Raw genomic sequence first — 288,358 nt, 5'->3', positions numbered from 1 at the left:
ACTATAAAAATAACATTTTTACTATAAAAATAACATATATAACCTTTGCCTCTGAAATGATTTTTAATCATATATTTCTAAAAAATAATCTACTTGGATATGCATTTTGCATCAATAAAGAGTCAAATGAGACCCATTGGATTCAGCACCATCGACCATATCCACACGATAACCAAGCTCATTGAGGTTTCTTGGGAGTTCAAGATGCTGCTCTGTCTAACGTTCATTGAATTAAAGAAGGCCTTTGATTCTGTTGAGACGGAAGCGGTCATTGAAGCCCTAGCCAATCAGGGCATTCAAACTCAATACATCAGGATCCTCCGTGAGCTGTATTACGGATTCACTACCAGGATCTCACCATTCTACAAAGAAGTGATCAGCAATGTCAAGAGAGGGGTTTGGCAGGGTGATACCATTTCACCGAAACTCTTCAGTGCCACCCTCGAGAACATCATGTGACGACTGGAATGGGAAGGAATGGGAGTGAAGATAGATGGTCGGCAACTACACCACCTCCGCTTTGCTAATGACATTGTTTTAATAACACCAAACATTAGCCAAGCAGCACAAATGCTGGCTGACTTCGATCGTGAGTGTGGAAAGGTCGGACTACAGCTGAATCTTATGAAGACAATATTTATGAGAAACAGCCTCGTTCCTGACACTCCATTTGCTCTCAATGGAACGACCATCTCCGAATGCAACAGTTATGTGTACCTAGGTCGAGAAGTCAACGTGACAAATGACCTGGCACCTGAGCTGCGCCGGAGGAAGAGAGCGGCTTGGAACGCCTTCAAGAGCGTCGAAGAAATAGCTAAGAGGATGAAGAACCTCCGGCTCCAGAGTTCCGACCTCCATAGACAATCAGGAATCAGGGATGCTGTCTTGTTTGCCAGGGCGTCAAAAATCAGATGGGCTGACCATTTAATGAGATTTAGAGACGACCGCTGGACTAGAACCATTACTGACTGGACTCCCCGGGATGTCAAAAGAATGCGTGGCTGCCCACCAACCAGATGGTCAGACTTCTTCATCAAGATCATGAATGATCGGTTTGAGGATCTTCGTGTTTCTATAATGAGCAGACGCCATTGGGCTACACTAGCATGCGACAGGGACAAATGGAGACGTTACTGGCACCCGCTTGAGCAAATCGACGACTAACGGGAAGTCAAGTGATCAAAGGGTCAAATAACTCCCAATGTGAACCATAATATTAAAAAGTGTTTCATTTACAAATATTTAGAAACAATAAAAACTGCAAGTTAGTGACATTAAAGCTTGCTATCAAATCAATAGAGTTTTAATTTTAAGAACATTGAAGTGATGTTAAAATAATATGTAATGGGGTAAAAAAATAAGACATTTCCCATGATACACATGAAAGTTCTCTTTTAGCAAAAACAGGTATGAGATCTGCTATTGAAACTATGAATTCTAATGCTGAGGTGCCATAGTATCCTCAACATCATTATTTTATATTATTTATTTACTTGTATATCACTTTTGAACACAGAAAAAGAAAAATTTAGTTTATTTAGACATTTATACTTAAACAAAGCTCTAGAGCCCAGAAAATATTGTGTCCTGGATTTGCACAAGGGTAGTTAAAATATTATCTTTTTGACTTCCGTGATAGAAGAAACTAATAAAAAGCTAAATGGTATGCATATGTCCCTTCAGATTAATATTTTAGTGTTGGGGGCAGTGGAACGGAGTCACTTGGTTGTATGGAAGTTTGTGTTCACAGTGGAGGGATCCTCACACATTGATGGTAGGATTGATGTGGAAATTCAACATGAATAAAACAGTGATTTCAGTACTATTGTAAACTCAGGAAAATTTTAAAAACTCCAAAAATATCAAATCATTTAAAAAGGATTTAGAAAAAAATTTTTTATTAGTGAATCATCGTGAGGTACAGTTACAGGCTTACAAACTTTTGTGCTTGTGTTTCAGTCATAAAATGGTCGAGTACCCATCCTTCCACCAGTGCCCATTTCCCACCACCAATGGTCCCAGCATCTCTCCCATCACCCCGCCTCTGTGGCAGGGCATTCCCTTTTGTTCTCTCTCTCTCTTTTTGGGTGTTGTGGTTTACAATAGAGGTATTAAGTGGCCATCATGTTTGGTCTATAGTCTACTTTCAGCCTGCATCTCTCATCCCAAGCGGGTCCTCTTAGCACCCTTTACTTGGTGGTTCCTTCTCTATTTGAGCTGCCTTTTACCCCCAGCATGTGAGGCCGACTTCTAAGCTGTGGAGTAATCCTTCTGGTACTTATCTCTACTATTCTTGGGTGTTGGTCTCCCATTCTGTAACTTTATATTCCACAAATGAGTGCAATATATCTATGTCTGTCTCTCTAATTCTGACTCATTTCACTTAACGTGATACTCTCCATGTTGGTTCACCTATATGAAAATTTCATGACTTTATCTTTTCTAACAGCTGCATAGTATTCCATTGTGTAGATGTACCAACGTTTCTTTAACCAGTCATCTGTTCTCGGGTTCTCGATTTTTTTCCAGATTTTAGCTCTTGTAAACAGAGCTGTAATGAACATATAAGTGCAGATGTCATTTCTACTATATATTTTTGCATCTCTCAGATATATTCCCAGAAGTGGTATTTCTGGGTCAAATGGGAGGTCAATTTCTAATTTTTTGAGAAGCATCCATACTGTTTTCCAAAAGGGCTGAACCAGTTGGCATTTCCACCAGCAGTGAAGGGGAGTCCCTTTCTCCCCGCATCCAGACAAACATAGGTTGCTTTTGTTCTTTTGGATGTGGGCCACTCTCTGAGGTGTGAGATGATATCACATTATTGTTTTGATCTGCATCTCCCTGATGATTAGTGGTGATGAGCATTTTTTCATGTGCCTTTTGGCCATTTGGATTTCTTCTTTGAGAAAGTTTCTGTTCATTTCATCTCCCCATTTTCTGATGGGGTTGGATGTTATCTTCTTGTGAAGTTGAACCAGTGCCTTGTAAATCCTTGATATCAACCCCTTATCAGATGGGTGTTGGGTGAGTATCCTTTCCCATTCTGTAGATTGTCTTTGTGTTCTGGTCACTGTATCTAACAAAATAGATATTTAAAAAATGCATATTAGGTTATATTCAACATTATAACTCTTGATTTCAGTTACACATGATGAGGGTCTGTGAGATAGTATAGGAGATAAAGCACTTGTCTTCGATGTGAGCAACCTCAACTTGCTTCCTGGCACTGCATGTGGGTGGGAGTCATTGCTAAGGACAGAGCCGGGATTAACCCCTAGTACTATTGTGTGTGGACCACTCCTCTTCCCTCCACAGAGAAAAACAATGGAAAATACAATGATTCATTTTTTTCCTTTTTGGGTCACACCTGGTGATGCTCGGGGGTTACTCATGTCTCTGCATTCAGGAATTACTACTGGCAGTGCTCGGGGACCATATGGGATGCTGGAGATCAAACCCCGATCTGTCACATGCAAGGCAAATGCCCTATCCACTATACAATCGCTCCAGCCCCAAAATACAATGATTAAAGAATTATAATCTCTAAGTGGTTTTTCATTAAATCTTTATAGTTTCTCCTTTCACCTATCTTTATAATTCAGTTTTATTGAAAGTTAATTTTGACTGAGCTTTGTTCAGAATACTATTTCAGTCATATATTAAGAATTAGGATAAAAATTGTGATTTGTAGACCATGATGTAGAAAAGTGTTTCCTTTTTCTTCATTGCCTGGTCAACTTTACTTTGTAATGTAACTAAGTGACCCAAAGTTAACAGAAAAGCAGGTGGATGCTAACAGCAAGGAAGCAGAAAGAGACACTCCAAGGATGCAGGGACAAGATGGTCCCAGAAATCCTGTGTCTTGACTAGGTCGCCATCACATATTGCTCTTTTCAGCTGCCAAGCAGAAAATTCTTTATCAATTCAATGCTAACTGTGAGCGTTTGACTTCTGTACTGTCAAATTGTGCTTGCTTGCTTTAGCTAATGAAAAGTTGATTGATGTATTCAGGCAGAATGTAGTAAATATTTAAAACTTTGCTTGGTCTTAGGTTTGGGCCTGTACATTGCACTAAGACCCTTTTCTCAGGCTCGGCTGCCCCTGCAGGTTAATAAAGGCTCTTCAATTGGGCAAACAGTTGTACTCAAGACTTCTTGGGCAAGCTCTCACCCCACAGCAATACTAATGTCAATGTTTTCAGAAACAAAAACAGCAACAAAAATCCCTATTCTTCAGTGACAAAGCGGTGCAGAGGAGGAATGTATCTGCACTGAACTTGTTGAGATCCTTTTGGCATCTTCCTATACTTAATTCAATCTAGTGAAAATAGTAAAAGCCAGAGAGACAGCTCAAGCAGTAGAGCACCTGTCTAGAATGTGTGAGGCTGTGAGTTGGATTCCTACCTTCCATGCCCAAATGGAGTACTGCCGGGACTAGTGCTGGTACCCTTGGTCACCATTGGGTTGTGACTGTTATATAAAGTTAAACATTTTTCGAGGCTTTCATTAAAAAATTTAAAAGGGTTTGAGAAATAGTACAGAGTGTAAGATGCTTACCTTGCATGCAGCAATCTCCCCAGGTTGAATCCTAACTTAGGATATTCTTAATATCACATTTGGTCTCCCAAGTCTGACAGATTTGAGCCACAAATAAGTCCTGAGCATGGCCAGGACTCGAAACCGAAAAGAGAAAAAAATAAAAAGTGAACTTTTTGGTCTGTTTCCATTCATATTTATTCCTAGGAATTTACTACTTCCCCATCTTAGATTTTTTAACACAAGGGATTCTTTTTTTTAAATTTAATTTTTTAAAAAATTTTTATTAGTGGAACACCATGAGGTACAGCTGTAGATTTACAAAGTTTTGTGCTTGGGTTTTGATTATACAATGATCAAGTACCCATCTCTCCACCAGTGCCCATTTTCCACCACCATGGATAATATCCCCCCACCCCCATCCCCCCATTCCCTGTCTCTGTGGCAGGGCAATCCCCTGTGTTCTCTCTCTCCTTTTGGGTGTTGTGGTCTGCAAAAGAGGCATTGAGTGGCAATCATGTTCAGTCCATAGTCTACTTTCAACATGTATCTCCCCTCCTGGGAGGATCCTCCGAACACCCTTTATTTGGTGCTCCCTTCTCTATCTGAGCTTCCCTTTCCCCTAGAGTGCCTGGCTGGCCTCTAAGTCATGGAGTAATCCTCCAGGTACTGATCGTGGCTGTTCTTGGGTATTAATCTCATATTTTGTTACTTTATGTCCCCCAGATGAATGCAATCTTTTTATGTCTATCCCTCTCTTTCTCACTCATTTCGCTTAGCATGATACTTTCCATGTAGTACCACTTGTATGTAAAATTCATGACTTCATCTTTTCTAACAGCTACATAGTACTCCATTGTGTAGATGTACCAAAGTTTCTTTAGCCAGTCATCTGTTCTCAGGCACTCAGGTTTTTTCCAGATTGTGGCTAACACAAGGGATTCTAAGGTAGATGGTTTGTGTATGTACATTCGTGTGTTTGTACATATGAATATTTATGTCTAATCACTTACTATGGACATTCTGAGAAATTGAGCTAAACTTCTCATTGAACCCCTGCCACTCTGTCACCCAATTGCTGTAATCTCCAAGATTCTTAATCATTGTGAACCTATGTACTGAATTATTAGCAAATATTCTTCAGGGATATTCACCTTCACACATCCTAGGATGACCATTTTTCCAGTTGAGGATGAAGTACCTAGCTACAAAGAAGTACCTGAATTTACATGAACACTAGAAAAGATGCGCATACTGAGGGGCCCCCAGTCTTGAGTGTGGTCCCTGGCTTAGATGAACTCTGCTCCAATGTATATGACTCTTATATTTCTCTCATTTACAGTCTCTAAGAAAACTGTGAGGGAAGTTTTCTTGGCTTCAAAGTGGGGAATAGATACCAAGTGTTAATTTGCTCTCAGCAAAATCACTTAGAGGATTTCCTCTTATCTCTGAAGTTCTAGTAATAGTCATGCCATTTTGTCTTTGGGGGGCAGATGTATATTCACAAGGAAATATTTACACTCAGAAGTCTATCAGAGCGCAGAAGATTCACTTCCCTGAATCTCACCCCAGGTCGTGACCAGTTTTATTTGCGGATTTGCCATCTTCAGTGGAATAAACACATGACCCGCACTCATTAATGAGATTCCACGGACTTAACTTTTTCTCTCACTGAAAGTACTGTGGAATCTCTTTCTCCAGCTGTTCTCTCCATGTTGCCCAAAGTTAGGATATTCTTAATTTCAGCACCACAACAGCTACTCCCTTTTGTGATGCTACCTTTCAATTCAGACTCATTGCCTCTATAGAAAAAAAAAAAAAGATGTTTCTTTTAGGACTGCTCAGACACATACATTTTCCCCTTTAGCTTCTGGCAACCACCGTTCCACTGAGTTGAGAATTTTGTAGTCCACAAGCTAGTGATGTCATGCAGCATTTTCGTCTCTGTATCATGAAATAGAGCAAGAGTTGCTTTTTTCTCTCAAACTAATAGATTCAGTCTCTAAATTCCTCCAAGAACTTTCTTTAAGTGCAAATACTGCCCAGAATAAAATAATTTTCTAATCATTATAATTCTTGTAATTGTAATTTTCTAATTATTATAATTATTGTAATTGTTTTACACTAGTGTTAATGTCTATGATATTTGTGCAAAAAGTTATTGCACCAATAACTTCACAACCACTAAAGTGCCCAAACCCCACAACTACAGTTCTTACATCACTCCTAGTCGGCCTCACGCATCACTATCCTCAGATCCGCTCTACTTGGTAGCCTCATTCTGTTGTCAGAGTCAAGCATTTGATTTCATTCTCCATATGCATTCCCTTGTTTTGTTTCTTATATCACATATGCATATTGTTCAACCTTTCTCCTCTCACTGCTTAACATTACCCCTTGCAATTCATCTAAATTGTAGCAAAAGGCAGGATTTGATCTTATAGCTGATGATATTCCATTGTATCTTTATAGTACAACTTCTTTATCCACTCATCTCTCAACACATGGGTGTTTCCAGATTCTTTTATCCCCATAGTAGTGATGCTCAGAGGTTATGCCTAGCTCTGTGCTCAGGGATCACTCCTGATAGTGCTCAGGGGATCATGTGGCATGCCAGTGCTTGAAGCCAGGTCAATCACGTGCATGGCAAAGGTCCTCCCCACTCTACCCACTGTACTATATCACTCCAGGGCCTGTTTACAGATTTTGGTTATAGAAAATTATGTAATCAACCTAGTGTGCATATATCTTTTTGAATTAGTGATTTTGCATTCTTGGGATATTCCAGGAGTGGAAGCCAATCCTGTTATTTCTGGCCAACCCCATCAGTCTTGTAAGACTACAAACTTTCCATTTAATAGTTGATTTCTAACCCTGGCTCATGTACATATTAAGCAGATTGTTTATGAGAGAACCTTTCCGGATTGTGTTAATTTGCAATTCTCCATGGGTCATTGATCTCTGGGCATATATTGCCTTTAGTGAGTACCCTGCGCCATACTGACTGCAATGCAGTGTGGGTAGACCTGCAGACCAAGAAAATTCTTGAAGCTGAGTGCGGGATGTCCTGGCTGCCGTCAAGAGGGTTGCTGGATCAGAGTGTGTGTGGGGGAGGGGGTCAATCCTCATGCAAGGGCTTGAAAGCACTGTGTTTTGAGTCAGATACGAGGAGTGGTTTGGTGCTGCCTTCTCTGTGCTCAGGTACAGGTGCCCTCTCCTGCCCTTCCACAATCCTTTTTCATTTCCAAATTAAATGTTGGGGAAAAGACTTATGGCCTTTTCAATTTCTTGAAAGCATCTGGGTATTTGGAACAATCAGAGGAATATTTTTATTATAGTGCTGGTGTTTCCACTCATTGGCCTAACACCTATTAGAGAGATAAAGCAGATGTTCTCAAACTTATATGGCTTACCACAGACTATCAGAAAAAATTATATATACATATACATGTATATATATGTTTATATGTGTTGTTACAAATAAAAATATAAATTCCCAGTAATGACATTTTATGATACATTTTGATGTATGTTCTACAACACTTTTTTGATATATAGTTCAATGCATTTATGATATTTATTTTGACTTATTTCCTACAACACATTGAAGAAAGATGCTGACACTCTAGTTTGAACTAAAAATTATTAAAAATTACCATAGTAACATTTGTATTACACAAAATGAAGGTAATGAAGGATACTTTAAAGAAAAAATTACAAAGACACTTAAAAATGGTGTGCTGGAATCAATTTGTTGATGTCTAACTCTATTTTTATCTGCAACATTCTTTGTTTTGTTTATTTGGGTCACACCTGGTGGTGTTTGGGCTTACTCTTGTATCTGCATTCAGTGATTCTTTATGGGAGGCTCCAGGGAAATACATGGGATTATGGGACCAAACCCAGGTCAGCCTTGTGCAAGGCAAAAACCTTATCTGCTGTATTATCACTTCAGGCCCTGTCTGCAACATTCTTAAATCACTACAATTAACTATTTACAATTTGTTTCTTTTTTTAGTTAACAAATTTGAAACCACAGTAAAGTCATGTTTCACTAAAAAAGATAAAGGAAATGCAATTAAAAATTTTATACTACAGTTTATAATCGAGGATAAAGGATAGGTATCTGCTTTGTATAATTTGGAGTGCAAGTTTTTTTCTCTGGTACCCATATTTTTCATAATAATTTTATTATAAAATTGTGGCAATTACCAACAATCTAGCTGAACAAAAGGGAAAATGTATTTTGAGTTTGGATATCTTTATCTGAAGCAGGAATCATTCTAGTTGTCCTAGATGCAAATAAATGCAATATTAGAGTAATACATCGTATGGTATTTTGGGTATATGGATAATTAGCCATTTGGTCAACTCTTATGACAGCCTGGCAGATGGGTTCGTTAAGAGATAGACTATGGATAGCCCTTTGGGCTGCCACCAAAGGAAATTTCTATTAAAAATCATCAAATCAAAATATTGGGGAGATAGCACAAAGGGCTAGTGTTCATGCTTTACATGCAGGAGGCTTATTTGATCCCCAAATACTGCCGGGGTAATTCCATAGCAACTCTCATATAGCGCTTGAAAACAACTGAGTTTGATCCAAAACAAAAGAAAAAAAATTGTGCTTTTGCTATTTTAAACTTTTTTTTTTAAAAAAAATAACTTTAAAACTTTAGGCACTGCAATTTATAAATTTCAGGTAAACAATATTCCAATTCCATATCCACCACCAGTGTCAGAATTCCTCCACCAGTTCACCTTCTACCTTTCCAACCCACCCTTTCATAAACTTTTTTTTTTAATTATTGTGGTTTGGCTCACATGTATTTTTGTTTTGTTTTGTTTTTCTGTTTTGGGTCACATCAGGCTATGCTCAGGGCTTATATCTGGCTCTGTGCTCAGGGATCACTTTTTTTTTTTTTTTTGCTTTTGGGTCATACCCAGCAATGCACAGGGTTTATTCCTGCCTCATGCACTGAGGAATTACTCCTGGTGGTGCTCGGGGGAGCATATGAGATGCTGAGGATCAAACCTGGGTGAACTGCATGCAAGGCAAGGGGGATACCTACTGTCTTATCTCTTTTGCTCCAGGCTCACATGTTTACAAAAGTGTTAATGGTTTTGAAGTTTAAAGCTACCTTATTTCACCTCCATCAAAATGACCGAATGCAAAAAGCATTAGTGATATCAATGAGATGTATTTTGAGGTTTGAGATAACACTTGCCAAAGAAACTTCTTTTGGGTTAAGATAATATTGATGTTGTGGTCTGGGGAGATAGTACAGAGTGTATGGTTCTTGCTTTGTGCACAACTGACCCAGGTTTCTCCCTGATACCACATATTCCCCCAAGTGCCACCTGGAGTGATTTCTGAGCACAAAGCCAAAGCAGGGTTATCCCTGATCACGGAGTCAGGAGGAGTCACTGAGCACCGCTAGTGCCCTTTCTCCCCCTACCCCCTCAAAATAAAATTGACTGTCTCTGGCGTAGCCTGTGTTCTCTCTTAAACACATGTCTATCTTTCTCACCCCTCACACTTTCCCTAAATAACTTTCCTTCAACAAAACTATTTCACTTTGCTAAAAAAAAGAAAAGTAATATTTATCCCAAAAAGATGTTTTGGAGAGACAAATCCGGTTCTCTGTTAATACCTACATCTGTACTTAAGCTGCTGAAAAACAGCAATAGACCTAGACGTCTTACACCCTGACTGAAAAAGAAAATCTGAAAATTTTCACAACCTCACAATCTAGTTTCATCAAATGACAAGGCAAAAGCAATATTTATTGCTTTTTGAATGAATATTGCTTTTGCAAAATAGCAATAGGCTACCATTTCAGAGCTGGCGGCAGCAGGGCCAGAGGTGCAGCGGCTCCGGAACGTGGCCCAGGCCTGCTGAAAATGACAGAATATAAACTGGTGGTAGTTGGAGCTGGTGGCATGGGCAAGAGTGCCTTGACGATATAGCTAATCCAGAACCACTTTGTGGATTAATATGACCCTACAATAGAGGACTCCTACAGGAAACAAGTAGTCATTGATGGAGAAACCTGTCTCTTGGACATTCTCCACATGGCGGGTCAAGAGGAGTACAGTGCAATGAGGGACCAGTACATGCAGACTGGGGAGAGCTTTCTCTGTGTGTTTGCCCCAAATAATACTAAGTCATTTGAAGATATTCACCATTATAGAGAACAAATAAAAAGAGTCAAAGACTTTGAAGATGTCCCCACGGTCCTAGTAGGAAATAAATGTGATTTGCCTTGTAGAACAGTAGATATGAAACAGGCGCTGGACTTAGCAAGAAGTTACGGTATCCCTTTCATTGAGACATGAGTCAAGACAAGACAGGGTGTTGATGATGCCTTCTAAACATTAGTTCGAGAAATTCAAAAACATAAAGAAAAGATGAGCAAAGATGGTAAAAAGGAGTCAAAGACAAAGTTATTATTATGTAAATACAATTTGTACTTTTGTCTTAAGGCGTACTTAAGTAAAAGTAATTTTTTTACACTACAATAAATTATTAGCATTTGTTTTGCATTACCTAATTTACTTTCTGCTCCATCCAAACTGTTAAGCTTTTATCTTGAATGCTTATTTTAAAATGACAGTGGAAACATTTTCCTCTAAGTGCCAGTATTCCCTGAGTTTTGGTTTTTGAACTAGCTATACCTGTGAAGAGAAAACTGAATACCTGAGAGTTTTTGTCTTGGGGTTTTTGGTGCACGCAGTTGATTACTTCCTATTGTTCTTACCAGTTCTGAACTTTGGTGTGAAACAAATTTATGAAGCTTTTAATCATCCCTACTCTGTCTTTTCTGTAGTCATTTAAATGGATTAATAACCAACTATCATTTGAGTTGCAATTTCCTGATACACCAAGGGAACATGACTTTATAGGCTTCCTGAAGGTCCACTTGTAGGACCATTCCTGTGATTTCACTCACCCTAATGATTGTCAAGTTATGTTGTTCACAAAGTTTTCACCCTAATGATTATCAAGTTACATTGGTCACAACGGTTTGCTCCCTCTTTCCACTGCTATTTGTCATGGCCGTGCTCCTAAAATATATTTTTTTCTATAAAAAGGGTGAAAAAAGACACTCAGACATTCTGTAACTCAGTGGGGGTATTAACGGTACTCCCGAACAAGGGGGTGTGGTTCCTTGATTGGGTTACAGAATGTCTGAGTGTCTTAGTGAAGCATTTGGCGCATGACCCAGAGATACCACCATGGGTAACTTAGGCTTTCAAAGCAGGGAATTGATATCTTGTTTCTTCTAGTTCTAAAGTAATTGTCTTGCTGATTCCAATGTAATTGTTTGGTCAAGCTACTTTATAAATTATTGTTTAACAACAGGAGGACAGTGCTACAGTGCTCTTGTTTAAAAAGAACAAACTTGATTATATTGTTTTTCATTTGGCATAACTGATTTTCTTGGGGCAATTATAAAGTTGTATTAATGTTAAAAAATAGCAACAACTTTTTTTTTTAAAATTTTGGATCACACCTGGCATTTCTCAGGGTTTATTTATGGATCTGTGCTCAAGCTCTACTCCTGATGACAGGGCCAAGGAACAGAAAATAAGGGGTGTTGGGAATGAAGCCCCCATTGGCTCCTTGTAAGGCAAGCACCCACTGTACTTTTGCTCCAGCCTCCAAATTCCATATTCTTTATATACATATTTTTTTAAAAAAACACTCTAGATAAAAAGAGTTCTCTATATTAAAAGTATTGGAATGTTTTTCCTGAGGAACTGGGGGCAAGGATGAGCTTAATAGACACTTCTTTATATTACTTATTTTTTAAGACTTTTCTTTATTTTGTATAGTTCAAGTAGGGCATGATTGACATGACGTCTGGAAATTTTCTTACACAGTTGTATTTTAGAATAAAGCAAACTAGTTAAAGGATAAAGTAAACTAATTAAAGCAGAGTTTGAAGATAGTTCAAGTGGAGTATGAGGATCATAATCGGTTCATGCTCAGTAACTCTATCTTCACTGACTACCTGGAACTAGTTTTTATTAAGTAAGCATCTTGGAATTTGGATAGGGCAGGAGTTAGAGAAAAGTCTTAAATGTTTCTGACTCTGGTTTAATATCTGACATCTCATGATCCAGCCCAGTATCATTGAGTCTATCCTAGAGGCCCCTGAGCACTGCTAGGGGCACCTTCATGGTCCCAGTACTACAGAATCTAAGAATCACCACATCCTGTGGCCTGAGACAGAGAATTGAACTATAACTTAGGTGGCAGAGAATTTTCAGGAAGATTCAGATCCCTTAATCACCGTTAGGGGCTCATCCTTCCAAAATAATCATTTTTAAGTTATGGTGCTACTTTTATAGGTGTGAAAACATGAGATGAATGTTTTTATTGTTTCACAGAAAAAGGAGGAAGTGAAACAAGATTAATTATAGTTTTTTTTCCCCACAAATACTGAAATAACCAGAGAATATAGGGTGGGGTGAAAAATCTTCAATGATTGTGACAGCAAGAGATCTAAAGATGTGGACACTGTTGGCACAACCTAAAATTGTATCTTCAAGTTCATTCTAAATAATGCACAAGTGAGAATTTTTAAAATAGTTTTCAAAATTATTCTCTACGGGGATGGAATACATTTGTTAGGGCACTTGTCTTGCACAAGGCCGATCTAGATTTAATCCTTAGCTCCACAAATGATTTATGAAGTCTAATCAGGAGTGACCCCTGAGGGCAGCGACAGCAGTAGGCCCTGAGCACCATCAGGTATAAAAAAAAAATCCATAGCAAATCTCTAAAATAAAGAAAATGAAATACAACAAAAATAAAATGGACTAATAATTTATGGACTTGGATGAATTTTTGATGATTCAACACCATTTATTATTTCTTTATTCACTGTCCCTCCCCTCTATCAATGAATAATTTCTACCAATTCTGTCTTTTATTAACTCTGAGGTCAATTATTATTTTATTATTATTATTATTATTTTGCTTTTCAGTCACACCTGGAGATACACAGGGCTTACTCCTGGCTCTGCACTCAGGAATAACCCCTGGAGGTGCTCAGGTGACCATATGGGATGCTGTGAATCGAACCTGGATCAGCTGCGACAAGGCAAACGCCCTACCCACTGTACTTATGCTCCAGTCCCAACTCTGAGGTTAATTTTTAATCTGTTACATTAATTCATATTTTTGTGACCTTCTGAATTACATTCATAACTATATTTTTCTTGCTTGTTTATATAGAACAGGTGCTATAACATCTTTGAATAAATTGAAAGTTGAAATTCTTAAGTCATGAAATTTGCTGTCAATGGATGGGCAATGAGGGTATCATATTGCTGAGTGAAATGAGTTAGAGGGAAAGGGACAGTCATAGAAAGATTGTATTCATTTCTAAAATATAAAAAAATATAGTATGAGACTGGGGGAAGCAGGCAGAGGATCTGTGTTCCGGGTCCCGTTGAGCCCAGAGTCCAAGGTCAAACCCTGATGGCACCAGATAGTCTCCTCATTGGCCACCCTCCAGAACTCACAGATGCTCCTCCAAGACGGGAGTATAAAAGGAGGCTCCCAGAACCATGCCACCAAACTCCACGCCAGGCTGTGGGGCAGGTGAGAGCCTTCATCATTCCAAGGGACCCAGCCCCAGCAGCCAACTTCCACTGCCCAACCACTGCCATGCTCCAGGCTGCTTTGTGGCTGCGCGACACCTTCTAAGACATTTTCTACCCATCTATGCCTCTTGAGAGCCTGGCAAGCTACCGAGAGTATCCCGCTCACATGGGCAGAGCCGGGCAAGCTCCCTGTGGCGTATAAGATATGCCAGTAACGACACTAGGTCTCATTCCCCTGACTCTGAAAGAGCTGCAAATCATTGGGAAAAGATGAGTAAGAAAAGGGAGCTAAAATCCTGGAAGGAATAGAGACGTTATTGGTGCCTGCTTGAGTAATTCGATGACCAATGGAATGACAGTGATACAGTGATACAGTCTGAAACTATTACTCAAGGAAAGTAGAAATGAGCACCAGGAAAACTGGTTCACGGTTAGAAGTTCAGTAGCTGACTACTAATGGGGGGATTGGGGAGGGCAGTTAGGATAGAGAAGGGACCTCTATGATAAAGATAGTTGGAAATGATCTCTTTATTCTGACAAGAATTGGGTGCTGAAAATAGGTAAAGAGACAAACATGATAAACTTTCACTACCTGTATTGCAAACCATAATGCCCAAAAGGAAAGAGAGAGAGAGAGAGAGAGAGAGAATTTATTTGTGACCTATATTAATATCTGTTCTTTGAAATTAGATTACATTGTCTAGTTTAAAAACTGGGTGTTGGTAAATCTCTGATCACCTACTCATTTCTGGGACTACTAGAACAATATGGTGAGACTGAAATTACGTCAGGTCAAATTTATGTTTACTTGAAGAAGTTAAATTGCAGCAGGGGTGCTAAGTCATTTTATTTTCCTAAATTAGGAACATATGGTCAGATAAGTTTGAATAACACTGCTTTAGACAAATCTCACCTAGGAGGTTACAAAAGAATGTTCCTTTTGAAAATTTTTCCTCAGAATATCTGACGTAGCAGATGGTTGGAGTGTCCTTGGCATGACCCTTTATTTTTGTTTTTATTTTTAATTAATTAATTTATTTTTTAATAGTGAGACACCATGAGGTACAGTTGTAGACTTACACATTTTTGTGCTTGGGTTTCCATTATACAATGATCAAACACCCATCCCTCCACCAGTGCGCATTTCCCACCACCACGGATCCCAGCATCCCCTCCCTCTCATCCCCCATCCCACCCTGCCTCTGTGGCAGGGCATTTCCCTCTCTCTCCTATTGAGTGCTGTGGTCTACAAAAGAGGCATTGAGTGGCAATCATGCTTGGTCGACAGTCTACCCTCAGCATACTCTCCCATCGTGGGCGGATCCTCCCAACACCCTTTATTTCGTGTTCCCTTCTCTTTCTGAGCTCCCTTTTCCCCTAACATGTGTGGTTGTCCTCCGGGTCATTGAGTAAAATTCCTGGTACTAATCTCTGCCATACTTGGGTGTTAGTTTCCTATTTTGTTACTTTATGTTCCCCAGATGAATGCAATCTTTCTATGTCTATCCCTTTCTTTCTGAGTCATTTCGCTTAACATGATACTTTCCATGTAGTACCACTTGTATGTAAACTTCATGACTTCGTCTTTTCTAACAGCTAAATAGTACTCCATTGTGTAAATGTGCCAGAGTTTCTTCAACCAGTCATCTGTTTTCGGGCACTCAGGTTTTTTCCAGATTCTGGCTATTGTAAAGAGTGCTGCAATAAACAGACAATTGCAGATGTCACTTAGGCTATACTTTTTTGCCTCTCTGGGATATATTCCCAGGAGTGGTTTTGCTGGGTCAAATGGGAGCTCAGTTTCTAGTTTTTTTTATTATTATTATTATTATTTTTTTACAGTTATAGATTTACAATTTTTTGTGCTTGGGTTTCAATTATACAATGATCAGATACCCATTCCTCCACCAGTCCCCGTTTTTCACCACCATGGATAATATCCCTCCCACCCCCATCCCCCCATCCCCCCTGCCTCTGTGGCAGGGCAATCCCCTGTGTTCTCTCTCTCCGTTTGGGTGTTGTGGTCTGCAAAAGAGGCATTGAGTGGCAAACATGTTCAGTCCATAGTCTACTTTCGACATGCATCTCCCCTCCTGGGAGGATCCTCCAAACATCCTTTATTTGGTGCTCCCTTCTCTATCTGAACTGCCCTTTCCTCTAGGATACCCGGCTGGCCTCTAAGTTATGGAGTAATCATCCTGGTGCTGATCTCAGCTATTCTTGGGTATTAATCTCATACTTTGTTATTTTATATCCCCCAGATGAATGCAATCTTTCTATGTCTATCCCTCTCTTTCTGACTCATTTCGCTTAGCATGATACTTTCCATATTGTACCACTTGTATGTAAATTTCATGACTTCATCTTTTTTTTTTTATTTTTTAAATTTTTTTTTCCCCCTTTATTTTATTTTATTTTTTTTTTAAAGTTGTAGATTTACAATTTTTTGTGCTTTGGTTTCAATTATACAATGATCAGATACCCATCCCTCCACCAGTGCCCATTTTCCACCACCATGGATAATATCCCTCCCACCCCCATCCCCCCACCCCCCCTGTCTCTGTGGCAGGGCAATCCCCTGTGTTCTCTCTCTCCTTTTGGGTGTTGTGGTCTGCAAAAGAGGCATTGAGTGGCAAACATGTTCAGTCCATAGTCTACTTTCGACATGCATCTCCCCTCCTGGGAGGATCCTCCAAACATCCTTTATTTGGTGCTCCCTTCTCTATCTGAATAGCCCTTTCCTCTAGGATACCCGGCTGGCCTCTAAGTTATGGAGTAATCCTCCTGGTGCTGATCTCAGCTATTCTTGGGTATTAATCTCATACTTTGTTACTTTATATCCCCCAGATGAATGCAATCTTTCTATGTCTATCCCTCTCTTTCTGACTCATTTCGCTTAGCATGATACTTTCCATATTGTACCACTTGTATGTAAATTTCATGACTTCATCTTTTCTAAGAGCTACATAGTACTCCATTGTGTAGATGTACCAAAGTTTCTTTAACCAGTCATCTGTTCTTGGGCATTCAGGTTTCTTCCAGTTTCTGGCTATTGTAAAGAGTGCTGCAATGAACAAACAAGTGCAGATGTCACTTCGACTATACATTTTTGCCTTTCTGGGATATATTCCCAGGAGTGGTATTGCTGGGTCAAATGGGAGCTCAATTTCTAATTTTTTGAGAATCGTCCATACTGTTGTCCAGAAGGGCTGAACCAGTGGACATTCCCACCAACAGTGAAGGAGTGTCCCTTTCTCGCCACATCCACGCCAGCATTGGTTGCTTTTGTTCTTTTGAATGTGGGCCAGTCTCTGAGGTGTGAGATGGTATCTCATTGTGGTTTTGATCTGCATCTCCCTGATGATTAATGATGTAGAGCATTTTCTCATGTGCTTTTTTGCCATTCGGATTTCTTCTTTGAGAAAGTTTCTGTTCATTTCATTGCCCCATTTTTGGATGGGGTTGGATGTTTTCTTCTTGTGGAGTTTAACCAGTATTTTGTATATCCTGGATATCAACCCCTTGTCAGATGTGTATTCGGTGAATATCCTTTCCCATTCTGTAGACTGTCTTTGTATTTTGGTCACTGTTTCTTTGGAGGTACAGAAGCTTCTTAGTTTAAGATAGTCCCATTTATCTATCTCTGTTTTCACTTGCTTGGCCAGTGGCGTGGCATCTTTGAAGATACCATTAGCTTCAATATCATGGAGGGTTTTGCCAACTTTATCTTCAATGTACCTTATGGTTTCTGGTCTGATGTTGAGGTCTTTAATCCATTTTGATCTTACTTTTGTACATGGTGTTAGGCAGAGTTCTGAGCCTATTTTTTTGCATGTAGCCGTCCAATGATGCCAACACAATTTATTAAAGAGGCTTTCCTTACTCCACTTCACATTACTTGCACCTTTATCAAAGATTAGATGATCATATGATTGAGGGGGGATGTCAGTGTATTCAACCCTGTTCCATTGGTCTGCAGTTCTGCCTTTGTTCCAGTACCATGCTGTTTTAATTATTACTGCTTTGTAGTACAGTTTGAAGGTAGGGAGGTTGATTCCTCCCATTTTCTTTTTCCCAAGAATTGCTTTAGAGTTTCTAGTTTTTTGAGAATCATCCATACTGTTTTCCAGAAGGGCTGAACCAGTCGGCATTCCCACCAACAGTGAAGGAGTGTCCCTTTCTCACCACATCCGCGCCAGCACCAGTTGCTTTTGTTCTTGTGGATATGGGCCAGTCTCTGCGGTGTGAGGTGATATCTCATTGTGGTTTTGATCTGCATGTCCCTGATGATTAATGATGTGGAACATTTTCTCATGTGTCTTTTAGCCATTCGGATTTCTTCTTTGTCAAAGTTTCTATTCATTTCATCTCCCCATTTTTTGATGGGGTTGAATGTTTTCTTTTTGTGGAGTTGAACCAGTATTTTGTATATCCTTGAAATTAACCCCTTATCAGATGTGTAGTTGGCGAATATCCTTTCCCATTCTGTTGACTGTCTTTGTATTTTGGTCACTGTTTCTTTTGAGGTGCAGAAGCTTCTTAGTTTAAGATAGTCCCATTTATCTATCTCTGTTTTCACTTGCTTGGCCAGCGGTGTGACATCTTTGAAGATACTATTAGCTTCTATGTCACGAAGGGTTTTGCCAACATTTTCCTCAATGTAACTTATAGATTCCGGTCTGATGTTGAGGTCTTTAATCCACTTAGATCTTACTTTTGTACATGGAGTTAGGCAGAGATCTGAGCCCATTTTTTTGCATATAGCCGTCCAGTTTTGCCAGCATAATTTGTTAAAGAGGCTTTCCCTGCTCCACTTCACTTTTCTTGCCCCCCTTATCGAAGATTAGATGCTCGTATGCTTGGGGTGGGGACGTCAGTATATTCAACCCTGTTCCATTGGTCTACAGCTCTGCCTTTGTTCCAGTACCATGCTGTTTTAATTATTACTGCCTTGTAGTAGAGTTTGAAGTTAGGGAGGTTGATTCCTTCCATTTTCTTTTCCCCCAGAATTGCTTTAGCTATTCGTGGGGGCTTATTGTTCCATATGAATTTCAGGAGTGTTTGCTCCAATTCTTTGAAGAATGGGCATGACCCTTTAGCCACTAGAGGTCGCTGGGTCTGTAGATAGAGAGTGCCTCTTGTCCCAAATTCTCTGGGAACAGGGCTGTTGCCTGGGCAACCTTAAGTTTGTAAAATAATATAGATTAATTGACCTGGATTTGCAGGCAGCCCATGGCTTGAGCTGTAGGAAACTCACATCTTTGGGTGTCGGCGATGCTTCAACCTTGCCTCTGCCTAGAGCATCAAGGACAGTACTCCAGCATCTTCTTTCTAGTCACAATACCCTGTCTCCCTCTGCCACCTGCGCATTCATGCTCTTAGGCATTCTCCCCCAGCCTCTGTTACAACGTTGTTAGCCTGAATAAACTTTGTCAATGACTAAAGGCCTCTTCAATGATGGGAACACCCTGGCGGACCCGTATTTTCTTACAGGCGGGGCGCGGCGCGTTTCCTTTGGCCAAGGCTCGGGCTTCAGCTGGGAGCGAGGGCTCAAGACGGCGGTGGAGGTTCGGGGTGCCGCCCTCTACCCCCCACCGCCTCGGCGGAGTGGGCGCTGCGGCTTCCCCACCCCGGGGCGGCGCCCGATGTCAGCTGCCCGGCCTCCCCGCTCTCCGAAGGCCGCCGCCGTCGCTAGGTCTTCCGGGGCAACCATGAGCCTGGTGGAGCATCTCAAGCTGGAGTCGGCCGTGCAGAGGATCAAGGTCTCGCAGGCAGCTGCAGAGCTTCAGCAGTGCTGCATGCAGAATGCCTGCAAGGATGCTCCTCTGGTCTGTGTTCCAGCCGGCAGAAATCCCTTCCGGGAACCCAGGTCCTGTGCTTTCCTCTGAAGACAGTAGGGATGAGGTTTGCTGAGGAAGCTTTCGCGTGCAGATTAATGAATGACTGCCTCCAAGTCTCTCAAGAAAACACTTGTCTCTAGTCAAATGGCTTTAGATGTTTCAGACTTTTTCTGTGACCTAGCCCTAGAGCCAGTATTCTATAGAAATTTGATTTTCTGATCAATAAGGAAACCAGGTGAAATAGTAGATTTAAATAATAATCACCAAATTTTGCTTTCTTTTGGTCAAGTTCTCTGTACTTAAAGACAAACACTTTATCACCAAATATATTCCAAAATGTACTTCTTTCATTAAGTAAATTATTGTGTTTGTATGCCTAGAATATTATATGTTTTATTTGCTGTATGTTTACACTTTTTGGGAAACACTTGTTTCCTTGAATAAGATTTTTGTATCATGGCAATATTTTTTCTTTTCTAAGTGAATTTACAACTTCTAAATAAGGACATAAGATTGGGAGAAATGGATTTCAATAGTCAAATAATGTTTTGAACTTTCTTAATGAGAAAATAGTTCCAATTTTAACACTAGATTTTAACACTGTTTCTTAGTAAACGTTTTTAGAAAGGCTGATGGTGTGTAATAAAAGATCACCCACTAAACGCACCAATTAAAAGACATAGAGTGGCAGGATGGATTAGAAAATTGAACCCAACATTCTGCTGCCTGCAAGAAACACATCTCAATAGTCAAAGCAAACACAGACTCAGAGTCAAAGGCTGGAAAACAATCCTACAGGCAAACAGCTCCCAGAAAAAAGCTGGGGTAGCCATCCTAATATCAGACCACATTGATTTCAGAGTGAAGAAGGTCATAAGAGACAGTGAAGGCCATTTCCTATTGACCAAAGGATCTGTACAACAGGAAGAACTTACAATAATAAATGTATATGCACCTAATGAGAGACCAGCAAAGTACTTAAAACAATTACTCATAGATTTGGAAAAAGACATCGATAGCAACACAATACTAGTGGGAGACTTCAACACTGCTTTGTCACCTCTTGATAGATCAACCAGACTCAAGCTTAGCAAGGACATACTTCATCTGAGGGAAACAATGGAAGAAAGGGACTTAGTAGATATATACAGGACACTTCATCCACAAAAAGCTGAATACACATTCTTCTCAAGCGTACATGGAACGTTCTACAAGATAGACCACATGCTGAGCCACAAAACATGCCTCCATAAAATTAAGAAGATAGAGATTATATCAACAATCTTCTTAGACCATAATGCGCTGAAATTAGAAGTAAATCACACACAAAAACAGAAAACTAAATTAAACACATGGAAATTAAACAGTGCGCTATTAAACAACGAGTGGCTTAGACAGGAAATTAAAGAGGAAATAAAAAGATTCCTAGAAACGAATGAAAATGAGGACACGAGTTACCAAAACTTATGGGACACAGCAAAAGCGTTCTTAAGAGGAAAGTTTATAGCTCTACAAGCATTCCTCAGAAAGGAGGAGCGAGCCCACATAAATAAACTAACCTCACAGCTTAAGAACTTGGAGAAGGACCAACAAAAGGAGCACAACCCTAACAGGAGGAAGGAAATAATAAAACTCAGAGCAGAGATTAACGAGATGGAAATCCAGAAAACAATCCGAAAGATCAATGAAACCAAGAGCTGGTTCTTTGAGAAAATTAACAAAATCGATAAGCCCCTAGCAAAACTCACAAAGAAAGGGAGAGAGAAAACCCTAATAAACCGAATCAGAAATGAAAAGGGGGTCATTACAACAGAAACTACAGAAATTCAAAGGATCCTCAGGGAGTACTTTGAAAAGCTTTATGCCACGGAACATCAAAACCTCGAGGAAATGGATAAATTCCTAGACTCCTACAGACTCCCAAGGCTGAACTGAGAAGACCTGGAATACGTGAACAGACCTACCACCATCAAGGAAATTGAAATGGTAATAAAAAGTCTCTCCAAGCACAAAAGCCCTGGCCCAGATGGATTCACCAGTGAATTCTTCCAAATCTTTAAAGAAGCCTTAATCCCAATCCTCTTTAAGCTTTTCCATGAAATTGAAATATCAAATACACTTCCGAACAGTTTCTATGAAGCAAATATCACACTGATACCAAAAGAAGACAGAGATAACACAAAGAAAGAGAACTACAGGCCGATATCCCTGATGAACATAGATGCAAAGATCCTCAACAAACTACTAGCAAATAGAATCCAACTACTCATCAAAAATATCATACACCATGACCAAGTAGGATTCATCCCAGGGAGGCAAGGATGGTTTAACATTCGGAAATCAATCAACATAATCCACCATATCAACAAAAGAAAAGATAAAAAGCATATGGTCATATCAATAGATGCAGAGAAAGCATTTGACAAGATCCAGCACCCCTTTATGATGAAAACCCTAGCCAAAATGGGTATAGAGGGGACTTTCCTCAGCATAGTTAAAGCCATCTACCATAAGCCTACAGCAAGCATCATCCTCAATGGGGAAAAACTGAGAGCCTTCCCTCTAAGATCAGGGACGAGACAAGGATGCCCACTCTCTCCACTGCTGTTCAATATAGTACTGGAAGTACTTGCAATAGCAATTAGGCAAGAAAAAGATATTAAGGGCTTTCAGGTAGGAAAGGAAGAAATCAAGCTCTCACTATTCGCAGATGATATGATACTATACTTAGAGAACCCAATAACCTCCACCAAAAAACTCCTAGAAACAATAGACTTGTATAGTAAAGTTGCAGGCTATAAAATCAATACCCAAAAGTCCATGGCTTTCCTATACGCAAACAGTGAGAGAGAGGAAAGCTATATGAAAAAATCAATCCCGTTCACAATTGTGCCCCAGAAAATCAAGTACCTAGGAATCAACTTAACTAAGGAAGTAAAGGACCTGTACAAAGAAAACTACAAAACGCTACTTCAGGAAATAAAAGAGGACATGAGGAAATGGAAAGACATCCCCTGCTCATGGGTCGGGAGACTTAACATTGTCAAAATGGCAATACTACCGAAAGCACTGTACAAATTCAATGCAATTCCTATAAGGATACCCATGACATTCTTCAAAGAAATGGAGCAAACACTCCTGAAATTTATATGGAACAATAAACCCCCACGAATAGCTAAAGCAATTCTTGGGAAAAAGAAAATAGGAGGAATCAACCTCTCTAACTTCAAACTTTACTACAAAGCGGTAATAATCAAAACAGCATGGTACTGGAACAAAGGCAGAACTGCAGACCAATGGAACAGGGTTGAATACACTGACATCTCCCCTCAATCATATGATCATCTAATCTTTGATAAAGGTGCAAGAAATGTGAAGTGGAGTAAGGAAAGCCTCTTTAACAAATTGTGCTGGCATCACTGGACGGCTACATGCAAAAAAATGGGCTCAGAACTCTGCCTAACACCATGTACAAAGGTAAGATCAAAATGGATTAAAGACGTCAACATCAGACCAGAAACCATAAGATACATTGAAGACAATGTTGGCAAAACCCTCCATGACATTGAGGCTAATGGTATTTTCAAAGATGTCACGCCACTGGCTGAGCAAGTGAAAACAGAGATAGATAAATGGGACTATCTTAAACTAAGAAGCTTCTGTACCTCCAAAGAAACAGTGACCAAAATACAAAGACAGTCTACAGAATGGGAAAGAATATTCGCCGAATACACATCTGACAAGGGGTTGATATCCAGGATATACAAAATACTGGTTAAACTCCACAAGAAGAAAACATCCAACCCCATCCAAAAATGGGGCAATGAAATGAATAGACACTTTCTCAAAGAAGAAATCCGAATGGCAAAAAAGCACATGAGAAAATGCTCTACATCATTAATCATCAGGGAGATGCAGATCAAAACCACAATGAGATACCATCTCACACCTCAGAGACTGGCCCACATTCAAAAGAACAAAAGCAATCGTTGCTGGCGCGGATGTGGCAAGAAAGGGACACTCCTTCACTGTTGGTGGGAATGCCAACTGGTTCAGCCCTTTTGGAAAACAGTATGGACGTTCCTCAAAAAATTAGAAATTGAGCTCCCATTTGACCCAGCGATACCACTCCTGGGAATATATCCCAGAGAGGCAAAAATGTGTAGTCGAAGTGACATCTGCACTTGTTTGTTCATTGCAGCACTCTTTACAATAGCCAGAAACTGGAAGAAACCTGAATGCCCAAGAACAGATGACTGGTTAAAGAAACTTTGGTACATCTACACAATGGAGTACTATGTAGCTGTTAGAAAAGATGAAGTCATGAACTTTACATACAAGTGGTACAATATGGAAAGTATCATGCTAAGCGAAATGAGTCAGAAAGAGAAGGATAGACATAGAAAGATTGCATTCATCTGGGGGATATAAAATAACAAAATATGAGATTAATACCCAAGAATAGCTGAGATCAACACCAGGAGAATTACTCCATAGCTTAGAGGCCAGCTGGGTATTCTAGGGGAAAGGACAATTCAGATAGAAAAGGGAACACCAAATGGAGGGTGTTTGGAGGATCCTCCCAGGAGGGGAGATGCAGGTTGAAAGTAGACTGGACTGAACATGTTCGCCACTCAATGCCTCTTTTGCTGATCACAACACCCAAAAGGAGAGAGAGAACAAAAGGGAATGCCCTGCCACAGTGGCAGGGGGGGATGGGGGTATGGGGGGGGAGGGATATTATCCTGGTGGTGGAAAATGGGCACTGGTGAAGGGATGGGTATTTGATCGTGGTATGACCGAGATCCAAGCACAAAAATTTGTAAATCTACAACTGTACCTCATGGTGTCTCACTAATAATAAAAAATAAAAAAATAAATAAAATAGACTTAATTAAAAAAATAAAAGATCGCCCATGAAGCGATATTTGATAGTATATGAAGTATATGAAGCATATTTGATATTTGCCTTTTTTAAGTCCCTCTACTTTGTAGTTGTGGATATCCTTCAAAAAATGAAGAACTAGTATTTTGCATCTTTTAAAAAATATTTAAAATGTGACCTAAGAACATTCCAAGCAACTTAAAACAAAGTATTATGAAGATACCACAACATAAATACATTCTTGATGTCACCAGTGTTTGATAAGGTGCCTTTGATTTGGGATAGATACTTTTAAAAGATACTCTGTTATTGTAATAATCTTTGAAGAACTTGGAAATAAAATTTATGCTTGATTCATTTAAAAAAAATCCAAAAACAAAAAACAAGATGGAACACCCTGACCAAGAAAGTGGAAGCAAAGATAAACAAATGGGACTACATTAAACTAAGAAACTTTTGCACCTCAAAAGAAACGTGACCAAAATACAAAGACAGCTCACAGAATGGGAAAAATCATTTACTCAATACTCATCTAATAAAATGTTAATATCAAAGATATATAAGGCACTGGCAGAACTTTACAAGAAACAAAATTCCAACCCTATTAAAAAAAGTGGGAGAAGAAATGAAAAGAAACTTCCTCAAAGAAGAAATTCAAATGACCAAAAGGCACAAGAAAAAATGTTCTACATCAGTAATCACCGTACCCAGGATAGGGTCTGTAGCACACACAGCAAGCACCTTAATGCCTGTGCTATGTCCCTGACCCTGGGACAGCTATTCTCTCTCTATCTATATCTCTATCTCTATCTCTATCTATATCTATATCTATATCTAGATATATAGTCTAGTAAATATTTTTATTTCCTAAGATAATATTCATAAAAGGGAGTTCATTTTGGCATCAAGACCTTTTTCTTTGGTAAATCTCTTATAAATTCAATATATGTTCCATTCATTCACTTTTGTTCTTTTAAAATGGTTTAAAAACCAGAATGGTGCCTTGCATGCCAGCCACCCCAGTTCGAAATCTCCCACTTAGAATCTCAACTACTGAGAGCACTGCCAAGAGTGACCCCTGAGCACTAAGCCAGAAAAGTAAGCTCTGAGCACTGTCAGTTTTTGTCCCTAAGCGAAACTGAATTAAACTGAACTGAATAAAAATCAAGACAGGGCCAGAGATGCAGTTCAATGAGCAGAAGTGTATGCCTTGAATGCAAGAAGTCCAGGTTTGGCCCCTGGGACCACAGGGTCCAGAGCATAATTACAGAACCAGAGCTTGCCCTGAACACCCTGGCTTTGGGGAAAAAAAAACAGAATGAATAACAGACTCAGCATAGTAAATATAACACATAATATTAAACTTTTAGAAATGTGTGAGCTATAAATTATACAGGCTACTGTATAGAACCTGCATCACATTAGATAGAGAAGAGCGAGGGAGACAGTTTTCTCCATCCTAGATAAACTTAAAAAACTTTGCATGATGGTGAATTTTCTATTAAGTGGTTCACTGTATCACTGTATCACTGTCATTCCATTGGTCGTCAAATTACTTGAGTGGGCGCGAGTAGCATCTCTATTCATCCCAGCTCTAAGATTTTAGCAGCCTTTTCTTAGTCATCTTTTTCCAATGATTGGAGGTTCTTTCAGGGTCAGGGGAATGAGATGTATTGTCGTTATTGCCTTGGCTGCAACCCACCCGGGTTCGATTTCTGACATCCCATATGGTCCCCCAAGCACCCCCAGGAATGATTCCTGAGTCCAGAGCAAGGAGTAACCCCTGAGCATTGCTGGGTATGACCCAAAACAAACAAACAAACAAAAAAAGTCTGAAGCTTTTGTCACTTGGGGAAATATCAGAAAATAAGGCTTATTCTAGAATGTTCTTCCCTGTCCCAGGGAGTGATGGTGACCCAATGGTGCTGACAGTCACTCCAATCATAGCATCCCTTTGCTAAGAGGCGGGCTATGGACTAGAGTGCCAGAACAGTGAGGAGGGCACTTGCCCTGCAACGATCAACCCAGATTCCATCCCTAGCAGCCCATAAGGTCACCTCAGCACCATGGGAGTGATCCCTGAGCACAGCCAGAAGTTAGCCCTGAGCACCACCGCATGTGGACTGAACTGCAAAAAATGTGTGTGTATGCATGTGTATGGGGCGGAGCGATAGCACAGTGGTAAGGCATTTGCCTTGCACGCAGCCCACAAGGCTGACCCAAGTTCGATTCCTCCACCCCTCTCTGAGAGCCCAGCAAACTACTCAGAGTATTGCACCCACACGGCAAAGCCTGACAAGCTCCCCGTGACGTACGTGATATGCCAAATACAGTAACAAGTCTCAAATGGAGACGTTACTGGGCACGCTTGAGAAAATTGATGAACAACGGGAGGACAGTGACAGTGACAGTCGTTGTGTTTGGTATATCTTTTATGCCACGAGGAGCTTGCCAGGCTCTCCCTGTGTGGGCGGGATACACTCAGTAGCTTGCTGGGCTCTCCGAGAGGCACAAATTGGTAGGAAGTGTCTCATAATGTGTCACGCAGCCGCAAAGCAGCTTAGAGTGTGGCGGTGGTCGGACAGTGGAGGTTGATGGCCGGGGCTGGGTCCCTTGGGGTGGGGAAGGCTCTCACCTGCCCCACAGCCTGGCGTGCAGTCTGGTGGCATAGTTCTGGGAGCCTCCTTTTATACTCCCGTCTGGGAGGAGCATCCATGAGTTCTGGAGAATGGCTGATGAGATTATCTGGTGCCAGCAGGGTGTGGCTTCTGGGTGTGATCCCTGAGTCACCGGAGACTGGGGGAAGCAGGCAGAGGTTCTCTGTTCTGGTCTTACTCTGGAAAATGATTCAATATTTTAATCTCTTCTCTAAAGTTATCATGAATATTTCACCCCTTATTAAGTTTTGGTATTCATAAACCTCTATAACTAGAAATCTGTGTAGAATGGCACTACTGTCTTTGGTGTATGCCCAAATTCTGGATCTTTGAGTGTGTAGTATTACTTTTAGTAAACTATCTTACTTAAAAAACAATGGTAAACCTAGTCCCTAGATCAGGGCTGAATGACTTAGCTCTGAGCAATATGCCTACAACAAAAGCATACCATGAGATTTAACCTCAAAATTATTATTATATTTATTATTTTTTTAATAATGTAGGAGTACTGCTATTTGTTCAGCCATTGATTAAGCTGATTGAATTGGGCATGAACTCCACATTACTTTTTTATTTTATTGTATCACTGTGAGATAGAGTTACAAAGCTTTCGTGTTTCAGATTCAGCCATACAATGATGAAACACCCATTCCTCCACCATGCACATTTTCCACCACCATTGTCCCAAGTATCACTCCCCCTCCACCCCTCACATACATACACATTGCAATCCTCACCCTGCCTCTATGGCAAACAATTGCCCCAATACTCTCTTCCTAATTTGGGGAATTAATTTTGCTCGAATTTTCCCACCATCATTCAAGCCTACCTGCCAGGGGCAGACATTAGATAATTATATTTTCCATAGCTCATTTCAAATATAGCGGCCTCACGACATTGTAAGACACTTCCTATCCATTTATGCTTCTTAGAGAGCCCGGCAAGCTACCGAGAGTATCTCACCCGCACAGGCAGAGCCTGGCAAGCTCCCCGTGGTATATTTGATATGCCAAATACAGTAATGACAATAGGTCTCATTCCCCTGACCCTGAAAGAGCCCCCAATCATTGGGAGAAGATGATTAAGAAGAGGCTGCAATCCACGAACGCCTCCTCTGGCTCCTGAACAACCATGATCCCAGAGGCACACAAACCAATCTCAGAACCCAGTGGCTTTGGGCAGTAATCCCTCCAGACTTATTACTAGAATATCTGTAGCACTGTAGCACTGTCCACCCATTGTTCATTGATTTGCTCGAGTGTGCACCAGTAACGTCTCACAACAAATTGTGAGACTTGTTGTTACTGTTTTTGGCATATCAAATACATCATAGGTAGCTTGCCAGGCTTTGCTGTGTGGGCGAGATACTCTCGGTAGCTTGCCAGGCTCTCTGAGAGGGATGAATGAATCGAACCCGGGTTGCCTGAGTGCAAGGCAAATGCCCTACCCGCTGTGCTATCACGTGGCTGAAATACGCGACATCATATGCTCTTCATAACCAGCAATAGAAAACAAATTATCTAATCATATCTTTTTGACAGGTTTGATTGTTGGGGAAAATTCCAAATAAATAATGGTGGGTCTTTTGTCGTAATATTGAATGTGATCAATGTAGAGAGAGAGTAAAGTGGAAATCTGCCACACAGGCAGGGGGTGGCTTGGGAAGGGGGTATATTTGGGTTCTTGGTGGTGGAAAATGTGCACTGGTGAAGAGATGGGTGTTTGATCATTGTATGACCGACTGAGACAAACTGAAAGACTTTGTGACTATTCTCATGGTGATTCAATAAATAAAAAAATTAAAAACAAAACAAAAAGAAGAGGCTGCTAAAATCTCACGGCTAGGAGGAATAGAGACGTTACTGGCGCCTGCTCAAGTAATTTGATGACCAATGGGATGATAGTGATTGTGATAGTGATTTCAAATATCACAAGAGCTCATGAGGGAATGATTGTAAATGTAAATTTCTAGATTGTAAATGGCTGGGTTCCAGAGACATCTCTGTATGGCACTAATCCATTTTAGGATTTAATTGGGAACCTCTGGGCCGGGGCTGTTGGTGTGCTAAAATAGCATCCAGAGGAAAATTGTGGGGGTGACAGCCAGTCTTCTAGGCAGGTGGTGACCGGGGAGGGACAGCATAGGTCTTCTGCCACCATGCGATCTGGAGATTTTGTCCTGAACCTGCATACCTAGGCCTTGCTTTGAAAGCTCTTGGTCACCGGGATTCCATCTGGAGTAGGTGGGGAGACGGCACCTGCTCTATGTGATATTGGCTTGTTATGGGGCCCGGAGAGATCTCCGGCGCTGTGGTGTCATTTGGGACTTGCTGCTGTGTCTCTGGGCCAGGGCTGTTGGTGCACTAAGGTGGTGCCCGGAGGCTAATTGTGGGCATAACAGCCAGTCTTCTGGGCAGAGCGGACTCTGGGAGGGTCAGTCCAGGTCCTCTGCTGCCATGCAGCCTGGAGATGTAGTCCTGGAACCCACATACCTGGGTCATGCTTGTGGAAGCTCTTGGTCACTGGGGTTCCATCTGGAGCAGGCGGGGAGACTGCACCTGCTCTATCTGGGGTGCCTTGGTGATATTGGCTTGGTATGGGGCGCGGAGAGACCTCTGGTGCTGTGGTGTCTTCCGGGACTTGCTACTGTGTCTCTGGGGCAGGGCTGTTGGTGCGCTAAGATTCAAATTACAACATTTTCAGCAGATTATATCTGGGTGAGGTCCGTCCTGAGATGGCGGAGTCAGACTTGGGGTATGGTGGCAATTTTGGATTGTGGAAGCAAGTGGCTGCCAGGGACTCTGCTTGGGTCGGCACAGGCCAACCCGTCCCCTCCAATTTACTCCAGAGTGTTCAGCTATGTATTGGTCTGAGCTTAACTGTGGCTTTTGATCTCTTTATTTAGGGGTCTCTAAGGCAAGGCCAATAGTAGAACTTACAGGCTCATGCTGGAGTTGGTTCATGGGGTTGACTGCCAGTTCTTCCATGTGTAGTGGGAAGTGGGGGAGGTAGCCCAACCTAACTCTGAGTGAGCTTGTATAGCTGAGCTGGAGGTGGTTTGTGGGTGTGACTCCCACATATAACTTTTGGCTGTGTAATTTTTTGGTAAACTTGTTCCCAAGTTGTTGGGGTCTGGCCAAAGGCACAGTGGGAATTTTGGGGTATGAGGAAGCCTGAAGGCAACATCAGGCTGCTGATGCACTTGCCCCGCAGGTACAGGTTGATCTGTTGGCGGCACCATACCCCCAACAATTATTTTTAATAATTGCCATTCAAGGGGTTTGATAGCCAATATCACTTATGTAAGATAAGTTCTATGATATACTGCTTTCTGCCTACAGTTAGCAAATAGGTTTTATGCATATAATATTTTTCACTGTAAAATAAAAAGTTTTATTTTCTTCATTGCTACCTCAATAAAACAAAACAAAACGAAAACTTTGGTGCCCATCCTAAGTATAATAACCAATTATCCTATTGATATTAGGTTTGCCCTTACAGCTTGCTTCAATTACCATTTATTGCCAAATGCTAAAAGAAATGCTGTGATTTACTTTGGAGCTCAAGTAGATTCCGAAGAGACTTTAAAACAACCCGTAGGGGCTAAGAGTTGAGTGGATGCTCTGCATTCCAGAGACCTGGTTTGATTCACAGTAACTTATAGTCCCTTGAGCACTCTGGAGCACCTCCCAGAACAAATACAGCAGTAGCCGCTAATACTCTGGGTGTAGCCCCAACACACACACACACACACACACACACACACACACACACACAGGAAAAGCAACATGTAGTGCACCACAGTTTTCCACTTTTGGGGGTTAGTGGGGCACACTTGGTGGTGCTCAGGGTTTACTCCTGGCTCACACTCAGGGATCACTCTTGGTGGGGCTTGAGGACCATATCGAGTGATGGGATTCTAACCCAGGTTAGCCTTGTGAGTGGCAAACACGCTAAGTGTCCCACTATTGCTTGGGTCCTTTCTTTCTTTCTTTCTTTCTTTCTTTCTTTCTTTCTTTCTTTCTTCCTTCCTTCCTTCCTTCCTTCCTTCCTTCCTTCCTTCCTTCCTTTCTTCATCCTTCCCTCTGTTTCTTTCTTTCTTTTCTGTCTCCATAGAGTCTTTTTTTTTTTTTAACAAGAATACAAAACCTTTCAGTAGCTTCTATTTGCAAAAAAAGATATGCTGAAATGGAGTTCTGGACTTTGTCTAATGATTCAGACTTGTATTTTAGTACTTTCCATTTTATCACCTCTGAACTTCTGAGTGACAGTGAAAGTAGGCAAGTAGATAGGGAAGGGCCTCCACAGCAATGTAATTCTTTTTTTTTTTATTGAATCATCATAAGAACAGTCCCAAAGTCTTTCAGTTTAAGTCTCGATGGGTCATACAATGATCAAACACCCGTCCCTTCACCAGTGCACATTTTCCACCACCAAGAACACCAGTATGCCCCCCTCCCACCTATCCATCGCCTGTGTGGCAGATTTCCACTTTACTCTTTCTCTCTCTATGTTGATCACATTCAATATTACGACAAGAGACCCCACATTATTATTTGGACTTTCCCCCAATATTCAGACCTGCTAAAAAGACATCATTATATAATTTGTTTTCTATTGCTGATTATGAAGAGTATATGATGTAATGTGGCCACAATAGTGGCCACGCCAATTTGGATTTCTGATATTTTAGTAATAAGCCTAGAAGGATTACTGCCAAAAGCCCCTGGGTCCTGAGATTGGTTTTTGTGCTTCTGGGATCATGGTCGTTCAGAAGCTGTAGGAGGTGTTTGAGGGTGGCAACCTGGAACATTGTCATGGCCGGGAGCAGGGCCGATTCCACCCCCCATCCCACAAGGCCCCACATGCCTCTTCAATGCAGTCTCATACCTGGCTGTTCATTTGGATCTAAAAGATGCAGGCCACCATGCCGCTGCCACCCCAAGGGGGTAAGGCGGAGGGATAGACACCCTTCCCCTCCCAGGGCAGCGTAGCACCATAGTTAAATGCACAATCCAGATGCATTTGGGTTGGGCATTATATTTTGCTCAGATTTCCCCACCACCATTCAAACCTGTCTTTCAGGGACAAATGGTAGATCATTTACTTTCCATTGATCACTTTGCACATCAGGAAGTATCAGAGACTGCCTGGGAACCGGGGTGGGACTGCCCAGCCTGGCATCTCTGCATTGGAATTCTTCGGGGAGTAATAAAAACACTAACCCTAAAGCTGCAAAAATCCCACCTGCAGACACAAGAACTAAGGTCTGGTAAGATTTAACCTGGTGCCAACAGACCCAGAGGAGGCTGGACCCTCCTCCGAGAGAAGCTCCAGAAGGAACAAAGGCCAAGGAAAGAAATTTGAAAAAGGACCATGAACCACTCCCAACTCTACCCCCTTGGCAACCACCCTAGCAACAGATTCTTACCTAAGTAAAAGCCCCACATGAAGTAGTTAGAAAAAAGCCCTATAGAAGCCAATTTAAACAAAGGAAGGGTATGTATATGCTGTCCAAGTCCATGTGCTGCTTGTCTCTTTGCGGCCAAGTACATGTGATGCCTGAGCACTTGTATTGTCAGCATCTCCCCACTTGAGATATGTAGTGAGGCTCTCTCTGCCTTTCGAGAAGCCTGTATTATAACTAATGTATTTCTCTCTCTGTCCCTGTCTCTCTGTCTCTGTCTCTCTCATTCTCCCTCTCTCTCTCTTTCTGCCTGTCTCTCTTTTTCTCTCTGTCTCTCTCTCATCCCCTCCCCTTTCTCCGTCCTTCCCTTCCTCAAAAAGCCTCTAAATAAAAACGTTTTTGCGTGGAGTTCATGCACAATACAATCAGCCTAATCAATGGCTGAATAAATAGAAATACTCCTACATTAAGAAAAAGAGGGGGATCAGGAAAAAGCAGCTGTCTCTCTCCTCTCTGCTTCACATAAGTCACCCGGCGGCCCCACTGACTTCAGTAGTTACTCCACATTGAAGTCCTGGGCCCTTAATATTGTTCTGTACCATTTTGAAGGAAGATGGGTTTCCATACTGGGGGTGTGGAGATCTAGAATACTTTTAGGCCATAAAGAAGCTTCTTCTGCAGGTCACTCCAAGGACAGTGAGCACGCAGTGGCATCTAAAGTCATCAATAAGTGGTATCTACTAGTGTCTACACTCTGGGAATTTGTTTTTTTTTTCTATTTTAATAGAGGCATGTTATTTGTTCTCAGTGACGTAGGTGACAGTGTTCATCCATTCTGTCCATGGATGAAGAAGGGGGTGAGGGTAATTGCTTCTGACTCCTAATTTCTCCTTGGTGTCCAAAGCCACATTGGCATTTCCTGTCATACCCATAGCAACTCTGCTGTGTCTCCCAGATTTATATACCTCTTAGAACAAATGTAGGGGTGAAAAAGAAAATATTGTTACTTCAGGGAAGCTAATCTTAGATTTATTGTAAAAAGTTAGATTAATTTGAGGGCGGTCACCCAAATGTTGAGAGAAGGCTCAGAGGCTCCTCTTGATATTTTTCAGCTAACAACAGTGCTAAGCTGGAGAAAGAAGAACTGTTTGTTATAGGCCCTGGGATGTGGGGTTACCTGGCTACTATAGTGGTGCTCAGGGGCCTCCACATGGTGGCGGGAATTGACCAGTGTCAGTCGCAGGCTAGCATGGGCCTAAACCTTCGTACTATTAAGTTCCTGTTTATTTTATTTGTAACACTTTAATTTTTCCTGATTTAACAATGTATTGAATGACCATCTGTGTGATGATTAAGGAAGCTCACCAGTGACGCTTCGGCAGCATGGTTGCTAATGATTAAACCCAGGATCTCTACTACTTGAGCTATCTCCTTGGTCCCTGAATAATAATTTTCTTATTCACTACTTATTTATAAAATATAATTAACTTTCAATATTGTCCATGAGTCTTATGACCTTGATCAATATTAGTTCTAGTAGTTTTTTTCTCTATATTTAATATAAGTTCCATATAAACTGTCATGACCTCTACAAATAGAGACATTTTTTCCCGGTTCTCTAATACTTATACTTTCATTCTTGAGGCAGGATCTACACAGGACCCAGCAATGAATATAATTGCTGAGTGTTGAGACGTTTCTTAATATATTCCCAATCATAAAGAGAATTATGCATTACAATGCTAATTGTAGTCTTTTTGTTTTCATTTATGAGGTTGATCATTCTAATTTATTATTGCCATGTATGGGTATTGGACTTTGCTGCTTTTTGCTTGAACGAACATACAGATTTTCCTTTTAGTTCTATTTAATTTAGCTAGTTTTATAGGTTTTTACAATTACTGTTTTTCAGTAGTTTTGTTTTAATCCTTCAGAATGGCTTTAAATTATATATACATATAGATAGGTGTATTTGTCACTGTCACTGTCCTCCCATTGTTCATTGATTTGCTCAAGCGGGCCCAGCCACGTCTCCATTGAGAGGCTTGTTGTTACTGTTTTGACATATTCATTGTGACACTTGTTACTGTGTTTGGCATATCGAATATGTCACAGGTAGCTTGCCAGGCATTGCCGTACAGGCAAGATACTTTCGGTAGCTTGCTGAGCTCTCCGAGAGGGGCAGAGGAACCCGGGTAGGTTAGGTTGGCTGCGTGCAAGGCAAACACCCTACCTGCTGTGCTATCACTCCAGCCCTGTTGGTATATCTATATCTACCTAAGGTAAAGGTAAAGGCCCTCCCGTTGATCGTCGATTTGCTTGAGCAGGCCCAGTAACGTCTCCATATATAGGTAATATTATATATAGATTGAATGTTTTTGAACAAGATTCCCAGACTCAAAGATTACCCTGTCCTCAGCGAGTAAGACAGGACTTATGCTCACCTGGGGCCAGGAAGCCACCAGATTGCATTCCATGATTTCTCACCATCAACCCACCTATAGATAAATGGGAGCTAGACCAAGCACACCAGTTTTATTGGTCTTGGTTCACTTCTTCCCATTTTTTGGCCAAGACAACCTAAGAGTCCCTTTAGTCTCTCCCAGGGCGTGACTCTAACCCAGCCTCATTAGAAATTTGTGAAGTTCGCCCCAGAGCACACCTCAATAAACTTCTCCTATTTCCTTCACTTTATTCTTCTCTGTCCCTCTGGTCTGCTTTAGAGAGGGTTCTCAAATCTATCTCCATATATTATAGGTGCTTTTTGAACACTTTTTGTATTGGATACTTTTTGTATTGCATAATTTTTACTTATTTTTATTAGTTCCCAATCTTCTTTCTTTTTTCTCTTGTTTTCTTTTTTTTTTTTTTTTGGCTTTTTGGGTTATACCTGGTGATGCTCAGTGGTTACTACTAGCTCTGAATTCAGAAATTACTTCATGAGGTGCTTGGGGGACCATATGGGATGCCAGGAATCGAACTGGGGTCAGCTGCATGCAAGAAAAATGCCCTATCTACTGTACTATTGCTTAAGCCCCAAATATTTATAATCTTGAGTTTCGCTTAAGTGAACGCTGGATTTTCTTGTTTGAGTGATCAGTTTTTAATTTTAGCATTGAAAGAGGAAGCTTCAGTTTACAGTTTCCACCTACTGTGAGCAGTTCCATTTTTGACCGCCCCTTCTCTCATTTTTACTTACTTTGAATTCCTGAGCTCTTCCTGATCAACAGGAGTTGATAAAGTGTCCAGCATCAAATTCGGCCCCAGAGTTTAGACTCACCTGGAGGCTGAGATAGTGAGAAATACAATGCAAATGGCAGAAAAGTTATTAGGTGACATTTAAAAGTTATTAAATGACGTTTCCTAACAAATGCCATTTCATGCAGTTTCGTCTTCCCAATCTGTTTCTGAAAACTGCCTTAATTTAGGCCTGAATGTTAGAATAACTGTTTTCCCACACTCTGGTAGGACAGGTCATTGATCACTTAATTTCAGAATTCAATAGCCATTCCTTTGCACAAGGCCAAATAGGACACGAACTGGTGATCAGAGACCAGGAGTAGAGTCTCAGAAAGAAGAGGGAGGGTTTGGGGAGACTGAGGAGGGATATGGAAACAAGAGGGAACTCTGGGAGGGTGGGGCAGGGTGTGTGTGTGTGTGTGTGTGTGTGTGTGTGTGTGTGTGTGTGTGTGTGTGTGATTACACCACTTAGCTAAGCCTATTGTACCTGGGTTTTGGGGTCTTGGAGTGATGGACACAGAGTCAGAGAGACAGCAATGCAAGTGCAAAGGAGTTTTATTCCAGTTAACTGGGGTCAACTATCTCACTCACAAAAGTGGTCTCTTGATAGTGACCTCGACTTACAAGAACAAGCAGCTCATGTAGGTTTTAGTTACATAAGCAGCACATGCCTTGGTTCCTCCTGGAAATGTTTTTCTACACTCTATATAAGGCAGTTGTGGCAGTTAAGGGCACAGGGCTTCTTCTGATTGGACAGGGCCACTTGGTAACTGAAGGGGCATTTTTGGGGCTTTTCTGAGAACTGAGCCCCTGTCTGGGTGAACATCCTCCTTCTGCTGCTGAGTAATAGAAACTTGGTCACTGGGAAAAGGAAACTTAGACCTAGCTGGTTTTGTAGCCTGACAGGAGACTGTGTTGGCGTTGCTCCCGTCACACATTCCTCCCCTTTGTTATTTACACTGAGGAATCTTCCTCAGCCATAAAGGTCCCATAATGTTTCCTGAGTACCATAATTTGCACAGTATTAATCCTATCCCTTATAAATTGTACTAATCTATTAATAATACAAGGACCAAATATTAATATAAAGAATAAAATAATAAGGGGTCCCAGAAAAGTACACAGCAACGTATATAGCCAGGGGGATCTGTTGAACCATGCCTCAAACCAAGCATCCTAGACTTTCTCTCTTTCTCTGAAGAAGGCCTTCTTGGACCTTGGCCTTGGAATCTTTTACTACTCCTGTGTAGTCTGCATAGAAACAGCACACTTCTCCCAGGGATGCACGTAGACCACCTTGTTGCAGGAACAGGAGGTCAAGTCTCATCCTGTTCTGGAGGACTACCTCTGAAAGTGATGTTAGGGACTTTTCCAGGTGGGAGATTGTGGTCTCTATTCGCTCCAAGTCCTCGTCTATGGCAGCTGAAGGGAGAGAGATATCATTATGTGCATGCAGAAACAGAATAACCCATGACTCTCTCATGGTTCCCTTACATCTTTTTCTTCAGTCTTATCTTGAGGGGGCTGTCTCTTGTCCGGACATACCACTGGTCGGTATCGTTCTGTCTCCAAAGGGGGAGATGGCTCTTTTGTGTGAAGTATGGACCCAGGTTTTGATTCTTTCTACCTTCAGAGCAGATGGTGTGGTCAGAATCACGGTACAAGAACCTATCCATTGAGGTTTGCAGGTGGCAATCTTATGTCAACTGATACAGATCTTCCAATGCATACAGACAAGGAGTTCACTCTGGTGGTGTGCTCCAAGCCCCACATGGAGCTGAGCCTTGATGCCTGTAAGACTAGCAATGACTGGAGAAGAGAGAGAGCATACATTCTGGCCTGCACTTTCTCTTCAAGGCTAAGTTGGAGTAGTGAGAGTTGATCCAAAAAATTTTCAAAAGGAGCAGAATTCCTCCGTAAAGGGGATTCACACTCACAAGGCAGTTGAGATTTTCAGCGTGGGGCTTCCTTAATCTACCTACTTACATTATATTCCCCTAGAGGTTTCACCACCTTAAATCTTTAACCGGAAAATGGTCAAAATTCCATCTTTTGGAGCTGCTTCCTGCTGACACAGGGATGCTGACCCTGCCTACACAAGGGGTGAAATTTCAAGCTACCTTAGTTTTTAAAGAGCCCCAGGCAATGAATTTGAAAGATCAGATCAGTTAGGCTAAGGAATGCTACTTTGAAATGATCAGACCTTGGAGGCGGAAGAACAAATGACAAATGCTCAAATGCTCAGGGTACAAGAACCAATTATCAATGGTATAGGAAGTAAAGTTCTGAGTAACTTCCTTTTTACTGCGCTGTTTATTCCTTTCACTAATATTTTACTTCATTAGTTCACTTAATCACTTAACTTCCCGTTAGTCGTCGATTTGCTCGAGCAGGCGCCAGTAACGTCTCCATTTGTCCCTGTCGCGTGTTAGTGAAGTTAGTGAACTAACTTCATTAGTTCAGGTGTCAGTAATTTTCAACTTCCCTTTAGCCACCTCACTCCCATGTCCATTCTTCCTCTTCTACAGGGTGTTCTGCCTTAGAGGAAATGTTCTCTAATGGAGTATTAATCCCATGATGGAATAAGAATTGAGAGCTGTTAAAAAAAAATCTCTGTTCTCATAGAACTCAGAATAAATACATAAAACCAGTTTAGATGCCCATTCTCAATTTTTTAGCTATTTGACAGGCTGGGGGAAAGCAATTGATCCTACACTTTGAGCTGAGGTTCCCACTGGTAAAGCTCTGGATTCTGCTTTTCTGGCCAGACTAGTGACAGCATGTTCAACATTGAGTTTCTTTATAGATTAGACTGCTTACTTACTAAATTACCCAATTATTCAATCACCTTTGTAGAACTAGAATCTGATTCTTATAAAAAAGCAAGTTACAGAAACTTGGTTCTCTCTCCTCCTTAATTTTAAATTTGTCAACAGCTTAAACCTAGTTTGTTCCCCTGTATAAACACAGCAAGCAAGATTGGAAAGCTCTTCATTTGGGGTACCCCGTTACTTAATGAGAAGTCCTAGAATTTGGTCAAAGTCAGAGCAGGAGATACACCAATAACAGCATTTAATGTCAGGTCTATCACACGTTCAGCCATAACATGTGAAGATCAGGTCCCATGATGAACTAGAGGTAGAGCCTCAAGGTTGAACTGGATGGCCTCTGATCTCTCACCCTTCATAGAAATATCCTGGCAGTCAGGAGTCCACCCCATCCCTTCTTCAGGGCTGGGAGAGATCCTGGTCTCCAGTTCTCCAGTTTTTGAGATGGCGGGGAGGGGCCAGGCTGAGTCAGTCACTGCAGATTTCCCGCTTCCTCATTTTCCACTGCATAGACAATGTCTAGTCCTGCCTTGAGCCGGCCTGCCTCAAGGGTCTCCCTGAGGTTTCCGAGGTATTTGAAATAGTAACTGTTAAATACCTGCTCCTGTCATTTAGACCAATCCTCTGACTCTCCCTGGAAGAGGGATTTTTGGGGTCTCATAGATGGTTTTTCCTGTCTGCACCAGGGATAAACCCTATTGCAGAGAGGAAAGGCTTTTGTCTGGGCTTGTGCAGATATAGTGCCTTAACGCTTCATGGCACTAAGGAGAGAAAAGCAAATATCCCAAACTTACTTATTTACTTCCGTGTTGGAAACCTTGATTTCCAATTATCTAAGAGTACTGTAACAGGAGTTTGAATACTAGAACAATTCTGCAGATAATTTAAAGAGTTTCTTATAACAATACAGTTTGATCACAATTTTCTCTTAAAACACAACCTTAACAATACACACACATTTCTCAACATACTCAAGCCTTCTACACATTCCTTTATGTTCATTCTATCCCTTTTCTCAAAACCAGTTTCACTTTAACAGAATTTCTTCTTTTTCCCACTAATGATATCTTTATCCATCATCCATTTCAATTAAAATACTCTCATATTCCTCCCTTATAGTCATCTCTCACAGATTTTAACGTCCTTATTTTATACTTGAACTTATAGCTTGATCTACCAAGAAATTTGGAAAGCAGTTGCTAATCATTGTCCCATTTACCTCTGTAGTACTCTTTCAAAATCATTACACCACTCCCATAGATATTCAGTTTACAATGTTTGCAATTAAAGATCTCATAGCATATCTACTTAGCAAAAGTTCTCTTTACATTAGAAATTTTGTCAGTAGAATTCTCATGTCTAGGGAAACAGATATAAAAGAGCTAAAATACTCACGGAAAATGGGTTAGTTATTTTATTTGGGTGTCACTTGCAGTTGCTGGGGCAGCTCAGGGCCATGTACCTCACTCTCACACTCCCCCATTTTCAGAAACCACTAAAGCCAAATGAGCTGTTCTTAGCTGCTTGAATTTTTAAAGCCAACCTTTTTTTTTCTCTCTCTAAAGCAAAAAGAAAGCTGGTCTGGAGCTCCAAAGGGAAAGACCATATCTTTTCTTTTTATCAAGGAACAATTCTGTGGTTTCAGTAGCCACTAAAATGTAGGTTTACCCAATAATATCAGAAATCAAATAAACACTGGTAGGGCATGAATTTTGCAACTACATCTGTAACTTTTAACCCATTACTCTTTTAACTGTTTTCATGTACCACAATAATTTCAACTCACTTTCTAATAATCCAGTGCAAATATGAACAAATTAGATACATTAGCATAAGAAAACCCTTACTTCGGCTTAGTTATAAAAGTTCTTAATTATCTGAAATCATAAGATTTTTACATCCAATACTTTAACAATTTCACAATTCAAACATGCTTTTAGACACAGTAAGAGTTACCAAACTTTTAAATGATAGCATAAGAAAACATTTGAGGGGCTGGAGCAATAGTACAGCAGGTAGGGCATTTGCCTTGCACGTGTCTGACCTGGGTTTGATCCAGCATCCCACATGGTCCCCTGAGCACAGCTAGGAGTAATTTTTGAGTGCAAAGCCAGGAGTAACCCCTGTACATAGCCTGGTGTGACCCACAAAGCAAGAAAAAGAAAAAGAAAAACATTTGAACAGTCATTATATTTGTTAGTAGACTAAGAATCCTAATTTTATCTCTGCGTTGTTCCGCAAAGCTCTTGTCTTGAAACAGGCAGGTGGTATGTCAACCAGTTCCTGCAAGACCAGGATGTATGGGATCTGATCAGGGTATCCTCCTGGTCCTGGAAAGAAAACTTCACCTTTAACTTTTTAGAATAGTCCCCAGATCAAAAGTACTTTCAGCGGGTCAGCCAACGTTGAAGCTGGCCATTCTGCAGAACAAAGATTTATCAGTTTCCCTTTCCTTAATTCCAAGCCATAGCTGTGTCCTGGAGACTTGAGCTCAGAAAAATGATCCAAGAAGACCGATAGAGAGGTGGCATGTGCCTGACCCATGATCTTGTGATGAATCAATGAACCAAAAACAGTCACACAGGAAGAGATACCACAAAAGCCGCGAACAGGACATGAAGAGGGGAAGACAGACAAACAGTAGACACAAAGACCAAGTCGTGTACAGGATACCCTTGTTCCTCTGACTGCACCGAGAACCACTGAAATGGTGTCCACGTAGGTTTAGCAGTCCCAAGAGTGCCAGGGAAGGCTCCGTCTGCACTTGGCTCTTGATGTTGACCCTCCAGTGTATCTGGTAGAGTAAGAGTCCTTGTCAGTGTCCAACTGTTGTGAAGCCTCTCAACTATAAAAAGTCACCCCCCACAGACTGTGGCTTTTCGTTTAAACTCTGTACTGTTCTAAGGTCTTTGTATGTTCATCAGAGATCCCGGAGGACTAGCCCCCATATGTTGTACCCGGGTTTTCCGGTCTTGGCATGAGTGGACACAGAGTCAGAGAGACAGCAATTCAAGTGCAAAGGAGTTTTATTCCAGTTAACTGGGGTCAACTATCTCACCCACAAAAGTGGTCTCTTGATAGTTACTCAGTCTCCTGCCCCCGCTCCTGGCTGTCCTTGCCGGGGCCCCTTGGAGGGGAGTGGGTTGAGTTTTCCTCCCCGCCCCAACCAGGGCTCCGGCAGCCGAAGACCTCCAGAACCAGCCACCACCATGCTGAGACCACTGTCCGCACACATGAAGGTACCGGCAGAGGAACGAGGGCACGTGGACCCCGGGGCTGAGATCTCCAAGCCTACTCGGATTGGGGCTGAGCATCCTCCACCCAGATCCTCCAAATTCCAGTAGGCGGGGGTCACACCCACCAACTGGCCCCCTGGCGCCGTGTAATCCCATCAATGGCCAAGACTCAGAGACTATAAAACCCAGCTCCCGGAAGCGCGAGGCTGCAAATGCCACCACGCGACATCTTATCATCTCATTCCTACTTTGGACAAACTGTCAGGCTACCAAATATAACCTGCCCACACAACAGAGTCTGGCAAACTCCCTGTGGAGTATCCAATATGCCAAATACCAGTAACAATGAAGGGTCTCATTCTCCTAACTCTGAAAGAGCCTTGAATATGGTACTTTTTAAAAAAAATCTCAGGGCTAGCATGAAGGAGACGTTACTGGGGCCTGCTCGAGGCAATCCACGAACAACAGGATGGTTGTGATTGATTGATTGTGATAGTGACCCTGACTGACAAAAGCAAGCAAGCAGCTTATATAGGTTTTAGTTACATAAGCAGCACATGCCTTGGTTTCTCCTGGAAGTGTTTTTCTATACTCTATATAAGGCAATTGTGGCAATTAAGGGCACAGAGTTTCTTCTGATTGGACGTAGCCACCTAGCATTTTGGGGGCTTTTCTGAGAACTGAGCCCCTGTCTGGGTGAATATCCTCCTTCTGCTGCTGAGTAATAGAAACTTGGTCCCTAGGAAAAGGAGACTTTTCCTAGGGACCTAGCTGGTTTTGTAGCCTGACAGGAGCCTGTGTTGGTATTGCTCCTGTCACATACTATTACCCTAAGGAGGAAATTATAAGACTGTAGTCACAGCCCCAGTGGCCTTTTATTGGTTCATAGACTTCCTTTTCTTTGCTGTTTCCTGTAAGAACTTTACTTTCATTTTCCCTCGAATCTCTGGATCTTTGCTCTTGCCAGTTAAACTGATCTTTGATCTTTGTTAAACCAAGTGAATCCTAACCAATTCTGCCTCTGGTGGCCTTCACTTTTCTCCAAAGAACCACAGCTTCCCCATTGGGGTTAGAGGTATGTTCAGTAGTTTGTAGAGTGCAAAGTTTGGGAGATTTTTGACAAAAACCAGATTTTTCTTGGGTAGATTGCTTGGAAGACTTTTTCAGGAAACAAGCCCTGCCTGAAGGTTTCTACTGTTTGTATTGACTGGGGCTAGTCTAGGAGCAGCAGGGGGTGGGGGTAGGGGTGGAGGATGATGGCTGGATAGAAAAAGGGTGCTAAGCCAGGAGAAGTAACCTTTGGAAACGTTAAGTTGGGGTCTGGAGTGATAGTACAGCAGGTCAGGTGCTTCCCTTGCAGGTGGCAGACCTGGATTCAAATTCCAGCACCACATAGGGTTCCCTGAGGCCTGCCAATGTTGTTGGGTCCCACAGGTGACTCATTTGAAGTGGGGAGGAGAAAGATGGTCACTGTCTCCCCATCTGCTTCTACCACACAGGACCCGCGGTTACTGGGTTGTCTCACCTGTAGCAGTGAAGTTACACTGTTTTTATTTGAAAGTTTTGAAGGGAAAGAGGGAGAGAAAGTGGAAAAGAGTGGAGGGCAATGTGCTCAAGAGATAACCTTGGCTTCTCCAAGGACTGACAGAGAGAGAGAGAGAGTTCCTACACACATTCCAGCATTAGACAGGAAAGCATGAAAGTACACATCTCTAGAGGGGAGATGCGGGCGACACATGTGCTCAATCATCCCATATGGTTGGCTACGTGGGCACAAGCAGCACATGGACTCGGGCAGCATGCGTTTGCCACCTTTGTTCAAGGTGGCCAATATGCTCTACTTGAGGTCTTTGAAAGAATTCTAAACTATTTATCATAGATCCAGGCAAGTGTGTGTGTGTGTGTGTGTGTGTGTGTGTGTGTGTGTGTGTATGTGTTTGGGGTGGTGGTCAAGGAAGGGCAGGAGGAAGAGGAGGGGGCATGTGAGCTTATTTAAACAGGATAGCACAGCGGTAGGGCATTTGCCTTGCAAGCGTCCAACATGGCCGACCCGAGTTTGATTCCTCCGCCCCTCTCGGAGAGCCTGGCAAGCTACCGAGAGTATCTTGCCCGCACGGCAAAGCCTGGCAAGCTACCCGTGATGTATTTGATATACCAAACACAGTAACAATTGTCACAATAGAGACGTTACTGGGCCCACTTGAGCAAATCGATGAACAACAGGAGGACAGTGACAGTGACAATGACAGTCTCTGTTATATTAAAAAGAAACTGTTCCTTAATCTTAAAAAAATTAAAATATGCAAAATAAAGGATTGCCTTAATGGCAGTGCTATCTGTGATAGATTTTTCTCTTTGAAATTAGCTTTCAATTGCATTTGTTACTTCCTGGGAGAGGTTTGGCACCATTCTTCAAACTCTCCCAAATCCAAGTGTCATTATGCTGGTTAATGGCATTGATCTAAATCCAGGTTACTAAGAAAGTGCTTACAGTAGATACACATAAACTCCAGTTAATAATGTCTTGTTTGGATGCTCCCTTTTTCCCTTTCAGTTCCACATTTCTCAGGTGTATTCAAAATACTCACCTTCATGTTTTCTGCTAAAATTGTTGAATATTCTTTTATTTTCTCCATTGTTTAATTTTCTTTATTTTGGTTTTTGGCCACACCCTGCAGTGCTCAGTGTTTACTCCTGGCTCTGTACTCAGGGCTCACTCCAGGTGAAGCTCAGGGGATTATATAGGATGCTGAAGATTAAACCTAGGTCAGCCTCAATGAAGGCAAGCATATTACCTGCTATCTACTCTCTTCCTGGTCCCATATATTATCTTTCTGGTCCCATATTCTGTTCTCATAGTTTACCTGTTACTTTGCATGCATATGATTATTTGATTTTCTACTGTATTTTACATGAATACTAGGTTTTTAAGTGACTTAAATATTACTTAGATTCATGAGTTTGAGTATTAGTCCTCTTGTAGTCATGAGAAAATTTTTAAAACTTGACATTTATTTGTGATATTGTATGATCATAATGAGTAAACATATGCTTTTTACCATTCTAGCACCTGACACATGCTCACCTACACACATAAGTGTGTATTGTGTAGTCCTCAGTACATTTCTAAGTAGTCAAGGTGAAATTTAGCGTCCCAAATACTTAGATTTCCTAGAAATCATCATCTAGTCTGGTTCTCTTCACTTCCACATCCCTAATGTTCTGGGTATTGAACATTCAACAGAAAAGAAACAGGTCTAATTGTTTTGAATTTTGAGAGGGTGGGGCGGAGGGGAATTGGGTCACACCTAGCAATACTCAAGATTAACTTCTGGCTTTGTGCTCAGGGAACACTCTTATTGGTACTCTAGGGATCATCGGTGTGTGGTGCCAAGAACTGAACAGGGGTCAGTCAAGTACAAGACAAGAGACTTAATTCCTGCACTCAGGGACTTTTTTAAACCAAATTATTCACAAATCTGGTGCATGGCCAATGTAGGGGTAGAAACATTCTGAAAAATGTATAAAATGATAGCAAAAGAAAAGATTATTCTGAATAAAAGACTTCTCCAGGGAGAAGTTAGAGAATCTTATGTAGATTATTTACACTAACAAAGAAAGTACTCCTTTGGAATAGATTGGAAATTAGGTCACGAGTTCGGCATAGTTCGACAGACCTTTAGCATAATTGACTCAATTTTCATCTGATTGTTTTTTAACAATATTAATTGAGTTAACAAACAGTATTAACTGAGTTAGTTGGATTCTTGATTTATATCACTGTATCACTGTTATCCTGTTGTTCATCGATTTCCTCGAGCAGGCACCAGTAACATCTCCTTCATCCTAGCCCTGAGATTTTTTAAAGTGCCACATTTGAGGCTCTTTCAGGGTCAGGAGAATGAGACCCATCATTGTTACTGGGTTTTGGCATATTGAATATGCCACAGGGAGTTTGCCAGACTCTGCCGTGTGGGCAGGATACTTTTAGCAGCTTGCCAGGATCTCCAGAGTAAGAACTAGATACACCAGTTGGTGGGTGTAATGCCTACATACTGGAAGATAGGGGATCTGGGTGGAGGAGGCCCAGTCCCAATCCAAGCAGGCTTGGAGAGCTATGCCCCAGATCCTGCACACCTGGTTCCTCTGCCAGTTTCTTCATGAGTGAGGGTCGTCCCAACATGTGGAGTGTGGTCTTAAGCATGACTGTGGCTGGAACCGGAGGTCTTCAACTGCTGGGGCTCTGCTCAAGGCAGGGAGGGAATCTCAACTCGCCCTCCTCCAAGGAGCCCTGGTGAGGACAGCCAAGTGTGGAGGCAGGAGACTCTGTGCTGTTCTTTTCCAGGAGCTGGGTTTTATAGTCTCTGGGTCTTGGCCATTGATGGGATTACACGGCACCAGGGGCAGTTGGTGGGTGTAACGCCTACATACTGGATGATGGGGGATCTGGTTGGAGGAGGCCCAGTCTCAATCCAAGCAGGCTTGGAGATCTACACTTGATTCCTCTGCCAGTTCCTTAATGAGTGAGGCTCGTCCCAACATGTGGAGTGTGGTCTCAAGCATGGCTGTGGCTGGAACCGGAGGTCTTCAGCTGCTGGGGCTCTGCTCAGGGTGGGGAGAAAAACTCAACCCACCCTCCTCCAAGGGGCCCCGATGAGGACAGCCAGGCGCAGAGGCAGGAGACTGTGCTATTCTCTTCCAGGAGCTGAATTTTATAGTCTCTGGGTCTTGGCCATTGATGTTTTCAATTCTATCTATTAAGTAGGAGATAGCCCTCTATTAGGAGATACCCAAATAGATACTTCATTCCAATTTCCAATTCTGTGTATTGAAGATCTATTTTATGAACATTGTATATCACTTTTCGTTTCTTCTTGGTGTGGGGAACACACTCAACAGTGCTCAGGGCTTATTCCTAGCTCAGGGATCACATCTAGAGGTGCTGCTAAACCATATGGTGTGATAGGGATTTAATCCAGGTTGACAAGTGCCTGTACCATTTTTCTGCTGCCATATGCCACTCTTTTTTTTTTTTTTTTTTGCTTTTTGGGTCACACCCAGCGATGCTCAGGGGTTACTCCTGGCTCATGCACTCAGGAATCACTCCTGGTGGTGCTTGGGGGACCATATGGGATGCTGGGAATCGAACCTGTATCGGCCATCTTGGCTGCATGTAAGGCAAACGCCCTACCCACTGTGCTATCGCTCCAGCCCCCATATGCCATTCTTATCATCTGTAGTTTAACCTTTGATGAAAGGGTTCGTTCTTACCATTATATACTCATTATATCACAATAATGAGAAAAATCATTACAAATGTGTAGTAGTAACAGCAATGGTTACAATATAGATAAATTTTCAAGTAAGAGACCATGTAAGAAAGAGTATTCTGAAATGAAAAATGAATCATTGTATGTCAGCAGCAATAATTCATGGTTGGAGAGTAATAGACATAAAAGCCCTAATTGAAGTGGCTGGGTTTTTTTTTTAACATTGAAGATGAATTGGAGCATGGGGAGGGAAAAGGTTGATAATTAATGTTCTCACATGATCTTGGTAGAAAAAACCTTGGTTTGTCCTTTTGTTAAATCAGAACAAAGAAAATAAAGTATACAGGTAAGAATGGGATTTATTGTGTGACATGTACTAAAGATTTAGTGAAATTTTTATGAAAAGTGATTGTTGTCAGGTCTTCAAGCTCTTTTTCTTGTTTCTCACCTTTTTCTTTTTTTCTCTTCATTTTTTGCCTGTTTTTGATATCTACACAATATTAGATCTCAAGATATTTTACACCTACCTTTATCACTCTGCCCCATTCAACATCCTAATTTTGCAGAAAACTGTGAAGAAAAGACCGTCCTAAGTCAGAGTAACTATGAGCAGAGGAACAGCAGCTATGGCTACAGAAATCCTGAGAAACTTACAGGAAGACGTAACCTGCCCCATTTGCCTGGGACTCCTGAGAGAACCATTGAGCCTGGAATGTGGCCACAGCTTCTGCCAACTTTGCATCACTGCAAACAGCCAGAAGTCAAGTCAAGCAGGGAAGAACAGCTGTCCTGTATGCAGAACCATTTATGATCCTGGGAACATGAGGCCTAATTGGCATCTGACCAATTTAGTAGAGAGGCTCAGAGGAGTCAATTTAAGCCAAGAGGAGGAAGAAAAGAAAGATCTCTGTGCACGCCATGGAGAGAAGTTGCTGCTCTTCTGTAAGGAGGACTGGATGCCTATTTGCTGGCTGTGTGAACGGTCTCAGGAACACCGTGGTCACCACACTGTCCTCACTGAGGAGGCCGCCAAGGAATGCAAGGTACGAGACCAGGAAGGGCAGAATACATGGGACTGATTACCTTGGCAGGAGAGCCCAGAGACCTGTAGATTTTTTTTCTGTGCTTAGTTCATCTGATGTCTAGAGAACATGTTTGTGCATTACAGTTACAGAAAAGGTTAACCTAAAATACAGACTTAGCCAAAAGTTTGAAACTTGTCCTAGATATGGTACATTAGGTGCTTCAGAAAAGCTCGTATCACCTTTTTGAATAGGCGAAGTGAGAGACAGGTGAATTATGATGTAAATTCTTCCCTTATAGCAGGAGTAGATTTGTTTTGTAAGAAAGAGAAATTATTCTCTTTGGGACAGATGGTGATCTTTGCTCGAGCGGGCCCAGTAACGTCTCCATTGGAGACTTTGTTGTTACTGTGTCTGGCATATCGAATACTCTCGGTAGCTTGCCGGGCTCTCCGAGAGGGGCGGAGGAATCGAACTCAGGTCGGCCATGTTGGCTGCATGCAAGGCAAACGCCCTACCACTGTGCTATCGCTCTAGCCATATATATATATATATATATATATATATATACACACACACATATATACATATATATATAAAACCACTATTATGGTGATCTTTAATTTCTACTAAATCTTCACGTATTATTATGTTGACAATTTTGTCCAGTAATGCGTTTATTTTTATTTATTTATTTATTTATTTATTTCTATCCCTCCCTCCCCCCATCTCCCCATCCCACCCTACCTCTGTGGCAGGGCATTCCCTTTTGTTATCTTTCTCCTTTTGAGTGCTGTGGTTTGACACTGAGTGGCAATCTTGTTCGGTCTATAGTCTACTCTCATCACGCATTTCCCATCCTGAGAGAAACCTCCCAGCACCCTTTATTTGGTGCTCCCTTCTCTATCTCAGCTGCCTTTTCCCCTAGCATGTGCATCTGTCCTCAAAACCATGAAGTAATCCTCCTGGTACTTATCTCGGATGTTCTTGGGTGTTAGTCTCCTATTTTGTTACTTTATGTTCCCCAGATGAATGCAATCTTTCTATGTCTGTCCCTTTCTTTCTGACTCATTTCGCTTAGCATGATACTTTCCATGTAGTACCACTTATATATGAATTTCATGACCAGTCATAGGTTTTAATTAATTACTTTTATTTAGAGCTTCTAAAACTTAATTTATTAGAAGATTGATATTATTTCTTCCTCATTCATCTTATATTCACATGCAGATAAATCTCAAGTTTTAAATCAATTTTTATTTCTTTTCTAAGGAAAAGCTCCTGGCATCTCTGGAGCAACTGAGAAAGAAGCAGCAGGAAGCCGAACAATTTGAAACTGCTCTCAGAGAACACAGAACTTCTTGGCAGGTAGAGAAACTTTCTGAAGTGTCAGACAGAGTTTCTTGGCAGAGGAGAAACTTTCTGAGGAAATGAGACAAATTGAAAACTTGAGTTTTAGGAAGATGAAGTTCCTTTCTTATTTTTCTTCATTATTAGTAGGCCCAAAGGACATTTGACTATCTATTCTTAGTTCTTCCCTGATATATGTAAGGATTGGAAGGTGATCCTGTTCATTTGGTAATATTAATATAGGAGTATTATATTTGAAGTTCCTATTGAGGGAGTCACTGGTAAAGATAGCTAGTAAAGTCCCTGTCACATTCCTATCATTAAAAAAAAAATTGGGGGCCACACCCAGCAATACTTGAGGGTTACTACTGAATTTGTAACCAGGAATTACTCCTGGTGGTGCTCTGGGGACCACTAGATGCAGGGGATCAAACCCAGGTCAACTATGTTTTTTAAATCAACATTTCTGGAGAATGTGTTCCACTTATGGCTCCTGGTTTAGTCTTTCTTCAGTGTGAAATTTTGCAAGAAAATAGTAGCTAATTTCAGGAAATAAATTACCCAGGCTAGGAGGTAAAAACTATGTCACATCCCCACACTCCTTTTTGGCTCCGAATTGGCCTCAATATTATAGATCTAAGGCCATTGTTTTTGACTCTAATGTGGGGAAGTAATCTAAAAAGTAATCTGTCTTAAAGAATGGTTCCTGTTGTTTTAATTTCCTTAGAGAACTTTTCAATTAGTATAGTTATTTTTTTCTGGCTGCTAGTCTCTGCCTTATATCCTGACTACCTTTAACTCTTTCTCATTCTTTAAGAATCAAATAGAAAAGGAGATTCAAAGTGTCCAGAAGACATTTAAAGAAATAAGAGATATGATGGATTTGGAGGAACAAAAGGAGCTGCAAAAGCTGAGGGAAGAAGAGAAAACAATTCTCCATGACCTGGCAGAGTCTGAGAAGGAGCTGGTTCAACAGAGTGAGTTTACAAGAGGTCTCATCTCGAATCTGGAGCACAAACTACAGGCATCAACAAGAGAGATGTTGCACGTAAGACTTGGGAAGGAACCCCAGACCCTGAGATTTGAGAGAAATGAGAACCGTTTTTCCCTTCCCTTCTTTATTGCTGTACTCTGACACTAAGATTCTTTGTTCCTGTGGTATATATTCTCTGAATTTATTTCAAAGGCAATTGAAACAATTAAAAGCCCGAGTAACAAGAGAAAAATCTCACTTATATTAAGTTGTCAAGTTCAGGGTAAAAACTAGACCACAGATCCAGTGCTTTTGAGGTACCCTTTAAATTCCTGTCACCTGGGAACCAGTAATGTGAAGAAATAACCAGATAAATAATTTTCCAGGATTTGCTATCAGCAAATGCACTTTGTATTCTGAGGCTTTTTCTTTCCTCAAAGATAGAATTTTTCCCTCTTTTCCAGTTTTCTGAAAATAACTTATGAATGGCAGTATTACTTTTTCTTTATTCAGTAGAATTCACCATGTAGGTATCTCAGGGTTCTTTTATTAATATTTAATGCATATTTTTGTTTTTACTTGTATCAGGTTTATACTTTTTTTTTTACTGTTTGAGAGTTCATTTTTGTCAGTATTATCTTTGGAGAAGTTTGTTTCAGCTATCTGAAATTTAGAAATAAAATTAGTCTTAAAATTTTCTTATTACATCATTAATTTATACACGGGCTGGAGCGACAGCACAGCGGGTAGGGCGTTTGCCTTGCAAGTGGCCAACATGGCTGACCCGAGTTCGATTCCTCTGCCCCTCTCAGAGAGCCTGGCAAGCTACCGAGAGTATCTCGCCTGCACGGCAAAGCCTGGCATGCTACCCGTGACGTATTCGACATGCCAAACACAGTAACAATTGTCACAATGGAGATGTTACTGGGCCCACTGGAATTTTTACAGAACCCTTAGTTAATAGAAGCACAGAGATAGTACAATGAGTGACGTGCTTGCTTTTCACACATTTGAGTTGTATCTGATCTCCAGCGCCACGTATAATCAATCCTCTGTGCTTCATTAGGAATGATTCTGAGCAGAGCCAGAAGTAATCCCTGAGTATTACAGGATGAGGTCCAAATACCAGGAAATAAAACCAAAAAGAAAAAAAAAAGATAAGAAAAGAAAACCCCTCAATAATAGACTATTTTTATTTGTGTGAATTTTTTTTCTATTTCTTGATCTAGTTCTTTCATAAACTTTATTGTTTTTTCAAGACCACATCTTTTTGTTGTTGTTGTGTTGCTGTTTGGGGGCCATACTGGGTGATGCTCAAGGGTTCCTCCTGGCTCTGCACTCAGGAATTACTCCTAGTGGTGCTTTACTCTCTGTACTCTCACTTCAGCCCCCAAACAAACCTTGTTTTAAGACTTTTAAAAAATGTTTATATTATTTACTTATGGATTACTATTATTATTTTCTGTGTATATACACACAATTGGATACTACTATTACAGTAGGTAGGGCGTTCACCTTACAAGCGGCCGACCCGAGTTCGATTCCTCTGCCCCTCTTGGAGAGCCCGGCAAGCTACCGAGAGTATTCGATATGCCAAACACAGTAACAACAAAGTCTCCAATGGAGACATTACTGGGCCCACTCGAGCAAATTTTTCCTTTACATTTTCCGAGTTAGAAACTTGGAAAACTTTTTTGACGATTTTTTTTCTAAGATATTATTTAATGATACAATGCACTGTTATAGTTGTAGTCCTTACACAATGATTGTTTTTTGATTTCTTTTAGCCTAGCATAATTTAAAATTCTCAAAATTTTTTGATTATATATTATTTTTTAAAGCAAGTTGCTTAATGTAGCAACTTCTTGGTAATTTACTACTTTATTTTACCATCAAGGGACCCAGACCCGGCAGCCAACCTCCACTACCCAACCACCGCCACGCTCCAGGCCACTTTCTGGACAAGTTATAAAATACTTTCTACCCATTTTTCATAATTACTACTCCATATCTTATGGGGTCCAGACAGTAGACAACAAATCATAGAGAAAAATATGTTAATACATGCCTATTGGAGAGCCCGGCAAGCTTCTGAGAGTATCCTGCCCGCAGAGGCAGATCCTGGAAAGCTCCCTGTGTCGTATTCGATATGCCAAATACAGTAATGACAACAGATCTCATTCCTCTGACCCTGAAAGAGCCTCCAATTATTGGGAAAAGATGATTAAAAAGAGACTGCTAAAATTTCAGGGCTGGAATGAATAGAGACATTACTGGTGCCCAACAAGTAAATCAAAGGTCAATGGGATGACAGTGATGTGACAGTGATTTTACCATAAATTTCAAAATTATTTCATTTCTAGTGAGAGACCATGTACTTACAATATTATATATACATCTATTTAAATATATCGACTTTTTTCCTGAGTTTTTTTTCTTTTATAGCCACTCTGAAAGATGTATCTTTTGAATTAATTAACTAAAATGGTTAATTTATGTCAATTAGATCACTCTGGTTATAGTACTACTATATATTGTAAACAAATATTTCAAGAATAAATTTTTAAGTTTTTCACCTTTCTAATATAGGTTTTCAACTTTTCCTAGTTTTTCTCTAATGATAATATTCCCTTTCTTATCATGACTATTTCATATTGATACTGAATTAATTCTAGAACAACCTACTACATCACTGTGTAGCAAATAGTAGCAAAGTGCTACTATTAATACGAATCTTGTGTTTTTGATTGTTTGCTTGATTTTTAGGCGAAAACTGGCAGTGTTCAGGATTTACTCCTGGCTCTGCAAGGGATGGAATGGAGCAATAGCACAGTGGGTAGGGCGTTTGCCTTGCACATGGGCAACCAGGGTTCAATATCTCCATCCCTCACCAAGAGTCCGGCGAGCTACCGAGAGTATTCTGCCCGCATGGCAGAGCCTGGTCAGCTACCTGTGTTGCATTCGATATGCCAAAAACGGTAATAACGAATCTCACAATGGAGACGTACTGGTGCCTGCTAGAGCAAATTGATGAACAATGAGAGGACAGTACTACAGTGATAGTGCTACAGTGCTGCCAGGGCTCAGGGGACCATACACATACGTGGTGTTAGAGATTAAACATGGGTCAGCTGTGTGGAAGGCAAGCACTAATCCCTATGGGTCCTTTTGTTTGTTTTGATTTGTGTTTTGGGGCCATACTCGTCGATGCTCAGGGGTTATTCCTGGCTCTGCACTCAGGAATTGCTCTTGGCAATGCTCCGAGCACCATAGGGGATGTTGACAATCAGAGAGAACTCAGGGTCACTGCAAGCAGGGCAAGCACCTTACTTGCTGTACTATCTTTCCAGCCCCTCCTTCCAGATCCTTAATATGGACCCTTGACCCAACAAAAGCCAATGCTATGCAGCCACAGAAATTTTTGTTTTAATTCTGTAAGGAAGTCTTCCCCTCACACCCTATAATTCTGTTAATATTTTGTTTCCTTCAGTGAACTAAGAATAAGGTCACTGCATCTATTGTACTTCATAAGGCAGTACTGAGAATGTGATGAACCCCTGTGAGTGGAGTGAGTTTATTATTTCTTGACTCATATTTTCTCTTTTCTCTCTAGAATGTGAATGATGTCATAAAAAGGTATGTATGGAAGATCAGAAATGATTCTTTTGTGCAGTGAAAAGAAATTTAATATCATTATAGCCATCAGGTGATGAATAAGAATAAAAAATAACTCTCCATAGTTTTATATCAGATTTTTATCCCTGAATCTTGGCTTTTATGATCTCTAAGTATTGAGAATGGACTTGTCTGGTAAAGAATTTAGGTGAGAGGATGTTTCAGAGTTTGGATGAGTGACACTTTTAGAGATGTTAAATCAGAGTGTTTGTGATGACTTAATTTTACCCTGTTTCTGAATCTAACTCAGATATTTGCATTAAGATAGGAAAATGTTTGCTTTATTTGCTAAATATCCAAAATTAGAGATTTTGGATATTTAGCAAAAACTGACCCTTTTTAAAAAAATGAATATTATTCTTGATGGCATTATTAAAAATGATTACATTAGCAACAAAAAGGTGTTTTCCTGAGTTGAAGTCAGAGGCAGTTACTCCTCAGTGTTAAAACAGTGTACAATATTAGCATTAAAGTGTTATTATACTTTGCATTGTCTTTGCCAGTTTTAATCTTCAACAATTTTATTGAGCAAAATAAGATAAAAGATTACATGTTTATCTTCAGGAATGTAAAAGTCTACTTATTCAAACAGTTTTTTATTATAAAACTAAACTCTCAAGGTGTCTACAGAGTTGGCTTTTGTCTCTGAATCAGTAAGCTAACAAGGAATAGAAAGACAAAATTTCAGTGTTTCTGACCAAGGAGAAAGAGTGAAAACACTAATAAGGCTAAATTTGGCAAAATATAATACAATGTCTTCTGTTATCTTTGAATAGGTTGCCAGTCACTTCCCTCTGAATCCTTTGTTGTTTCTGCTTTGAGAGTCGTTGGTTTATTTTCTGAAGCAAATGCTGTAACTGATTTCCATGTACAGGCATTGCCTCCTTCTTAGAAGACTCCATTCCAGGACCCCCATTACTTTCTCAGTAACAGTAGTGTCTCCAGCAGCTTTGACAATTTTCTTTTAGATTTTTATTAGTGAAACACCATGACATGGTACAGTTGTAGATTTACAAATTTTTGTGCTTGGGTTTCAGTTATACAATGATTGAATACCCATTCCTCCACCAGATGACTGGTTAAAGAAACTTTGGTACATCTACACAATGGAGTACTATGTAGCTGTTAGAAAAGATGAAGTCATGAAATTTATATACAAGTGGTACTACATGGAAAGTATCTTGCTAAGCGAAATGAGTCAGAAAGAGAGGGACAGACATAGAATGATTGCGTTCATCTGGGGAACATAAAGTAACAAAATAGGAGACTAACACCCAAGAAGAGCAGAGATAAGTACCAGGAGGTTTACTCCATGGCTTGGAGTGCAGCTGCACATGCTAGGGAAAAAGGTAGCTCAGATAGAGAAGGGAGGACCAAATAAAGGGTGTTGGGAGCTTTGACAATTTTTGACTGGATAAGATCCAGTGATTGCTGAGCCTTATGCAAGTCACCAGCTACCTTCTGTCTTTCACTTTATTCAGTTCTAAGTCTTGTGAGTGGTTCATTTAACTGCCTTTTTTTTGAATTTAGTTTTTTTGGGGAGTCACATCCAGCGATGATCAGGGGTTTCTGGCCCTGCACTCAGAAATCACTCCTGGCAGTGCTCAAGGGATCATATGGTTTTCTGGGGATTGAACCCAGGTCAGGCTTCTGCAAGGCAAATGCCCGAGTTGCTGTACTATAGCTCCATCCCCCTTTATGGCTTCTTTAACTCTCTCTGTCTGTAACATAGGTAGATCATTCAATTACTGTCTTCTCTAGTTCCATTTGCACCTGCTCTCATTCTTTTATAATTTATTTTGCTTTTGTTTACTGGGGGCCATACTGAGTGGTGCCCTGGACTCCCTGGCACTGTGCTAGGGACTCACCGTTTGCAGTCCTCAGAACCAAATGCAGCAATTTGGATCAAACTTGGGGTGGTAGCAAGAAGGCAAAATCCCCTGGATTTTCTCTCCCATAATTTTGGGGTTGGGGGTTGGGTGAAGGGTTCTGGACACATGGCAGAACTTAGGGTTTAATTCTAGCTCTGAGCTCATGGATCACTCATAGCAAGCTCAGGGAATCATGCGGGGTTCCAGGATCGAACTTGAGTCTGCCACATGGAAGGCAAACACTATACTATCACTCTGCTTCCTGCCCCCTCCCCTCCACTATCTTTTGGATCCAACTCTCTCATATTTTCATTTCTTCCCTGTGAATGGAAGGGAGTAAGTTTTCCTTTAAGGTTCTGCTTACCAAGATTTACATCATCTCTGCTGCAAAGAAGTATCCATCATGGTCACATAATTTATGTATAATCTATGTAAATACAAAGGAAGTGCACACTTCACATTATCATTCCAGTCTGGCAGCATCAGGTCTTTCCAGATTGCTCAGCTACATGAGCTTATAATAAGACTATACGTTAAGTATTTATCGATGTTTTCAGAGAAGCAAAAATCTTAAATTGTTCTTCCTAGAGTTTCCCTTTTAGGGAATCAATTTTGAAGATATTAATCCTTTCCAACCTGTATCCTCACATTTCATGTCCTGCAGACCAGGAGCCAGGTTCCATCACCTCACTTTCTGTCACTACTTGAATGCCACATCCAGCAGAGACTTTTCCACACAATTTTTGTCTTGTTTTGCTAGACCCATTATTTTATATGAATTCAAGAAAACAGAGAAGAAAAAATTAATTTGTTATGAAAGGAGAAAAATGCTTCTGAGGTGTCTTTATAGGTTCACGCAAAGGGCAACTGGGGAAGCTAGTTAGAGACGATCTTCGTTTTTCTAGCTTTGGAGTCTGGACTCTATTATCTGTCATAATCTCCAGGAGGAGAGTGTAAGTGTATCATGGGGTGAATAGAACAAGTCAGTGGTTTTGAAGTGACGGTATATCAGGTCTGATCAGTTTTTGTCACCTTTAGGAGTGTGAAGTTGACTCTGAAAAGGCCAAAAACTTTCTCCCTGGAAGGTCGCAAAGTATTTCAAGCTACTGATCTGAGTGGGACACTGAAAGCATTTTATGGTAAGGAGTAGTCGATTAAGTTGATGAATGTGGGATTTGTGTGTATGTGCTAAATGGGGAAGAGGATTCAATTTCCAATTGAGAACAGAAGATAGAAAATTAAGATGGACACTAGTTATCAGGGAGATGCAAATCAAAATAACGATTAGATATCTCACACCACAGAGACTACACATGTCAAAATGAATAAGAACAAGTAGTACTGATGCAGGTGTGGGAATAAAAACGCACTCATTCATTGTTGGTGGGAATGTCAACTGACCCAACCTTTTTGGAAAACAGCAAGATCGTTATTTTCTAGTTTCCTCAAGAAACTAGAAATTGAGCTTCCATATGACCCAGCAATACCACATTTGGGAATATATCCCGGAAGCCCAAAAACACACAGCAAAAGTTCCATTTGCACGTCCATGTTTATTTGTTTATTGCAGCACTATTCACAGTAGCCAGAATCTGGAAACAACCCAAGTGCCTGAGAACAGACTATTGGATAAAGAAACTATGATACATCTACATAATGGAATACTACACAGCCAACAGGAAGAATGTAGTCATGAAAATTGTTTATGTGTGAATGACATGAAGAATATCATGTTGAGTGAAATGAGTTAGAAGGAGAGACACACACATAGAATGATTTGCTATTATTTGTGGGACATATAAAAAAACACAGTATGAGACTCTTACCCAAAGACAACAGAAATGAAGACCAGGAGACTGATCCCTGGTGGGAAGATTGTCAGAAATGGGAAGAAGAGGGAGAGGGCAGTTAGGATGGAGAAGGGAAGGAACACTGACAATGGCAGTTGGGAATAATCACTCTGGATAAGAATTGAGTGCTGAAAGTAGGTAAAAGAATTTATTTATATGATAACCTTGTGATAGAAGGTGAAGACAAGTGCTGAAGTGCCTATCTAGAGGTAGACTGGGAATGGGGGCAGAAGTAGGGAAATTGGGGACATTGGTGGTGAAAAAATGTACAGTAGTGAAGTGCCAGGTATTAGAACATTGTTTGACTGAAACCTATCTTGAACAACTTTGAGATAAACAGTTTATCTCACCGTGATTTAGGAAGATGGAGGCCATCTACTGCTAGATATATTCTTATTTAATGGGATGTCGTTAGGAGTTAGATTCTATTTTTATGTACCAGTTCAGTACCTCTCTATAATCCAAAGTAAGCAGTGGAAATAAATTTTAATTCTGACTCCCTTTCTTATATTTAACACTATTTTTCCATATCGGAACTGAGAATATGCAATGCTAGTGGGGTAAGGAAAAAATCTCATTACCATCAAATTCTGTTCACATAGTACTGGGAATTTTTCATTTTCTCTTAGATCTCATGTTTTAAGACTCATATTTCCCCTTCAAAAATGAATATCTTATTGTTTTTGCATTGTTTTTCTCTCCAAGAACAAAGTAAAATCTGTCCTAGTTCGGCCGTGCAGACGTCATCCCCGCTGCTCCGGCTCCCTGTCATGGTCAACCCCATCGTGTTCTTTGACATCGCCGCCGATGGCAAACCACTGGGCCGCGTGACCTTCGAGCTGTTTGCAGACAAAGTCCCGAAGACTGCGGAGAACTTCCGCGCGCTGAGTACCGGCGAGAAGGGCTTTGGTTACAAGGGCTCCTGCTTCCACCACATCATCCCCGGCTTCATGTGCCAGGGTGGGGACTTCACTCACCACAACGGCATCCGTGGCATGTCCATCTACGGAGAGAAGTTTAACGATGAGAATTTCATCCTGAAGCACACGGGGCCTGGCATCCTGTCCATGGCCAATGCTGGACCCAACACCAATGGTTCCCAGTTCTTCATCTGCACTGCCAAGACTGATTGGTTGGACGGCAAGCATGTGGTGTTCGGCAAGGTGAAGGAGGGCATGAATATTGTGGAGGCTATGGAGCGCTTTGGGTCCAGGAACGGCAAGACCAGCAAGAAGATCACAATTTCCAACTGTGGACAAGTCTAAAGGCTCTCATTCTCTCAACCACCAGACCATTCCTTCCTTTTGCAGCTCTGGAGAACACCCTGTCCCCCACATGCTCCGAATGCCCTCTAGTCCCTGCAGTTCTCTCGATTCCACTGTTTCCTACACCCATTCCTTCCAAGTCTAGCTGGATTACAGTTGTTTGTGATTATAAAGTGAAAAATAAGTAAGAAAAAAAAATTTCTCCTAGTTCCTACTTAAATAATTCTCAAAATCCCTCTTAGAATATTACATCAAAGCATTTTCCTCATCCAGTCTTCTAATTATTCCACTATTCAGATGACTCTGAAAGTTCCTGACAATAACCCGGGTATTACTGTTTCTTTGAATGGAGCACAAGTGAGATGTGTAGCCAAAAGGAGTTCACAGCTGGGTCTTTCAACAGGTAAAGGTAAAGATAAAGGCCCTCCTGTTGATCGTCGATTTGCTCGAGCGTGCCCAGTAACGTCTCCATTGGAGACTTTGTTGTTACTGTGTCTGGCATATCGAATACTCTCGGTAGCTTGCCGGGCTCTCCGAGAGGGGCAGAGGAATCGAACTCGGGTCGGCCATGTTGGCCGCTTGTAAGGCGAACGCCCTACCCGCTGTGCCAGGTGGTTGTGATAATTATGTTCTGGGCTCTGAAGCTATCAAATCAGGAAAGTGTTAATGGGAGGTAGATGTGTCAGACAAACATGAATGGATGGTGGGGGTACATCAAATCACATCAATTAGATCCTCTCAATTCTATAAACAAAATTATTATTCATTTAACTTGGGGTTTGTGGGGCCCCCAATATTCTCATGGAGTCTAGCCCCCCCAGCCTGTACCAATTAAACAGAACCTTTCATATAACCCTCAATTTGACTATTGGGTTGTAGGGTTACAGAATCATTCTGACTATAAAGTTTTGTGAAGAATTCTATCTCTGATGCTGAGATTGTGGCTCTTTCCGTGACTGTTGTATTGGGGTTTTTGTTGACTATGAGGCATGCACAGTCTCATTTTACAATGTCACAAAACATAAATTCTCGTGTTCCTTTACTGACAAAATATTCTCATATTTTAATCTTATGAACTGTTCTGGCCCATTAACTTTGTGCTTACCAAGCTCTTGAACTACCACACACTTCCACATTTTCATTGTAGCATAATTTGCTTATTTTTTTTTTTTTTTGGTAGGGGGTGGGTAAGAGGAACTGAGCCAGTAAAGCTCAGTGGTTATTTTTACTCCGCGCTCAGGAATTACTCCTGTCCTGTATCAGAAGACCATCAAGTCAGCCACATGCAAGGCAAGCACCCTAACCTCTGTACTACATCTCTGGCTCCAATATTCTTGCTTTGGGTGCCTCCAATAGAATATAACTTGTACTATTCCTTCATCTTTTCTCTCCTGTAATTATTTTATTTGAACATGTCATTCATTAATAAAGTGTTTACTGTGAGTTCACAAAATGTGTGGGTGATATGACCTGTAATTTTTTTCATGTGAACATTTGTCATTTATTAATAAAGTGATAACTTTTTCGTGTTCCATGGTTTTACTATGTTTGCATTAGAAGGAATCTTTGTTCATCATTTTCACTGCTTGAAATAGAAATTGAGACCTCACACCTGCCCTCTTCCTCCAACATTAAAAAAAAAAGCCCACTACTGAGGTATTGAAGAAATGGCACTGCCAAAAGCTTGCAATTTTTGTTTTCTTTTCCATTGACAAAAGATGCAGGGATACTGGGATACTTTTAGCACTTTTGTTTATTATTTTCTGTATGGGAGTTGTCTTTCACTGGTGAATGAATGAGTCCTTAGTGGTATATTAGTTACCCAGAAAATCCATCATTTATCAGTTTTAGAAAAACTATATTATGTACTAGGAGGAAGTCTTTTATGTATAGTGTGTCTGAACTCAAATATTCTCTCTCCACAAACTAGCAGTGTAATCTTGAATAATATGTTGTTTATTTTCTTATAATAATACCATTAGGAAAAGTGTCCCACACTTGCTGGTGTTATGACAGAATAATTGTTGTGTACAAAGCACTTGCATCTGAAATGAATAATAAAATTTTATAGACTTACTGAAACATGGGCTGGAGCAATAGCACAGCGGGTAGGGCTTTTGCACGTGGCAGACCCAGGTTTGATTCCTCTGTCCCTCTCGGGGAGCCTGGCGAGCTACCGAGAGTATCCCGCCTGCATGGCAAAGCCTGACAAGCTCCTCGTGGTGTATTCAATATGCCAAAAACAGTAACAAGTCTCAAAATGGAGACGCTACTGGTGCCAGCTTGAGCAAATCGATTAACAATAGGAGGACAGTGCTACAGTGCTACTGTGCTACAGTGCTACTGAAACTTATCATCTATATCAGTGTCTCATAAAACTGCTTTTTACCTTCAGATTTCTAGGGTTACTTTTAACTAAAGCTTAGTTTCAGATCCCAGAAAGATTTGTGCTGCTATCGACTACATTTGATTGCCCTGGATAAATAAGGCTGCGTGCATGAGTGTGTACGCATAGTTATATGTCTATGTGCATATGTGTGTACCACAGAATCACGTTAAAATTCTACTTAATCCTTTGAAATTCTTCTTTGACCAAAAAATTCATTTGCCAAAAAAAAACCCCTGATATTTATTTGACGCAATATTGTTAAAATAGAGCAACTGTGTTTCATACGCCACCTATCATGCTAACCAAAACCCAGTATGATTTTTCAGCTATTACTTTCTCAGGGTGAACAAAATAAATATTTTAAGAATGTGTATTAGGTTAATTTTAACATTATAACTCTTGTTTTAACACATGTTGAGGGTCTGTGAGATAGTATAGGAGATAAAGCACTTGTCTTCCTTGTGAACAACCCCCACTTACTTCCTGGCACTGCATGTGATGGGAGTCAATGCTGAGTACAGAGCTCCAGGTACTATTGTGTGTGGACCACTGCTCTTCCCTCCACAGAGAAAAACAACAGAAAACATCGGAGGTTTTTTGTTGTTGTTGTTGTTGTTTTGTTTTTTTGGGTCAACCTGGCAATGCTCAGGGGTTGCTCCTCAATCTACACTCAGAAATTACTATTGGCAGTGCTCAGGGACCATATGGGATGCTGGGGATTGAATCCTGACATGCCGCATGCAAGAAAAATGCCCTACCCAGTATACAACCACACCGGCCCAAAAATATAATGATTGAAGAATTATCTTTAAATTTTTTTTATTAAATAAGTATTTATAGCTTCTTCTTTCACCTATCTTTATAATTCAGTTTTATTGAAATTTAATTTTAACTGAGCTTCGTCCAGATTACTATTTCAGTCACATATATTAGAAAGTAGAATTAAAATTGTGTGACTTATAGACCATGATGTAGAAAAACGTTTGTTTTCTTTTTCTTCGTTGCCCTGGTCAGCTTTACTTTGTAATGTAACGAGGTGACCCAAAGTTAACAGAAAATCAGGTGGTTGCTAACAGCAGGGAAGCAGAAAGAGACACTCCAAGGATGCAGGGACAAGATGCTCAGAGAAAACCTGAGTTCAAACAATGTCGCCATCACATATTGCTTTCTCAGTCACCACGTAGAAAATTATTTAACTATTCAAGGCTAACCATGAGCATCTGACTTATGTACTCCAATTGTGTTTGCTTGCTTTGACTAATGACAAAATTGATTGATGTAGCCAGGCAGAATGTAATAATAAATGTTTAAAGCTTTGCTTGGACTAACGTTTGGGGCTGTTCATTGCACGTAGAACCTTATTCTCAGGCTCAGCAGCTTCTACAGGTTAACAAAGGCTCTTCATTTGGGTAAACAAGTGCACTCAAGACTTCTTGGGTAAGCTCTCACAACAGCAATAGTGTCAATGTTTCCAGAAAAAAAAAACCACAACAAAAATCCCTATTCTTTTTTAGTGAGAAAGAGCAGGAAATATATGTGCATTGAACTTGTTGAGATCTTTTTGGCATTGTTACTACCAAATCTTCCTAACCCTAATTCAACCTAATGAAAACAGTGGAGGCAGAGAAACAGCTCAAGCAGTCGAGCACCTACCTAGAATGCGTGTAGCCTTGAGTTGGATTCCTGCCTCCCATACCCCAATGGAGTACTGCCAAGACTGGCACTGGTACCCTTGGTCACCACTGGGTTGTGACCCTTACATAGAATTAAAAGCTTTTTGAGGCTTTTATTTAAAGAATTAGAAGGGGGTTGGAGAAATAGTAGAGAGGGTAAGATGCCTACTTTGCATACAGCAATCCCCCCAGGTTGAATCCTAGCACCCCATTTGGTCTCCCAAGTCTGCCAGGATTGAGCCAGAAGTAAGTAAGTCCTGAGCATGGCCTCCTGTGGCCCAGAAACTGAAAGATTTGGGGGGGGGAAGTGAGCTTTTTGGTCTGTTTTCATTTATGTTTATTCATGAATAGGAATTTACAACATACTATCTTAGATTTTCTAATACAACGGATTCTAAGGTAGATGGTTTGAGTATGTACATTTGTGTGTATGTACATATGCATATTTATGTTTAATCCCTTACTGCGAACACTTTGAGAAATCGACCTAAACTTCACATTGAACCCCTGCCACCCTGTCACCCGATTGCTGTAATCTCCAAGGTTCTTACTTATTGAGACCATCTGCACTGAATTTTTTTTTCTTTTTGAATCACACCCAGCAAGGCTCAGGGCTTAATCCTGGTTCTGCACTCAGGAATTACTCTGAATTACTCCTGGCAATGTTGGGGGGGATAACAAGGGATGCCATGGTTCAAACTTGGGGCAGTCAAGTGCAAAATAAACTCCCTACCCACTGTACTATCGCTCTGTCCCCTGTACTGAATTATTAGCCAAATATTCTTCAGGGATATTCACCATTACTCTCCCTATGATGACCATTTTTCCAGTTCAGGATGAAGAACCTAGCTACAAAGAAATAAAATTTGAATTTACATGAACACTAGAAAAGATGCTCATACTAAGGGCTCCCAGTATTCAGAGGGCCCTGGCTTATTTGAACTCTTCTCCAAAGTATGTGAATCTCGTTTCCTCTTTCTCATCTCTGAGCTTCAAGTAACAGTCATGCCATTTTGTCTTTCTGCGGCAGATATATATCCACAGGGAAATATTTAGACTCAGAAGTCTATCAGAGCTCAAAAGATTCGCTACTCTGCATGAACATTTCTTTACGATGTGAAAATGCCTAGATCTCGCTCTAGGCAGTGATCAGTTTTGTTTGAGGATTTGCCATTGTCAGTGGAATTACCACATAACCCACACTCATTGAGATTTCACAGACCTTCCTTTTTCTCTTACTGAACACAATGTGAAATCTCTTTCTCCCTGCTGTTCTTTCCATGTAACCCAAATTTAGGATATTCTTAATTTCAGCACCACAACTACTACTCCTTTTGGTGGTGCTGTTCTTCAATTCAGATAATTCATTGCCTTTGTAGAAAAAAGGAAACAATTATTTCCCCCTCATAATTGCTTTGTCACTAAGAGTGCAGAATCAGAATCAGAATCAGAACATTTATTTTTTATGGGTCTTTAAGAATACCGAGTGTCCCAGTGAACCCTCTTACAGTGTGGAACTAAGGGTTCTGTCCTCTGCCTGGTAAGATGGTGCTCCCAGTGCTGCCTGGTGCCACTAATATTACCGGCTATGTCCTGATGGCATGTAATACTCTGATCAAACACAGGGCTTTCTTATTCAAGACTTATATACTCCCCTGCCCCTTTGTGGGTTTTTTTTCCGGCCCCAATAGGACAGTCTTAGTAACTTTCTAAAAGTTCTTTTTTGGCCCATCAGTGCTCAGGCTTACACCTGGTTTAAGGTCACACCTGGTGGTCCTCAAGGCACTATATGGGATGTCAGAGATGGAACTCAGGTAAGCCACTTTCAAGACAAGTGCCCTACTGGCTGTGCTATCTCCTGGGCCCAAACATAAGGCTTTTCTGTTTCCATTCTAGAGATTATATTCTGGGTTGGGCATGCAGGGCATGTGCTTTACCACTGAGCCACATCTCCAGGCAACCTAGCAAAACATTCTTTATTTAAAAACTTTAATTTATTTTTTAAAATTTATTTTATTTGTTAGTGAAACACCATGAGGGACAGTTGTAGACTTACAAACTTTCATGCTTGGGTTTCAGTTATACAATGATCAAGTACCCATTCCTTCACCAGTGTACATTCTCCACCACCAATGATCCCAGTAGCCCTCCCACCCCCACCCCATTTCCCCCACCCTACTCCGACTCCACCTCTGTGACAGGGCATTCCCTTTTGCTCACTCTTACCTTTAGGGTGTGGTAGTTCTAACAAAACATTATTTTTAAAAAATTTTATTTATTTTTTATTTAGATTCTTATTAGTGAAACACCATGAGGTACAGTTGTAGATTTACAAATTTTTGTGCTTGGGTTTCAGTTATACAATGATTGAATACCCCTACCCTCCACCAGTGCCCATTCTTCACCACCACTGATCCCAGTATTCCTCCCACCCCCCCGTCCCCCACACCCCATCCTGCCTCTGTGGCAGGGCATTCCCCATTGTTCTCTCTCTACTATTGGGTGCTGTGGTTTGCAAAAGAGGCATTGAGTGGCAATCATGTTCGGTCTGTAGTCTACTCTTTGCACTCTAGCAAATCATTTTTTTTTTTTTTTTGCTTTTTGGGTGACACCCAGCGATGCACAGGGGTTACTCCTGGCTCATGCACTCAGGAATTACTCCTGGCGGTGCTCAGGGGACAATATGGGATGCTGGAAATCGAACCTGGGTTGACCGCGTGCAAGGCAAATGCCCTACCCACTGTGCTATCACTCCAGCCCCCTAGCAAAACATTCTTAAGAAATCTTTTAGTAGCTAAAATGTCTTAAAGTGAAGGAACATTTATGTATTTAAAAAATTTTAAGTGTACCCAGGCAATATAATATTCTACTGAATCAGCACCAAATATTTAAATCCAAGCTTTAATAAAAGCAGGAATGTAGCACTGTAGCACTGAGCACTGTCCTCCCATTGCTCATCGATTTGCTTGAGTGGGCACTAGTAATGTCTCTATTGTGAGACTTGTTACTGTTTTTGGCATATCAAAAATGACGCGGGTAGCTTGCCAGGCTTTCCCGTGCTGGTACGATGCTCTCTGTAGCTTTTGGGCTCTCCAAGAGGGGCGGAGGAATCAAACCCGGGTTGGCCTGGGTCAGCCACGGGCAAAGCAAATGCTCTATCACTGTACTATCGCTCCAGGCCCCGCCCCTCCAAAAGCAGGAATGATAAGATAAATGCACATTTTGTATAAAATCAACATAGTGTTTGTACAGTATAGTTTTATTTCCTATATTTAGGAAAGCATTGAATGCCCTGTAAATCTTAGAGGAAATGATATGGATGTTGAATCTTCAGGGACTGAGTGCCAGACGTTAATACAGGATGGAGAGTAAGAGGGTCATTTTTTGCTATCTCTTGCTTCCTTAATCCATCAGACTGGAAGATCACTGACTTCTGAGTCTACACCTTTTCACATAATCACTTACTTAACTTCCCGTTAGTTGGCGATTTGCTCGAGCGGGTGCCAGTAACATCTCCATTTGTCTCTGTCGCATTCTAGTGTAGCCCAATGGCATCTGTTCACTCTGGAAAAATGAAGAGCCTCAAACCGATTGTTCATGATCTTGATGAAGAAGTCTGACCATCTGGTAGGTGGGCGGCCACGCAGTCTTTTGACATCCCTGGGATCCAGTCAGTAACAGCTCTAGTCCAGCGGTAGTCTTTAAATCTCATTACATGACCAGCCCATCTGATTTTTGACACCTTGGCAAACGAGACAGCGTCCCTGATTCTTGATCGTCAACTGAGGTCAGAACTCTGGATTCTTTCTCTCATTTGAGTGAAACATGATATTCCAAGCATAGCTCTTTCAATTCCTCTTTGGGAGACCCGAATAGCATTCTCATCCTGTTTACGTAGGACCCAGGTCTCTGAGGCATATGTTAATGCAGGAAGAACAGTGGAATCAAAGAGATGTGCCCGGAGCCGGAGATTCTTCGTCCTCTTAGCTATTTCTTCGACGTTCTTGAAGGCGTTCCAAGCCGCTCCCTTCCTCCTGCACAGCTCGGGTGCCAGGTCATTTGTCATGTTGACTTCTCGACCTAGGTACACATGTGTACCTATACCTTTTAAAAAATATTTATTTTTATTATTCATAATGAAATTATAAAGTTTTTCATTGTTGGGTTTCAGGCATACAGTGTTCCAAGACGCTCTCCTTCAGTGTCCACTTCACTCTATCAAAGTATTGTTTTGTTATGTGAAAACATCCCCAGTTTTTGTGGGCTGCTCTCAGCTTAGTGCCAACATGGGATCAGGAGTGAAACCTGCACTTGCTGCTACCTTTTGAGAATTTTATGCTTTCCCACTTTTTCCTAATTTCATCTGCTAGATTATGTATTTGCAGAAGAAATGTTTCTCTCAGGACTTCTTGAACACACCGATTTACCCCCCACCTCAACTTCTTGCAACCACCATTCTACCGAGTTGAGAAGTTTATACTCCACAAGCTGGTGATGTCATGCAGCATTTTTGTCTATGTATCATGAAATAGAGCAAGAGTTGGTTTCATCTCTCAAACCAAGAGATTTAGTCTCTAAATTCCTCCAAGAACTTCAAGTGCAAATACTGCCCAGAATAAAATAATTTTCTAAATGTAATTGTTTTCACTTTGCAGTCCTTTCTCCCTGCTCTGTGAAGTAGAATTTTGCATGAAGGAGACGGTGGTATGATTATGTTTGGAATTTGGGGGCAACAGCGATATCAGTCAGGCAAAACCATCGATTGAATATGATGTGGTCTATTTCGTTGTGGAACTGTCCACCGGGAGACTCCCATGACCAATGTTTAAATTTGGCCTTCTGGAACTGTGAGTTACCATGGATGGTCTTGGTTGACATGATGAACTCAGACAGTCTCTCACCCTATTCTTTCCATTCTAGGCCATGGGTCCTGATGTGAAGTTCTTCGGCTGATCTTCTTGGTCCTATCTTGGCATTAAAATCACTGACAATGCTCTTGTAGAAGGTGTGGTCTTCTTTATAGAACTTCTCCAGCTCCATGTAGAACTTCTCAATTTCTCCTTCATCATAATTGGATGTTGGTGCGTAGACAACGAAGATAGAATCTCTTTAAGAAGAAAATTTTAAGAAGAAAGCTCCCAGAATGACCACCAACTGGGAGCTCTTTGGCACTATTGCTGGAACATGGGAAGATACCGTTATTGACAACATTGATGAGGAATATGATCGACTGGTTCAGCACGTCCATGATTGTGCGAGGAACGCCAAGAGAGAGATAGCCACAAAAAAATTCCTGTCTTTGAAAACTTTTGAGCTTATTCGCCAACGTGGTTTGGCGCATGTCTCAGGCAACCACAAGTGAACGTCCGAGCTCACAAAGCAGTGCAGAGATGTGATAAAGGAAGACCTCAAAGAGAGAAGAGCAGCAGTGATGGTAGATGTGGCAGAAGCCGGGAAAGCATTCATAATGCCCGCCTGTCCTTTGCCAACTACAAGACCAAGATGACTGCCCTCCGACGTCCTAATGGATCTATCACATCTTCCAGAAGGGCAATGGAGAAGATTATGCATGACTTCTACTCAGATCTCTTCGATACCCATGTCCACCTGCTGACATACCAAATTCCACAGGATGTATATATTGTTCCCAATGTTCTCCCTTCTGAAATCCTACACACCATTTCGTCGGTAAAGAAACAAACAGCACCCAGCCCAGATATGAATACCTGAAGAACCTGCCGTCATTACTCATCAATATGTTGGCTCAACTCATCACACGCTACCTGTCTGAATGCAAGGTTCCATCCCAATGGAAAGCCAGCAGGACTGTACTACTGTACAAGAAGGGAGACATCCACGACATTGGCAACTCTTGTCCAATCTGCCTATTGTCTGTCATCTACAAGCTGTTCACTCAAGTAATCCTGAATAGGATTGACAGAACACTAGATGAAGGACAACCATGCAAGCAAGCCGGATTCCGCAAAGGATTCAGCACCATCGACCATATCCACACGATAACCAAGCTCATTGAGGTTTCTCGGGAGTTCAAGATACCGCTCTGTCTAATGTTCATTGATTTAAAGAAGGCCTTTGATTCTGTTGAGACAGAAGCAGTCATTGAAGCCCTAGCCAATCAGGGCATTCAAACTCAATACATCAGGATCCTCCGTGAGCTGTATTACGGATTCACTACCAGGATCTCACCATTCTACAAAGAAGTGATCAGCAATGTCAAGAGAGGGGTTTGGCAGGGTGATACCATTTCACAGAAACTCTTCAGTGCCACCCCCGAGAACATCATCAGCGACTGAAATGGGAAGGAATGGGAGTGAAGATAGATGGTCGGCAACTACACCACCTCCGCTTTGCTAATGACATTGTTCTACTAACACCAAACATTAGCCAAGCGGCACAAACGCTGGCCGACTTCGACCATTAGTGTGGAAAAGTTGGACTACAGCTGAATCTTATGAAGACAATGTTTATGAGAAACAGCCTCGTTCCTGATGCTCCATTTGCTCTCAATGGAACGACCATCTCCGAATGCAACAGTTTTGTGTACCTAGGTCAAGAAGTCAACATGATGAATGACCTGGCACCTGAGTTGCGCAGGAGGAAGAGAGTGGCTTGGAAAGCCTTCAAGAGCGTCAAAGAAATAGCTAAGAGAACGAAGAACCTCCGGCTCCAGGCATATCTCTTTGATTCCACTGTTCTTCCTGCATTAACATATGACTCAGAAACCTGGGCTCTAAGCAAACAGGTTGAGAATGCTACTCGGGTCTCCTAAAGAGGAATTGAAAGAGCTATGCTTGGAGTATCACGTTTCACTCAAATGAGAGAAAGAATCCGGAGTTCTGACCTCAGTTGATGATCAAGAATCAGGGACGCTGTCTCGTTTGCCAAGGCATCAAAAATCAGATGAGCTGGACACGTAATGAAATTTGGAGACCACTGCTGGATTAGATCCATTACCGACTGGATTCCATGGGATATCAAAAGAACATGGGATGTCAAAAAGTTATTGCACCAATAACTTCACCACCAGTAAAGTGCCCAAACCCCACTACTACAGTCCTTACATCACTCCTAGTGGGCCTCATGCATCAGTACCCTCACAACCTCTCTATTGGTAGCCTCATTCTCTTGGCAAGAGTTCAAGCATTTGTTTTCATTCTCTATATGCATTCCCTTGTCTTGTTTCTTATACCACATGTGAATGAATTGTTCAGCATTCCTCTGCTCACTGGCTTATCTTGCTTAACATTATCCCCTTGCATTTCATCTGAATTGTAGAAAAAGACAGGATTTTATCTTATAGCTGATGATATTCCATTGTATCTAGACAGTACAACTTTACCCACTCACCTTTCAAGCATATGGATGTTTCCAGATATTTTCCCCCATAGTAGTGATGCTCAGGGGTTACTCCTAGCTCTGTGCTCAGGGATCAATCCTGATGATGCTCAGAGGACCATGTGGCATTCCAGTGACTGAAGCCCAGTCAACCACATGCATGGCAGAGGTTCTACCCACTATACCCACTGTACTTTATCACTCCAGTCCCTGTTTCCAGATTTTGGTTATTATAGAGAGTGCTGTAATCAACCTAGTATGCATATATATTTTTTGAATTAGTGATTTTGCATTCTTGGGGTAGATGTCAAGGTGTGAAAGCCAATCCTAAAATTCTGGCCAAGCTCATCAGTCTTGTAAGACTACAGACTTCCAATTTTATAGGTAATTTCCAACCCAGGGTCATGTACATATTAAGCAGCTTGTTTACTAGAGGACTTTTTTAGATTGTATTAATTTGCAATTCTCCATGTGCCATTGATCTCCTCTGGGCATATATTGCCTGTAGTGAGTGCCCTGTTCCAAACAGACTGCAATGCGGTGTGGGCAAACCCATGGGCCAAGTGAAATTCTTGAAACTGAGTGCAGGATATCTTGACTGCCATCAAGAGGGTTGCTGGACTGGAGGGATCAATCCTTGCGTAAGGGCTTAAAAGCACTGAGTTTGAGGCTGTTATGAGGACTGGTTTGGTGCTGCCTTTTCTGTGCTCAGGTACAGGTGCCGTCTCCTGCCCTTCCATAATCCTTTTTCATTTCCAAATTAAATTTTTGGGAAAAGGCTTATGACCTTTCTATTTCTTGAAAGCACCTGGGTATTAGGAACAATCGGGGATATATTTTTGTTGTAATGCTGGTCTTGTCACTCATTGGCCTAACACCTATGTAGGGAGCTAAAGCAGATGTTCTCAAACTTGTATGGCCTACCAAAGGCTATCAGAGAGGAAAAAAGATATATATATATATATATATATATATGTATATATATGTGTGTGTTACAAATAAAAATTAAAATTCCCAGTAATGAAATTTTTATGATATATTTTTACATATGTCCTAAAACACTTTTTATATATTGTTCAACACTTTTATGATATATATTTTGACTTATGTCCTGCAACACACTTAAGGAAGATGCTGGCACCCTATAGTTTGATCTATAAAATCACTAAAACCATAGTGACATTTGCATTACACATAAGATGAAAATAATGAAGGATAATATTAAAGATAAAATTACAAATTATACCTAAAACAATTGCATAAGAATGGTGTGCTACTTGCATGTCTATTGTAGCACTATTTACAATAGCCAGACTCTGAAAAACACCCTAGTGCCCGAGACAGATGACTGGTTAAAGAAAATTTTGTATCTCTACACAATGGAATAGTATGCAGCTGTTAGAAAAGATGAAACCATGAAATTTGCATATAAGTGGATCAACATGGAGAGTATCATGCTAAGTGAAATGAGTCAGAAAGAGAGGGACAGACATAGAATGACTGCATTCATTTGTGGAGTATAAAGTAACAGTAGGAAACTAACACCTAAAAATAGTAGCTATAAGGGCCAGGAGGATCACTTCACGGCTTGGAAGCTGATTTCATGTGCTGGGGGAAAAGGCAGCTGGGATGGAGAATGGACCTCTAAGTAAATAGTGGTTGGAGGGATTGCTTAGGATGGTAGATGCATGCTGAAAGTTGACCATGGACCAAATTTGATGACTGCTTAGTACCTATATTGCAAACCATAACACCCAAAAAGAGAAAGAGAAAGAGGGAATGTGTCTGCCACAGAGGTAGTGGGTGGGAAGGGGATAGGGGTTGCAGGAGGAATATTGGGAACATTGATGATGGAGAATGGTCACTGGTGGACGGATGGGTGCTCGAACATTGTTTGACTGAAATGCGATCATGAAAGTTTGTAAGTCTATAACTGTAGCTCATGGTGATCCATTAAAATAATAACCGTATCACTGTCATCCCATTGTTCATTGATTTACTCCAGCAGGTGCAGTAACGTCTCCATTCATTCTAGCCCTGTTATTTTAGCAGCGTTGCCTTTTGCCAAAAACAGTAACAATAACAGGTCTCATCCCGCTGACCCTGAAAGAGCCTCCAATATGGTAGTGTTGGGAAAAACAAACAAGGAGATGCGTAATAATAATAAAAAAAAGAATGGTGTGCTGGCATCAATTTGCTGATGTCTAGCTATTTTTATCTGCAACATTCTTTGTTTTGTTTCTTTGGGTCACAACTGGTGGTGTTTGGGCTTACTCCTGTGTCTGCATTCAGGGATCACTCATGGGAGGCTCCAGGGGAATATATGGGATTGTGGGACCAAACCTGGGTCAGCCTTGTGCAAGGCAAATACCCTATCTGCTGTAATATCACTTTGGGCCCTATCTGCAACATTCTTAGATTACTACAATTAACTATTTACAATTGGTTTCTTTTTTTAGTTAACAAATTTGTGATCACGGTAAAACTATGTTTTGCTAAGATAAAGAAAATGCAATTAAAAATGTTATACTACAGTTTATACTTGAGGGTAAAGGATAGGTATCTGGTTTGTATAATTTAAAGAATGCAATTTTTCCCTCTGGTACCCATATATTTCATAATAATTTTATCATAACATTGTGACAATTACCAACAATCTAACTGAACAAAGGGACATTGTACTTTGAGCTCAGATATCTTTATCTGAAGCAGGAATCATTCTAGTTGTCCTAGATGCAAATAAATGCAATATAAGAGATAATAATACATCATATGATATTTTGGGTAGATCTAACAATTGGCCATTTGGTCAATTCTATGGACAGCTTGGTGGATGGGCCCAACAGGGGTTAAACTATGGATGACCTTGGACTGCCACCAAGAGAACTTTCTATTAAAAATCATCAAATGAAAATACTGGGAAAATAGTTCAAAGGGCTAGCATGCATGCTTTACATGCAGGAAACTTATTTGATCTCCAAAATACTGCCAGGAGTAATTCTATACAACTCTTGGATAGATCTTTTTTTTCCATTTTTTTTTAAATTTTTGGGTCACACCTAGCAATGCTTAGGGGTTAATCCTGGCTTTGCACTCAGAAATTACTCCTGGTGGTGCCCTGGGGACCATATGGGATGCTGGGGATTGAACTCGGGTCGGCTGCATGCAAGGCAAACACCCCGCCCATTGTGCTATCATTCCATCCCCTTGGATAGCTCTTGAAGACAACTGAGTGTGACCCAAAACCAAAGAAAAAAAATTATGATTTTGCTATTTTAAACTCTTCTTTCTTTGTTTCTGTATTTTTTTAAACTTAAAAAAGTTTAGGCACTGCATTTTATAAATTTCAAGTAAACAATATTCCAATTCCATATTCACCACTGGCAGAGGAACTCAGGTGTGCGGGACCCGGGGCATAGATCTCCAAGCCTTCTCGGATTGGGACTGGACCTCCTCCACCCAGATTCCCCATCTTCCAGTATGTAGGCCAACTGCCCCTGGTGCTGTGTAATTTCATCAACGGCCAAGACCCAGAGACTATAAAACCCAGCTCCTGGAAAAGAACAGCGCAGTGTCTCCTGCCTCCACGCCTGGCTGTCCTCACCAGGGCCCCTTGGAGGAGGGTGGGTTGAGTTTTCCTTATTATCTTATTATCTAGTTTTTACTCTGGAGAACCTGGCAGGCTACCAAAAGGATCCTGCCCACATGGCAGATTCTGGGAAACTCCCCATGGCGTATTCAATATGCCAAAACCCAGTAACAATGATGGGTCTCATTCTCCTGACCCCGAAAAAGCCTCGAATGTGGCACTTTCTAAAATCTCAGGGCTAGGATGAAGGAGACATTACTGGTGCCTGCCCAAGTAAATTGATGAACAACAGGATGACAATGACAGAGATCCACCACCAGTGTAAGAATTCTGCCACCAATTCCCATTCTACCCCTTCATTCCACCCTTTCATAAATCTTTCTTTCTTTCTTTCTTTCTTTCTTTCTTTCTTTCTTTCTTTCTTTCTTTCTTTCTTTCTTTCTATATTGTAGCTATGCACACATGTGGTTGTGGTGGTTGTTTTAGGTTTTTTTTAAATTTTTTAAATTTTTTTGATTTTGGGTCACACCTGGCTATGCTCAGGGCTTATAGCTCGCTCTTTGCTCAGGAATCACTCTTGGAAAGGCTCAGGGGACCTCTTGGGATGCTGAGGATCAAACCTGGGTGAACTGCATGCGAGGCAAGTGGGAAACTTACTGTCATATCTCTTTTTCCCCAGGCTCACATGTTTACAAAACTGTTAATGTCTATGGTTTTGAAGTTCAAAGTTACCTCATTTCATCTCCATCAAAATGTCCAAATGCAAAAGGTATTACTGATATCAACTAAATGTATTTTGTGGATTGAGATAACACTTTTGCCAAAGAAACTTATTTTGGAAGAGAAAATATTTATGCTGTGGTCTGGGGGATAGTACAGAGAGTATGGCTGTTGCCTTGTGCAAAACTGACCCAGGTTTCATACCTGACACCACGTATCTCCCAAGTACCACTTGGAGTATGATTCCTGAGCACAAAGCCAAAGCTAGGGTCATGCCTCTTCACAGAGTCAGGAGAAATCACACCACTAGATGTGTCTACCCTCTCCTGATAAATTAAGAAAATTGATTCTCTCACTCTGAATAGACTGTGTTCTCTCTTGAATACATATCTATCTTTCTCTCCCCTCAAACTTCTCTAAATAAGTTTCTTTCAACAAAGCTATTTTACTTCACTAAAAAAAGTAGTAATTATGCCAAAGAGATATTTGGGGAGACAAATCCGGTTCTTTTTTACATTTATTTATTTATTTATTTATTTATTTATTTATTTTTGGGTCACACCCAGTGATGCACATGGGTTACTCCTGGCTTACGCACTCAGAAATCACTCTAGGCAGTGCTTGGGGGACTCTATGGGATGCTGGGAATAGAACTTGGGTCGGCCAAGTGTGAGGCAAACACCCTACCTGCTGTGCTATCGCTCCAGCCCCACCCGTTCTCTTTTAATATCTACATCTGCACACAAAGCTGCTGATAACAGAAACAGACCTAGACATCTTGTACTCTGATTGAAAAATCTGAAAATGATGTATTCACAATGTCACAATCTAGTTTCATCAAATGACAAAGCAAAAACAATATTCATTGCTTTTTGAATGAATATTGCTTTTGCAAAATAGCAGTAGATTTTTTTTTTATCACACCTGGCAGTACTAAGGATTTATTTCTGGCTCTGGCTCAAGTATTACTCCTGATGACAGGGCCAGGCAAAACAGAAATTAAAGGGTATTGGGGATCAAGCCCCTATTGGCTCTGTGAAAGGCAAGCACCTACTGTACGTGCTCCTGCCTCCAAAGTTGGTATTCTTTATATACTTATTTGAAAAAACCCACCACTCTGGATTAGACATATTCTGTGTATTAAAAGCAATGGAAAAATTTTCCTGAGGAATTGGGGGCAGGATGAGTTTAATTGACTCTTCTTTATCTTATTTATTTTTTATGACTATAATTTTGTATAGTGAAAGTAGGGCATGATTGACATGGAGTCTGGAAATTTTCTTACACATTTATATTTTAGGATAAGGAAAACTAGTTAAAGGATAAAATATACTAGTTAGAGCAGAGTTTGAGGATAGTTCAAGTGGATTTTGAGGATCAAGATCGGTTCATGCTCACTAACTCTAGCCTCAATGACTATTTTTACAGTTAGTTTTTATTAAGTAAACACCTCAGGATTTGGAGAGGACAGGAGTTAGAGAAAGTCTTAAATGTTCCCGACTCTGGTTTAATATCTGACATCTCATGGTCCAGCCCAATATCACTGAGTCTATCCCTGGAGGCCCTGAGCACTGCCAGGGTGACCCTCATGGTCCCAGTACTACATAATCTAAGAATCTCCACATCTTGTGGCCCCAGCCAGAGAATTGAACTGTGATTCAGGTGGCAGAGAATTTCCAGGAAGATCTAGACCCCCTAAGCACCATTTGGAGTGCATCCCTCCAAAATAATCACTTTTAAGTTATGGTGCTACTTTTATAGGTGTGAAAACATATTATGAGACCATAAATGCTTCTATTGTATCACAAAAGAAGGAAAAAGTGAAACACGAGATTAATTACAGTTTCCCCCCTCCCCCCATAGATATTGAAGGCAAACTTGTTTGTTGAAATAACCAGAGAATGTAGGATTAGGATGGAAGAATTACTACTGAGTGAATAAGACTATAAATCAAAATGGCTATTACAATTCCAGATATGCATTTTGTGTTGGAAATGTGTCCTAAGACAATAGATTGTTATTACAAAGTCTAAATAATGTTTTGAACATAAAGTTAGTGGTGATTCTCTACGAAAAGGAAGTGTAGAAAACTGCTAAAGCAAGACTGGGCACTGAAGTAACTATTCCAATAGAGCTATCTAGTGGGAGAGATAGTAGAATAGGGAAGGGGCTTTCCTTGCAAGCGCTTGACCCAGATTTGATCCTTTGCACAACATATACTCTAAACTCAGAGCCTGGAGTAATCCCTGAGTACAACCAACTATGGCCTAATAAACAAAATAAATACATAAATAATAAAATTAAAAAAAACTTGAAAAAATAATAAAGGAGGCTCTTCACATCTGGCAAAATAATAGCGATGGTGAAAATAAATCCCCAATTCTGGAACCTGCAACTACAAGCAATAAAAATATTCTCATGTTCACTAAGAAAAAACTGCTGAGGATTCAGAAAAAGATGAATCAATACCAATGAATGTATTTTTGACAGTTGTAAACTGAGCATGGAGACATGGTAGATCTAGTAGTTGCCAGTTTCCTTTTGAAATTTCTGAGGAAACTAGATCAAGATTTTACTCAGATGGAACCATCCTGAATTTTAAATTTTCCAAGTCACTGGTACTCTGAGTGGAGTCATAAATTCCTAAAATGATAAAATGTTAGCTTGGTTGGATCCTGGCTCATTTTCTGGATTGATTAGACACTCTGAAACTTGAGATTCTCTTAGTTCAGAAGCCCTCTCTTCTTATTTGTCTGCAATCCTTGGAGAAAATAAGTACATTTACAGTGTGCTCTTTCATACTCTCTGTGTTTGTTTTTCCAACTATGAGTATGATTCTGTCTGTCTCTTATTTCTCAGTGTTCTTATTCACTGTAACTTTTAAATTTTTTTATTTTATAAGTTATTTCACAATATTTGATTACATTCAATATTCAAACACCAATACCACCACCATTAAACCTTCCCACCACCAAATTTGGGATGTTTCCATCCCAAGTTCCAATTCCTGTCCCAAAACACAAAGGAAAGAATATATTTTGTATTGTCTGTTATGAAGAACTGCTGAACATGTTTACAAAAAGTGTTCATATAAAAAACAGTGTGAAGATTGTTCTATTTTGGCTGGAGTCATTATGACATTTTAAAGGATATCACTAACATGCTGTTGTGGTTTAGATTATGTGAGCTTTGGTATGTATATATGCATATATATATTTGCTTCTATGATTACTGGCCTACTGTCTGAACCCCATCAAATATGATATGGTAATTATGGAAAATGGGTAGGAAGTATCTTATGATGTGTTGTGAGGCTGCTTTTGCAGCCACACAGTCATGGAATAGGTTCACTCATATGTGAGACTCTGCCCGAGCATGTGGAAAGCAGCCTAGAGCATGGTGGCAGTTGGGTTGTGGAAGTCGGCTGTCTGGGCTGGGTTCCTTGGGGCGAGGAGGGCTCTCACCCGGCCCCCTCTGGGGCACCCCAAGTGAAAACAGCCTGGCTTGGAGTACGGCTTATTCACTGTAACTTTGCAACAAGTATTCTTCATTATTTTTTCTTCTTGCTGTGATTTTGCACTCTCAGGTCCCTAGCTTGCCTTTGCATATATATTCTGGGACCAGTTTCTTCAGATTTAAGTTGGCTGTGAACAACGTACAACTATTATGGAGACAAAGTGGGAGATATTAGAGCTGATGAGATAAGGATCTGGTAAAGATGAATAAAGAAAGTGGAAAACAAATGGGCTAGAAAATATAGGAAAGATCAAGATTCGACCTGTGAATTGTTTATAGAACTGACATTCATGTTTTTGGAATGATGTGAAAGAATTATCTAACAGAAGTCTAATCCTGAACGCTTCCTTTACTGTTTCCAAAATGTTTCTAGGTTTCCCTGAAAGCCAACATTTCTGTTTTTGGTTGTAAAAAAGCAAAGACAATAGCAGAGATATATATTTATATATATATTTATATGTATGTATGTATATATATGTTATATGTATGTATATTTACATATATTTATATTTAGTAATAAATGGGCTGGAGTGATAGCACAGTAGGTAGGGTGTTTGCCTTGCACAAGGCCTACCTGGTTGGCCCAGTTTTGATTCCTCTGCCCCTTCCGGAGAGCCCAGCAAGCTACTGAGAGTATCTGGCAAGCTACCCATGATGTATTTGATATGCCAAACACAGTAATAACAAGTCTCACAATGGAGACGTTACTGAGCCCGCTTGAGCAAATTGATGAACAATGGGAGGACAGTGACAGTGACAGTAAAAATTGTACCAGTCTATGACCACTCATCTGCTCTATCTTATTTGTAATTTGATATGCCATATTAGATACTTTAGGTTATTTTATAGACGTAAATATGGGTTTGCATTTGTGATTATATTTAAGAATGTGGGTTTTTAAATTTTTAATTTTTATATTTATTTATTGCTTTTTGGGTCACACCCGGCAATGCACAGAGTTTACTCCTGGCTCTGCACTCAGAAATTACTCCAGGTGGTGCTCAGGGGACCATATGGGATGCTGGGACTCGAACCTGGGCCTGCCGCTTGCAAGCAAACACCCTACCTGCTGTGCTATAGCTCCAACCCCCAAATGTGGTATTTTTTTAAAAAAATATTTTTGCCCCTCTCGGGGAGCCTGGCGAGCTACCGAGAATATCCTGCCTGCACTGCAAAGCCTGGCAAGCTACCTGTGACGTATTTGATATGCCAAACACAGTAACAAGAAGTGTCACAATGGAGACGTTACTGGGCCTGCTTGAGCAGATCAATGAACAACGGGAGAACAGTGACAGTGACAGTGTTGATTTATTGTAAGTTTGATTTGCACAGTTGTTTTATTTTTTAAAATTTAAAAAATTTATTTATTTATTTAGTGAATCACCATGAGGTACAGTTACAGACTTGCAAACTTTCATGCTTACATTTCAGTCATACAGTAATCGAGTACCAATCCCTCCACCAGTGCCCTTTCTCCATCACCAATGTTACCATTACCCCTCCCACCACCACCGCTTACCCCCACCCCAGTAAAAGAAATCTACCTTTTACTTTTACAGAAGATTGTTAGAATTTGAGTGTAATAATGATTAGTAGCAGGATGAGAACATGAGCGGATTGGATTTACATTACCATTTTGATGAAGTCCCGTGGTTCCTCTATCACAAATTTACTCAATATGTATATACAAGGCACTGATTTAGGACTAGATAAATGAAAAATAGCAGGAATGAAATCTATTTTATTAAGGTTAATTAAGGTTTAAGTGAACTTAGTAAGTAATTGCTAGAAATAAAACTTAAATACTCTAGTAGATTCTCTGATTATTGAACATGACATGCCACTAGTGTACCTTGCAACATCACCAAATCTGTATATCATTCAGGACTGCTATCAAATAGAGAAAAACAGTAAGTTGACTAAGATGATGACATGTTCAAAGTCAAATGCAGGGTGACTATAAGTTAGATGATAGGATTATCAGAAGCTGAAAGTTAAATTGAGTGAGATAACATTTGTTGGATTAAATTATCTGACATTTAAATTGAAGAGATTGTGTGGTTATTTTTTTCAGTTTCTTCTGGAATCTGGTGTTCATGAATATAATGGTTGTTCAGGACCAGAAAAGAAAAATCATTCAAGGTCTTTCAAGTGCAATTAATGAACTACATGCCAGAAATGGTATCACTAGTATCTGTATTCTGATTAGGTATAGAATCAGAGTTATATGTAAAATCTTTAATGAATGTGACAGTAAGAGATCTAAAGATGTGAACACTATTGGAACAACCTAGAATTGTATCTTCAAGTTCATTATAGATAGTTTACAAGTGAGAAAATTTTAAAACAGTCCTCAAAATTATTCTCTAGGGGCACTTGTCTTGCATAAGGCCGATGTAGATTTAATCCTTGGCTCCACAAATGATTTAGGATGCCTAATCAGGAGTGACCCCTGAGGGCAGTGATAGGAGTAGACCCTGAGAACCATCAGGTATAAAAAGAAATCCCTAACAAATCTCTAACATAAAGAAAATAAAATAGCAAAAATAAAGTGGACTTATAATCACGAACTTGGATGAACTTTTGATGATTAAATACCATTCGTTATTCCTTTATTCTCTGTCCCTCCCCTCTATCAATGAATAATTTCTACCAATTATGTCTTCTATTAACTCTGAGGTCAATTTTTAAGCTCTGTTACATTAAAATTCATATTTTTGTTGCCTTCTGAATTATTTTCATAGCTATATGTTCTTGCTTGTTTATGGAACAAGTGGCATAGCATTTTTGAGTAAATTGAGAGTCAAAATACTTCTTAAGTCACTAAATTTGTTATAAATGGATGTGCAGTGAGAGTATCATGTTGAGGGAAATTTTTCAGAGGGAAGGGGATATAAAAATTGCACTTAGAAATTTTTTTAGAAATTTTTTATAGAAAAAATTGCACTCATTTGTAAAGGTAAAGGTAAAGGTAAAGGTAAAGGTAAAGGTAAAGGTAAAGGTAAAGGTAAAGGTAAAGGTAAAGGTAAAGGCCCTCCCGTTGATCGTCGATTTGCTCAAGCGGGCCCAGTAACGTCTCCATTGGAGACTTTGATGTTACTGTGTCTGGCATATCGAATACTCTCTGTAGCTTGCCGGGCTCTCCGAGAGGGGCGGAGGAAGTGAACTCGGGTCGGCCATGTTGGCCGCGTGTAAGGCGAACGCCCTACCCGCTGTGCTATTGCTCCAGCCCACAGCACTCACTTGTGGGATATAAAAAATATAGTATGAGACTATTACTCAAGGATAGTAGAAACAAGGGCCAGGAGAATTGGTTTACAGGTGGAAATTTGGAAGTTGACTACTAATCGGGGGATGGGGAGGGCAGTTAGGATAGAGAAGGGACCTGTATGATTATGATAGTTGGAAATGATTACTTTTCACTCTGACAAGAATTGGGTGCTGAAAATATGTAGAGACAATTATTGATAATCTTTCATTACCTGTATTGCAAACCATAATGCCCAAAAGGAAAGGAAAGGAGAGAGAGAGAGAGAGAGAGACAGAGACAGACAGAGAGACAGAGAGACAGAGAGAGACAGAGAGAGACAGAGAGAGACAGAGAGAGAGAGACAGAGAATTGCCTGTCATAGAGGCAGACAGTGGGGTGTGGAGGGAGGGAGGGAAACTGAAAACCTGGTGTTTGGTAGTGGGGAATGTATTCTACTGAAGGTTTGGAACATTGTATGACTGAAACCCAATGATGAACGACTTTGTAAAGGTATCTTATGGTGATTCAATTAAAAAAAGTACTCATACTTTAATAGGGTTGGAGTGATAGCACAGTGGGTAGGGCATTTGCCTTGCATGTGGCCAACCTGGCCGACCAAGGTTTGATTCCTCCACCCCTCTCGGAGAGCCCGGCAAGCTACCAGGAGTATCTTGCCCGCACAGTAAAGCCTGGCAAGCTACCCGTGACGTATTTGATATGCCAAACACAGTAACAAGTGTCACAATGGAGACATTACTGGTCCTGCTTGAGCAAATCGATGAATAATGGGAGGACAGTGACAGTGACATTTTTTTATGTCTTTTAGCTTTGTCCTAATATAGTGTTTTTACCTATAATTCTAGTGAATTTGGCTTTATATTAGCAGTTATAAATTATATAGGCATATAAATATATAATAGATATTATATTTTGTATTTTATACATGTATTTCATAAAAAAACTAGCATCAATTATGTCTACATGTAATGGATATGCATATATATTATGTAATATTTATTTACCTATAACTCCAGAATATTACTTTAAAATAAAGAATTGGAAGATAGTTTTATATAACATCAAGTCATAGATGAAAAAGTTCAAGAAATCTTGTGAAATACAGAAAGATTAAATGGGAAAGGACTTGATAATAATGTATATTTAGTTTAGCCGCCTGTTATGGTTCCATTAACAATTACTTGTCAATTAAGGCTGTTCAGTTTAGGTGCCTGCCAAAGATCATGACTGTTTTGTGGGACTAGTATTATCTTTTATGTGCTACTTTGAAGTGAAAAGGTTTTGTTCTGTTTCAGATTTGGTATAATGGAGCTTCTTTAGGAACTTGTTGCACATTTATGTGTGACTTTTAAAACTAAAGTTATACACAGTGCCTCATAAATGTAGGTAATAAAACAACAAATTGTCAAGAGACCCTAAGGGTGAATCATCTCAGAGTCTAGAGGGTTACAGAAGCTACTCTCACTTACACCTGGGGTTTGTTTTTATTTATATTTATTTATTTTTGCTTTTTGGGTCAGACCAAAATTACTCCTGGGGACCATATGGGATTCTGGGAATCGAACCCGGGTCAGTTAGGTGCAAGGCAAATACCCCCCCCCCCCCCAGCTGTACTATTGCTCCGGCCCCGACCTGGGCTTTGTTTGGCAGGTGAGGGCAAAGGAATATTACCACAGATTTAAAAGCTCTTATTGCCAGAGAAAGTTTACCTGGTAAATGAAGACACTACCTTTCAAGATCTGTGGAAAGTTTTTTTGTGTATAGATGACAGGTATGCTTGGAAAGGAAAAAATATGTCTCAGTTAGAACTTTCAGATTTAAATGTAATGGTAATTTTTTTAAGATGTCACTTTATTTTTTTTCATTTTTTTATAATTTTATTTATTGAATCACGGTGAGAGCAGTTACAAAGCTTTTGGGTTTAAGTCTCGGTCATACAATGAAACACCCGTCCCTTCACCAGTGCCCATTCTTCACCACCAAAAACTCTAGCATACCCCCTTCCCACACCCTCCCTCTACCTGTGGGGCAGATGATTTCCACATTATTCTCTCTCTACCTTGATCACATTTGATATTTTGACACAGACCCATCATTATTATTTGGGATTTTACTCCAAAACTTAGATCTGCTGAAAAGGCAACAGTAGACAATTTGTTTTCTATGGCTGGTTAAGAATAACATATGATGTCTCATGGCTGCAGTAGTGGCCACACGATTTTGAAATTCCGAAAATTTAACACTTAAATATGGAAGGATTTCTGCCAAAACCTGTTGGGTTCCGAGATTTGTTCCTGAGTCTCCGGGATCATGGCCATTCAACAGCTTGATCAGGAGCCAGAAGGCCGTTCATGGGCGGTGACTCGGGGTCTCATTGGGACGGGGAGGAAAGGGCCGGCTCCACTCCCATCCTGTGAAGCCCCATGTGTCTCATCCTGAGGGCCCAAACCTGACCGTTCAATGGTCTCTGGAGGATGGAGGCTACTGAGCCACCAAGGGGAAGCAGGTGGAGGGACAGCACCCTTTCCCCGCTGAGGTGGCCTGGCGACAGTAACCTACTGCAGGGTCTGGACGCATTTCTTCCAAAAGCTGCTGGGTTTCAAAATTTGTTTCTGATTTTTTGGGATCATGGCTGTTAAGCAGCTTGATCAGGAGCAAGAGAGGCTGTTCCTGGGCGGTGACTTGGGGTCTTGTTGGGGTGGGGAGGAAAAGGCCAGCTCCACCCCTATCTTGTGAGGCCCCATGTGTCTCATCACTGAGGGCCCAAACCTGACTGTCCAATGGCCTCTGGAGGATGGCAGCCACTGGGCTGCCAGAGGGAACAGGCCAAGGCACAAAACCTATTCCCACCTGGGGTGGCCCAGCACCAGTAACCTACTGCATTTCTGTCAAAAGCCATTGGGTTTCAAGATTTGTTTCTGATTCTCTGGGATCATGGCCGTTAAGCAGCTTGATCAGGAACCAGAGAGGCCATGCCTCCAATTATATGGCTGAGCTGGAGGTGGTTTGTGGGTGTGTCTCCCACATACCTAACTTTTGGCTGTTTACTTTCTTGGTAAACTTTGCCCTAAGTTTTTAGGGCCTGACCAAAAGCAGAGCAGCAATTTTGGGGTATCTGGAAGTCTGAAGGCGCCATCAGGCTGCTAATGCACTCACTTCACAGGTACAGATTGACCTGCTGGCAGCACCATACCCCCTAAGATGTCACTTTAAAGCTGACTTTTAAGGTATGTGCAAAGGAAAAGAATTGAAGTTTGCTTTATCTCATGGCAGCCAAGTGATGATTTGAAAGTAACTTCTCTGGTGTTATGAAGACATTTATGCTTCGTTTGAATAGTACAGTTCATATTCATAAATTCTAGTGTGAATGTCTGTGTGTTAATACTAATAATTATGAGGTAATCTGTAACCACTGAGTGCGATTATCATTGCAAATTTCACTCGATTTTGGGTTTTTTCCTAGCTCACAGAAAGATTCTATCTCCCTTTTCATGGTTGCATAGAATTTTCTTCTAGACTTTGAAAGAACATCTTTTCAAATCTCTGCATCTGTATATATATATATATATATATATATATATATATATATATATTATGCCTCTTGGAGCGCCCCGTAAGCTACCAAGAGTATCCTGCCCACATGACAGAGCCTGGCAAGCTACCTGTGGCGTATTCAATATGCCAAAAACAGTAACAATAACCTGACCCTGAAAGAGCCTCCAATCTTTGGGAAAGACAAGTAAGGAGAGGCTGTTAAAATCTCAGGGCTGGGACAAATGGAGACTTACTGGCGCCCACTTGAGTAAATCAATGAACAACGGGATGACAGTGATACAGTGATACTCATACTTATTGGAAGAGAAGTTGTTTCACACCCAATTGTGTTCATGACTTGCTCCTGGCCTTGTGCGCAACAGTCACTCTCGGAGGAACATATGAAGTACCAGAGATAGAATCCAGACAGTTTAGTTAAAGGAGAGCATGCTATGATCTCTAACATGATTTGAATGAGTATCTTTAGTGCTTGATTTTCTTCAAATTCATTGAGGTTCAAAAATAAAACTGTTTTAAGGCTTCTCATATGCTCCAAGTTTATTGGTGACCTATATTAATATCTGTTCTTTGAAATTATATTGCATTGTATAGTCTAGAAACTTGGTGCTGGTCAGTTTCTGATCACCTGCTCATTTTTTGGACTACTAGAATAATACGGTGAGACTACAGTAACATTAGGTCAAATTTATGTTTACTTGAAGTAGTTAGATTGCAACAGGGCTGTTAAATAATTTTATTTTTATGAAATAGGAACAGATGGACAGATGAGTTTGAATAACACTGCTTTAGACAAATCTCACCTAGGAGGTTATAAAAGAATGTTCCTTTTGAAAATTTCTCCTCAGAATATCTGAAGTAGCAAATTGTTGGCGTTTTCCATGGCATAACCATTTAACCACTAGAGGTCTCTGGGTCTATGAAGAGTGCCTCATGACCCAACTTCTCTGGGAACTGGCCTGTTACCTGGGCAACCTGACTTTTCTAGAATAATATAGATTAATTGACCTGGATTTGCCGGCAGCCGATGACTTGAGCTATAGGAAAAAGATATCTTTGGGTCTAGGCAATGCTTCAACTTTCCCTCTACCTAAAGCATCAAGGACAGTACTCCAGCAGCTTCTTTCTAGTCATAATACCCTGCCTCCCTCCACCGCCTGGGTGTTAATGCACTTAGGCATTCTCTCTCAGCTCCTGTTTAGAGGTTGTTAGCCTGAATAAACTTTGTCATATGAGTAAAGGCATCTTAAAAGATTGGAACACCCCTGACCAAGAAAGTGGAAGCAAAGGTAAACAAATGGGACTACATTAAACTAAGAAGCTTTTGTACCTCCAAAGAAACAGTGACCAAAATACAAAGACAGCTCACAGAATGGTAAAAATTATTTACTCAATACCAATCTAATAAAGGATGTTCTAAATCAGTAACCATCGTACCCAGGATAGGGTCTGTAGCATACACAGCAAGCACCTTAATGCCTGTGCTATCTGCCTGACCCTGGGACAGCTATGCTTTATATATATATCTTTACAGAACCTATTAGATATCTTTATTTCTTAAGATAACATTTGTAAAAGGGAGTGCTTTTTGGCATAAAGACCTTTTTTCAGTAAAATTCTTATAAATTTGATATATGTTTCATCTCATGCATTTTTAAAAATGGTTTAAATGGCTTAAATTTAATGGTTTAAGGCATCAGAATTGTGCCTTGCATGCTATCCACCCCAGTTCGAAATCCCCCACTTAGAGTCCCAACTAGTGAGAGCACTGTCAAGAGTGACCCCTGAGCACAGAGCCAGAAAAGTAGGCCGGGCATTGCCAGTTATTGTCCCTAAACTAAACTGAATTAAAGTAAATTGAATAAAAATCAAGACAGGGCCCGAAAGGTGTTTCAATGAGCAGAAGTGTATGCTTTGAATGCAAGAAGTCCAGGTTTGGCCCCTGAGACGACAGGGTCCTGAGAAGGTTACAGAGTCAGGGCTTTCCCTTAATACCCTGACTTTGGCAAAAAAATAGAATGAACAATAGACTCCGCATAGTAAATATAACACATAAAATAATACTTTTCATAGTAATTTAAGTTTAAGTGATAATAATTTATAGTTTTTGTGGGAGCTATAAATTATACAGGCTACTGCATAGAACCTGCATCACATTAGACAGAGCAGAGAGATGGAGAGAGTTTTCTTCATCCTAGATAAACTTACAGAACATTGCATGATGATAAATTTTCTATTAAGTGGTTAAGAGAAAATATAAACTAAGAAGATATTCCTCAGCATCCCATGGCTTATGATAGGTAACAGACAGAATTAAATCTAAGTCTGTTTCTCCAGCATAAATGCTGTTTCTGTAGCAAAAAAGAAAACACAGGAGCCTGAATGAATGTCCCTAGGATTTTGTACTGGATAGAACCCAGAATGTGCTAATGTAGAAGGAGTTGGGAACATCATGGGAAACCTCTGGTGCCAGGAAGTAGATTTGTGCTCAATTTATGTGGCTATTAATGAAGCAGGAGTAGTTGAATAATTTTATCCTTGGTGATATGATGATAGAGGATAAAAAGTGACAATTGAGATTCTAGCCTTTAAAATCAGAATTTCATTATCATAGTGATGTTGCATTTTACTGGCCCTTACTAAAGTAACTTTAATTGAAACCAATTTCTCCTTAGAAACGGCAATATTATGACTTACCTGATTGGAATATTGTGTGAAACAAATGAATTAAATTACCAACTAATATCTTACTCATGTTCTAGCACATAACCCCTGGTACAGATTGAAGTCTATTTGTTTTCTCTCTGATTTGAAATCATTACTATTAAAGGTAAAGGTAAAGGCCCTCCCGTTGATCGTCGATTTGCTCGAGCGGGCCCAGTAACGTCTCCATTGGAGACTTTGTTGTTACTGTGTTTGGCATATCAAATACTCTCGGTAGCTTGCCGGGTTCTCTGAGAGGGGCGGAGGAATCGAACTCGGGTCGGCCATGTTGGCCGCGTGTAAGGCGAACGCCCTACCCGCTGTGCTATCGCTCCAGCCCACAGCACTCACTTGTGGGATATAAAAAATATAGTATGAGACTATTACTCAAGGATAGTAGAAACAAGGGCCAGGAGAATTGGTTTACAGGTGGAAATTTGGAAGTTGACTACTAATGGTTCATTACTATTAAGAATGAAAATTAATGTACTTTAGATAATAGTACTTTGGCTTTGTTTTAGGCAAATTGAGAAATCACATATTATAATATTTAATAATTTTCCATAGTAAGTTTGCTTGCAATTTTTGGGGCCTCCCAAGTAGTATGCAGGTGACTAAGCCCAATAGCACTCAGTCAAGTGGGCCAGACAGTTTGATGCTCAGGCAAGGAATCCTGGGCTGGCAGAGCTCAGGAGCCTCCAAGGTGCTGCTAGGGATTCATCCCTCACCACCTAGCTATTTCATAGCCCCCTAATTGCTTATTTTTATATTCAGATATCTTCACTTATAGTATAAAAATTATTTCATGAGTACACAAGTTTATGTTATTTTTTATAATCACAGTCTGGAAATTTGCCCTTTAATAGTTTGCTATTAGTCTGCCAATATCAGTCTTAACTTTTTTTTTTCATTTTTCTTTTGTTGCTGAAGGTGTTTGGAGGATATGTGGTGAGGGTGGGGAACTAATCATAGAGCTGTGCTAAACAATTTTTTGTTGGGGAAAAATACAGAAAACATTGCCTCTCATAGAGAAAATATATTTCCCTGTGCAGATATTGCAAAACTTCACAACTACAAGATTCTGTCATTCTCTTAAGCAATGTCTTTAGGTTTCTATCAGGATTTGGGTCTTGTCCTTTAACATATTAATATCAGACCACCTCCAATCTTTAATTGTGTCTCTCTCATAGAAACACACACAATGCCTAGAAGCTTAAAATTTTTACCAAAGGGATTAATGTGTTACCTCATGAGATGAGAAAAATTAAATCCAAGACCCATTAGAGCTTAAGATAATTTGAATTCAAGAAGACCCAGAGCCAGACTGATAGTACAGCATGTAGGGCACCTGCCTTGCATGTGGCCAACCAGACTTAGTCCCAGAACCATATATGGTTCCCTGAGGCCCACCAGAAGTGGTCCCTGGGAACCTCTAAGGATAGTCCAAAATTTTTTAAAAAAGGTTTTTAAAGAAGAAAAGAAAATCCAAGATGGAGAACCAGGTGAGCTATGAATTATTTCTAACTTCATTATATACTCATTGTAATACATTTTTATAATTAAAAAAAATCATACCAGCTACTGGTGCCAACAGACCCAGAGGAGGCTGGACCCTCCTCTGAGAGAAGCTCCAGGAGGAACAAAGGTCAAGGAAAGAAATTTGAAAGAGGACCATCAACCACTCTCAATTCAACACCTTGGCAACCACCCTAGCAACAGATTCTTACCTAAGTAGAAGCCCCACATTCGGCAGTTTGGGTAAAAGTTATTGAACCCAACTTAAACAAAGTAAGGGTATGCATGTGCTGCCCAAACCTCTGTGCTGCTTGTCTCCATGTGACCAAGCACATGTGATGTCAGAAGAACTTGTGTTGCCAGCCTTTCCCCTCTTGTGTTGTGTAGTGGGGCTCTCTCTGCCATTGGAGAATCCTGCATTCTATCAAATGTGTTTCTCTCTCTGTCTCTGTCTCTGTTTCTGTTTCTGTCTCTCTTTCTCTTTCTTTGTCTCTCTCTCTCTCTCTCTCTCTCCCCTCTCCCTCCCTCATCCCTTCGTTGAAAACCCTCCAAATAAAAGATGTTTTTACTTCACTGCTTGTCTACCTGAAATTCTTCTCTGTGAGAGGACAAGAAACTGGAAGTCCTGGGTAAGGTCTAGAACGAATTTTCCTTTCCTGCAAAGAGAAATTCTTTGCTTCAGCCTGAGTCTATGACTCCCTGTGAAATCAGGTGGTGGGGATTCACTCAGTGCTTAGAGGAAAAGTAGACGCCTGGGGTGGCTTGATCACTACTTAATGGGACTAGCAAGACTCATGGTCTGTGCTGAGAAGGAGCTCATCACAGACTTTATCAGTCCTAGCCTTCCCAGCTGGTATCAGAGTTGGCAGAGGTGAATCAGGAAAAATCAGCTGTCTCTCTCCTCTCTGCTTCACATAAGTCACCCGTCAGCTCCACTGACTTTAGTAGTTACTCCTCATTGAAGTGCTGGGGCCTTAAGATTGTGCTGTGCCATTTTGAAGGAAGATGGGTTTCCATACTGGTGGTGTGGAGATTTGGAATAATTTTAGGGCATAAAGAAGCTTCCTTCTGCAGGTCATTCCAAGGACAATGAGCACTCAGTGGCACCTAAAGTCATCAATAAGTGGTATCTATTGGTGTCCACAACCTGGTAACTTGAGTTTTGTTATTTTAATGGAGACATATTATTAGTTCTCAGTGACATAGGTGACAGTGTTCATCCATTCTGTCTGTGGATGATGAGGGGGGTGGAAGTAATTATTTCTGACTCCTAATTTCTTCTTGGTGTCCAAAGCCACATTGGCATTTTCTCCCATACCCATAGCAACTCTGCTGTGTCTCCCAGATTTATGTACGTCTTAGAACAAATGTGGGGGTGGGAAGAAAAATATTGTTATCTCAGGGAAGGTAACCTTAGATTTATAGTAAAAAGTTAATATTAATTTGAGGGCGGTCACCCAAATGTGAGAGGAGGCTCAGAGGCATCTCTTGATATTTCTCAGTGAAGACAGTGCTGAGCTTGAAAAAGAACTGTTTGTTCCAGGTTGCAACTGTTTGTTACAACCCCTGGGATGTCAGGGTTACCTGGCCACTGTAGTGGTGCTCAGGGATCTCCACGTGGTACCAGGAATAGGCCAGGGTCAGTCGCAGGCAAGCATGTGTCTTAACCCTTGTACTATGTAGCTTCTGTTAATTCTATTTGTAACACTTTTATTTTACCTGATTTTAACTGTGTAATAAATGATCATTTTTGTGTTACTCATGGAACCTCACGAGTGATGATGCTTTGCCAGCGTGGTTGCTGATGATTAAACCCAGGGCCTCTTCTACTTCAGCTACATCCTTGGTTCCTGAATAATAATTTTCTTATTATTTACTACTTATTTATAAAATATAATTAGCTTTCAATATTTTTCATGAGTCCTATGACCTTGCTCAACTTTAGTTCTAGTAGTTTTTTCTCTAGATTTAATCTGAATTCTATATAAACTGTCATGACATCTACAAATAGAGACTTTTTTCCCCTGTACTCTAATACTTATACCTTCAGTCTTGTGGCAGGATCTATATAGGACCCAAAAATGAATATAATTGCTGAGTGTTGAGATCACTTGATCACTTGATCACTTGACTTCCTGTTAATCGTCGATATGCTCGAGCGGGCACCAGTAACATCTCCATTTGTCCCCGTTGCGTGCTAGTGTAGCCCAATGGCATCTGTTCCTTCTAGGAAAATGAAGAGCCTCAAACTGATCGATGAGAGTCTTGATGAAGAAGTCTGACCATCTGGTAGGTGGGCAGCCACGCAGTCTTTTGATGTCCCTTGGAATCCAGTCAGTAATGGCTCTAGTCCAACGGTCATCTCCAAATCTCATTACATGTCCAGCCCATCTGATTTTTGACGCCTTGGCAAACGAGACAGCGTCCCTGATTCTTGACTGTCCATGGAGGTCGGAACTCCAGATTCTTTCTCTCATTTGAGTGAAACATGATACTCCAAGCATAGCTCTTTTGATTCCTCTTTGGGAGCCCTGAATAGCGTTCTCATCCTGTTTTCGTAGGGCCCAGGTCTCTGAGGAGTATGTTAATACAGGAAGAACAGTGGAATCGAAGAGATGTGCCCGGAGCCGGAGGTTCTTCGTCCTCTTAGCTATTTCTTTGATGCTCTTGAAGGTGTTCCAAGCTGCTCTCTTCCTCCTGTGCAACTCAGGTGCCAGGTCATTCATCATGTTGACTTCTCGACCTAGGTACACATAACTGTTACATTCGGAGATGGTCGTTCCATTGAGAGCAAATGGAACGTAAGGAACAAGGCTATTTCTCATAAACATTGTCTTTGTAGGATTCAGCTGTAGTCCGACCTTTGTACACTCATGGTTGAAGTCGGCCAGCATTTGTGCTGCTTGGCTAATGTTTGGTGTTATTAGAACGATGTCATCAGCAAAGAGGAGGTGGTGTACTTGCCAACCATCTATCTTCACTCCCATTCCTTCCCATATAATATAATTGCTAAGTGTTGAGGTATTTCTTAATATATTCCTAACTGTAGAGAGTTGTGCATTAGGTAAGATGTTAATTGTAGTATTTTTGTTTTCATTTATAAGGTTGATCATTCTAATTTATTATTATCATGTATTGGTATTTTACCTTAATGTTGCTTTCTGCTTGAATGAACATACAAATTTTCCTTTTAGTTCTCATTTAATTTAACTACTTTTACAGGTTTTTATAATTCCTATTCTTCAGTAGTTTTGTTTTAATCCTTTAGAATAGCTTTAAATTATCTATACATTATGCAGTACACACACACACATACATATTAATATCATTTCTGGAATCAAAGATTACCCTGTCCTCATTGAGGAAGACAGGACTTACTTCCACCTGGGACCAGGAAAGCAACAGGTTGCATTTCATGCTTCCTCCAGATCAATCCCCCTACAGATAATGGGAACAAGACTATGCACACCGGTTCCATTGGTCTTTGTTCCCTTCTTCTCTTTTCCTGTCCAAGAAAACTTAAAAGCCCTTTTAGTCTCTCCCAGTGCGTGGCTCTACTCCAGCCTTATCAGAGGTTCATGGAGTTTGCCCTGTAGTACACCCCTATAAACTTCTCCTCTTCTCCTATTTCCTTTACTTTATTTGTCTCTGACCCTCTGTCTGCATTAGCCAGGATTCCCAAATCTCTCTCTGTCTCTCTCTTTCTAAATATATATATATATATATATATATATATATATATATATATATGTACTATTGGTCCCTTTTGGTCACTGTTTTTGTATTGGACAGTTTACAGTTTTTATATTTTATAACTTTTACTTATCTACTATTAAATTTTCAATCTTTCTTTTCCTTTCTCTGTTTTTTTTTCTTTGCTTTTTAGGTCACACCTGGTTGTGATGCTCAGGGGTTACTCCTAGCTCTGAACCCAGGAATTACTCCAGGAGGTGGTTGGGGGGACCATATGGGATGCCAGGCATCGAACTAGGGTCAACTGGGTGCAAGGCAAATTCCCTACCTGCGAAACTATTTCTTCAGCCCCCAGTTTTTCTTTGTAATCTTCACTTTCACTTTAATGAATACTGAATTTTCTTGAGTGACCACAGTTTTTAGTTTTAGCACTGAAAGAGGAAGCGTCAGTTTACACTTACCAGCTACTGTGAGCAGTTCTAATCTTGAGGGTTTTTTTCTTTCTTTTTCTTTTTCTTTTTTTTTTTAAATTTATTTATTTATTTATTGAATCACCGTGGGAAAGGTTACAAAGTTTTCAGGTTTAGGTCTCAGTCATGCAAATATCAAACACATTTCCCTTTACCAAAACTTATTTTTTACCATGAAGAACCCCAATAAAACCCCACCCCCCACCCCTCCTAGTCCCTGTGGGGCAGATGAATTCTAGTTAACACTCTATCTGCTTTGATTAGATTCATTGTTTCAATAAAAGTTTCACCACTATTATTTAGAGTTTACCCCCCCCCCCAAATCAGACATGCTGAAAAAGCATTGTGAAGTGATTTGCTTTCTACAGCTGGGTTCAAGAATTAAATGTTGGTTTTGGATTTCTGCTATTTTACTTATTGACCCTGGAAGTATTTCTACTGAAAGTCAGATAGTTAAGATATTGGTTTCTGTGCACTGGAGACGTGGCTGTGCTGGAGAGCCGCTAGTGGGGGGCAACTGGTGGCCTCGGTAGGGCGTGAAGGGCGGACCGAAACGCCCCCCTTCCCATGAGGTTTTAGTCGCCCCCAGTCCCCCGGCTCATACCTGCTGTCCACAAGGCTCCCATGCGGCCGCCATCTTTCTTTCCAGAGAGGAGAAGGCGACTGGGGCAACACCCTTTCCCCTCTGGACAGACCTGATGGCCTGGATTAACGCATAGTCCATTCACTTTTCTGCTCCAAGCTGCTGGGTTCTGCATTAAGTCCTTGTGTTTCTGGGGCTGTGGCCGTGCTGGAGAGCCGCTAGTGGGGGGCAACTGGTGACCTCGGTAGGGCGTGAAGGATGGACCAGAACGCCCCCCTTCCCATGAGGTTTTAGTCGCCCCCACACCCCCGGCTCATGCCTGCTGTCCACAAGGCTCCCATGCGGCCGCCATCCTTCTTTCCAGAGAAGAGAGGGCAAATGGAGCAACCCCCTTTCCCCTCTGGCAGACTTGATGGCCTGGATTAACGCATAGCCCGTTCACTTTTCTGCTCCAAGCTGCTGGGTTCTGCATTAAGTCCTTGTGCTTCTGGGGCTGTGGCCGTGCTGGAGAGCCGCTCGTGGGGGGCAACTGGTGACCTCGGTAGGGTGTGAAGGACGGACCGGAACGCCCCCCTTCCCATGAGGTTTTAGTCGCCCCCACTCCCCCGGCTCATGCCTGCTGTCCACAAGGCTCCCATGTGGCCGCCATCTTTCTTTCCAGAGAGGAGAGGGCGAATGGGGAAACACCCTTTCCCCTCTGGACAGTCATGATGGCCTGGATTAACGCATAGCCCGTTCACTTTTCTGCTCCAAGCTGCTGGGTTATGCATTAAGTCCTTGTGTTTCTGGGGCTGTGGCTGTGCTTCAAACTTAACTATGATTTTCAGAGAGAAACGTTGGGTGGTTTACTTTGTATATATGGATCACTTTGTATATAGAGAGATGTCGCGCGGCCGCGTAAGCGGCTGTGCAGTTTTGAGGAAAAGTCCTAGTTCCCGCATACTCGAGCTGTGGTTGTAGAGGCTTCTGGTCACCGGGGTTCCATCTGGGGGAGGCGGGATGCGGTACCTACCCCATCTGGGGCTTCCCGATGATCTCGGCTCTTTTTGGAACCTGTTTTTTTTTTTTTTTTCCTTCGGGATCTGTGGATTCCGCCCTCCATGTTGTCCTTCTCTTGGGCTGAATGCTGTAAATATGGCGCTGGGGGGCGGGCTGTGGTGTGACTTCCGGAATCAGAGGTTACCTGGGAGATGTAGTCCCGGGAGATTTGAGGAAAAGTCTTAGTTCCCGCATACTCGAGCTGTGGTTGTAGAGGCTTCTGGTCACTGGGGTTCCATCTGGGGGAGGCGGGATTTGAGGGGTTTTTTCTAATTTTTTTTCTTTCTAATCTTTAGTTTTACTTAAGTGAACGTCGGATTTCCTTGAGTGACCACAGTTTTTAATTTTAGCACTGAAAGAGGAAGAGTCAGTTTACACTTACCAGCTACTGTGAGCAGTTCCATTTTTGACTGCACTATCTCTTATTTTTTACTTCATATTAATTCTTGAGCCGAGTGAATCCTGACTACTTCTTTCTCTGGTGAATCTGGCCTTCACTTTTCTCCAAAGGACCACAGCTTCTCCGTTGGGACCAGAGGTATGCTCAGTAGTTTTCAGAGTGCAGAGCTTGGGAGACTTTTGACAAAAACAGATTTTTCTTGGGTAGGTCTGCTGGAAGACAGAGGAAACTGTTCTGAAAGTAAGGAAACAAGGCCTGCCTAAAGGCATTCTGCTGTTTCTACTGACTGGGGATAGTCTAGTAATGCCGTTGGGCCCCACAGGTGACTTATGTGAAGCGGTGAGGAGAAAGAATGTCACTTTTTCCCCTCCGCCTCTGCCACTCAGGACCCAGGGTTACTGGGCTTTTGTCTTGCCTTGCAGAAAGGAATTTCAGGAGGCAGTGAAGGAAATAGATTTTATTTTGAGAGTTTTAAGGTGTGTAGGGGAGAGAGAAAGAGAGAGAGAGAGAGAGAGAGAGAGAGAGAGAGAGAGAGAGAGAGAGAGAAACACATTCAAGAGAGAACATGGGCTCTTCTAAGAGTGGAGAGAGCCCCTACACACATCTCAGAATTAGACATGAAAGCATGAATGTACACATCTCAAGAGGGGAGATGAGGGGAGATGTGGGTGACACATGTGCATATTCGATATGCCAAAAACAGTAACAACAAGTCTCACAATGGAGACGTTACTGGTGCTTGCTCAAGCAAATCAATGAACAACGGGGCTACAGTGCTATAGTGCTACAAACCTAAACAAGTAAAGATTTGGATTTGTGAGGAAAGGAATAATGGGGACAAGCTGCTCCCCACTTTTTTCTTTTTGCTTGTCTTTACCTGTCACTTCTAGATTGTTTTCTGATAAGTTGCAATATTAGAAGATCCATGAAAAGTGCACAATGACCTAATACAGATGGCAGCATGCTGACCTGGGCATTTAGTTGTCATTTTTGCTTTTTCTCCAGTATTATTGGAAAAATAACCGCCAAGTTTAGAACACTGTGTTTTCCTAGGGCTGCAGAAATAGTGCAGTGTGTAGGGCACTTGCTTTGCACATGGCCAATCCAGGTTCAATCCCCGCCTCTCCCTCCCCCATCAAACTCTGAGCACAGCCAGGTTTGGGTGTCCTCCCCCAAACCAAACTAGAATACCACTGTTTTACCATATAATAGTTACCAGACCCTGTTTCTAAACAGTGGGAGCACATTTTTTTTTCTAAAAAATGATTTACATGATTATGATGCAGATGAGGCTGAAGCAGTGGTGGCAGGTCTCTGTTGATTTGGGATTCCCAGGATCTTCGATATTTTCAAAAGTGAAAATATTGAATAATAAAGATGCTTAGACTCAGATCTCGAAAGTAGTTTATTAGAAAATAGAAGAGAAATGAGAAGGAGCTCTTCAAGTGAGGAAGAAATATTATAAGACGACACTAAAATTAGGGGCTTGGGGGCTGGAATGATAGCACAGCGGGTAGGGCATTTGCCTTCCATGGGGCCAATCGGAGTTTGATTTCTAGCATCCCACATGGTACCCCAAGCACGGCCAGGAATAATTCCTGAGTGCATGAACCAAGAGTAACCCCTGCGCATTACTGGGTGTGACCCAAAAAGCAAGCAAGTAAATAAACAAATAAAATTAGAGGTTTTTGTAGACATTTAAATGCCCTTTTGATTTTTTAAAAAATTTTTATTAGTGAGACACCATGAGGTACAGTTGTAGACTTACAAATTTTTGTGCTTTGGTTTCAATTATATAATGATCAAAGACCCATCCCTCCACCAGTGCCCGTTTCCCACCACCAAGGATCCCAGTATCCCTCCCGCCCCCATCCCCCCCATCCCACCCTGCCTCTGTGGCACGGCATTCCCTTTTGTTCTCTCTCTCCTTTTGGGTGTTGTGGTTTGCAAAAGTGGCAATTAGTGGCAATCATGTTTAGTATATAGTCTACTTTCAGCACGCTTCTCCCATCCTGGGAGGATCTTCCCAATACCCTTTATTTGGTGCTCCCTTCTTATCTGAGCTGCCTTTTCCTCTAGCATGCGTGGCTGGCCTCCAAGCCATGGAGTAAAATTTCTGGTACTAACCTCGGCCATTCTTGGGTGTTAGTCTCCTATTTTGTTACTTTATGTTCCCCAGATGAATGCAATCTTTCCATGTCTATCTCTCTCTTTCTGACTCATTTCGATTAACATGATACTTTCCATGTAGTACCACTTGTATGTAAATTTCATAACTTCCTCTTTTCTAACACCTACATAGTACTCCATTTTGTCAATGTACCAAAGTTTCTTTAACCAGTTATCTGTTCTCGGGCACTCAGGTTTTTTCCAGATTCTGGCTATTGTAAAGAGGGCTGCAATAAACAAACAAGTGCGGATGTCACTTTGATTATACTTTTTTGCCTCTCTGGGATATATTCCCAGGAGTGGTATTGCTGGGTCAAATGGGAGCTCAATTTCTAATTTTTTGAGAATCGTCCATACTCTTTTCAAATGGGCTGAACCAGTCGGCATTTCCACCAGCAGTGAAGGAGGGTCCCTTTCTTGCCACATCCGCACCAGCACTGGTTGCTTTTGTTCTTGTGGATGTGGGCAGTCTCTGTGGTGTGAAATGATATCTCATTGTTGTTTTGATCTGCATCTCCCTTATGATTAATGATGTAGAGTATTTTTTCATGTGCCTTTTAGCCATTCGGATTTCTTCTTTGAGAAAATTTCTGTTCATTTCATTGCCCCATTTTTTGATGGGGTTGGATGTTTTCTTCTTGTGGAGTTCAACCAGTATCTTGTATATCCTTGATATCAACCCCTTGTCGGATGTGTATTTGGAGAATATTTTTTCCCATTCTGTAGACTGTCTTTGTATTTTGGTCACTGTTTCTTTTGAGGTGCAGAAACTTCTTAGTTTAAGATAGTTCCACTTGTCAATCTCTGTTTTCACTTTCTTGGCCAGTGGCGTGACATCTTTGAAGATACCATTAGCTTCAATTTCATGGACGGTTTTTCCAACTTTGTCTTATAGATTTACCTTATAGATTCTGGTCTGATGTTGGGGTCTTTAATCCATTTTGACCTTACTTTTGTACATGGTGTTAGGCAGATATCTGAGCCCACTTTTTTGCATGTAGCCATCCAGTTTTAGGCTAGTTTAATGGCATTGGTCTAAATCCAGGTTACTAAGAAGTTGTATAAGGTAGATATGCATAAGCCCCAGTTCATAATGTATTATTTGGATAACTACTTTTCTCCTTTCAGTTCCACATTTCTTAGGTATCTTCTTTAAATTTGTTTAATTTTCTTTTCTTTGTTTAGTTTGGTTTTTGGCCACAACCTGTAGTGCTCAGAGTTTACTTCTGTCTCTGTGACTCAGGACTCACTCCTGATGGAGCTCAGGGGACTATATGGGGTGCTCAAGATTAAACCTAGGTCAGACTCAATGTAAGGCAAGCACCTTGCCAGCTAAACTATCTTTCTGGTCCCATATATTATCTTTCTGATCCTATATTCTGCTCTCATAATTTATCTGTTATTTTATATGCATAGAATTATTTAATTTTCTACCACTTTTTACATTAATGGTAGACTCTTAAGTGACTTAAATATTACTTAGACTCATGATTTTGAATATTAGTCCACTGTCATCATGATATAGTTTTAAAACTTGACATTTTTTGTGACACTACCTGATCATAATGAGTAAATGTATGCCTTTTACCTTTCTAGTACCCAACACATTCACACCTACACACATAAGTATGCATTGTGTAGTTCTCAGTACATTTCCAACTCAAGGTGAAGTTTAGTATCCCAAGTACTTAAATTCCCTAGGAACCATCAGCTAGTCTTGTTCTCTTCACTTCCACATCCCTAATGTTCTGGATATTGTCACGACACAACATTCAACTGAAAAGAAATAGATCTAGTTGTTTTGGATTAATTTTTTTTGGGTGGGGGTAAAGGGGAAATTGAGTCATACCTAGCAATACTTAAGGTTCACTCTTGGCTTTGTTACTCAGGGATTACTCCTACTGATACTCCAGGGATAATCTCTTTGTAGTGCCAGGAATTGAACAGGGGTCAGCCAAATACACGACAAGACACTTAGTTCTTGTACTCAGGCCTCTTGTTAAACCAAGTTATTCACAAGTCTGGTGCATGGCCCACATAGTAAAAACATTCTGAAATATTGTGTAAAATGATAGCAAAAGAAAAGATTGTTCTGGATAAAAGACTTAGGGAGAAGCTAGAGAATCTTATTACGTAGATTATCTACACTAACAAAGAAAATACAGAATAGGCTGGAAATTAGATCATGAGTTATAGTTCAGCAGACCTTAGAGTCAATGACTCAAATTTCAGTCAGATTATTTTTTCAACAATATTAATTGGGTTAATAAACAGTATTAATTGAGTTAGTTGGGTTCTTGATTTATATGTTTTCTTCGATTCTGTTTGTGAAGCAGGGGACAGCCCTCTATTAGGAGATACCCAAATAAATTTCTTCGACTAACACTGTAGAATGGCCGAGATTAGTACCAGGAATTTTACTCCATGGCTTGGAGGCCAGACACATATGCTAGGGAAAAGGGAGCTCAGATAGAGAAGGGAGCACCAAATAAAGGGTGTTGGGAGGATCCTCCCAGGATGAGAGAAGCATGCTGAAAGTAGACTATAGACTAAACATGATTGCCACCCATTGCTTCTTTTGCAAACCACAACACCCAATAGGAGAGAGAGAACAAAAAGGAATGCCATGCCACAGAGGCAGGGTGGGATGGGAGGGATGGGGGCGGGAGGGATACTGGGATCCGTGGTGGTGGGAAATGGGCACTGGTGGAGGGATGGGTCTTTGATCATTATATAATTGAAACCAAAGCACAAAAATTTGTAAGTCTACAACTGTACCTCATGGTGTCTCACTAATAAAAATTTAAAAAAATAAATTACTTCACTCCAGTTTTCAATTCTGTGTTTTGAAGATCTATTTCATGAAATTGTATATCAGCTTTTGTTTCATTTTGGTTTGGGGGCCACACTCAGTGCTCAAGGTTTATTCATGGCTCAGGGATCACATCTGGAGGTGCTGGTAGACTATGGAATGTCAGGGATTTAACCCTAATTGACAAGCGCCTGTATCATTTTTTTCTGGCCCTATATGTCATTCTTATCTGTACTTACACTTCTGATGAAAAGATTTGCTTCTACCATTATATTCTCAACGTGTCATGATGTTAAGAAAAATCATTACAGATGTATAGTATTAATAGCAATGATTACAGAGTAGATCAGTTACAGTAGTTTTTCAAATAAGAGAACATATAAGAAGAGAGTCTACTGAAATACAAAAATGAGTCATTGTATATCAGCAACAATAATCTTTGCTTGAAGAGGAATAGATATAAAATCCCATATTGAAGTGATTGGGTTCTTTTAATATTGAGGGTTAACTGGAGCATCCGAAGGGAAAAGTAAAAGGGATAGATAAAGTTCTCACATGGTCTTGGTAGAAAAAAAAATCTTGGTTTGTCCTTTTGCTCAGTAAGAACAAAGAAAATTAAGTACTTAAACAGTTAAGAATGGGACTTATTGTGTGGTATGAACTGAAGATTAAGTGAAATTTTTATGAGAAGTGATTTCTGTGAGGTCTTCAAGCCTTTCACTTGTTTCTCTCCTTTTTTTTCTCTTTGTTTCTTTTTTGCCTGATTTTGACATCTACATAATATTAGATATCAAAATATTTTATGCTTACCCTTATGACTCTGCCCCATTCAACTTCCTAATTTTGCAGGGAACTGTGAAGAAAAGATCCTCCTAAGTCAGAGTAACTATGAGCAGAGGAGCAGCAGCCATGGCTACAGAAATCCTGAGAAACTTACAGGAAGACATAACCTGCCCCATTTGCCTGGAACTCCTGAGAGAACCATTGAGCCTGGGCTGCGGCCACAGCTTTTGCCAAGCTTGCATCACTGCGAGCAGCCAGGAGTCAAGTCAAGCAGGGAAGAACAGCTGTCCTGTATGCAGAACCATTTATGATCCTGAGAACATGAGGCCTAATCGGCATCTGACCAATTTAGTAGAGAGGCTCAGAGGGGTCAATTTAAGCCAAGAGGAGGAAGAGAAGAAGGATCTTTGTGAGCAGCATGGAGAGAAGTTGCTGCTCTTCTGTAAGGAGGACTGGATGTTCATTTGCTGGCTGTGTGAACGGTCTCAGGAACACCGTGGTCACCACACGCTCCTCATTGGGGAGGCAGCCGAGGAATGCAAGGTAGAGACCAGATGGAAGGGCAGAACAAAACGTGGGACTGATTACCTTGGCAGGAGAGCTCAGAGTCCTGTAGTTTGTTTTTTTTTGTGCTCAGTCTCTGATGTCTAGAGAACATGTTTGTGCATTCCAGTTACAAAAAGATTAGCCTACAATAGAGACTTAGCCAGAAGTTTGAAATTTTTCCTAGATAGGTGACATTGGGTGCTTCAGAAAAGATCTTAACACCTTTGTGAATAAAAGAAGTGGGAGACAGGTGAATTAGGATGTAAATTCTTCTCTTACTGCAGGAGAAGATTTATCTTGTAAAAAAGAGAAATTATTCTCTTGGGGACAGATGGTGACCGGTAATTCTACTTAAATCTTCACATATTTCACTATTTTGAGCTTTCTGTCCAGTCATAGATTCTAATTACTTTTCTTTAGAACTTCAAAAACTCTTAATTTCTCAGATGATTGCATTATTTCTTCCTCATTTACCTCATATTCATATAGTGAGAAATCCCAAGGCTTAAGTCAACTTTTGATTTCTTTTCTACAGGAAAAGCTCCAGGCATCTCTAGAACAACTCAGAAAGAAGCAGCAGAAAGCTGAAGAATTTGAAACTGCTCTCAGAGAACACAGTACTTCCTGGCAGGTAGAGAAACTTCCTGAGGTGTAAGACTCAATTTCTTGGTAGAGGAGAAACTTTTCGAGGAAATCAGACAAATGTCACGGTTCTCCCGTTGTTCATCAATTTGCTCGAGCAGGCCCAGTAACGTCTCCATCATTGTTGTTACTGTGTTTGGCACATCGAATACATCACGGGTAGCTTGCCAGGCTCTGCCGCTTGGGCGAGATACTCTCGGTAGCTTGCTGGGCTCTCTGAGAGGGGTGGAGGAATCGAACTCTGGTTGGCCATGTTGGCCGCTTGTAAGGCAAACGCCCTACCACTGTGCTATGGCTCCAGCCCAGACAAATGTAAAACTTGAGTTTTAGGAAGTGTGAGTTCCTTTCTTATTTTTCTTCATTATTAATAGGCCCAAAGGGCATTTGACTATCCGTTCTTAGTACTTTCCCTGATAGAGGTAAGGGTTGGAAAGTGATTCTGTTTTTTAGAAGTCTATAGAGGGAGTCACTAGTGAACATCATTAGGGAAGTCCCTGTGACATTCTCATCATTTTTAAAATTTATTTCTGGGCTGGGCTGGAGCAATAGCACAGCTGGTAGGGCGTTTGCCTTGCACGCAGCCAATATGGCTGACCGGAGTTCGATTCCTTCGTCCTTCTCCGAGAGCCCGGCAAGCTCCCGAGAGTATTTCGCCTGCATGGCAAAGCCTTGCAAACTACCCGTGACGTATTCAATATGCCAAACACAGTAACAACAAGTCTCACGATGGAGAGACTTGTTACTGGGCCCGCTCGAGCAAATCGATGAACAACGGGAGGACAGTGACAGTGATTTCTGGGCCACACCCAGTAATACTTGGGTGTTATTACTGACTGTGTAACTATAACACCTGGCAGTGCTCTGGGGACCACTAGATGCTGCGGATCAAACCCAGTTCAATTATGTTTTATAAATCAACATTTCTGGAGAAAATGCTCTACTTACATCTCCTGGTTTAGTCTTCTATATGAAATTTATCAAGAAAATGGGATCTAATTTCAGGAAATAAATTATCCAGGCTAGCAGGTATAAACTGAATAACACCCTGGTACTGCTTTTTGGCTCAGGATTGACCTCAGTATTATAGATCTGAGGCCATTGTTTTTGACTCTGATATGGGGAAGTAATCTGAAAAGTCTCTTATCTTAAAGAATGGTTCCTTTTGTTTTAATTTCTTTAGAGAACTTTTCAAGTAGCTTCTCTGGCTTCCAGTCTCTGCCTTATCTCCTGAGTACCTTTGTTTCTTTCTCATTCTTTAAGAATCAAATAGAAAAGGAGATTCAAAGTGTCCAGAAAGCATTTAAAGAAATAAGAGATATCATGGATTTGAAGGAACAAAAGGAGCTGCAAAAGCTGAGGGAAGAGAAGAAAAAAATTTTCCATGACTTGTTAGAGTCCAAGAAGGAGCTGATTCAACAGAGCCAGTTCACAAGTGGTCTCATCTCAGATCTGGAGCACAAACTTCAGGCATCTGCGAAGGAGATGCTGCATGTAAGACTTGGGAAGCAGCCCCAGACCCTGAGATTTGAGAGGAATGAGAACCTTTTTTTCCCTTCTCTTCTTTATTTCTGTGCTGTGACACTAAGATTCTTTGTCCCTGCAGTACAACTTCCCTGCATTTATTTCAAAGGCTATTGAAACTGACTGTTAAAAGCCTGAGTAATAAGAAAAAAATCTCATTTATATTGTTACCCAGTGCAGGGCAAAAACTAGACCTCAGACCAGTGTGTTTAGGTACTCTGTAGATTTCTGTCACCTGGGAACCAGTAGTGTAAAGCAATTACCATATAAACATTTTCCAGCATTTGCCATCAGCAAATACATTTCGTATTCTAAGTGTTTTTCTTTTTGCAGAGATAGAATTCTTCACTCTTTCTTGTTTTCTAAAAATAATTTATGAATGGCAGTATTTCGTTTTCTTTATTCAGTATAATTTAGCATTTAGCTATCTCAGGGTTCTTTTATTAATGTTTAATGATATATTTTCATTTTTACTTGTATCAGGTTTATACTTTTTTACTGTTTGTGAGTTTATTTTTATCTGTATTATCTTTGTAGGAATTTGTTTAGCTACCTTAGAAATAAAATTTTTCTTAAAATTCCTTATTACATCATTAATTTATACAGAACCCTCAGTTAATAGAACCACAGAGATAGTTCAATGAGTGAGGTTCTTGCTTTTACACATGTACATCTAAATGTGTCTGTTCTCCAGCAGCACTACGTATAATCAATCCTTTGTGCATCATTAGGAATGATTCTGAGCAGAGCCAGGAGTAAGCCCTCATTATCACTGGGTGAGGGCCAAATATCAGGAAAAAAAGCAAAAGGCAAAAAGACAAAAAGAAAAAAACAAAACAGGCTTAATAATCGACTTTTTATTTGGGAGTCCAATTTTGCTTGTTTGTTTGTCTTTTTCTGTTGAGCTCTATTGGCTCTGCTATTGCTCCAACCCTCTGGGTGATTAATTTTTTTTCTATCTCTTGACATAGTTTTTTTCATCAACTTCATTGGTTTTTTTCAAGAACACTCCTTTTTGTTGTTGTTGTTTGAGGACCACACTGGGTGATGCTCAAGTGTTCCTCCTGGCTCTGCACTCAGGAATTACTCCTAGTGGTGCTTTACTCTCTGTATTCTCACTTCAGCCCCCAAACAAACCTTGTTCTAAGGCTTTTTATTTTTTTTCCATGTAGGAGTACTGCTATTTATTCAGCTACTGATTAGCAAATTGAACTGGGCATGAACTCCACCTTACTTTTTTTTCATATTTTTATTTATTTATTTTCTTTCTTATATTTATTTATTGAATCACTGTGGGAAAAGTTACAAAGCTTTCAGGTTTAGGTCTCGGTCACACAATGATCAAACACCTTTCCCTTCACCAGTACTCATTTTTCACCACCAAGAAACCCAATATACCCCCCTCCCAGCCCTCGCAATTCCTGTGAGGCAGATAATTTCTACTTAACACTTCTCTACATTGATTACATTCATTATTTCGACAAAAGATGCACCATTATTGTTTAAAATTCCCCCACCCCCCCAACAATCAGGATTGCTGAAAAGGCATTGTGAAATACTTTGTTTTCTATAGCTGGTTATGAGAATCATATAATGTCATATAATGATTTTGGTTTTCTGCAGAGCCGATAATTACGAGATTGGTTTCTGTGTGTCTGGTGTTATGGCCGTGCCAGAGAGCCACTCGTGGGGGTAACTTGTGACCTCAGAAGGGATTGAAGGACAAGCTGGTACCGCCCCCCTTCCCATGAGACTGCAGTTGCCTCGTCACCGTTGGCTCACACCTGGCTTTCCAATAAGCTCTGAGGCAGCAGCCACCTTGCTGCCTTCGGGGGTGGGGGCAAAGGTGGAAGGGAGCAACACCCATTCCCTCCCAGGGAGGCATGGTGCTGTAGTTTAACACCTGGCCCATTCACTTTTCTGCCACAAGCTGTTGGGCTCTGGACGAAGTTCTTTTGCCTCTGGAGCCATGGCCATGCTGGAGAACCGCTTGTGGGGGGTAACTCATGACCTCAGTAGGGAGTGAAGGATGAGCCGGTACTGCCCCCCTTCCCATGAGACTGCAGTTGCCCCGTCACTGCTGGCTCATACCTGGCTTTCCAATAAGCTCTGAGGCGGTGGCCACCTTTCTGCCAGGGGTGGTGGCGGGGGGAAGGAGGAAGGGACCAACACCCTTTCCCTACTGGGGAGGTATGGCACCATAGTTTAACACATGGTCCATGCACTTTTCTGCGGCAAGTTGCCGGGCTCTGGATTAAGTTATTTTGCCTCTGTAGCCTTGGCTGTGCGAGAGAGCTGCTCATAGGGGGCAACTCATGAGCTCGGTAGGGCAATGAAGGACGAGCCGGTATTGTCCCCCTTCCCATGAGACTGCAGTTGCCCTGTCACCGCTGGCTAATACCTGGCTTTCCAATAATTTTTGAGGCGGTGACCACCTTGTATGCAGTCCAGATGCATTTCTGCCAAAAGCCGCTGGGTTTCGTGATTTGTTTCTGAGTCTCTGGGATCATGGCCGTTAATCTGCTTGATCAGGAGCCAGAGAGGCCGTTTGTAGACGGTGACTTGGGGTCTCATTGAGATGGGGAGGAAAGGACTGGTTCCACCCCCATCTGGGAGACCCCGCGTGTCTTGTCACTGCAGGCCCAAACCTGACTGTCCAATGGCCTCTGGAGGATGGTGGTCACTGGACCACCAGGAGGAACAGGCCAAAGCACGAAACCTATTTCCACCTGGGTTAGCCCAGCACCAGCAACCTACTGCAGGAACAGGACGCATTTCTGCCAAAAGCCATTGGGTTCCGAGATTTGTTTCTGAGTCTCTGGGATCATGGCTGTTAAGCAGTTCAATCAGGAACCAGAGAGGCCATGCCTCCAATTATATAGCTGTGCCAGAGGTGGTTTGTGGGTGTGTCTCCCACAGACCTAACTTTTGGCCGTTTACTTTCTTGGTAAACTTTGCCCCAAGTTTTTGGGGTCTGGCCAAAGTCACAACAGCAATTTTGGGGTATCTGAAAGTCTGACGGTGCCATGAGGCTGCTGATGCACTCGCCTTACAGGTACAGATTGACCAGCTGGCGGCACCAACCCCCCCGGTTCTAAGGTTTTTTAAACATATTTATGTTATTTATTTCTGGATTATCATTATTTTTTGTGTATGTAAATATGATTGGATACTACTATTGTTCCTTTACTTTTTCTGAATTAGAAACTTGAAAAACTTTTTTGAGGATTTTTTTCTAAGATAAGTATTTAATGATACCATGCACTGTTATAACTGTGGTCCTTACTCAGTGATTTCATTTAGCCTAGCATAATTTCATATTCTGAAAATATTTTGACTTATAAGTTTTTTTTGTTTTATTAAAACTACTTTTTTATTTACCTTTTAAGATTTATATCTTAATAACAAAAGAATGTAACATAATATTTATTATGATGTACATTGCTTTAATTCTTTCATGAAAATAACTTTGAAAACTCAGGGATCAGAATTGGTGGAGTTTGGGGGAACATATGTGTTGCCAAGGGTTGAATTGAGATTGTCCACATGGAAAGTAAATAACTTAACTATCCTAATCTACTTTTTAAGTCCCAAAACATTCAACATTTCAACAATATAAGCATAATTTAATTTTTTTGTCGACTTAGCTTGAGGTTTAGTTGTTTGTCAAACATTAGTATAATCTCTGCTTAAATAAAATATATTTCTTTTCATACTATGCATGGGACTTAGAATAAGCTGAAATTCCTAAAATAAGAAATTACTATTTCCTAGGCTCAAATTTTACTCAAGGTTGCCACATATAAAAGTATACTTAAACTCAAACAGGCAAGAATATCATGGAGATTTTTGAGATCATATCAACGCTTATTCAATTTTCATGCACTAATTTGTCCTGTGAGTTTCAAACGTTATAGGGTTTAAAATAAAAATCAAATTCCTTTAAAAATTATCTGTCTAGGATACCAGAACGATAATACAGGGGTATTGGTGTTAATGTTGCATGACGTCCACCCCAATTTCACTCCATGTGCCATCTATGGTCTGCTGAGCACAACCAAGAGTGACTCACAAGGATAAAATAAGTAGTATCTCCTCAATACCACCAATATATATTTGGTTATTTCTTTCTCTGTCTTTGTTTCTCTCTCAATTTCTATTTCTTTTTTTATAATTTATTTCTTTATTGAATCACTGTGGGAAAAGTTACAGAGCTTTCGGGTTTAGGTCTCAGTCATGTAAATATCAAACACATTTCCCTTTACCAATACTTGACTTATAAGTTATTTTTAAAGCAAGTTGTCTAATGTAAACAACTTCTTGGTAATTTACTACTTTATTTACTATAGATTTTAAAATTAATTTATTTCTAATGAGAGACCATATATATTACTATAAATATATAGTAATGGGCTGGAGCTATAGCACAGCGGGTAAGGTGTTTGCCTTGCATGCGGCTGACCCAGGTTCAATTCCTCCATCCTTCTTGGAGAGCCTGGCAAGCTACCGAGAGTATCCTGCCTGCATGGCAGAGCCTGGCAAGCTCCCCGTGGTGTATTCTATATGCCAAAAACAGTAACAACAAGTCTCATAGTGGTGACGTTACTGGTGCCCGCTTGAGCAAAGCAATGAACAAGGAAGGACAGTGCTACAGGACAGTGCTACACATGCACACACACACACACACACACACACACACACACACATATATATATATATTTAAATATATTTTTCCTTATTATACTAAAATATTGTTTTTCCTGAGTGTTTTTCTACATTCACTCTGGAAGATGTGTGTTTTGAATGAATTAAGTGAAATGGTTAATTTATGTCAGTTAGGTCATCTGTTTGATAAGCACTACTATGTCTTCAAAACAAATATTTCAAGAATAAATTTTTAACTTTTTCAAATATCCAATATAGCTTTTTAATTTTTCCTAGTTTTTCTCTAATGATAACATTACCTTTCTTATCATGGTCTACTTCATATCGATACTGAATTAATTCTAGAAAAACCCACTTCATCACTGATTTGGCAAGGTGCTACTATTAATATGAACCTTGTGTTTTTGATTGTTTGCTTGGTTTTTAGGCCAAACTTGGCAGTGTTCAGGATTTACTCCTGGCTCTGCAAGGAATCACTCCTGGTAGGGTCCAGGAGACCATACACATTTGTGGTGTTAGAAATCAAACATGGGTCAGCTCTATGGAAGGCAAACGCTGATCCCTATGGCCCCTTTTGTTTGCTTTGTTTTGTGATTTGGGGCCATGCTCAGTGATGCTCAGGGGTCATTCCTGGCTCTGCACTCAGGAATTTCTCCTGGCAATGCACTGGGCACCATAGGGTATGCTGGCAATTGGATGGAACTCAGGTTCACTGAATGCAAGGCAAGCACCTTACTTGCTGTACTATCTTTCCAGCCCCTCCTTCCAGCTCCAAATATGGACCCCTGACCCAACAAAAGCCAATGCTGTGCAGCCTTAGAAATTTTTGTTTTAATTCTGTAAGAAAGTCTTCTCTCCTATCCCTATAATTCTGTTAATATTTTATTTCCTTCATGAACTAAGAGTTAGGTCACTGGATCTGTTCTACTTCATGAAACAGTAGTGAAAATGTAATGAAGCCCTATAAGTGGAATGAGCTTATTATTTCTAGACTCATATTTTCTCTTTTCTCCCTAGAATGTGAATGATGTCCTCAAAAGGTATGTATGAAGATCAGAAATGGTCCTTTTGTGCAGTGAAAAGAAATTTAATATCATTGCAGTCATCGGGTGATGAATAAGAATAAAACATTGTTCTCCATAGTTTTATATTAGATTTCTATTTCTGAATCTTGGCTTTTATGATCTCTAAGTACTGAGAATGGACTTGTTCGGTAAAGAATTTGAGTGAGAGGATGTTACAGAGTTCAGATGAGTAACACTTTTAGAGATGTGACCTCAGAGTGCTTCTGATTACTTAATTTTACCCTGATTCTGTAGCTACTCAGATAAGTGAGTTAAGGTAGGAAAATGTTTGCTTTATTTGATAAATATCCAAAATTAAGGTAAGGTAAGGTAAAGGCCCTCCCGTTGATCGTCGATTTGCTCGAGCGGGCCCAGTAACGTCTCCATTGGAGACTTTGTTGTTACTGTGTCTGGCATATCGAATACTCTCGGTAGCTTGCCGGGCTCTCCGAGAGGGGCGGAGGAATCGAACTCGGGTCGGCCATGTTGGCCGCGTGCAAGGCGAACGCCCTACCCGCTGTGCTATCGCTCCAGCTGGAGCGATAGCACAGCGGGTAGGGCGTTCGCCTTACAAGCGGCCAACATGGCCGACCCGAGTTCGATTCCTCCGCCCCTCTCGGAGAGCCCGGCAAGCTACCGAGAGTATTCGATATGCCAGACACAGTAACAACAAAGTCTCCAATGGAGACGTTACTGGGCCCGCTCGAGCAAATCCAAAATTAGATGTTTTTAATATTTTGCAAATTATGCCCCTTTAAAACAATAAATATCATCCCTTTATTTGTTGATGCCATTATAAAAACTGATACATTAGCAACAAAAAGGTGTTTTCTTGAGTTGAAGTCAGAGGCAGTTACTCCTCTGACTGTGAAAACAGTGTACAACATCAGCATTAAAGTGTTATTGTATTTTCCATTGTCTTTACCAGTTTTGATTTTCTGAACAATTCTATTGAACAAAATAAGATAAAACATTATGTGTTTATCTTTAGGAATGTAAAAGTCTAATTATTATTCAGTTTTTATTATAAAACTAAACTTTCGAGGTGTCTACAGAGTTGGCTTTTCTCTCCTTAAATCAATAGGTTAACAAGGATTAGAAAAGACAAACCTTCAGTGTTTTTGACCACGTAGAAAGAGTGAAAACCTAAACAAGGCTGAAATTTGGCAAAATGCCTTCTGTTTTCTTTGAATAGCTTACCAGTCACTTCACTCCGAACCCTTTCTTATTTCTCCTTTGAGAGTTGTTGGTTTACTTCTTGAAGCAGCTGTTGTAACTGTGTAAAGTCTGATTTAGATTTACAGGCATTGCCTCCTTCTTAGAAGACTCTATTCCAGGGCGCCCATCACTATTCTTAGTAACAGTAGAGTCTTCAGCAGCTTTGACAATTTTTGACTGGATAAAATCCAGGGACTGCTAAGCCTTATGAAAGTTATTGGCCACCTTCTGTCTTTCATTTTGTTCAGTTCTAAGTTTTGTGTGTGTTTCATTTTACTGCCTCTTCTTATTTTTATAATTTTTGGGGGGGGGGGTAGGGAACACCCAGCGATTCCCAGGGGTTACTCCAGGGTCTTCAATCAGAAATCACTTATGGCAGTACTCGGGGCACCATATGGGATTTCAGAGATGGAACCTAGGTCGGTCATGTGCCAGACAAATGCCCTGCTTGCTACACTGTAGCTCCGCCCCCCTTTACTGCCTCTTTAACTCTCTGATGTCTGTAACATATGTAGATCATTCAATTTCTGTCTTCTCTAGTTCCATTTGCACCTGCTCTCATTCTCTTATATTCTCTTTTGTTTATTGGAGGCCACAGTGAGTTGTGCCTTGGACTCCCTGGCTCTGTGCTTAGGACTCACCCTTTACAGTCCTCAGTACCAAATGCAGCAATTTGGATTGAACCAGGGGTGGTAGAAAGAAGGCAAGCATTTTATCCCCTGAATTTTCTCTCCAAAAATTTTCCATAATTTTGAGGGTTGGGGGTGTGTGAAGGGTTCTGAACACATGGAAGAACTTAGGGCTTAATTGTGGCTTAATTCTTAGGGCTTAATTATAGCTCTGAGCTCGTTTTATGGGGGGTCAGACCCGGCGATGTACAGATGCTACTACTGGCTCATGCACTCAGGAATCACTCCTGGAAATACTCAGGGGACCATATGGGATGCTGGGAATTGAACCCGGGTTGGCTGCGTGCAAGGCAAACACCCTACTCGCCTTGCTATCACTCCAGCCCCAGCTCTGAGCTCTTAAACCTGGCTCTGAGCTCACTCTATCATGCTCAGGGAATCATGCTCAGGATCAAACATGGGTCTGCCACATTCAAGGCAAACACTATACTATCACTCTGCTTTTCCCCCAACTATCTTTTGGATCCAACTCTCTCACATTTTTATTTCTTTTCTGAGAATGGAAGAGAGTAACTTTTCCTGTAAGGTTCTGCTTAGCAAGAAATATACTATCTCTGCTGCAAAGAAGTATCTATCACGGTCACATACTTTATGTATATCTATGTAAATGCAAAGAAAGAGCAGTAAATACAAAGAAAGGGCACACTACACATTGGCATTCCAACCTGGCAACATCAGGTCTTTCCAGATTGCTTAGCTACATGAGCTTATAATGATTATACTTTAAATAAGTATTTATAGCTGTTTTCAGAGAACTAAAGTTTTTTTTTCTTTTGCTTTTTGGGTCACACCCGTCAATGCACAGAGGTAACTCCTGGCTCTGCACTCAGGAATCACCCTTGGCGGTGCTCAGGGTGTGGGATACTGGGAATCGAACCCGGGTTGGACACGTGCAAGGCAAACGCCCTACCCACTGTGCTATTGCTCCAGCCCCTTAGAGAACTAAAGTGTTAAGTTGTTTTTTTGAGAGTTTCCCTCCTAGGGTATTGATTTTGAAGATATTGATCCTTTCCAACCTGTATCCTTACACTTCATGTGCTGCAGACCAGGAGCCAGGTTCTATTACCTCACTTTCTGTCACTACTCTGAATGCCACGTCCAGCAGAGACTTTTCCACACATTTTTTGTCTTGGTTTGCTAAATTCATTATTTAGCATGAATTCTAGAAGATAGAGAAGAAATTAATTTGTTCTGGAAGGGGAAATGTTTCTGAGAGGTCTTTATAGGTTTACGCAAGATATCAACTGGGGAAGCTAGGTAGAAATGATCTTAGCTTTTCTAGCTTCAGAGTCTGAACTCTCTTTATCTCTCTTGGTCTCCAGGAGGAGATTTTAAATGCATCATTAGGGTGAATAAATCAAGTCAGTGTTTTTGAAGGGACAGTATATCAGAAGTCTGATCAGTTTTTGTCACCCTTAGGAGTGAGAACTTGACTCTGACAAAGCCAAAATTTTTTCCCTTGGAAGGTCGCAAAGTATTTCAAGCTACTGATCTGAGTGGGATACTGAAAGCATTTTATGGTAAGGAGTAGTCGATTAAGTTGATGAATGTGGAATTTGTGTGGTATGTGCTAAATGGAGAAGAGGATTCAATTCCCAGTTGAGAACAGAGGAGACAAGAGGAAGATGGCCACTAGTCATCAGGGAGATGCAAATTGAAATAACAACTAGATATCTTACACCACAGGGAGTGGCACATGTCAAAAGAATAAGAACAACCAGTGCTGATGAGTGTGCAGGAATAAAGGGACTCTCATTGTTGTTGGGAATTTAAGTGGTCCAGCCTTTTTGGAAAACAATAAGGGCATTGTTTTCTAGTTTCCTCAAGAAACTAGAAATTGAACTTCCATGTGACCCAGCAATACCACTTCTGGACATATATCCTGGAGGCCCAAAAACACACAGCAAAAGTGCCATCTGCACTCTATGTTTATTGCAGCACTATTCACAATAGTCAGAATCTGGAAACAACCCAAGTGCCTGAGAACAGACTATTGGATAAAGAAACTATGATACATCTGCACAATGGAATACAACAAACCCACCAGGAAAAATAAAGTTATTCTTAAAGAAATGTTCCGTCACGGTCATTATTAATATATGGATGTACTTGAAGAGTATCATGTTGAGTGAAATGAGTCATTAGGAAAGAGATACACATAGAATGATCGCATTTTTTAATGGTATATAAAAAACACAGTATAAGACTCCCACTCAAAGACAACAGAAATGAGGTCCAGGAGGACTGGTCCAAGGTTAGAAGCTTGTCAGAAATGGGAGGAAGGGGTAGAAGGAAGGCAGTTAGGGTAGAGAAGGGAATACTGTGACAGTGACAGTTGGAAAAAATCACTCTGAACAAGAATTGAGTGCTGAAAGTAGGTAAAGGAATTTATTTCAGTGATCATCTTGTATCACAGGGTTATCATATAAATTACAGGGTTTGTGTACCTGTAACACAAACCATAATGACCCAAAAGAGAGACTGAGAGAGACACAGAGAGAGAAACTGAAAGAGAGAGACACTAAAAGACAGTAGTGGAGGCTGAAGTGCTGAAGTGCATATTGTAGAAGTAGAATGGGTGTAGGGAGAGAAGCAAGGAGGTTGGGGACATTGGTGGTGGAAAATGTACACCAGGAAGTGACAAGTGTTAGAACATTGTATGACTGAAACCCACCTTGAACAACTTTGAGATAAACTGCTTATCTCACTGTGATTTGAGAAAAAAAAATTCAAAAGCAAGATGGTGGAGGCCATTTACTTCTAGATATATGTTTATTTAATGGGATGCGGTCAGGTGGTGCGCTCTATTTTAAGGTAACAGTTCAGTACCTCACTATAATCTAAATTGCAGAGAAAATAAATTTTAGTTCTGACTCCTTTTCTTATATTTAACACAATTTATTTTTCCATTTTAGAACTGAAAGATATTGAATGCTACTGGGGTAAGGAAAAATCACATTATCATCAAATTCTGTTCTCATAGTATTTACGAATTTTTTGTTTTCTTGTAGACGTCATGTTTCAAGACTCATATTTCCCCTTCAAAATGCATATATTATTGTTTTGCATTGTTATTCTCCCCAAGAACAAAGTAAAATTTGTCCTAGTTCCCACTTAAATAATTCTCAAGATCCCTCTTAGAATATTACATAAAAGCATTTTCTCACCCAATCTTCTAATTTTTCTACAGTTCAGATGACTCTGAAAGTTCCTGACAATAAACCAGATATTGCCGTTTCTTTGGATGGAAGACAAGTGAAATGTGTACCCGAAAGGAGTTCACAGCTGGGTTCTTCAACAGGTGGCTGTGATAATTATGTTCTGGGCTCTGAAGCTATCAAATCAGGAAAGTGGTACTGGGAGGTAGATGTGTCAAACAAACATGAATGGATGGTGGGTGTACGTCAAATCACATCAATTAGATCCTCTCAATTCAATCAACAAAATAATTCTTTATCTGTCACTGGATTTTCATCCTCTGTATTCAATCAAAAAAATAATAATTTATCTGGCTGTGGATTTTCATCCTCTCTATTCAATCAACAAAATAATTATCCATCTCCCTCTGGGCCTATGATAGCCTCAGTATTCAAAATGGATGTAGCCCCCAAAACTGTAATCATTAAACAGCACCCTATACATGGACCTCAATTTGACTACTGGGTTATAGGGTTACAAAATTATTCTGAAAATAAAGTTTTTGTGAATACTTCTGCCTCTAGTTCTGGGGCGGTGACTCTTTCCATGACTGTTCCTCCCCATCGTATTGGGGTTTTTGTTGACTATGAGGCACGCACAGTCTCGTTTTATGATGTCACAAACCATGGATTTCTCTTGCATAAATTTTCTTCGTGTTGCTTTACTGACAAAATATTCCCATATTTTAATCTTATGAACTGTTCTGGCCCAATGACTTTGTGCTCACCAACCTCTTGAACCACGACACACCCTCACAACTTCATTGTAACATTATTTGCTTTGGGGTGGGGGAGAGGAACCCCACCCAGTAATGTTCAGCAGTTACTCCTGACTGTGCTCTCAGGAAGTATTCCTGTTCTGTATCAGGGGACCATCAGGTCAGCCATGTGCAAGGCAAGCACCCTATCTGGTGTACTACATCTCTGGCTCCAGTATTGCTTGCTTTGGTTGCTTCCAATAGAACATAACCTGTATTATTCTTCCATCTTTACTATCCTGTAATTTTTTTTATTTGAACATGTCATTCATTAATAAAGTGTTTACTGTGAGTTCACAAAATTGTGTGGGTGTTGTAACCTGCAATTGTTTTTCATTTGAACCTCTGTCATTCATTAATAGAATGTTTACTTTTCCATGTTCCATGGTTTTATTATGTTTACATTAGGAGGAATCTTTATTGATAATTTTAACTTCTTGCAATAGAAAATGAGGCCCCACTTTGTCCTCTTCCCCCAACGCTTACCAAAAAAAATAAGATTGCAATTTCTGTTTTCCTCGCAATTGACAAAACATGAAGGAATACTGGGATCCTTTTAACACTTTTGTTTATTATTTTCTGTATGGGAACTAAGTATTTCAATGATGAATAAATGAGTCCCTAGTGGTATATTAATTACCCAAAAAGACCATCATTTATCAGTTTTAGAAAAACTATATTAAGTGTTGTGTATTAGAAGGAAGTCTTTTATATCTAGTGTGTCTGAACTCAAATATTCTCTCTCCACATACTAGCAGTGTAATCTTGAATAATATGTTGCTTATTTTCTTAAAATAACACCATTAGGAAAAGTGTACCACACTTGCTGGTATTATGACAGAATATTTGTTGTGTACAAAGCATTCACATCTGAAATGAATAATAACATTTCATATACCTAGTGGACCATATCACTTGTATCAATGTCTCATAAAACGGCTCTTTGTCTTCAGAGCTCTAGGGTTACTCTTTTTTTTATAGTGATCAGTTTTTATTTTTCAAACCACTTTTATCCATCATTATATTTTTTTATTAGTGAAACACCATGAGGTACAGTTATAGACTTGCAAATTTTTGTGCTTGGGTTTCAGTTATACAATGATCAAGTACCCATCCCTCCACCAGTGCCCATCCTCCACCACCACGGGTCCCAGCATTCCTCCCACTCCCTGTCCCCCCAACCCACCCTGCCTCTGTGGCAGGGCATTCCCCCTTGTTCTCTCTCTCTTCTTTTGTGTCCTGTGTTTTGCAAGAGAGGCATTGAGTGGCAATCATGTTTGGTCTATAGTCTACTTTCAGCATACTTCTCCCATCTTGGGAGAATCCTCACAACACCCTTATTTGGTGCTCTCTTCTCTATCTGAGCTTCCTTTTCCCCTAGCACATGTGGCTGACCTCCAAGTCATGGAGCAAAATTCCTGGAATTTTGCTTTTAAAAAAAGCAAACTTTTTTTAAACTTTTTTTGAACTTTCACCTTTTAAAAAATAATTTGTATTAGTCATGGTGAAATTATAAAGTTGTTCATTATTGGGTTTCAGGTATACAGTGTTTTTTTTTTCTTTTTTGGGTCACACCCGGCAATGCTCAGGGGTTACTCCTGGCTCATGCACTCAGGAATTACTCCTGATGGTGCTCGGGAGACCACATGCGATGCTGGGAATCGAACCTGGGTAGGCCGCATTCAACGCAAACGTCCTACTGGCTGTACTATCACTTCAACCCCTCAGGAATACAGTGTTTCAATTCCACTCTCTTCACCAGTATCCACTTCCCTACATCAATGCATTGTTTCATTTTCCAGCCACATCCCCAGTTTGGTGGGCTGCTCCCATCTTAGTGCTGACATGGAATTAAGGGTGAAACCTGCAACTTGCTGTTACCTGTTGAGCATTTTTTGCCATCCCCATTTTCTCCTAATTTCATCTGCTAGATTATGTATTTGCAGAAGAAATGTTTTTTTTTTTTAGGACTTCTTGGACACACCGATTTTTCCTCTACAGCTTCTGGCAACCACCATTCCACCGAGTTGAGAAGTTTATACTCCACAAGTTGGTGATGTCATGCAGCATTTTTGTCTCTGTATCATGAAATAGAACAAGAGTTTTTTTTTTTGTCTCTCAAACCAAGAAATACAGTTTCTAAATTCCTCCAAGAGCTTTCCTCACGTTCAAATACTGGCCAGAGTAAACTAATTTTCTAAATGTAATTGTTTTCACAGTAGGGTTAATGTCTATGATATTGCTGCAAAAAAGCACTGAAGCATTTCACCGAAACTCTTAAGTGCCACTTCACCACCATTAGAGTGCCCAAACCCCACTACTACAGTCGTTACATCACTCCTAGTTGGCCTCATGCATCACTACCCTCAGACCTCCCCTACTTGGTAGCCTCATGCTGTTGTCAGAGTCCAAGCATTTGTTTTCATTCTCCATATGCATTCCCTTGCTTTGTTTCTTATATCACAACATGGTCAGCAACATATGCATGATATTATTCAGCATTCCTCTTCTCACTGGCTTAACTTACTTAACATTATCCACTTGCATTTTCTCTAAATTTTAGCAAAAGGTAGAATTTCATCTTATAGCAGATGATATACTTAATTGTATCTCTACAGTACAACTTCTTTATTCACTCATCCCTCAAACATATGGGTGTTTCCAGATTTTTTCCCCCGTAGTAGTGATGCTCAGGGGTTATTCCTGGCTCTGTGCTCAGGGATCACTCCTGACAGTGCTCAAGGGACCATGTGGCATGCCAGCGCTTGAAGCCATGTCAACCACATGCATGGCAAAGGTCCTCCCCACTCTGCCCACTGTACTATATCATTCCAGGCCCTGTTTCCAGATTTTGGTTATTATAGAGAGTGCTGTAATCAACCTAGTGTGCATATATCTTTTTGAATTGGTGATTTTACATTCTCGTGATAGATGTCAAGGAGTGGAGGTGAATCCTAAAATTCTTCTGGCCAAGCCCATCAGTCTTGTAATATCACAAATTTCCCATTTAATAGGTAATTCCTAACCCTGGATCATGTACATAATAAGCAGCTTGTTCATTGATTTATTTTTTTCCTTTTTTTATTATAAAAATTTTTAATAGCGAGACATCATGAGGTACAGTTGCAGACTTACACATTTTTGTGCTTGGGTTTCAATTATACAATGATCAAACACCCATCCTGTTCATTGATTTAAAGAAGACCTTTGATTGTGCTGAGATCGAAGCGGTCATCAAAGCCCTAGCCAAACAGGGCGAGAACCTCATGCGACGACTGGAATGGGAAGGAATGGGATTGAAGGTAGATGGTCAGCAACTACAACACTTCCGCTTTTCTCATGACATTGTTCTAATAACACCATACCTTAGCCAAGTGGCACTAATGCTGGCCAACTTCAACTGTGAGTGTGGAAAGGTCGGACTGCATCTAAATCTGACTAAGACAATGTTTATGAGAAATTGACTCGTTCCTGATGTTCCTTTCGCTCTCAATCGAATGAACATCTCTGAATGCAACAGTTATGTGTACCTAGGTCGAGAAGTCAACATGACAAATGACCTGGCACCTGAGTTGGGCAGGAGGAAGAGAGCGCTTGGAACGCCTTCAAGAGCATCAAAGAAATAGCTAAGAGGACAAAAAAAATCTCTGGCTCCGATCACACCTCTTCGATTCCACCATTCTTCCTGCATTAACATACACTTCAGCGACTTGGACCCTATGAAAACAGGGTAAAAATGTTATTTGGGTCTCCCAAAAAGGAATCAAAAGAGCTATGTTTGGAGTATCATGCTTCACTCAAGTGAGAGAAAGAATCCGGAGTTTTGAGCTCTGTCAACAATGGAAAATCAGGAACGCTGTCTCGTTTGCCAAGGCGTTGAAATTCAGATGGGCTGGACACATAACGAGATTTGGAGACAACTGCTGGACTAGAGCCATTACCAAATAGATTTCAGGGGACGTGAAAAGATCGTGTGGCTGCTCACCTACGAGATGGTCAGATTTCTTCGTCAAGACACTGACGATTGATTTGAGTCTCTTCGTGTTTCTGGAGTAAACAGATGCTATTGGGCTACACTAGCATGTGACAGGGATGAATGGAGACGTTACTGGTGCCCACTTGAGCAAATCAATGAGTAACAGGGTGTCAAGTGATCAAGTGATTAGATGACATTTCCTAACAAATTCCATTTCATGCAGTTTTGTTTTCCAAACCTGTTTCTGAAAAGTATCTTATTAAATTTAGGTCTGAATGTCAGAATAACCACTTTCCCACTCTCTGCTAGCCCAGATGACTGATCACCTAAACTCAGATTTGAGTACTCATTCTTTTTTTTCACAAGGCCAAATAGGACATGAACAGAATGATCAGAGACCGGGGTGGGGTGGACTCTCAGGGTCATAGGAAAAAAGCCTGAAAGAAAAGAAAAAAAATACAGCCTAATGGGTGCTTAAAGGAACAGTGTTATCCTCTAGTAACCTGGTCTCATGAAGGACTTTCCATCTTCTGTACAGACCAACAAGTAAAGCTTAGGATTTGTGAGGAAAGGGATACTGGGGACAAACTGCCCTTATCTGTTCTTATCTTTGAGCCAGTTTCAAAGGAATAGATGGAGGACACCAGTCAGATCTCCTTTCTCTCCTTTTGACCAGAAAGAAGATTAGGAATGGTGTGGGAAGACTGAAGAGGGATATGGAAGCAAGAGGGAATCTTGGTGCGCGCACGTATGTGTGTGTTTGTGTGTGATTACATGACTTAGCTAAACCTATTACCCTAAGGAGGAAGTTCTAAGGCTATCATCACAGCCCCGTCTGGCTCAGGCATAAGACATGAAACTCTCATTGGTTCATAGATTTTCTCCTCTTTCCTGTTTCCTGAAAGAATTTTACTTTTATTTTCCATGGCTTCCCTGGATCTTTGTTCTTGTCAAGGCTAAGTAGAACACCAAACGGTGATCAGATATTACCCTAATTACCCTAAGGAGGAAGTTCTAAGGCTGTAGTCACAGCCCCATCTGGCCCAGGTATAATTCTCTCATTGGTTCATAGATTTTCTTCTCTTTCCTGTTTCCTGTAAGAATTTTACTTTCATATTCTTTGGCTTCTCTGGATCTTTGTTCTTGTGAGATCCTGTTAAGCTGAGTGAATCCTGACTACTTCTGTCTCTGGTGGCCTTCACTTTTCTCCGAAGAACCGCGGCTTCTCCTTTGGGGTCAGAGGTATGTTAAGTAGTTTGCAGAGTGCACAGTTTGGGAGACTTTTGAAAAAAGCAGAATTTTTTTTTTTGGGTAGATCCACTGGAAGACTGAAGAAGCTGTTCTGAAAGTAAGGAAACAGGCCCTGCTAGAAAGCTTTCTGCTGTTTGTACTGAATGGGGATAGTCTAGGAGCAGCAGCGGGTAGGGATAGGGGGTGGAGGATGATGGCTGGGTAGAACTGGGGTGCTGATGCAGGAGAAATTATCATTGAAAACATTAAGTTGGGGGCTGGAGTGATAGTACAGCAGGTAGAGCTTGTCTTGCAGATGGCAGACCTGGGTTCAAATTCCAAGGGTAGAAGAAATCTCTTTTCCCTTAACAGTTGAAAATGAGTAGATGGATCTTTTTAATACTAGTAGCTTAATGACTAACATGTACCAGGGTAGTATTCCTGCATGACTTTGAATTATGCTACTTTGGCCTGTGTGTGCTGAGGAAACCAGAACCAGACGATCTGACAACCTGCAAGCTTCGCAGACTCTTGTCTGTTCACCAGGTCCAACACTGGAAATTGCTCTATTTTGTAGAAATATTAACCTTGTCCATTCTTCTTTAGCTTTTTCTGTCACAGAAAAAACAGAGCTCACTGAGATCAGAAGCAGAGGAACCTGTGAATAACCTATCCCACTTCTGTTGATTTATTTTTTCCCAAACAAGTTGCATTGCTTGCTAAAGAAGGAACTCTTTTTTTCATATTTTCATACTTTTTTATTTTTAAATTTTTATTAGTGAAACACAAAAACCTTTTGTCAGCAAGGTCACAAGAAGAGGGGGAAGTGTTATAGGAAAAAAGCCTGAAAGAAAAGAAAAAAAATACAGCCTAATGGGTGCTTGAAGGAACAGTGTTATCCTCTAGTAACCTGGTCTCCTGAAGGACTTTCCATCTTCTGTACAAACCAACAAGTAAAGCTTAGGATTTGTGAGGAAAGGGATACTGGGGACAAACTGCCCTTGTCTGTTCTTATCTTTGAGCCAGTTTCAAAGGAATAGATGGAGGACACCAGTCAGATCTCCTTTCTCTCCTTTTGACCAAATCTTATTTTATAAGGTTGACTTTGAAAGTTATACCTTTAATTTGTTTTTATCTTCTGCCCAGTATGAGTAAATATTAGCAAGGACTAATAGAGTCATGCCTATTTTGACAAGGTCTTAGATTGATTTCTTAAGTTTTTATTTTGCTAATATTATAATTTATATTAAATGTTTTAATTAACTGGCAAAGAAGGCATAGTACAGTTTTCTGTTCTCATCTATTTAGGAAAAGTGAGCTCTTTAATACAGAAGAAATTTCAGTTCATTCCTCAAAAAACAAACTATTTTTTCTTAATTAGCTTTTGGGTGGGTAGGGGCACACTGGATGGTATTCTGGGACCACGCTTGGCTCTGTGCACAGGGGGCGCCCTCAGTGGTGCTCAGGCAACTAGATGCAGTGCCAGGATTCAAACCTGAATCAAGGTGTTACAGTGTTCTCAGGTTCTCAGGTTCAAGCAATCAAGACAAAGCTGGAGATCAGAGATGTGATTGATGTCACTGGGCCCCACAGGTGGCTTATGTGAGGCAGGTAGGTGAGTGACGCTTTCGCTTATCCTGATTTACCTCTGTCACCTGAGATCCGATTGGGAAGACTAGGACTTATGAAGTCTGCAAAGAGGACCTGCTCAGCAGCCCTGCCAACCAGCTCAAGTCACAACTGACATCCACTTGGTCCTCTTGGCATGGGAGTTGATCCCCACCCATATGATTTCTCAGGGAGCTGTAGACTCAGGTTGGGACAAGGAAATCTTATTTGCAGGAAAGGAAAGTCAGTCCTAGACCGTACCCAGGGTTACTGGGTTCTTGCCTCACAGAAAAGAATTTTAGGAGTATATGAGCAGTGAAGTAAAACAGATTTTATTTGGAGGTTTTTGAAGATGAGGAGGTAGGCAAAGCCAGAGAGAGAGAGCGTGCGCGCGCGCGCGCGAGAGAGAGAGAGAGAGAGAGAGAGAGAGAGAGAGAGAGAAATGCACTCAAGGGAGAACATGGGTTTCTCCAAGGGTGGAGAGAGCCCCTAACCACATCGCAGCATTCAATAGGAAAGCATGAAAGTACACATCTCAAGAGGGGAGATGAGGGTGACACATGTGCTCGGCCATGTAGGACCAAGCAGCACACGGACTCAGGCGTCAATGTGCGCCCTCCATTTTTCAAAAGTGGCTTTTGTAGAATTTTCCCAACCTACTCCCATGTGGGACTTTCTAGCTAGATAATAGTCCATTGTTAAGGTTATTGCTGAGTCGAATTGGGAGTGGTCCTCTTTGAAACTCCTTTTCTTGACCTTTGTTCCTGCTCCATCTTCTCTTAGAGTGTGAGTCCAGGCTTCTCTGGTCTGAGCTAACTGAGGGTTAATCAGATCAAAGGAAGGAATTGAGGGTTCTCTAGTAATTTCCTTCTGGCTCTTTCTGTAAGGAAGGGTCCAGTCTCCTCAAGATCAGCTGCTGGAGGTCTTTAAAGGCCTTGCTTTCTGTATCCACAAGGTGAGTCAGACTTAGGAGTTATGACTTTATTATTACCTAGAAGTAAAAAGCGTTCCACTACTTGTACTTAGTTGATTGGTTATAAGTTGGAGTTACATAATGGTTATTTAGGGTTGGCTTCCCTATCTGCATCTGATTGATAACTCTTAGTTCACCTCACCATGGCTAACTCTCTCACTGTGGGGAAATCATGACGCAATTTCAGGTTTCTGTGTTCCATTCTAGGAATTCTGGAACCGAAACCTAGGCCTAGCTTCTTTGGTTTCTTTATGAGCCTGTCACGACTCTGCTTTTCTTCTCTATCTCTCACCTTCATGGCAGTGCTGTGATAGACTTTTCTCTTTGAAATCAGGCTTCAACAGCATTTAATAGTTCCTGGGAGGAGTTTGGCACCATTTTCAAACACTCCCTAATCCAAGTGTCATTATGCTGGTTAATGGCATTGATCTAAATCCAGATTACTAAGAAGTTGTTAAAATAGATATGCATAAGCTCCAGTTCATACTGGCTTATTTGGATGCCCCCTTTTCCCTTTTCAGTTCCACATTTCTTAGGTATCTTCAAAATACTCACTTTCATGTTTTCTGTTAGAAATGTTGAATATTCGTTTATTTTCTCCATTGTTTAATTTTCTTTTGTTTATTTTGGTTTCTGGCCACATCCTGCTATGCTCAGAGTTTACTCCTGGCTCCTTACTCAGGGTTCACTCCCGGTGGATGTCAAGGGACTATATAGGGTGCTGAAGATTGAATCTAGGTCAGCCTCAATGTAAGACAAGCACCTCACCTACTATAAACTATCTTTCTGGTTCCATATATTATCTTTCTGGTCCCATATTTTGTTTTCATCATTTGCCTGTTATTTTGTATGCATTTGATTATTTAATTTTCTACCTCATTTTACATGAATACTAGGTTTTTAACTGACTTAAATATTACTTAGACTCATGAATTTGAATATATTTCACTTGTAATCATGGATAGCTATTTAAACTTGACATTCATTTGTGACACTGTATGGTCATAATGAGTAAATGTATGCCCATCTAGTCTGGTTCTTTTCACCTCCACATCCCTAGTGTTATGGGTATTGTCACTACACAACATTCAACTAAAAAGAAACATCTAATTATTTAAAATTTATTTTTTTTGGAAGGGGGAAGCGAAGGGAAGATTGGGTCATACCTAGCAATACTCAGGGTTCACTCTTGGCTTTGTGCTCAGGGATCACTCCTTTTGGTACTCTAGGGATCATCTGTGTGTACAGCTAGGAGCTGAACAGAAGTCAGCCAAGTACAAAACAAGATACTTAATTCTTGTACTCAGGGAGTTTTTTAAAACAAATTTTTCACAAATCTGGTGCATGGCTCACGTAAGAGTAGAAACATTCTGAAAAATTGTATGAAATGATAGCAAAAGAAAAAAATTCTTCTGGATAAGTGACTTACTCAGAGAGAAGTTAGAGAATCTTATGTAGATCATCTACACTAACAAAAAAAAGTACAGATTGACTCCTTTGGAATAGGCTAGAAATTAGATCTGTTAGACTTTTAGTTCAGCAGACCTTGGCATAAATGACTCAAACTTCAGTCTGATTGTTTTTCAACAATATTAATTGGGTTAATAAAGAGTATTAATTGAGGTAGTTGGGTTCTTGGTTTATATGTTCTCTTTAGTTCTGTCTGTGAAGTAGTAGACACCCCTCTATTTTGAGGAGATACCCAAATAGATTACTTCACTCCAATTTCCAATTCTGTGTATTGAAGATCTATTTTATGAACCTTGTATATAACTTTTTGTTTCATCTTGGTTTGGGGGCCACACTCAATAGTGCTCAGGGCTTATTCCTGGCTCATGGATCACATTTGGAGTAGCTGGTAGACCATATGCTATGGCAGGGATTTAACCCAGGTTGGTAAGTGCCTGTACCATTTTTCTGATGCTATATGTCACTCTCACCATCCGTACTTAAATTTTGATGAAAGGATTTGCTCCTACCATTACTTATTGTATTAGGATGATTATTAAAATCATTACATATGTATAGTAGTGACAGCAATTGTTACAGAACAGATGTTAGAGTAGATTTTCAGATAAAAAACATGTTATAAGAGAGTCTGGTGTTTACCAGTCATAATGAGTCACTGTATGTCAGCAACAATAATGATGCTTGGAGAGAAATACATTTAAAAGCCCAGACCTCAAAAGAAACATTGGACTAGGACTTTTCCTCCAAACTGCCAGGACCTTCCCAGCTCCCAGGTAATCTCTGACTCCGGAAGTCATGGCCACAACCTGCTCCCCAGCGCCATCTTTACAGCACACAGCCGCAGAGAAGAAAGGCCGTGTGTGTGTGTGTGTGGGGGGGGGGTTCCACAGCTCCCGGAGAAGACACCAGGTCCCAAAAAGAGCCGAGATCACCAGGAAGTTCCAGATGAGGTAGGTGCCACATCCCGCCTCCTCCAGATGGAACCCCGGTGACCAGAAGCCTCTACAAGCATAGCTCGAGTATGCAGGAACTAGTACTTTTCCTCAAAACCGTGGCCACTTACGCGGCTTACGTGGCCGCGTGACATCTCCGTTTATACAAAGTGATCAATGGAAAGTAAAATCATCCAATGTTTTTCCCTGAAAATCAGGCTTAACTCTTATACAAAGCACAACACCCAATAGGAGAGAGAGAACAAAAGGGAATGCCCTGCCACAGAGACAGGGTGGATTGGGGAGGGTGGGGGGTGGGAGGGACACTGGGATCCACGGTTGTGGGAAATGGTCGCTGGTGGAGGGATGGGTATTCAAAATAAATAAATAAATTTAAAAAAAAGAAACATTGGCCAGAATAGAAAGACAGTCTACAGAATGGGAGAGGATATTCACCCAATACCGATCTGATAAGAGGTTGATATCAAGGATATACAAGACACTGGTTGAACTCTACAAGAAGAAAACATCCAACTCCATCAGAAATGGGGCGATGAAATAAACAGAAACTTTCTCAAAGAAGAAATACGAATGGATAAAAGGGATATGAGAAAATGCTCTATATCACTAATCATCAGGGAGATGCAGATCAAAACAACAGTGAGGTATTGTCTCACACCACAGAGACTGGCCCACATCCAAAAGAACAAAAGTAACTGGTGTTGTCATGGATGTGGCTTGAAAGGGACTCTCCACTGCTGGTGGGAATGTTGACTGGTTCAGCCCTTTTGAAAAACAGTATGGACGCTTCTCAAAAAATTAGAAATTGAGCTCCCATTTGATCCAGTAATACCACTTCTGGGAATATACCCCGGAGAGGCAAAAAAGTACAGTAGAAATGATATCTAGGGTTTGTATGTTGTATGTTCATTGCTCACTGTTTACAATAGCCAAAATCTGGAAAAAACTCAAGTGCTCAAGAACAGTTGACTCGTTAAAGAAAATCTGGTACATCTATACCGGAATACTATGCAGTTGTTAAAAAAGATGAAGTCATGAAATTTGCATAGAAGTGGATCAACATAGAAAGTATCATGTTAAATGAAATGTGTCAGAAAGAGAGGGACAGACATAGAAAGATAGCACTCATCTGTGGAATATAAAGTATCAGAATAGGAGACTAACACCCAAGAATTGTAGAGATAAGGACCAGGAGGTTTGCCCCATGGCTTGGAAGCTGGCCTCACATACTGGGGGAAAAGGCAGCTCAGATAGAGAGAGGACCACCAAGTAAAGGGTGTTGGGCGGACCTGCTTGGGTTCGAAGATGCCGAAAGTAGACTATAGATTGAACACGATAGCCACTCAATACTTCTATTGAAAACCACAACATCCAAAAGGAGAGAGAGAACAAAACGGAATCCCTCCACAGAGGAGGGTTTGGGTGGGGGTGATGGGAGGGATACTGCAATCATTGGTAGTGGAGAATGGGCACTGGTGGAGGATGGGTACTCGATCATTGTATGACTAAAATGAAAACCTGAAAGTTCATAAGTCTGTAACTGTACTACAAGGCAATTCACTTGAAGAAAACAAAAAGCTCAGATTGAAGTAGCTGGGTTCTTTTACCATTGAGGATGTATTTGAGCATGGGAAGGAAAAAGTGGGTAGATAAAGTTCTTACATGATCTTGGTAGAAAAAACATTGGTTTGTCCTATTTTTCAGTAAGATCTAAGAAAATAAAGTATTTATTTATTTATTTTTTAAGCTTTAATTTTTTTTTATTAGTGAGACACCATGAGGTACAGTTGTAGACTTACAAATTTTTGTGCTTGGGTTTCGATTATACAATGACCAAATACCCATCCCTCCACCAGTGCCCATTTCCCACCACCCCGAATCCCAGTATCCCTCCCACCCCCCATCCCCCCATCTCACCCTGCCTCTGTGGCAGGGCATTCCCTTTTGTTCTCTCTCTCCTTTTGGGTGTTGTGGTTTGCAAAAGAGGCATTGAGTGGCAATCATGTTTGGTCTATAATCTACTTTCAGCATGCTTCTCCCATCCTGGGAGGAGGATCCTCCCAACACCCTTCATTTGGTGCTCCTTTCTCTCTATCTGAGCTCCCTTTTACCCTAGCATGAGTGGCTGGCCTCCAAGCCATGGAGTAAAATTTCTGGTACTAATCTTGGCCAGAAAATAAAGTACTTATAGAGATAAGAATGCTACTTATTTTGTGATGTGAACTGAGATTAAGTGAAATTTTAATGAAAAGTTATTTTTTGTCAGGTCTTCAGTCTCTTTTGCTTGTTTCTCTCCTTTTTCTTTTTTCTCTTTATTTTTTGCCTGATTTTGACATCTACATAATATTAGATATCAAAATATTTTATGCTTACCCTTATGACTCTGCCCCATTCAACTTCCTAATTTTGCAGGGAACTGTGAAGAAAAGATCCTCCTAAGTCAGAGTAACTATGAGCAGAGGAGCAGCAGCCATGGCTACAGAAATCCTGAGAAACTTACAGGAAGACGTAACCTGCCCCATTTGCCTGGAACTCCTGAGAGAACCATTGAGCCTGGACTGTGGCCACAGCTTCTGTCAAGCTTGCATCACTGCGAGCAGCCAGGAGTCAAGTCAAGCAGGGAAGAACAGCTGTCCTGTATGCAGAACCATTTATGATCCTGAGAACATGAGGCCTAATCGGCATCTGACCAATTTAGTAGAGAGGCTCAGAGGGGTCAATTTAAGCCAAGAGGAGGAAGAGAAGAAGGATCTTTGTGAGCAGCATGGAGAGAAGTTGCTGCTCTTCTGTAAGGAGGACTGGATGTTCATTTGCTGGCTGTGTGAACGGTCTCAGGAACACCGTAGTCACCACACACTCCTCATTGAGGAGGCAGCCAAGGAATGCAAGGTAGAGACCAGATGGAAGGGCAGAACAAAACGTGGGACTGATTACCTTGCCAGGAAAGCCCAGAGACCTGTAGTTTCTTTTTCTCTATGTTCAATCTCTGATGTCTAGAGAACATGTTTGTGCTTTTAAGTTCCAAAAAGATTGGCCTACAATACAGAACTTAGCCAGAAGTTTGAAACTTGTCCTAGATAGGGGACACTGGATGCTTCAGAAAAGGTCTTAACATCTTTTTGAATAGGTGAAGTGGGATAGAGGTGAATTATGATGTAAATTCTTCCCTTATGACAGGAGTAGATTAATCATTTAAGAAAGAGAAATCATTCTCTTGGGGACAGATGGTGACCACTAATTTCTACTTAAATCTTCACATTTTTCACTGTCACTGTCACTGTCCTCCCGTTGTTCATTAATTTGCTCAAGCGGGCCCAGTAACGTTGTAAGACTTGTTACTGTGTTTGGCATGTTTGGCATATTGAATACATCACGGGTAGCTTGCCAGGCTTTGCTGTGCAGGCGAGATACTCTCAGTAGCTTCAGGGCTCTCTGAGAAGGGCAGAGGAGTCGAACTTGGGTCGATGGGGTTGACCACAAGCAAGGCAAACACCCTACTCGCTGTGCTATCGCTCCAGCCCTATGTTGAGTTTTCTATCCAGTCATAGGTTTTAATTACTTTTTTAAGAGCTTCAAAAACTCTTAATTTCTTAGAAAATAGGCATTATTTCTTTCTCATTTATCTTATATTCATATGCTGGGAAATCTCAAGGCTTTGATTTCTTTCTACAGGAAAAGCTCCAGGCATCTCTGGAGCAACTGAAAAAGAAGCAGCAGGAAGCTGAACAATTTGAAACTGCTCTCAGAGAACACAGAACTTCTTGGCAGGTAACGATACTTCCTGAGGAATTTCCTGGTGAAGAAGAAACTTTGTGAGGAAATCAGATAAATTGAAAGCTTGAGTTTTAGGAAGATGGAATTCCATTCTTATTTTTCTTCTTTATTAATAGGACCAAATGGCATTTGACTATCAATTCTTAGTTCTTTCCCAGACAGAGGTAAAGATTGGAAAGTGATCTTTCCAATCTAATGTTTAATGTCTAACTTCTAATGTTTATTAGAAGTCCCTATAGAGGGAGTTAGTGGTGAACATAGCTAGGGAAATTTCTGTCACATTTCCATCATTTTTTTAGATTTATTTCTGGGTCACACTCAACAATATTCAGGTGTTACTACTGACTCTATCCAGGAATCAGTCCTGGTGATGCCCTGGGGATCAAAGCAGGTCAACTATGTTTTTTAAATCAACATTTCTGGAGAAAGTGCTCCACATACGGCTCCTGGGTTAGTCTTCTATGTGAAATTTTGCAAGAAAATGAGAGCTAACTTCAGAAAATATATTATCCAGGCTAGCAGGTGAAAACTGAGTCACATCCTTGCACTCCTTTTTGGCTCAGGATTGGCCTCCATATTATAGATCTGAGGCCACTGTTTTTGAATTTGATGTGGGGAAGTAATCTGAAAAGCCACTTGCCTTCAAGAGTGGTTCCCATTGTTTTAATTTCTTTAGAGAACTTTTCAATTAGTATACTTATTTTTTTCTGACTTCCAATCTGTGCCTTATATCCTGACCTTTATCTCTTTCTCATTCTTTAAGAATCAAATGGAATATGATATTCACACTGTCCAGAAGGCATTTAAAGAAATAAGAGATATCATGGATTTGAAGGAACAAAAGGAGCTGCAAAAGCTGAGGGAAGAAGAAAAAAAAATTCTCCATGACCTGTCAGAGTCTGAGAAGGAGCTGGTTCAACAGAGCGAGTTCACGAGAGGTCTCATCTCGGATCTGGAGCTCAAACTACAGGCATCAGCGAAGGAGATGCTGCACGTAAGACTTGGGAAGCAGCTCCAGACCCTGAGATTTGAGGGAAATGAGAACCTTTATTTTGTTACCTTCTTTATTGCTCTGCTCTGACACTTAGATTCTTTGTCCCTGTAGTAGAACTTCCCTGAATTCATTTTAAAGGCTATTGAAACAGTAAAAAGCTTGAGTAATAAGAGAAAAATCTCATTTTTATTAAGTTATCAAGTGCAGAGCAAAAACCAGACCAAAGATCCAGTGTGTTTGAGGTACTCTGTAGATTTCTGTCACCTGCGAACCAGTAGCGTAAAGCAATTAATAATTATAAAAAGTAATTAATAATTTATATATAATTAAATATTTAATTTAATTTAAATAAATTAATAATAAATTAATTTAAATAATTAAATATAAATAATTAATAAAAAACAGATTAATAATCTTCCAGCATTTGCCATCAGCAAATACACTTTGTATTCTGAGTCTTTTCCTTTTTTCATAGATAGAATTCTTCCCTCTTTTCCTGTTTTCTAAAAATAATTTATGAATGGCAGTGTTACTTTTTCTTCATTCAGTTGAATTCACCATCTATCTCAGGATAGCTATCTCAAGGTTCTTTTATTAATAATTAAAGTATATTTTTGTTTTTATTTGTATCAGGTTTATACTTTTTTACTGTTTGAGTTCATTTTTGTCAGTATTATCTTTGTCGGAACTAATTTCACCTATCTTAGAAAAAAATTAGTCTTAAAATTACTTATTACACCATTAATTTATATAGAGTCCTCAGTTAATAGAACCACAGAGATAATGCAATAAGTGAGGTTATGCTTTCACACATCTAAGTTGTGTCTGATCTCCAGCATCACATATAATCAATCATCTGTGCATCACTGGGAATGATTCTGAGAAGAGCCAGGAGTAAGTCTTGAGTATCACTGAGGGCCAAAATCAGGAAAAAAAGCAAAAAACAAGCAAACAAACAACAACAACAAAAAACCCTTAAAAATTGACTTTATTTTTATTTAGGTGATTATTTTTTTTCTATTTCTGGATCTAGTTGTTTCAACAACTTTATTGGTTTTTCAAGAACACACCTTTTTGTTGTTGTTGTTGCTGTGTTGCTATTGGTTGTGTGCCACACCGGGTGATGCTCAAGGGTTCCTCCTGGCTCTGCACTCAGGAATTACTCCTAGTGGTGCTTTATCCTCTGTACTATCACTCCACGGAGAGCTTACCAGACTCTATCGTGCCATAATTTCTTCAAAGTTTGTTTCATTTACATAGAATGGTCTTCCTAGGTTAGAGTAGAGAGAACAAAGACACACACACACACACACACACACACATACTTCAATGGAGGGTTACATGAAACACAGTATCAGGGGGCTGGAGTGATAGTACTGGGTTTAATCCTCTGGCACCACATATGGTCCCCAAGTATCTCAGTAGTGATCCTTAGACACAGAGCCAGGAGTAATCCCTGAGCATGCCCGGTATCATGGCGGGTATGCAGATCAACCCCTATCCTCCCTCTCACCCCCCACCCTCCCACATAAAAAAAAAAACCAGTATTATGATGGGGTATCCATTGTTGAGGACATCTGCGAAAATATTATCTGTCACAATAGCTTTTTAATGGATAGGAGAAAAATCTCTCATTAAAAACTATTAAGTCAGATTAAAATATGAAATGCAATGTAGTGAGTTATATGCATTAATATTGCAAGAAGAACAGCACACTTAAAGCATCCCCCCCTCCCGTTGATCGTCGATTTGCTCGAGCGGGTCCAGTAACGGCTCCATTGGAGACTTTGTTGTTACTGTGTCTGGCATATCGAATACTCTCGGTCGCTTGCCGGGCTCTCCAAGAGGGGCGGAGGAATCGAACTCGGGTCGGCCATGTTGGCCGCGTGTAAGGCGAACGCCCTACCCGCTGTGCTATCGCTCCAGCCCATCTTAGAATAAATTTTTATCCTGACATTAATAGGGATGTTAAGTGCCTCTCCATTTAGTGTCTTTACATCACGATTTTCTCTTCTCATCTTGCAATGCTGAGAAGCAAAGTTACCCACTTTTCGATTAGTGAGACTTACAGTAGTAGGTTCCTGCATTAGGTCACATGGGGCTCACTGACTCTACTGAGGTATGACTCCAGGACTTCAGAATAAAATCACAGTATCATTCTATATTTGATCATCAGTCCATTGGAATAAAATTTAGTACCCATTTTAGAGAATACCTAAGTCCAGCTAAGAAATTCCTAGTCTTTCTACATACATTGTTGATCTGGAAAATCGGGGAATCTAGAGGGAGTATGATACTTTAACAATTTTATAATGAAAAAAATTAAGAATATATATGTCTTAAAAAATTAATTGTTGGTTTAATAATTGGGATGAGCATGGTTTTACAAGTTTAGTTCCAAGTAAATTCACCATCTACTGATGGCACTATCAATCCTGTTAAAATGTTTTCCTTTAAATTTTTTTCAACTTTCAAGGTCTTTTTGTTTGTTTCTTTAAAAAAAAAGACTAAGCAATTCCCCCAAGTGAAAGTATACAAGGATCCCCAGTCTACAAGGGAAGGAGCTATTCAGCAACAATACTGCTCTACCACCAGCATGCAGCACCCACCACCAGCACAAACCAACCCCAGGTGCATATTCAATAGAAAGGCATTCATTTTTACCATAAGCTGTGTGACACTGTTCATAGCAGCTATGTTTATATACTAAAAGTCCACCAGTAGTAGTAGAACACATCAGCTAGTTGTGGTCACATGACAGAATATTATACAATGACAAAAATAACAAAACACTGCTACAAGCAAAATGCGGATGCATCTCTCCGGTACATGTTGGGGGAAAAAATAAATGCAGTGTTAGATATAAAAGAGACAAATGTTGTCATCCTATTTAGATGGATTATCATAAACAGGTAAAAGAAGAATACTGGTTACCTTTGGTTGAGGGGATTGAAAGGAAGGGGGCGGCAAAGAGTTTGCTGAGGTCCCGGAAATGTTCTATTTCTTAATCTGGATGCGGGTCCCGGGGCTGAGGTCTCCAAGCCTACTCGGATTGGGACTGGGCCTTCTCCAACCAGACCCCCATTTTCCAGTAGGTAGGCGTCATACCCACCAGCTGCTGCCAGTGCCAGGTTGATCCCATCAACGGCCAAGACGCAGAGACTATAAAATCCAGCTCCCGGAAGCGCGCGGCCGCATTTGCGGCCGCACGACATCTTATTATCTTTTTTTTTTCTTCCCCTTTGGAGAACCTGGCAGGCTACCCAAAGCATCCTGCCCACACGGTAGAGTCTGGCAAACTTCCGTGTCGTATTCAATATGCCAAATACCAGTAACAATGATGGGTCTCATTCTTCTAATCCTGAAAGAGCATTGAAATTGCTCTTTTAAAATCTCAGGGCTAGGATGAAGGAGACGTTACTGATGCCTGCTCGAGGGAATTGACGAACAACAGGATGCTTGTGCTTGTGTGCTTAATCTGGATAGTAGATTTATGGACATATCACTGTATCACTGTTCACCCGTTCGTCGATTGACTTGAGTGGGCACCAGTAACGTTTCTATTTATCCCAGCCTTGAGATTTTAGCAGCCTCTCCTTACTAGTCTTTCCCAATGATTGGAGGCTCTTTCAGGGCCAGGGTAATGAGACGTGTTATAGTTACTGGTTTTGGCATTTCAAATACACCATGAGCTGGAGCGATAGCACAACGGTAGGGCATTTGCCTTGCACCCAGCCAACCCGGCCGAGCCGGGTTCAGTTCCTCCACCCCTCTCGAAGAGCCCGGCAAGCTACCAAGAGTATCTCAACTGCACGGCAAAGCCTGGCAAGCTCCCCATGATGTATTTGATATGCCAAACACAGTAACAACAAGTCTCAAAATGGAGAGGTTACTGGGCCCGCTGGGGGCTGGAGCGATAGCACAGCGGTAGGGCATTTGCCTTGCACGCAGCCAATATGACTGGCCCGAGTTCGATTCCCCTGCCCCTCTCGGAGAGCCCGGCAAGCTACCGAGAGTATCTCGCCCATATGGCAGAGCCTGGCAAGCTCCCCGTGACGTATTCGATATGCCAAACACAGTAACAACAAAGTCTCCAATGGAGACATTACTGGGCCCACTCGAGCAAATTGACAAACAACGGGAGGGTCTTTACTTTTACTTTTACTTTTACTGGGCCCGCTCTAGCATGTGGATGAACAATGGGAGGACAGTGACACACAGTGACAATACACCATGAGGAGCTTGTCAGGCTATGACCGTGTGGGCAGGATACTCTCAATAGCTTACCGGGCTCTCCAAGGGGCATATATATGGATATATACATATATAAACATATACCTATAAACATATATCGATATACACATATATAAACATATACATGGATATATACATATATAAATTCTCATTGCCTTTCTCATTGAGATTCATATGTCAACATACATAAGTAGTACATTTAAAACAAAAAATAGTCAAATGGAATTGATTAAAATATACAAGGACCTGTTGAAGGCTCAGCTCCTAATCTTCCGCATCTTCACTAATCTTCACTTCCATCCCAGCCCCTGCAGGACCATAAGGCTGCAAACAGCTTAGTTTAAAAGAGGGCTGGAGAGATACTATAGGAATTAGGACACTTGTCTTTCATGCAGCTGACCTGGGTTTCATGCTCCCTCAGCATCACATGTGATTCCCTGAGCTCTACAAAGAATAATCCCTGAGCCTAGAACCAGAAGTAAACCCTGGTCACAACTCAGTGTGGCTTGCCTGGTGGTGGTAGTGGAGGAGGAAGAACAAAATACAAAGAGCACTAGATGAGAGAATTTAGAATTTTTAAGACAGGACAAGGAGAACAGCGAACACAGTCTCTGACCCATCATTCAGCCAGTGCCCACTATTGTTCTGATCTTTACTGTCTGTTCTCCTACTTTTTCACTGCTTGTTCATAATAAAATATACACATATAGCTTTAAAATATCAACAGTAATTTAATAAAATATTTACTTATTTCCCAAGTCCAGCCTTCTTTCAAGTAGATAAAGAGAAGTTTCATTGTCAAGTCACACATCCAGTAAGTGATGAAGTTCACAATAAAATCCAAGCATCCCTGATCCATAAAACACAATCTAAGTACTATGCTCAGTAAAACCAAATAATGGAGTTAACAGAGGCGGTGACTAATCCTAAGGGAGTAACTGCCAAATAGACTACTGTCATGAAGGGAAGAGTTCAGGAAGGAGTTAAAGAGTTTAGGATCCTGGAATAATAAACTGGATAAATAAACTTGCTTATTACTATTTCTCTCCAATCCCAGTGAGCTCAACTGCTAATGATGGTGCCACCATTCTAATGCAGAGCATTGAACAAGCTTCAGAATTGGAGCCAAAAGGAAAGAACTCTGGGAGCAACATGGGACTCATTGGGGAGTGAGTGATCCGGGGAAAGGACCATGAATCTCATCTCTGCTTCACTCTAGTTCAGAACAGAACCCCTCTCTGAGGACATCTCTGGGGAAAGAGGTTGATCCTCAATGCCAGACTCTTTAAAAGGGACTATTAAAAAAAATGAAGCGGACATGCGAATGTTAAATTTATCTAAATTATCTAAAATCCCCCTTGCTTCCTTTTCAGTTTTAAACTAACTGCCCCCTCCTTGCTTCCAAAACGAAGACTGAGAGGCTTCAAGGCAGTTCTGATGTTCAAACGATCCATCATTTTAATCCTCACTTCTTTTCTGGTCCTGGCTATTACTTTCCATTCTTACCTCTTTCTGTTTAGCCAGAACAACGATTCTTAAGTGTAGAGAATAAGGGTGACTTTCTCAGACCCATAATTTTAGGTCTCCCTGCTTGAATGATGCCCAACCACTCCAGTGACATTCCGTTTTTTAAGGAGCTTCGCCAGGGGTTGGACCCTGACTCATTCCCAACTATGTGTACTCAGACCTACTATCATTGCTGAACATGGTCTTTACACATTGCCCTTTTGTGCCATTAGGACAGGAACTTTAGGACAGGAACTTTTTGATAAGTGAAATGAGGATAAGCAGAGAAGCAGTGACCATTATTTTTTTCTGCATAGAAAATGATCAGGCATTGCCGGGTACCCCCTCCACCACTACCACCAAATCACAGGCAAGAGTACACAAAGTCAGCAGTATTCTCTAGCAAGAGGTGCCTGGCTAGACAAGGTAGATAAAACCCAACACATTTGTGGCTTCACTTACCCAGGGGCTGCATGGAAAACCAAAGAGCGTCTGGCCAGAAGTCTGAGGCTGGGCTCATGGGAGGACCAGGTGCTCAGGGTGTGTGCACAAGTGAGAAAGAGACATCTATCCACCTGAGCATGTAGGGCCATCCACCTTGCTGGAAGGCAGAGGGCCAGGTGCTGGTGGGGAGTGCATATTCCCCACTGAAGAAAGCCAGGAACCCTGCTCAGTCACCCAAAACAGGATTTGCTCTTACTCAGTTTCCAGCTTGCCTGATGCCAACAGACCTTTACAGGGTGGTGGTCCCTCTTCCACAACAGTGTATGGTGTATTTGATATGCCCCAAACAGTACCAATAACAGGTCTCATTCCCCTGACCCTGAAAGAGCCTCCAATACAGCAGCATTAGGAAGGATGAGTAAGGATGAGTAAGGAGAGGCTGCTAAAATCTCAGTGTTGGGACGAATGGAGATGCTACTAGAGCCCGCTCAAGCAAATCGATGAACAATGGTATGACCATGATACAGTGATACTATCACTTCAGACCCCAAACAGATCTTGTTTTAAGGCTTTTAAAAATGTTTATATTATTTATTTCTGGACTATCATTATTATTTTCTGTGTATGTATATATGATTGGATACTACTATTGTACCTTTACATTTTCTGAATTAGAAACTTGGAAAACTTTTTTGATGATTGTTTCCTAAGTATTTAATGATACAATGCACTGCTATAGCTGTAGTTTTTACTCAATGATTTTTTTTTATTTATTTCATTTAGCCTCACATAATTTCAAATTCTGGAAATTTTTTGACTTATAAATTATTTTTAAAGCAAGTTGTTTAATGTAACAACTTCTTGGTAATTTACTACTTTATTTTACTATAGACTTTAAAATTAATTTATTTCTAGTGATAGACCATATATCTTACTATACATATAAATACATTGATTTTTTATGCTCTAAAATATTGTATTTCCTGAATGTTTTTCTATAACCACTCTAGAAGATATGTCTTTTGAATTAATTTAGTGAAATGGTTAATTAATGTCAGTTGGATCTATCTGGTTGATAAAACTACTATGTCTCCAAAACAAATATTTCAAAAAAATTTTTTAAGTGTTTCACCTTTCCAATATAGGTTTTTAACTTTTTCCTAATTTTTCTCTAGTGGTAATATTTCCTTTCTCATCATGGTCTGCTTCATATGAATACTGAATTAATTCTACTTCATCACTGATTTGGCAAAGTGCTACTATTAATATGAACCTTATGTTTTTGATTGTTTGCTTGGTTTTTAGGCCGAACCTGGCAGCATTCAGGATTTACTCCTAGCTCTGCAAGGAATCACTGCTGGCAGGGCTCAGGGGACCATCCACATATGTGGTGTTAGAGATCAAACATGGGTGAGCTGTTTGGAAGGCAAGCACTGATTACTATGGCCCTTTTTCTTTGTTTTGTTTTGTGTGTTGGGCCACACCCAGCAATCCTCAGGGGTCGTTCTTGGCTCTGCACTCAGGAATTGCTCTTGGCAATGCACTGGGCACCATAGGGGATATTGGCAATTGGATGGAACCCAGTTCACTGCGTGCAAGGCAAGCACTTCACTTGCTATACTATCTTTCCAGCCCCTCCTTCCAGCTTCTTAATATGGGCCCTAAACCCAACAAAAGTCAATGCTATGCAGTCTCAGAAATTTTTGGTTTAATTTGGTAAGGAAGACTCCCCCTCCCCAAAATTTTGTTAACATTTTGTTTCCTTCCTGAAGTAAGAATAAGATCACTGGATCTATTCTACTTCATTACGGAGTAGTGAGAATGTGATGAAGCACTGTAAGTGAAGTGAGTTTATTAATTATAGACTCATATTTTCTCTTTTCTCCCTAGAATGTGAATGATGTCCTCAAAAGGTATGTATGAAGATCAGAAATGGTCCTTTTGTGCAGTGAAAAGAAATTTAATATCATTGCAGTCATCGGGTGATGAATAAGAATAAAACATTGTTCTCCATAGTTTTATATTAGATTTCTATTTCTGAATCTTGGCTTGTATGATCTCTAAGTTGAGAATGGACTTGTCTGGTAAATAATTTGGGTGAGAGGATGTTACAGAGTTCTAATGAGTGACACTTTTAGTGATTAATTAAGCGATGCCTTAATTTTAGCCTGTTTCTGTATTTAACTCAGAAATTTGAATTAAGGTAGAAAAATGTTTGCTTTATTTGCTAAATATCCAATTTTTAAGTTTTTCACCTTTCCAATATAGGTTTTTAACTTTTTCCTAGTTTTGGATATTTAGCAAAAATGTACTCTTTTCTAAAAAAAAATACCATCCTTTTATTTGTTGATGCCATTATAAAAACTGATTACATTATCAACAAAAAGGTGTTTTCTTGAGTTGAAGTCAGAGGCAGTTACTCCTCAGAGTGTTAAAACAGTGTACAACATCAGTATTAAAGTATTATATTTTCCATTGTCTTTACCATTATTGATCTTCTGAATAATTTTACTGACAAAATAAAATAAATGGTTATGTGTTTATCTTCAGGAATGCAAAAGTCTAATTATTCAAACAGCTTATATTATAAAACTAAACTCTAAAGGTGTCTACAGAGTTGGCATTTCTCTCTTTAAGTCAGTAAGCTAACAAGGATTAGAAAAGACAAACCTTCAGTGTTTCTGACAAAGTAGAAAGAGTGAAAACATAAATAAGGCTTAAATTTGGCAAAATATAATACATGTATTCTGTTATCTTTGAATAGGTTGCTAGTCACTTCACTCTGAACACTTTGTTATTTCTCCTTTGCGAGTTGTTGGTTTACTTCTTGAAGCAGCTTCTGTAACTGTGTAAAGTCTGATTTAGATGTACAGGCATTGCCTCCTTCTCAGAAGACTCCATTCCAGGGCACCAATCACTACTCACAGTAACAGTAGTGTCTCCAGCAGCTTTGAAAATTTTTGACCTGATAAGATCCAGTGACTACTGAGTCTTAAGCCAGTCATTGGCTACCTTCTGTCTTTGACTTTTTACAGTTCTAAGTGTTGTGAGTGTTTCATTTAACAGCCTCTTTTTTGTATTTTTTTCAATTTTATTTTTATTGGGAGTCACACTCAACAATGGTCAGGGGTTACTCATGGCTCTGCACTCGGAAATCACTCCTGACAGTTCTTGGGGCACCATATGGGATGCTGGGGATCGAACCAAGGTTGGGCATCTGCAAGGCAAACGCCCTACTTGCAGCTCCAGCCCCTCAACTGCCTCTTTAGTTCTCAGATGTCTATAACACAGGGAGATCATTCAACTTCTGTCTTCTCTAGTTCCATTTGTACATGCTGTCATTCTCTTTTTTATTTTTTTAATTTTGTTGAATCACCATGAGATACTTACAAGCTTTCATGTTTGAGTTACAATCACACAATGATCAAACACTCATTTCTCCACCAGTGCACATTCCCCACCACCAATATCTCCAGTATAAACCCCTTTTCCAAGCCTCCTCATGCCTCCATGTCAGACAATATTCACCATTCTATTTCTCTACTTTTGGGCATTATGATTTGCAATACAGATATTGAGAGGTTATCATGTTTGTTCCATTATCTACTTTCAGCACACATCTCCCATCCTGACTGATTCCTCCAGCAATCACTTTCTTAGTGATCCCTTCTCTATTCCAGCTGCCTTCTCCCATTTGATCATGAGGCAGGATTCCAGCTATGGAGCCATATTCCTGGCCCATGTATCTACTGTCCTTAGGTGTCAGCCTCATGTTATGTTATTTTATACTCCAAAAATGAGTGCAGTCCTTCTATGTCTTCCCTCTCTTTCTGACTCATTTCCTACTCTCCATGTCTATACATTTATAAGCAAATTTCATGACTTCATTTCTTCTAACAGCTGCATAGTATTCCATTGTGTTGGTGTATCAAAGTTTCTTTAACCAGTCATCTGTTCTAGGGCATTTGGGTTGTTTCCAGATTTTGGCTATTGCGAACAGTGTGGCAATGAACATATAGGTACAGATGTCATTTCTACTGTGATTTTTTGCATCCTTGGGATATAGTCCCAGAAGTGGTATTGCAGGGTCATATGGAAGCTTAATTTCTAGTTTTCGAAGGACTGCCCATATTGTTTTCCAAAAAAGCGGGACTAGTGGGCATTCCCACCAACAGTGAAAGAGCGTCCCTTTTCCCCCACATCCACACCAGCACTGGTTGCTTTTGTTCTTTTGAATGTGTGCCAGTCTCTGTGGTGTGAAATGATACCTCATTGTTGTTTTGATTTGCATCTCCCTGATGACTAGTGATGTGGAGCATTTTTTTATGTGCCTTTTGGCATTTGTATTTCTTTTTTGAGGAAACTTCTGTTCATTTCTTCTCCCCATTTTTTGATGGGGTTGGAGGTTTTTTCTTGTACAATTCTACTAGTGTCTTGTATATCCTGGATATTAATCCCTTATCCGATGGGTATTGGGTAAATATTTTTTCCCATTCTGTGGGCTCTTTCTGTATTTTGGTAACTGTTTCTTTTGAAGTGCAGAAGCTTCTTTGTTTGATGTAGTCCCATTTGTTTATGTTTGCTTCTACTTTCATGGTCAGTGCTATTTCGTCCTTAAAGATGCTTTTAGCTTCAATGTCGTGGTGAGTTCTGCCTCCATTTTTCTCTATTTACCTTATGGATTCCTGTCTAATATTGAGGTCTTTAATCCACTTTGATCTGACTTTTGTGCCTGGCATTAGACAGAGATCAGAGTTCATTTTTTTGCAGGTAGCTATCCAGTTTTCCCAGCACCACTTGATGAAGAGACTTTCCTAGTTCCACTTCATGTGTTTTGCTCATTTGTCAAAGATTAAGTGGTCCTGTATTTGGGGGTGTGTGACAGAATATTCAACTCTGTTCCATTGGTCTGCAGGTCCAATACCATGCTGTTTTAATTACTACTGCTTCGTAGTACAGTTTGAAGTTGGGGAAGGTGATGCCACCAATCTTCTTTTTCCCAAGGACAGCTTTAGCTATTTTTGGGTTTTTTTTTTTGTTCCATACGAATTTCCTGAGTGTTTTGTCTGTTTCTTTGAAAAATGTCATGGGTATCCTGATAGGAATCCCATTAAATTTGTATAGTGCTTTGTGCAGTATTGCCATTTTGATAATTGATAATGTTAATCCTCCCTATCCATGAGCAGGGGATGTGTCTCCATTTCCTAGTGTCCTCTTTCATTTATTGAAGAATTGTTTCATAGTTTTCCTTGTATAAGTCTTTCACCTCTTTTGTTAGGCTGATTCCGAGGTACTTGATTTTCTGAGGTACTATTGTGAATGGGATTACTTTTTTTTCATTTTTTATAATTTTATTTATTGAATCACCATGAGAGCAGTTACAAAGCTTTCGGGTCTAAGTCTCCGTCATACAATGAAATACCCATACCTTCACCAGTGCCCATTCTCCACCCCCAACAACCCCAGTATACTCCCATCCCACACTCTCCCCTTACCTGTGGGGCAGATGATTTCCACATTACTCTCTCTCTACTTTGATCCCATTCAATATTTTGACACCAGACCCACCATTATTATCTGAGATTTTCCCCCAACACTCAGATCTGCTGAAAAGGGAACAGATCTGCTGAAAAGGCAGTTTGTTTTCTATTGCTGGTTATGAAAACATATGATGTCGCATGTCTGCAGTAGTGGTCGCGTGATTTTGAAATTCCGAAATTTCAACACTTAAATATGGAGGGATTTCTGCGAAAACCTGCTGTCTTCTGAGATTTGCTCCTGAGTTTCTGGCATCATGGCCTTTAAGCAGCTTGATCAGGAGCCAGAAAAGGCGTTCATGGGCGATTACTTCGGGTTTCTTTGGGGTGGGGAGGACAGGACTGGCTCTACCCCCATCCCGTGATGTCCCAAAATGTCTCGTCACTGCGGGCCCAAACCTGACTGTCTAGTGGTCTCTGGAGGATGACGATCACCGAGCTGCCAGGGAGAGCAGGCAGAGGGGAAACACCCTTTCCCCCCTGGGGTGGCCTGGTGACAGTAACCTGCTGTTTGGTCCGGATGCATTTCTGCCAAAAGCCGCTACGTTTCGAGATTTGTTTCTGAGTCTCTGGGATCATGGCCATTAAGCAGCTTGATCAGGAGCCAGAGAGGCCATTTGTGGGTGTTGACTTGGGGTCTCTTTGGGAAGGGGAGGACAGAACCGGCTCCACCTCCACCCTGTGAGGCCCAACAAGTTTCATCACTGCGGGCCCAAGCCTGACTGTCCAGTGGCCTCTGGAGGATGTGGCCACCAAGCCGCCAAGGGGGAGCAGGTGGAGGGACAACACCCTTTCCCCCCTGGGGTGGCCCGGAGACAATAACCTACTGTGGGGTCCGGACACATTTCTGTCAAAAGCCACTGGGTTTTGAGATTTGTTTCTGAGCCTCTGGGATCATGGCCATTAAGCAGCTTGATCAGGAGCCAGAGAGGCCATTTGTGGGTGATGACTTGGGGTCTCATTGGGACGGGGAGGACAGGACCGGCTCCACCCCCATCCTGTGAGGCCCAACAAGTTTCGTCACTGTGGGCCCAAACCTGACTGTCCAGTGGCCTCTGGAGAATGGCGGCCACCGAGCCACCAAGGGGGAGCAGACGGAGTGACAACACCCTTTTCCCCCTGGGATGGCCTGGCGACAGTAACCTACTGTGGGGTCCAGAAGTGTTTCTGCCAAAAGCTTCTGGGTTTTGAGATTTGTTTCTGAGTCTCTGGGATCATGGCCGTTAAGCAGCTTGATCAGGAGCCAGAGAGGCCATTCGTGGGTGATGACGTGGGGTCTCATTGGGGTGGGGAGGACAGGACCGGCTCCACCCCCATCCCGTGAGGCCCTATGTATCTCGTCACTGCAGGCCCAAAGCTGACTGTCCAGTGGCCTCTGAGGGATGGCGGCCACTGGGCCGCCAGGGGAACAGGACAAGGCATGAAACCTATTCCCATCTGGGTTGGCCCAGGACCGGTAACCTACTTCAGGGACCGGACGCATTTCTGCCAAAAGCTGCTGGGTTTCGAGATTTGTTTCTGAGTCTCTGGAATCATGGCTGTTAAGCAGCTTGATCAGGAGCCAGAGAAGCCATTCATGGGCAATGACTTGGGGTCTCATTGGGACGGGGAAGACAGGACCGGCTCCACCCCCATCCCGAGAGGCCCAACAAGTTTCATCACTGCGGGCCCAAGCCTGACTGTCCAATGGCCTCTGGAGGATGGCGGCCACCGAGCCGCCAAGGGGGAGCAGGCAAAGTGACAACACCCTTTCTACCCTGGGATGGCCCAGCAACAGTAATCTACTGCATGGTCTGGACGAATTTCTGCCAAAAGCTTCTGGGTTTAGAGATTTGTTTCTGAGTCTCTGGGATCATGGCTGTTAAGCAGCTTGATCAGGAGCCAGAGAGGCCATTCGTGGGTGATGACTTGGGGTCTCATTGAGGTGGGGAGGACAGGACTGGCTTCACCCCCATCCCATGAGGCCCTGCGTGTCTCATCACTGCCGGCCCAAAGCTGACTGTCCAGTGGCCTCGGAAGGATGGTGACCACCGGGCTGCCAGGGGAATAGGCCAAGGCATGAAACCTATTCCCACCTGGGCTGGCCCAGCACTGGTAACCTACTGCAGGGACCAGATGCATTTCTGCTAAAAGCTGCTGGGTTTCTAGATTTGTTTCTGAGTCTCTGGGATCATGGCTATTAAACAGTTCAATCAGGAACCAGAGAGGCCATGTCTCCAATTATATAGCTGAGCCCGAGGTGGTTTGTGGGTGTGTTTCCCACATACCTAACTTTTGGCTGTTTACTTTCTTGGTAAACTTTGCCCCAAGTTTTTGGGGTCTGGCCAAAGGCACAGCAGCAATTTTGGGGTATCTGGAAGTCTGAAGGCGCCATCAGGCTGCTGATGCACTCGCCTCACAGGTACAGATTGACCTGCTGGTAGCACCATACCCCCTTGGATTACTTTTTAATGTCTCTTTATTCTCTTTCATTATTTGTATATAAGAAAGACATGGACATTTGGGTGTTGATTTTGTAGCCCTCCACTTTACTATATGACTTATTGTTTCTAGGAGCTTTGTTATAGAGTCTTCAGGGTTTTCTGAGTATAATATCATATCGTCTGCAAATAGTGATAGCTTGACCTCTTCCTTTTCTATCTGTATGCCCTGATATCTTTTTCTTGCCTAACTGCTATGTACAGGACTTCCAGTACTATATTGAATAGGAGGCAAGGTTATTTTGTGCCCGATCATAGAGTGAAGGATTTAAGTTTTTCCCCATTGAGAATGATACTTGCCGTGGGCTTGTGGTAGATGACTTTGACTATCTAGAGGAAAGTTCCTTCGATCCCCATTTTGCTGAGGGTTTCATCATAAACGGGTGCTGGATCTTGTCAAATGCTTTCCCCTCATCTATTGATATGATATATGGTTTTTATTACTTCTTTTATTGATATGAAAAATTATGTTGATTGACTTGCAAATGTTAAACCGTCCTTGCATCACTGGGATAAATCCTACTTGGTCATTGTCTATGATCTTTTTGAAGAGTCGTTGGATTCTATTTGCTAATAGTTTGTTGAGGATCTTTGAGTGTGTTCATTAGGGATATTGACCTGTAATTCTCTTTCTTTGTGGTATCTCTTGTCTGCTCTTGGTATCAGGGTGATATTTGCTTCAAAGAAACTGTTCAAAAGTGTTTCTGACACTTCAATTTCATGGAAAAGCTTAAAGAGGATTGGGAATAAGTCTTCTTTAAAGATTTTAAGAATTTACTAGTGAATCCCTCTCGGCTAGGACTTTTGTGCCTGGAAAGACTTTTTATTACAGTTTCAACTTTTGTGATGGTGATAGGTATGTTCAGGTATTCCAGGACTTCTTGGTTCAGCCTTGGGAGACTATAGGAATGTAGGAATTTATCCATTTCCTCAAGGTTTTCTTATTTCAAGGCATAAAGCTTCTCAAACTAATCTCTGAAGAACCTTTGAATTTCTGTAGTTTCTGTTGTAATGCCTCGTTTTCATTTCTGATTGGGGTTATTAGGGTTTTCTTTTTCCCTTTTTTTTTGTGAGTCTTGCTAGAGGTCTTGCTTAGTTTCTCAAAGAACCAGCTCTTTCTTTCATTATTCTTTTTGATTTTTTTTTTGGTTTCCATCTCATTTATTTCTGCTTTGAGTTTTATTATTTCCTTCCTCCTGCCTGGGTTGGGCTCCTTTTGTTGGTTCTTCTCCAAGCTCTTGAGCTGTGAGGTTAGGTTATTTATGTGGGCTCGCTCTTCCTTTTTGAGGAATGCTTGTAGAGCTATAAACTTTCTTCTTAACACAGCTTTTGCCATGTCCCATAAGTTTTGGTAACTTCATTTTTATTTGTTTCCAGGAATCTTTTGATTTCCTCTTTGATTTCTTTTCTAAGCCACTCCTTGTTCAATAGTGAGCTGTTTAATTTCCAGGTGTTTGATTTGATTTTCTGTTTGTGTGTGTGATTTACTTCTATTTTCAGCACATCATGGTCTAAGAAGGTCATTGTTACAATCTCTATCTTCTTAATTTTATGGAGGTATATTTTGTGGCTCAGCATGTGGTCTATCTTGGAGAATGTCCCATGCACACTTGAGAAGAATGTATATTCAGCTTTTTGAGGATGACGTGACCTGTATATATATCTTAAGCCCCTTTCTTCCATTTCTTCTCTCAAATAAAGTGTGTCTTTGCTAAGTTTGAGTCTGGTTGATCTATTGAGAGGTGATAAGCGGTGTTGAGATCTCCCACTAGAATTGTGTTGCTATCGATGTCTTTATTCTATGAGTAGTTGTTTTAAGTACTTTGCCGGTCCCTCGTTAGGTGCATATACACTTAAGAGTGTAAGTTCTTCCTGCTTTACAGGTCCCTTGATTAATAATAAATGACCGTTACTATCTTCTATGACCTTCTTCAGTTAGAAATCAATGTGGTCTGATACCAGGATGGCCATCGCAGCTTTTTTATGGAAATTGTTTGCCTATAGGATTGTTTTCCAGCCTTTGAGTTTGAGTCTGTGTTTGCTCTGACTGTTGAGATGTGTTTCTTGTAGGCAACAGAATGTTGGGTTCAATTTTCTGATCCATCCTGCCACTCTGTGTCTTTTAATTGATGTTGAGAGAGAATATTGTTATGGGGTTTTGTCCCATCTTTCTGTCAGAATTTGGTGCATTTGAGGGGCTTGTCTTATCTTAAAGTAGCCTATTTAGTGGTTCTTGTAGCCATGGTTTTGAGTCTATGAAGGTTCTGAGCTGTTCTTTGCCTGTGAAACTGTGTGTTGTTCCTTCTGTTATGAATGAGAGTCTGGCCGGCTAAAGTATTTTTGGTGAGGCATTAATTTCTTTGAGTTTTTTCCACTATATCCCACCACTGTTTTCAGGCTGTGAAGGTTTCATCAGATAAGTTGGCTGTGAATCTTAAGGATGCTCTATTATAGGAAATTTCTTTTTCATCTTGCTGCTTTCAAAATTTTGTCTCTGGCTAGGGTTGTGGTCATTTTGATCAGGATGTGTTTTGGTAATTTTTATTTGGATTTCTTCTAGCTGGTACCCTTTGGGCCTCCTGAATGTAGTCGCATGTTTTCTTCAGCTCTGGGTATGTTGTAGCAATGATGTCTTTGATGGTTTCTTCTTCATCAGGGTTTTATTCTTGTCCCTCTGGGAGTCCAATAATTCTTATGTTACTCCTCTTGCCTTCATTCGAACCTTCTCTTGACATCTGTCCCTGGTTGTCAGTCTCTTTTCCATTTTATTTATTTATTTATTTATGGTCTGGAGCATCTCTGCACTTCATCTTCGAGCTCACTGATTCTGTCCTCAGCAGCTCTTAATCTGCTGCTGAGACCTTCCACTGAGTTTTTCAATTCACCAAGCAGATTTTTCAGATCTGACATTTCCGTTTTTAATTTTGTTTGCATTTTCTGCATTTCTCCTTGAAATCCTCTTGTATTTTATTGGTAGTGCTTTCCATTGTTTCTTTTGACTCCCTATGTAACCTCAGTAGCTCCTTTTTAAATTCCTTGTCAGAGAGGTTGTCTAGCACTTCATTACTGTTGGGGTCTTCTGGGCTAGCCTCTTCAATAAGTCAGCTTGGTGGGATTCTGCATTGCTTTATCATTGTGACCTGTGTGGTTTAGCCCTTCACTCTCACTGTTACTATCCTGCTTTTGTTGCAGTATTAATTGAGGTGGACTTAATAAATTATTGTCTAATGTGTTTCTGGTGGTTAAAGTAACCTAGTGAAAGTTCCACCTACGAGGGTAATTTATGGTTCTTATGGGATATGGAAGGGGAGAAAAATGGAGGGAGAGAATAACTCGTGCCCCACCCCGCCCCCCTTAGCAGCTTTAGGTGCATGCAGTGTGCTTCAATTCCCTTCCCCCGCAAATCAAGGATGAAAACCGGCTATCTAGGTGCTACTTAGAGGCACAGCTCCAGGAAGGAGCCCTGATCCTGGGCAGGTACCTGGATGAGATGAACATCTCAAACACTAATAATTTATTTTGCTTTTGTTTATTGGGGGCCCCACTAAGTGTTGCCCTGAACTCCCTGGCTTTTTGCTCAGGACTCACGGTTTGTAGTTCTCAGAACCAAATTCAGCAATTTGGATTGAACTTGGGGTGGCAGCAAGAAGGCAAGCACTTTATCTCTTGGATTTTCTCTCTCATAATTTTGGGGGTGGGGGTGGGTGCAGGGATCTGGACACATGGTAGAACTTAGGGGTTAATTCTGGTCTGAGATCATGGATCATTCTTAGCATGCAAAGGGAATCATGTGGGGTGCCAGGATCAAATCTGGGTCTGCCACATGCAAGGCAAACATTATACTATCACTCTGCTCCCCTCCCCCTCAACTATATTTTGGATCCAATTCTCTCATATTTTCATTTCTTCCCTGAGAATGGAAGAGAGTAAGTTTTCCTGTAAGGTTCTGCTTACCAAGAAACATATTATCTCTGCTGCAAAGAAGTATCCATCATGATCACATAATTTATGTATAGCTATATAAATACAAAGGAAGGGCACATTCCACATTGGCATTCCAACCTGGCAGTATCAGGTCTTTCCAGATTTCTCGGCTACATGAGCTTATAATAAAATTATACTTTAAGTATTTATAGCTGTTTTCAGAGAAGCTAAAGTCTTAAGTTGTTCTTCCAAGAGTTTCCTTCCTAGTGAATCGATTTTGAAGATATTGATCCTTTCCAACCTGTATCCTTACATCTCGTGTGCTGCAGTCCAGGAGCCAGGTTCCATCACCTCACTTCTGTCACTACTCTGAATGTGACATCCAGCAGAGACCTTTCCACACAATATTTGTCTTGGTTTGCTGGGTTCATTATTTCACATGAATTCTAGATAATTGATAAGAAGAAATTAATTTGTTCTGGAAGGGGGAAAATGCTTCTGAGAAGTATTTATAGGTTCACGCAGAGATCATTGGGGGAAGGTAGGTAAGAATAATCTTAGCTTTTCTCACTTCAGGGACTTTGTATTCTGCCATGGTCTCCAGGAGGAGAATTTAACTGCATCATTGGGGTGAATAGATCAAGTCAATGTTCTTGAAGGGACAGTATATCAGATCTGATCAGTTTTTGCCACCCTTAGGAGTGAGAACTTGACTCTGACAAAGCCAAAATGTTTTCCCCTGAGAGATCACAAAGTATTTCAAGTTACTCAGCTGAGTCGGATACTGAACACATTTTATGGTAAGGAGTAGTAGATTAAGTTGATGAATGTGGGATTTGTGATGGTATGTGCTAAATGGGGAAGAACATTCAATTTCCAGTTGAGAACAGAGGAGACAAGAGGAAGATGAATGCTAGTCACCGGGGAAATGCAAGTCAAAATACCAATAAGATATCTCACGCCACAGAGACTGCACATGTCAAAAAGAATAAGAACAAGTGCTGATGCAGGTGTGAGAATAAAAGGACTCTCATTAATTGTTGGTGGGAATGTCAAATGGTCCAGACTTTTTGGAAAATAATAAGGGTATTGTTTTCTAGTTTCCTCAAGAAAATATAAATTGAACTTCTATAAGACCCAGCATTTGGGAATATATCCCGGAAGCCCAAAAACACATAGCAGAAGTGCCATCTGCACTTCTATGTTTATTACAGCACTATTCACCATAGCCAGAATCTGGAAATAACCCAAGTGCCAGAGAATAGACTGTTAGATAAAGAAACTATGATACATATATACAATGGAATATTACACAGCCATCAGGAAGAATGAAGTGATTCTTGTTTATACATGGATGAGCATGAAGAGTATCATATTGAGTAAAATGAATTAGAAAGAAAGACACAAACAGAATGATTGCATTTATTTGTGGGATATGAAAAACACAGTATGAGACTCTTATCCAAAGATAATAGAATTAAGGACCAGGAGAACTAGTCCACGGTTGGAAGCTTGTCAGAAATGGGAAGAAGGGGGAGAGGGAAGTTAGGATGGAGAAGGAAACACTGACAATGACAGTTGGAAATAATCACTCTGGACAAGAATTGAGTACAGAAAGTATGTAAAAGGATTTATTTATATAAATAAATCACATGGTTATTATATAAATTACAGGGTTTGTGTACCTATAGCACAAACCATAATGCCCAACAGAGAGAGAGAGAGTGAGAGAGAGACTGAATGAGAGAGACACTGAGAGAAAGAATGGGGGTGGAGACAAGGGCAGAAGTGCTTACTGTAGAGGTAGACTGGGAGTGGGAGGAAAAGGAGATTAATTGGGTACATTGATGGTTAAAAATGTACACTACTAAAGTGACAGGTATTAGAACATTGTATGACTGAAACCCATCTTGAACAACTTTGAGATAAACAGATTATCTCACCGTGATTTAATAAAAAATAATTTTAAAAAGAAGAGGAAGATGGAGGCCATCTACTGCTAGGTATATCTTTATTTAATGGCATGTGGTCAGGAGTTGCATTCTATTTTCATGTACCAGTTCAGTACCGTTCTATAATCCAAAGTATGCAGAGGAAATAAGTTTTAGTTCCTTTACTTATATTTGATAGTTCCTTTACTTATATTTGACACTATTTTTTTCCATTTCAGAACTGAAAGATATGCAATGCTACTGGGGTAAGGAAAAAATCCCATTATTATCAAAATTCTGTTCACATAGTATTAAGAATTTTTGATTTTCTTGTATATCTCATGTTTGAAGACTCATATTTCCCTTTCAAAAATGCATATATTATTGTTTTTGCATTGTTATTATCCCCAAGAACAAAGTAAAATTTGTCCTAGTTCCCACTTAAATAATTCTCAAGAAGCCTCTTAGAATATTACATAAAAGCATTTTCCTCATCCAATCTTCTAATTTTTCTACAGTTCAGATGACTCTGAAAGTTCCTGTCAAGAACCCGGGTATTACTGTTTCTTCGGATGGAAGACAAGCGAGATGTGTAGCCAAAAGGAGTTCACAGCAGGGTCTTTCAACAGGTGGCGGTGATAATTATGTTCTAGGCTCTGAAGCTATCACAGCAGGAAAGTGTTACTGGGAGGTAGATGTGTCAGACAAACATGAATGGATTGTGGGTGTACGTCAAATCACATCTATCAGATCCTGTCAACCCTATCAACAAAATAGTTATTCATCTGTCCCTGGATTTTCACTCTCTCAATCCAATGAAAATTGGATTGAGATCCAATTGAGATCCAATAAAAACAGTAATCATCCATTTTTCTTTGAATATTCAGAGTCATTACAAAACGATATAGCCCGGAAACCTATATGCAGAAAACAGCACCCTATAAATGAACCTCAATTTGACTACTGGGTTATCGGGTTATTACGAAATCATTCTGAGAAAAAAGTTTTTGTGAATACTTCTGTCTCTAATTTTGGGGCCATAGTTCTTTCCATGACTGTTCCTCCCTGTCGTATTGGGGTTTTTGTTGACTATGAAGCATGCACAGTCTCGTTTTACGATGTCGCAAACCATGGATTTCTCTTGCATAAATTTTCTCCGTGTTGCTTTACTGACAAAATATTCCCATATTTTGATCTTATGAACTGTTCTGGCCCAATAACTTTGTGTTCACCAACCTTCTGAACCACCACATACCCTCACATTTTCATTTCAGCATTATTTACTTTTTTTTGGGGGGGGGGGGGAGGAACTCCACCCAATAGTGTTCAGTGGTTACTCCTGGCTCTGCACTCAGGAATTACTCCTGTCGTGTATCAGGGAATCATCAGGTCAGTTACTCGGAAGGCAAGCACCCTAACTGCCGTACTCCATCTCTGGCTCCATTATTGCTTGCTTTGGGTGCCTCCAATAGAACATAACTTGTACTATTCTTTCATCTTTTCTATCATGTAATTTTTTTCCCTTTGAGCATGTCATTCATTAATAGAGTGTTTACTGTGAATTTACAAAATGTGTGGGTGCTGCAACCTGTAATTTTTTTCTTTCATTAGAACATCTGTCATTCATTAATAGAGTGTTTACTTTTCTATGTTCCATGGTTTTACTGTGTTTACAATGGGAGGAATCTTTGCTCATCATTTTCACTGCTTGCAATAAATAATGAGGCCTCATACCCGACCTCTTCCCCCAACGCTTAAAAAAAATGGAAGACAACTATTGAAGTATTGAAAAAGTAGCACTGCACAAAACTTGCAATTTTTGTTGTTTTCTGCCATTGACAAAACATGAAGGGATAGTGGGATACTTTCACATTTTTGTTTATTTTATGTATGGGACTCAAGTCTTTCACTGATGAACGAATGAATCCTTAGTGGTATATTAGTTACCCAGAAAAACCATCATTTATCAGTTTTAGAAAAACTGTATTAAATATTATGTACTAGAGTGAAGTCTTTTATGTCTAGTGTGTATGAATTCAAATATCCTCTTTCCTCATACTAGCAGTGTAATCTTGAATAACATGTTGTTTATTATTCTTAAAATAATATGGTTAGGAAAAGTGTACTACACTTGCTGGTATTATGACAGAATAATTGTTATGTACAAAGCGCTTGCATCTGAAATAAATAATAAAATTTCCTATTCTTACTGGAATATATCACCTGTATCAGTGTCTCACAAAACTGCTTTTTACCTTCAGAGTTCTAGGTTTACTTTTAACCAAAGCTTAGTTTTAGATACCAGAAACATTTGTGCTGCTATCAAATACTTTAGATTGCCCCGGATATCTTTATTTAATGGCATGTGGTCAGGAGTGTATGTATGTATGCATAGCTATATGTCTGTGCATGTATGTATGCATAGCTATATGTCTGTGTGCTTATGTGTGTATCAAAGAATTGCATTATAATTCTACTTAATATTTTGGAATTCTGCTTTGACTAAAAAATTCATTTGCCAAAAATAAATACCCTGAAATTTATTTGATGCACTATTGTTAAAATTGAGCATCCGTGTTTAATTTGTCACCTATTATGCTAACCATAATCCAGTATGATTCTTCAGCTTTTACTTTCTCAGGGTAAACAAAGTAAATATTTTAAGAATGCATGTTAGGTTATATTAAACTTTATAACTCTTTTTTGTTTTAAGATATACATGACGAGGACCCATGAGATAGTAAAGGATATAAAGCACTTATCTTGCATGCGAGCAACCCCAATTTCTTTTTTTCTCCACCAGTGCCCATTCTCCACCTCCAGTGCTCCCAGTATCCCTCCCACCCTCATCCCCCCATCCTCCCATCCCACTCCATCCCTGTGGCAGGGCATTCCCTTTTGTTTTCTCTCTCTTTTGGGGTGCTGTGGTTTGCAAAAGAGGAATTGAGTGGCAAGCACAGCGGGTAGGGCGTCTGCCTTGCACGCAGCCAACATGGCCGACCCGAGTTCGATTCCTCCGCCCCTCGGAGAGCCCGGCAAGCTACTGAGAGTATTCGATATGCCAGACACAGTAACAACAAAGTCTCCAATGGAGACATTACTGGGCCCGCTCGAGCAAATCGATGATCAACGGAAGGGCCTTTTACATAATCAGTCTATAGCCTACTTTCAGCATGCATCTCTCATCCTGGGAGGATTCTACCAATACCCTTTATTTGGTGTTCCCTTCTCTACAGACTTACAAATTTTTGTGTTATATTTCAGTCATACAATGCTCAGTACCCATCCCTCCACCAGTGCCCCTTCTCCACCACAAATGATCCCAGTGTGCCTACCTCCACTCCCACCTCATCCCCCCACCCTACTCTGCTTCTGTGGCAGGGCATACCCTTTTGCTCTCTCTCTCTCTCTCTCTCTCTCTCTTTGGGTGCTGTAGTTTGCAATAGAGGTATTGTGTGGCCATCGTGTTTGGTATATAGTCTATTTTCAGAATGCATCTCCCATCCCAAGTGGACACTCCAAGCACTCTTTTCTTGGTGGTCCCTTCTCTATCTGAACTGCCTTTTCCACCAGTGTATGACGCTGGCTTCCAAGCCCTGGAACAATCCTGCTGGTGCTTATCTCTACTATTCTAGGGTGTTAGTATCCCTTTCTGTTACTTTATATTCCACAAATAAGTGAAATCTTTCTATATCTGTCCCTCTATTTCTGACTCATTTCAATTAACATGATACTTTCCATGTTGATAGACTTATATGCAAATTTCATGACTTCATCTTTTCTAACAGTTGCATAGTATTCCATTATGTAGATGTACCAAAGTTTCTTTAACCAGTCATCTGTTTTCAGGCACTCGGATTACTTCCAGATTCTGGCTATTGTAAACAGTGTTGCAATGAAAATATGAGTGCAGATGTCATTTCAACTATACTTTTTTGCCTCTCTGGGATATATTCCCAGAAGTGGTATTGCTGGGTCAAATGGGAGTTCATTTTCTAATTTTTTTCTTTTTTGCGTTACACCCAGTGATGCACAGGAGTCACTCCTGGTTCATGCACTCAGGAATCACTCCTGGCGGTGCTCGGGGGACCATATGGGATGCTAGGAATCAAACCTTCGTCAGCTGCTGTGTGCAAGGCAAATGCCTACCTGCTGTGCTATTGCTCCAGCCCCTCAATTTCTAATTTTTTGAGAAGCGTCCATACTGTTTTCCAAAAGGGCTGAACCAGTCGGCATTCCCATCATCAGTGAAGGAGAGTCCCTTTCTTCCCACATCCGCGCCAACACTGGTTGCTTTTGTTCTTTTGCATGTGGGCCAGTCTCTGTGGTGTGAGATGATGTCTCACTGTTGTTTTGATCTGCATCTCCCTGATGATTAGTTGATGAAGAGCATTTTTTCATGTGCCTTTTGGCCATTTGGATTTCTTCTTTGAGAAAGTTTCTGTTGATTTCATTGTCCCATTTTCTGATGGGGTTGGATATTTTCTTTTGGTAGAGTTCAACATGTGCCTTATATATCCTTGATATCAACCCCTTATTGGATGGGTATTGGGTGAATATCCTTTCCAATTCTGTAGATTGTCTTTGTTTTCTGGTCACTATATCTTTTGAGGTGCAGAAGTTTGGTACTTTAATATAGTCTCATTTGTTTTTTTCTGTTTCCACTTGCTTGGTCAGTGGTGTGTCATCTTTGAAGATTTCTTTAGCTTCATTGTCGTGGAGGGTTTTGCCAACCTTGTCCTCAATGTACCTTATGGAGTCCCGTCTGATGTTGAGGTCTTTAATCCATTTTGATCTGACTATTGTGGATGGTGATAGGTAAAGATCTGTGCCCATTTTATGTATGTGGCCACACCATTTGTTAAAGAGAATTTCCTTGCTCTACTTCACATTTTTGCTCCCTTATCAAAGATTAGATGATCATATATTTGAGAATGTGTGTAAGAATATTCAACCCTGTTCCTTTGGTCTGCGGCTCTGCCTTTGTTCCAGTACTGTGCTGCTTTAATTATAACCACTTTTAGTAGAGTTTGAGTTTGGGGAAGGTGATGCCTGCCATCATCTTATTCCCCAAAGTTGCTTCAGCTATTCGTGGGGGTTTGTTGTTCCATATGAACTTCAGGACTGTTTGATCTATTTTGTTGAAGAATTTCATGGGTATCCTTATAGGGATCACATTAAATATGTACAATGCTTTGGGGGATATCGCTATTTTGACAATGTTAATTCTCCCAATCCATGAGCAGGGGATATGTTTCCATTTCCTCATGTCCTCTTTTATTTTGTGAAGCAGTGTTTTGTAGTTTTCTTTGTACATGTCCTTTACCTCCTTAATTAAACTGATTCTGAGGTGCTTGATTTTCTGAGGCATGATTATGAACAAGATTGCTTTTTTCATGTCACTTTTCTCTAACTCATTATTTGAATATAGGAAAGCTATGGACTTTGGGGTATTAATTTTATAGCCTGTGACTTTACTTTACAAGTCTATTATCTCTAGGAGTTTTTTGTTGAAAGCTTTAGGGTTCTCTAAATATAGCATCATATCATCTGCTAATGTGAGAGCTTGATTTCTTCCTTTCCTATGTTGATGCACTTAATATCTTTTTCTTGCCTACTATTTCAAGGACTTCCAGTGCTATATTGAACAGAAGTGGTGACAGTGGGCATCCTTGTCTTGTTCTTGACCTTAGAGGGAAGCCTCTTAGTTTTTCCCCATTGAGGATGATGCTTGCCATAGGTTTGTGGTAGATAGGTTTGACTATGTTGAGGATAGTACCTTCAAAACCCATTTTGGTGAGAGTTTTCTTCATAAATGGGAGTTGGATCTTGTCAAATGCTTTCTCCACATCTATTATATGATCATATGGTTTTTATATTTTCTTTTGTCAATATGATGGATTATGTTGATTGATTTCCAAATGTTAAAGCATCCTTGCATCCCCAGGATGAATCCTACTTGGTTATGTTGTATGATGTTTTGATGAGATGTTGGAATATATTTGCTAATATTTTGTTGAGGATCTTTGCATCCATGTTCCAGGGAAATTGGCCTGTAGTTTTCTTTTTTTAGTGGTGTCTGTGTTGAGCAAACCTAATTTGCTCATTAGGGAGTCATTGCTGAGCACTGAGCCAGGATTAGCTCCTATTGTATGTGGACCACTCCTCTTCCCTCCACAGAGAAAAACAAAAGAAAATATAATGAGTTTTTTTGAGTCACACCTCGCAATGCTCAGAGGTTACTCCTGGCTGTGCACTCAGGAATTACTACTGGCAGTGTTCAGCAACCATATCGTATGCTGGGAATCGAACCCCGATCTGCCGCATGCAAGGCAAATGCCCTACTCAGTCTCTCCAGCCCAAAAATATAATGATTAATTTTAATTTTAATTTAAAATTGTTTTTTATTAAATAAGTATTTATAACTTCTCCTTTCACATATATTTATAATTCAGTTTTATTGAAATTTAATTTTAACTGTGCTTTCTCCAGATTGGTATTTCAGTCATGAATTAGAATTAAAATTGTATGACTTACAGACCATGATGTAAAAAAAATGTTTCTTTTTTCTTCCTTCCCCTAGTCAGATTTACTTTGCAATATAACGAGGTGACCCAAAGTTAACAGAAAAGCAGGTGGCTGCTAACAGCTAGGAAGCAGGACGAGATACTCCAAGGATGCAGGGACAAGGTGCTCAGAGAAAATCTGAGTCTAGACAATGTCGACTTGACATATTGCTCTTTTCAGCTGCCAAGTAGAAAATTCTTTAAGTATTCAAGGCTAACCATGAGCATCTGGCTTCCGTACTCTAATTGTGCTTGCTTGCTTTGGCTAAAGACAAAGTTGATTGATATAGCCAGGCAGAATGTAATAAGAAATGTTTAAAACTTTGCTTGGACTTAGGTTTGGGGCTGTTCATTGCACTGAGGCCCTTATTCTCAGACTTGGCAGCTCCAACAGGTTAATAAAGGTTCCTCAATGGACAAACAAGTGCTCTCGAGACTTCTTGGGTAAGCTCTCACCCCACACCAGTAGTAATGTCTATGTTTTCAGAAACAAAAACAACAACAAAAATCCCTATTCTTCTTTAGTGAGAAAGGGGTGGGGGATACATCTGCATTGAACTTGTTGAGATCCCTTTGGCATTGTTACTAGCAAATCTTCCTAAACCTAATTCAATCTAGTGAAAACAGTGGAGCCAGCCAGACAGCTCAAGCCGTAGAGCACCTGGCTAAACTGTGAAGCCGTGAGCTGGATTCCTGCCTCCCACGTCCCAGTGGAGTACTGCCAAGACTGGCACTGGTACCCTTAGTCACGACGGGGTTGTTTACCCTCATATAAATTAAAAGTTTTTTAATGCTTTTTTTTTTAAGAATTAAAAGGGAATTGGAGAAATAGTAGAGAGGGTAAGATGCTTACCTTGCATGCAGCAATCCCCCCCAGGTGGAATCCTAGCACCCCATTTGGTCTCCCAAGTCTGCCAGGATTGAATGAGAAGTAATCCCTGAACATGGCCCGCTGTGATCCAGAAATTGAAAAGGGGGTGGGAGGGGTGAGAGAAGTGAGCTTTTTGGTCTTTTTTCATTCATGTTAATTTGTAGGAATTTACAACTTCTCATCTCAGATTTTTTAACACAACGGATTTTAAGGTAGATGGTTGGTGTATGAACATATGCATATTTATGTCTAATCCCTTACTACAGGCACTTTGAGAAATTGACCTACACTTCTCATTGAACCCCTGTCACTTAGTCACCCAGTTGCTGTAATCTCCAAGGTTCTTAGTCATTGCAAACATCTGTACTGAAGTTTTTTTTTTCTTTTTGAATCGCACCCAGCAATGCTCAAGGCTTACTCCTGGCTCTGCACTTAGGAATTACTCCTGGTGATGCAGGGGGGACCACATGGGATGCTGCGGTTCAAACCCGGGTCGGCTGCATGCAACGTAAATGCTGTACTATTGCTCCGGCCCCTGTACTGAATTATTAGCCAAATATTCTTCAGGGATATTCATCTTTACATTTCCTAGGATGACCATTTTTCCAGTTCAGAACGAAATGCCTAGCTATAAAGAAATACGTACTTGAATTTACATGAACATTAGAAAAGATGTTCATACTGAGGGGCTCCCAGTTTTCAGAGGGCACTGGCTTAAATGAACTCTGCTCCAAAGCATATGACTCTTATGTTTCTCTCATTTCCTCTTTCTCATCTCTGAGCTTCGACTAACAGTCATGCCATTTTGTCTTTCTGCGGCAGATGTATATCCACAGGGAAATATTTAAACTCAGAAGTCTATCAAAACACAAAAGATTCACTACCCTGCATGAACATTTCTTTACGATGTGAAAATGCCTAGATCTCACCCCAGATTGTGATCAGTTTTGTTTATGGATTTGCCATCTTCAGTATAATAACCACAATAACCACATGATCCACACTAATTAATGAAATTTCACTTGGCTTTCCTTTTTCTCTCACTGAACATATTGCAAAATCTCTTAATCCCTGTTGTTCTTTCCTTGTTGCCCAAATTTAGGATATTCTGAAATTCAGCACCACAACTACTACTCCCTTTTTCTGTGTTACCTTTCAATTCAGATAACTCATTGCCTCTGTAGAGAAGAGAAACAATTGTTTTCCCCTCAGAATTGCTTTGTCTCTAGGACTATAGATATCAGAAGCAGAACATTTATTTTGTATGGAACTCTAGGAATGCTGAGGATCCCAGTGAACCCTCTTGCAGTATGGAACTAAGCATTCTGTCCTCTGCCTGGTGAGATGGTGCTATTTGGTTCCAGTGGTGCCTGTTGCCACTAATACTACCTGGCTGTGTTCCAGTGGCATGTAATGCTCAGAGGAAAGACAGGAACTTTCTTATTCAAGTCTTATATACTCCCCTGCCTCTTTGAGCTTTTTTTTCTGGCCTGTAACAGGAGAGTCTTAGTAACTTTTTAAAAATTTTTTTTTGGCCCATCAGTGCTCAGGCTTACGCCTGGCTTTGCACTTAGGGTGGCACCTGATGGGCCTCAGGGCACTGTATGGGGTGCCAGAGATGGAACTCAAGTCATCCACTTTCAAGGCAAGTGCTCTCCTGGCTGTGCTGTCTCCGAGGCCCCCAAATAAAGCTTTTCTGTTTTTGTTCTAGTGATTATATTCTGGTCTCGGGCATACAAGACTCATGCTTTACCACTGAGCCACATCTCCAGCCACTCTAGCTAAACATTATGAAATCTATTGGTAGCTAAAATATCTTAAAGTGAAGGACCATTTATGTATTTAAAAATTTTAAGTGTACCCAGACAATATAATATTATACTGAGTCAGCACCAAATATATAAAACCAAGCTTTAATTAAAGCATGAATGATAAGATAAATACACATTCTGTGTAAAATGGACATAGTGTTTATACAGTATAGTTTAATTTACTGGATTTAGAAATGCACTGAATGCCCTGGAAAGCTTAGAGGAAATGATATGGATGCTGAATCCTCAGGAACTGGATGCTAAATAGTAACACAGGATGGAGAGTAAGAGTGTCATTTTTTGATATCTCTTGCTTCCTTAATCTATCAGGCTGGAAATTCACTGACTTCTGAACCTTCACACCGGTAGGGCATTTGCCTTGCACGCAGCCAACATGGCTGACCTGAGTTTGATTCCTCTACCCCTCTCGGAGAGCCCGCAAGCTACCGAGAGTATCTCGCCCACACGGCAGAGCCTGGCAAGCTACCCCTGATGTATTCGATATGCCAAACACAGTAACAACAAAGTCTCCAATGGAGACGTTACTGGGCCCGCTCGAGTAAATTGATGAACAACGGGAGGACAGTGACAGTGACACCTTTAAAAATATTTATATTTTATTATTCATAGTAAAATTATAAAGTTATTCATTATTGGGTTTCAGGCATACAGTGTTTCAAGACCACTCTCAACCAGTGTCCACTTCCCTCCAACAAAGCATTGTTTTGTTTTACAGCGTCATCCTCAGTTTTTGTGGGCTGCCCCCAGCTTAGTGCCAACATGGGATCAGGAGTGAAACCTGCACTTGCTGCTTTCTTTTGAGCATATTTTGCCGTCCCCACTTTCTCACAACTTCATCTGCTAGATTATGTATTTGCAGAAGAATTGTTTCCTTTAGGACTTTTCAGACACACCAAATTTCCCCTCCAGCTTCTGGCAACCACCATTCCACCCAGTTGAGAATTTTATACTTCACCAGCTATTGACGTCATGCAGCATTTTTATCTCTCTATTTTGAAATAGAACAAGAGTTAGTTTGTCTCTCAAATCAAGAGATCCAATCTCTAAATTCCTCCAAGAACATGCTTCAAGTTCATATACTGCCCAGAGCAAAATAATTTTCTAAATATAATTGTTTTCACACTAGTGTTAATGTCTATGGTATTGGTGCAAAATATTGTACTTTCACCACTACTAAAGTGCCCAAACCCCACTACTACAGTCTTTATATCACTCCTGCTCGGCCTCACACATCACTACTCTCAGACTTCTTCTACTTGATAGCCTCATTCTTTTGTCAGCGTCCTAGCATTTGTTTTCATTCTCCATATGCGTTCCCTTGTTTTGTTTCTTATATTACATGTGCATGATATTGTTCAGTATTCCTTCTTTCACTGGCTTATCTTGCTTAACATTATACCCTTGCATTTCCTCTAAATTGTAGCAAAAGGCAGAATTTTATCTTACAGCAGATGATACTCCATTGTATCTTTACAGTATAACTTCTTTATCCACTCATCTCTCAAACATATGGGTGTTTCTAGATTTTTTTTCCGATAGTAGTGATGATCAGGTATTACTCCTGACTCTGTGCTCAGGGATCACTCCTGACAGTTCTCAGGGGACCATGTGGTGTGTCAGCACTTGAAACCATGTCAACCACATGCATGGCAAAGGTCCTACCCACTTTGCCCACTGTGCTATATTACTCCAGGACCTATTTCCAGATTTTGGTTATTATAGAGAGTGCTGGAGCAATAGCATTGTGGTAGGGCATTTGCCTTGCATGCGGCTGGACCAGCCAACCTGGGTTTGATCTCCCACCCCTCTTGGAGAGCCCAGCTAGCTATCCGTGACGTATTCAATATACCAAACACAGTAACAACAAGTCTCACAATGGAGACGTTACTGGGCCTGCTCGAGCAAATCGATGAACAACGGGAGGACAGTGCTACAGTGCATAGAGAGTGCTATAAACAACCTACTGTGCATATATCTTTTTGAATTGGTGATTTTGCATTCTTGCAATAGATGTCAAGCAGTGGAAGTCAATCTTAAAATTCTTCTGGCCAAGCACACCAGTCTTGTAATATTACAAATTTCCCATTTAATAGGTAATTTCTAACCCTGAATCATGTACATATTAAGCAGCTTGTTTACTAGAGGGCCTTACTGGATTGTTTTCATTTGCTACTTCCCATGTGCCACTGATCTCCTCCTGGCATATATTGCCTGTACTGAGTGCTCTGTGCCATACAGACTGCAATGCGGTGTGGGCAGACCCGCAGAACAAGTGGAATTCTTGAAGTTGAGTGCAGGATAACCTGGCTGCCATCAAGAGGGTTGCTGAATCAGAGGGATCAGTCCTTGTGTAAGAGCTTGAAAGCACTGAGTTTTGAGTCAGACATGAGGAGTGGTTTGGTGTTGCCTTCTCTGTGTTCAGGTACAGGTGCCTTCTCCTGCCCTTCCACAATCCTTTTTTATTTCCAAATTAAATTTTAGGGAAAAGACTTATGGTCTTTTCTATTTCTTGAAAGCATATGGGTATGCTCATTTTTCAGAGGCACATTTTTATTATTATAATGTTATTATTATAATGCTGTTACCACTCACTGGCCTAATGCATAAGTAGTGAGCTAAAGCAGAGGTTCTTGAACTTACGTGGCCTATCACATACTATCAGAGAGGAAAAAAGATATATATATATATATACATATGTATATATATGCTTATATATGTGTATGTTTCAAATAAACATAAAAATTCCCAGTAATGAAATTTTTATGTTACATTTTGACATATATCCTACAACACTTTTTTGATATATAGTTCAAAACTGTCACTGTCACTGTCCTCCCATGGTTCATCGATTTTCTCGAGTGGGCCCAGTAACGTCTCTATTGGAGATTTTGTTGTTACTGTGTTTGGCATATCGAATACGTCACGGGTAGCTTGCCAGGCTCTGCCGTGCGGGTGAGATACTCCCGGTAGCTTGCAGGGCTCTCTGAGAGGGGCGGAGGAATCGAACTCGGGTTGGCCATGTTGGCTGCGTGCAAGGCAAAAGCCCTACCGCTGTGCTTATGATATTTACTTTCATTTATTTCCTACAACACATTGAAGAAAGATGCTGACACCCTGTAGTTTGATCTATAAAATTACTAAAAATACCATAGTGACATTTGCATTTTAAACAAAATGAAGGTAATAAAGGATAATATTAAAGAAAAAAATTACAAATGACATTTAAAACAATTCCATAAGAATGGTGTGCTGTCATCAATATGTTGATGTCTAACTCTATTTTTATCTGCAGCATTCTTTGTTTTGTTTATTTGGGTCACACTGGTGCTGTTTGGGCTTACTCCTGTGTCTGCACTCACGATCCCTTATGGGAGGCTCCAGTGGAATATATGAGATTGTGGGATGAAATCCGGGCCAGCCTTGTGCAAGGCAAATGCTCTACCTGCTGTATTATCACTTCGGGCCCTGTCTGCAACATTCTTAAATGACTACAGTTAACTATTTATAATTGGTTTCTTTTTTTTTTTCAGTTAACAAATGAGCCCACAGTAAAGTCATGTTTCACTTAATAAGATAAAGGTAATTAATTAATTTTATACTACAGTCTATACTCGAGGATAAAGGATAGGTATCTGGTTTGTATAATTTAGTGTGCACTTTTTCCTCTGGTACCCATATATTTCATAATAATTTTATTATATGCAACATTGTGTCAATTATCCACAATCTAGCTGAAGAAAAGGAAAAATGTATTTTGAGCTAGGATATCTTTATCTGAAGTAGAAATCATTCTAGTTGTCCTAGATGCAAATAAATGCAATATGAGAGAGAACAATACATCATAAGGTATTTTGAATAGATAAACAATTGGCCTTTGGTCAACTCTTATGAACAGCCTGGTATAGATGGGCACATTAGGGGATAGATGATGGATGGCCCTAGTCTGCCACCAAAGAAAGTTTCTACTAAAAATAATCAAATCAAAATAGTGGGAGATAGCTCAAATGGCTATTGTGCATGCTTTACATGTTGGAGGCTTATTTGATCCCAAAATACTACCAGGAGTAATTCCAGAGCAACTCTCAGATAGCTCTTGAAAACAACTCAGTGTAATCCAAAGGAAAAAATTATGCTTTTGCTATTTTAAATCCTTCATTCATTTTAAATAAGAAAAAATTGAGGCACTCAGGGCTAGAGTGATAACACAGCGAGTAGGGTGTTTGCCTTGCACGCAGCCGACCCGGGTTCAATTCCCAGCATCCCATATGGTTCCCTGAGCACCGCCAAGGGTAATTCCTGAGTGCAGAGCCAGGAGTAACAACTGTGCATCGCCATATGTGACCCAAAAAGCAAAAAACAAACAAACAAACAAAAACTCACCCCCCAAACTTTAGGAACTGCAATTTATAAATTTCAGGTAAACAATATTCCAATTCCACAGCCACCACCGGCATCAGAATCCATCCACCAATTACCCTTTACCCATCCATCCCACACTTGCTTAAACTTTAAAAAAATTATTTTAGTTTGGCTCACATTTTTTTAAAATCTTTTTCTGGTTTGGGGTCACACCTGGCTATGCTCAGGACTTACACATGGCTCTGTGCTCAGGGATCACTCTTGACAGCAGACCATATGGGATGCTGAGGATCAAACCCAGGTGAACTGCATACAAGGCAAGTGAGATACCTACTGTCCTATATCTTTTTCCCCAGGCTCACATTTTTACAAAACGTTAATGTCTATGGTTTTGAAGTTCAAATTACCTCATTTCACCTCCGCCAAAATGTCCAAATAAAAAAGGTATTACTGATATCATCAAGATGTATTTTGTGGATTGAGATAACACTTCTGCCAAAGAAACTTCTTTTGGGTTAAGATAATATTTATGCTGTGGTCTGGGGAGATAGTACAGAGAGTATGGCTCTTGTCTTGTGCACAACTAACCCAGGTTTTATCCCTGACACCACATATCCTCCCAGTACCACCAGGAGTGATTCCTGAGCACAAAGTCAAAGCAGGGTCGTCCCTGATCACAGAGTCAGGAGGAATCACTGAGGATTGCCACTGCCCCCCTACCCCCCCCCCCCCATTCTCTCTAGAGTAGCCTGTGTTCTTTCTTTAACACATGTCTATCTTTCTTACCACTCATACTTTCTCGGAATAAGTTTCTTTCAACAAAACTATTTTGCTTCACTAAAAAAGTAATACTTATGCCAAAGAGATATTTTGGAGAGACATATCCGGTTCTCTTTTAATACCTACATCTATAGGTAAGCTTCTGAAAAACAGCAACAGACCTAGATATCTTACATCCTGATTGAAAAAAAAAACCCTAAAAATTATGTATTCACAGCCTCGCAATCTGCTTTTACAAATGACAAAGTCAAATCAATACTCACTAGTTAAAGCAGAGTTTGAGGATAGTTCAAGTGGACCAAGATTTTGAGGATCAAGATTGGTTTATGCTCGCTAACTCTAGCTTCACTGACTACTTGCTAGTTCTTTACAAAGTAAACATCTCAGTATTTGGAGAGGACAGTAGTTAGAGCAAAATTCTTAAAATGTTCCTCACTCCGGTTTAATGTCTGTCATCTCATGGTCAAGCCCAATATCACTGAGTCTATCCCAGAGGCCCCTGACCACTGCCAGGGTGGCCCTCCTGGTCCCAGTACTACAGAATCTAAGAATTACCACATCCTGTGGCCACAGACAGAGAATTGAACTGTGATTCAGGTGGCAGAGAATTTCCAGACAGGACTGGACTCCCTAAGCACCCTTTGGAGTGGGTCCTTTCAAAATAATCATTTTAAGTAATGGTGCTGTGGACAAGGGAGGAGTAGGGCTGGTGCCAGCTACTGTAGACAAGGGAGGAGTAGGGAGGGGGTCAGCTACTGTACATAAGTGAAGAGTAGGAAGGTCCACAGACTTTGATGGTTCACCACCTCATGGTGACAATCAGGTGGCTATGGTGCCAACCGGTGAAGAGCGAACCAACACAGATGGTCACAACATGCCACCCATACAGCGGAGCCTGGCAAGCTATAAGTGGTGCATTTGATATGCCAAAAACAGTAACAAAAATGGGCCTCATTCCCCTGACCCTGGAGAAGCCCCCAATAGGAAGCATTGAAAAGGAGGAACAAGGAGAGGCTGCTAAAATCTCAGGGCTGAACTAGGCTGCCTACATGAAGAAGGACAAAAATGACTGTCTGCACTTTTAACGCATGTACTATGACATTGGAAACATCCATTGAGGACCTGTTGGTTCATGCTCAGAAGACCACCAAGTATGATGTCATTGGATTGACAACATGAGAAGGCATTAATCACATCACGGTGTTTTCGACACTGGACAAGAATTGTTCCTTGGAATATGCGACAGTAGAGTTGTCGGCAGTGTTGGTATCCTTATAACCATGAATTTGGCCATGAGTATTGATTCGTTTGAATGCCTAACAACCCGATCGGACACTTACATATATGTGGTTAATTGCCGGCAGTTTATATCTTCATCGTCTATGCACCAACATCTAATGAAGAAGAAATGAAGGAAGAAGTTCTAAATGGAGCTGGAGAAGTTCTATAAAGAACACCACACCTATAAGATCATTGTCGTGATTTTAATGCCAAGATAGGACCCAGAAGGTCGCCCGAGAACTCCACATCAGGACCAATGGCCTAGAATTGAACAAACAAGGTGAAAGACTCTCTGAGTTCATCATGTTGACCAAGACCATCCATGGTAACTCACAGTTCCAGAAGCCTAATCTAAATGTTGGACATGGGAGTCTCCCAGTGGATGGTTCCACAACAAAACTGACCACATCATATTTAATCAACAGTCTTGCCTGAACAATGTCTCTGTTGTCCCAAAATTGCGAATGGGATCGGACTACCATCTCCTTCATGCAAAATTCTACTTCACAAAGAGGGCAGAAAGGGCTGCAAAGTTTAAGAAGAGAACTCCCAAAATGACCACCAACTAGGAGCTCTTTGGCACTATTGCAGCATTATGGGAAGATGCCATCATTGACATAAACGACAAAGAATACGATCGACTGATTCAGCACCTCCATGATTGTAGGAGGAATGCAGAGAGAGAGAGAGAGAGAGAGACAGACAGACAGACAGAGACAGAGAGACAGAGAGACAGAGAGAAAGCCACGATTAGAGGCCTGTCTTTGGAAACTATTGAGCTCATTTGCCAACGTTGTTGTCGCGAGCCTGAGGCAATCACAAGCTAATGTCTGAGCTTGCAAAGCTATGCAGAGAAGTGATAAAGGAAGAACTCAAAGAGAGAAGAGCAACAGTGTTGGTTGATGCAGCAGGCATCGGGGAAAAGTATTCTCAATGCCTGCCTGACCTTTGCCAACTATAAGACCAAGATGACTGCCTTCCAACGTCCTGATAGATCTATCACATCTTCCAGAAAGGCAATAGAAAAGGTTATCCATGACTTCTACTCAGATCTCTTTGATAGCCTTGTCCACCTGCTCACATACCAAATTCCTCAGGATGGATATGTTGTTCCCAGGATCTCACCATTATACAACGAAGTGATCATCAATGTAAAGAGAGGGGTTCCACAAGATGATACTACTTCACTGAAACTCTTCAGTGCCATGCTCAAAAACATCATGCAATGAATGGAATGGGAAGGAATGGGAGTGTAGATAGATGGTCGGCAACTACAACACCTCCTCTTCGCTGATGACATCGTTCTAATAACACTGAACATTAGCCAAGCAGCACAAATGCTGGCTGACTTCAACCATGAGTGTGGAAAGGTCGGACTGCAGCCTAATCTCATCACGACAATGTTCAAGAGAAACAGACTAGTTCATGATGTTCTATTTTCCCTCAATGGAAAGAAAATCTCTGAATGCAGAAATTATGTGTACCTGGGTCGAGAACTCAACATGACAAACAACCAGGGACCCGGATTGTGCAAGAGGAAGAAAGTGGCATGGAACGCCTTCAAGAGAGTCGAAGAAGTGCTTAAGAGTACGAAGAAACTCAGGCTTTATGCACATCTTTTCAACTTCACCAGTCTTCCTGCACTAACATACGCCTCAGAGACCTGGGCCCTATGAAAACAGGATGAGAACACTATTCTGGTCTCCGAAAGAGGAATTGAATGAGCTATGCTTGGAATATCACGTTTCACTCAAATGAGAGAAGGAATATGGTGTTCCGACCTCCATCGACGATCAAGAATCAGGGACACTGTCTCGTTTGCCATGGCATTGAAAATCAGATGTGCCAGACACATAATGTGATTTAGAGATGACTGCTGGACTAGAGCTGGTTTGGATCCCACAGGACGTCAAAAGACTGCTCACCTATGAGATGGTCAGACTTTTTTCTCAAAACCCTGAATGAACACTGTGAGGCTCTTCGTGTTCTTGGAATGAGCAGATGCCATTGGTCTACACTAGCATGAGCAGTGATGAATGGAGACATTACTGGAGCCCGCTCGAGCAAATTGATAAACAACGGGATGACAAGTGATACAAGAGATACAAATAATTGTTCTACTTTCATAGGTGTGAAAATTTTATTATGAGAACCTAATGTTTTTATTGTTTCACAAAAGAAAGAATAAGTGAAACTTGAGATTAATTATAGGTTTTTACCCCACAGATATTGAAATCAGCCTTGTTTGTTGAAATAACCAGTGAATATAGGGTGGAGAGTAAAATCTTCAACGAGTGTGACAGCAAGAGATCTAAAGATGTGGACACTATTGGCACAACCTAAAATTGTATCTTCAAGTTCATTATAGATAATGCACAAGTGGAAATTTTTAAAATAGTCTTCAAAGCTATTCTTTACGGGAATGGAATACAGTTTTTAAAGCATTTGTCTTTCACAAGGCCGATCTAGATTTAGTCCTTGGCTCCACATATGATTTATCATGCCTAGTCTTACCCTGAGGGTAGTGATAGGAGTAGACCCTGAGCACCATTAAGTATAAAACGAAAACCTAACAAATCTCTAAAATAAAGAAAATACAACACAGCAAAAATAAAATGGACTTATAATTCATGAACTTGGATAAATTTTTGATGATTCAACATCCTTTATTACTCCTTTATTCATTGTCCCTCCCCTCTATCACTGGACAATTTCTACCAATTCTGTCTTCTATTAACTCTCAGGTCAATTTTTATTTTATTTTATTTTATTTTGTTTTTATTATTTTTTTTTTTTTGGCTTTTTGGTAACACCTGGCGATGCACAGGGATTACTCCTGGCTCTGTACTCAGGAATTATCCCTGGCGGTGCTCAGATGATCATTAGAATGCTGGGAATTGAACCCAGCCGCGTGCAAGGCAAACACCCTAACCACTGTGCTAATGCTCCAGTCCGAACTCTGAGGTTAATTTTTAATATTACATTAATTTATATTTTTGTTACCTTCTGAATTATATTCATACTTATATATTTTCTTGCTTGTTTATAGAACAAGTGCCATAGCATCTTTGAATAAATTGAGAGTCAAAATTAATAAGTCATGAAATTTGCTATAAATGGATGGGCAATGAGAGCATCATGCTGAGTGAAATGAGTCAGAGGGAAAGGGACATTCATAGAAAGATTGTACTCACTTGTGGGATATAAAAATACAGTATGATACTATTACTCAACGAAAGTAGAAACAAGGACTAGGAGAAGTGGTTCACAGTTGGAAGTTTAGTAGCTGATTACTAATGGGGGATACGGGAGGGTATTTGGGATAGAAAAGGGATCTTTACGATAATGATAGTTGGAAATGATCACGCTGACAAGAATTGGGTGCTAAAAATAGGTTAAGAGACAAACATGATAACCATTCACTAATTGTATTGCAAGCCATAAGCCATAATGCCCAAAAGGAGAGACAGAGACAGAGAGACAGAGACAGAGACAGAGACGAGAGCCTGACATAGAGGTAGACTCTGGTGGGGTGGTGGAGGGATGGAGGGAATCTGGGGACCTTGGTGGTGGGGAATGTACAATGCTGAAGGTTTTGGAAAATTTTATGACTAAAACCCATTCACGAACAACTTTATAAGTGTATCTCGCAGTGACTAAATTAAAAAGAATACTCATTCTGATTTGGAGGGAAGTTGGGTTACATCCAATTGTATTCATGACTTGCTCCTGGCTTTGTGCTCAACAGTCACTCCTGATGATATTTGGAGGAAGAAATGAAGTGTCAGAGATAGAATCCAGACAGCTGAGTTCAAGGCAAGCATACTAGGGCCTTTAACATGATATTTGAAGAGTATGTTTAGTGTTTGCTTTTCTTCAAAGTTCATTAAGAGGTTTAAAAAGAAAACTAAAAAAAATAAATAAAACAATCAGCAAATAAATGAATGAAACTAAAGTTTTAAGGCTTCTATGTGCTCCAAGTTAATTTGTGACCTATATTAATATATATTGCTTAAAATAAGATCAACATTGTATAGTCTAGAAACTGGGTGTTGATAAGTCTATGATCACCCACTCATTTCTGGGACTACTAGAATAATACGGTGAGACTGAAGTAACATCAGGTCAAAAGGATCCTTTGTGTCCTTAATTTTTTGTAACACTCTTCTCAGTTGATAAGAAATGCAAGGAGTCCATTTTATTTTCATTAAAGGCCCTGTTCAACACCTTTATCTTTAACCTCCCTGCATTTTTTTGGCAACACAAAGGCCAGTGTTTCTATAAACACCACCCCACAAAAGAGACATAGTTAATTTAGCCCTATAATAAGTTCCTCTCCACATGGGGAGTTACTTTTCCTTTATTTCTACTTTCCAGGAAACTTTTCTACTTTCTTATTCTGAGTGAGCATTTTTACTTCTCAGTATTTTCATTATTGAAAATATTGAGGAACCTGGGAACCACCGTGGACAGCAGCTCCCCCCCCCCCCTCCAACAACAACTACCCACCACCACTTAGCATCACTGTTAACTACTTATACTACTTAAGGTTTTAAATTGTTCATGTTTATATAAAATGGCCCATAACAATTTTCTTTATTTTTATTGTATTAGAATTGAAGACATTGTATATTAAATGTTATTAGATGCCATTTCCTAACAAATACCATTTCATGCAGTTTTGTCTTTCCAACCTGTTTCTGAAAAGTGCCTTACTTGAGGCCAGAATGTCAGAATAACTGCTTTCCCACACTCTGCTAGGTCAGGTTACTGATCACCTAAAGTAATGTCACAATTGAATAGCTTTTCCTTTCCGCAAGGCCAAATAGGACATGAACTGGTGGTCAGAGAACAGGGGTAGAGTTGAAGAAGGTTATGGAAACAAGAGGGAATCTGGGGAGGGGGGGGTCGGGTCAAGGGATGTGTGTTTGTGATTGCATCACTTAGCCAAACCTATTACCATAAACAGGAAGTTCTAAGGCAGTAATCACAGCCCCATATGGCCTTTCATTGGTTCTTAGATCTTCCTCTATTTCCTGTTTCCTGTAAGAACTTTACTTTCCTTTTCCCTTCGTTCTCTGGATCTTTGTTTTTGTTAGGTCCTGTTAAACAGAGTGAATCCTAATTAATTCTGCCTCTGGTGGCTTTCACTTTTCTCCAAAGAACCACAGCTTCTCCACTGGGATCAAAGGTATGTTCAGTAGTTTGTAGAGTGCAGAATTTGGGAGACATTTGACAAAAAACAAAACAAAACAAAAAGACAAAAAAAAACCCCAGATTTTTCTTGGGTATATCTGCTGGAAGACTGAGGAAACTTCTGACAGTAAGGAAACAAGTCCTGCCTGAAGGCTTTCTACAGTTTGTACTGACTGGGGCTAGCCTAGGAGCAGCAGGGGGTGGGGGTAGGGGTTGGAGGATGATGGCTGGATAGAAGTGGGGTGCTGAGCGAGGAGAAGTAATCTTTGAAAAAGTTAAGCTGGGGCTGGAGTGCAGCAGGTCGGGTTGCTTGCCTTGCAGGTGGCAGACCTGGGTTCAAATTTGAGCACCTCATATGGCTCCCTGAGACCTGAAGATGTCCTTGGGCCCCAAGGGTGGCTCATGTGAAGTGGGGAGGAGAAAGATAGTCACTTTCTCCCCAACCGCCTCTGCTCCCCGGGACCCTGGGTTACTGAGTTATTAGCTTGCCTAAAGAAAGGAATTTTAGGAGTAGACAGACGAGCAGTGAAGTTCCACAGTTTTCATTTGGAGGTTTTGAAGGGAAGGAGGAAGAGAAAGTGGGAGAGAATAGAGGGTAATGTGCTCAAGAGAGTTCCTGGGCTTCTTGAAGGGTGAGAGAGCCCCTAGAGGCATCCCAGCATTAGACAGGAAAGAATGAAAGTACACATGTCAAGAGGGGACATGCTGGCAACACTTGTGCTCAGTCACCACATATGCCTGGCCAGGTGGGCTCAAGCAGCACATGGGCTCCGGCAGTTTATGGGCTTGCTTCCTTTGTTGAAAGTGGCCTTATAGGGTTTTTCCCTATAAGGAGAGAGCCCGTACACACATCACAGCATTGAATAGGAAAGCACAAAATTATATATCTCAAGAGGGGAGGTGAGGGTGACACATATGCTGGGTTAAAAATCAGATATTACTGGAAAAATCACTTCCAGGTTTAGAACACCATGTTATCCTGGACTGCAGAAATAGTGCAGTGGGTTGGGGACTTGCTTTGCACAATACCAACCCTGATTCAATCTCTGCCTCCCCTGAGCATAGCCAGGTTTGGGCCTCCCCAAAACAAAACTAGAATACCATGTTTTAGCATGTAATAGTTACCACATGCTGCTTCTAAACAGTGTTAGCACAGTTTTTTCTAAAAAAAGATTTATATAATGATTATGATGCAGGTGAGGCTGAAGAGGTGGTGGCAGATCTCTATTCATTTGCGATTCCTAAGTTCTTCAGTATTTTCAAGGATGAAAAAGTAGACATTTATTGGAAAATAGAAGTGAAAAGGAGCTCTCAAAGAGGGGAGAAACTTATAATACTAAGTTAAAATTAAGGGGTTTGTATAGGCCTTTAAAGGTCCTCTGCATTTCTTATCAGTTGACAAGAACTAGAGAAAATGCAGAGAATCTTGGCTGGGCAGAGTCTTTCTAGCCATTTGCCTTGTCTTAACTGCCCTATGAGCTTAAGCTCTGGGACAGAATGCTATGATGAGCAATAGTTACTTTCCTGTTTATCTTTGATTACAGCCTCAACATTTTTTGCAAATGGTTTGGCATGTGATCTGACATGAGTATGCAGTGAAATTCAGTCTGTCATAATCTGAGGCAGATGTTGTGAAATATCTCTCGCAATATATTTGCCTTCAATCTTGCTGCTCCTCAGAGCCTAATCTAGATGTATGGGTATGGATTATGGGGAGATACTGTATATGATCTTCGGGCCACTTTCAGTGTTTATAGTATTAGCTGGATCTTACTCGCAGTTCACCCATAACCTCATTCCTTTTTCCCACCCTGAAGTATCAAAAATAAAAATGACCATGTGAGTCCATGCCACGCCCCTCCTCTGCTTTTCCCAAGCTTATTCAAGCCTTTTTTTGTCAGTTGCTCAGTTATCAAGGTATCTTTCTTATGTATAGAGAATTAATTTATATGTATTTTATTCAACTTACATTTTCTTTGTCAATTTTCCAGATTGATTTCATTATTTGCTAACCACAAAAAACCTGTAGGGAAAACAGGAATCTTTCTCTTCACTCACACTTTCATTGCCTGCCTGCAATCTGTCTCCTTCCCTTGAACGACTGCATTTATATTCCAAATGTTTATTATCTTTACTAGGATCTATCTAATCTTTTATAGCCCAAGTACAGAGCTAATTATATCACTCTTCCATGAAAACACTGATAATTTCTTCTTTCTCTGATACAATCTTCTATGTTGTATATTTGGGAAGTGTCATGTTTTTATGTCATTATAGACTCATTGGTATCAAAGGCCTAGGCAGTTTCTGCTTAAAAGCCAAATGAGCATTATGAAACTTTTTATACAGGATGTTATGTTTTCTGATTGGAGGTTGTTTTGTTTTTCCAACACATATTTCCCCTCTCTGATTTTCAGTTTCTTAATCTTCTGCTTTCTTCTTCTTTTTTATTTTTTTTGTCCACACTTAGAAGTGCTTACAGCTTTCCCCTGGCTCTACAATCAGGGGTCAACTCCTGGGAGGGCTGGGGGAGCAAGGGGATCACAGAACCTGAGTTGTCTATTGTCTGTGTGCAAGACAAGTGCTGTATCTACTTTACTATTTCTCTGGCCCTCTGCTTTTGTTTTTATGAAATTGCCTTACAATGAATCAAAACCCAATATGCTCTACTTGAAGTCCTTAAAAGAATTCTAAACTATTTTATATATATATGTATATATATATATATATATATTATAATTGAAACCCAAGCACAAAAATTTGTAAGCCTATAACTGTACCTCATGGTGTTTCACTAATAAAAATTTAAAAAAAAAGAATTCTAAACTATTAATCATAGAACGAGGCAAGGAAGTGTGTGTGTGTGTGTGTGTGTGTGTGTGTGTGTGTGTGTGTGTGTCTGTCTATCTGTTGGGGGGGGTGCTTGAGGGGGTGGGCAGGTTTAGGGAGGACAGGAAGAAGTGGGGTTAAGTTTATTTATGCAGAATAGTCACTGATACATTTTAAAAAACTGTCTCTTATTCTCTAAAAAAAAGGAAAATATGCAAAATAACGTAATGCCTTCATGGCAGTGCTGTCTGTGATAGATTTTTCTCTTTGAAATCAGGCTTCCATAGCATTAAATGGTTCCTGGTAGAAGTTTGGCACCATTCTTCCAACTCTCCCAAATCCAAGTGTCATTATGCTGGTTAATGTCATTGATCTAAATCAAGGCTAATAAGATAATACTTACAGTAGACATGCTTTAGCTCCAGTTCTTAATGGCTTATTTAGATGCCACCTTTTTCCCTTTCAGTTCCACATTTGTTAGGTGTCTTCAAAATACCAAGCTTCATGTTTTCTCTAGAATTGTTGAATTTTTATTTTTTTCCATTGTTTAATTTTCTTCTTTATTTTGGTTTTTGGCCACACCCTAACGTGCTCAGAGTTTACTCCTGGCTCTCTACTCTTGGCTCACTCCTGGTGGAGCTCAGGGGACAATATAGGGTGCTGAATATTGAACCTAGGTTAGGCTGAAAATGAGTCAAGCACCTTACCTGCTACTCTATCCTTCTGTTCCCATATATTATCTTTCTCATAACTTGTCTGTTGTTTTCTATGCATAGCACTGTAGCACTGTCCTCCCATTATTCATTGATTTGCTCGAGTGGGCACCAGTAACGTCTCCATTGTGAGATTTGTTGTTTCATTTTCTACTTCATTTTACATGCATACAAGGTTTTTAAGTGACTTAAATGTTACTTAGACTCATGATTTTGAACATTAGTCAACTTGTAATCATGAGATAGTTTTTAAAACTTGACATTTATTTGTGAAACTGTCTGTTCATAATGAGTAAATGTGTGAATATTCGTTCAGTTGGAGGAACTGAGACAAAGAACATGAGAGAAATTATTTTTCATGGAGGTCCCAAATTTGTACAGATTCTGTGAAAAAGGTAGAGCATCCTGATATCTCCTTTTATTACCATACTACTGTACATAGCTCTAAAGGACTGAATACAGTGACGTCATCAATAAAATCAGTTACAGAAAGAACACGACTTGACTTGACATTTCCTTACTCATCGATTTGCTCTAGCTGATGCCAGTAATGTCTCCATTTGTCCCTGTCACATGCTAGTGTAGCCCAATGGCATCTGTTCAGTTCTAGGAACACGAAGAGTCTCAAACCAATCATTCAGGGTCTTGACAAAGAAGTCTGACCATCTCCTAGGTGGGAAGTCACGGGGTCTTTTAACATCCCGTGGAATATAGTTGGTAATGGCTCTATTCCAGCGATCATTTCCAAATTTCATTACATGTCTAGCCCATCTGATTTTTGATGCCTTGGCAAATGAGACAGTGTCCCTGATTCTTGACCATCGATGGAGGCCGGAACTCCAGATTCTTTCTCTCATTTGAGTGAAGCGTGATACTCCAAGCATAGCTCTTTTGATTGCTCTTTGAGAGTCCCGAATAGCATTCTCATCCTGTTACCGTAGGGCCCAGATCTCTGAGGTGTATGGTAATGCAGAAAGAACAGTGGAATTGAAGAGATGTGCCTGTAGCCGAAGGTTCTTCATCCTCTTAGCTATTTCTTTGATGCTCTTGCAGGCATTCCAAGCCTCTCTCTTCCTCCTGCACAACTCAGGTGCCAGGTCATATGTCATGTTGAGTTCTCGACCTAGGTACACATAAATGTTGCATTAGGAGATGGTCATGCCATTGAGAGTGAATGAAAAGTCAGGAACGAATCTGATTCTCATAAACATTGTCTTTGTGAGATTCAGCTGTAGTCAGACTTTCCACACTCATGGTCAAAGTCGGCCAGCATTTGTGCCACTTGACTAATGTTTGGTGTTATTAGAATGATGTCATCAGCAAAGATAGATGTGAATAGATGTGGCTCACTGCCAGCAGTTTCTATCTTCGTTGTCTACATACCAACATCCAAATATGATGAAGGAGAAATTGAGAAGTTCTACATGGAGCTGGAGAAGTTCTATGAAGAAGACCACGCCTTCTACAAGATCATTGTTGGTCCTTTTAATGCCAAGATAGGAATGAGAAGATCAGCCGAAACACCACACGGGAACCATGGCCTAGAATGGAACGAACAGGGTGAGAGACTGTCTGAGTGCATCATATTGACCAAGACCATCCATGGTAACTCACAGTTCCAGAAGGCTGAATCTAAACGTTGGACATGGGAGTCTCCTGCTGGATGGTTCCACAACGAAATTGACCACATCATATTCAATCGACGGTTTCGTCTGACCAATGTCACTGTTGTCCCAGAATTCCAAATAGGATTGGACCACTGTCTCCTTCATGCAAAATTGTACTTCACAGAGCGGGGAGAAAGGGCTGTAAAGTTTAAGAAGAGAAGTCCCAGGATGACCACTAACTGGGAGCTCTTTGGCACTATTGCTGCAATATGGGAAGATGCCGTCATTGACAACATTGACGATTCAGCACCATCATGATTGTGTGAGGAATGCCAAGAGAGAGATAGCCACAAAAAATGCCTGTCTATGAAAACTCTTGAGCTTATTCGCCAACGTGGCTTGGTGCATGCCTCAGTCAAATGCAAGCGAAAGTCTGAGCTCACAAAGCAGTGCAGAGAAGCCATAAAGGAAGACCTTAAAGAGAGAAGAGCAGCAGTGCTGGCAGATGTGGCAGTAACTGGGAAAAGCATTCGCAACGCCCACCTGTCCTTCTCCAACTACAAGACCAAGATGACTGCCCTCTGACGTCCTGATGGATCTATCTTATCTTCCAGAAGTGCAGTGGAGAAGATTATTCATGACTTCTACTCAGATCTCTTTGATAGCCATGTCCACCTGCCCACATACCAAATTCCACAGGATGGATGTCGTTCCCAGCATTCTCCCTTCCAAAATTCGACACGCCATTTTGTCGATAAAGAAACAAACAGCCCATGACCCAGACAAGGTCAGACCTGAACACCTTAAGAACCTGCCATCAGTACAGGAAGAACATGCAAAACTGAAAGCTTTTCTGCATTCTAAAAACAAACAGGCTAAGTACCTGGGATTTGCATACTGAAATATAACAGGCTAAGTAAGCACCTAGGATCTGTGAGAAGAGGAAGACTTGACTCTTTCATTATTCTTAAATTTATGTTATTTAGTGTAGGCAGCTTAAAGAAGAGATGTTCATCCTCAGCCAAACCAGTCTGGACACATGAGGAATCTTGCCCATTTTCATGGATCTTTGTTCCTCCTGTTTTCAAGACTGTTTACAAGGGCTCATCCTGACAGCCGAGTCCAGCCCCAACAAGCAATTTTTTTCATTTTATCTCTCTCTCACCCAAAACATGCACACCTACACACACAAGTACATGTTGTGTAGTCCTTAGTACATTTCCAAGTCAAGGTGAAATTTAGCATCCCAAATATTTTGATTCCCTAGAAACCATCCTCTAATCTGGTTCTTTTCACTTCCAAATCCCTAATGATCTGGGTATTGTCACAAGTCAACATTTAACTGAAAGAAAACAGATGTAATGTTTGGAATTTTTTATTTGGTGTGGGGGGGTGAGGTGTTGCACAGTGGAGATTGGGTCATACCTAGCAATACTCAAGGTTCACCCCTGGCTTTGTTCTCGGGGATAACTCCCATTGATACTCAAGGGATCATCTGTGTGTAGTGCCAGGAATTGAACAGGTCAGTCAAATATAAGACAAGACACTTAATTCTGGTACTCAGGGTCTTTTTTAAACCAAATTATTGATAAATCTGGAGCATGGGCCCAAATAGGAGTAGAAACATTCTGAAAAATTGTCTAAAATGATAGCAAAAGAAAATATTGTTGTGGATAAAAGACTTCCCTGGGGAGAAGTTAAAGAATCTTATTATGTAGATTATCTACACTAACAAAGAAAGTACAGATTGAATCCTTTGGAATAGGCCAGAAATTAGATCACACGTTATAGTTCAGCAGACCTCAGTAAAAATGACTCAAACTTCAGTCTGATTGCTTTTCCACAATATTAATTGGATCAATAAACAGTATGAATTGAGGTAGTTGGGTTTTTGATTTATGTGTTTTCTTTGATTCTTTCTGTGATGTAGGAGTCACCCCTGTATTATTAGGAGATACCCAAATAGATTACTTCACTCCAATTTCCAATTCTGTGTATTGAAAATCTATTCATGAACACTGTATATCACTATTTGTTTCATCTTGGTTTAGGGGACACACTCAGTAGTGCTCAGGGATTATTCCTGGCTCATGAATCACATCTGGAGGTGCTGATAGACAATATGGACTGACAGGGATTTAACTAAGCTTGGCAAGTGCCTGTAGTATTTTTCTTATGCTGCATGTAATTCTTTTCATCTGTAACTACACTTCTGATGAAAGGATTTGCTCCTACTATTATATTCTCATTGTATCACAGTGATTAGAAAGATCATTACAACTGCATAGTAGAGATAGGAATGGTTAGAGTATAGATCAGTTAAGAGTAGTTTTTTTTAAAAAAGAGAACATCTAAGAAGAGAGTGCTGAAATATAAATATGAGTCCTTGTACATCAGCAAAAAATAATCCATAGTTGGAGACGAATAGACATATAAACCCATATTCAAGTGGTTGTTTTCTTTTAACATTCAGGATTTATTTGAGCATGGGAAGAGAAAAATGGAATAGATGAAGTTCTCGTGTGATTTTGGTAGAAAAAACCTTGGTTTGTTCTTTTGTTCAGCAAGAACAAAGAAAATAAAGTATTTAAACAGGTAAGAATGCAACTTATATTGTGATGTGAACAGAGATTAAGTGAAATTTCTATGAAAAGTGATTTTTGTCAGGTCTTCAAGCTCTTGTGCTTATTTCTCTTTTTCTTTTTTTCTGTTTATTGTTTTTTCTGCCTGTTTTTGATATATACATAATATTAGATACCAAAACATTTTATGCTTACCTTTATGACTCTGCCCCATTCAACTTTTAATTTTGCAGAGACCTGTGCAGATAAGAGCCTCCAAAGTCAGGGTAACTATGAGCAGAGGAGCAGCAGCTATGGCTATCGAAACCCTGAGAAACTTACAGGAAGACATAACCTGCCCCATTTGCCTGGAACTCCTGAGAGAACCATTGAGCCTGGACTGTGGCCACAGCTTCTGCCAAGCTTGCATCACTGCGAGCAGCCAGGAGTCGAGTAAAGCAGGGGAAAACAGCTGTCCTGTATGCAGAATCATTTATGATCCTGGGAACATGAGGCCTAATTGGCATCTGACCAATTTAGTAGAGAGGCTCAGAGGGGTCAATTTAAGCCAAGAGGAGGAAGAGAAGAAGGATCTTTGTGAGCACCATGGAGAGAAGTTGCTGCTCTTCTGTAAGGAGGACTGGATGCCTATTTGCTGGCTGTGTGAACGGTCCAAGGAACACCGTGGTCACCACACCCTCCTCATTGAGGAGGCAGCCAATGAATACAAGGTAAGAGACCAGATGGAAGGGCAAAACAAAACATGGGACTGATTACCTTGGCAGGAGAGCCCAGAGACCTGTAGTTTCTTTCTTCCTGTGCTCAGTCTCCGACTTCTAGAGAACATGTTTGTGCATTCCAATTCCAAAAAGAATGGCCTACAATATAGACTTAGCCAGAAGTTTGAAACTTGTCCTAGGTAGGAGGCATTGGGTGCTTCAGATAAGCTTTTAATACCTTTTTGAATAGGTGAAGTTGGAGACTGGTGAATTAGGATGTAAATTCTTCTCTTATTGCAGGAGTAGATTTATCTTGTAAGAAAGAGAAATCATTTTTTGGGGTTCAGATATGTCCCCTAATTTCTACTTAAATCTTCAAATATTTCACTATGTTTGGTTTTCAGTCCAGTAATAGGTTCTAATTACTCTTATTTAAAGATTTAAAAACTCTAAATTTTTTAGATTGGCATTATTTCTTCCTCATTTATCTTATATTCATATGCTGAAAAATCTCAAGGTTTCAGTCAATTTTGATTTTTTTCTTCAGGAAAAACTCCTGGCGTCTCTGGAGCAACTGAGAAAGAAGCAGGAGGAAGCTGAACAATATGAAACTGCTCTCAGAGAACACAGAACTTCTTGTCAGGTAGAGAAACTTCCTGAGGAAATCAGACAGAATTTCCTGGCAGAGGAGAAACTTTCTGAAGAAATCAGACAAATTGAAAACTTGAATTTTTGGAAGAGGGAGTTTCTTTCTTATTTTTCTTCTTTATTAATAGACCCAAACAGCATTTGACATTCTGTTCTTAGTCCTTTATTTGATAGAGGTAAGGGTTGGAAGGTTATCCTGTTTATTAGAAGTCACTATAGAGGGAGTCAGTGGTGAACATAGCTAGGGAAATCCCTGTCACATTCTCATAATTTTTTTTTAGATTTATTTCTGCGCCAGAGCCAGCAACACTTGAGTGTTATGACTGACTCTAACCAGGAATTACTCCTGGCAGTGCTCTGGGGACCATTAGATGCTGGGGATCAAACCCAGTTTAACTATATTTTTCAAATCAACGTTTCTGAAGAAAATGTTCCACTTAGGACTCCTGGTTTAGTCTTTTACGTGAAATTTTGCAGAAAATGAGAGCTAATTTCAGGAAATAAATTATCCAGCCTAGCAGATGAAAACTGAGTCACATTCTGACACTTCTTTTTGGTTCAGGATTGGCCTCAATATTTCAGATTTGAAGCTATTGTTTTTGACTCTCATGTGGGGAAGTAACCTGAAAATTCACATGCCTTCAAGAATGGTTCCCGTTAATTTCGTTAGAGAACTTTCCAACTTTTCAATAAGTATAGTTATTTTTTTCTGACTCCCAGTCTCTGACTTATATCCTGAGTATCTTTATCCCTTTCTCATTCTTTAAGAATCAAATAGAAGAGGAGATTTACAGTGTGCAGAAAAAATTTCAACAAATAAGAGATATTATAGATTTGGAGGAACAAAAGGAGCTGCAAAAGTTGAGGAAAGAAGAGAAAAAAATTCTCCATGGCCTGGCTTTGTCTGAGGAGGAGCTGGTTAAACAGAGCGAGTTCACGAGAGGTCTTATCTCCGATCTGGAACACAAACTTCAGGCATCCGCGAAGGAGATGCTGCACGTAAGACTTGGGAAGCAGCCCCAGACCCTGAGATTTGAGAGGAATGAGAAACTTTTTTTCCGTTCCGTTCTTTATCGCTGAACTCTGACCCTCAGCTTCTTTGTCCCTGTAGTACAACTTCTCTGCATTTATTTCAAGGGCTATTGAGACATTTAAAAGTCCGAGTAATAAGAGAAAAATCTCATTTGTATTAAGTTATCAAGTGCAGGAAAAAAATAGACTACAGATCCAGTGTGTTTGAGGTAGTCTGTATACTCCTGTCACCGGGGAACCAGAAGTGTAAAGCAATTACCAGATAAATCATTTTCCAGCGTTTGCCATCAGCAAAAACACTTCGCATTCTCAGTCTTTTTCTTCTCTAATAGATAGAATTCTTCCCTCTTTTCCTGTTTCCTAAAAATAATTTATAAATAGCAGTATTACTTTTTCTTTGTTCAGTAGAATTTACCATGTAGGGATCTCAGGGTTCTTTTGTTAATATTTAATGTATATTTTTCTTTTCACTTGTATCAGGTTTATACTTTTTTTTAACTGTGTGTTTATTTTTGTCAGTATTTGTAGGAATTTGTTTAGCTAAGTTAGTAATAAAATTAGTCTTAAAATTCCTTATTATGTCATTAATTTAAACAGAACCCTCATTTAATAGAACCATAATGATAATACAATGAGTGAGGTTCTAGCTTTTACACATCTAAGTTGTGTCTGATGTCCAACTGCACCATGTATAACCAATCCTCTGTGCATCATTAGGAATGATTCTGCGCAGAGCCACTGGGTGAGGGCTAAATATGAGGAAAAAAAGTAAAAAGCAAAAACCAAAAAAAAGAAAAGAAAAGAAAAAAGAAACCCCCTTAATAATAGACTCTTTAGTTGGTGCTTAATATTTTTTTTTTTCTTTTTGGGTCACACCCAGCAATGCTCAGGGATTACTCCTGCTCTGCACTCAGGAATTATTTCTGGTAGTGCTCTGGGGAGCTTGAGTCTGGCGCGTTAGACCACTCGGCCATCCTGACACCCAGGATGTCAGGATGGCCGAGTGGTCTAAGGCGCCAGTGGTCTAAGGCAAATGCCCTACCGCTGGAGCGATAGCACAGCGGTAGGGCATTTGCCTTGCACAGCCAGCCTGGCCGAGCCAGGTTCGATTCCTCTGCCCCTCTAGGAGAGCCTGGCAAGCTACCAAGAGTATTTATTCAATATGCCAAACACAGTAACAAGAAGTCTCACAATGGAGACGTTACTGGGCCCGCTTGAGCAAATCGATGAACAACGGGAGGACAGTGACAGTGACAGTGCTCCGGGGAACCATATAGGATGCTGGTAATCGAACCCTTGGCAGCTGCATGCAAGGAAAACGCCTACCCTCTGTACTCTCGCTCCGGCCCCCTGGTGATTAATTTCTTTTCTATTTATTAATCTAGTAGTTTCAACAACTTTATCGTTTTTTCAAGAACACACGTTTCTGTTGTGGTTGTTGTGTTGCTGTTTTTTTTTTTTTTGTGGGGGGGGGGGGCACTCCAGGTGATGCTCAAGGGTTCCTCCTGGCTCTGCACTCAGGAATTACTCCTAGTGGTGCTTTACCCTCTATACTATGACTCTAGCCCCCAAAAAGACCTTGTTTAAAGGCTTTTAAAAAATGTTTATTTATCTTTGGACTATCATTATTATTTTCTACATATGTATATATGATTGGACCCTACTATTGTTCCTTTGCATATTTTGAATTAGAAACTTGGAAAACTTTTTGATGACTTTTTTCTTAAGATAAGTATTTAATGATAAAATGCATTTAATGATAAAGTCTTCCTCCTCCCTATAATTTTGTTAATATTTTATTTTCTTCTTGAACTAAGAATAAGGTCACTGGAACTGTTCTACTTCATAAAGCAGTAGTGAGAATGTGATGAAATTCTGAGAGTGGAGTGAGCTTATTATTTCTACACTCATATTTTCTCCTTTCTCCCTAGAATGTGAATGATGTCCTCGAAAGGTATGTATGGAAGATCAGAAATGGTCCTTTTGTGCAGTGAAAAGAAATTTAATATCATTACAGTCATGAGTTGATGAATAAAAATAAAACATAATTCTCTATAGTTTTATATCAGATTTCTATTCCCGAATCTTGGCTGTATGATCTCTAAGTATTGAGAATGTATTTGTCTGGTAAAGAATTTGAGTGAGAGGATGTTACAGAGTTCAGATGAGTGACACTTTTAGAGATGTGACCTCAGAGTGTTTGTCATGACTTAATTTTACCTTGTTTCTGTATCTAACTCAGATATTTTCATGTAGGTTAGGAAAATGTTTGCTTTATTTGATAATATCCAAAATTGGAGATTTTGGATATTTTGCAAAAACTGCTCCTTTTTAAAAAAAAATAAATGTTATCCCTTTATTTGTTGATGCCATTATAAAAACTAATTATATTAGCATCAAACAAGGTGTTTTTCCTGAGTTAAAGTCAGAGGCAGTTACTCCTCAGTGTGTTAAAACAGTATTAAAGTGTTATTAAATTTTCCATTGTCTTTACCAGTTTTGATCTTCTAAACAATTTTATTGAGCAAAATAAAAGAAAAGATCATGTTTTTATTTTCAGGAATGTAAAAGTCTAATTTCAAACAGTTTTTATTATAAAACTAAACTCTCAAGGTGTCTACAGAGTTGACTTTTCTCTCATTAAATCAGTAGGCTAAGAACCATTGTAGCACTGTAGCACTGTTCTCCTGTTGTTCATTGATTTGCTCGAGTGGGCACCAGTAACATCTGACAACAAACTGTGAGACTTGTTACTGTTTTTGGCATATCGAATACATCATGGGTAGCCTGCCAGGCTTTCTCGTGCGGGCAAGATACTCTCAGTAGCTTGCTGGGCTCTCCGAGAGGGGCAGAGGAATCCAACCCAGTGGGCCGCATGCAAAACAAACTCCCTACCCGCTTTGCTATTGCTCCAGCCCTAACACAGATTAAAAAAGGCAAAACTTCAGTGTTTCTGTCAAAGTAGAAAGAGTGAAAACATAAATAAGACTGAAATTTTGCAGAATATAATACAGTACCTTCTGTTATCTTTGAATAGGTTGCCAGTCACTTCACTTTGAACGCTGCATTGTTTCCTTTGAGAGTTGTTGGTTTACTTCTTGAAGCAGCTGCTGCAACTGTGTAAAGTTTGATTTAGATGTATGGGCATTGTCTCCTCCTCATTCCCATGCCCATCACTATTGTCAGTAACAGTAGTGTCAAAGTGTAGCTTTGACAATTTTTGACTGGATAAAATCCAGGGACTTGTGAGCCTTATGCAAGTCATTGGCTACCTCCTTCAATTTGTTCAGTTCTACGTGTTGTGATTGCTGCATTTTCCTGCCTCTTTTTTTTTTTTGGATTTTTTTTTGGGGGGGGTGGGTCACACTCAGTAATGCTCAGGGGCTACTCCTGGCTCTATACTCAGAAATCACTCCTGGCAGTGCTTAGCGGATTATATGGGATGCTCGTGATTGAACCCAGATGGAGCATGTGCAAGACAAATGCCCTACTTTCTGTACTATAGCTCTGGAGGCCCCAATTAACTGCCTCTTTAACTCTTTGATATCTGTAACTTAAGTAGATCATTCAGTTTCTGTCTTTTCTAGTTCCATTTCCACCTGCTTTCATTCTCTTATAATTTGCTTTGCTTTAGTTTACTGGGGATCACACTGAGTGGTACCCTGGACTCCCTGTGCTCTGGACTGACCCTTTGCAGTCCTCAGTACCAATGCGGCAGTTTGGATTGAAGTCAGTGTGGCATCAAGAAGGCAAGCACTTTACCCCCCAGGATTTCCTCTCCCATAATTTTGGGGGTGGGGAGTGGGTGAAGGGTCTGGACACATCGCAGAACTTAGAGCTTAATTCTGGCTCTGAGCTCAGAGATCACTCCTAGCAGGTTCAGGGAATCATTGGGGTGCCAGAATCAAACCTGAGGCTGCTACATTCAAGGCAAACATTATACTATCACTCTGCTTCCCTCCCCTTCCCCCACTATTGTTTGGATCAAACTCTAGTATTTTCATTTCTTCCCTGAGAATGGAACAGACTAAGTTTTCCTCTAAGTTTCTTCTTAGCAAGAAATGTATCATCTCTGCTCCAAAGAAGTATCCATCATGGTCACGTACTTTATCTATGACTGTATCACTGTCATCCCATTGTTCATCAATTTACTTGAGTGAGCGCCAGTAACGTCTCCATTTGTCCCAGCCTTGAGATTTTATCAGCCTCTCCTTACTCGTCTTTTCCAACTATTGGGGGCTCTTTCAGGGTCAGTGGAATGAGAGCTCTTATTATTACCATATTTGGCATATTGAATACGCCACGGTGAGCTTGCCAGGCTCTGCCATGTTGGCAGGATACTCTTGGTAGCTTGCCGGGCTCTCCGAGATCTATCTATCATCTATCTATCATCTATCTATCTATCTATCTATCTATCTATCTATCTATCTATCTTTCCCTTTATGATGATGTGTCCAGTTCAGTCATGCATGAGGTTTGGCCCAAGTGTGTGGAAAGCAGCCTGGAGTGTGGCAGTGGTTGGGTAGTGGAGGTCGACTGATATACAAATACTTTATGTATATCTATGTAAATAGCATAGGTCTTTCCAGATTGCTCAGCTACATGAGCTTATAATACGATTATACTTTAAGTATCTATAGTTTTTTTCAGAAAAGGTAAAGCTTTAAGTTGTTCTTCTGAGAGTTTCCCTCCTAGGGAATCAATTTTGAAGATATTTATCCTTTCTAACCTGTATCCTCGCACTTTGTGTGCTGCAGACCAGGAGCCAGGTTCAATCACCTCACTTTCTGTTACTACTCTGAATGCCACATCCAGCAAAGATTTTCCACACAATTTTTGTTTTGTTTTGCTAGATTCATTACTTCACATGATTCTAGAAAACAGAGAAGAAATTAATATGTTCTGGAAGGGGAAAAATGCTTCTGAGAGGTCTTTAAAGGTTGATTCAGGGGGCAACTGGGGAAATTAGGTAGAAGTGATCCTAGCTTTTCTATCTTCGGGGTCTGGACTCTGTTAACTGCCATGGTCTCCAGGAGTAGAGTTTAAGTGCATCACTGGGGTGAAGAGATCAAGTCAATGTTTTTGAAGGGACAGTATATCAAATCTGATCAGTTTTTGTCACCCTTAGGAGTGAGGACTTGACTCTGACGAAGCCAGAAACTTTTTCCCTGGAATATCTCGATGTATTTCAAACCACTGATCTAATTAAGAAACTGGAAGCATTTGATGGTAAGGAGTAGTAGATTTAAGTTGATGAATGTGGGATTTGTGATGTTATGTTGCTAAATGGGGAAGAGGATTCAATTTCCAATTGAGAACAGAGGACACAATAATAGGATGAACACTAGTCATCAAGGAGATGCAAATCAAAATAACAATGAGAGATCTTACACCTCAGAGACTGGCACAGATAAAAAAGTATAACAACCAGTGTTGTTGTGGGTGCTGGAGTAAAGAGACTCTCATTCATTGTTGGTGGGAATGTCAACTGGTTCAGCCTTTCTGGAAAACAATAAGGGAATTTTTTTCTAGTTTCCTTAAGAAACTATAAATTGAACTTCCATATGATTCAGCAATACCACTTCTAGGAATATATTCTGGAGGCCCAGAAATACACTGCAAAAGTGCCATCTGCACTCTATGTTTATTGCAGCACTACTCACAATAGCCAGAATCTGGAATCAACACAAATGCCCAATAACAGACTATTGTATAAAGAAACTATGATATGGGCTGAAGTGATAGCACAGTGAGTAGGGTGTTTGCCTTGCACGCACCAACCTGGGTTCAATTCCCAGCATTCCACATTATCCCCCGAGCACTGGCAAGAGGAATTCCTGAGTGTATGAGCCAGGAGTAACCCCTGTGCAACGCTGGGTGTGACCCAAAGAGAATAAAAGAAACTGATACATCTACACAATGGAATACTACACAGCCACTAGGAAAAATGAAGTCATTCTTTAAGAAATGAAGAAATTTGTTTATACATGAATGGACATGAAGAGTATTAAGTTGAGTGAAATGAATCAGAAGGAGAGACACACACATGGAATGGTTTCATTTATTTGTAGGATATAAAAAACACAGTATGAGACTCTAAACCAAAGACAATAGCAATGGGATTGGTCCATGGTTGAGAGCTTGTAGGAAATGGGTGGAAGCGGGAGAGGGCAGTTAAGATAGAGAAGGCAGCACTGTGACAATAACAGTTGGAAATAATCACTCTGGGTAAGAATTGAGTGTGGAAAGTATTAAATGATTTATTTATGTCATAATCCTGTATCACAGATTTATCATATAAATCACAGGATGTGTGTACCTCTAGCACAAACCATAATGCCCAAAATGAGTGATAGACTGAGAGAAAGACACAGAGAGAGACACTGAGAGAGACACACAGAGAGACACACTGAGAGAGGGAGTCTGCTAAATGGGGAAGAGGATTCATTTCTCTCTCTCATGTTTAACAGGATTCATCTCTCTCATGTTTAAGACTCATATTTCCCCTTCAAAGTGCATATATTATTATTCCTCTTAGAATATTAAATGAGATTACATGAGAGAGAGAGACTGAGAGAGAGTAGGGCTGGAGACTGAAGTGACAATGTGTCTACCCTAGAGGTTGACCGGGAATGGGGGCAGGAGGGGAATTGGAACATTGGTTTTGGAAAATTTACACTAGTGAAGTGACAGGTGATAGAGCATTGTATGACTGAAACCTAACTTGAACAGTGTTGAGATATACAGTTTATCTCACTATGATTTAATAAAAAAAAAAAAAGGAAGAGAAGATGAAGGCCATTTCCTGCTAGATATAGCCTTATTTGATAAGATGTGGTCAGGAGTTGGATTCTGTTTTCATTTACCAGTTCAGTACCTCACTATAATCCAAAGTATGCAGAGGAAATAAATTTTAATTCTGACTCCTTTTCTTATATTTAACACTATTTATTTTTCCATTTCAGAACTGAAAAGTGTGCAATACTACTGGGGTAAGGAAAAATCACATTATTATCGAATTCTATTTGCACTAAGAATTTTTTATTTTTTTTAGATCTCATGTTTAAGACTCATATTTCCCATTAAAATGCATATATTATTGTTTTTGCATTGTTCTCCTAAGAACAAAGTAAAATTAGCCCTCGTTCCCACTTAAATAATACTCAAGATCCCTCTTAGAATATTACATGAAAGCATTTTCCTCACCGAATCTTCTTTTTTTTACAGTTCAGATGACTCTGAAAGTTCCTGACAATAACCCAGCTATTACTGTTTCTTTAGATGGAAGACAAGTGAGATGTGCAGGCAATAGGAGTTCACAGCAGCGTTCTTCAACAGGGATTTGTGATAATTATGTTCTTGGCTCTAAAGCTATCAAATCAGGAAAGCGTTACTGGGAGGTAGATGTGTCTGACAAACAGGAATGGATGGTGGGGGTATGTCACATTACATCAATTAGATCCTCTAAATTCAACCAACAAAATAATTATAAATTTAATTTGTCTTTTAATGAGTCCCCACCATCCCAATGGTGTCCAGACCCCCTCCCTGTACCCATTAAACAGCAATCTTTATTTCACCCTCAATTTTGCTACTGGGTAATAGGGTTACAAAATAATTCTCAGAATAAAGTTTTTGTGGATACTTCTGACTATAATTCTAGGCCCTTGACTCTTTCCATGACAGTTCCTCCCTGTCGTATTGGGGTTTTTGTTGACTATGAGGAAGAGACAGTCTCATTTTACGATATCACAAACCATGGATTTCTCATGTATGAATTTTCTTCGTGTTCCTTTACTGACAAAATATTTCCATATTTCAATCTTATGAACTGTTCTGGCCCAATAACTTTGTGTACACCAAGTTTGATGTAGCACACATTCCCACATTTTCATTGTAGGGTTATTTGCATTTTTTGGGGGGAGGGAGAGGAACTGGCGCAGTAATGCTCAGGGGCTAGTCCTACTCTGCACTCACAAATTACTCCTGTCCTATGTCAGGGGACCATCAGGTCAGCCATGTGCAAGGCAAGCACCCTAACTGCTGTACTACGTCTCTGGTTCCAATACTGCTTGATTTGGGTGCCTCCAATTCATTGAACTTAACCGTACTATCCTTTCATGTTTTCTATCATGTAATTTTTTTTTCATTAGAACATCTGTCATTCATTAATAGAGTGTTTACTTTTCCATGTACTGGTTTTACTATGCTTACATTAGGAGAAATCTTTGTTCATCATTTTCACTGCTTGCAAAATAAAATGAGACCTCACAACCACCCTCTTGCTCCAACATATAAAAAAAAACCCACTACTAAGATATGGAAGAAATAGCACTGCCAAAAGCTTGCAATTTTTGTTTTCTCTGCCATTGACAAAACATGCAGTGATACTGGGATACTTTTAACACTTTTGTTTATTATTTTATGTATGGGAGTCAAATCTTTCACTGATGAACGAATGAGTCCTTAGGGGTATATTACTTACCCAGAAAGACCATCATATATAAGTTTTAGAAAAACTATATTAAGTATTATTTACTAGATGGAAGTCTTTTATGTCTAGTGTGTCTGAACTCAAATATCCTCTTTCCACATACTAACAGTGTATTCTTGAATTATTTCTGCTTTGGGCTGGAGCGATAGCACAGCGGGTAGGGCGTTCGCCTTACAAGCGGCCAACATGGCCGACCCGAGTTTGATTCCTCTGCCCCTCTCGGAGAGCCCGGCAAGCTACCGAGAGTATTCGGTATGCCAGACACAGTAACAACAAAAGTCTCCAATGGAGACGTTACTGGGCCCGCTCGAGCAGGTATTACAGGCTTAATTCAGTTTTATTGAAATTTAATTTTAACTGAGCTTTGTCCAGATTACTATTTCAGTCATATATTAAGAATTTAGAATTAATATTGTGTGACTTATAGACCATGGTGTAGCAAAATGTATGTTTCTTTTTTCTTCATTGGCCTGAATCAACTTTACTTTGTAATGTAATGGTCAACTTTACTTTGTACTGTAATGAAGTGACCCAAAGTTAACAGAAAAGCAGGTGGCTGCTAACAGCTGGGAAGCAGAAAGCGATGCTCTAAGGATGCAGGGACGAGATGCTGAGAGAAAACCTGAGTCTAGAAAATGTCACTATCACATATTGCTCTTTTCAGCTGCCAAGTAGAAAATTCTTTATCTATTAAAGGCTAACTGCAAGCATTTGGCTTCTGTACTGTCATTGCGCTTGCTTGCTTTAGTTAATGACAAATTTGATTGATGTTACCAGGCATAATGTAATAAGAAATGTTTAAAACTTTGCTTGGACTTAGGTTTTGGCGGTTCATTGCACTGAGACCCTTATTCTCGGGCTTGGCAGCCTCTATAGGTTAATAAATGTTCTTCAATTGGGCAAACAAGTGCACTTGAGACTTCTTCGGTAAGCTCTCATCCCACAGAAGTACTAATGCCAATGTTTTCAGAAGCGAAAACAACAACAAAAATCCTTATTATTCTTTAGTGAGAAAGGGGTGGGGGATACATCTGCATTGAACTTGTTTAGATTCTTTTGGTATTGTTACTGCCAAATCTTCCTAAACCTAATTCAATCTAGTTGAAAACAGTGGAGCCAGAAAGATAGCTCAAGCAGTAGAGCACCTGGCTAGACTGTGTGAGGCCGTGTGTTGGATTTCTGCCTCCCATGCCCCAATGGCATACTTCCAAGACTGGCACTGGTACCCTTGGTCACCATGGGTTTGATCCTTATATAAAGTAAAAGTTTTTTGAGGCTTTTATTTAAAGAACTAAAAGGGGTTGGATAAATAGTAGAGAGGGTAAGATGTTTGCAGCAATCCCCCCAGGTTGAATCCCAGCACCACATTTGGTCTCCAGATTCTGCCAGGATTGAGCCAGAAGTAAGCTCTGAGCATGGCCCGCTGTGACCCAGACACTGAAAAAGGGGGGCACAGGGGTGAGCTTTTTTTTTAAATTTTTTAAATTTTTTAATATATTTTTTTATTAGTGAAACACCATGAGGTACAGTTATAGACTTATAAATTTTTGTGCTTGGGTTTCAGTTATACAATGATCAAGGGTGAGAAAAAAGGGGTGAGAAAAAAAGGAGTGAGCTTTTTGGTCTGTTTTCATTCATGTTTATTTGTAGAAATTTATAACTTCCCCGTCTTAGATTTTTTAACATAACAAATTCTATATTAGATGGTTTGTGCATGTACATACTCATATTTATGTCTAATCCCTTACAACGGACACTTTGAGAAATTGACCTAAACTTCACATTGAACTGTGTTACCCTGTCACCTAATTGCTGTAATCTCTACGGTTCTTACTCATTGCGAGTATCTGTACTGAATTTTTTTTTTTTTTTTTTTTTTTTTGCTTTTGGATCACATTCAGTGATGCTCATGGCTTACTCCTGGCTCTGCATTCAGAAATTACTTCTGGTGGTGCTATGGGGACCATCTGGGATGACGTGGTTTAAACCTGGGACGGATGTGTGCAAGGCAAACGCCCTACCCATTGTACTATCACTCTGGCCCTTGTACTGAATTATTAACCAAATATTCTTCAGGGATATTCACCTTTACACATCCTAGGATGACCATTTTTCCAGTTCAGGACGAAGTACCTAGCTACAAAGAAGTAAGTACCTGAATTTACATGAACTCTAGAAAGATGCTCATACTAAGGGGCTCCCAGTATTCAGAGTGCTCTGGCTTAGATGAACTCTGCTCCAATGCATATGAGTCTTACGTTTCTCTCAGTTCCTCTTTCTCATCTCTGAGCTTCGAGTAACAATCATGCCATTTGTCTTTCTGGGGCAGATGTATATCCACAGGGAAATATTTAGACTCAGAAGTCTATCAGAGCATGAAAGATGCACAACCCTGGATGAACATTTCTTTACGACGTGTACATGCCTAGATCTTGCCCCAGGTCATGATCAGTTTTGTTTGTGATTTGCCATCTTCAGTGGAACAACCACATGGCCCACACTCACTAATGAGATTCCACGGACATTCCTTTTTCTCTCACTGAAAATACTGTCAAATCTTTCTCTCCCTGCTGTTCTTTCCATGTTTCCCAAAAGTAGGATATTCTTAATTTCAGAACCATAACTACTACTCCCTTTTGTGGTGCTACCCTTCATATCAGATAACTCATTTCCTCTGTAGAAAAGAGAAACAATTTTTCCCCTCAGAATTGCTTTGTCACTAAGCCTGCAGATATCAGAAGCAGAACATTTTTTTACGGGTCTCTAAGAATGCTCAGGGTCCCAGTGAACCCTCTTATAGTATGGTACTAAGGTCTGTCTTCTGCCTGGTGAGATGGTGTTGTTTGGTTCCAGTAGTGCCTGGTACCACTAATTGAACCTGGCTGTGTCCCAGTGGCATGTAATGCTTAGATCAAACACAAGACTTTCTATTCAAGGCTTATATACTCCCCTGCCTCTTTGAGCTTTTTCTTCTGGTCTGTAACAGGAGAGTCTTAGTAACTTTTTATTTTATTTATTTATTTTTTAAATTTATTTATTTATTTATTGAATCACCATGGGAAAGTTTACAAAGCTTTCAGGTTTAGGTCTCAGTCATGCAAATATCAAGCACATTTCCCTTTACCAAAACTTATTTTTTACCATGAAGAACCCCAATAAAACCCCACCCCCCACCCCTCCCAGTCCCTGTGGGGCAGATGAATTCTAGTTAACACTCTATCTGCTTTGATTGGATTCATTGTTTCAATAAAAGATTCACCACTATTATTTAGAGTTTATCCCCCCACCCCCAAATCAGACATGCTGACAAAGCATTGTGAAGTGATTTGCTTCCTATAGCTGGGTTCAAGAATTATATGTTGGTTTTGGATTTCTGCTATTTTACTTATTGACCCTGGAAGTATTTCTACTGAAAGTCAGATAGTTAAGAAATTGGTTTCTGTGCTCTGGAGTCGTGGCCGTGCTGGAGAGCCGCTAGTGGGGGGCAACTGGTGGCCTCGGTAGGGCGTGAAGGGCGGACCGAAACGCCCCCCTTCCAATGAGGTTTTAGTCGCCCCCAGTCCCCCGGCTCATACCTGCTGTCCACAAGGCTCCCATGTGGCCGCCATCTTTCTTTCCAGAGAGGAGAGGGCGAATGGGGCAACACCCTTTCCCCTCTGGACAGACCTGATGGCCTGGATTAACACATAGTCCGTTCACTTTTCTGCTCCAAGCTGCCGGGTTCTGCATTAAGTCCTTGTGCTGCTGGGGCCGTGGCCGTGCTGGAGAGCCGCTAGTGGGGGGCAACTGGTGGCCTCGGTAGGGCGTGAAGGACGGACCGGAACGCCCCCCTTCCCATGAGGTTTTAGTCGCCCCCACTCCCCCGGCTCATACCTGCTGTCCACAAGGCTCCCATGCAGCCGCCATCCTTCTTTCCAGAGAAGAGAGGGCGAATGGGGCAACACCCTTTATCCTCCGGCAGACTTGATGGCCTGGATTAACGCATGGTCTGTTCACTTTTCTGCTCCAAGCTGCCGGGTTCTGCATTAAGTCCTTGTGCTTCTGGGGCCATGGCCGTGCTGGAGAGCCGCTCGTGGAGGGCAACTGGTGACCTCGGTAGGGCGTGAAGGATGGACCGGAACGCCCCCCTTCCCATGAGGTTTTAGTCGCCCCCACACCCCCGGCTCATATCTGCTGTCCACAAGGCTCCCATGTGGCCGCCATCTTTCTTTCCAGAGAGGAGAGGGCGAATGGGGCAACACCCTTTCCCCTCCGGACAGTCATGATGGCCTGGATTAACGCATAGCCCGTTCACTTTTCTGCTCCAAGCTGCTGGGTTATGCATTAAGTCCTTGTGTTTCTGGGGCTGTGGCCGTGCTCCAAACTTAACTATGATTTTCAGAGAGAAACGTTGGGTGGTTTACTTCCCATGGATTACTTTGTATATAGAGAGATGTCGCGGTTTTGAGGAAAAGTCCTAGTTCCCGCATACTCGAGCTGTGTTTGTAGAGGCTTCTGGTCACCAGGGTTCCATCTGGGGGAGGCGGGATGCGGTACCTACCCCATCTGGGGCTTCCCGATGATCTCGGCTCTTTTTGGAACCTGTTTTTTTTTTTTTTCTTCGGGATCTGTGGATCCCGCCCTCCATGTTGTCCTTCTCTTCGGCTCCTTAGTAACTTTTTAAAACTTCTTCTTTGGCCCATCAGTGCTCAGACTTATGCCTGGCTTTGCACTTAGGGTCATACCTGGTGCACTTCAAGGCAATGTATGGGGTGCCATAGATGGAATGCAGGTCAGCCTCTTTCAAGGCAAGTGCCCTACTGGCTGTGCTATCTCCCAGACCCCCAAATAAGGCTTTTCTCTTTTTGTTCTAGGGTTTGTATTCTGGTCTCAGGCACGCAAGGCTCATGCTTTACCACTGAGCCATGTCTCCAGTCACTCTAGCTAAACATTCTTTTTTAAAATTTTTTTAGTTATATCCTAAATATGTTTATTTTATTTTATTATTTTATTTTTTTAAATTTTTATTAGTGAAACACAATGAGGTACAGTTGTAGACTTACAAATTTTTGTGCTTAGATTTCAATTATACAATGAACAAATACCCATCCCTCCACCAGTGCCCATTTTCCACCACCATGGATCCCAGTATCCCTCCCACCCGCCATCCCTCCCATCCCACTCTGCCTCTGTGACAGGGCATTTCCTTTTGTTCTCTCTCTCTCTCTCTCTCTCTCTCTCTCTCTCCTTTTGGGTGTTGTGGTTTGCAAAAGAGGCATTGAGTGGCAATCATGTTTGGTCTATACTCTATATTTGGTGCTCCCTTCTCTATCTGAGCTCCCTTTCCCCCTACCATGTGTGGCTGGCCTCCAAGCCATGGAGCAAACCTCCTGGTACTAATCTCAGCCACTCTTGGATGTTAGTCTCCTATTTTGTTACTTTATGTTCCCCAGATGAATGCAATCTTTCTATGTCTATCCCTCTCTTTCTGACTCATTTAGCTTAACATGATACTTTTCATGTAGTACCACTTGTATGTAAATTTCATGACTTCATCTTTTCTAACAGCTTCATAGTACTCCATTGTGTAGATGTACCAAAGTTTCTTTAACCTGTCATTTGTTCTTGGGCACTCAGGTTTTTTCCAGATTCTGGCTATTGTAAAGAGTGCTGCAATGAACAAACAAGTGCAAATGTCAGTCCGATTATACTTTTTTGCCTTGCTGGGATATATTCCCAGGAGTGGTATTGCTGGGTCAAATGGGAGCTCTCCATATCTAAGTTTTTAAAAATCGTCCATACTGTTTTCCAAAAAAGCTGAACCAGTCGGCAATCCCACCAGCAGTGAAGGAGGGTTCCTTTCTTGCCACATCCGTACCAGCACAGGTTGCTTTTGGTCTTTTGGATGTGGGCCAGTCTCTGTGGTGTGAAATGATATCTCATTGTTGTTTTGATCTGCCTCTTCCTGATGATTAATGATGTGGAGCATTTTTGCACGTGCCTTTTTCTAGCTAAACATTCTTATGAAATGTATTGGTAGCTAAAATGTCTTAAAGTGAAGGAACATTTATGTATTTGAAAAATTTTAAAAGTGCCCAGACTATATAATATTCTACTGAATCAGCACCAAATATATAAATCCACACTTTAATAAAAGCAGGAATGATAAGATAAATAAACATTCTGTGTAAAATGGGCATAGCGTTTATACAATATAGTTTCGTTTGATAGATTTAGGAAAGCACTGAATGCCCTGGAACGCTTTGAGGAAATTATAGGGATGCTGAATCCTCAGGGACTGGGTGCCAGATGTTAATACAGGATAGAGAGTAAGAGGGTCATATTTTGCTATCTCTTGCTTCCTTAATCCATCAGGCTGGAAGATCACTGACTTCTGAGTCTACACCTTTTAAAAAATATTTATTTTTTATTATTCATAGTGAAATTATAAAGTTATTCATTATTGGGTTTCAGGCATACAGTGTTTCAAGACCACTCTCCACCAGTGTCCACTTCCCTCCAACAGTGCATTGTTTTGTTTTGCGGACACATCCCCAGTTTTTGTGCGCTGCTCCCAGCTTAAGTGCCAACCTGGGATCAGGACTGAAACCTGCAGTTGCTGCTACCTTTTGAGCACCTTTTGCCTGGCCCATTTCTCCTAATTTCATCTGCTCAATTATGTATTTGCAGAAGAAATGTTTCCTTTACGACTTCTCGGACACATTTTCCCCTCCAGTTTCTGGCAACCACTATTCCTCTGAGTTGAGAATTTTATACTCCACAAACTGGTGATGTCATGCAGCATTTTAGTCTCTGTATCATGAAATAGAACAGGAGTTGGTTTTGTCTCAAAAACCAAGAGATTAATTTTCTAATTTCCTCCAAGAACTTGATTTAAGTTCAAATACTGCCTAGAGTAAAATAATTTTCTAAATGTAATTGTTTTGACACTAGTGTTAATGTCTATGATATTGCTGCAAGAAGTTATTATACCTTCACCATCGCTGAAGTGCCCAAACCAACTACTACAGTCCTTACATCACTCCTCGTCTGCCTCACGCATCACTACCCTCAAACCCCTTATACTTGGTAGCCTCACTCTGTTGTCAGAGTCCAAACATTTGTTTTCATTATCCATATGCATTCCCTTGCTTTGTTTCTTATATCACTTGTGAATTATATTGTTCAGTATTCCTCCTCTCACTGGCTTATCTTGCTTAGCATTATCCCCTTGCATTTCATCAAAATTGTGGCAAAAGGCAGGATTTTATCTCATACCTGCTGATATTCCATCATATGTAGACAGTACAACTTTATCCACTCATCTCTCAAACATATGAGTGTTTCCAGATGTTTTACCCAATAATAGTGATGCTCAGTGGTTACTTCTTGCCACGCCAGTAACGGCGTCACCCACGTAGCAACATGCTGCAAGGGGGCTCAGGCAAGGGCCTGGGTCCCTGGGAATGGAGGTTCGTGACCTACGGGTTTATGCCTCCGGAAGCCCCCTTTCACTGTTTTCTAGGCGCCTCTGACATGCAGTCTTCACTTGCCATTCTGTGGGAATAGGAGCCTGCTTGTTAAATATCTTGATTTAACTTTTGGCCTTGGAAAGATGCTTGCTAGTAGAGTTAATATTAGTTTTTGCAAAATTCTGATTTTTACATGCCTGCTAGTAGAGTTAATATTAGCTCTTAAGTCCTGATATTTTCTTTAGTTTATGGGTAGGCGTTTTTAGGGAAATAAAAACTTAATGTCAGTAAAAGTAGACAATAAAGGAATTATAAGGAACATAATATTTCACTCACATATTTTATTGGAACAAGTGGATCTTTTGCCCTAATCTTAAAACAGAACGTGTACGTGCCCCCTGTTGTCTTGGGAACATGACCCATGGTCTGATGTAATGTGTGCTTTGCCACGTTGTTTCTGTAACTGTATAAAAAGAAGAACTCTGGATGCAATAAACCGCAGCAGCACTCAGCCTCTCTTGTGTTGGTGTCTGTCTGTCCAACGCGCCGAATCTCCTGCTTTCCTGTGCACCTTCGCCTGGTCTCCCCTCAGCCTGGTGGTCTTCGACCGAGCAAGTCTGCGGCAACTTCTGGCTCTGTGCTCAGGGATTACTCCTGATGATGCTCAGGGAACCATGCGGGATGCCGGTGACTGAAGTCAATCGCATGCATGGCAAAGGTCCTATCCTCTCTACCCACTGTACTATATCACTCTAGTTCCTGTTTCCAGATTTTGGTTATTATAGAGAGTGCTGTAATCAACCTAGTGTGCATATATATATTTTTCGAATTAGTGATTTTGCATTCTTTGGATAAATGTCAAGGTGTGGAAGCCAATTCTAAAATTCTGGTCAAGCCTATCAGTCTTGTAAGACTACAAACTTTCCATTTAATAGGTAATTTCTAACCTTGGCTCATGTACATATTAAGGAGCTTGTTTACTAGAGGACCTTTCTGGATTGTATTAATTTGCAACTCTCCATGTGCCATTAATCTTCTCTGGGAGTATATTGCTATAGTGAGTGCCCCCATACCATACAGACTGCAATGCGGAGTGGGCAGACCCGCAGGACCAAGTGCAATTCTTGAAGCTGAGTGCAGAATGATCTGGCTGCCGTCAAGAGGGTTGCTGGATTGGATGGATCAATCCTCATGTAAGGGCTTGCAAACACTGAATTTGAATCTTTTATGAGGAATGCTTTGGTGTTGCCTTCTCTGTGCTCAGGTACAGGGGCCCTCTCCTGCCCTTCCACAATCCTTTTTCATTTTCAAATTAAATTTCGGGGAAAAGTCTTATGGTCTTTTCTATTTCTTGAAAGTATCTTGGTATTTGGAACAATTGTGGATATATTTTTACTATAATGCTGGTGTTGACACTCACTGACCTAACACCTAAGTAGTGAGCTAAAGCAAAAGTTCTCAAACTTATATGGCCTACCACATACTATCAGAGAGGAAAACAGGTATGTGTGTGTGTGTGTGTATCTATGTGTGCTGTATATTTGTGTGTGTTACAAATAAAAATAAAAATTCCCAGTAATAAAATTTTTATGATATATTTTACATGTCCTAAAACACTTTTTTGATATATATTTCAGCACTTTTATGATATATATATATTTTAACTTATATCCTACAACACACTGAATAAAGATCCTAACACCCTGTAGTTTGAACTATAAAATCACTAAAAATAACCATAGCAACATTTGTATTACACACAAAATAATGAAGGATAATATTTAAAAATTTACAAATGACATTTAAAACAATTGCATAAGAGTAATGGCTGCTTGTATGTTTATTGTAGCACTATTTACAATAGCCAGACTCTGGAAAAAACCCTAGTGCCCAAGACAGATGACTGGTTAAAAAAACTTTTATATCTCTACATTTTTGGGGGTCGGCAATGCTTCAACCTTGCCTCTACCTAGAGCATCAAGGGAAGTACTCCAGCAGCCTCTCCTAGGCATAGTACCCTGCCTCCGACTGCCACCTCTGCTTTATTGCGGTTAGGCATTCTTCCTCAGCCTCTGATTAAACATTGTTAGCCTGAATAAACTTTGTCATATGACTAAAGGTGTCTTCAAAGATGAACACCCCTGACCAAGAAAGTGGAAGCAAAGGTAAGCAAATGGGACTACATTAAACGAAGAAGATTTTGCACCTGCAAAGAAACAGTGACCAAAATACAAAGTCAGCTCACAGAATGGGAAAAATCATTTACTCACTACCCATCTAATAAAGGATTAATATCAAAGACATATAAGGCACTGGCAGAACTTTGCAAGAAATAAACATCCAACCCTTGTATCACTTCACTTGTCAAAAGAAAGAAAGAAAGAAAGAAAGAAAGAAAGAAAGAAAGAAGAAGAAGAAGAAGAAGAAGAAGAAGAAGAAGAAAAAGAAGAAGAAGAAGAAGAAGAAATGAAAAGAAGCTTCTTCAAAGTAGAAATTCAAATGACTAAAAGGTACAAAAAATGTTCTACATCAGTAATCATTGTACCCAGGATAGGATCTGTAGCATACACAGCAAGCACCTTAATACCTGTGCTATCTCCTTGACCCTGGAACAGCTATTTATATATATCTTTACAAAGTCTATTAGTTGTATTTATTTCTTAAGGTAGCAATTGTAAAAGGGACTGCCTTTTGGCGTAAAGACCTTTTTCTTTGGTAAAGCGCTTATAAATTCAATATGTGTTACATCTCATGCTTTTTAAAAATTATCATTTTAAATTTTTTAAAGGCCAGGATGGTGCCTTGCATGCAGTCCACCCCTGTAAAAAACTCTGAGGGCTGCCAGGGAATGGCCCCGATGGCTCTTCCGCTGGCTGCCCAGGTTCTGGGGGGCTCGGGCCACTCCCACAACAGGGGGCGACCCTGGCCGTGGGGCAGATGGCGGAGGAAACAAGAAGGGCCAAGCTGGTTGATCGATCAGTTGCTGGTTATTCCATTCTCCCTATGTGCCTGCCCCAGTCTCTCTAAGCCTCCTATTCTGGTCTCACACTGCTCCTCATTCCTGTCTCCTTCCATCCTCCCACTCATCTCTCTGTACTCCATCTCGCAGCTTGGGCTCTCTATCTCTCCAAGTGCCTTCCCCTGTATTCTCCTACATTCTTCTCTCTCTGTCCCCCTTGCTGGCCTCTCCTCAGTCCATCTTGCCCCCCTGCTCTCTCTCTCTCCCCAGCATTCTTCCCTCTCCAACTCCCCAGCACTCTGGGCTGACACTGCACCCAGTCAGGTAGCAAAATCAACATAAAAAAGCCCACCAAGTTCAAAGAGAATACCACCTAGGATATTCCAAAGCCCTTCCTGACTGCCCAAGGGCAAAATATCCCTTAAGGTGTTTTTCTCTTTTCCCTAGTCTAATAACTCAATCAACATCTCAATACTAGTTATTTTTGTATGGACACAATAAGAGATAACATTGAGGCTTGTAGGGCAGCTCTCCTGGGAACATCTTGCCACAGACTCAGACTACAGTACTCAGATCATATTAATCATTCCTAACCCTAGCAGGGTCCAAATCTAGTTATTACTTTTTGGATCATGACAGAATTTGTCCATGACCAAGTTCTTAACTTATAGTTAAGCATGATGGTGCTGTGGTCAGGCCCATCTCAATGCCAGGGTAGCACATAGCTTACCACTTGCCCTGGTTTCATCCAGTTCGTCATCAGGACCCTGCTTCTGGGGGCTCTAGGAAGAAAGGCAGCTTAGACTTAGGTGAGAGAACAGATGCCCAGGAGGAAAATATCACTGAGAGTCGCATTACAAAAGCATGTATTTTTGTGTCCATACAAAAAGAACATTACTCTGAATAAACTATGCAAATAACTTAGGGAGAAGAGAAAAACAATATTTACAAGTCAACAGAGCACAAAGAAAGAAGTTACAAATAAACACAGAGAAATGGGAGCACTGTGATGGGAGCAACCCAATAAACCTAAACTACCTGAGGCTATGCAGGAAGGACAATACAGTGTTATCCTACCACACCCCATTTCAAAATCTTCCACTTAGAGTCCCAATTATGGAAAGCACTGGCAATAGTGACTCCTGGGCACAGAGCCAGAAAAGTAAGCCATGAGCACTGTTAGTTATGGTCCATACAGACTAAAATGAATTAAACTAAACTGAATATCAAGACAGGGCCAGAGTGGAAGTTCAATGAGCAGAAGTGTATGATTTGAGTGCAAGAAGTCCAGGTTTGGCCCCTGGGACCACAGGGTCCTGAGCATGGTTACAGAGCCAGAGTTTGCCCTCAACACCATAGGTTTGGGAAAAAATATAGAGTGAATAACAGATTTACTCAGCATAGCAAATATTACACATAAAAATAATACTTAGAAATGTGGGAGCTATCAATTGTACAGGCTACTGCACATAACCTGCATCGCATTAGATACAACAGAGATAGGGAGAGTTTCCTTAATCCTAGATAAGCTTAAAAAGTATTGCATAATGATGAAATTTCTATTAAGTGGTTAAAAGAGAATATAAACTAAGAGGATATTCCTCAGCATCCCATGGCTTATGATAGGGAGGAGATAGAATTAGAACTAAGTCTGTTACTCCAGCATAAATACTGCCTCTGTAGCAAAAAGAAAATACAGGAGCCAGAATATCCCTTGGATATTGGAATGGATAGAACCCAGAAGTTGTGGATGGAGAAGGAGCTGGGAACATCATGGGAAACCTCTGGTGTCAGGAAGTAGATTTGTGCTCAATTTTTGTGGCTATTAATGAAGCAAGGGCAGTTGAATTGTTTCACCCTTGGTGATAAGATGATAGAAGGTAAAACGTGACAATTGAAAACCTAGCTTTGAAAAGCAGAATTTCATTATCATAGCAAATTTTCATTTTACTGGCCCTTATTAAAGTAACTTCAATTGAAATCAATTTCTCCTCAGAAATGGCATTATGAAGACTTACCAAATTGGAATACTGTGTGAAACAAATGAATTAAATTACCAACTAATAACTTTCTGATGTTCTAGCACATAACCGCTGGTACAGATGAAGTTTATTGATTTTCTCTCTGATTTGAAATAAATACTATTAAGAATGAAAATTAATGTACTTTAGATATTAGTGCTTTGGCTTTGCTTTGGACAGCTTGAGGAATCACATATTAAAATATTTAATCATTTTCCAAAGTAAGTTTACTTCTAATTTTTAGGGCCTCCCAAGTCAGTCATTATTTGAACCTGGGGCTTCGCTTTCCCTATGTGTGCGACCCAGCAATCCTCTAAGACCCTGTGCCGCCCACCATCCCGAGCCTCTTCCTGTTCATTCCCAACGCTGTGCCTGGTCTTCTTCTCCTCCCAGGTTGTACTCCCGACACAAAAAAGGTACTCGTAGGGGGTGTGACCTCTGCAGATGTGGGCGTGGCCTCTACAAAAGATAGCGTCGCCTAATTTTGGGGTGGCTGCAGGTAAATTACTCATACACAACAATCTCGTGTAACATCATAGTCACCATAGCACCACACCAACATGAAGAAACAACGCAAATCCCCACCATGAGGCGAGGATGATAAAAGGAGCCCAGAAACCTTATTATGTGTTACTCACTTAAGGGAGCTCTCTGAGAAAGAATTGAGACATGAAGTAATGAAGTTGTTCAATGTACTAAATGAAACAGTGAGGCAGATCTCCAATAAATTAAAGGAGGCTATGAAAGAAATAACTGAGAACATACAGGAAGAAATAAGAGCAGAATTTGGAAAGCTACGCACAGAAATGTCACGAATAAAAGATTCCTTAGATGAAATAAAAAACTCAGTGAATGCCCTCAACAGGAGAATGGCCACAGCTGAATACATAATCAGAAGCCAGAACTGGAAGATCAGCTGCAGAAAGCCTACAGGCAAAAACACACAATGACAAGAGACCTCAAAATTGCTCTAGGGAGAATCAGAGTTCGAGGGGATGATTCCAAGAGAAACAACATTAGAATCATTGAAGTACCAGAAGGTCAGGGAAACAGACCCAATGAAAAAGTCACAGTTAAACAAATCATTGCTGAAAAGTTACCAGAGTTGGACAATGTAGGCATCCAGATTCAAGGAGCCCGAAGTGTACCAGCTAAAAGAGACCCTAACAGAAACACTCCAAGACATATCATACTTAGAATGATAGATGTCATGGATAGAGACAAAAAATGCAAGTAGCAAGGTCAAAGAAGGAAATCACATACAAAGGAGCACCCTTTAGATTCACAGCAGACCTATCAGAGAAAACCCTCCAAGTCTGAAGGCAATAGCAGGATATAGTGAAAAAACTCACTGAAATGAAAGCTTCACCAAGAATACTCTATCCAGCTAAACTCCATCAAACTCGAAGGAACTGTACACTTTTCTGGATAAACAGCAGTTCAGGAACTTCACAGATTCAAAATCAAACCTAAAAGAAGGGCTAAAGGGGCTAGTGTAAGACAAGATAAAAAACCTACAAGCACAACAAACCCTTACAGAGAGAGGACACAAAAACCCATAACAATAATCTCTCTCAACATCAATGGTCTAAATTCACCAATTAAGAGAAACAGAGTGGCAAAATGGATTCAGAGACAGAACCCAACATTCTGCTGCCTACAAGAAACACATCTGAACAATCAGAACACAAACTCAAAGTCAAAGGATGGAAAACAACCCTACAAGCGAACAACCCCCTCAAAAAAGCTGGAGTGACCGTACTAGTATCTGACAACATAGATTTCAGTTTGAATAAGATTAGAAGGGACAGTGATGGCCATTTTTTATTAAGGTATGATGTCGGTGGGCCCCACGGGTGACTTATATGAAGCGGGGAGGAGAAAGACGGTCACTTTCTCCCCATCCGCCTCTGCCACTCGGGACCCAGGGTTGCTGGGTTCTTGTCTCGCCTCGCAGAAAGGAATTTCAGGAGTAGACAAGCAGTGAAGTAAATAGATTTTATTTGGAGGATTTTTAGGTATGGAGGGAGGGAGAGAGAGTGAGAGAGTAAAGTTAGACAGGAAAGCATGAAAGTACACATCTCAAGAGGGGAGATGCGGGCGACACATGTGCTCGGGAACCAAATGTGCTCGGCCACGTGGGCGCAAGCAGCACTTGGGTTCGGGCAGCAAATGCGCGCGCTTCCTTTGTTCAAGGTGGCCTTTATAGGGTTCCTCCAACCTGCCCCCACATGGGGCTTCTTCCCAGGTAAATGTCCCGTTGCTAAGGAGGTTGCCAGGGAGGATGGGAGTGGTGATGGTCTTCTTTGAAATTCCTTTCCTGGCCTTTTGTTCCTAGAGCAGCTTCTTTGGGTCTGTTGCTGGAGCCAGGTGAGGGTCTTATCAAGCCCTAGTTCCTGTTTTGCTATTTTCTGCAGGGCTGGCTTTTGTCATTGCCTCGGGAGGGGGCCCTCCCTGTCTACCTGCCTACATCATATCCCCCCTAGAGATTTCACCACCTTAAATCTTTAAGGGGAAATTGGTCGGTGGTCTATCTTCTGAAGCTGCTTCATGCTGACAAGGGGCGCAGACCCTGCCTGTGAAAGGGGGAAATCTCAAACTACCTTAGTTTATAATGGGCCCCAGGCAATGAATTGGTTGGGTTCCTGAAGTTATCTGAAAGAAAAGATCAGATGGATTAGACTGAGGGATATCACTTTGGAATGGTTAGACCCGGAAGGATTAGAAGTTCCTTTCTGACTCAGTGAGGACAATGTTGTTTGGTGTCTTAAAAAACAAGAGTTAAAGCAACAGAAACTAAAGCAACATAATGCCATACCCATCTCTATCCTTAAAACAATGAAAAGGATTAACTCTACAAACAGGTTTGGTTGATTGAAAAATGACTTCCTGTGTCCAGATTTTACTACTGGACCCAGAAACCCCAAGCCATTCTCTGGCTTTCTCAGTACAGATTGGAAAAGCTTCTGCCCATACACTGAAGCTATCAATAAGAACTAACAGATATTTATAACTTGAACATATGAGCATTTGATCATTTGCATGAGGTCAAGCTGCCGATCCACCTATAAGTTCTTTGATGCTGAACAGGTGTTAGGAGAGGAGGATCAAGATTTCCTCTACATTCATTAATGGCACAGAAAGCACAGTTCTGAGTTACTTCTACCTTACTTGCTATTCAGTCCCTTCCCATGGAAGATGGTTTTCACTAGTGTTAAAGCATGACCCTTTAATAATATTCCATTGCATAGGTCCAGGAGTTAGTAACTTTCCTTGTTGGGTAAATCCATCAACTTCCTTTTGGAAACCTCCAATGTCCATCGTTCCTCTTCTGCAGAGCATTCTGGCTTAGAGGAAATATTCTCTGGTGTTAATCCCATGATGCAACAAAAATTAAGAGCTGTTAACATCCTTGTTCTCTCCAAACGACTGTTCACAGAAAATGAGATTCAATACAAAAAGTATAGAAAGAAAATTCACAGTATTTTAGAACAAGCTATTAATCCATTCTAACTTCACCAGTTTAGATGCCCTTTCTTGACACTTTGGCCAATTCACAGACTGGGGGAAAGCAATTCTGCACTTTGAGATGAGCTTCACCCTAGTAAAGCTCTGATCGAACTAGTAACAGCATGCATAACATTGAGTTCCTTTATACATTAGGCTGTTTACCTATAGTCAGTAAACCAAGTTTTATCTAAATTTCCCAAAAGAGGAAGTACCTTTTAGATCAAGATTAAATACATTTATTCAATCACCTCTGTAGAATTAGAATCTGGTTCTTACAAAAAACGAGTTGCAGAAACATGGTTCTCTCCACCTTCATTTTAAAACTTTGCAAGATAGCTTAACAAACCTGGCTTGTTCTTTTGCATAAGCACAGTAAGATTTGAGAACTCTCATTTTGGGATACCCCATTATTTACTGAGAAGTCCTGGGGATTGGCTAAAGACAGGAGACACACCAATAGTGGCATTAATCTTATCTGGCACGTCAGAGCTACCCAGGCCTGGCCAGAAGATGTCCCACGATGAACTGGATTGATGGCCTCAAGCCTTCAGGTTGAGCTGGATGTAGCTTTGGGCCTCATTTTCCACAGAGATGTCCTGGCAGAAAGAAGTCCATCCCATCCCTTCTTCAGGGCTGGGAGAAATCCTGATTTCCAGGTTTTTCCTTGACGCCGAGAATAGGCCCAGACTGAGATAGTCATTGCAGAGTCCTGGATTCCTCATTCTCCATAGCAGTGATGATTTCCACATCTTTCCTCAAGCCGGCCTGCCTCTAGGGTCGCCCTGAGGTTTGTAGGGTACTTGAAACAGTACCCGTTAAATCCCTGCTCCTGTCATTTAGACAGATCCCCTGACTGTTCCCTGGAAGAGGGCTTTGGGGTCCCATAGTTGGTTTTTCCTGTCTGCATAAGGGGTAGACCCTATTACAGAGAGGAAAGACTTATCTGGATTTATGCAAACCAACATAGTGCCATGAAACATCAAAAAACATACTGAAGGTACAAAAGAAGAGAAAAGCAAGCATTTCACTTTACTCACAGAAATGTAATACACCTGTTTGCTGTGGGTCCTAGTCAGAGAAGCTAAAATCTGTAGAGATAAAGCATACCGTTTAACATGTGTTTTCAATCCCATGTCAAAACCCTTGATTTCCTGCAACTTTTGAAAAATTCAATTATCTTAAGAGCACTGTGATAGGAGTCTCGATAATCCGTCCAGTATCTTTCTGACTTAAGACACACATTTATATTCCCAAGAGTCATCCCACAAGTTTAAGCTCTTATTTTACTGAATTTAGCACAACATGATCTCCCAAGTTTGGACACTAGTTACCAATCATCTCATTTAACATGACAAAAATACTGTGCAGTACCTTTTCAAAAGCATTACATCAGTTCTATAGATATTTTAAAAGGCTTTAGAGATGCTCACAACTAAAGTTCTTACAACATATATTCATTGGGCAAAAGTTCACTTTACATTAGAAATTAACCAAAAGACATCTTAGAATTCTGATTTCTAGGAAAACACAAATGCAAAAAGATTAAACACTCAGATTACCATAGAACAGAAAGCATTTCACTCTTGTGTACAAAGTTCTCTGAAGGTCAGGACTAGGTTGATACCTGGAGACAAAACTTGGCATGAAATAAAGTTATCATAATAATAGCATGCACTTTTAAGCAATAGACAGGCTGATTAACAACATAGTTAGTAAAATTTCCCACATTTTCCATGCAATTCTCCATTCTCAGAAACTATTACAGAAGGCTGACATCTGAGGTGAACCCATTTTATAACTCTTAGTAGTTCTAGAAATTTTAGTTACCAAGAGTCTCAGAGATCAAATCAAACACTGGTAGGATAAGTTTTGCAACCAACTTTATAACTCTAGAGACTCATATTTTAAAATAAACATGAACCTGTTTTTATGTACCACATTATTTCAACTCACAAGATATTCTAGGTCATTCTAATCCAATGCAGATACAAATATATACATTGATATAACAGCATAAAACCCATGAACCACCAATTAATATAAAACATGATAAAACATTTGGCTTAATTTCAATAGTTCTTGTACCTTATTTAAAATCATGAGCTTTCTACAACAGGTACTTTTAACAATTCCACAAGAATACAAGCATGCTTTCAGACGCAGAAAAAGGCCTTTGTTTTTTTTCCAAACTTTGATATTAGCATAAGAAAATACTTGAATTGCTGTGTGAACACAAAAAGGATGGCAGCAATCTATTTCTCCCACAGCCCACGTTTGGTAGTTTCCCCCACTCCAGGGAGGTGGATGGGCAGGAGAAGGAAGGAAACGAGGCCAAGCTGGTTGGTCTTAGTAGCCGTTTATTACATGGAAGAGATGTATGTCATGGAGGCCCCAGGATCTCTCAAGCACGTGCTCCTTTGTTCTCTCAGCTTCTGTCCTCAGCCCCATCTTCCCAAGTTCTCTGACCCACGTGTCCCCCCCAGAGAGCCCTGAAATCTCCCTTATATAGATCATAGTACCTCTAAAGGGCGCAATATAGTGATACCATCATAAGGAGTTACAGAAAGAACCTTGAGGCAGCAAAACGTACATTGTTTCTTTACATCTGCAGGCCAGCAATATTGGCCTGGGGAAAGAAGATACAATACCAAACTGAAACCTTTCACAAGCACTTTCACAAGCTATGAGCACTTGGGCTTGCATCCCAAAAACCAGTCTGCTAGGGCTTGGAATCTACATCCCAAAAGATCAGGCCTGGCTAGATCTGCATATCTAAGAACTGCTAGGATTCTGTGAGAAAAGGGACCTGCCTCTTACAAATTTTTTCATAAAAGTTAGCTGAGGCTTGTAAGATAAGTTCTTGCTTTCTCTAAACTCTTGTTTCACTTTAGTTTTAGGTTCTAGTTCCATAGCTCTTCTAGATAGTACAAGATTCTTAAGTTCAAAAAGGATTTCAACTGTTAATAACCATTAATGTTCTTCTAATAAGAAATTTAGATTGAGAATTCTGCTTTCTCTGTAGGCTCAACCTTCTGATAAGGATTAACCCTTGTCTAACAGGTTCCTAAAACAACTGCATTTCTTAAATCACTGGGTTGCATGTCACTAACTTCTCTAAAATTTCTACTTCTGATTTCAGCCTGGTTCCAGCACTCGAGTGTTCCACACAGACACACAGACAGACAGACACAGTCAGACAGACGGACACAGACAGTGAACTGACGAAAACACCACACGTACATGTGCACATATCTGCAGTTGACGGATCTGACCCTTCAAAAATGGCAGGGAGAAAACTGATGGACTGAGAAAGGAAGAAGCAGTCCCCAGGGCAAAGAAGCCCTGTCGGCCGATTGGGAACAGTGCTCCCCGTTTCCCAGCCTGACCAGTCAGTCGCCTGTTTGTTCAGAATGGGTCAAGAAAGCGCTTTTTGTTCATATAAGCCGGCAAAATAAACTATGACAAACTTGTTAAAACCTAAGGTGGTCAGATGTTAGATGTTACCATATTTTGGTCAAAGCTAGTTCTGAGGCAGGGAGCTAGTATCATAATCTTGCATTTTCCTGCCTCTTCTGCTTTGATAATCCTATTTCTTTTGTTACCTGCAAAGATCTGACTGCAAAATGATCTGGTAATGCAAACTGCCATTCACTGTATATCCTTCCCAATATTCTAACTTATACTCAGGCCATGTGGTGTTACAGAGGTCAACAAGACATTTCTTATTTAAGCTTTCTAGCTTCAGGCTCCTCCGGAGTTTTAATAAGCAACCCATAGGAGAATGTTTAGGTACTGATGTAGAATTTCCCATATTTCCTAATTGCAAGCAATAATCTATGAAAAAGATGGTTCCTTGGCAAAACTTTTCTTCAGGTCTATCCAAGGGGACTCGAACCCCTTTACTATGGCTTCTCCCGAGGGGACTCTAACCTCCCGTGAATTGGCCTTCACTTTGGCTTCTCCCAAGGGGACTCTAACCCCCGGTATACCCTGGCCTCTGCCGAGGGGACTCAAACCCCCCACTAAATTGGCCTCTTGTCAGAGGCTCACTGGATTTGGACCGTCTCCACCAATGGCCTCTGCTTCCACCACAGGCGTCCCTGGGCGGACCTGGCATCGGGCAGACCCACAGCTGTGTGCCCGAGCCTAACCTAGTGCTGTGGTCTTAAAACTCTCCCCTTGAAAAAAAAAGTTCTGCCTTCTCTCAGCTTGCTACATCTTCCCTGCTTTTGCTGGCTCGCTGCTTTTCTCAGGCTTCTTACCTGCCTTTTACACCTTTTTTTTTCTTTTCTGCTTTACCTCTGGACTGCCTTCATTAGCATTTCAAATGACCTCTAGCTGATTTTCTAGTTAGGCTGGGGAAAAGGATTTTCTAGTTAGACTGGGGAGATTTTCTGTCTGGAAATTGATCTGCTTTAGTTTCCCAGAATCTTCACACTATTGGGCTTTCCTCCCATTCCTCCCATAGTGGACGATGACCCAAGACAAACGAAGGAGGGGTGCCTCTTTGCAGAGACCATCAGGGTGCTCATGCACACACACATTCACACAGAGGTTATCACATTCCTCCCCCTTCCCCCTAGAAATTTCCAAGGGAGCATACCTCCACAGCAGATTTTCCACAGATTACCTCCTTCCTCGTGGATTTCTTCACTGCATCTGTCCCTTCGTGGTCGCCATCTGATGTCGGTGGGCCCCACGGGTGACTTATATGAAGCGGGGAGGAGAAAGACGGTCACTTTCTCCCCATCCGCCTCTGCCACTCGGGACCCAGGGTTGCTGGGTTCTTGTCTCGCCTCGCAGAAAGGAATTTCAGGAGTAGACAAGCAGTGAAGTAAATAGATTTTATTTGGAGGATTTTTAGGTATGGAGGGAGGGAGAGAGAGTGAGAGAGTAAAGTTAGACAGGAAAGCATGAAAGTACACATCTCAAGAGGGGAGATGCGGGCGACACATGTGCTCGGGAACCAAATGTGCTCGGCCACGTGGGCGCAAGCAGCACTTGGGCTCGGGCAGCAAATGCGCGCGCTTCCTTTGTTCAAGGTGGCCTTTATAGGGTTCCTCCAACCTGCCCCCACATGGGGCTTCTTCCCAGGTAAATGTCCCGTTGCTAAGGAGGTTGCCAGGGAGGATGGGAGTGGTGATGGTCTTCTTTGAAATTCCTTTCCTGGCCTTTTGTTCCTAGAGGAGCTTCTTTGGGTCTGTTGCTGGAGCCAGGTGAGGGTCTTATCAAGCCCTAGTTCCTGTTTTGCTATTTTCTGCAGGGCTGGCTTTTGTCATTGCCTCGGGAGGGGGCCCTCCCTGTCTACCTGCCTACATCAGGTATATGCACAGCAGGAAGAAATCACACTCCTAAACGTATATGCATCCAATGAGGGACCAGCCAAATACCTACAACAACTGCTAACAGACCTAAAGAAGGGGATTAAAAGCAACACAATAGTAGTTGGAGACTTCAACACTGCCTTATTACCCCTATAGCGATCAAGAAGATTAAAACTCAATAAGGAAATAATGGCTTTGAAGGAGGAAATAGAAGACAGAGGGCTAATAGACCTATACAAAACTTTATACCTTCCACCCCCCGCCAGAAAGAATACACATTCTTTTCCAGTCCATATGGAATATTTTCCAGAATAGACCATGTACTGGGCCACAAAGCATACTTCAACAGAATCGGGAAGATAGACATTGTATCAACTATCTTCTCAGACCATGATGCGCTGAAGATAGAAGTTAATCATGTACAGATGCAGAAAACCAGACTAAACACCTAGAAATTAAACAACTCAATGTTGAACAATTAGAGGGTCAGGAAAGAAATCAAGGAAGAAAATGGGGAATGTTTCAGCAATAATTTGTTTAACCGTAGCTTTTTCATTGGGATTGTTTCCCTGAGCTTCTGGTATTCCCATGATTCTAATGTTGTTTCTCTTGGAATCATCTCCTAGGACTCTGATTCGTTCTAGAGCTATTTTGCCATTGTGTGTTGTTGTCTGTTGGCTTGGTTCAGCTGATCTTCCAGTTCACTGATTCTGTCTTCAGTTGTGGTCATTCTACTGTTGAGGGCACAGACTGAGTTTTTTTTTTTTAATTTCATCTACAGAATCTTTTATTCGTGACATTTCTGCTCTCATTTCTTCCCGTAATTTCTCGATTGCTTCTGTTATGTTACTGGATATCTGTCTGACTGTTTCATTGAGTTCATTGAACATCTTCATGACTTTCTATCTGAATTCTTTCTCAGGGAGGTCCTTTAGGTGAGTAGCACCTACTGAGGCTTCTGGACTCTTTTAATATTTGTCCCCATGTGGTGGGGATTTGCATTGTTTTTTCATGTTGGTGTGTAGGTATGGGAACTGAGATGTTACACTAGATTTCTTGGTATGAGTATACTACCTGCGGCCTCATTAGCATTGGCTGGCCTGGAAATAAGGCGCTCCTACTTCTGCAGAAGCCATGCCAACTTCAGAATAGGCCACACCCACAGGAACCTGGTGTGTAAGGGAGTACTAGCTGGATGGGGAAGAAGACTGGCAATGCCTTGGGGACAAAAGGGAAAGGCTCAGGGCTGCTTTTGTCCCAGTGTCCTAGAGGACTCCTGGGGCACTTGCACAGAGAAAGCCAAGTCCTGGGTTCAAATATTGGCAGTATACTGACCTGGATGTGGAAGACCAGCACAGCATTGGGAATGAAGAGGAGGAGGGTCAGGGCTGCTTTTGTCCCATTGTCCTAGAGGACGCCTTGGTAAACAATTTTTTGTTTGGTAAAAATATAGAAAACATTGCCTCTCATGGAAAATATATTCATGTGCAGATATAGCAAAACTTTGCAACTACAAGATTCTGTCATTATTTTAAGCAATATCTTTAGGTTTCTATGAGGACTTAGGTCTTGTCCTTTAGCATGTTAATATCATACAACCTTCCATCTTTAAATGTGTCTCTAAATAGAAACACACATAATGCCTAGAAGCTTAATATTTTTGCCAAAGGGATTAATGTGTTACCTCATGAGATGTGAACAATTAAGTCCAATACCCATTGGAGCTTGAGATCATTTAAATTCAAGAAAATCTAGAGCCAGATATAGGCAGCATATAGGGCACCTGCCCTGCTTGTGGTCAACCAGAATTAGTCCCCAAACCACATATGGTTCCCTGAGGCCCACCAGGTGTGATCCCTGAGCACCTCTGAGGATGGCCCAAAAATTAAAAAAAAATTTTTTAAAGAAGAAAAGAAAATCCAAGATGGACAACCGGGTGAGGTATGAATTATTTCTTTTTCTTTTTTTTGTTAAATGTAGGAGTACTGCTATTTATTCAGCCATTGATAAAGCTGATTGAATTGGGCATGAACTGCACATTACTTTTGTTTTTTTGAGTCACTGTGAGATACAGTTAAAAAACTTTCATGTTTGAGACTCAGCATACAATGATCCATCACCCAACCCTCTACCAGTGCACACTTTTCAACACCAGTGTCCCCAGTATATCTGCCCCCCCCTTGCCCCACACTGTCCCAGTCCTCACCCTGCCTCCATGGCGGGCAATTTCCCCAATACCTTCTCTCTACTTTTGGGCATTATGTTTTGCTCAAATTTTCCCACCACCATTCAAGCATGCCTGCCAGGAACACTTGCTACATCATTTATTTTCTTTACGAATTTTGAATATCTTGGATACTGCTTCCACATGCTTCTGGAATCTTAGATTGTAAATGGTTGGATTCCAAAGACATTTTTGTATGGCATTAATCCATTTTGGGATTAAACTGGGTGTCTTTGGACCAGGGCTGTTGGTGCACTAAAATGGCACCTGGAGGCGCATTGTGGGTGTGACAGCCAGGTTGATGTGCGGGTGGGGAGCTGAGAAGGGACAGCCTGCCACCTCTGACCCATGCAGCATGGAGATGTAATCCTGGAACCTGCATACCTGGACCTTGCTTGTGGAAGCTCTTGGTCACCAGGATTCCATCTGGAGTAGGCGGGGACTGCACCTGCTCCATCTGGGGTGTCCAGGTGTAATTGGCTTGGTATGTGGCCCGGAGTGATCTCTGGCTCTGTGATGTTTTGTCTCTGACTTTTGATCTCTTTCAAGATTTATTTATCGGTCTCTGAAGCAAGGTTAGTCATAGAGTTTACAGGGTGGCACTGGAGTTGGTTTGTTTGGGTGACTGCCAGTACTTCCATGTGTATTGGGTAGTGGGGGGAGGTAGCCCACTCCAACTCCGTGAAGACCTGGAGATTTCAGTCTGAAATCTCACCTACTCAAATTTTCAGCATATTATATCTTGGAGAGGTCTGTCCTGAGATGGTGGAGTCAAGCCAGGGACATGGTGACACTTTTGGATTGTGGAAGCAATCGGCTGCTGGGGACTGTACTTGGGCAGGCACAGACCAACCTGCCACCCTTCTGATTTACCCTAGACTGTTCAGTCATGCGGGAGTCCGAGATTAACTGTGACTTTTGGTCACTTTCCAGATTATCAATGGATCTCAGAAATAAGGCCAATAAATGAGCTTTTATAGCTGAGCCACGGCATGACTTCCACATACCTAGCTTTTGGCAATTTAATTTCTTCATAAATTTGGTCCCCAAGTTGTTGGGGTCTGGCCAAGGGAACAGTGGCAATTTTGGGGTATCAGGAATCCTGAAGCACCATCAGGCTTCTGATGCACTCACCCTGCAGGTACAGGTTGACCTGTTGGCAGCATCATACCTCCACTATGAATTATTTCTAATTTTATTACTCATTGTAATACATTTTTATGATTTAAAAAATCATACCAGCTACTGCTCTTATGGTTTATAGTTTCCATGGCAACCTCAGAAGTAGCAACTGGACTCTTGGAAATCACAACCCCCTAACCCTCCTTTTCTGTAATGTATTATGAATATTTCACCCCTTATTGAGTTGTGGTATTCATAAACCTATATAACTAGAAATCTGTGTGGAACACCACTACTGTCTCTGGAGTAAGCCCATAATCTGGCTCTTTGAGTGTGTGATGTTACTTTTAGCAAAGCGCCTTACATTGAAACAATGGTTGTATTCTAATTCTCAAATGTGAACTATTACCTACTAAGTTTTCTTCTATTATTTATTTCTCTGACTTGTGCTTTCCTGTGTAGGATCGTAAATCTAGTCCCCAAATCATAGCTGAATGACTTAGCCCTGAGCAGTACTTCCTACAACAAAGTCATAACATGAGATTTAAGCTCAACAATTGTTTTTAATTATTGCTATTCATGGGGTTTGATAAACAATATTAGTCATATAAGTTCTACAATATACTGCTTTCTGCTTACAATTAGTAATTCTGTTTTATGTATATAATTTTTTCATTGTTTTATTTTCTTCCTTGCTACCTAAAAAAAAGAAAAAAAGAAATCCGTGGTGCCCCTCCTAAGTATAATAACTCCTTATCCTATTGATATTTGGCTTTCCCTTACAGCTTTCTTTAATTACCATTTATTACCAAATGCAAAAAGAAATGCAGTAAATACTTTGGAGCTCAAGTAGATTACAAAGAGACTTTAGAGCAACCTATAGGGACTATGCAGAGTCCAAAGTGCTTGGTGCATGCTCTACATTCCAGAGACCTGGTTTGATCCCCAATACCTCACTGTTCTCTGAGCAATCTGGAGCACCCCCAGCACAAATCCAGCAGTAGCCCCTAGTAATTTGGGTGTGGCCCCAACACACACACATACACACACACACACACACACACACACACTCAGGAAAAGCAATAATTAGTTCACCTCAGTAATCCAAGTATAAGGGGTGAGTGGCTCACACCTGGTGGTGATCAAGGTTTGCTCCTGGTCCTTCACTCAGTGATCACTCCTGGTGGAACTTGAGGACCATATAGAGTGATGGGATTCTAACTCAGGTTAGCCATGTGGGTGGCAAACACGCTAAGTGTCCTACTATTGCTCCAACCCATTCTTTTTCTTTCTTTCTTTCTTTCTTTCTTTCTTTCTTTCTTTCTTTCTTTCTTTCTTTCTTTCTTCTTTCTTTCTCTCTTTCTCCTTCCTTCCTTTTCTTTCTTTCCTTCTCTCTCTGCCTCTCTACCCCTCCCTCTCTCCCTCCCTCTCTCCTTCCCTCCCTCCCTCTCTCCCTTCGTCTCTTCCTACCTCCCTTCCTCCCTCTGTTTCTCTCTTCATTTTCTGCCTCCAAATATAGTCCTTTCTTCACAAGAGTATAAAACTTGAAAAGACCTTCTATTTACAAAAGAATGCCTGAAACAGGGTTCTGGAATTTGTCTGATGATTCAGGCTTGTATATCAGGACTTCCCATTTTATCACCTCTGAACCTCTGAGTGATAGTGAACGTAGGCAGGTAGACAGGGAAGGCCCCCACTACAATGGAATTTCTTGGGAATGAATAAAACCCCTAACACTAAGGCTGCAAAAAGTCCACCTGCAGACACAAGAACTAAGGTCTGGTAAGACTTAACCTAGTGCCAACAGACCCTCCTCTGAGAGAAGCTCCAGAAGGAACAAAGGCCAAGGAAAGAAATTTAAAAAAGAAACTTCAACCACTCCCAACTCTACCCCCTTGGCAACCACCCAAACGACATATTTCATTTACCTAAGAAGAAACCCTACATCAGGCAGTTTGGAAAAAACCCTATAGACGCCAACTTAAACAAAGGAAGGGTACACATATACTGCTCAAGCCCATGTGCTGCTTGTCTCTATATTGCTGGAGCACTTGTGTTCACAGCATCTCCCCTCTTGAGAAGTGTAGTGGGACTCTTTTTGCCTTTGGAGAAGTCTGTATTCTCTCGAATGTGTTTCTCAATGTCTCTGTGTCTGTCTCTGTGTCTGTCTGTCTGTCTGTCTGTCTGTCTGTATCTATCTATCTATCTATCTATCTATCTATCTATCTATCTATCTATCTACCTATCTCCCCTCTCCCTCCCTCCTCTTTTTTTTTAAAAAGGCTCCAAATAATTTTTTTTTAACTTCACTGCTTCTCTACTCTTGAAATTCTCTGTGAGAGGACAAGTACCCAGAAGCCCAGGGTAAGGCCTAGGACTGACTTTCCTTTCCTGCGAAGAGCCATTCCTCACTCCAGCCTGAGTCTAAGTCTTCCTGTGAAATTAGGTTGCAGGGATTTACTCCACTGCTAAGAGGACAAGTATATATCTCATGTGGCATGATTGTTACTTGAGGGGGCTGGTGGGACTCATGGTGTGTGCTGAGAAGGAACTCATTGCAGACTTTATCAGTTTTAGCCTTTCCAGTTGGTGCCAGTGTGGCAGAGTTGGATCAGAAAAAAGAAGCTGTCTCTCTCTTCTCTGCTTTATGTAAGTCACTCAGTGGCCCACTGACTACAGTAGTTACTCCACATTGAAGTCCTGAGCATTTAAGATTGTGCTGTGCCATTTTAAAGGAAGATGGGTTTCCATACTGGGGGTGTGGAGATCTGGAATAATTTTAGGGCATAAAGAAACTTCCATGTGCTGGTCATTCCAAGGACAATGAGCATGCAGTGGCATCTAAAATCATCAATAAGTGTTGTTTGTTGATGTCTATACCCTAGGAATTTGAATTTTGTTGTTTTAATAGAGACACATTATTTGTTCTCAGTGACATAGGTGACAGTGTTCATTCATTCTGTCTGTGGATGATGATGGGGGTGGGGATATTTTTTTTCTTACTCCTAATTTCTCCTTGGTTTTCAAAGGCACATTAGAATTTTCTGTCATACCCATAGCAACTCTGCTGTGTCCCCCAGATTTATGTATGTCTTAGATCAAATGTAGGGGTGGGAAGGAAAATATTGTTGTCTTAGGGAAGCTAACAGATTTATAGTAAAAAGTTAATATTAATTTGAGGGCCGTTACCCAAATGTTGAGAGGAGGCTCAGAGGCTCCCTTTGATATTTCTCAGCTAATGACAATGCTAGAGCCTGAGATAAAAAGAACTGTTTGTTACAGGCCCATGGGATGTCTGGGGTTACCTGGCCATTGTAGTGGTGCTCAGGGACCTCCACGTGGTACCAGGAATTGACCAGGGTAAGTCTCAGCAAGCATGGGGCTTAAACTTTGCACTAACTAGCTTCTGTTAATTTTATATGTAACACTTTTAGTTTCCATGACTTATTTATTTATTTTTATATTTATTCCTCTCCCATCTCAGAGAGCCCAGCAAGCTACTTAGAGTATCTCGCCGCCACGGCAAAGCCACGCAAGCTACCCCTGACGTATTCGATATGCCAAAAACAGTAACAACAATTCTGACAATGGAGACTTCACTGGTGCCTGCTCAAGAAAATTGATGAACAATGGGAGGAAAGTGCTACTCTAATACTTATGCTTTCATTCTTGCGGCAGGATCTACACAGCACCCAACAATGAATATAACTAACGAGTGTTGAGTGTTAATATATTCCCAATTGTAAAAAGAATTATGCATTGGGTAAGATGTTAATTGTAGTCTTTTTGTTTTCATTTTAAGGTTGCTCATTCTAATTTGTTATCATCATGTATGGATTTTGGACTATGAATGTTGCTTTCTGCTTGAATGAACATACAAATTTTCCTTTTAGTTCTATTTAATTTAGCTATTTTTTTATACGTGTTTATCATTACTATTCTTCAGTAGTTTTGGTTTAATTCTTTAGAATAACTTTTAATTTATATACACATATTTATGTATAAGCATACAGAATTTCTGGAATCAAAGATTACCCTGTCCTTAGCGAGGAAGACAGGACTCATGCTCACCTGGCGTCAGGAAGCTACCAGGTTGCATTTCATGCTTCCTCACCATCAAACCTCCTACAGATAATGGGAGCCAGACCAAGCACACTGGTTCTGGTGATCATTGTTCCCTTCTCCCCTTTTCCTGAGCAAGATAACTTAAAAGTCCCTTTAGTCTCTCCCAGGGCTTGGCTCTACCACAGCCTCATCAGAGGTTCATCGAGTTCGCCCCAGAGCACACTCCAATATACTTCTATTTCCTTCATGTTATTCTTTGTCCCTCTTGTTTGCATTAAACAGAGCTTCCAAATCTATCTATCAATCTATCTATCTATCTATCTATCTATCTATCTATCATCTATCTACCTATCTATCTATTTGATGCTTTTTGAACAGTTTTTGTGTTGGATATTTTTTGTATTGCATAATTTTTTTAATGGATATTCCTTTTTATTTTTTTGTTTCTTTTTTTTTTTTACAGTTGTAGATTTACAATTTTTTGTGCTTGGGTTTCAATTATACAATGATCAGATACCCATCCCTCCACCAGTGCCCATTTTCCACCACCATGGATAATATCCCCCCACCCCCATCCCCCTATCCCCCCCTGTCTCTGTGGCAGGGCAATCCCCTGTGTTCTCTCTCTCTTTTTGGGTGTTGTGGTCTTCAAAAGAGGCATTGAGTGGCAAACATGTTCAGTCCATAGTCTACTTTCGACATGCATCTCCCCTCCTGGGAGGATCCTCCAAACACCCTTTATTTGGTGCTCCCTTCTCTATCTGAACTGCCCTTTCCTCTAGGATACCCGGCTGGCCTCTAAGTTATGGAGTAATCCTCCTGGTGCTGATCTCAGCTATTCTTGGGTATTAATCTCATACTTTGTTACTTTATATCCCCCAGATGAATGCAATCTTTCTATGTCTATCCCTCTCTTTCTGACTCATTTCGCTTAGCATGATACTTTCCATATTGTACCACTTGTATGTAAATTTCATGACTTCATCTTTTCTAAGAGCTACATAGTACTCCATTGTGTAGATGTACCAAAGTTTCTTTAACCAGTCATCTGTTCTTGGGCATTCAGGTTTCTTCCAGTTTCTGGCTATTGTAAAGAGTGCTGTGTATTGCATAATTTTTACTTATCTATTATTAAGTTCTGACATCTCCAAGCCTGCTCGGATTAGGGCTGAGCATCCTCCACCCAGATCCTCCATCTTCCAGTAGGCAGGGGTCACACCCACCAACTGGCCCTCTGGCACCATGTAATCCCATCAATGGCCAAGACCCAGAGACTATAGAACCTAGCTCCCAGAAGTGCATGGCAGCATTTGTGGCCACGCAACATCTTATTATCTTATTCTTACTTTGGACAACCTGGCAGGCTACCGAATGTAACCTGCCAACATGGCAGAGTCTGGCAAACTCCCTGTGGTGTACCCAATATGCCAAATACCAGTAACAATGATGGAGCTCATTCTCCTAACCCTGAAAGAGCCTTTAATATGGCACTTTTTAAAATTTCAGGGCTAGGAAGAAGGGGACGTTACTGGTGCCTGCTCGAGGCAATCAACGAACAACAGGATGATTGTGATTATGATTGATCTTGTCAATCTTTCTTTTTCTCTCTTCTCTCCCTCTCTTTTGCCTCACACCTGGTGATGCTCAGGGGTTACTCCTAGCTCTGCACTCAGAAATTACTCCAGGAGATGCTTGGGGAACCATATGGGATGTCAGGGATTGAACTGTGATCAGCTGCATGCAAGCCAAATGCCCTACCTACTGTACTATCGCTTCAGCCCAAATCTTTCTTTCTAATCTTGAGTTTTGCTTAAGTGAACCCTGGATTTTCTTGTTTGAGTTGCCAGTTTTTAGTTTTAGCATTGAAAGAGGAAGCTGCAGTTTAAACTTGCCAGTTTACACTGTGAGCAGTTCCATTTTTGACTGCCCTTTCTCTCATTTTTCACTTCCTATGAATTCCTATACTCTTTCTTAAAATCAGGAGTTCCCAATAGTCCAACATCAAATTAGGCTCCAGAGTTTAGGCTCACCTGGAGACTTGAGATAGTGAGAAATACTAAAGCAATTCACCAGAAAATGATCCTTTGTGTCCTTAATTTTTTTTGTAACACGCTTCTCAGTTGATAAGAACTGCAAGGAATCCATTTTATTTTCATTAAAGGCCCTATGAAACACCCTTACCTTTAACCGCCCTGCATTTTTTTTTAACACAAAGACCAGTGTTCCTATAAACATCCCCCCCCCCCAAGAGACATAGTTAATTTAGCCTTATAATAAGTTCCTCTCCACATGGGGAGTTACTTTTCCTTTATTTCTACTTTTCAGTAAACTTTTCCACTTCCTTATTCTGAGTGAGCATTTTTACTTCTCAGTATTTTCATCATAGGGCTGGAGCGATAGCACAGCGGGTAGGGCGTTCGCCTTACAAGCGGCCAACATGGCCGACCCGAGTTCGATTCCTCCGCCCCTCTCAGAGAGCCCAGCAAGCTACCAAGAGTATTCAATATGCCAGACACAGTAACAACAAAGTCTCCAATGGAGACGTTACTGGGCCTGCTCGAGCAAATCGACGATCAACGGGAGGGCCTTTACCTTTACCTTTAGTATTTTCATTATTCAAAATATTGAGGAACCTGGGAACCACCGTAGACAATAGCCCCCCCCCCCCCCACCCACGCCAACACCAACCTCCCACCACCACTTTGGCATCACTGTTAACTACTTGTACTACTTTAAGATTTTAAATATCCATGTTTACTTAACACAGCCCATAACAATTTTCACATTTTTTATTGTATTAGAATTGAAGACATTGTATATTAAATGTTATTAGATGCCATTTCCTAACAAATACCATTTCATGCAGTTTCATCTTTCCAACCTGTTTCTGAAAAGTGCCTTATTTAAGGCCAGAATGTCAGAATAACTGCTTTCCCACACTGCTAGGTCAGGTCACTGATCACCTAAAGTTATGTCACAATTGAATAGCTTTTCCTTTTCACAAGGCCAAATAGGACATGAACTGGTGATCAGAGAACAGGGGTAGAGATGAAGAAGCATATGGAAACGAGGGAATCTAGGGAGGGGGGCGGGGCGAGGGGTGTGTGTTTGTGATTGTACCACTTAGCTAAACCTATTACCATAAACAGGAAGTTCTAAGGCAGTAATCACAGCCCCATATGGCCTTTCATTGGTTCTTAGATTTTCCTCTCTTTCCTGTTTCCTGTAGGAAATTTACTTTCATTTTCCCTTGGTTCTCTGGATCTTTGTTTTTGTTAGGTCCTGTTAAGCAGAGTGAATCCTAATTAATTTTGCCTCTGGTGGCTTTCACTTTTCTCCAAAGAACCACAGCTTCTCCATTGGGATCAAAGGTATGTTCAGTAGTTTGTAGAGTGCAGAATTTGGGAGACATTTGACAAAAAACAAAAAACAAGAAAAAAACGAAAACAAAAAACAGATTTTTCTTGGGTATATCTGCTGGAAGACTGAGGAAACTTCTGACAGTAAGGAAACAAGCCCTGCCTGAAGGCTTTCTACTCTTTGTACTGACTGGGGCTAGCCTAGGAGCAGCGGGGGGGGGGGGGGGGGGGGGGGTAGAGGTTGGAGGATGATGGCTGGATAGAAGTGGGGTGCTGAGCCAGGAAAAGTAATCTTTTTTTTTTATTAAAAAATTTTTTTAATAGTGAGACATCATGAGGTACAGTTGCAGACTTACACATTTTTGTGCTTGGGTTTCAATTATACAATGATCAAATACCCATCCCTCCACCAGTGCCCACTTCCCACCACCACGGATCCCAGTATCCCTCCCACCCCCATCCTCCCCATCCCACCCTGTCTCTGTGGTAGGGCATTCCCCTCTGTTCTCTCTCAGGGGAAGTAATCTTTGAAAAAGTTAAGCTGGGGCTGTAGTGCAGCAGGTCGGGTTGTTTGCCTTGCAGGTGGCAGACCTGGGTTGAAATTTCACTTAATCACTTAACTTCCCGTTAGTGGTCAATTTGCTTGAGCGGGCACCAGTAACGTCTCCATTTGTCCCTGTCACGTGCTAGTGTAGCCCCATGGCATCTGTTCGCTCTGGGAACATGAAGAGCCTCAAACCGATCGATCATGATCTTGATGAAGAATTCTGACCATATGGTAGGTGGGCGGCTACGCGGTCTTTTGACATCCCATGGAATCCAGTTAGTAACAGCTCTAGTCCAGTGGTCGTCTTTAGATCTCATTATGTGACCAGCCCATCTGATTTTTGACACCTTAGCAAACGAGACAGCGTCCTTGATTCTTGATCATCCATGGATGTCGGAACTCCGGATTCTTTCTCTCATTTGAGTGAAGCGTGATACTCCAAGCATAGCTCTTTCAATTCTTCTTTGGGAGACCTGAATAGCGTTCTCATCTTGTTTGTATAGGGCCCAGGTCTCTGAGGCATATGATAATGCAGGAAGAACAGTGGAATCAAAGAGATGTGCCCAGAGCCGGAGGTTCTTCGTCCTCTTAGCTATTTCTTCGACGTTCTTGAAGGCGTTCCAAGCCGCTCTCTTCCTCCTGCGCAGCTCGGGTGCCAGGTCATTTGTCATGTTGACTTCTCGACCTAGGTACACATAGCTGTTGCATTTGGAGATGGTCGTTCCGTTGAGAGCGAATGGGGCGTCAGGAACGAGGCTGTTTCTCATAAACATTGTCTTCGTAAGATTCAGCTGTAGTCCTACCTTTCCACATTCACGGTCAAAGTCGGCCAGCATTTGTGCCGCTTGGCTGATGTTTGGTGTTATTAAAACAATGTCATCAGCAAAGCGGAGGTGGTGTAGTTGCCGACCATCTATCTTCACTCCCATTCCTTACCATTCCAGTCGTTGCATGATGTTCTCGAGGGTGGCACTGAAGAGTTTCGGTGAAATGGTATCACCCTGCCGCACCCCTCTCTTGACATCAACGATCACTTCTTTGTAGAATGGTGAGATCCTGGTAGTGAATCCGCAATACAGCTCACGGAGGATCCTGATGTATTGGGCTTGAATGCCCTGATTAGCTAGGGCTTCAAGGACCGCTTCCATCTCAACAGAATCAAAGGCCTTCTTTAAATCAATGAACGTTAAACAGAGTGGCATCTTGAATTCCCGAGAAACCTCAATGAGCTTGGTTAAGATGTGGATATGGTCGATGGTGCTGAATTCTTTGCAGAACCCGGCTTGCTCGCATGGTTGTCCTTCATCTAGTGTTCTGCCAATCCTATTTAGGATGACTCGAGTGAACAACTTGTAGATGACAGACAATAGGCAGATCGGGCGATAGTTGCCAATGTCATGGATGTCTCCCTTCTTGAACAGTAGTACGGTCCTGCTGGTTTTCCATTGGGACGGAACCTTGCATTCAGACAGGTAGCGAGTGAAGAGCCAAGCCAGTGTATTGATGAGTACTGACTGCAGGTTCTTCAGGTGTTCAGGTCTGACCTTGTCTGGGCCGGGTGCTGTACGTTTCTTTACTGACAAAATGGCATGTCGGATTTCAGAAGGGAGAATGTTGGGAACGACATATCCATCTTGTGGAATTTGGTATGTTGGCAAGTGGACATGGCTATCGAAGAGATTTGAGTAGAAGTCATGAATAATCTTCTCCATTGCCATTCTGGAGGATGTGATGGATCCATCAGGACGTCGGAGGGCAGTCATCTTGGTCTTGTAGTTGGCGAAGGACAGGCGGGCATTACGAATATTTTTCCCAGCTTCTGCCGCATCTACCAGCACTTCTGCTCTTCTCTCTTTGAGGTCTTCCTTGATCACATCTCTGCACTGCTTTGAGAGCTCGGATGTTAGCTTGCGGTTGCCTGAGGCATGCGCCAAACCACGCTGGCGAATAAGCTCAAGAGTTTTCGAAGACAGGGGTTTTTTGGTGGCTATCTCTCTCTTGGTGTTCCTCGCACATTCATGGAGGTGCTGAACCAGTCAATCGTATTCCTTGTCAATGTTGTCAACAGTAGCATCTTCCCATGTTGCCGCAATAGTGCCAAAAAGCTCCCAGTTGGTGGTCGTTCTGGGAGTTCTCTTTTTAAACTTCGCAGCCCTTTCTCCCCGCTTTGTGAAGTAGAATTTTGCACGAAGGAGACGGTGGTCCGATCTTGTTCGGAATTTTGGGACAACAGCGACATCGGTCAGGCAAAACTGTCGATTGAATATGATGTGATCTATTTCATTGTGGAATCGTCCACCGGGAGACTCCCATGTCCAACGTTTAGATTCTGCCTTCTGGAACTGTGAGTTACCATGGATGGTCTTGGTCGACATGATGAACTCAGACAGTCTCTCACCCTGTTCTTTCCATTCTAGGCCATGGGTCCTGATGTGAAGTTTTTCAGCTGATCTTCTCAGTCCTATCTTGGCATTAAAATCACCCACAATGATCTTGTAGAAGGTGTGGTCTTTTTTATAGAATTTCTCCAGCTCCATGTAGAACTTCTCGATTTCTCTTTCATCATAACGAGATGTTGGTGTGTAGACAACGAAGATAGAAACTGCCGGCAGTGAGCCACATCTATTCAAATGTAAACATCTGATTTGGTTTGTTAGTCATTCGAATGAATCAATTCTCATGGCCAAGTTTGTGTTGACAATGACACCGACGCCTCCGACACCTCTTTTATCACATGTTCTGAGGAACAATTCTTCTCTATTGTCGAAAACGGCATGGTGAGATTCGTGCCTTCTTGTCTAGGTTAGACCAATGATGTCGTACTTGATCATTCGCGCTTGTACCATCAGGTCCTCGATGGATGCATCTGATGCTAGCGTACGTGCATTGAAAGTACAGACGATCATTTTTGTCTTCCTTCGTTGTGGCAGCATAGTTCGGCCTTGAGATTTTATTGGCCCCTCCTTTCTCATCCTTCTGAGTGCTGCCATGTCGGTCAAGCCTTCAGGGTCAGGTGAATGAGACCCATTGTAGTTACTGGTTTTGGCATATCCATTACACAACGGATAGCTTGCCAGGATCTTCCATGCGGGCGGAATACTCTCAGTAGCCTACCAGTTTTTCTGAGAAGGATAGAGGCTTTTCGAGCAACCTCTAATTGCCCTCGTAGGTGTTACCATATTTGAACCCTATCAAATATGTACGACAATTCCAGAAGATGGGTATTTAGGGTCTTATGACAGGGTAGAGTGGGGCTCCTGATTAGAATCCCTTTGTCACCTGTGGTTGGTGGGAGCAAGCAGAGAATCTCTGTCCCTGGGTCCGTTGAGCCTGAAGTTCAAGGTCTCGGAGAGTTCCGCTTATCTTGTTCTGTGGGTCTTCAGTCGTGTGTGAGTCTTGGCTGGAGCTGCCACGCGGGTCTGGAAAGCGTCCTGGAGTGTGGCAGCTGCTGGGTAGTGGAGGTAGTGTAGTGGAGGTCTGCCAGTGGGGTATTTATCTGGTCCCAGTAGGGGTAGGGTGGGTCTTCTGTGTGCAATCCGATCCCTGATCCCTGGGTGGTTGGTGGAAGCAGACAGGGCAGGGTAGGGTGGGGCTCCTGATTAGAATCCCTTTGTCACCTGTGGTGGTGGGAGCAAGCAGAGAATCTCTGTCCCTGGGTCCGTTGAGCCCGGAGTCCAAGGTCTCGGAGAGTTCCGCTTATCTTGTTCTGTGAGTCTTCAGTCGTGCGTGAGTCTTGGCCGGAGCTGCCGCGCGGGTCTGGAAAGCGTCCTGGAGTGTGGCGGCAGCTGGGTAGGGTTGAAATTTGAGCACCTCATATGGCTCCCTGAGACCTAAAGATGTTCTTGGGCCCCACGGGTGGCTCATGTGAAGTGGGGAGGGGAAAGATGGTCACTTTCTCCCTAGCTACCTCTGCTCCCCGGGACCCTGGGTTATTATCTAGTCTGAAGAAAGGAATTTTCAGAGTAGACAGACAAGCAGTGAAGTTCCACAGTTTTCATTTGGAGGTTTTGAAGGGAAGGAGGAAGAGAAAGTGGGGGAGAATAGATGATAATGTGCTCAATAGAGTTCCTGGGCTTCTTGAAGGGTGAGAGAGTCCCTAGAGGCATCCCAGCATTAGACAGGAAAGCATGAAAGTACACATGTCAAGAGGGGAGATGCTGGCAACACTTGTACTCAGTCACCACATATGCTTGGCCAGGTGAGCTCAAGCAGCACATGGGCTCCGGCAGCTTATGGGCTTGCTTCCTCTGTTGAAAGTGTAGGGTTTTTACAACCTGCCCCCTTGTAGGGTTTCTACCTAGGTCATAGTTTGTTGCTAAGGAGGTTGTCAAGGGGAGGGAGTTGGGAGTGGTGTTGGTCTTCTTTGAAATTCCTTTCCTGGCCTTTTTTCCTGATGGAGCTTCTGTGGGGGAGGGGTCCAACCTCTTTTGGGTCTTTTAGAACTGGCACCAGTTCCCCATGAGGTCAGGGGTCTTACTTCTCTGGAAATTTACTGCCTTGGGTGGGGGGCTGGAATGATAGCCCAGCAGGTAGGGCATTTGCCTTGCCTATGGCTGACCTGAGTTCCATTCCTCCTCCCCTCTCGGAGAGCCCAGCAAGTTACAGAGAGTATCCGGCCCACATGGTAAAGCCTGGCAAGGTACCCATGACTTATTCGATATGCTGAAAATAGTAAGAACAAGTATGACAATGGAGTCTTTACTGATGCTCCCTATCTGCTTGCCTACCTACATCACCTCCAGGAGTGATCTACTGAGTTCAGAGCCAGGAGTAAGCACTGAGAACAGCCGAATGTGGCCCCCAAAACTAAAAAAAAAAGTGTGAAGAAAGGAAATGTTTTATTTCACCAAAGTATAGTATTTATTTCTTTAGGTTAATTGTACCAGATCTCCTTGCCTTCTCTATAACTTTTTCTAAGGTTCTGCAGAGAGTTCAATGAGAGCGAGCGAGATGAACAGAATTCAGCAAGAGTTGACTAACAGTTCCACAGTGAGGTATTGCAGGTGGAATGGGGGAACCAAGAAGTGGTCTCCTTTCCACCTTTATTTCTTTTCTGTCTCTTTTTTTCCTTTTTGGGTCACACCCTGCGATCCTCATGGGTTACTCCTGGCTTTGCATTCAGGAATTACTCCTGGAGGTGCTTAGGGGATCATATGGGATGCTGGGAATCGAACCGGGGTTGCCCACGTACAAGGAAAACGCTATGACCACTGTACTATCACTCCAGCCCCTTCACTGGATTTCTTAATGGTTATCAGATCCTGTACTATATGGTATGCCCAGAAACTCAGGCTGCAGTGAAGTTTCCAGTACTTATGGGTTGTGTGGTGCCAACTCACTGCCTCAGCCTTCAGCACAGCTTAGATTTTTAACTGTATCTTGCCAAAGATAGATTTCTCAGATTTTCAGGGTAGAAGAAATTTCTTTTCCCCAACAGTTGAAACAGAGTAGATGGATCTTTTTAGTACTAGCAGCTTAATGACTAACATGTACTAGGGTAGTATTCCTGCATGGCTATGAATCATACTACTTTGGCCTGTGTGTGCTTTGGAGACCAGAACCAATTGGTCTGACAACCTGCAGCTTCGCAGCCTTTTGTCTGTTCATCGGGTCCAACACTGGTAATTGCTCTATTTTGTAGAAATACTAATGAACCCTGTCCATTCTTCTTTAGCCTTTTCTGTCACAGAAAATGCAGCTCACTGAGACCAGATGCAGAGGAACCTGTTAATAACCTCTCCTACTTCTGTTGCTTTATTTTTTCCCAAACAAGTTGCATTGCTTGCTAAAGATGGATTCCTAGTCCTCAAAAAACCTTTTGTCAGCAAGGTCGCAAGAAGAGAGGGAGGTTTATAGCAAAAGAGCCTGAAAGAAAAGTTGAACTAAGCCAACTGGGTGCTTGAATGAACAATGCCATCCCCTGATGACCTGGTCACCTGAAGCACTTTCCACCTTCTCTACAAACCTAAACAACCAAAGATTAGGATTTGTGAGGAAAGGGATACTGGGGACAAACTGCCCTTATCTGTTCTAATCTTTGGTCCATTTTCAAAGGTATAGATGGAGGACACCAGGCTGATCTCGTTTCTCTCCCTTTGACCTAATCTTATTAATGACTTTGGAAGTTATTATCTTTAGTTTTTATCATCCTCCCATATGAATAAATATTAGCAAGCATGGGTCATGCCTATTTTGAGAAGATCTTAGATTGATTTCTTTCTTAAGTTTTTATTTTGCCGTATTGTAATTTATATTAAATGTTTTAGTCAACTGGCAAATAAGGCATAGTACAATTTTCTTTTCTCAGGTATTTCGGAAAAGTGAGCTCTCCAATAGAGGAACAATTGCAGTTCATCCCTCAAAAAACAAAATAATTTCTCTATGTTGCTTACACTTTTACTTATTTTCTTTCAGGTGGGTGTCGGCACCCAGGATGGTGTTCTGGGGACCACACTTGGCTCTATGCGCAGGGGGTGCCCCTAGTGGTACTAGATGCGGTGCCAGGATTCAAACCTGGGTCAAAGGTGTTACAGTGTTCTCGGATTCTATGTTCAAGCAATCAAGGAAAAGCTGAAGATCAGAGATGAGATTGATATCAGTGGGCCCCACAGGTGGTTTATGTAAGGCGGTGTGATGAGTGATGCAATCATTTTTTCCTGATATGACTCTGCCACCAGAGATCCTTTTGGTAAGACTAAGACTTCTAAAGTGTGCAATAAACCCTACTGACCAGCTCAAGTGACACTTGACGTCCACTTGGTCTTCTCGGCATGGGAGTTGTTTCCCACCACCCAATTACTCTGGGAGCCATGGACTCAGGTTGGGACAAGGAATTGCTCTTTGTAAGAATAGAAATTCAATCTTAGGCCATACCCATAATTTGTCGTTTCCAAATTAAATTTTGGGGGAAAGACTTATGACATTTTCTATTTCTTGAAAGAATCTGTGTATTTGGAACCATCGGGGATATATTTTTATTATAATCCTGGTTTTGCCACTCACTGGCCTAACATCTAAGTAGTGAGCTAAAGCAGATGTTCTCAAACTTATTTGGCCTGCCACAGACTATCAGAGAGAAAAAAAGTTGTGTGTGTGTATGTGTGTGTGTGTGTGTGTGTGTGTGTGTGTTACAAATAAAAATCCCCAATAATGAATTTTTTATTTTTATTTATCTTTTTCTTATTAGTGAATCACCGTGTGATACAGTTACATACTTACAAACTTTTGTGCTTGCATTTCAGTCATCTATGATCAAGTACCCATTCCTCCACCAGTGCCCGTTTTTCACCACCAATGATCCCAGTATCCTTTCCACCACCCCCACTCCATTTCCCCCCCTACCCACCCCACCACTGTGGCAGAGCATTCCCTTTTATTCTCTTTTTACTTTTGGGTGTTGTAGTTCGCAATAGAGGCATTATGTGGCCATTGTGTTTGGTCTATAGTCTACCTTCGGCACGCATCTCCCAACCCAAGTGGATTCTCCAAACACCCTTTACTTGATCTTCCCTTCTCTATCTGAGCTGCCTTTTCCTCCCAGCATTTGAGGCCGGTTTCCAAGCTGTGGAGTAAACCTCCTGGTTCTTATCTCTACTATTCTTGCGTGTTAGTCTCCCATTCTGATATTTTATATTCCACAGATAAGAGCAGTCTTTCTATGGCTGTCCCTCTCTTTCTGACTCATTTCACTTAACATGATGCTTTCCATGTTGATCCATTTAGCCTTGGTTTCCCTCCTGACCCACTCGTTGTTCAACATTGAGTTGTTTAATTTCCATGTGTTTTATATGGTTTTCTGCGTCTGGGGGTGATTAACTTCTATTTTCAGTGCATCATGGCCTGAAAAGGTAGTTGATCCAATGTCTATTTTCTTGATTATGTTGAGGTATGTTTTGTGGCCCAGCATGTGGTATATTCTGGAAAATGTTCCATGTGCTCTGGAAAAGAATGTGTATTCTTTTTTGGGGGGAATGTAAAATCCTGTATAGATCTATTAGCCCTCTCTCTTCTATTTCTTCCTTCAGATCCAGTATTTCCTTGTCGAATTTTAATCTTTTTCTATCCGGAGGTGATAAGGCAGTGTTGAAGTCTCCAACTACTATTGTGTTGTTAGCAATGTCCTCCTTAAAGTCTGTTAGCAGTTGTTGTAAGTACTTAGCTGGTCTAACTGGGTTTGTATATGTTTAGGAGTGTGTACATATCTCTTTATTAATAAAAAATGGCCTTCCCTGTCTCTTTTGATCTTTTTCAACCTGAAATCTATATTGTCAGATACTAGTAGGGCCACACCAGCTTTTCTGAGGGAGTTGTTTGCTTGTAGCATTGTTTTCCATCCTTTGACTTTGAATCTATCTATGTTTTGCTTTGACTGCTCAGATGTGTTTCTTGTAGAAAGTAGAATGTTGGGTTCAGTTTCTGAATCCATTTTGCAACTCTGTGTCTCTTAATTGGTGCATTTAGACCATTGACATTGAGAGAGATTATCATCATGGGGTTTTGTGCCATTTTTCTGTGTTTGTTGTGCTTGTAGGATTTTTCTTTTTCTTACAGTAGCACCTTTAGTCATTCTTTTAGGTTTGGTTTTGAGTCTATGAAGTTCCTGAGCTTTTGTTTATCTATAAAAGTGTGTATCGTTCTTTCAAGTTTGAGTGAGAGTTTAGCCAGATAAAGAATTTTTGGTGAAGCGTTCATTTCATTGAGTTTTTTCACTATATCCCACCATTATCTTTGGGCTTACAGGGTTTCCTCTGATAGGTCAGCTGTAAATCTAAGGGGTGCTCCTTTGTATGTGACTTCCTTCTTTGATCTTGCTGCTTGCAGTATTGTGTCTCTATTTGTGACATCCATCAATCTGACTCTGATATGTCTTGGAGTCTTCTTATTAGGGTCTCTTTTAGCTGGCACCCTTTGGGTTCCTTGAATCTGAATGCCTGCATTCTCCAGTTCTGGGAGATTTTCAGCAATGATATTTTTTTTTTTTTTTACTTTTTATTTATTTATTTATTGAATCACTGTGGGAAAGGTTACAAAGCTTTCAGGTTTAGGTCTCAGTCATGCAAATATCAAACACATTTCCCTTTACCAATACTTATTTTTTACCATGAAGAACCCCAATAAAACCCCACCCCCACCCCTCCCAGTCCCTGTGAGGCAGCTGAATTCTAGTTAACACTCTATCTGCTTTGATTAGATTCATTGTTTCAATAAAAGATTCACCACTATTATTTAGAGTTTATCCCCCCCCCCCCCCCCCAAATCAGACATGCTGAAAAAGCATTGTGAAGTGATTTGCTTTCTACAGCTGGGTTCAAGAATTAAATGTTGGTTTTGGATTTCTGCTATTTTACTTATTGACCCTGGAAGTATTTCTACTGAAAGTCAGATAGTTAAGAAATTGGTTTCTGTGCTCTGGAGTCGTGGCCGTGCTGGAGAGCCGCTCGTGGGGGGCAACTGGTGGCCTCAGTAGGGCGTGAAGGGCGGACCGAAACGCATCCCATGAGGTTTTAGTCGCCCCCACACCCCCAGCTCATACCTGCTGTCCACAAGGCTCCCATGCGGCTGCCATCTTTCTTTCCAGAGAGGAGAGGGCGAATGGGGCAACACCCTTTCCCTTCCGGACAGACATGATGGCCTGGATTAACGCATAGTCCGTTCACTTTTTTGCTCCAAGCTGCCGGGTTCTCCATTAAGTCCTTGTGCTTCTGGGGCCTTGGCTATGCTGGAGAGCCGCTCGCGGGGGGCAACTGGTGACCTCAGTAGGGCGTGAAGGACGGACCGGAACGCCCCCCTTCCCATGAGGTTTTAGTCGCCCCCACACCCCAGGCTCATACCTGCTGTCCACAAGGCTCCCATGTGGCTGCCATCTTTCTTTCCAGAGGGAGGAGGGTGGAGGGAGCAACACCCTTTCCCCTCCGGGCAGACATGATGGCCTGGATTACCGCATAGTCCGTTCACTTTTCTGCTCCAAGATGCCGGGTTCTGCATTAAGTCCTTGTGCTTCTGGGGCTGTGGCCGTGCTCGAGAGCCGCTCGCGGGGGGCAACTGGTGACCTCGGTAGGGCGTGAAGGACGGACCGGAACACCCCCCTTCCCGTGAGGTTTTAGTCACCCCCACACCCCCGGCTCATACTTGCTGTCCACAAGGCTCCTATGTGGCCGCCATCTTTCTTTCCAGAGAGGAGAGGGCGAATGGGGCAACACCCTTTCCCCTCCGGACAGACATGATGGCCTGGATTAATGCATAGTCCGTTCACTTTTCTGCTCCAAGCTTCCGGGTTCTGCATTAAGTCCTTGTGCTTCTGGGGCTGTGGCCGTGCTGGAGAGCCACTCGCGGGGGGCAACTGGTGACCTCGGTAGGGCGTGAAGGACGGACCAGAACGCCCCCCTTCCCATGAGGTTTTAGTCGCCCCCACATCCCCGGCTCATACCTGCTGTTCACAAGGCTCCCATGTGGCCGCCATCTTTCTTTCCAGAGAGGAGAGGGCGAATGGGGCAACACCCTTTCCCCTCGGGACAGACATGATGGCCTGGATTAACGCATAGTCCGTTCACTTTTCTGCTCCAAGCTGCCGGGTTCTGCATTAAGTCCTTGTGCTTCTGGGGCTGTGGCCGTGCTGGAGAGCCGCTCATGGGGGGCAACTGGTGACCTCGGTAGGGCGTGAAGGACGTACCAGAACGCCCCCCTTCCCATGAGGTTTTAGTCGCCCCCACACCCCAGGCTCATACCTGCTGTCCACAAGGCTCCCATGCGGCCGCCATCCTTCTTTCCGGAGAAGAGAGGGTGAATGGGGCAACACCCTTTCCCCTCCGGGCAGACATGATGGCCTGGATTAATGCATAGTCCATTCACTTTTCTGCTCCAAGCTGCTGGGTTCTGCATTAAGTCCTTGTGTTTCTGGGGCTGTGGCCATGCTCCAAACTTAACTCTGATTTTCAGGGAGAAACGTTGGGTGGTTTACTTCCCATTGATCACTTTGTATATAGAGAGATGTCGCGCGGCCGCTTACGCGGTTTTGAGGAAAAGTCCTAGTTCCCGCATACTCGAGCTGTGCTTGTAGAGGCTTCTGGTCACTGGGGTTCCATCTCGGGGAGGCGGGATGCGGTACCTACCCCATCTGGGACTTCCCGATGATCTCGGCTCTTTTTGGAACCTGTTTTTTTTTTCCCTCCGGGAGCTCTGGATCCCGCCCTCCATGTGGTCCTTCTCCCTGTTACTTAAGGTATTCTTATATCCCCTTGTTTAAGTCTTAATCACTCGACTTTATCAAAGAAATATCCATTTCTACTAGATCATCACATTTATTGGCATATAATTGTTCATAGTATTTTTTATAATCCTTCATATAGTTGTTCATAATACCCTGTCATGGTCCTTCATACTTATATGATACCTACTGCAATTTCCCTGCTTTGGTTTTTGGTTTTTATTTTGTGACTCTCTCTCATTGGTATGTGTGGGGACACTAGAACAACATTGGAGGTACATGGACATTCTGGTGGAGGGTTAGGTGCTGTATTGTTTGTGCATTTTATGTATTTATGGTATTATAGATCATGGGACCCCCCCAATTTTTTTCCTTTTTTTCTTTTTTTCTTTTATTGTAGGAGTACTGCTATTTATTCAGCCACTGATTAGCTGATTGAATTGGGCATGAACTCCACCTTTTTTAAAAAATTTTATTTTTTCTTTTTATATTTATTTATTGAATCACTGTGGGAAAAGTTACTAAGCTTTCAGGTTTAAGTCTCGGTCATACAATGATCAAACACCTTTCCCTTCACCAGTACTCATTTTTCAGCACCAAGAACCCCAGTATACCCCCCTCCCACCCCTCCAAATACCTGTGAGGCAGATGATTTCTGCTTAACTCTTCTCTACATTGATTACATTCATTATTTTGACAAAAGATGCACCATTATAGCTTAGAATTTCCCCCAAACATTCAGAATTGCTGAAAAGGGATTGTGAAATATTTTGTTTTCTATAGCTGGTTATGAGAATCATATAATGTCATGCGGCCGTGATTTTGGATTTCTGCAAAGAGCCAGATAATTATGAGATTGGTTTCTGTGTGTCTGGTGTTATGGCTGTGCCAGAGAGCCGCTCATGGGGGGTAACTCGTGACCTCAGTAGGGCGTGAAGAAAGTGCCGGTATCACCCCCCCTCCCATGAGTCTGCAGTTGCCCTGTCCCTGCCGGCTTGTACCTGGCTTTCCTATAAGTTCTGAGGCGGCGGCCACCTTGCTGCCAGGGGGGAAAAAGGCAGAAGGGAGCAACACCCTTTCCCTCCCGGGGAGTTTAACACATGGACTATTCACTTTTCTTCTGCAAGCTACTGGGCTCTGGACTAAGTCCTTTTGCCTCTGGAGCCTAGGCCGTGCCAGAGAGCTGCTTGTGGGGGACAACTCATAACCTCGGTAGGGTGTGAAGGACGAGCCAGTACCGTCCCCCTTCCCATGAGACTGCAGTTGCCCCTTCACCGCCGGTTCATATCTGGCTTTCCAATAAGCTCTGAGTTGGCGTCCACCTTGTTGCCAGCGGGGGGGGGGGGGGGGAGGGGGAGACAGTAGGGAGCAACACCCTTTCCCTCCCAGGGAGTCATGGTGCCGTAGTTTAACACATGGTCCATTCACTTTTCTGCTGCAAGCTTCCAAGCTCTGGATTAAGTTCCTTTTGCCTCTGGAGTCATAGTTGTGCCAGAGAGCCGCTTTACGGGGAAACTCATGACCTCGGTAGGAGGTGAAGAATGAGGCGGTACCGCCCCCTCTTCCCATGAGACTGCAGTTGCCCCATCACCACCTGCTCATACCTGGCTTTCCAATAAGCTCTGAGCCGGTGGCCATTTTGTATTCAGTCCAGATGCACTTCTGCCAAAACCTGCTGGGTTTCAAGGTTTGTTTCTGAGTCTCTGGTATCATTGCCATTAATCAACTTGATCAGGAGCCAGAGAGGCCATTTGTAGGCAGCGACTCGGGGTCTCGGTCTCGTTGGGATGGGGAGAGAGTCAGCTACACCCCCATGTGGTGAGGCCCCATGTGTCTCGTCACTGCAGGCCCAAACCTGACTGTCCAGTGACCTTTGGAGGATGGTGGTCACCAGGCCGCCAGGGGGAACAGGCCAAGGCACAAAACCTTTTCCCACCTGGAGTGGCCCAGCGCCAGTAACCTACTGCAGGAGCAGGACGCATTTCTGCCAAAAGCCTTTGGGTTCTGAGATTCGCTTCTGAGTCTCTGGGATCATGGCCATTAAACAGTTTGATCAGGAACCAGAAAGGCTGTACTTCCAATTATATAGCTGAGCCGGAGGTGGTTTGTGGGTGTGTCTCCCACATACCTAACTTTTGGCCATTTACTTTCTTGGTAAACTTTGCCCCAAGGTTTTTGGGTCTGGCCAAAGGCACAGCAGCAATTTGGGGGTATCTGAAAGTCTGACGTTGCCATCAGGCTGCTGATGCACTCGCGTTACAGGTACAGATTGGCCTGCTGGCGGCACCATACCCCCCCAGCAATGATATTTTTAACTGTGACTTTTTCATTGAGGTTCCCTCCCTGTCCTTCTGGTACTCCATTGATTCTAATGTTGTTCCTCTTGAAATCATCCCCTAGGTCTCTGATTCGCCCTAGAGCTATATTGAGTTTTTTCCCCCATTGTATGTTCTTGTTGTAAGCTTCCTGAAACTCATCTTCAAGCTCACTGACTCTGTCTTCAGTTATAACCATTCTACTGTTTTGGGCACCCACTGAGTTTTTTATTTCATCTACCTAATCCTTTATTTGTGACACCTATGTGCATAGCTATCCAATTTCTGCTCTCATTTCTTCCTGTACATTATTGACTGTCTGTTCCATTGTTTCTTTCATGTCCTCCATTAATTTACTGTATGTCTGTTCCAGTGTTTCTATGTGTTCATTGAACATCTTCAGCATTTCATTTCTGAATTATTTGTGGGTAACTCCTATTGAGGCTTCTGGACTCTTTATCATCCTCTTCTCGTGGTGGGGATTTGTGCTGTGTCTTCATGTTGTTGTAGTTGTATGGAGGTGGAACCTTCCAGTTCACTATCACTGTTTTGTCTTATAGCAAGAAAGTAATCTGGATGAGCTCGATTGATGGTGGTCTCCTGTTTTTTTTTTTTTAAATTCTGTGTTCTTCTATGCCTTATGTGGATCTTCTAGTGAAGCTTTCAAAGGATGTGATCTTTTATATTGGCCTTGTACAGCTTTTTGTGTTCACTTGTATTTTGGTGCAATTGGAATAGACTAGTGGACTATTGACCTATTGTGTTTGAGATAGCTAGGATGTTACTTACGGATTTAGGTGATGAAGATTGAAAAGTGATTCCAGATTGCAGGGAATGGGGAAAATAACTCCGGTTGTGTGAGTAGCCACAGATATAGCCAAGGTCACGTCCACTACTGTAGAAGCCACGCTTTGGAGGAGGCCACGCCCCCTGCCCGGCTGGGGTTGGGGGCAAGGCTCTGGCATTGGCTAATGGTGTGTGCCTGCAGGCAGGATGGTGGTCCGAGGTGGTCCTGGCAAAGGGTAAGGGTTGGGTCCAGGTCCGAGGGCATGGGGATGGGGATGGCGGGTCTGGGGTGTTCACAGACCTGGGATGAGGGGCAAAGTGGCAGCATTGGTGAATGGCATGTCCCTGCAGGCTGGGTGGTGATCTGGGGCGCCCAGCAATGAAATTTTTATGATATATTTGACATGTTAAACAACAATTTACATATATATATATACTTGTATCCTGCAACACACTGAAGAAAGATGCTGACACCCTGTAGTTTGAACAATAAAATCACTAAAAATAACCATAGTAACATTTGCATTATAGACAAGATGAAGATAATGAACAATAACATTAATGATATTTAGAACAATTTCATAAGAATGGTGTGCTGCTTGTGAGTTTATTGTAGCACTATTTAAAATAGTCAGGCTTTGAAAAACTCGAGACAGATGACTGGTTTAAAAAACTTTGCTATCTCTACACAAAGAAAGAAGAGCAGCAGTGATGGCAGATGCAGCAGAAACTGGGAAAAGCATTCGCAACGCCCACCTGTCCTTCGCCAACTACAGCCCTCTGACGTCCTGATGGATCTACCACATCTTTCAGAAGGGCAATGGAGAAGATTATCCATGACTTCTACTCAGATATCTTTGATAGCCACGTCCGCCTGCCCACATACCAAATTCCACAGGATGGATGTCATTCCAAACGTTCTCCCTTCCGAAATCTGACACGCCATTTCGTCGGTAAAGAAATGAATAGCAACTGGCCCAGATAAGGTCAGACCCAAACACTTGAAAGAACCTGCCATTAGTACTCATCAATACATTGGCTCGGCTCTTCACACGCTACCTGTCTGAATGCAAGGTTCCGTCCCAATGGAAAACCAGCAGGACCATACTACTGTACAAGAAGGGAGACATCCACAACATTGGCAACTATCGCCCGAACTGCCTGTTGTCATCTACAAGCTTTTCACTTGAGTCATCATGAATAGGATTGACAGAAGACTAGTTGAAAGACAATCATGCGAGCAAGGTGGTTTCTGAAAAGTATTTAGCACAATCGACCATATCTACACGATAACCAAGCTCATTGAGGTTTCTTGGGAGTTCAAGATGCCTCTCTGTCTAATGTTCATTGATTTAAAGAAGGCTTTTGATTCTGTTGAGACTGAAGTGGTCATCTAGGCCCTAGCCAAACAGGGCATTCAAAGTCAATACATCAGGATCCTCCATGAGCTGTATTGCGGATTCACTACCAAGATCTCACTATTCTACAGGGAGGTAATCATTGATGTCAAGAGGGGGGTTCAGCAGGTGATACCATTTCACCAAAACTCTTCAGTGACACCCTTGAGAATGTCATGCAATGACTGGAATGGGAAGGAATGAGAGTGAAGATATATAGTTGGCAACTACACCAACTCCGCTTCACTGATGACGTCGTTCTTATAACACCAAACATCAGCGAAGCCATACAAATTCTGGCCGACTTTGACCGTGAGTGTGGAAAGGTTGGACTACAGCTGAATCTCACAAAGACAATGTTTAGGAGAAATGGTATCATTCCTGACATTCCACTCACTCTCAACTGGACGAAAATCTCTGAATGCAACAGTTATGTGTACCTAGGTTGAGAAGTCAACATGACAAATGACCTGGCACCTGAGTTGCACAGAAGGTTGAGAGCGGCTTGGAATGCCTTCAAGTATGTCAAAGAAAGAGCTAAGAGGATGAAGAACCTCTGGCTCCAGGCTCATCCCTTCGATTCCACTGTTCTTCCTGCATTAACATACGCCTCAGAGACCTGGGCCCTACGAAAACAGGATGAGAATGCTATTCGGGTCTCTCAAAGAGGAATCAAAAGAGCTATGCTTGGAGTATCATGCTTCACTCAAATGAGAGAAAGAATTTGGAGTTCTGACCTTCATTGACAGTCAAGAATCAGGGATGCTATCTTGTTTGCCAAGGCATCGAAAATCGGATGGGCTGGGCACGTAATGAGATTTGGAGATGACCGCTGGACTAGAGCCATTACCAACTGAATTCCACGGGATGTCAAAAGGCCCACCTATGAGATGTTCAGACTTCTTCGTCAAGACCCTGAATGACTGGTTTAAAACTCTTCATGTTCCTAGAATGAGCAGACGCCACTGGGCTGCGCTAGCACGTGACAGGGACAAATGAAGACGTTACTGGTGCCCGCTCGAGCAAATCAATGAGTAAGGAGATGTCAGTGATCAAGTGATCTCTACAGAATGGAATACTATGCAGCTGTTAGAAAAGGTGAAACCATAACATTTTCATATAAGTGGATCAACATATAGAGTATCATGCTAAGTGAAATGAGTCAGAAAGAGAGGGGTAGACATAGAATAACTGCGCTTATTTGTGGAATATAAATAATAGGATACTTACACCTAAGGATAGTAGATATAAGGGCCAGAAGAATCCTTGGAAGCTGATCTCATGTGCTTGGGGAAAAGGTAGATGAGATGGACAAGGGGCCACCAAGTAAATGGTGGTTGGAGGGATCGTTTGGGATGGTGAATGTGTGCTGAAAGTAGACTATGGAGAAAGCATGATGGCCACTTAGTATTTATATTGCAAACCATAACGAGAGAGAGAGAGAGAGAGACAGAGACAGAGACAGAGACAGAGACAGAGAGACAGAGAAAGAGGGAACGTGTCTGCCACAGAGGCAGGTGGTGGGAAGGGGTAGATGGGCAGGAGGGATACAGGGAACTTTGGTGTTGGAGAATAGGCACTGGTGGAGGGATGGGTACTTGAACATTATTTGACTGAAATGCAATCACAAAAGTTTGTAAATCTGTAACTGTATCTCAGTGATTCATTAAAATAATAAAAGAATGGTTTGCTGACATCAATTTGTTGATATCTAACTCTATTTTTATCTACAATTTTCTTTGTTTTGTTTATTTGGGTCACACCTGGTGGTCTTTGGGCTTACTCCTGTGTCTGCATTCAGGGATCCATCATTGGAGGCTCCAGCAGAATATATGGGATTGTGGCACGAAACCCAGGTCAGCCTTGTGCAAGGCAAATGCCCTATCTGCTGTAATATGTAATAACACTTTGGGCCCTGTCTGCCACATTCTTAGATCACTATAATTAGCTATTTGCAATCGTTTTCTTTTTCTAGTTAACAAATTTTTGATAACAGTAAAGCTATGTTTCATTAGGATAAAGGAAATACAATTAAAATTTTTTTCTTTTTTTTCTTCTTATATTTATTTATTGAATCACTATGGGAAAAGTTACAAAGCTTTCAGGTTTAGTTCTCAGTCACACAATGAGCAAACACCTTTCCCATCGCCGGTACTCATTTTTCACCACCAAGAACCCCAATATACCCCCACACCCAGCCCTCCCAATGCCTGTGAGGCAGATGATTTCTACTTAACTCTTCTCTACATTGATTACATTCATTATTTCAACAAAAGATGCACCATTATTGTTTAGAATTTCCCCCCCCCCCCAGCAATCAGAATTGCTGAAAAGGCATTGTGAAATACTTTGTTTTCTATAGCTGGTTATGAGAATCATATAATGATTTTGGGTTTCTGCCAAGAGCCAGGTAATTATGAGATTGCTTTCTGTGTGTCTGGTGTTATGGTTGTGCTGGAGAGCCGCTAGTGGGGGACAACTTGTGACCTCGGTAGGGCGTGAAGGACGAGCCAGTACCACCCCCCTTTCCATGAGACTGCAGTTGCCCTGTCACCGCCAGCTCATACCTGGTTTTCCAATAAGCTCTGAGGTGGCGGCCACCTTGTTTGCTGTCCAGATGCATTCCTGCCCAAAGCTGCTGAGTTTTGAGATTTGTTTCTGAGTCTCTGGGATCATGGCCATTAATCAGCTTGATCAGGAACCAGAGAGGCTGTTTGTAGGTGGCGACTTGGGGTCTCGTTGGGATGGGGAGGAAAGGGCCAGTTACACCCCCATCTGGTGAGGCCCCGTGTGTCTCATCACTGCAGGCCCAAACATGACTGTCTAGTGGCCTCTGGAGGATGGCGGTCACCGGGCCACCTGGGGGAACAGGCTAAGGCACAAAACCCATTCCCACCTGGAGTGGCCCAGTGCCAGTAACCTACTGCAGGAACAGGACACATTTCTGCCAAAAGCCTTTGGGTTCCAAAATTCATTTCTGATTCTCTGGGATCATGGCCGTGAAGAGTTCTATCAGAAACCAAAGAGGCCATGCCTCCAATTATACAGCTGAGCCTGAGGTAGTTTGTGGTTTGTCTCCCACATACCTAACTTTTGGCTGTTTATTTTCTTGGTAAACTTTGCCCCAAGTTTTTGGGGTCTGGCCAAAGACACAGCAGCAATTTTGGGGTATCTGAAAGTCTGACGGTGCCATCAGGCTGCTGATGCACTCGCCTCACAAGTACAGATTGACCTGTTGGCGGTACCATACCCCCGAATAGTATTAAAAAATATATACTGAAGTTTATACTTGAGGGTAAAGTATAGGTACCTATTTTGTATAATTGAAAGAGTGCATTTTTCCCCTCTGTTATCCATATATTTTATAATAAATTTATTATAACATTGTGACAATTACCAACAATCTAGCTGAACAAAATGAAAAATGTATTTTGAGCTTGGATATCTTTATCTGTAGCAGGAATCATTTTAGTTGTCCTAGATGCAAATAAATGCAATGTAAGAGACAATAATATATCATAAAATATTTTGGGTAGATGGACAATTGGCCATTTGGTCAACTCTTATGGACAGCTGATAGAATGGCTCAACAGGATTTAGACTTTGGATGGCCTTAGACTGCCACCAAGGGAACTTTCTATTAAAAATCATCAAATGAACCAAGCACAAAGATTTGTAAATCTACAACTGTACCTCATAGTGTTTCACTAATAACAATCTAAATTAAAAAAACATCAAATGAAAATACTGTGGAGATAGTCCAAAGGGCTAGAGTGGATGCTTTAGAGGCAGGAAACTTATTTGATCCCCCAAAATACTGCCTGAAGTAATTCCATAGCAATTCTTGGATAGCTCTTGAAAACTACTGAGTGTGAGCCAAACCAAAGAAAAAACCATGCTTTTGCTATTTTAAATTCTTCTTTTTTTGTTTTTGTTTTTTTAATGAAACTAAAAAAGTTAGGCACTGCATTTTATAAATTTCAAGTAAATAATATTCCAATTCCACATCCATCAACGCTGTCAGAATCCCTCCACAAATTCCCCTTCTACCCTTCCATCAGACCCTTTCATAAACTTTTATTATTAATTATTGTAGTTTTGCTCAATGTGTTTTTGGCTGTTTTTTTTTATTTTAGTTTAGTTTTTGGTTTAGGGTCGACCTGGTTATGCTCAGGGCCTCTACTTTGCTCTTTGCTCAACGATCACTCTTGGCAGGGCTCAGTGGACCATATGGGATGTTGAGGGTCAAAGCCTGGTGAACTGCATGCAAGGCAAGTGGGGTACCTGCTATCCTATCTCTTTTGCCCTAGGTTCACATGTTTACAAATGTATTAATGTCTATGGTTTTGAAGTTCAAAGTTACCTCATTTCACTTCCATCAAAATGTCCAAGTACAAAAATGTACTACTGATATCAACGGGATGTATTTTATGGATTGAGATAACACTTTTGCCAAATAAACTTATTTTGGATAAGATAATATTTATGCTGTGGTCTGAGGAGATAGTACAGAGAGTATGGTTCTTGCCTTGTGCAGAACTGACCCAGGTTTTATCCCTGGCACCACATATCCCCAAGTACCACTTGGAGTGTGATTCCTGAGCACAAAGCCAAAGCTAGGGTCATGCCTGTACACAGAGTCAGGAGGAATCACGGAACACCACTAAATGTGTCCACCCTCCCCCCATAGATTAAGAAAATTGATTCTCTCACTCTGGAGTAGCTTGTGTTCTCTTTTGAACACATATCTATCTTTCTCTCCCCTCACACTTCCTCTAAATAAGTTTCTTTTAACAAAGCTATTTTATTTCACTAAAAATAAATGTAATACTTGTGCCAAAGAGATATTTTGGAGAGACAAATTCAGTTCTCTTTTAATACCTACATCTGTACGTAAGCTGCTGAAAACCAGAAACAGACCTAGACATCTTACACCCTGATTAAAAAAAAATCTGAAAATTATGTTTTCACAACCTCACAATCTAGTTTCATCAAATGACAAAGCAAAAGCAATATTTATTGCATTCTGAATGAATACTGTTTTGCAAAAATAGCAACAGATTTCTTTCTTTCTTCCTTCCTTTCTTTCTTTCTTTCTTTCTTTCTCTTTTTAAATCACACTTGGTAGTGCTCAGGGCTTATTTCTGGCTCCGTGCTCAAGTATTACTCCTGATGACAGTTCCAGGGAACAGAAAATAAAGGGTGTTGTGGACCAAGTCCCCATTGGCTCTATGTAAGGCAGGCACCCAATGTATTGTTGCTCCATCTTCCAAAGCTATTAAAAATAAAAAACACCAAAAACCTACCACTATGGATTAGATGCACTCTGTATATTATAAGTGTTGGAAAGATTTTCCTGAGGAATTGGGGGTAGAATGAGTTTAAGACACTCTTCTTTATATTATTTATTTTTTCAGACTATTCTTTATTCTGGGCTGGAACGATAGCACAGTGGTAGGGTGTTTGCCTTACATGCAGCCAGTCCGACGGAGCAGGGTTCGATTTCTCTGCCCCTCTCAGAGAGCCCGGCAAGTTATCGAAAGTATCTTACCTGCATGGCAAAGCTTGGCAAGCTACTTGTGACTTATTCAATATGCCAAACACCAGTAACAACAGGTCTCATGATGAAGATGTTACTGGGCCCACTGGAGCAAATCAATGAACAACAGGAGGACAGTGTTTGTTTGTTTTTGTGTTTATTCTTTATTCTTGGCTGGAGTGACAGCACAGCAGGTAGGGCATTTGCCTTGCACGTGGCCGACTCGGCCAACCTGAGTTTGATTCCTCCGCCCCTCTCGGACAGCCCTGCAAGCTACCAAAAGTATCTTGCCAGCACGGCAAAGCCTGGCAAGCTACCCGTGACATATTCGTATGCCAAACACAGTACCAACAAGTCTCACAATGGAGGCATTACTGGGCCCGCTTGAGCATATTGATGAACAATGAGAGGACAATGCAGTGCAGTGCTATTTTTTATTCTGTATAGTAAAAGTAGGGCATGATTGACATGGAGTCTGGAAATTTTCTTATATGGTTATATTTTAGAATAAGGCAAACTAGATAAGGATAAAGTAAACTACTTAAAGCATAGTTTGAGAATGGTTCAAGTGGCGTTTGAGAATCAAGATCGATTAATGCTCAGTAACTCTACCCTCACTGACTACCTGGAGCTAGTTCTTTATTAAGTAGGCGTCTTTGCAATAATACTTTTCATCCTTTTTTTCCTTAGCTCCGCTCCGTAGTCCTCTCTTCAGATTTGTCTGCAATCCTTGGAGAAAACAAGGTAAGTGCATTTACAGTCTGCTCTTCCGTGCTCTCTGTGATTGTTCTTCCAACTATGTGTATGATCCTGTCTCTCTTTTTTCTAAGTTTCTGTTCTCATTCACTGTAACTTTGCAATAATACTTTTCATCCTTTTTTTTTTCTTGCTGTGATTTTGCACTCTCAGGTCCCTAGGATGCCTTTGCATATATATTCTGGGACCAGGTTCTTCAGATTTAAGTAAGTTGTGAACAACGTAGAAGTATCGTGGAGACAAAGTGGGAGATATTGGAGCTGATGAGATAAGGGTCTGGTAAGGCTGAATGAAGAAGGTGGAAACAAATGGGCTAGAGAATATAGGAAAGATCAAGATTCGACCTGTGAATTGTTTCTATAACAGCCATCCATGTTTTTTGGAATGATGTGAAAGAAGTATCTAACAGCAGTCCAATCCTGAACGCTTCCATTGCTGTATCCCAAATGTTTCTAGGTTTCCCTGAAAGCCAACATTTCTGATTTCAGTTGTAAAAAACTAAAGACAATAGTGGTTATATATATGTATATATATATATATATAGAGAGAGAGAGAGAGAGAGAGAGAGAGTAATAAATGTAACAGAGTAGGACCATTCATCTGGTCCATCTTGTTTGTAATTTGAGATGCCATATTAGATACTTTAGATTATTTTATAGGAGTAAGCATAGGTTTGCATTTATGGTTATATTAAAGATTGTGTTTTATGTTGTTTTGGGGGGGATATTGGGGGCAATCATCCAGACAAATACTCAGACAGATCTTGAATGGGCAATGATATATATTAGCATTAAAATGCTTTCTTTTACTTTTTTAAAAATGTTTTAATTGTTGTAGTTAAGTTACAGTAGTGCAACATATGATAGTAGTATAACATGTATGGTCTTGATGTTGTACAGTGACTACACCTTACCATCTCCGAAGTACCCAAGACCCTCCACCAATTCTTGAATGAATTTTACAATGTTGCTTTGTGACCCTTGTCCTACACATAAATATTATCTTAAAAAGGGATCAGAAGGAATATATTTACATAGGCAGACTCAACATTGAAAGATATAAAGACAAGATATGGATTGTCATACACCTTAATCAAATGTTAGAGCCTTGTCTGTAATCAGTTTCATGATGGAGAGGATAAATTCCAAAACAGTATTGGATATTTCATTCAAATATTTGCAGTCTTGGGAGAAAGTATAAAAATACTAAATTAATCATATCTCTTTAAGGTAAAAATACTTCCTAACAAGAAAACCTCATTCAATATTGCCAAATGGATTGTTATAAATCAGAGAATTCTAGTGGAGTTAAATTATTTAATATATACTTGGTTTCAAAAGGGAAGTTTCAACAAAGAATGGAAATGTATGGACCTTTTGCTTGTAACATGAATTCTGAAAAATGTTGAGGAAGGTGGTCTAAATTTCCCATGTTTACCCATGTTCTTTCTTCTAGACCCCCTTTCAGTAGTGTATAGAGTCTGTGGACCTACATGTCTGTTTCGTAGGCGTCTTTGTAAATATTTTAATATTTAAATACAGAAAGCATGCTTTTGCTCTTTTTCATTTCTTATGCATTCTAGATTTGAATTTTAGAAATCTATCTTTTACTATTATAGGAGATTGTTAAAATTTGAGTGTAATAGTGATGATTAGTAGGATGAGAACATGAGTGAATTGGGTTGACATTACCATTTTGATGAGATCTCATGGATCCTATATCACAAATTTACTCAATAAGTATATATGAAGCACTGATCTAGGACTAGAGAAATGAAAAGAAGGCATAATATTGGTTTTATTAAGGATTATTAAGGTTTAAGTGAACTTAGTGAGTAATTGAAGGAAATAAAATTTAATATTCTAGTAGGTGCTCTGATTATTTAATATGATGTGTACCTCTCAACATCACCAAATCTGTATATTATTCATGACTATTATCAAATAGAGAAAAACAGTAAGTGGATGAAGATAATGACATGCTCAAAGTCAAATGCAGGGTGACTGTAAGTCAGATGATAGGATTGCCAGAAGCTCAAAGTTAAATTGGGTGAGATACATTTGTTGAATTAAATTATCTAACATTTAAATTGAAGAAAATGTGTGGTTAATTTTTTCAGTTTCTTCTGGAATCTGGTGTTCATGAATATAATGCTTGTTCAGTACCAGAAAAGAAAACCATTCAAGGTCTTTAAAGTGCAATTAATGAACTACATGCCAGAATTGGTATTAATAGTACCTGTATTCTGATTAGGTATAGAATCACAGTTATATGTAAATCTTCAGTGAGTGTGACAGTAAGAGATCTAAAGATTGACACTACCGGCACAACCTAATATTGTATCTTCAAGTTCACTATAGATAATGCACGAGTGAGAATTTTTAAAACAGTCCTCAAAATTATTCTCTAGGGGCATGGAATACAGTTGTGAGGGCATTTGTCTTGCACAAGGCCGATCTAGATTTAATCCTTGGCTCCACAAATGATTTAGGATACCTAATCAGGAATGATGCCTGAGGGCAGTATTAGGAGTAGACCCTGAGCACCATCAGGTATAAAAAGAAAGCCCTAGCAAATCTCTAAAATAAAGAAAATAAAACACAACAAAAATGGACTAATAATTCATGAACTTGGATGAATTTTTGATGATTCAACATCATTTGTTACTCCTTTATTCACTGTCCCTTCCCTCTATCAATGAACAGTTTCTACCAATTTTGTCTTCTTTTAACTCTGAAGTCAATTTTTAAATTAATTAATTCATATTTTTGGTAATATATTTGTTCTTGATTGTTTATAGAACAAGTGGCATAATATCTTTGAATAAATTGAGACTCAAAATACTCTCTCTTTTTTTTAGCTTTTTGGGTCACACCCGGAAATGCACATTTTTGAGATTTTTGGGTCACATCCTAGCTTTGCACTCAGATATTCCTCCTAGCAGTGCTTCGGGGACTATATGAGATGCTGGGAATTGAACTCAGGTCAGCTGTGTGCAAGGCAAATGCCTTAACTACTGTGCTATTTCTCCAGCCTCAAAAATACACTTAAGTGGTGAAATTTGTTATAAATGGATGTGCAGTGAGAGTATCATGCTGAATAAAATTTGTCAGAGAGAAAGGGACAGTCATAGAAAGATTGTACTCACTCGTGGAATGTAAAAAATATAGCATGAGAATATTACTCAAGGAAAGTAGAAACAAGGGCCAGGAGAACTGGTTCATGGTTGAAAGTTTAGAAGTTGACTACTAATAAGGGGATTGGAGAAGGCACTTAGGATGGAGAAGGGACCTCCATGATAATGATAGTTGTAATTGCGATAGCACAGCAGGTAGGGCATTTGCCTTGCACGCAGCCAACATAGCCGATCCGAGTCCGATTCCTCTGCCCCTCTCAGAGAGCCCGGCAAGCTACCGAGAGTATCTTGCCCGCATGGCAAAGCCTGGCAAGCTCCCTGTGACATGCTCCCTGTGACATGTTCGTGACATATTCAATATGCCAAACACAGTAACAACAAAGTCTCACAATGGAGATGTTACTGGGCTCGCTCAAGAAAATTGATGAACAATGGGAGGACAGTGACAGTGACAGTGATCACTTTTAACTCTGATAAAAATTGGGTGCTGAAAATGGATAAAAAGATGAACTTGGGGAGTATGGTGCCGCCAGCAGGTCAGTCTGTACTGTGAGGCGAGTGCATCAGCAGCCTGATGGCACTGTCACTTTTCAGATACTGCAAAATTGCTGCTGTGCCTTTGGCGAGACCCCAAAAACTTGGGACAAAATTTACCAAGAAAATAAACAGCCAAAAGTTAGGTATTGGGAGACACACCCACAAACCACCTCCGGCTCAGCTATATAACTGGAGGCATGGCCTCCCTGGTTCCTGATCAAACTGCTTAATGGCCATGATCCCAGAGACTCAGAAAGGAATCTCGGAACCCAAAGGTTTTTGGCAGAAATGCGTCCTGCAGTAGAGTACTGGTGCTGGGCCACTCTAGGTGCGAATAGGTTTCATGCCTTGGCCTGTTCCCCCTGGTGGCCCAGTGACCGCCATCCTCCAGAGGCCACTGGACAGTCAGGTTTGGGCCTGCAGTGATGAGACACGCAGGGCCTCACCAGATGGGGGTGTAACTGGCCCTTTCCTCCCCATTCCAACGTGACCCCGAGTTGCTGTCTACAAATGGCCTCTCTGGCTCCTGATCAAGCTGATTAACGGCCATGATCCCAGAGACTCAGAGACAAATCTCGAAACCCAGCAGCTTTTTGCAGAAATGCATCTGGACCACATACAATGTGGCCACCGCCTCAGAGCTTATTGGAAAGCCAGGTATGAACCAGTGGTGATGGAGCAACTGCAGTCTCATGGGAAGGGGGGTGGTACTTCATGCCCTACCGAGGTCATGAGTTGCCCCCCACGAGTGGCTCTCTGTTATGGCCATGGCTCCAGAGGCAAAAGGTCCTAATCCAGAGCCCAGCAGCTTGCAGCAGAAAAATGAATGGACCATGCATTAAACTGTGGGGCCATGCCTCCCCAGGAGGGAAAGGGTGTTGTTCCCTTCCACCTTTTTGCCCCTCGGCAGCAAGGTGGCTGCCTCCTCAGAGCTTATTGGAAAGCCAGGTATGAGCTGGCAGTGACGGGGCCACTGCAGTCTCATGGGAAGGGGGACGGTACTGGCTTGTCCATCACACCCTACCGAGATCACAAGCTGACCCTCATGAGTGGCTCTCCATCATGGCCATGGCTCTAGAGGCAAAAGGACTTAGTCCAGAACCCGGCAGCTTGTAGCAGAAAAGTGAATGGACCATGTGTTAAACTACGGCACCATGCCTCCCCAGGGGCAAAAGGGTATTGGTATTGCTCCCTTCTGCTTCCTCCCCCCTCCCCCACCGACAGCAGCAGGGTGGCCGCTGCCTCAGAACTTATAGGAAAGCCAGGTATGAGCAGGCGGTGATGGAGCAACTGCAGTCTCATGGGAAGGGGGGCGGTACTGGCCAGTCCTTCATGCCCTACTGAGATCACGAGTTGCCCCCCACGAGCGGCTCTCTGGCACGGCCATAACACCAGACACACAGAAACCAATCTTGTAATTATCTGGCTCTGAGCAGAAATCCAAAATTGTGTGGCCACTATTGCAGCCGTGCAACATTATGATTCTCATAACGAGCTATAGAAAACAAAGTATTTCACAATGCCTTTTCAGCAATTCTGATTGTTGGGGCGGGGGGGGGGGGCGGATTCTAAACAATAATGGTGAATCTTCTGTCAAAATAATCAAATAATTTGTTGAATGTAATCAATGTAGAGAAGAGTTAAGCAGAAATCATCTACCTCACAGGCATTGGGAAGGGTGAGAGGAGGGGTATATTGGGGTTCTTGGTGGTGAAAAATGAGTACTGGTTAAGGGGAAGGTGTTTGATCATTGCATGACCGAGACTTAAACCTGAAAGCTTAGTAACTTTTCCCACAGTGATTCAATAAATAAATATAAGAAGAAAAAAATAAATAAAATTATGAAAAGAAAAGTAAGGTGGAGTTCATGCCCAATTCAATCAGCTAATCAGTGGGTGAATAAATAGCAGCATTCCTATGTAAAAAAAAAGACAAACATGATAACCTTTCAGTACTTGTATTGTGAACCGTAATGCCGAGAGAGAGAGAGAGAGAGAGAGAGAGAGAGAGAGAGAGAGAAAGAGAGAGAGAGAAAGAGAGAGTCTCTGGGCGTGTGGAGGGAGAGAGGGCAACTGGTGACCTTGGTGGTGGGGAATGTACAGTGGTGAAGGTTTTGGAATATTGTATGACTGAAACCCAATCATGAACAACTTTGTAAGGGTATCAATTAAAAAATATATACTCATTCTTATTGGGAGAGAAGTTGGGTCACACCCAATTGTGTTCATGACTTGCTCCTGGCCTTGTGCTCAACAGTCACTCCTGGTGGTATTTGGACAAACATGAAGTACCAGAGATAGAATCCAGACAGCTGAGTTCAAGGCAAGCATGCTATGGCTTCTAACATGATATTTGAATGAGAATGTTTAGTGTTTGCTTTCTTCATATTCATTGAGTTTTAAAAACAAAACTAAAGGTTTAAAGGCTTCAAATATGCTCCAAGTTTTTTGTGACCTATATTAATATATGTTCTTTGAAATTAGAGTACATAGTCTATTCTAGAAACTGGGTGTTGGTAAGTCTCTGATCATCTGCTCATTTCTGGGACTACTAGAATAATATAGTGAGACTGCGGTAACATCAGGTGAAATTTATGTTTACTTGAAGAAGTTAGATTACAACAGGGGTGCTAAATAATTTTATTTTTCTGAAATAGGAACAGATGGCCAGAGAAGTTTGAATTACATTCGAACAGATAAGCTTGAATGACATTGCTTTAGACAAATCTCACCTAGGAGTTTATAAAAGAATGTGTTTTTTGAAAAATTCTCCTCAGAATAAGTAGTAGATTGTTGGAGTTCTCCTTTATAGGACCCTTTAACCACTAGAGAATGCTAGGTCTGTGGAGAGTACCTCCTGTTCCAACCTCTCTGGGAACTGGGTGTTGCCTGGGGAACCTGACATTTCTAGAATAATATAGATTAATTGACCTGGATTTGCCAGCACTCAATGGTTTGAGCTGCAGGAAACAGACATCAATGGGTGTCAGAAATGCTTTAACCTTGCCTCTACCTAGAGCATCAAACAATACTCCAGCAGCTTCTTTCTAGTCATAATGCCCTACCTTCCTCCTCCATCTGTGTATTTATGCGCTTATGCATTCTCCCTCAGCCACAGTTTAAACATTGTTAGCCTGAATAAACTTTGTTATATGACTAACAGCATCTTCAGTAATGGAACACCCCGACCAAGAAAGTGGAAGCAAAGGTAAACAAATGGGGGACCGGAGCGATAGCACAGCGGGTAGGGTGTTTGCCTTGCACGCGGCTGACCCAGGTTCAATCCCAAGCATTCCATATGGTCCCCTGAGCACTGCCAGGAATAATTCCTGAGTGCAAAGCCAGGAGTAACCCCTGAGCATTGCTGGGAGTGACCCAAAAGGAAAAAAAAAGGTAAACAAATGGGACTACACTAAACTAAGAAGCTTTTGCACCTCCAAAGAAACTGTAACCAAAATAAAAAGACAGCTCACAGGATGAGAAAAATTATTTACTCAATACCCATCTAATAAAGGATTAATATCAAAGTTCCAACAATGGAGAGCACTGGCAAGAGTGACCCCTGGGCACAGAGCCAGAAAATTAAGCCTTAGCACTGTCAGTTATGGTCCAGATAGACTAAATTGAATTAAACTAAACTGAATAAATATCAAGACAACGTCAGAGAGGTAGTTCAATGAGCAGAAGTGTATGCTTTGAATGCAAGAAGTTCAGGTTTGTCCCCTGTGACCACAGGGTTGAGGACAGTTGCAGAGCCAGGGTTTCCCCTCAACACCATAGATATGAGAGGGGGGGTGTAAATAGAATGAACAACAGACTTACTCAGCATAGTAAATATTACACATAAAAATCACTTGATCACTTGATATCCTGTTACTCATTGATTTACTGGAGCGGGTGCCAGTAACGTCTCCATTCATACCTGTTGCGTGCTAGCATAGCCCAATGGCATCTGCTCATTCTAGAAACATGCAGAGCCTCAAACCGAACATTCAGGGTCTTGACAAAAAAGTCTGACCATCTTGAAGGTGGGCATCCACGCGATCTTTTGATGTCCCGTGGAATCCAGTCAGTAATGGCTCTAGTCCAGCGGTCGTCTTTAAACCTCATTATGATCGTCTTTAAACCAAGCATAAAAATAATACTTAGAAATATGGGAGTTATAAATTATACAGGTTACAGCAGAAAACCTGCATCACATTAGATATAGCAGTGAGAGAGAGAGTTTCCTTACTCCTAGATAAACTTAAAAAATTTTGCATAATTGTGGCTCAAGCTCAGTGGGGGGCTGGAGCGATAGCACAGCTGGTATGGCGTTTGCCTTGCACGCAGCTAACCTGGATTCGATTTCCAGCATCTCATATGGTCCCTAGGCTGAGTCGCTTAGGTCAAAGAGGTTGTGAGTGAAAAATGTTTAAGCAGATCTAATATTTAATATATCTTAACTAGATAATATGCTTCTCGGAGAGTCCGGCAAGCTACCGAGAGTATTCGATATGCCAGACACAGTAACAACAAAGTCTCCAATGGAGACGTTACTGGGCCCGCTCGAGCAAATCGACGATCAACGGGAGGGCCTTTACCTTTTACCTTTACCTTAGATAATATGCTATAGTATTAATATATCAGATACAGCGTTATGATAAGCAAGGTATCCCAAAAAGACATGTTCAAAACTTGACATTCACCACACTAACAATAATTCTTGGGATTGGTGAAGAACCACCTGGATTTTCTTTTCTACTGAACCAGTAAAAATGTGCTTTAAAAATGAGGAGGCCTTTTAAGCAGTTTCTCCAGGAGCCATGGAGAGAGTTCAAAGGGCTAGAGAATTGAGCAATCCTACTCCCTGCTTCCAGCATAATTGTGTTTCTCAGCAAAACATATTTCCCTGCTTCTATATCTTGAATGACATTTTGGTTTATAATTCTTTAATAGGTTGGTCCTAAAGTTCTCCATATATGGTTCAAATTTTATATTCACTTGATTATAAAAATCCATTAGCATGCTGGAGAGAGAGCTCAACAGACTGAGTTCATGCTTTTCTTGTACAAGACACACAGGTTAGATCCCTGGTAACACATGACCCCCAGGTTCCCAGGACCCCCACACCCTTACACTCCCATGCCCCCATCCCCCCCAAAATCAAACCAACAAAATAAATCTGCTAGATTCTTTCAGCAATTAAAAAAAAGTGACTCAGCCTAGGCGAGCACTGCCAGAAATACCTTAGTGTTTGCATGTGAATTCTTTGTTGGTCCTTGGATATTCAGAAACCTTCTACCATTGCCAAATTATTCATGGTATCCACATTCAGACACATGAGCTCATAGAGGTTGTGACCCACATTGTAGCAATCGAGATTATATACTATAGTATTTTGTAGTAGACTGTATACTGCATAGCAAAAGAAAAGGTTCAATCAGTAGCAACCGTGTAGTTACACTTTGACAGAGACTCTAAACACTTTCATTTATATATATTTCCTTTTGGGGGGGGTGAGGGAGGGCAGTTTGGGCCACACCCAGTGATGCTCAGGGGTTACTCCTGGCTCTGCATTCAGAAATCACTTATGGCTGTGCTCAGCGCACCATTTGGGATGCTGGGGTTTGAACCCAGGTTCGGCACATGCAAGGGAAGTGCCCTGCTGCTGTAATACCTCTACAGCTCCTCATATATGTAATTCTTTAATCTTACAATAACTCTATGAAATAGGGTAATATTATTTCTACCTTTTTATATACATTTAAATTCACTGCAGGACTGAGAAACCCCAAGCTTACATAGTTCCTCAGATGGAAATAGCCAACATTTTATCATCTGTGATATCACTTTGGGCTAGAGTGATAGCACAGCGGTAGGGCGTTTGCCTTGCACGCAGCCAACATGGCCGACCTGAGTTTGATTCCTCCGCCCCTCTCGGAGAGCCCGGCAAGCTACCGAGAGTATCTCGCCTGCACGGCAAAGCCTAGCAAGCCACCCGTGATGTATTCGATATGCCAGACACAGTAACAACAAAGTCTCCAATGGAGACGTTACTGGGCCCACTCGAGCAGAATCGATGAACAACGGGAGGACTGTGACTGTGACATATGGTCCCATGAACACTGCCAGGAGTAATTCCTGAGTGTAGAACCAGGAGTAACCCCTGAGCATCTCCGGGTGTGACCCAAAAAGCAAAAAAAAAGTTTGCATAATGATGAAATTTATATTAAGTGATTAAGAGAGAATATGAACTAAGAGGATATTCCTCAGCATCTCATGGCTTATCATAGGGATGAGATAGAATTAGAGCTAAGTCTGTTTCTCCAGCATAAATGCTGTCTCTGTAGCAAAAAGAAAACACAGGAGCCAGAATGTCCCTCAGGTATTGGATTGGATAGAATTCAGAAGATGCTGATGTACAAAGAGCTGGGAAACCTCTGGTGCCAGGAAGTAAATTTGTGCTCAATTTATGTGGTTATTAATGGAGCAGGAGCAGTTGAACTGTTTCTCCCCTTGTTGGTAGGATAATAGAGGGTAAAAAGTGACAATTGAGAACCTAGCTTTTAAAATCAATTTCATTACCATAGTGATTTTTCATTTTACTGGCCCTTACTAAAGTAACTTTAATTGAAATCAATTTCTCCTCAGATAAGGCAGTATGAAAACCTACCTGATTGGAATATTGTGTGAAACAAATGAATTAAATTACCAATTAATAACTTTCTCATGTTCTAGCACATAACCACTGATACAAATTGAAGTTTATTAGTTTTCTCTCTGATTTGAAATCATTACTATTAATAATGAAAATTAATGTACTTTAGATATTAGTAGTTTGGCTTTTCTTTGGATAGCTTGAAGAATCACAGATTAAAATATTGAATCATTTTCCAAAGTAAGTTTGCATGTAATTTTTAGGGCCTCCCAAGTAATGCACAGGTGTCAGTGCCCAATAACACTCAGTCAAGTGGGCCAGACAGTTTGATGTTCAGACAAGGGATCCTGGGCTGGCAGAGCTCATGAGCCTCCAAGGTGTTTCCAGGGATTCATCTCTCACCACTTAGCTATTTTGCAGCCCCAAATTGGTTATTTTTATATTCATATATCTTTGCTTATAGTATAGAAAAATTGTTTCAAGTGTACACAAGTTTATATTATTTTTTTCTAAACACATCCTGGAAATTTGCTCTTTAATACTCTGCTATTAGTCTGCTAATATTAGTTTAACAATTTTTTCTTTTGTTGCTGAAGATGTTTGGGGGATATGTGGTAAGGGTGGAGAACTAATCATATTTATTTTTTAATTTTATTTATTTATTCATTTATTATTATTATTATTATTTTGCTTTTTGGGTCACACCCAGCGATGTATATGGGTTACTCCTGGCTCTGTACTCAGGAATTACTCCTGGCGGTGCTCAGGGAACCATATGGGATGCTGTGAATTGAACCCTGGTCAGCTGCATGTAAGGCAAATGACCTACCCACTGTGCTATTGCTCCAGTACCTGAATCATATAAATGTGGTAAACAATTTTTTTAATTGGGTTCTGTAAGAAACTGCCAAAAAAGTCTTCCAGAGTGGCTCTTCCATAAACAAGAGTTCCTGAGTTCCTGCTGCATTTGGTATGGTAGATGTCCCCAGTTAGGGGTAAATAACATATGTGTAATACCAGTGGGTAAACAATTTTTTGTTGAGGAAAAATACAGAAAACATTGCCTTTCATGGAAAATATATTTCCCCTGCAGATATTGCAAAACTTCACAACTACAAGATTTCATTATTACTTTAAGAAATGTCTTTAGATTACTATGAGCATTTGGGCCTTGTCCTTCAACATGTTTGTAATATACCACCTCCCATCTTTAATTGTGTCTCTTATAGAAACACACATTATGCCTCCTTTTTACCAAAGGGGTTAATGTGTTACCTCATCAGATGAGAACATTTAAATCCAAGACCAACTGGAGCTTAAGATCATTTAAAGTTAAGAAAACCCAAAGCCAGAGGGATAGTACAACATGTAGGGCACCTGCCTTGCTTGTGGCCAGCTAGAGTTAGTCCCAGAACCACATAAAGTTTCCTGATGCCCACCAGAAGTGATCCCAGAATACCTCTGAGGATGGCCCAAATATTAAAAAAAAATTTTTTTTAAGGAGAAAAGAAAATCCAAGATGGAGAAACAGATAAGCTATGAATTATTTCTTTTTCTTCACTTTAATGTAGGAGTACTACTATTTATTCATTCATTGATCAAGCTGATTGAATTGGACATGAACTCCACTATACTTTTTCTTTTTTTGAATCACTGTGAGATACAATTACAAAGCTCATGTTTGAGATTCAGCCATACAATGATCCAACACCCAACCCTCCACCAGTGAACACTTTCCAACAACATTGTCTCCAGTATATCCCATTCCCACATCCCAGTCTTCACCCTGCCTCCATGGTGGGCAATTTCCCCAATACTCTCTCTACTTTTAGGCATTATGTATTGCTTAAAATTTCCCACCACCATTCAAGCCTTCATGCTAGGGCACAAGCTAGATCATTTCTTGTCCTTTGCTCATTTTTAATATCTTGGGTGCTGCCACCACACACTTCTGAAATCCTAGACCGTAAATGATTGGGTTACGAAGACATTTCTGTAGGGCACTAATCCATTTTGGGATTGAATTGGGCATCTCTAGATCAGGGCAGTTGGTGTACTAAGATGGCATCCGGAGGCGCATTGTGGTGGTGACATCCAGGCTGATGAGCACACGGGGAGGTGGAGAGGGACAGCCCAGCACCTCTGCTGCCATGTGGCATGGAGATTTAATCCTGGAACCCTCATACCTGGACCTTGCTTATGGAAGCTCTTGGTCACCGGGATTCCATCTGGAGTAGGCAGGGAGACTGCACCTGCTCCATCTGGGGTTCCCCGGTGTAATTGGCTAGGTATGTGGCCTGGAGTGATCTCCAGTTCTGTGATGTCTTTTGAAACTCACTGTTGTGGCTCTGGGTTTTGATCTCTTTTGAGATTTTATTATGGGTCTCTGAAGCAAGGCCAGTAATAGGGTTTACAGAGTGGTGCTGAAATTGTTTTGTGGGGGTGACTGCCAGTGCTTTCGTGTATATTGGAAAGTAGGGGGTAGCCCACCCAAACTCTGTGAAAGCCTGGAGATTTCAGTCACAAGACTCGCATACCCAAATTTTCAGCAGATAATATCTTGGTGAGGCCCATCCTGAGATGGTGGAGTCAGGCTGGGGTCATATGGTCTCTCCAGCTTACTTTTTTTTCTAAGAAATCTCCATACTGTGTCACACAAGACTTGAACCAAATAACATTTCCACCAACAGTGAATGACAGTTCTTTTTTTGCCATATTCCTCTAGCAGAACCCCAGCAGCTGAAGACCTCCTGGACCCAGACACAGTCATGCTGAGACCACTCTCCACATGCTCGAACGAGCCTCGTGTATGGAGCAACTGGCAGAGGAGCCCAAGTGTGCAGGACCCGGGACTGAGATCTCCAAGCCTTCTCAGTTTGGGACTGGGCCTCCTCCACTCAGATCCCCCATCTTCCAGTAGCTAGACAGTTACACCTACCAACTACCATGTAACCCCATCAATGGCCAGGATCCAGAGACTATAAAACCAAACTCCTGGAAGCACATGGCTGCATTTGTGGCCATGTGACCTCTTATTCTCTAATTCTCACTCTCAGAGAACCCGGCAGGATACTGAGAGTACCCTGCCCACATGTATGCCTGACTGGGAATACCTGTAAAGGTGATTAGAGGCTACCCAAAAGCCTCCATCCCTCTCTGAGAGCCGGGAAAGCTACCGAGAGTATCACACCTGCACAGAAGAGCCTGGCAAGCTACCCATGACATAATCGATATGCCAAAAACAGTAACAATGATGTTGCTCATTCCCCTGACCCTTAAAGAGCCCCCAACATGCCATCGGGCTACACTAGCATGTGACAGGGATGAATGGACACATTACTGGCACCCACTCGAGCAGATTGATGAACAATGGGGTGATGGTAATAGTGATCCCTCTAACATAGATGGCTCCCAGTATTTTTTTTTTGATAAAAATTTTTTAAATTTTTTAATTTTTTTATTATTTTACCATGAGATACAGTAACAAACATATCATGTTTCAACTTTGATCATACAGGCATCAAAAACCCATCCCTTCACCAATGCACATTTTCCTCCACCAAAATTACCAGTATTCCCCATTCCTCCCTATTCCACACCTTCCCCTGCCTGTCTGGCAGACAATTTGCAAAGTATTCTTCCTCTACTTTAGTTACCTTCGATATTTTGAGACCAGTCCTACTACCCCTCATACCTGCCAAAAATACAATTGCTGGACAATGTGTTTTTGTATTGCTTGGGCTGGAGCGATAGCACAGCAGCAGGGCATTTGCCTTGCGCGCAGCCAGCCCGGCCAAGCCAGGTTCGATTCCTCCGCTCCTCTTGGAGAGCCTGGCAAGCTACTGAGAGTATTCAATGTGCCAAACACAGTAACAAGAAGTCTCACAATGGAGACGTTACTGGGCCCGCTTGAGTAAATTGATGAACAACGGGAGGACAGTGTTTGTTTTTTGTTATGGATATAATATAATGTCATGTGACTTAATGCTATAGGAATTCTAAAATTTTAATAATTAGCTTCTGAAGAAATCGCTGCCTTAAGTTGCTCAGGTCCGAGATTCTTGTGTGTCTCTTGATCATGGACACGTGGGAGCTGGTGCTTCTTGCTGGCTTCTAGAAAACGGTGACCACTGGAGCTCTTAGAGGGCAGGCGGAGGAATGGCACCTGCCCCTGTCTGGAGCGGCCCAGTGGAGAAGGCCTTTTGCAAAGTCCCGGACCACCTCTGCTGCAAGTTGCTCAGGTCTGAGATTTCTGTGTGTGTCTCTGGTTCATGGCCATGTTGGAGCTTAAGAAGATGATGGGTGGATGTTGTATCATCTCTGCATCCCACTGGGACAGGGGGAAGGAGGACCCAGTCCTCCCCTGTCCCTTGAGACTTGGGATTTACTGTCACCACAACTTGTACCTGGTGCTTCCTGCTGGCTTCTAGAAAATGGCAACAGCTGGAGCAGGTGTAGGGATGGCACCTGCCCTCGTCTGGAGCAGCCCACCTGAGAAGGCCTACTGCAAAGTCCTGATCCATCTCTGCCGCAAGTTGCTAGGGTTTGAGATTTCTGTATGTAGGCTCCCAGTATTTTGATATGTGCCATAAACCCTATTATGATATGATATTTCATTAATCACGCTTGATTACTTGACATTCCGTTACTCATTGATTTGCTCGAGTACCATCTGATAGCACAGCGGGTAGGGCGTTCGCCTTACAAGCGGCCAACATGGCCGACCCGAGTTCGATTCCTCCGCCCCTCTCGGAGAGCCCGGCAAGCTACCGAGAGTATTCGATATGCCAGACACAGTAACAACAAAGTCTCCAATGGAGACGTTACTGGGCCCGCTCGAGCAAATCGACGATCAACGGGAGGGCCTTTACCTTTACCTTTACCATCTCTATTCATCCCTGTCACATGCTAGTGTAGCCCAATGGCGTCTGCTTGTTCTAGGAACACGAAGAGCCTCAAACCGATCATTCAGGGTCTTGACGAAGAAGTCTGACCATCTTGTAGGTGGGTGGCCACGTGATCTTTTGACATCCCATGGAATCCAGTAGGTAATATCTCTGGTTCAGTGGTCATCTCCAAATCTCATTACGTGTCCAGCCCATCTGATTTTTGATGCCTTGGCAAACGAGACAGCATCCCTGATTCTTGACCATTGATGGAGGTCAGAACTCCAGATTCTTTCTCTCATTTGAGTGAAGTGTGATACTCCAAGCATAGCTCTTTTGATTCCTAATTGGAAGACCCGAATAGTGTTCTCATCCTGTTTTTGTAGGTCCCAGGTCTCTGAGGCGTATGTTAATGCAGGAAGAACAGTGGAATCGAAGAGATGTGCCTGGAGTCAGGGGTTTCTTGTCCTCTTAGCTATTTCTTTGATACTCTTGAAGGCATTCCAAGCCACTCTCTTCCTCCTGCGCAACTCAGGTGCCAGGTCATATGTCATGCTGACTTCTCGACCTAGGTACACATAACTGTTGCATTCAGAGGTGGTCATCCTATTGAGAGCGAATGAAAAGTCAGGAACGAGACTGATTCTCATAATCATTGTCTTTGTGAGATTCAGCTGTAATCTAACCTTTCCACCCTCATGGTACAAGTCGTCCAGCATTTGTGCTGCTTGACTTATGTTTGGTGTTATTAGAACGATGTCATTAGCAAAGTGGAGGACTGTCTATCTTCACTCCCATTCCTTCCCATTCCAGTTGTTACATGACAAACTCAAGGGTGGCACTGAAGAGGTTCAGTGAAATAGTATTGCCCTGCCCAACCCCTCTTTTGACATGGATGATCACTTCCTTGGAGAATGGTGAGATGCTGGTAGTGAATCTATAATACAGCTCATGGAGGATCCTGATGTATTGACTTTGAATGCCCTGTTTGGCTAGGGCTTCCATGACTGCTTCCATCTCAACAGAATCAAAGGCCTTTTATAAAATCAATGAACGTTAGGCAGAGCGGCATCTTGAACTCCTGAGAAACCTAAATGAGCTTGGTTATCATGTGGATATGGTCGATCATGCTGAATCCTTTGTGAAACCCAGCTAGCTTGCATGGTTGTCCTTCATCTAGTGTTCTGCCAATCCTATTCAGGATGACTCGAGTGAACAGCTTGTAGATGACAAACAATAGACAGATCGGGCAATAGTTGCCAGTGTCGTGGATGTCTCCCTTCTTGTAATGTAGTACAGTCCTGCTGTTTTTTTCTATTGGGAGGGAACCTTTTATTCAGATAGGTAGAGTGTGAAGATCCAAGTCAGTGTATTGATGAGTACTAGCGGAAGGTTCTTCAGGTATTCGGGTCTGACCTTGTCTGTGCCTGAAGTTGTTTCCTTCTTTACCGATGAAATGCCATGTCGAATTTTGGGAGGAAGAACGTTGGGTATGACATATCCATCTTGTGGAATTTGGTATGTGGGCAGGTGAATGTGGCTATCGAAGAGATCTGAGTAGAAGTCATGGATAATCTTCTCCATTGACCTTCTGGATGATGTGATGGATCCATCAGGATGTTGAAAGGCAGTCATCTTGGTCTTTTAGTTGACAAAGGACGGGCGGGCATTGCAATTGCTTTTCCTGGCTTCTGCCACATCTTCCAGCAGTGCTGCTGTTCTCTCTTTAAGGTCTTATTTTATTGCTTCTCTGCACTGCTTCACGAGCTCGGACGTTTGCTTGTAGTTGCCTGATGCTTCCGCCAAGCCAAGAGTTTTCAAATATAGGCTTTTATTTTTGTTTTCGTGGCTATCTCTCTCTTGGCATTTCTCACACAATCATGAAGGTACTGAACCAGTTGATCGTATTCCTCATCAATGTTGTCAATGACGGCATCTTTCCATGTTGCAGCAATAGTGTCAAAGAGCTCCCAGTTGGTGGTCAATCTGAGAGTCGCTTCTTGAACTTTGCAGCCCTTTCTCCTTGCTTTGTGAAGTAGAATTTTGCATGAAGAGACGGTGGTCTGATCTCGTTTGGAATTTTGGGACAACAGCGACATTGGTCAGACAAAACCGTCGATTGAAAATGATGTGGTCAAGTGAAACTGTCCACTGGGAGATTCCCAAGTCCAATATTTAGATTCAGCCTTCTGGAATTGTGGATTACCATGAATGGTCTTGGTCAACATGATGTACTCAGGCAGTCTCTCACCCTGCTCATTCCATTCTAGGCCATGGGTCCTGATGTGGAGTTCTTTGGCTGATCGTCTCGATCCTATCTTGACATTAAAATCACCAACAATGATCTTGTAGAAGGTATGCTCTTCTTTATAGAACTCCTCCAGCTCCATGTAGAACTTCTCAATTTCTCCTTCATCATAATTGGATGTTGGTGTGTAGACAACAAAGATAGAAACTTCTGGCAGTGAGCCACATCTATTCAAGTGTAATTGTCCGATTCATGTTGTTAGATATTTGAATGCATCAATGCTTATGGACAAGTTCATGTTGACAAGGATGAATGCATCTGATGCCTGCATATGTGCATTGAAAATACAGACAGTCATTTTTGTCTTTCTTTGTTTTGGCAGCCTAGTTCGGCCTTGAGATTTTATCAAGGCCTCTCCTTCCTCATCTTTCTTAACGCTGCCATATTTTTGGCTCCTTCAGGGTCAGGGGAATGAGACCCATTGTATTTATTGGTTTTGTCATATTGAATACACCACGGATAGATTGCCAGGCTCTGCCATGCGGCGGGATACTCTTGGTAGCTTGACAGGCTCTCCGAGAGGGATAGAGGCTTTTAGGGTGGCCTCTAATCGCCCTTGCAGGTGTTTCCATGGTTCAAACTATATTTGAACTCTATCAAGTATGGTGCAGCAATTCTGGAAGATGGGTATTAAGTGTCTTATGATGTGTTGTGTGGCCGCTTAGATATCTCATTATTCTATTGAACTGAATTTCCATCCCAATAAGTGATGAGCACTTTTTCTTTTTATTTATTTACTTATTCATTTATTTATATGAATCACCATGAGACACAGTTACAGACTTACAAACTTTCTTGATTGTTTTTCAGTCAATCAATATTTGAGTATCCATCCAGTGCCTATTCTAGACCACCAATGTTCCAAGGATAACTTCCCCCACCCCCAACTCTTCCCACCCTTTGCCTCTGTGGCAGGCACATTCCCTCTTACTCTCCCCTCTCCTTTGGGTGTCATAGTTTGCAATACAGGTACAAAGCGACCATCATGTTTGGTCCATAGTCTATTTCAGCATACATCTACCATCCCAAGCTATTCCTCCAACCATAATTTACTTAGTGGTCCTTTCTCCATCCCAGCTGCCTTTTCCCCCAGCACATGAGATGGGCTTCCAAGCTGTGGAGCAATCCTTCTGGCCCTTATCTTTACTATCCTTAGTTGTTAGTCTCCATTATGTTACTTTATATGTTACTTTATATTCCACAAATGAATGTTAACATTCTATGTCTGTCCCTCTCTTTCTGACTCATTTCACTTAACATGATACTCTACATGTAAGTCCACTTATATGCAAATGTCATTGTTTCACCTTTTCTAATGGCTGCAAAGTATTCCATTGTGTAGATTACCAATGTTTTTTTTTTTTAATCAGTCATCTATTCTCAGGCACTGGGTTTTTTTTTTTTTTTAAGTTTTGGACATTGTAAACGGTGCTGCAATAAAGATACAAGTGCAGATATCAATTCTACTGTACTATTTTGTGTCTCCGGGATATATTCCCAGAAGTGGTATTGCTGGGTCAAATGGGAGCTCAATTTCTGATTTTTTGAGAAACATCCATATTGCTTTCCAAAGGCCTGAACCATTCCCACTAGCAGCAAAGGAGAATTTCTTTTTCCCCACATCTGCACCAACACAGGTTGCTTTTTTTCTTTTGGATGTGTGCCAGTCGCTGTGGTGTGAGATGATATCTCATTGTGGTTTTGATCTGCATCTTCCTCATGATTAGTGAAGAGTGTTTTTTCATGTGCCTTTTGGCCATTCGGATTACTTTTTTGAGAAAGTTTCTATTCATTTCATTGACCCATTTTCTGATGGGATTGGATTTTTTTTCTTTTATAGTTCAGCCAGTGCCATGTGTATCCTTTATATTAACCTCTTAACAAATATATATTGGATGAATATCCTTTCCAATTCTGTAGACTGTCTTTGTATTCTGGTCACTGTTTCTTTTGAGGTATAAAGGCATCTTAGTTTAAGATAGTCCCATTTGTTTATTTATCTGTTTCCACTTACTTTGTCAGCAACCCTGAAATGCTTCCTGGCAGTGCATGTGGGCGGGAGTCATTGCTAAGCACAGAGCCAGGATTAGCCTCGAGTACTTTTGTGTGTGGACTACTGCTCTTCCCTCCACAGAGAAAAAAAGCAGAAAACATAATTAGGTTTTTTTTTGTGTGTGTGTTAGCTTTTTGGGTCACATCTGGCAATGCTTAGGGGTTACTCCTGGCTCTGCACTCAGGAATTACTACTGACAGTGCTCAGGGACCATATGGGATGCTGATCTGCCACATGCAAGACAAATGCCCTGATCTGCCACATGCAAGACAAATGCCCTACCCACTATGCAATCACTCCAGTCCAAAAATAGAATGATTAAAGAATTATCTTTAAATTCATTATTAAATAAGCATTTATTGTTTTTCCTTTCACCTATCTTTATAATTCAGTTTTATTGAAATTTAATTTTAACTGAGCTTTGTCCAGATTACTATTTCAGTCAAATATTAAGAATTAGAATTAAAATTGATTGACTTGCAGACCATGATGTCGAAAAATGTTTCCTTTTTCTTCATTGGCCAGGTCAGATTTACTTTATAAAGTAATGAGTTGACCCAAAGTTAACAGAAAAGTAGGGGACTGCTAACAGCTGGGAAGCAAGACACTCCAAGGATGTAGGGACAAGATGCTCAGAAAACCTGAGTCTAGACAATGTCACCATCACATATTGCTCTTTTCAGCTGCCAAGTGGAAAATTATTTAACCATTCGAGGCTAGCCGTGAGCGTCTGGCTTCTGTACTGTGTAGTTGTGCTTGCTTGCTTAGGCTAATTACCAAGTTGATTGATGTAGCCAAGCAGAGTGTAATAAAAATGGATGGATCCATCACATCCTCCAGAACGGCAATGGAGAAGATTATCCATGACTTCTACTCAACTCTCTTCGATAGCCATGTCCACTTGCCGACATACCAAATTCCACAGGATGGCTATGTCATTCCCAATGTTCTCCCTTCTGAAATCCGACACGCCATTTCGTCGGTAAAGAAACAAACAGCACCTGGCCCAGACAAGGTCAGACCTGAACACCTGAAGAACCTGCCGTCAGTACTCATCAATACACTGGCTTGGCTCTTCACTCCCTACCTGTCTGAATGCAAGGTTCCGTCCCAATGGAAAACCAGCAGGACCGTACTACTGTTCAAGAAGGGAGACATCCATGACATTGGCAACTATCGCCCGATCTGCCTATTGTCTGTCATCTACAAGTTGTTCACTCGAGTCATACTAAATAGGATTGGCAGAACACTAGATGAAGGACAACCATGTGAGCAAGCCGGGTTCCGCAAAGGATTCAACACCATCGACCATATCCACGCGATAACCAAGCTCATTGAGGTTTCTCGGGAGTTCAAGATGCTGCTCTGTTTAACGTTCATTGATTTAAAGAAGGCCTTTGATTCTGTTGAGATGGAAGCGGTCATTGAAGCCCTAGCCAACCAGGGCATTCAAGCCCAATACATCAGGTCCTCCATGAGCTGTATTGCGGATTCACTACCAGGATCTCACCATTCTACAAAGAAGTGATCGTTGATGTCAAGAGAGGGGTGCGGCAGGGTGATACCATTTCACCGAAACTCTTTAGTGCCACCCTCGAGAACATCATGCGACAACTGGAATGGGAAGGAATGGGAGTGAAGATAGACGGTCGGCAACTACACCACCTCCGCTTTGCTGATGACATTGTTTTAATAACACCAAACATCAGCCAAGCGGCACAAATGCTGGCCGACTTTGACCGTGAGTGTGGAAAGGTAGGACTACAGCTGAATCTTACGAAGACAATGTTTATGAGAAACAGCCTTGTTCCTGACGCCCCATTCGCTCTCAACGGAATGACCATCTCCGAATGCAACAGCTATGTGTACCTAGGTCGAGAGGTCAACATGACAAATGACCTGGCACCTGAGCTGCGCAGGAGGAAGAGAGCGGCTTGGAACGCCTTCAAGAACGTTGAAGAAATAGCTAAGAGGATGAAGAACCTCCGGCTCTGGGCACATCTCTTTGATTTCACTTGTCTTCCTGCATTAACATATGCCTCAGAGACCTGGGCCCTACGCAAACAAGATGAGAACGCTATTCAGGTCTCCCAAAGAAGAATAGAAAGAGCTATGCTTGGAATATCACGTTTCACTCAAATGAGAGAAAGAATCCGGAGTTCTGATATCCGTCCACGATCAAGAATCAGGGACACTGTCTCATTTGCCACGGTGTCAAAAATCAAATGGGCTGGTCACGTAATGAGATTTAAAGACGACCACTGGACTAGAGCTGTTACCGACTGGATTCCACGGGATGTCAAAAGACCGCGTGGCCGCCCACCTACCAGATGGTCAGACTTCTTCGTCAAGATCATGAACGATCGGTTTGAGGCTCTTCATGTTCCCGGAGCGAACCGATGCCATTGGGCTACACTAGCACGCGACAGGGACAAATGGAGATGTTACTGGCGCCCGCTCGAGCAAATCGCCGACTAACGGGAAGTTAAGTGATTAAGTGAGGCTAGCCGTGAGCATCTGGCTTCTGTACTGTGTAGTTGTGCTTGCTTGCTTTGGCTAATTACAAAGTTGATTGATGTAGCCAAGCAGAGTGTAATAAAAAATGTTTAAAACTTTGCTTGAACTTATGTTTGGGGCTGTTCATTGCACTGAGACCTTATTCTCAGACTCAGCAGCCCCTGCAGGTTCATAAAAGCTCTTCAATCGGGAAAACAAGTGCACTTGAAGTTTCTTGGGTAGGCTCTCACCCCACAGCAGTAGTAATGTCAATATTTTCAGAAATGAAAACAACAAAAATCCCTATTCTTCTTCAGTGAGAAAGAGGGTCGGTATATCTGCATCGAACTTGTTGAGATCCTTTTGGTATTGTCACTACCATATCTTCCTAAACCTAATTTAATCTAGCGAAAATATTGGAGCCAGAGAGATAGCTCAAGCAGTGGAGCACCTGTAAAGAATATGTGAGGCTGTGAGTTGGCTTCCTCTCTCCCATGCCCCAATGGAGTACTGTCAAGACTGGCACTGGTACCCTTGGTCACCACTGGGTTGTGGTGACCCTTTTATAAAGTTGGAAGTTTTTTGAGGTGTTTATTTAAAGAACTAAAAGGGGGTTGGAGAAATTGTAGAGTGGGTAAGATGCTTACTTTGCATGTAGCAGTCCCCCCAGGTTGAATCCTAGCACCATGTTTCATCTCCCGAGTCTGCCAGGATTGAGCCAGAAGACCTGAGCATAAATAAAGGAGAGAAAAGAGAGTAAAAGGGAATGTGCCTTCCAGAGAGGTAGTGAAGGGATAGGAGGGGGCAGGCGTGGCAGTAGGGATACCGGGAACATTGGTGGTGGAAAATGGGCAATGGTGGAGGGATGGGTAATTGATAATTGTATCACTGAAACATAATCATGAAAGTTTGTAAATCTGTAGCTGTTTCTCATAGTGATTCATTAAAGGTAAAGGTAAAGGTAAAGGCCCTCCCGTTGATCGTCGATTTGCTCGAGCGGGCCCAGTAACGTCTCCATTGGAGACTTTGTTGTTACTGTGTCTGGCATATCGAATACTCTCGGTAGCTTGCCGGGCTCTCCGAGAGGGGCAGAGGAATCGAACTTGGGTCGGCCATGTTGGCTGCTTGTAAGGCAAATGCCCTACCCGCTGTGCTATCGATTCATTAAAAAATTTTTAAAAAGAAATGTTTTAGCATTTTATTTTAATTAATGCTTATAAAACAAAGTGATAGGTTTGAAGTTAAGTGTTCAAATTTCCATCTTTATGAACCCTCAAAATATCTCCAGATAGATAACACTTAAAATAATTTTGTGATTATTTTCTAGCCTATTAAAGTGCAAATATAAACATAAACACCGAACCACCCAACTAAATTTCATACTGGCTTTGTAATCTGTCTTTTCTCACCGACTCAAGATATTTTTGCAGCTTCTAATCTCTATTAAATTTATATAAACATGCATATAAATATATAATTATATAAAAATATTTATTTATAAATATTTTTATATAATTATATAAAAATATTTATAAATAAATATTTTTATATTTATATATTTATTAAAAACACCAATATTTGACTAACTATTACTAAAGCCATGTCAGTTTTTTATTGTATAACAAACTATAACTGCTAACATCATTGATATTCAAAATTATCCAAAAATTTAAACAAGAGGCTAGAGAAATAGTACAGTAGATAAGGCACTTTTCTTGCATGCAGCTGACCTGATTTTATCCCTGGCATCACAGATGGTGCCCTAAGCATTGCCAGGAGTGATCCCTGAGCACAGACCCAGGACTGAGCCCTAATTACTGCAAAGTGTGGCCCACCCCCAAACAGACAAAACAACAAAAATTAACAGATGCAGCTCTTTATTTTCATAAGTAAATGCCACTAAAGTGATGTGTTTTAAATGTTGCCATGTGATAACTGCATTTACTTAAAAAACTACTATATTTGGAACTCCTTGGGCAATTTATCTAGGTTATGTTTAGACATATACACTGCCAAATTAGATATTTAAAATATCATGTAATTAACCCTTAAAAGATAGTTTAACTATTTTTTATTTCCTTAAACCTTCATAGAATTAGACATCATAGTGATATTACCAATTTTTGTTTTTCCTAATCACATCAGTAATATATCTCATTCTTATCTCATATTGAATTTAGTTATTGGAGAAACTTTTATTAAATATTAGAATTTATTTTCTAATTATTTAAAATCCATCGTCATATTCTATTACATAAAAAACTTTGCTTCAGCAATTATTAAGAATAATTTTGTTATGATCAATCAATGTTTTTTTATGAAATATCTTGCCTTCTGTTTAATCTTTTTCTGTAAAAATTTGTCCTTTCAATTTTTATTTTTCTTTTCTTATCATAGCTGTGGTAGTATAACTTCATAACTTAATCAAGTTTATGACAGTGAATAACAAACCTGCATCCTGAATAATACTTGAGACTTCACTCAGCATTTGCTTTCACTGTTACAATTTTTGCTGATTTATTTATACGAAATTAATCCTGTTTTGATTTGAGCATAAATATATTTGCTACAGTGTTCCACTTGTCATTTTTTCCTACCTAAAATGATAAGGTTTTTATTTTTTCTCATCGGTTGGGATTGACCCTTCATTATATCTGTTTTTAACTATTCAATTAGAGTTTATTGTCTTCAAATTATGTCTAAAAAGAGGTCTTGGTAAAAGATGATGTTATTCAGGAGAGAGCAATAAATACACTAATAAACTATAAATATTATAGTTAAGTGATATTATGGAAAGAAAAATGTGATTTTTGGGGACCTGCTTACATAATGCATGTTTTGATATGAAGATGGCAGACGTAAAATGGTTAGTATCCAAACTGACAATTATTCAATTGTATTATAATTATACAATTATTCAATTGACAATTGAATATCTCAATATTACATAAACTTCAGAATGTTCCAGTAGCAATCACAGTATATCTATAAGTTAGTATGCATGAATAGAGCACTGCAGAACTCCAAAATTCAAACAAGAGAAAAGAAAAATAGTTGACTAATGAACTTGGAGAAAGTTTGTATCATGCAACAAAGCAAAAAGATTTTGGAGGAGAAGCTCAATTATTTTAGTAAATTCTGATCTGAATGAGTTATTATAAGACAAACCCTTGGCTTTTGATTACGAAACCCAGATTATCAAGTAGTGGCAAAATGGGGTAAAGGGTGCAGAGAATGAAAAAAGTGGACTAGAGGTGACACAGAGACTATAGTGGAGGGTCCTGGCACTTTGTAAAGGTGGATGCAGTGATTTTGTACATCAAAGCCAAAAATGTTAATGGTATCGTAACGATGTTATCCAAAATATAGTAAAAATAATTTAATAAAAAAGCAAAACAAGAATAAATACATAAATCGCATCTCTCTCAGAATATAGGTATGGCCTAACCAGTTAGTGATAAAATAAAATCTACCAGGAAATATTCCTCCTGTTTTGACATGGGTATAAAAAATGTGAAAACAACATTAATATAACCGTAACTCCTTAACCATGCTCATGAATGTGATCTTGTTGTTATCTTAAAAATAATTTTAAAGCAGAATTCTTTATGATTTATTATCAGAAAAAAAGAAAATGCCATTCTATGCATTAGCCAGTCACACAAGTACTGGAGATAGGGCTCCCTCTGCTGCATTGAGAGCAGGATTCAATCTGACATAGTGACTTACAGGAATATATAGACATAATATATAATACATACAATATATAGTAGCACTGTCCTTCCGTTGTTCACCGATTTGCTCGAGTGGGCCCAGTAATATATAATACATACAATATATAGTAGCACTGTCCTCCCGTTGTTCATCGATTTGCTTGAGCAGGAACCAATAACGTCTCCATTGTGACACTGTTGTTACTGTTTTTGGCATATAGAATATATCACGGGTAGTTTACCAGGCTTTGTCCTACAGGCCAGATACTCTTGGTAGCTGCCAAGCTCTCTGGGAGGAATTGAACCCGGTTGACTGCATGCAAGTCAAATGCCCTACACGCTGTGGTATTGTTCCAGCCAAAGCTGGCGTTATAATATATAGCATATATAGTAATGCTGTTATAATATATACTATATATAGTAATATGTTGGCTGGAGCTCATTTGCCCACATGGCTGGGCACAAGCCTCAGGCAACCACAAGCTAATGTCCGAGCTCACAAAACAGTGCAGAGAAACAATAAAAGAAGACCTTAAAGAGAGAAGAGCAGAAATGCTGGCTGATGCGACAGAAGCAGGGAAAAACATTTGCAACGCCCGCCTGTCCTTCGACAACTACAGCCCTCTGATGTCCTGATGGATCTATCACATCTTCCAGAAGGGCAATGGAGAAGATTATCCATGACTTCTACTCGGATCTCTTCGATAGCCACATCCACCTGCCCACATACCAAATTCTGCAGGATGGATATGCCATTCTCAACATTCTACCTTCCAAAATCCTACTTGCCATTCATCAGTAAAGAAGTGAACAGCACCTGGCCCAGACAAGGTCAGACCCGAACACCTGAAAAATCTGCCGCCAGTACTCATCAATACCCCTGCTCAGCTCTTCACACGCTACTTGTCTGCATGCAAGGTTCCATCCCAAAGGAAAACCAGCAGGACCATGCTACTATACATAAGGGAGACATCCACAACACTGGCAACATTATTGCCCGATCTGCCTGTTGTCTGCCATCTACAAGCTGTTCACTTGAGCAATCCTGAATAGGATTTGCAGAACACTAGATGAAGGAAAACTGGACAACCATGCAAGCAAGCTGGGTTCCAAAAAGGATTCAGCACGATTGACCATATCCACACCGTAACCAAGCTCATTGAGGTTTCTCGGGAGTTCAAGATGCCACTCTCTCTAATGTTCATTGATTCTAAAAAATGCCTTTGATTCTGTTGATACTGAAGCGGTCATCAAAGCCCTAGTCAAAAAGAACATTCAAACTCATTACATCAGGAACCTCCATGAGCTGTATTACAGATTCACCACCATTATCTCACCATTCTACAAGGAAGTGATCATTGATGTAAACAGAAGGGTTCAACAGGGTGATACTATTTCACTGAAACTCTTCAGTGCCACCCTCAAGAACGTCATGCGATGACTGGTATGGGAAGGAATGGGAGTGAAGATAGACGATCGGCAACTACACCATCTCTGCTTTGCCTAAGACATTGTCCTAATAGCACCAAACATTAGCCAAGCAGCACAAATTCTAGCCGACTTCGACTGTGACTGTGGAAAGGTCAGGCTGCAGCTGAATTGCACAAAGACAATGTTCATGAAAAACGGACTCATTCCTGACTTTCCATTTGTTCTTAACAGAACAGACATCTCCGAATGCAACAGTTATGTGTACCTAGGTCGAGAACTCAACATGACAAACGACCTGGCACCTGAGATACACAGGAGGATGAGAGTGGCATGGAACACCTTCAAGAGTGTTGAAGAGATAGCTAAGAGGACGAAGAACCTCCAGTTCTGGGCATATCTCTTTGATTCCACTGTTCTTACTGCATTAACATACGCCTCAGAGACCTGGGCCCTATGAAAACAGAATGAGAACACTATTCGGGTCTCCCAAAGAGGAATCAAAAGAGCTATGCTTCGAGTATCACTCTTCACTCAAGTGAGAGAAGGAATCCGGAGTTCTGACCTTCATCGACAATCAAGAATCAAGAATGCTGTCTCGTTTGCCACGGCATCGAAAATCAGTTGGGCTGGACATGTAATGAGATTTGGAGATCAACACTGGACTAGAGCAGTTACTGAATGGATTCCACGGGATGTCAAAAGGTTGTGTGGCCACCCACCTATGAGGTGGTCAAACTTCTTTATCAAGACTATGAACTAACAGATTGAGGCTCTTTACATTCCTGGAGCAAGCAGACACCATTGGGCTACACTAGCACGGGACAGTGATGAATGGAGATGTCACTGGTGCCCTCTCGAGCAAATCAATGAGTAACGGGATGTCAAATGATCAAGTGAATATAATATATAATATTGCAAATAATATATAATATATAATATAATATATGTGGGGGCTGGAGCGATAGCACAGTGGGTAGAGCATTTGCCTTGCATGCAGCCAACATGGCTGACCCAAGTTTGATTCCTGCACCCCTCTCAGAGAGCCCCGCAAGCTACCGAGAGTATCTCGCCTGCACGGCAAAGCCTGGCAAGCTACCCGTGATGTACTTGATATGCCAAAAACAGTAACAACAAGTCTTACAATTTGTTGTGAGATGTAACTAGTGCCAACTCGAGCAAATCGATGAACAGCAGGAGGACAGTGATAATATATGTATATATAGCACTGTAGCACTGTCCTCCCATTGTTCATCAATTTGCTCGAGTGGATCCAGTAACGTCTCCATTGTGAGACTTGTCGTTATTCTGTTTGGCATATCAAACACGTCACAGGTATCTTGCTAGGCTTTGCTGTGCAGATGAATACTCTCAGTAGCTTGCCTGGCTCTCAGAGAGGGGTGGAGGAATCGAATCTGGGTCGGCCGGGCTGGCCAAGGCAAAAGTCCTACTGCTGTGCTATTGCTCCAGCGCATGTATATCACTTGATCACTTGACAACCCGTTACTCATCGATTTGCTCGAGCGGGCACCAGTAGCATCTCCATTCATCCCTGTCTCATGCAATGGCATTAGCTCATTTTAAGAACACTAAGAGCCTCAAACCAACTGTTCAGGGTCTTGACGAAGAAGTCTGACCATCTCATAGGTGGGTAGCCACGCAATCTTGACTTTGAATGCCCTGTTTGGCTAGGGCCTCGATGACTGCTTCAGTCTCAACAGAATCAAAGGCCTTCTTTAAATCAATGAATGCTATATAGAGCGGCTCTTGAACTCCCAAGAAACCTCAATGAGCTTGGATATCGTGTGGATATAGGAGATCGTGCTAAATCCTTTTCTGAACGCAGCTTGCTCGCATGGTTGTCCTTCATCTAGTGTTCTGCCAATCCTATTCAGGATAACTCAAGTGAACAGCTTGTAGATGACAGACAATAGGCAGATTCAATAGTTGCCAATGTTGTGGATGTCACCCTTCTTGTACAGTAGTACAGTCCTGCTGGTTTTCCACTGGGATGGAATCTTGCATTCAGACAGGTAGCATGTAAAGAACCGAGCAGGGGTATTGATGAGTACTGACGGCAGGTTCTTCAGGTGTTTGGCTCTGGCCTTGTCTGGGTCAGGTGCTGTTCGCTTCTTTACCGATGAAATGGTGTGTCGGATTTTGGAAGGGAGAATGTTGGGAACAACATATTCGTCCTACAAAATTTGGTATGTGGGCAGGTGGATGTGGCTATCAAAAAGATACGAGTAGAAATCATGGATGATCTTCTCCATAGCCCTTCTGGAAGATGTGATAGATCCATCAGGATGTCAGCGGGTGGTCATCTTGGTCTTATAGTTGGCGAAGGACAGGTGGGCATCACGAATGCTTTTCCCAGCTTCTGCCGCATCTGCCAGCACTGCTGCTCTTCTCTCTTAGAGGTCTTCCTTGATTGCTTCTCTGCACTGCTTTGCAAGCTCAGATGTTCGCTTGCTGTTGCCTGAGGCTTGTGCCAAGCCACATTGGACAATGAGCTCAAGAGATTTCGAAGAAAGTCGTCTTTTCGTGGCTATCTCTTTCTCGGCATTCCTTGCACAATCATGTAGGTACTGAACTAGTCGATCGTATTCCTCTTCAGTATTGTCAACGACGGCATCTTCCCAATTTGCTGCAATAGTGCCAAAAATCTCCCAGTTAGTGGTCATTCTGGGAGTTTTCTTCTTAAACTTTGCAGCCCTTTCTCCCTGCTCTGTGAAGTAGAATTTTACACGACGGAGATGGTATTCTGATCCCGTTGGAATTTTGAGGCAACGGTGACATCGATCAGCCAAGACTGTCAATTGAATATGATGTGGTCAATTTTGTTGTAGAACTGTCCACCGGGAGACTCCCTTGTCTAACGTTTAGATTCGGCCTTCTGGAATTGTGAGTTACCATGGATGGTCTTGGTCGACATGATGAACTGAGACAGTCTCTCACCCTGTTCGTTCCATTCTAGGCCATGGGTCCCGATGTGGAGTTCTTCGGCTGATCTTCTCAGTCCTATCTTGGCATTAAAATCACCAACAATGATCTTGTAGAAGCTGTGGTCTTCTTTATAGAACTTCTCCAGCTCCATGTATAACTTTTTAATTTCTCCATCATAATTGGATGTTGGTGTGTAGACAACAAAGATAGAAACTTCTGGCAATGTGCCACATCTATTCAAGTGTAATAGTCCAATTTGGGCTGTTAGACATTCGAATAAATCAATGTTTATGGCCAAGTTCATGTTGACAAGGACTGTGACACCACTGACACATCTTTTGTCACATGTTCTGAGGAACAGTTCTTCCCCAGTGTCGAAAACGGCATGATGTGATTGACGTCTTCTCGTCTCAGTCAGACCAATGATGTCATACTTGATCTTTCATGCTTGCACCATCCTGTCCTCAAATGGATGCATCTGATGCCAGCGTACATGCATTGAAAGTACAGACAGTCGTTTTTGTCCTTCTTCGTTTTGGCAGCCTAGGTCGGCCCTGAGATTTTATGAGATTCTCCTTCCTCATCCTTCTTAATGCTGCCATATTGGTGGCTCTTTCAGGATCAGGAGAATGGGACGCATTGTTTTTACTGCCCATGTATATATAATATATTATAATATGTAATATATTATAATCTGAGCTATTTCAGCTGGAGTGATAGCACAACAGGTAGGGCTTACAAGCCTTACAAGCGGCCAACATGGCCGACCCGAGTTCGATTCCTCCGCCCCTCTCGGAGAGCCCGGCAAGCTACCGAGAGTATTCGATATGCCGGACACAGTAACAACAAAGTCTCCAATGGAGACGTTACTGGGCCCGCTCGAGCAAATCGACGATCAACAGGAGGGCCTTTACCTTACCTTATATTATAATCTAATTATATAATATATTATATAGGTATATACCTATATATGTATATTCTAGAGCCCCTGATATATAGAATTCTTTCTTGTAGCAATCAATTTAACACCACAGCATATAATATTGCATCTTCATTTCAGGATTCCTTAATATTTAGCCTGAGTGAGAATTTGATAACAAATAGTTAAGAATATACATGCACGCATATATAGATTTGGGGGCATATTTTAATATTTTGATGTATTCATCTAACTTGCATTAAGTTGTGCGGATGCTGTGATGGTTGTGAGAATAAGGCTGTCACTGTCACTGTCACTGTTCTCCTGTTGTTTATCGATTTGCTCAAGCGGTCCCAGTAACTTCTCCATCCTGAGGCTTTAAACAAATATTGAAGAATTTTTCAGTTAGTGTTTTAATCTACTAGTGAGAAATGAATTATATGTTGTTTGTGGCACATACCATATTTTTGTAATATTTAATATGCATGCACAATATTATAAATGAATGCAGTATTTTATACTGAAATAAATATTTAAAGCAATTCAAGTAAAACTCTTAAGTGTATATGTGTACATTTGTGTATGTGTGTGTGTGTTGTATGTACCTGTATGTGAATTTGTTATAGGAGAAAACTAATTTAAATAACTTTTAAACACAATTCAATGTATGCAATACACAATGAACAGAAGGACTTAAAAGTTGAAATTCTGTATATGAAAATAAAATGTACATCTTAAAGCCCAATACTCCAAATTTTCAAAGTTTTATTTGTACACTACTGGTGTAGTTTATACAAGCAGACCTATTAAAGAATAATACAAGTAAAGAGAGATTCTTAGGTGTTCAAGAACTATCTCATTTGACAGTGTCTGCATTCTCTGTACTGAATCTCCTAGGGATCTGGAGTCTACATCTTACTAAAAGCACCAGACTATCTTCTATCTCAAGAGACAGGTGTTCAAATGGTTGTTTGTATTCCTTGTTTAGTAATGGGAGTTACAGAGATTCATAGTACCAGAGCTCTCTCTCCTGGGAATATACAGAAACGCATAAATAATTTCATTCACTTCTAATAGGATCACTCTTAACCATCCATTGTATAAGAAACCCTTCACTAATGTAACGAAAGGAGACAGAAGACGAAGTTTGGTGAGTTGAAAACTGTAGTCAAAGAGAAGAGAAAAATCCTCTATTGGCTCTGTGTTTTTGTTATAAAAAGAAAAATAACCTCACATTTGCTCAGGGTGCTCACTGGGCCTGTGCCCTGGAAAATGACTCTGAGATACAGGCATCCTCTATCACTCTGACATCAATAATTATGTAATAAGATAGGAAGCTTTTAATTTTATGTGCAGGGGCTAATGAAGACTATTCAGAAAGATCTCTTTGGGAGGAAAAGATTAAGTTTGCAATAGGAATTTGGTTTTTGTCTATTTGTTTTTTATTGTTGTTTATTTGTTTTGTCAGGACTTGGGGGCATATATGGTAATGCTGGGGAACTCCTGATCATGTGGTGCTCCGGTCTTTGTTCTGATGGTTTGGGGGATCAGATCCCAGGCTTGCAAATGCAGCACAGAGCTCAGCCTTTTGAGCTCTTTCCCTAGCCAAAACAGGTTCTGACGGAAGTCAGTTTTGGTTTGGTTGTTTCCTTTCATTTCCTTTTGGAATTTTAGGATCTCTGCTTTTTTTTCCCTCCCTTAAATGTATTCCCTATGACTCCAAGGAGTTGTTCTTGTCAGGAAGTTCTGCGTCTGTGTCCAAGAATGTGTGACATTGTAACCTAAACTCCATAGACATTTTGAAAAATTGCTGCTTTCATGATGAAAATGTTGTTTTAGGGAGGGTTTCATGAACACTCTATTCTTATTCTAATAAACTCAGTGCCTCACGAGTTCAGTCTGTATCAGCCTGGAGGTATTACTTAGCACATACTTCCTTATGCTTGCTGATGGGTGAGTGAATGGTGGATCAACCTGTGCACAATGGGAACTAGTTATGTATTTGTCTTTTCTCTTTCTATTTTCTTTTCCTTCCTTCTCTTCTTCCCTCCTTCCCTTCCCCTTTTCTTCTTTCCTACCTCCTTTCTTTCTTCCTTCCCTCCTTCCTTTACTCCCACCTCCCTCCCACCCACCCTCCCTCTCTCCTTCCTTCCTTCCTTCCTTCCTTCCTTCCTTCCTTCCTTCCTTCCTTCTTTTTGGCCACACCCAGTACTCAGAGTTGGCTCCTGGGTCTGACTCAGAGATCAATCTTGGTGGTGCTCAGACTACATGGATTGCATGGGATTGAACCCAGGTTAACTGCATGCAAGGCACATGCCCTACCAGCTGTACTCTCTCCAAAACCTGTATTTATTCATGGTAGAAGTTGTGTTCAATTTTGTTAAGGAAGGACAAAGTCATTGTCAAAGTCTTCACTCACTGTGAAACTTTTATTATGTTTCTGGCAGAGTCACAAAATTCTTTATCACTGTTTTTTTCTCCTGTTCACAATAATGAAGAAGTTGCCAAAACACAAACATATTGGCCTATTATAAACTGACTGCAAAAATCTAATTCCATTCCTTAAAAGCTGTTTGAATGACTTTGAGAATTTGTTGGGGGTGTGGGAAGTTAAAACTAAACAACTCCTAAACTGGTTGGTGATCCTCCCAATTGCTGGACCGGCTGCATCATCATTACAGAATATAGAAAAGCACTTTAGAAAATAGATAACGTAATGGAATCTAATCTCAAAGGGTCTTTACTGTGCAAATGGCACCAACAAAGGTAGAATACACTCAGTGCAAACTGGCAACTACAAAATAGGGAGTACTAGCAAGTCAGAAATAAAAATATTGCAGAAAATTTCTGTACTTTTATTTTATTTTTTAAAATTTATTTAATTATTTTTCAATTTTTATTAGTGAAGCATGAGGTAAAGTTGTGGACTTAGAAGTTTTTGTGCCTGGGTTTCATTTATACAATGATCGATTACCCATACCTCCACCAGTGCCCATTCTCCACCACCAATGATCCCAGTATCATTCCCACCCCCCATCTGCCCCATCCCATTCCACCTATGTGGCAGGGCATTCCCTTTTGTACTCTCTCTCCTTTTGGGTGCTGTGGTTTGCAAAAGAGGCATTGAGTGGCAATCATGTTTGGTCTATAGTCTACTTTCAGCATGTATCTCTCATCCTGAGAGGATCATCCCAACACACTTTACTTGGTGTTCCCTTAGCTATCTGAGCTGCCTTTTCCTGTAGCATGTGCGGCTGGACTTTAAGCTATGGAGTGAACCTCCTGGTACTTATCTCAACTATTCTTGGATGTTAGTCTCCTATTTTGTTACTTTATATTCCCCAGATGAATGCAATCTTTCTATGCCTGTCCCTCTCTTTCTGACTCATTTTGCTTGGCATGATACTTTCCATGTAGTACCACTTGTATGTAAATTTCATGACTTCATCTTTCCTAACAGCTACATAGAACTCCATTGTGTAAATGTGCAAAGTTTCTTTAACCAGTCATCTGTTCTGGGGCACTCGAGTTTTTTCCAGATTTTGGTTACTGTGGACAGTGCAGCAATCAACATAGAAGTGCAGATGTCATTTTGACTGTGCTTTTTTGCTTGACACAGGCTTGTGGTAGATGACTTTAACTATATTGAGGAAAGTCCCCTCTATACCCATTTTGGCGAGGGTTTTCATCATAAACGGGTGATGGATCTTATTATTCTCTCCATCTACTGATATGATCATATAGTTTTTATCTTTTGTTGATATGATGGATTATGTTGATTGATTTCCAAAAGTTGAACCATCCTTTCATCCCCAGGATGAGTACTACTTGGTCATGGTGTATGATCTTTTTGATGACTAGTTGAATTTTATTTGCTAGTATTTTGTTGTTGGGCTGGAGCAATAGCAAAGCAGTAGGGTGTTTGCCTTGCACGCAACCAACATGGCCGACCCGAGTTCAATTCCATTGCTTCTCTCAAAGAGCCCGGCAAGCTACCGAGAGTATCTTGCCCGCATGGCAGAGCCTGACAAGCTACCCGTAATGTATTCGATATGCCAAACACAGTAACAACAAAGTCTCCAATGGAGATGTTACTGGGCCCGCTCGAGCAAATCGATGAACAACGGGAGGACAGTGACAGTATTTTGTTGATGATTTTTGCATCTGTGTTCATTAGGGATATCAGCCCGTAGTTTTCTTTTCTTCTGTTGTCTTTGTTTCCTTTTGGTATTAGAGAGATATGGGCTTCATAGAAACTGTTTGGGAGAGTTTATGTTTCTTCAATTTCCTGGAAAAGCTTGAGAAGTACTGGCAATATGTCCTCTTCAAATGTTTGGAAAAATTCACTAGTGAATCCATCTGGACCTGGACTTTTGTTTTTGGGAAGAATTTTGATTACCGTTTCAATTTCCTTGACGTTAATAGGGCTATTAAGGTACTCTAGATCTTGATTCAGCCTTGAGAGATGATAAGAATCCAGGAATTTATCCATTTCTCCTAGGTTCTCTTGTTTCGTGGCATGCAGACTTTCAACGTAGTCTCTGATGATCTTTTGAATTTCTTTGGTTTCTGTTGTGATATCCCCCTTTTCATTTCTGATTCATTTTTTTAGGGTTCTCTCTCTCTTTTTTTGTGACTCTTGCTAGTGGTTCATCTATGTTATTTATTTTCTCGAAGAACCAGCTCTTGGTTTCACTGATCTTTCAGATTATTTCTTTGGTTTCCATGTCCTTGATTTCTGCTCTAAGTTTTATGATCTCTTTCTTTCTGCCTGACTTGGGCTCCTTTTGTTGGTCCTTTTCTAAGATCTTGAACTTTGAAGTCAAGTTGTTTATATGGGCCCTTTCTTCCTTCCTGAGAAATGCTTGATGAGCTATAAATTTTCCTTTTAACACGACTTTGGCTGCATCCCATAGGTTCTGGTAGCTTGTGTCTTCATTCTCATTTGTTTCCAGATATCTTTTGATTTCTTCCTTGACTTCCTTCCTGACCCACTCCTTGTTCGACATTGAATTGTTTAATTTTCAGGTGTTTGATTTGCTTCTCTGTCTGTGTGTGATTGAATTCTATCTTTAGTGCATCGTTGTCTGAAAAGATTGTTTATACTCTTTCTATCTTCCTAATTCTAATGAGGTATGTTTTGTGGCCTAGCACATGGTATATTTTGGAAAATGTTCCATGGGCAGCGGAGAAGAATGTATTTTCTTTCTTTTTTGGGATGTAAAGCCCTGCATAGGTCTATAAGCCCTCTCTCTTCTATTTCTTCCTTCAGAGCCAATGTTTCCTTGCTGAGTTTTGTTCTTGTTGATCTATCCAGAGGTGATAAAGCGATGTTGAATCTCCAATTACTGTTGTGTTGCTAGCAATATCCTCCTCAAAATCTGTTAGCAGTTGTTTTGAATATTTAGCTGTTCCCTCACTAGGTGCATATACATTTGAGAGTGTGTATTCTTCCTGTTGTATGTATCCCTTGATGAATAGAAAATCGCCTTGGATGTCTCTTCTAATCTTTTTCAACATGAAATTTATGTTTAGGATACTAGTATGGCCACCCCAACTTTTTTGAGGGAGCTGTTTGCTTGCAGTACTGTTTTCCACCTTTTAACTTTGAGTCTGTGTTTGCTCTGACTGTTCAGGTGAATTTCCTGTGGACAGCAGAATGTTGGGTTCTGTCTCTGAATCCATTTTGCCACTCTGTCTCTTAATTGGTGGATTTAAACCATTGATGTTGAGAGATATTTTTGTTATGGGGTTTTGTGTCAACTTTCTGTAAGGATTTGTGGTGCTTGTAGGGGTTGTCTTGTCTTATAGTAACCCATTTAGCCCTTCTTTTAGGTTTGATTTTGAGTCTATGAAATCCCTGAGCTGCTATTTATCCAGAAAATAGTGTACGTTCCTTCTATTTTGATGGAGAGTTTAGCCGGATAGTGTATTCTTGTTGAAGCATTCATTTCAGTGAGTTTTTTCACTATATCCCACCATTGCCTTCAGTCCTGGAGGGTTTCCTCTGATAGGTCTGCTGTGAATCTAAGGGTGATCCTTTGTATGTGATTTCCTTCCTTGACCTTGCTGCTTGCAGTATTGTGTCTCTATCCGTGGCATCCATCATTCTATCTATGATATGTCTTGGAGTATTTTTGTTAAGGTCTCTTTTAGCTGGCACCCTTCGGGCTCCTTGAATCTGAATGGCTGCATTGTCGGCTCTGGGAACTTTTCAGCAATGATTTGCTTAACCGTGGCTTTTTCATTGGGATTGTTTCCCTGAACTTCGGATACTCCAATGATTCTAATGTTGCTCTTCTTGGAATCATCTCCTAGGACTCTGTTTCACTCTAGAGCTATTTTGAGGTCTCTTGCCATTGTTTGTTGTTGCCTGTAGGCTTGGCGCAGCTGATCTTCCATCTCACTGATTCTGTCTTCAGTTGTGGCCATTCTACTGTTGAGGGAACACACTGAGTTTTTTATTTCATCTACGGAATCTTTTATTCGTGACATTTCTGTGCATAGCTTTCCAATTTCTGCTATCATTTCTTCCTGTATTTTCTCAATTGTTTCTCCCATGTCCTCCTTTAATTTACTGGATATCTGTCTCACTGTTTCATTGAGTTCATTGAACATCTTAATTACTTCATATCTGAATTCTTTCTCAGAGAGGTCCTTTAGTTGAGTAGCAACTACTGAGGCTTCTGGACTCTTTTCATCATCCTCCCCTTATGGTGGGGATTTACATTGTTTCTTTATGTTGGTGTGGAAGTATGTGGACTGAGATGTTACACAAGATTGCTGGGTGTGGGTAAACAGCCTGTGGCAGCCTGAGCATTGGCTGATCCAAAATTAGGCCACGCCCACTTCTGAAGAGGCTATGCTCACTTCTACAGAGGTCACATGCACATCTGAAGAGGCCATGCCCAATTTCTCAGAGGCCACTCCCTCTACTGGTACCTGGTGTCTGTGACAGGTACAACCTGGGGGTGGAAGAAGATGGGACACAGCTTTGGGCACGAACAGGAAGTGGCTCAGGGATGGTGAGCGTTCCAAGGTCCTAGAAGAGGCCTGGGGTGCGTTTGCGGGGAAAGCCAAGTCCCAAGTTCCAATGACTAACCTGCGGGTGGAAGAAGACTGGGCAGAGAGTTGGGGATGAACAGGAAGAGCTCTGTATTATTTTTAGTGTTATCACTGGGACGAGAGAATCTTCTCTCCATTTATTTATTTATTATTTATTTATTTTTGGGTAGGAGTCACACACAGAAGTGTCCAGGAATCATTCCTGGTTCCATGTTCAGGGATCACTCCTAGAAGTCTCATGGAACTATGGTTGGTGGTTGAACCCAGGTTGGGGCTGTGCAAGACAAGCATTCAAACCCTTGTACTATCCCTCTGCCCTCAGGGACTTCTCTTCTTGACTTTGCCTAAAGCAAATCATGCTGTCTGATCTATATATAGCAGCATTGCCAGATAATCTGTTAGAAAAAGATTTGGACCTGAGAGAGGTTTAGGGCTCAAATTCTTATAGTGTAAGTTAACCTCTGTCTCACGGTTCTCTGTATTCAGGGAAATACTACTTACTTGTTCCTGTATGTTTCCTGCAGACACATTATCTCCCCTCAGGCCACATCTTTCTTTCCTTGTGATTTCATGCTTTTTCTATTATTTTATTGAAATGCTTTAGTTCAATTTTATCAAATAATTTGAGACTTAAGTTTTCTCTACTAAGAGCCAAAGACTCCCCTTTCCTTTGGCTCATTCCATTTATTAATTTTAGTATCACTCTCTCTTTAAGTCTCTTACCTTCATCAGTGTCTCTGACATATATAAATCTCCTTTTATATTAATTATGTTGCCTTTCCTCCATTTTTGCTAGTTTGTTTTAAATAAACAATATTGAAATATGAACACAGATTTCTAGGTTTAAACATATAAAATAACCATTTTGCATGGTCTATTATACATATACATAATAAAATGAAGAAGGGCTAGATAAATTATGTAATGACTGGAGGTTTTGCATGCAGGGAGGCCTTGGTTAGATCCTGGCTTGTATGCTTCCTTAAGTACTGAATGTATGACTCCTGAGCACACATAAATGACTATTATCAGGTGTGGTTAAAAAAATTTCCACAAAACAAAAGAACAAAATATATGTTTAAATGAAAAAGGACTAGGGCTGTAGAGATAGTACTGTGGATAGGGCCCTTGCCTCACACATGGCCAATATGGGTTCAATCCCTGGCATGCCATTAAGTCCCCTGAAGAATGCCTCAGTGAAGAACCAAGAGTAACACTTTGCAATTGTCAAGTAATCCTGGTTGTGTCCTGAAGACCAAGAAAAAATAAGAAAACAGAAAAAAAAATAAATGAAAGAGGACTATCAGCATCCAAGGCAAAGGGGAAAGAGCTCTCAATTCTAAGGGAGCAAATGTATCAGGGAACAGAAAGTTATTGCACATAGAAACCTTGAATTTTATGATTGCATTCATCATGCACAGAATTGAAGTGTTATTATTTATGACCCATTCTGACAGTTGATTTGTCCTCAGGGCTCAAAAAATCATTGGATCCCAGATAGAAGAGACCATGTATAATTTAAGCTGCTACAACCCTGCTACATTTACCCTTGTTGGAATTCCTGGCCTGGAGAAGTTCCACATCTGGATTGGGATCCCTTTCTGTGTCATCTATGTTGTGGCTATTGTGGGCAATTGTATCCTCCTCTATCTCATTGCAGTTGAGCACAGTCTCCATGAGCCCATGTTCTTCTTCCTCGCTATGCTGGCTGCAACAGACCTAATTCTGTCCACTGCAACAGTCCCCAAACTACTCAGCAATCTCTGGTTTGCCTTCCATGAAATAACCTTCTCGGGTTGTCTCACCCAGATGTTCTTTCTCCACTTCAGCTTTGTAGTGGACTCAGCCATCCTGTTGGCCATGGCTTTTGATCGCTATGTGGCCATCTGCTTTCCCTTGAGATACACCACCATCCTGACTCCACAGATCATCATCAAGATTGTAGTGAGTATTATTGTGAGGAGCTTCTCTGTCATCTTGCCAGATGTCTTTCTCCTGAAACGCTTACCCTTCTGTGGGACACGCATCATCCCCCACACGTACTGTGAGCATATAGGGGTGGCTCGGCTTTCCACTGCTGACATCTCCATCAACATCTGGTATGGATTTGCTGTGCCTCTTATGACTGTTATCTCAGATGTTGTCTTTATTGCTGTTTCCTACACCTTTATTCTCCGTGCTGTCTTTCATCTCTCATCCCAGGGTGCCCGCCAAAAGGCTCTCAGCACCTGTGGCTCCCATGTCTGTGTCATTCTAATGTTTTACACACCTGCATTCTTTTCCATCCTTGCTCACCGTTTTGGGCACAGTGTTCCTCGAAATGTACTCATCCTATTTGCAAATCTCTATGTGGCGATACCTCCTGCACTAAATCCTGTTGTTTATGGAGTGAAAACCAAGCAGATCCAGGAAAAGTTTATTCTCCTCTTCACTTTGAAGAAGAAATAGTGAGTACAGAAGGGCATTGAAGGAGAAATTTTGGTTAAAGGTGATATTGCATTTGTTTCTTGATGCAGGATATTATAACACTGTAAGTTTCAGGCATGCCTCACTGAAATTTAACTCAGTTCTAATTAGGTAAAATTTTATAGAACATGGAGAGCAAATTAGAGTTGTAAATCTGGTTAAATTAAAATTAGAGTCTACACATGTATAAAGCATAAAATGGTGAAAGAGAAATAAAATCTAGAATTTTAAAAAATCTAGGTTATCTTGGTATGATTTCCCTACTGCATGTATGAGGATGCTGATGATGGATACAGAATAGAACCAATACTGAAGCCAGCGCAAAGAAATGAAAAGTTGAATACGATAATAGAAACCAAAAATATGTCTGGTTATTGTTTGTTGGAAATGTTTAAAATGTCCCAGTTATCTTTTCCTAAATGACAAGTGAAGAAACAGAATTCTGAACTTTCTGTCAGAGCAGAAACCTTAGGGTAACCATCCTTTTGTGAATGTATTTATCACCTTGCCACCAACCAGTCTAACTTCTTGTGACCATACAGACGAAATAGTTATTTTATGTCCACTGTCTTCCAGTTCACAGGATTGTTGCTAATAAAGCTCACTTAACCCATCAAATGTCTCTCATTTATGTAACCTCAAGTGAGAGTTGAATGGAACCTTCACAATTACAATACTATAGCTTCCTCTCCTCCATTGGAAAAAAAGTGCGAGATTTTTAAAGCATAGCAATTTCTTAACATGCAACTTACCCTAGTAATTCATAATTTATAGAACAAAGGGAAAGCTTCTCAGCCTATAGATAAAATAAAAGTCTGCATTATAAGAAGTATTATTATTTTCAATTACACCAAATTTATTCATTCACATTCTAACATTTATTTTATACATTGTTCACTATTTCTTAGGTGGTCTTACCTGTTATTTTCCCTACCCATCCCAGGTTACATTAATCTGATCATATTTTGCATTTTTTGTTTTGAGGGGCCACACTTAGTAGTCAGGTGCGTACTCAGGCAGTACTCCCGACTCTGCACTCACAAAATATTCCTGGCAGGACTCAGGGGACCATATGTAGCACAGAGGCTTGAACTTCGGTTGTTTGCATACAAGACAGCTCTCTACTCAATGATCTATTACACAAGTCCTGAAATATTTTTCTTCAATTTTATTCTCTGAAGATATTTTAACAACAGTTGAGTCATACATTATAAGGTTAATATATTTAATTAACAATTTATGAGATTAATATGTATTTACCCAGAGATATGAATTTATTTATTTATTTTATTTTATTTTTGGATCACACCCAGAGATGCACAGGGGTTAGTCCTGGCTTTGCACTCAGGAATTACTCCTGGCGGTGCTCAGGGAACCATATGGGATACTGGGAATCAAACCCGGGGTTGGTCTTGTACAAGGCAAACGCCCTACCTCCTGTACTATCGCTTCAGCCCTGATATGAATTTGTTTAGCTTATAAACATACAGTGACTTATTAGATATGCAGTCAGTAGTAGATTTATGCAACTTCAGGTTTGTCTGATTTTAAATGTCCTTATTTAATTTTATTGTTTGAATTTATCAGGGTGGTCTAAATTTCTTACTGAGTTGCTTCCCAGTTACCTGTTCACAATTTCACAAACTTAATTTATCCAGCATGAGCTGGTAAATCACTATTTCTCCTCGATGAAAGAGCTCTTCAATTTTTGTCTTTCCTCATAGCAAATAACAATAGCACAAGCATTACTTCCAAAGCCTATGTGTTTTCAATAAAGAATTTATGCAAATTCAAATCTTATTATAAATGCTTTATTCAGTGCTCTTAACTCTCAATGATTCTTCAATCTCTATCCAGTTTAAATAAGTTTCTTAAGACACTGACAAAGTTTATTTTAAACTCAATTTAACTTGAATTTAAATGTTCCTTATACATACATAGGAGAATAGAACTTTATTGATTCATTTATTTTTTGGGGGGGACACATCCAGTGACTCAGGTGGCTTACTCTCAGCTCTGCACTAGACGATCAATCCTGGCAGCCTCAGTGGAACAGATGAAGTGTCAGAGATCAATATTTGGGTTGTCTACATATGAGGCAAAATCTTTAATGTCTGTTCTATTTCTTTGGACCCCAAAGCATAGAACTTTTATCATGTTTCAGAAATCTAAGTAATATTATTACTGAGTTTGGGAAAACTTACACAAAAGATCTCACAAGATTAATGCCAATGTTAAGAAAAATAGTACTTGCCTCGTTAAATTAAATGCATAAATATTTTACTGAATATGGTTCTTGTGTCGTCTGTTTATTTCTTAACAATTGGTGTTTAGGTTTTAGTTAAAATTATTTTTTCAGAGTCACAGATATAGAAAAGCAGGCAATGAAGTTACCTTACAAACAGCTGAACTGAGTACAATTCCCTGCAACATGTATGGCTCCAACAATCTTCAATAAATATTTACTTGCTTAGACCAATTTTTATTACTATTACTATTATTATTGCTTTTTATGTGAATCCACCTATGCTCATGGCTTCCTCCTACCTCTATACTCATGAATAATTTCTGACGGGCTTGGGAGTACTGGGA

General features: G+C 41.0%; 5 protein-coding genes, 1 long non-coding RNA gene and 1 pseudogene across 8 annotated transcripts; all 7 read left to right on the top strand.

The window, feature by feature from the left end:
• Positions 1-10,442: 10,442 nt before the first annotated feature.
• LOC130025431 (GTPase KRas-like) lies at positions 10,443-20,044 on the top strand (annotated as a pseudogene).
• A 28,101-nt stretch (positions 20,045-48,145) lies between these two features.
• Positions 48,146-59,597, top strand: LOC130025188 (tripartite motif-containing protein 12A-like). Of its 2 annotated transcripts, none has more exons than XM_056116136.1 (6): positions 48,146-48,562; positions 49,814-49,909; positions 50,709-50,939; positions 54,478-54,500; positions 57,449-57,549; positions 58,966-59,597. In XM_056116136.1, exons 1-6 carry the CDS (start codon positions 48,146-48,148, stop codon positions 59,523-59,525), a joined length of 1,428 nt encoding a protein of 475 aa, XP_055972111.1. In that variant the 3' UTR covers positions 59,526-59,597. The 2 variants fall into 2 exon arrangements, with proteins under 2 accessions (XP_055972111.1, XP_055972112.1); XM_056116137.1 differs by having other exon boundaries at positions 57,449-57,556; positions 58,988-59,597.
• A 135-nt stretch (positions 59,598-59,732) lies between these two features.
• On the top strand, positions 59,733-115,535 carry LOC130025195 (uncharacterized). Its single transcript, XR_008792647.1, has 3 exons — positions 59,733-59,928; positions 60,137-60,187; positions 115,446-115,535. It is a non-coding gene; the product is annotated as an uncharacterized LOC130025195 (long non-coding RNA).
• LOC130025192 (tripartite motif-containing protein 5-like) lies at positions 96,063-115,131 on the top strand. Its single transcript, XM_056116140.1, has 7 exons — positions 96,063-96,128; positions 101,821-102,297; positions 102,836-102,931; positions 104,203-104,433; positions 110,146-110,168; positions 113,519-113,619; positions 115,015-115,131. Exons 2-7 carry the CDS (start codon positions 101,860-101,862, stop codon positions 115,080-115,082), a joined length of 957 nt encoding a protein of 318 aa, XP_055972115.1. The 5' UTR covers positions 96,063-96,128; positions 101,821-101,859; the 3' UTR covers positions 115,083-115,131.
• Positions 115,536-128,679: 13,144 nt separating the features above from the next.
• LOC130025194 (tripartite motif-containing protein 5-like) lies at positions 128,680-139,198 on the top strand. The gene is made up of 4 exons (XM_056116142.1): positions 128,680-129,153; positions 129,937-130,032; positions 130,802-131,032; positions 139,127-139,198. Exons 1-4 carry the CDS (start codon positions 128,716-128,718, stop codon positions 139,157-139,159), a joined length of 798 nt encoding a protein of 265 aa, XP_055972117.1. The 5' UTR covers positions 128,680-128,715; the 3' UTR covers positions 139,160-139,198.
• Positions 139,199-171,877: 32,679 nt separating this feature from the next.
• LOC130025187 (tripartite motif-containing protein 5-like) lies at positions 171,878-191,491 on the top strand. Of its 2 annotated transcripts, XM_056116134.1 has the most exons (9): positions 171,878-171,988; positions 179,616-179,737; positions 179,958-180,434; positions 180,970-181,065; positions 181,839-182,069; positions 184,034-184,056; positions 187,231-187,331; positions 189,068-189,094; positions 189,330-191,491. In XM_056116134.1, the coding sequence occupies exons 3-9, from the start codon at positions 179,997-179,999 to the stop codon at positions 189,974-189,976; spliced, it is 1,563 nt and encodes a 520-aa protein (XP_055972109.1). In that variant the 5' UTR covers positions 171,878-171,988; positions 179,616-179,737; positions 179,958-179,996; the 3' UTR covers positions 189,977-191,491. The 2 variants fall into 2 exon arrangements, with proteins under 2 accessions (XP_055972109.1, XP_055972110.1); XM_056116135.1 differs by lacking the exon at positions 179,616-179,737.
• Positions 191,492-284,809: 93,318 nt separating this feature from the next.
• LOC130025430 (olfactory receptor 52H1-like) lies at positions 284,810-285,748 on the top strand. The gene has a single exon (XM_056116380.1). The coding sequence runs from the start codon at positions 284,810-284,812 to the stop codon at positions 285,746-285,748; it is 939 nt and encodes a 312-aa protein (XP_055972355.1).
• The last annotated feature ends 2,610 nt before the right edge of the window (positions 285,749-288,358 follow it).

This window comes from Sorex fumeus, unplaced genomic scaffold (assembly GCF_029834395.1).
Source record: "Sorex fumeus unplaced genomic scaffold, SorFum_2.1 ptg000030l, whole genome shotgun sequence".
NCBI lineage: Eukaryota > Metazoa > Chordata > Mammalia > Eulipotyphla > Soricidae > Sorex > Sorex fumeus.
The sequence above is the reverse complement of the archived record's forward strand: the minus strand, read 5'-3'. Positions and strand labels throughout refer to the sequence as shown.

Excerpts from the sequence above, each read along its gene's own strand:
- LOC130025188 (XM_056116136.1), top strand. The coding sequence starts at position 48,146 with ATGGCTACAGAAATCCTGAGAAACTTACAGGAAGACGTAACCTGCCCC. Across the intron at positions 48,563-49,813 it reads AGGCCGCCAAGGAATGCAAG|GAAAAGCTCCTGGCATCTCT; the intron begins GTACGAGACCAG and ends TTCTTTTCTAAG. Across the intron at positions 50,940-54,477 it reads CAACAAGAGAGATGTTGCAC|AATGTGAATGATGTCATAAA; the intron begins GTAAGACTTGGG and ends TTTTCTCTCTAG.
- LOC130025192 (XM_056116140.1), top strand. The coding sequence starts at position 101,860 with ATGAGCAGAGGAGCAGCAGCCATGGCTACAGAAATCCTGAGAAACTTA. Across the intron at positions 104,434-110,145 it reads CTGCGAAGGAGATGCTGCAT|AATGTGAATGATGTCCTCAA; the intron begins GTAAGACTTGGG and ends TTTTCTCCCTAG. Across the intron at positions 113,620-115,014 it reads GATACTGAAAGCATTTTATG|AACTGAAAGATATTGAATGC; the intron begins GTAAGGAGTAGT and ends TTTCCATTTTAG.
- LOC130025194 (XM_056116142.1), top strand. The coding sequence starts at position 128,716 with ATGAGCAGAGGAGCAGCAGCCATGGCTACAGAAATCCTGAGAAACTTA. Across the intron at positions 129,154-129,936 it reads AGGCAGCCAAGGAATGCAAG|GAAAAGCTCCAGGCATCTCT; the intron begins GTAGAGACCAGA and ends TTCTTTCTACAG. Across the intron at positions 130,033-130,801 it reads AACACAGAACTTCTTGGCAG|AATCAAATGGAATATGATAT; the intron begins GTAACGATACTT and ends TCATTCTTTAAG.
- LOC130025187 (XM_056116135.1), top strand. The coding sequence starts at position 179,997 with ATGAGCAGAGGAGCAGCAGCTATGGCTATCGAAACCCTGAGAAACTTA. Across the intron at positions 181,066-181,838 it reads AACACAGAACTTCTTGTCAG|AATCAAATAGAAGAGGAGAT; the intron begins GTAGAGAAACTT and ends TCATTCTTTAAG. Across the intron at positions 184,057-187,230 it reads GTGAATGATGTCCTCGAAAG|GAGTGAGGACTTGACTCTGA; the intron begins GTATGTATGGAA and ends TGTCACCCTTAG.
- LOC130025430 (XM_056116380.1), top strand. The coding sequence starts at position 284,810 with ATGTATAATTTAAGCTGCTACAACCCTGCTACATTTACCCTTGTTGGA.